At 32.2% G+C, this 288,358-nt stretch overlaps 29 protein-coding genes, 1 non-coding gene and 2 pseudogenes across 43 annotated transcripts; 16 read left to right on the top strand and 16 right to left on the bottom strand.

Annotated features, from left to right (window-relative positions):
• The first annotated feature begins 5,012 nt into the window (after positions 1-5,012).
• Positions 5,013-8,665, top strand: LOC109811535 (receptor-like protein kinase HSL1). The gene is made up of 2 exons (XM_020375299.3): positions 5,013-7,902; positions 8,149-8,665. Exons 1-2 carry the CDS (start codon positions 5,298-5,300, stop codon positions 8,538-8,540), a joined length of 2,997 nt encoding a protein of 998 aa, XP_020230888.1. The 5' UTR covers positions 5,013-5,297; the 3' UTR covers positions 8,541-8,665.
• A 3,128-nt stretch (positions 8,666-11,793) lies between these two features.
• On the bottom strand, positions 11,794-15,741 carry LOC109811519 (uncharacterized). The gene is made up of 3 exons (XM_029274025.2): positions 13,603-15,741; positions 12,621-12,865; positions 11,794-12,465 (listed from the first exon to the last, which is right to left on the bottom strand). The coding sequence occupies exons 1-3, from the start codon at positions 13,959-13,961 to the stop codon at positions 12,224-12,226; spliced, it is 846 nt and encodes a 281-aa protein (XP_029129858.1). The 5' UTR covers positions 13,962-15,741; the 3' UTR covers positions 11,794-12,223.
• A 3,979-nt stretch (positions 15,742-19,720) lies between these two features.
• LOC145955974 (uncharacterized) lies at positions 19,721-21,016 on the top strand. The gene is made up of 2 exons (XM_083071527.1): positions 19,721-20,304; positions 20,674-21,016. Exons 1-2 carry the CDS (start codon positions 19,721-19,723, stop codon positions 21,014-21,016), a joined length of 927 nt encoding a protein of 308 aa, XP_082927653.1.
• Positions 21,017-24,325: 3,309 nt separating this feature from the next.
• Positions 24,326-25,772, top strand: LOC109811569 (serine/threonine-protein kinase PBS1-like). Its single transcript, XM_020375351.3, has one exon. The coding sequence runs from the start codon at positions 24,462-24,464 to the stop codon at positions 25,551-25,553; it is 1,092 nt and encodes a 363-aa protein (XP_020230940.1). The 5' UTR covers positions 24,326-24,461; the 3' UTR covers positions 25,554-25,772.
• An 8,766-nt stretch (positions 25,773-34,538) lies between these two features.
• Positions 34,539-38,372, top strand: LOC109811515 (NAC domain-containing protein 73). The gene is made up of 4 exons (XM_020375276.3): positions 34,539-34,698; positions 34,911-35,093; positions 35,223-35,412; positions 37,539-38,372. Exons 2-4 carry the CDS (start codon positions 34,932-34,934, stop codon positions 38,150-38,152), a joined length of 966 nt encoding a protein of 321 aa, XP_020230865.1. The 5' UTR covers positions 34,539-34,698; positions 34,911-34,931; the 3' UTR covers positions 38,153-38,372.
• A 14,072-nt stretch (positions 38,373-52,444) lies between these two features.
• Positions 52,445-65,960, bottom strand: LOC109811574 (uncharacterized). The gene is made up of 14 exons (XM_020375355.3): positions 65,429-65,960; positions 62,193-62,354; positions 61,912-61,977; positions 61,624-61,767; positions 61,369-61,482; positions 60,166-60,267; positions 59,899-60,084; positions 58,824-58,913; positions 58,599-58,733; positions 57,147-57,269; positions 55,256-55,341; positions 54,569-55,181; positions 54,306-54,383; positions 52,445-53,869 (listed from the first exon to the last, which is right to left on the bottom strand). Exons 1-14 carry the CDS (start codon positions 65,666-65,668, stop codon positions 52,832-52,834), a joined length of 3,177 nt encoding a protein of 1,058 aa, XP_020230944.2. The 5' UTR covers positions 65,669-65,960; the 3' UTR covers positions 52,445-52,831.
• A 2,438-nt stretch (positions 65,961-68,398) lies between these two features.
• Positions 68,399-68,788, bottom strand: LOC109811575 (glutaredoxin-C9). The gene has a single exon (XM_020375356.3). The coding sequence runs from the start codon at positions 68,786-68,788 to the stop codon at positions 68,399-68,401; it is 390 nt and encodes a 129-aa protein (XP_020230945.1).
• Positions 68,789-80,055: 11,267 nt separating this feature from the next.
• On the bottom strand, positions 80,056-84,309 carry LOC109811520 (MLO-like protein 6). Its single transcript, XM_029274012.2, has 14 exons — positions 84,170-84,309; positions 84,031-84,088; positions 83,769-83,923; positions 83,403-83,519; positions 82,940-83,000; positions 82,219-82,307; positions 82,040-82,114; positions 81,827-81,915; positions 81,665-81,714; positions 81,505-81,545; positions 81,240-81,413; positions 81,110-81,145; positions 80,645-80,773; positions 80,056-80,463 (listed from the first exon to the last, which is right to left on the bottom strand). Exons 1-14 carry the CDS (start codon positions 84,287-84,289, stop codon positions 80,146-80,148), a joined length of 1,512 nt encoding a protein of 503 aa, XP_029129845.2. The 5' UTR covers positions 84,290-84,309; the 3' UTR covers positions 80,056-80,145.
• A 3,963-nt stretch (positions 84,310-88,272) lies between these two features.
• On the bottom strand, positions 88,273-94,812 carry LOC109811534 (auxin response factor 3). Its single transcript, XM_020375297.3, has 11 exons — positions 93,962-94,812; positions 93,632-93,688; positions 93,073-93,255; positions 92,804-92,888; positions 92,618-92,708; positions 92,373-92,537; positions 91,376-91,495; positions 91,219-91,294; positions 90,032-90,191; positions 88,792-89,673; positions 88,273-88,575 (listed from the first exon to the last, which is right to left on the bottom strand). Exons 1-10 carry the CDS (start codon positions 94,265-94,267, stop codon positions 88,802-88,804), a joined length of 2,115 nt encoding a protein of 704 aa, XP_020230886.1. The 5' UTR covers positions 94,268-94,812; the 3' UTR covers positions 88,273-88,575; positions 88,792-88,801.
• Positions 94,813-113,618: 18,806 nt separating this feature from the next.
• Positions 113,619-114,938, bottom strand: LOC109811582 (spastin, putative (Protein of unknown function, DUF599)). The gene is made up of 2 exons (XM_020375364.3): positions 114,441-114,938; positions 113,619-114,270 (listed from the first exon to the last, which is right to left on the bottom strand). The coding sequence occupies exons 1-2, from the start codon at positions 114,612-114,614 to the stop codon at positions 113,743-113,745; spliced, it is 702 nt and encodes a 233-aa protein (XP_020230953.1). The 5' UTR covers positions 114,615-114,938; the 3' UTR covers positions 113,619-113,742.
• Positions 114,939-119,182: 4,244 nt separating this feature from the next.
• LOC109811568 (trans-resveratrol di-O-methyltransferase) lies at positions 119,183-120,807 on the bottom strand. The gene is made up of 2 exons (XM_020375350.3): positions 119,840-120,807; positions 119,183-119,748 (listed from the first exon to the last, which is right to left on the bottom strand). The coding sequence occupies exons 1-2, from the start codon at positions 120,599-120,601 to the stop codon at positions 119,446-119,448; spliced, it is 1,065 nt and encodes a 354-aa protein (XP_020230939.1). The 5' UTR covers positions 120,602-120,807; the 3' UTR covers positions 119,183-119,445.
• Positions 120,808-122,330: 1,523 nt separating this feature from the next.
• On the top strand, positions 122,331-126,485 carry LOC109811542 (Optic atrophy 3 protein (OPA3)). The gene is made up of 4 exons (XM_020375313.3): positions 122,331-122,657; positions 122,742-122,876; positions 124,594-124,680; positions 125,990-126,485. Exons 1-4 carry the CDS (start codon positions 122,529-122,531, stop codon positions 126,146-126,148), a joined length of 510 nt encoding a protein of 169 aa, XP_020230902.1. The 5' UTR covers positions 122,331-122,528; the 3' UTR covers positions 126,149-126,485.
• Positions 126,486-128,242: 1,757 nt separating this feature from the next.
• VOZ1 (vascular plant one zinc finger protein) lies at positions 128,243-132,005 on the top strand. Of its 4 annotated transcripts, none has more exons than XM_020375349.3 (6): positions 128,243-128,496; positions 129,066-129,323; positions 129,609-129,758; positions 130,200-130,677; positions 130,975-131,301; positions 131,546-132,005. In XM_020375349.3, the coding sequence occupies exons 2-6, from the start codon at positions 129,096-129,098 to the stop codon at positions 131,596-131,598; spliced, it is 1,236 nt and encodes a 411-aa protein (XP_020230938.1). In that variant the 5' UTR covers positions 128,243-128,496; positions 129,066-129,095; the 3' UTR covers positions 131,599-132,005. The 4 variants fall into 4 exon arrangements, with proteins under 4 accessions (XP_020230938.1, XP_020230937.1, XP_020230935.1 ...); XM_020375348.3 differs by having other exon boundaries at positions 130,975-131,352; XM_020375346.3 differs by having other exon boundaries at positions 130,975-132,005.
• A 4,159-nt stretch (positions 132,006-136,164) lies between these two features.
• LOC109811548 (transcription elongation factor 1 homolog) lies at positions 136,165-138,215 on the bottom strand. The gene is made up of 5 exons (XM_020375322.3): positions 138,070-138,215; positions 137,298-137,424; positions 137,053-137,123; positions 136,659-136,680; positions 136,165-136,570 (listed from the first exon to the last, which is right to left on the bottom strand). Exons 2-5 carry the CDS (start codon positions 137,408-137,410, stop codon positions 136,510-136,512), a joined length of 267 nt encoding a protein of 88 aa, XP_020230911.1. The 5' UTR covers positions 137,411-137,424; positions 138,070-138,215; the 3' UTR covers positions 136,165-136,509.
• Positions 138,216-140,438: 2,223 nt separating this feature from the next.
• On the top strand, positions 140,439-146,042 carry LOC109811516 (deneddylase). Of its 2 annotated transcripts, none has more exons than XM_083066324.1 (8): positions 140,439-140,875; positions 141,317-141,520; positions 141,670-142,161; positions 143,267-143,377; positions 143,824-144,009; positions 145,067-145,273; positions 145,534-145,654; positions 145,739-146,042. In XM_083066324.1, exons 1-8 carry the CDS (start codon positions 140,459-140,461, stop codon positions 145,852-145,854), a joined length of 1,854 nt encoding a protein of 617 aa, XP_082922450.1. In that variant the 5' UTR covers positions 140,439-140,458; the 3' UTR covers positions 145,855-146,042. The 2 variants fall into 2 exon arrangements, with proteins under 2 accessions (XP_082922450.1, XP_082922457.1); XM_083066331.1 differs by having other exon boundaries at positions 140,444-140,875; positions 145,742-146,042.
• A 346-nt stretch (positions 146,043-146,388) lies between these two features.
• LOC145953010 (UDP-glycosyltransferase 79B30 pseudogene) lies at positions 146,389-149,547 on the top strand (annotated as a pseudogene).
• A 142-nt stretch (positions 149,548-149,689) lies between these two features.
• Positions 149,690-150,746, bottom strand: LOC109811528 (Ribosomal protein L31). Its single transcript, XM_020375289.3, has 2 exons — positions 150,589-150,746; positions 149,690-150,306 (listed from the first exon to the last, which is right to left on the bottom strand). Exon 2 carries the CDS (start codon positions 150,286-150,288, stop codon positions 150,082-150,084), a length of 207 nt encoding a protein of 68 aa, XP_020230878.1. The 5' UTR covers positions 150,289-150,306; positions 150,589-150,746; the 3' UTR covers positions 149,690-150,081.
• Positions 150,747-150,888: 142 nt separating this feature from the next.
• On the top strand, positions 150,889-154,193 carry LOC109811543 (uncharacterized). Its single transcript, XM_020375314.3, has 8 exons — positions 150,889-151,138; positions 152,593-152,630; positions 152,827-152,904; positions 153,035-153,118; positions 153,203-153,237; positions 153,482-153,567; positions 153,802-153,867; positions 153,946-154,193. Exons 1-8 carry the CDS (start codon positions 151,072-151,074, stop codon positions 153,978-153,980), a joined length of 489 nt encoding a protein of 162 aa, XP_020230903.1. The 5' UTR covers positions 150,889-151,071; the 3' UTR covers positions 153,981-154,193.
• A 1,396-nt stretch (positions 154,194-155,589) lies between these two features.
• Positions 155,590-161,609, top strand: LOC109811560 (uncharacterized). 2 transcript variants are annotated; one of them, XR_014430534.1, is made up of 9 exons: positions 155,590-155,821; positions 155,899-155,968; positions 156,045-156,135; positions 156,230-156,291; positions 156,957-157,210; positions 157,336-157,372; positions 157,468-157,602; positions 158,611-160,463; positions 160,576-161,609. XR_014430534.1 is itself a non-coding variant. In XM_020375336.3 (8 exons), the coding sequence occupies exons 1-8, from the start codon at positions 155,774-155,776 to the stop codon at positions 158,799-158,801; spliced, it is 888 nt and encodes a 295-aa protein (XP_020230925.1). In that variant the 5' UTR covers positions 155,590-155,773; the 3' UTR covers positions 158,802-161,609. The 2 variants fall into 2 exon arrangements, 1 of the variants encoding a protein (XP_020230925.1); XM_020375336.3 differs by having other exon boundaries at positions 158,611-161,609.
• A 3,318-nt stretch (positions 161,610-164,927) lies between these two features.
• LOC109811557 (putative galactinol--sucrose galactosyltransferase 6 pseudogene) lies at positions 164,928-166,997 on the bottom strand (annotated as a pseudogene).
• Positions 166,998-170,068: 3,071 nt separating this feature from the next.
• LOC109811563 (leucine-rich repeat receptor protein kinase HPCA1) lies at positions 170,069-179,816 on the top strand. 2 transcript variants are annotated; one of them, XM_083066293.1, is made up of 19 exons: positions 170,069-170,759; positions 170,911-171,032; positions 171,933-172,053; positions 172,161-172,232; positions 173,395-173,469; positions 173,578-173,649; positions 173,886-174,050; positions 174,162-174,236; positions 174,525-174,596; positions 174,702-174,773; positions 174,889-174,957; positions 175,157-175,231; positions 175,729-175,863; positions 175,955-176,439; positions 176,542-176,694; positions 176,790-176,926; positions 177,805-178,024; positions 178,438-178,673; positions 179,064-179,816. In XM_083066293.1, the coding sequence occupies exons 2-19, from the start codon at positions 170,948-170,950 to the stop codon at positions 179,535-179,537; spliced, it is 2,793 nt and encodes a 930-aa protein (XP_082922419.1). In that variant the 5' UTR covers positions 170,069-170,759; positions 170,911-170,947; the 3' UTR covers positions 179,538-179,816. The 2 variants fall into 2 exon arrangements, with proteins under 2 accessions (XP_082922419.1, XP_020230931.1); XM_020375342.3 differs by having other exon boundaries at positions 170,070-171,032.
• Positions 179,817-181,086: 1,270 nt separating this feature from the next.
• On the top strand, positions 181,087-183,568 carry LOC109811580 (uncharacterized). The gene is made up of 2 exons (XM_020375362.3): positions 181,087-181,499; positions 183,247-183,568. The coding sequence occupies exon 1, from the start codon at positions 181,115-181,117 to the stop codon at positions 181,484-181,486; it is 372 nt and encodes a 123-aa protein (XP_020230951.1). The 5' UTR covers positions 181,087-181,114; the 3' UTR covers positions 181,487-181,499; positions 183,247-183,568.
• Positions 183,569-184,299: 731 nt separating this feature from the next.
• On the bottom strand, positions 184,300-187,113 carry LOC109811541 (ras-related protein RABA1f). The gene is made up of 2 exons (XM_020375312.3): positions 186,621-187,113; positions 184,300-184,975 (listed from the first exon to the last, which is right to left on the bottom strand). The coding sequence occupies exons 1-2, from the start codon at positions 186,839-186,841 to the stop codon at positions 184,543-184,545; spliced, it is 654 nt and encodes a 217-aa protein (XP_020230901.1). The 5' UTR covers positions 186,842-187,113; the 3' UTR covers positions 184,300-184,542.
• Positions 187,114-193,342: 6,229 nt separating this feature from the next.
• Positions 193,343-196,617, bottom strand: LOC109811553 (WUSCHEL-related homeobox 9). The gene is made up of 5 exons (XM_020375328.3): positions 196,252-196,617; positions 195,717-196,080; positions 194,587-195,441; positions 193,731-193,930; positions 193,343-193,631 (listed from the first exon to the last, which is right to left on the bottom strand). Exons 2-5 carry the CDS (start codon positions 195,844-195,846, stop codon positions 193,626-193,628), a joined length of 1,191 nt encoding a protein of 396 aa, XP_020230917.1. The 5' UTR covers positions 195,847-196,080; positions 196,252-196,617; the 3' UTR covers positions 193,343-193,625.
• Positions 196,618-212,171: 15,554 nt separating this feature from the next.
• ATKRS-1 (lysyl-tRNA synthetase 1) lies at positions 212,172-219,065 on the bottom strand. The gene is made up of 17 exons (XM_020375330.3): positions 218,905-219,065; positions 218,743-218,818; positions 218,506-218,574; positions 218,255-218,420; positions 218,080-218,173; positions 217,346-217,431; positions 216,772-216,890; positions 216,628-216,687; positions 214,810-214,935; positions 214,445-214,727; positions 214,247-214,346; positions 214,002-214,158; positions 213,267-213,410; positions 213,123-213,191; positions 212,871-213,014; positions 212,702-212,793; positions 212,172-212,331 (listed from the first exon to the last, which is right to left on the bottom strand). Exons 1-16 carry the CDS (start codon positions 218,958-218,960, stop codon positions 212,755-212,757), a joined length of 1,788 nt encoding a protein of 595 aa, XP_020230919.2. The 5' UTR covers positions 218,961-219,065; the 3' UTR covers positions 212,172-212,331; positions 212,702-212,754.
• A 10,744-nt stretch (positions 219,066-229,809) lies between these two features.
• Positions 229,810-238,303, top strand: LOC109811561 (pathogenesis-related genes transcriptional activator PTI5). 2 transcript variants are annotated; one of them, XM_020375338.3, is made up of 2 exons: positions 229,810-230,404; positions 237,815-238,303. In XM_020375338.3, exons 1-2 carry the CDS (start codon positions 229,958-229,960, stop codon positions 237,845-237,847), a joined length of 480 nt encoding a protein of 159 aa, XP_020230927.2. In that variant the 5' UTR covers positions 229,810-229,957; the 3' UTR covers positions 237,848-238,303. The 2 variants fall into 2 exon arrangements, with proteins under 2 accessions (XP_020230927.2, XP_020230928.1); XM_020375339.3 differs by lacking the exon at positions 237,815-238,303 and adding an exon at positions 230,628-230,816 and having other exon boundaries at positions 229,812-230,404.
• Positions 235,143-236,434, bottom strand: LOC114916695 (ethylene-responsive transcription factor ERF091). Its single transcript, XM_029274008.2, has one exon. It carries the CDS (start codon positions 236,206-236,208, stop codon positions 235,390-235,392), a length of 819 nt encoding a protein of 272 aa, XP_029129841.1. The 5' UTR covers positions 236,209-236,434; the 3' UTR covers positions 235,143-235,389.
• Positions 238,304-240,846: 2,543 nt separating the features above from the next.
• Positions 240,847-245,005, top strand: LOC109811576 (GDSL esterase/lipase At5g45960). 3 transcript variants are annotated; one of them, XM_020375359.3, is made up of 5 exons: positions 240,847-241,217; positions 241,310-241,446; positions 241,826-242,035; positions 244,348-244,624; positions 244,719-245,005. In XM_020375359.3, exons 1-5 carry the CDS (start codon positions 240,965-240,967, stop codon positions 244,910-244,912), a joined length of 1,071 nt encoding a protein of 356 aa, XP_020230948.1. In that variant the 5' UTR covers positions 240,847-240,964; the 3' UTR covers positions 244,913-245,005. The 3 variants fall into 3 exon arrangements, with proteins under 3 accessions (XP_020230948.1, XP_020230947.1, XP_020230946.1); XM_020375358.3 differs by having other exon boundaries at positions 241,823-242,035; XM_020375357.3 differs by having other exon boundaries at positions 240,852-241,217; positions 241,802-242,035.
• Positions 245,006-245,724: 719 nt separating this feature from the next.
• On the bottom strand, positions 245,725-253,967 carry LOC109811565 (GDSL-like Lipase/Acylhydrolase superfamily protein). Its single transcript, XM_020375344.3, has 5 exons — positions 253,594-253,967; positions 252,595-252,725; positions 252,260-252,493; positions 246,240-246,489; positions 245,725-246,077 (listed from the first exon to the last, which is right to left on the bottom strand). The coding sequence occupies exons 1-5, from the start codon at positions 253,862-253,864 to the stop codon at positions 245,890-245,892; spliced, it is 1,074 nt and encodes a 357-aa protein (XP_020230933.1). The 5' UTR covers positions 253,865-253,967; the 3' UTR covers positions 245,725-245,889.
• Positions 253,968-259,165: 5,198 nt separating this feature from the next.
• Positions 259,166-259,238, top strand: TRNAE-CUC (transfer RNA glutamic acid (anticodon CUC)). Its single transcript has one exon. It is a non-coding gene; the product is annotated as a tRNA-Glu (tRNA).
• A 7,519-nt stretch (positions 259,239-266,757) lies between these two features.
• Positions 266,758-269,310, bottom strand: LOC109811552 (D-Tyr-tRNA(Tyr) deacylase family protein). Of its 5 annotated transcripts, none has more exons than XM_020375327.3 (6): positions 269,056-269,306; positions 268,882-268,979; positions 268,645-268,785; positions 267,463-267,488; positions 267,318-267,373; positions 266,758-267,222 (listed from the first exon to the last, which is right to left on the bottom strand). In XM_020375327.3, the coding sequence occupies exons 1-6, from the start codon at positions 269,274-269,276 to the stop codon at positions 267,219-267,221; spliced, it is 546 nt and encodes a 181-aa protein (XP_020230916.1). In that variant the 5' UTR covers positions 269,277-269,306; the 3' UTR covers positions 266,758-267,218. The 5 variants fall into 5 exon arrangements, with proteins under 5 accessions (XP_020230916.1, XP_082922396.1, XP_082922393.1 ...); XM_020375326.3 differs by having other exon boundaries at positions 266,790-267,230; positions 269,056-269,305; XM_083066270.1 differs by lacking the exon at positions 267,463-267,488 and having other exon boundaries at positions 267,318-267,432; positions 269,056-269,310.
• Positions 269,311-280,700: 11,390 nt separating this feature from the next.
• On the top strand, positions 280,701-281,087 carry LOC145955963 (uncharacterized). Its single transcript, XM_083071517.1, has one exon. The coding sequence runs from the start codon at positions 280,701-280,703 to the stop codon at positions 281,085-281,087; it is 387 nt and encodes a 128-aa protein (XP_082927643.1).
• The last annotated feature ends 7,271 nt before the right edge of the window (positions 281,088-288,358 follow it).

The raw sequence follows: 288,358 nt of genomic DNA, 5'->3' as shown, positions 1-288,358 counted from the left end.
ATTACAATTAATGACAACATTAAAATCTAAATTTAAATTTCTATCCATATTATTCAAACTTCCAATCACAAGACCGATCTGATTTGGTGAGTTTTACAAACTTTCCTAATGAATTAGAGTATCTAATTGGATCTTATAAAAAAGTCAAAACAATAACCATTAAATCAGTACATTATTGGAGAATTAAAAGTGAGTTTTTTTTATTAGAAAATGAAAAAGAAGGGTTAACATCATACTCTCCCACATATTTCTACTTCATATTTTGTTAGTTAAAATTTATAAAGAAAGTTTCATTATATAAGACGTGACGTCTACAATTTTATTCCAAGACCAACATCAAAACAATTACTCTTTATTTCTACTTTTCATTTTCTTTAAATTTAACGATTCTAAAGAATAATTCATTTGTAACTGTTAGGAAAAAGTAATGATGAACAATTCTTTTTAATCTTTCATACACAACAGTTTTAACGAATAATTTATATGCAACTGTTAAATTAAAAGAAAAAAAACAAAGATAAAGAGTAATTATATATATATTTTTTTATCGTAATCAAACATAGTACGACTCCTTTCTTACCCAAAGAGTCACCTTCCCTTCATAACCGTGACATTGCTTGCTTATGATATGCTTGGCTAGTTGGCTCCTTCTATTTGTCTCTCTTCATTCTCCAATGGCCTTTTCACTTGTCTCACACTTACAACTTTGTCATACTCCCAATTTTCTCCTTTTTTGTTTATTAACGCTCCTTCGTTATTTGTGAAATTAATATCACTTTCCCAATAATATTTTGGGCAATCATTGTACTAATTAGAAACTTCCCAGACGAGATAAGAACAACTTATATTAATCATGTGTAACTAGTTGAAGAAACGCTCTTTAATTTATAAGTTTGGCCCCTCATCTATGAATATTATGTAAAAACAAACCCCAACCCATCAAATCATACGTACTTGATTTTGATGTGCTAATAGCCTAATACAAACAATTTTAAACAATATGTTTTGTTTCAAATTATTTGTGTCTAAAACGGCATTTTGCACGACTTTGATAAAAATGAGTTCAATAACTACTTCGAACCAAGACTTGCTAGGGAATAAACTGATTAAAATAAAATTCATAATTTGTTTTCAATTTTGGTCATGGCAGTGTCGACCGAAGAAGTAACAAACGATCGATCAACTTCCATGTATTAACAAAAAAAAAAAAAAAACCGGGACAACAACATAGATATCATAGCAAAGTTTTCCATTTTTTAGATAAATACCACAGCACGAACTACAGTCACAAACACAATCATATATTCCCACAGATGTAGCTTTTTGAAACCATTAAATTGACGACTTTAATTTAATTTTTGATGTCATTAAAACATGACTCAATTTTATTCTGAATAAACTCATTTCATAATTAATATATGTAATTGCGTACAACGATACTCATTTTGTTTTTTTTTTTTTTTGCATGCATTCTTTTTCAAGGATAATTTTGAGATATGATGAAACATTAAATATAAACACTTTGCTTTGGAACCGAATCTTGATTCGTCATGAAAAATTAGTCCCTTAAGATAAATTAAAGTTTAGTTGGTGTACAAGTAGAAATATTCATTGCTGTTTGTTTTTGTCACGCAATTCTTAGTCTACTAACCATGATGATATGTTTGTTGTAACTGGCACGGGCAATGCATCTTTTTCCCACCAGTTGAGACTCCAAATTCATGTTGATTGTCACAAACATTCCAGTTTTCCACTAACATTTGCTTTTTCCTTTATTGAGTCACAGCACTGTTACTATTTCACACCACTTTATGAAAGTAAACGGTTGTTGTTACTACTATGTTTTCTTTTCTTTATCTTGTAGGCTAGTCACGCGTCATTATTTTGTGATTGTTTGATGTGAGTTACATAATGAGAAATACCATTATTTTTCTTGTTGCAAAATACTTGTTGCGTTAGTATTTCTTTTTCCCTCTGACTAGACTGATAATCAATACAGATTACTTAAGAGATCATTTTTGTTACTAATGGATTTGCACATGCTGCATCTATCGCTAATTGCCAACTCATACAAAAATTTCAATTAATTAGTAGTTAAGTTGACACCACTACGATGTACCAACCTTCTGTAGATCTGAAAACTCGTATCGGGAGTTGCAACCTTGACCTCGAGGGTAGTACGAGTATATCTTGTGAGTATATTTGAGGAATGATTCATATATCTTTAATTAAATGATTACTAATTCTCTTAAAGATCAAATCTAGTAATCCACGTGACATAGACTTAACAAAACAAATCTTCACAATTTTTTTTGTGAATTCTCGATCAAACTTAATTAAAAGTTTTGAATTTGAATTTCTTGAAATGTAATAACATTTAAATTTAAATTAAAAGAAAATAACTTTATTGTTTATCATGTCATGGTATATATATATATATATATATATATATATATATATATATATATATATATATATATATATATATATATATCAAATATTTAATGTAATATCAAGTGTTATTGGTCTTAGGATGTTTTTCTCATGCTTTTTTTCCCCTTTAAAATTATACTTAAATAAATAAAAATATGAAAAGTTAACATTGGATTTTCAAAAAAATTTAAAATATTAATAAAACATTCATTATATTTAATGTTTTATTAATATTTTTATTTATAAATATTATATTTCCTTATACGCTATTTTAATTTGAGACAATTTTCACTCCTTTCATCCGATGTCATCAATTTTGGCTTGATGTAAGTAAGACCAAAACTCTCCTGATTGAAGTTACATTCGACACCATGAAAGTGAACCCGACATGATATTAACTCTGCACTTATGTAGAAATTAAATATGCCTAATCCACTTGAAAATTAGCAATCCAACTGCACGCAAAAAGGAATATTCCTCATATATAACATGTAGAACTCCTTTCTAACTTCAAAAACAACATGTAACCACTATATTTCAACAATCATCATCTTCAATTAATGAGCAATTTCAAACAACCAAAAATCAAAGTACTTCATCAAATTAAAGAATTCAAAACTTGCACGAACTCCAACAACAAAATCAACATGAAATTCAACAAACAATAAAAAAATTTCCTTACCTTTTGTCAATTTGAATCGAGAAGAGAATGAAAGAAGAACGAACTTCCACATGACCTAAGGCTTAAGACTGTTGACCAAACTCATGATGAAGATTTAGTTTATATTTTGATAATTTTAAAAAGTGCCTCTCATAGTTAAGAGAGTACAAAATATATTGATTTGTTTTTATGCTTTGGTATGCATGTCTACTTTGTGTATTGTGAGTAATTTAGTCATATATCTCTTGTTAGATGATGGTTGATGATGAAAAGGTTTTAAAAATGATTTTAAACTTAAAAATCAAGAATTTGAGTTTGTCACTCAAAATGATCGATTATCTACTTAGAATAATCGATTATTTACTCTGTTTTCTCATTATGAGAAGCACATTGTAATAACCAATTATCAATATGCAACAATCAATTATTTTAGAATTGGTGCTCTTTGATAATCAATTAAAGTGTTATTGACTGATTTCTAGATTTATCAAGAATAAAATAATCGATTATCCATGTAAATAATTTCAATTACAAAGTCCTATAAATATCAAATTTTAAACCTAGATCTTTTTCAATTAAAACATTTGCATCTTTGTGATTATCCTTATGAAAAAGACTCTTTGAAAAGCTCGATTTTATTTGTGAAAGAATCTTTTGACCCTTTGTGGATAATTTCAAGAAAGGATTCAATAATCATTATCATCCAATTTAAAAAAAATACTAAAATATTAGGAGTTTTGTGTAGTAAGTGACTAAAAAGACATTTTTTTTCATGTTTTGTAAGAAAAAAGTGAAAAAACATTAAAAATAAAAAAATAAAGTGAATGAAAATAAATAAAAATACACTAAATAATCTGAATATTTGATTTAAGTGAAATAAAATATATTTTATTAGATTTTTTATTTAATAATTATATTATTGATACAAATTATCCATCATCCTTTTTTTATAATTAATCTTTTATCGAAAAAATTTAAGCGATTACTTTGGAAAAAATTTCTGATATAATCATATTTTTCTCATGAACGAGACTTGAATCGAAGAACTTGTTTCAGTAAAGTGAATCCAATATTTCTCATTCTTGAATTGTGGATATTAATTTACAATTTTAATCCATTAAGTAATTTTTACTATAAAAGAAAACATTTGATTAAATAGGTCCGTGACGCGAATTTTTTACTGGAATAATTTTTTTTTAAAAAAAATTACAAGAATGATCACCGTGCAGGATTATTTATCAAGATAGAACCATTTACTGTTCAAGCTCAGAATTCGGTTCCCGGGGAACCGAATTCTGAGCATCAAAATGTAATTTTTTTTATTTTTTCAACTCAGAATTCGGTTTCCGGGGAACCGAATTCTGAGTTGGTTTTAAATTTTTTTTTTTTCGTGTATGGGGCAAATTTGGGCTGATGTGGGAAGCGGAACGACCCGTTCCAAAAGCAGAACGGGCCGTTCTGCTTAAAGAAACAGAGTGCAAATTCTTTAAGCAGAACGGGCCGTTTCACATTCAGAATTTGCACTCTGTTTCTTTAAGCAGAACGACCCGTTCTGCTTTTGGAACGGGCCGTTCCGCTTCCCAAATCAGCCCACATTTGCCCCAGACACGAAAAAAAAAAAAAATTAAAACCAACTTAGAATTCGGTTCCCTGGGAACCGAATTCTGAGTTGAAAAAACAAAAAAATTACATTTTGATGCTCAGAATTCGGTTCTTCGGTTCCCGGAGAACCGAATTCTGAGCTTGAACAGTAAATGGTTCTATCTTGGTAAATAATCCTGCATAGTGATCATTCTTGTAATTTTTTTTTAAAAAAATATTATTCCAGTAAAAAATTCCCGTGACGCTTGGCGCTCTTATTTTTAATCGTATGTATTATTTAAACCTTTTAAAATTGAAAATTATATGCATTTGCATGCACAAAGCGACACCTACTTGGCTACTTCCCATTCCTCATCTGTTTCCACGGTACGATCTTGGTTTGTTAACCATTTTTGGTATACCAAATAGAGGGTATATGGTGGTTAATAAAATCAGGTGCTGCCCTGCGATTTATCTAATTTGAGTTAAGTTTTGAGGAAAGTGGTGAGAAGTGAGAAGGTAGGAAGATTGTGGTGAACCATGAAATCTGAGACTGAGAGATCTTTATAGAAAGTAGAAACCATAGCATGCCCATTGCCCAAGCAATACAGAAACACAAATAATGGCGCTGCTTCTTCCTCTCTTCCTCTTCCTCTTCCTCTTGGGCCAGTCCACCACTTGGGCCCTAACCCAGGACGGCCTCTACCTCTACCGCTGGAAGCTCTCCCTGGACGACCCCGACTCCTCCCTCTCCTCCTGGAACAACGGCCACCCCACCCCATGCAACTGGGCCGGCGTCACGTGCGGCCCAACCAACAGCACGGTGAGCTCCCTGGACCTCTCGAGCTTCAACCTGGCAGGCCCATTCCTCCCCTCCCTCCTCTGCCGGCTCCCCAACCTGAGCTCCATAATCATGTACAACAACTCCATCAACGAAAGCCTCCCCCTCCAAATCTCCCTCTGCACCTCCCTCACCCACCTCGACCTCTCCCAGAACCTCCTCACAGGCCTCCTCCCCCACACCCTCCCTCTCCTCCCCAACCTCCTCCACCTCGACCTCACCGGCAACAACTTCTCCGGCCCAATCCCCCCCTCCTTCGGAACCTTCCCCAAACTCCAAGTCCTCTCCCTCGTCCTCAACCTCCTCGACCACACCCTCCCCCCCTCGCTCTTCAACGTCACCACTCTCAGAACCCTAAACCTCTCCTACAACCCCTTCCTCCCCTCCCCCCTCCCTCCCTCCCTCGGCAACCTCACCAACCTCCGCACGCTCTGGCTCACCGCTTGCAACCTTGTCGGCCCCATCCCGGACTCCCTCGGGAACCTCCCCGACCTTCGCTTGCTCGACCTCGCCCTCAACAACCTCCACGGGCCCATTCCCTCTTCCCTCACTCGCTTGACCAACCTCAAACAGCTTGAGCTCTACAACAACTCCCTCTCCGCCCACTTGCCTCAGGGAATGTCCAACCTCACTTCCTTGAGGCTCTTTGATGTTTCAATGAACCATTTGACTGGCCCCATTCCCGATCACTTGTGTCGTTTGCCTCTCCAGAGTCTTAACCTCTACGAGAACTCCTTCACCGGCCAGTTGCCGCCGAGTATAGCTCTCTCGCCCAACCTCTACGAACTCAGGCTGTTCGGGAACAAACTCGCCGGGGACCTGCCGGAGGATCTCGGCAAGAATGCTCCCTTGGTGTGGCTTGACGTTTCCTCCAACCGTTTCTCCGGCCAGATTCCGGCAACTGTATGCGAGAAAGGCCAGTTGGAGGAGCTTCTCATGTTGGAGAACGACTTCTCCGGGGGGATTCCGCCGAGTTTGGGCGCGTGTCGGAGCTTGACGCGTGTCAGACTGGGGAATAATCGCTTGTCCGGTGAGGTTCCGGCGGCTATGTGGGGTCTTCCGCATGTGTATTTGCTTGAGCTGGTGGGTAACTCGTTTAACGGTTCCATCGCGAGGACCATTGGCGGGGCGAGGAATTTGTCGCTGTTGATTTTGACCAACAATAGCTTCTCCGGTGTGATCCCCGACGAGGTTGGGTGGTTGGAGAATCTTCAGGAGTTTTCTGGTGGTGATAATAAGTTCAGTGGGCGGTTGCCTGGGAGTATTGTGAAACTTGCTCAGCTTGGGACTCTTGATCTTCACAGCAATCAGCTCTCCGGGGAGCTTCCCAAGGGGATTCAATCTTGGAAGAAACTTAACGACTTGAATTTGGCCAATAATGAGATGGGTGGGGAGATTCCTGATGAAATTGGGAGTTTGTCGGTGTTAAACTTTCTTGATCTTTCAAACAACCAATTTTCTGGGAATGTCCCTCTCGGGTTGCAGAATTTGAAGCTCAATCAGCTCAATTTGTCTTATAACAGGCTTTCAGGGAGACTTCCCCCTCTGCTGGCTAAGGATATGTACAGGGCTAGTTTTATGGGTAATCCTGGCTTGTGTGGAGATTTCAAAGGTTTGTGTGATGGGAAAGGGGAGGGTAAGGGTAAGGGATTTGTGTGGATTCTGAGAACTATTTTTATAGTTGCCTCTTTGGTGTTTGTCGTTGGTGTGGTCTGGTTCTACTTCAGGTACAGGAATTTCAAGAATGCTGGAAGATCTGCTGATAAATCGAAGTGGACGTTGATGTCGTTTCATAAACTGGGTTTTAGTGAAGATGAGATCTTGAATTGCCTCGACGAAGATAATGTGATAGGAAGTGGGTCGTCTGGGAAGGTGTACAAGGTTGTGCTTAGCAGCGGAGAAGCCGTTGCTGTCAAGAAGATATGGGGTGGGGCCAGGAAGCAAATAGATAGTGGGGATGTGGAGAGGGGTCAGTTTCATCAGGACAGTGCTTTTGATGCAGAGGTTGAAACTTTGGGCAAAATAAGGCACAAGAACATTGTCAAGCTGTGGTGTTGCTGCACCACTAGGGATAGCAAGCTGTTGGTTTATGAGTATATGCCAAATGGAAGTCTGGGTGATTTGCTGCATAGCAATAAAGGAGGGTTGTTGGATTGGCCAACTAGGTATAAGATAGCTGTTGATGCTGCAGAGGGCCTCTCATATTTGCATCATGACTGTGTTCCTTCAATTGTTCATAGAGATGTGAAATCTAATAACATCTTGTTGGATGGGGACTTTGGTGCAAGGGTGGCAGATTTTGGCGTAGCTAAGGTAGTTGATGCCACCGGGAAAGGAACTAAATCCATGTCTGTCATAGCTGGGTCTTGTGGGTACATTGCACCAGGTTAGCAGAAATTTCATGTCATTTACTTCGTGTTCAGTCTTATTTTGATAATATGAGATACATTTAATTGTGCTTAACTATTCATCGCAGCTTTACTATAGATTAGTTTTAGAAAGCTTAATGTGTAAAGCTAGGCGTCTAAGTATATGTCAAATGGTTTCTTTGTTTTTCATTATTTCTTTTGCAATAATGATCAGCTGCCATGTCTCTATGGAGCCAAACTGACACGATTCTTTCATTCTGCAGAATATGCATACACTCTTAGAGTGAATGAGAAGAGTGACATATATAGCTTTGGTGTTGTCATACTTGAGTTGGTTACGGGAAGGCGGCCCATAGACCCTGAATTTGGGGAAAAAGACTTGGTTATGTGGGCGTGCACCACCTTGGATCAGAAAGGCGTGGACCATGTGCTTGACTCCAGGCTTGACTCTTGTTTCAAAGAAGAAATTTGCAAGGTCTTCAACATTGGCCTCATGTGCACTAGTCCTCTTCCAATCAACAGGCCTGCAATGAGAAGAGTGGTGAAGATGTTACAAGAGGTGGGCACAGAAAACCTAACAAAACCTGCCAAGAAAGATGGGAAGTTGTCCCCTTATTACTATGACGATGGGTCAGATCATGGAAGTGTTGCTTAATTCAAGTTCTTGCAAGGGTTGGATTATTTGATTCATCAGAGAGGAGGGGAAAAGTTCTAAGCTTTTTTTTAACTTAACACAGCCAAATCCCCTCTTTTTTTTTTTTTTTTTTTTTTTTTTTTTTTTTTTTCAATCATGATTTGCTTTACAAAAGTTGGCTAAAGAAAAGGGAAGAGAAATTTTTTTGGGGTTGAAATTTGAAAATAGAGTGAAGTTCAAGTTTTTGCCCTCCGAGTTGGTCGACTTCAAGGCGCGTCCCTACTAAATTTAAATTGGTGTTTGCATTAATACCTCTTGTATTGAGAAATGATATTCTCACTGTAAAAAAGCTGAGTCATGTGACCCATCTCTGGCATGGGTCAGATGAATGTAAGAATTGTAAAATCAGTAGTGACTTCTAAATTCTAATAGAAAATCATCCCTATAGTAATTTCAGTTAATATCAATCACGTGATAGAAAAATGATCAGCAGGACCAGGGAGTGGATGTTCCAGCTTAATTGCTTTGACTATTCGTATAAAAATTTACGTCTCACTGTGCCCTCAGATGTGCTGCGTACAGCTATGGGAATTGAGTTAATGAGGTGGTTGGGCAGGCCCTGTCCTTCGTGGGCCCTCTTGTGTAATTGCAGGGTGTGTTGCTGTTGCCTACAACTAGTGGTCTAGCGTTACTTCTGTCTGTGATAAATGATGATGGGAGATGGTCATCCTTTTGTATAATAATTAGTCCATTACAGCAGTGATCTTTTAGCTGAATTCAGCACTGGAATCTTGCCAAATCTTGGCTAATTCTTATTCTGGCCTCTGGTTATTTTTGACAACCGTTCCATTGTGTAAAGAAAAGGTAACTGAAATTATTGCAAGATTGATGAAAGATTGTCCTTCTGAAATACACTTAAAGTTGTCTGTAAAAAGTAGCTGAGTTAACCAACAGTGGAGTGAGATACGACGCTGTTTATTGCTGGTTTTGTTCGTTTTCTGATATGCATTTCCACTGTATGCAGGCGTCTCGCTTTCTGCTCTGTAGTTGCTTCTAAATGCATCACGATTCACCCGAGTTTTAATGGCTCATTTAGTTGAATGACTCCTCAAACGTGACACTGCCACATTTAGTTCAATGGCTCATTTCGCAGCACTGTACGCAATGAATGAGTGCTCAATGCCAAGACGATTCCATGGGTCATAAATGGTTCGGTTCACCTTTCAGTTACAACTCACAAGGGAGTGATGCACAAAACCCTTCTCGCATGTGAAAATTGAATTTATAAACTTATAAACACAATTGAATAAGGTTTTCTGAAATTTAATTTTAACAATACAACTATTAAATTATTTGAACCGGCTTCACAGCGGAGATTGAAATAGTAGTAAGAGGATTCATGATCGATTCTCATTGTTGTAATCTTATATATTGATAAAAAAAACTATTAAGTTATTGGCATTATTGCAAAGGATTTTTACTCGTAGGAATTGGGGTATAAAAAATGCAAAATAATAACCTGTTTTAATAAATTACATGAATATACACGCTCAAAAACTGTTTAATTGGTTTTCAAAATACATGTTTGCTATTCTCTTAAGAATATCCGTGCAAATGTTCTCCCGCAAAATCCTAAGAAGAATCAACATCTACACAAACATGGTTTAAATTTTCAAGCGTATCTTTATTTTATAAGAATCCATTTTAATCGCAAAGATGATGCACATTAAATTTAATTTAAATTCATTATTTATAGGCATATAAATTTATGTGAAATGATATTTATACGAATTTTTTTTACAAAAGAAAATAAATGACAAAGAAAACAAATAAGATAGTGAGAGAGAAATGAAATTTGACTGATATATTATTTCTACAAAGGACTAGCCTATTTACTATTTATATGTATGCATAATAGCTGACCAATTACAAAAGAAAGAAATAATAGACAATAATTTTATGCGTCTATCATTTTTAATTAAATTTTTATTATAATCAATGCCAAAGAGATTAAAAAAAAGTGATGTACGAATCGTTGGAATTGCACGTGTATCATTCATTACTATTAAATTTAATGTAAATATTTATATTTGAAACATATACATTAAAATAAATAAGTAAAAAACAAATTCTTATTAATTTTTAGATTTGATAGCATTGTCTATGACCGGTAAAATCAACATTTACCGTCAGACAGAAATTCAATAACAAAATTATTTGTATGTTTGTGAATTTTAAGAATTTCATATATATTGATGTTGAAAATTACCAATGTGATTATTGAATTAAAATTTTATCATGAAACATACTAGCTGATTGGCAAATTTCACTCTTCGTAAATATTTGACACTTCATATTATATATATATATATATATATCAGATACTATAGGTATTCTTTAAGGAGACAGTTTTGCTCTAATCGCTAAGACTAGTATGAGTTAAAAAATTCTTTCTTCGAGTATGTATTAATATTTTAAAAATAAATGTAAAAATTATATTACTGGCTTGCCTACTCTATAAACACAAAGCGCTACTTTTTTCTTTTTCCTTGACATAGATTTGGAATCCTCGTTGGTAAACCAGGGATTAACATTCAGGCTGAAGATGATATTTATACTGATTTGGTCAAACCATGTATTTGTATGTAAAGTTTGTCCAAGACTAAGCCTACAGTTTACTGTTGTTATGATAAACTGTTGAGTGTAAATATCACTAAAGTCAATATAGTGGAGGAGATTTGAATAATATACACGGTGTTACATTGTAACTGTTGTCTTAAAAAAAAATATGTGGAGAGAAAATATGTATTTTGGTAGATTTAAAAATTCAGCACGTCGGATAATGAAATCATGATTCGCAATATATATATATATTAATATTATATTTTTATATTATCATATTATTAATTATAATAAAACTAAAAAAATTGAATAAGAAAAAGAGAAATTCTATTATTTTTTAGTTAATAAAAATTTTAATTTATAATTTTATATATATGAAAAAAATAATTTGGCATCCCCAAATTTTTTGTTTAAGTTCCGCCACTAATCATTCGGTCCCTCTAGGACTACAGGCATCTGAACAAGAAACCATGACCAAGTGATCAATTTATGTATTATCTGTGGAGTCAAAGCACATTGACTTTGTTTTTTTTTTTTCAAACTACACAGACTTCACTTGATTTGGCAACTACGCTTTTTCAAAGTTTTTGGCAGTTGTTTACTCTTAAAAAGAAATAAAAGGAGTCCTTTTCAACCAAAAGATTTACTAAATAGATATATAATGCCCTCGCTATTCCATATTCAACACATTCAAAACTTTAATAGAAATTGTTATCCTAAAAGTGAATGTCAGAGTATTCAGTATTTTACTTTCAGGATATCTCATAGAACTATAGAAGACAATGTCCAAACATGAAATTCTCAATGAATCAACAATGACACAGATCTCTTGCCTGTTTGTTGAAGCAATGCAAATATGTTAAATAAACTCAGTCCCTCTGAATGTTTGTAATAATATGAAGAAGCACAAAATATGTAATATTGATTGCTAATATGCAAAGAAGAGAGAGGCTTTGCTGCATGAGTCCGTGGTATGAAGCAAAAATTTACTGCCATACAGTATTATAACGAACCAAAATAATCTCTTGCATGAGGCTCAAATTGAAAGGAGATACGCAGATGTCAAAGCATGATAGCACTCTTCATGAGACGCATTTACGTCTTGCAAATGTCAAATAACCTGTGTGACCTCGAGCTTCAGAACAAGGTCTAGCCATGACAAAAGAAATAGATGGATTGCTGCTGAGTACATAGTTTCCATCAGAGCATTGTCTCCTCTTGCTAGGAAGAGAACCATTAGAACCATTGCCATCTCCGCGTAGGCTTTCCATTTTCCCTTCACGAATTTCAAACGTGCGTAAAAGTACCTCAAATGTCCTTATATCTATTTACATAGGTAAAAAAGTACATGAGAATTCTGTCAGTCTAGTACAAATTACAGCAAGTTACATATATAACATGAAAGAGAAAGAAAGCACACAAAAGATAATGAAATAAGAAAATAGAGAGGGGGCAGAAAGAAGAAAAACACAAAACTACCTGTGAAGTAGGTTCGGAGTGTTTCGCATGATCGTTGTACTTGTTCAATACAAGGAGAGAAAGAGCACACTGTGCCATCATGTCTTAACATCTTGGCTGCTGAAGAAATGGCAAGCCAAGGTTGAGGTAGATCCAAAAATATAGAGTCGGCCATGCCTATAAATTCATCAGGAAATCCTTCACCCTGGATGTCCCTAACTCCCACAGTGACTAAGCTGCTTAGACCTGTCCTCTCAAAATCATCCCTACAAAGAAGAAAAATTAAGTGAATATATGACGTAGGAATAATTCAACATTCTGCATAAACCTTGTGAAAAGGGAAAAAAAAAAGAGTAATGTACAGGGCAAAATTGTAAACTGGATTCTAGATCCATTTTTCTCCACCACATCCCAAAATGCTAAATCCTGTTGAGAGAAATCCTTAGTTCCTTACATAATCTAAGAACATAGCCTAGTACTAGTACATCAAGTAGTACAGAACAAAAGCTAGCATTTTAAATTATGAAGTATCTGATCACTGAATATCTTGCCCAAAATTTCATAAGAATAATAAAACAAAAGTTTAAATTTCATCCACGGCCAAAGTAAATTTATGCTGTCATCTAATTATACGTTAGCACATCATTTAAAGAGTGAACTTCTTGAGAAAGATTGAGTCAAATTTCTTTCGATGATTTGACACACATGATTGGATGATAGTGGAATCCATAGAAAGTATACCAGAAGACGTGGATGAAAGCTACATACAAATATACTAAACATCATATTATGTCAAATAGAATTTTCAAGGTTTTAAAAAATAGTTTGCAACCGCAATTTTGACCGCAACATGGAGGTTTTTGGACTCTACTGCAATTGCGGCCACTTTTGCCATCGATTAACCACAATATTAATGATCACAAGAAAACTACAACTGTAACTCAGTTTAAAACCTTATCAATTTCTATAAGGAAGATCAAAATATTTATGCCTTATTTGTTACCTAGCTGATGCAGCCCTTTGTTCATGGAAATCAAACGTATAGACGTGTCCTGAAGGAGCAGCTGCCCTTGCAAGTGAAGTAGTCAACGATCCACTTCCAGTTCCAGATTCAAGAACCAAGCTACCAGGAACAATCTCCAAGTACATGATAACAAAGCTAATATCCGCAATGTAGAGAATCTGAGTCCTGTGGTTTAATACCAGAGTCCACAATTCTGGTGTGGGAGCTAACAAGTACACAAAACTACCCTTACTGCTGAATACTTTAGACCCAAACGGCTTTCCTATCCATTCTGAATGTTTAAAAACACCAAAACGATTCTGCAGGACTGAACCCTCAGACACTGTCACAGCCTTCATGTTGTCATGCCTTTCATAAACAATAACCAAATCTCCGTTACTAATTGATTGGTTAAATGATAACTTTTTGCAGGGTGACAGGCCAACATCTTCACTCAAAAGGAACTATTATCTGATAATCAAAAAGGAGAGAAATCAATAACAAATGAGAGGTGTAATTGGAGTTTAGCATTCAAATCAAAACTGAAGACAACATTTGTAGGGCCCGCTAGTCCACCCGTTCCTCCACCATAGTATGATATTGTCCGCTTTGGGCCCAAGCCCGCACGGTTTTGTTTTTGGGCTCCTTCCCAAAAGGCCTCATACTATGTGGAATGGTGGACACTTATAAACTAGCCAATGTTCCTTCGTTTTACCGATGTGGGAACCGTTGGCTCTGATAACATTTGTAGGGCCCGCTAGTCCACCCGTTCCTCCACCATAGTATGATATTGTCCGCTTTGGGCCCAAGCCCGCACGGTTTTGTTTTTGGGCTCCTTCCCAAAAGGCCTCATACTATGTGGAATGGTGGACACTTATAAACTAGCCAATGTTCCTTCATTTTACCGATGTGGGAACCGTTGGCTCTGATAACATTTGTAGGGCCCGCTAGTCCACCCGTTCCTCCACCATAGTATGATATTGTCCGCTTTGGGCCCAAGCCCGCACGGTTTTGTTTTTGGGCTCCTTCCCAAAAGGCCTTCATTTTACCGATGTGGGAACCGTTGGCTCTGATACCACTTGTAGGGCCCGCTAGTCCACCCGTTCCTCCACCATAGTATGATATTGTCCGCTTTGGGCCCAAGCCCGCACGGTTTTGTTTTTGGGCTCCTTCCCAAAAGGCCTCATACTATGTGGAATGGTGGACACTTATAAACTAGCCAATGTTCCTTCATTTTACCGATGTGGGACTTGGGATGAATCCCAACAACATTAACTACAAACTCCTGCAATCTGTTTAGTGCCAAACCTCAGAGACAAAACTTGACCATAAAACTGCTGAAAATTTGACCTATCCTGATTCTCTTAATAAACTAGGTTAGCATCAATGAATTTATAATTTTTTTTCTTTTGTTTTAAAATACGGCTAAACTATAACACCGTTCCCGTTATAATGGTAGTGTGAAGTGTGTTCCTAGCACAAAAACTCTTTTTTATTTTCGAAAGAACTTTGAAATCCTGCAATTTAGAGTGGAACAAGAAAATGGAAATATGAGTGACAAAAAATGGACACGTTGTTTGGCATGAAGGAATGGAGAAACGAAGCAGAAGGTGGAAATTTTAATCTTTGTTGGTAAAGTTGAAAACTTAAGCCTACTAATTAGTGGGTTTACAGGCTGAGGGAATTGGGTTGAGAAGCTTACTGTGTTCCACGGATCAATAACGGCACTCACCTAAACGAGGGGCTCTTAACCTAAAACGAATTATCAAAATTACGGCTATGAGACCAAAGTTTTTCTTTATTCTACAGACCATAAAATTAATTAATGCCCTTTCGCATCTTATTTTAACGGTTCAAACAACTTTTTTAGCTCGACTTTTAATTTAAATTCACTCCAATATCACTTATATTTGAAATATATGGAATAAGATGAGCTTCATACAAATTGAGTTAAGATATATTTTATAAAAGATTGAATGATCAATGTAGTTTACGTAATTGTAACTTGCTCTTAATTTATTCTTTAAATTTAAAAAAATTAAAGGAAAATTTGAAATTAATTTCTGTTATATTTATTAATTTCTATCAAGAATGAAAATTTAAAATAATGAATTTTCTTAGATAATAATTTTTTTTCCTTCATCTTCTTCTTTTATATACCAATTTTTTTATTTGCTTCTCGACAAATTTAATTTGTTATAAAATATTTTTTATATGTAACGTTTCTTCTCTTTTTTATCATCTTCGTCCAAATTTCATTAATGATTTTCTCAAGTACATAATTTAGTTATAAAGTGTTAACGATATTTAAAAACTAGCGACCACATCCATAATTTCAATGACTATATTTAATCTTATGCTTACGTTGAAACAACTCTTGGGACTAGTAGTTAGTCACACCACAAGTCTCCTAATGACAATTTCTATTGTCAGAAATTGTATAGTTAAAAATAATTTAAAAACATAATTTTAAAATTTGTATAATTGAGAATAACTTGAAAAATTAATTAGTACAACCTACATTTTTAAGATGCATTTATTTGTCAATAATTTATCACTCAAGAATTTTACAATTAATTGTGTTTAACTCAGAGGAATTTTGGGATAAGTGACCTTGTAGAGAATTTTTTCAAATAGTATGAGTAAAAACAAAACACAAAGATTTTGTATTGGTTTGTGAAAACAATTATTAAGACATACAAACATCTAAAAAATAATTACTTACATAAAATTCTAATTAATAATTATGAACAATTAAAAAGTTGAATGAAGCATCATTATGTGAAATATCATACAATCTATAAAACATCAAATAGGTATTACAGAATTTTTTACATGAATAATTTTTTTTAAAAAATAATTACAAAAGTAACATTTGTACAACATTATTTACTCAACTAGAATCAATCACTGTTCATGCTCGGAATTCGGTTCCCCGGGAACCAAATTCTGAGCTTCAATATTTTTTTTCCTTTTTTTTTTGTGTTCAGAATTCGGTTCCCCGCGAATCGAATTCTGAGTTGTTTTAATTTTTTTTTTTTTTTTTTTTGCGTTTGAGGCCCAGTTTGGTCGAATCTGGGAAGTGGAACGGGCCGTTCCAGAAGCAGAAAGGCCCGTTCTGCTTAAACACATAGAGTGTTATTTTTGAAATTGGAATGGTGCAGAACGGACCGTTCCAATTTCAAAAATAACACTCTATTTGTTTAAGCAGAACGGGCCGTTCTGCTTTCGGAACGGCCCGTTCTACTTCCCAGAAACGCAAAAAAAATTAAAAACAACTCAGAATTCGGTTTCCCGGGAACCGAATTCTGAGCACAAAAAAAAAGAAAATTTGAAGCTCAGAATTCGGTTCCCGGGGAACCGAATTCTGAGCATGAACAGTGATTGGTTCTAGTTGAGTAAATAATGTTGTACAGATGTTACTTTTGTAATTTTTTTTAAAAAAAATATTATTTATGTAAAAATTTCAGGTATTACACCTATCCTTCTTCTTTAAACCTTTTGGAAATGAAGTTGGAGGCATAGGCCCACCCTTGTTGCTGGGCTAAGGAAAATAAGGAGAAGTTCTTGTAACTTTGCTTCAAGTTTGGTTTTTTAATGCAAGTTTCTAGATTTATAATTGGAATCTCAATGTTTTGTTGATTGGCGAAAATAGTTAAGATTTTTACAATGTTGGGCTTTAATTTGAAATTAACTTTGGGTTTTTTTTGGGAGTTGGTAAGTGGAGTGTTTTTCATTTAACATGCTTACATGAGTTTGACTATCTAGTTCACTAGCTTAAGCAAGAAAATGCACGATTAAGAATGAAGAGGTGTTTAATGCTGTTTTATATTTATATGTATTGACATGTTTTGTGTAGTTAAATTAAGAATCAATGATGTTTATTAGTATGAGTTAGAGAAGATTAAGAATAGAAAAAAGTTGCAGACAAAAGAAATGGGAGGAAAGGGAAAGACAAAGAAAAAAGAATTATTGATGATTTTTTTTCTCTTAAATTTTTATTTTGGTCTTGCTGGTTGGAAGTCACATATTAAATAGTTGATACCTATGCCACATTTAACATGTCAAGTAAGTACTATTAACAATATTAAGTAACATACTTGACAGTAAAACTAATATGAATTACGCATATCAATTTTAAGAACTTGTTTTTAATTTTATTAAATTTTTGGACCAAGCTAAGCTTGAGTTATAAGTTCATGGACTAAATTGATCATTTATTCTTTATAATATATTTTTGAATCAATATTATCATTATAAATATAATATCATATTATACAAAATATTATTTTATTAAACTATTTTTTATTATTAATACACAATCATTAAAAAAAAATATACTTTCAAAAAAAAATATGGAACTCTCAACTGGATTAAGATCATGACCCAAAATAAAATATGAATTTGTCTTCAAAATGTATAAATAAGTCCAAGTGTATACTTTAATTTATCACCAAACTTAATTTGACAATTTTAGTATTAGCTTCAGTTGTTGAGTTGGTTTATATGTTCCTTCTTATGCAAAGTGTCTTTAACGTTAGTAGCTCAACGTCATTACTTTATAAATGCTTCAAGAATTTTGAATATTGATTAAGTGTATTGAATAAATTAATTGAAAGTAATTCTAACTGAACATTTGTTATCTAATTAATGCTGGTAGCTTGAGTATTCATTTGGGGTGCACTATTCTTCTAAGAAAGGTTAGAACACATTCTATCTCCTTAGCAGCTTAGTCCTTATCATATTCACAAGTATTACGACATTTAAGGATTGTTAAAATATGGTGAAGTAATGCAAGCCCTTTTACTTTATATATCTTGTACCCCGATTGAGATTTATGTTAATTATATGACAGTAATAAGATATGAGGTTGAATTAGCTTGAGCTTTGATTATACATCTGACAATATCATGTACTTATTATTGAATCTGTTGGAATTTTCGCTTTCTATAATGAGATGACAGACAGTAGAGTTTCTCTTCTTTGAGTTATCACAATCCTTCTACCAAATCCAGCAATCAGATTCTTGGCTGTCACTTGTCACGATTGCAAAAAATAATAAAGTGAAGAAGCATCATAGCATAAAAGATTCATTATATCCTATGGCATTAATTGGTGGGTCTAATCCGAGCAAAGAGCCAAGCCCAAGATGATCATGAAGAGGGCAAGGGCCCCAATGTAGTAGTAGGCTAATATGCATTTTTGTGGTTTCCATTAGTATCCTGTAGCCGTATAGCTATGTTTATGGCGCCAAATTAAAATTACTTTATCTCCACCATTCCAGATTCCACCGCAGTTCCCATTCTTCTCTCCTATATTCCATCAATTCAATTGATAACGAAAGATAAATGCTTCGTCCTCTTATTCTTCTTATTCTATTATCACTTTCAATTATTGTTCAGATATTCTTCATTCTTTATATAGTACTCAATCAAATACCAGAAATAAAAATTATTTCATTCTAAACATTTTCACGAACAACAAGTATATATACTATTCCGTAAGCTGTCTCTACCACATGTCCTGTACTCCTGTTTTTCAGATGGAATAAAAAAGACCGTGCACAAAATGTCATAAATAATACGTACTCCCAGACAAAATAAAATGTAAAAGAAAGGAGAAGAAGAAATTAGTTCACAATGAACAAATTTTGGTGGAACTACAGAACCCATGCATGGTGTGTCCCACTAACATTACTGATTACGTACACACAAAAATTGGTGAGCTAAAAATAATATTAGGTTGTCGTAACTAAATGCTTTTAGGTTATAGTAGTATAATTTAAAATGTGGTTATATATTTTATGAAACTTAAATTAGGAGTTTTGTTTTGCTTGGTATTCTTAGAATAATATTAATGTGGTTAATTATGAGTGGCATTTAAAGATGCAAACGTTGTTATTCTTTCTGCTATAAATAAGTGTAATATTTCATTTGCAATATGAATGAGAATACAAAGAGTTTATTTGCTCCCAATTTATGCCTTTTGTTCTTAACAAATTGGCATCAGAGCTTGAGTGCGTGAGGTGAGTGTGAGCCGACCTGGTGTACCCAGCCCGAGAGAAGAGTGTCAAAAAGTCTTGTGAGGTGTGTGAGTGGAGCGTATACACTCAAGAGAGATGGCAGGTTTAACTAATGGAATTCCACTACCCAAGTTGACTAAAGATGTCAACTACGATAACTGGAAGCTGCAGATGAAGGCCCTTCTCGGCTCCCAAGATAACTGGGATGTGGTTGAGAATGGGCACGAGGAACCGGTGACTACCGAGGGGTATATAAATGCCCAACTGAATGCATTGAAGGTTGTTCGAGCAAAGGACAAGGCAGCACTGTATTTGCTGTACCGAGCTGTTGACGAGTCAGGTTTTGAGAAGATAGCTAATGCTAAATCTTCAAAAGAGGCATGGGATATACTCGAGAAAGCAAAAAAGGGAGATGAACGCGTGAAGCAAGTTCGGCTTCAAACCCTTAGGGGCGAATTGGAAAACATGAGAATGAAGGAGTCCGAAGGAGTATCCGAGTTCATTACTCGGGTGGAAACTGTGGCGAACAAACTAAACAGGAATGGAGAGAATCTTCCCTCAAGCCGAGTTGTGGAGAAGATCTTAAGGTCATTGACAGATGACTTTGAGAATATAGTGTGTGCAATCGAAGAGTCCAAGGATTTGTCAACGCTCACTGTCGAAGAGCTTACTGGGTCCCTGTAGGCGTATGAGCAGAGAAAGAAGAATAAGAAGGAGAAGGGGGAGTCTCTTGAACAGGCTCTCCAGGCGTAGGAAACAATAAAGGAGGAGAAGGTGCTCTATGCTCAGAGTACTAGAGGCCGAGGAAGAGGCAGAGGCCTAGGCGATTGAGGAAGAGGAGGACGAGGTGATGAGTATGTCGGCCAACAGGCTCGGCGTGGCCGAGGTCAGGCTCGGGGAGGCCGAGGTCAAACCTGGGGTGGCCGATCAAACACAAATAACAATATTGAATGTTATAACTGTGGAAAGTATGGACATGTTGCCAAGGAGTGTTACTCGATCAAATGCTACAATTGTGGAAATCTGGGTCATATTTCCAAAGATTGTAGGTCCGAGAAGAAAAAGGAGGAACCAACAAACTTTCTTGCCGAGGAAGAAGATGAAGGAGTGTTGCTGGTGACAACCGTTCTAGAAACCGAGATCAAACCGAGCTGTTCTTCCGAGATCAAACCGAGTTGTTCTGATAACTCAGTTTGGTACTTGGACACCGGCGCAAGTAACCACATGTGTGGTGACGAGCATTTATTCAAAATACTTTCAAAGGAGGAGCTCGGATCCGTTTCTTTCGGCGATGCTTCGAAAGTAGCCGTCAAAGGCCGAGGAACGATCTGGTATCAACAGAGAAATGGGAAATCGGAGAGATTAGAGATGTATACTACGTACCTGATCTAAAAAGCAACATACTGAGCATGGGACAGTTAATGGAGAAAGGGTAGTCGGTTCTGATGAAGGACCGAGAACTACAACTGAAGGATAAACTCGGAAGACTCATTGCCCAGGTAGAAATGAAGAAAAATCGCATGTACAAACTTGAGCTGAAAATAGTTCAAGATGAATGCATGAAACTTGATTTGGAGGATGAGGCCATGAAGTGGCATCTGCGGTTCGGTCATCTTCACTTTGGGGGGTTGACCGAGCTGGTGAAAAAGGAGATGGTGTTTGGACTTCCTAAAATGGAGTTTGAAAAGAAGTTCTGTGAAGAATGTGTGATCGGGAAGCACGCGAGGACTTCTTTCCCAAGGAGTTCTGAGTACCGAGCAAAGGAGCAACTCGAACTGATCCATACCGATTTGTGTGGGCCAATAACTCCAGAATCATTCAGTGGTAAGAAATATTTCGTCTCTTTCATTGATGATTTCTCAAGAAAGACATGAGTTTATTTTTTGAAGGAGAAGTTAGAAGTGTTTGAAACCTTCAAGAAATTCAAAGTAATGGTGGAGAAAGAAACAACTAAATTCATCAAAGCAGTCCGATCTGACAGAGGAGGCGAGTTCACTTCTGTTGAGTTCAACAAATACTGCGAGGAACATGGAATCAAGCGTTTCTTGACTGCCCCATATTCTCCGCAGCAAAACGGTGTAGCGGAACGAAAGAATCGAACTATTCTTGATATGGTTCGATCTATGTTGAAAGGGAAGAACATGCCAAAGAAGTTTTGGGCAGAGGCGGTGCAGTGTGCAGTCTATGTGCAAAATAGATGTCCACAGGCATGTAGACACCCAATTTCGTCCGGGAGCATACAAACAAAGATATGGACGTCTATCATCAAAGAGTTGGAGCTCCCAAGCATGTAGACAACAAGACAAGACATCAGAATGCCTAAAGTCCAAATACATTGATTTTAGTGGTCCGGAACGGGCTGTTCCAAAATCGGAACGGCCCGTTCTAAGTCACAAAAAAGGCCTAAAAACCTAGTCTGGAACGGGCCGTTCCAAACCAGGCAAAAGGCCTAAAAATAATAGGCTAGAACGGGCCGTTCCAAAATCGGAACGGGCCGTTCCAAACCTAAAAAGGCTTACAAAAATCTTAACCCGAATGGGCCGTTTTGAGATATCAAAAGGGGGCTAAAATTTGTAACCCAGAACGGGCCGTTCTCATTTAGGAACGGGCCGTTCTGGTTCCCGGAACGGGTCGTTCCAATTTCAGAACGGGCCGTTCCAGACCAATCAAAGGAGTTTTAATTTGTAATATTTCATTTGCAATATGAATGAGAATACAAAGAATTTATTTGCTCCCAATTTATGCCTTTTGTTCTTAACAATATATGCTCCCACCCACCTCAACACAAACGAGGAATCCATAATTAGTGGATGCATCAAACAAAAATAAGAATAGATTAATGACTCCATACATATCTTTAGTAAACCAACCTTTCTCTGGGTTACTTTATATTATAGACATTAACAGCAGTGTAACAGAAGTTCCTAATTTTATAGACATATAAAACGTGTTTGGATAACTTTTACGTAAACATTTCTAAGAGAAAAAGAAATTATAAATTAAAATCAACTTATGCCATAAGTTAAAAATATTTTTTTATTAAATTTAATTTGATAGAGATTTTATAAATTTACCTGTATATATAAATTAATTTTAAATTATAGAAAAACTTTTTTCCCCTATATTTTCTCACAGCAGAGTTTATAGATAAATTTATCACAATAGACTCATAAACTCATAATATCGTTTTAGCACGTGAATTATATAAAATAAATGTTTATAATTAAGTTTTAATAATAAACATTTTTAATTTATAATTACATTATTATAATTAGAATTATAATAAATACATTTTAAATTTATATAAAAAAAATAAATTTAATATAAGATTATTTTTAAATTAAAGTAAATAAACAGTTAAGAAAAATATGCAAATAAAGTTAAAATGAAGGTAGTTTGAGACTTGATATGTATGCAATGTATCTCCCAAGAAGAAATGAGGGAGAGTACTGTTAAGAATTTAATTGAGAGAATAAGAATTTCATTCTCTAAATTAACGATCCAAATTTATAGTATTTTTTTTTATCACTATTCCAATTTATAGTAAAGATAATATTATTGGAAAAGTTTCATAAAATTAATAAAAGAAAGTCACATTCAGTGCACATTCAAATGATCTTGTAAAAGAATCAAAGATGGTTGTCTGTATGATAGAAAGATGTAATACAAAAGTCTAGAAAGATTAATCATATCTTGATATATAATTATAAACCACTCATTAAGCAAAAAGGGAAAAAAAAAAAAAGAAGGTCCGAGATGATAATTAAGTATCGGGAGGGGAAACTTAATTTGGTAGAAAACATATATACCTCATACGAGATAGGTATTCTTTTAAAGTGAATTTTGTATTATAATTGATCTCATCCATCCAAGACCATAAAACTGATAAGTGAAAGTTTTTGTAATCCTCTTACAGAAATTAAAATATATTTTTGTATAATTAAAAAAGCTTTTTTAAAAAATTATATATATATATATATATTCTTCACTGAAATTAATCATATTCAAATATAATTATTATGAATAGCATAATTTTTAAAAATATTTAACATAATTTTATATCTAAAATTGAATTTAAAATTATTAATTAAGTCAGAACAATTTCATGTTATTGATAACCTACAAAGAAGAAATTTATAGGCTTACTTTTCAGTAATTTGAATATTTTTACGAACTAGAAATATCATGTGGTTTTTTTAGGGGAAAAAAATGAAATATCGCATGGTTTTACCTCATCCACAAACATTAAATGTTTTTTTACGTTAACGTTCTTTTATTCTTACAAACATTTTCCATTTTTACCAAAAAGGTGAGTTGGAATCTGTTACGTAAAGACTTTATTAGGAAGTCATTTATAAATTAGATCCAAACATGTTTCAAGTGCAAGATGGGTTTCCATAATCTTTTACTCCATCTTATTGATATTTTAACACTTCAATATTCGTATGTACACTATATATTAAACTATATGAATTATTTATATAATATATTTTTGTAAAACATGTAACAATATAATTTTTTTAATCTTCCTCTGTTTCGTTAACTATTTTATCTCTCTTTTTTATTTTCCTCCTTTGGTACATCTGACTAAATACAAATTTAAAAGTATTTTTAAAGATTTTTTATAAGAAAATATTTTTTAATTCTGATAGAAAAACTCTTATATGTATAGAACTTTATAATAGAAATAGAAATTTATTGTGAATGATATGAGAGGTAGAGGTGGCAGCTATGAACTACCACAACTAATCTGACCGATCTATCCATCCACCCGTAGTTGTCAACTTTTTTCTTTTTCAACTCTTGGCTTTGAAATCTAAGGAAGGAACGCAGTGACATGTATATATATTATATATATAACCTTGTTTCACAAACCAAACCATTGAATCCTCCATCTTCAGCAGCAAAAAAAATGAACCACGTTGAGCACATCGCTTACGATGTGGTGATGATCACTCTATCCATATCTCTCATCGTTCTTGGAATCATCCTCTTCCTGGCTTGCAAGAAGAAGCCCGTTGAATCAGAAGAAACACTCCCCGTGAAGCTTTGTGCTGGTGCATACCCCTTGACGGAAATCGACGCCGCCACCGACGGCTTCAACCAAAGAAGAATCATTGGGCAGGGTCGCTTAGGAACAGTGTACGCAGGAAGACTAGAGAAAGAAGAACAAGTGGTAGCCGTGAAAAGGATTCACCCTTTTCTTGTGTTGAGCAATATTAATGCAGGGTTTAGTTTCTCATCCGTGTTGAAGTGGCTCTCCCTGGCTCAACACCCCAACGTGGTTCCGATCATAGGGTTCTCGGAAGCACCGGGTGAGAGGGTTATTGTGATGGAGTTGGTGCACATGGCGAGCTTGGAGTTCTACCTGCATCAGAACCCTGATGGGGCTTCGCTTTTGGATTGGAACAAGAGGTTGAGGATCGCGGCTGGAGCAGCTAGAGGGCTTCAATATTTGCATGAGGTTGTGGCGCCAAACATTGTGCATGGGTGTGTCAAGTCCTCTAATATTCTGATTGATGTAAACTTTTGTGCCAGGATTTGTGACTATGGTCTTAACTTTTTGGCACCTGCGGAGAAGAGAGGGGTGGTGGGGTATGTGGATGATGAGTATTGGAGTGAGAGAAGAAGGGGTGGTGGAGCTTCCAAGGAGAGTGATGTTTATGGGTTAGGAGTGGTGCTGTTGGAGCTTTTGAGTGGGAAAGGGTGTGAGGGAGGGGCCTTGGTCAACTGGGCATTGCCTTTGATCAGGGAAACCTCTTTTACTCAACTTTTGGATCCTAGGTTGCTCATTCCTTCTCATATTAATCCTCTTGTTAGATTAGCCAAAGTTGCTTCTGCCTGTGTTGCCAATCCCAGGAAATGTAGGCCTTCTGTGCCACAAGTTGCAGCCATTTTGAACAACTTAGAAAAACAAGTCTGCCTCTGATTCATTTCAATCATCATCATGTACAGTCACACAATCGTTTTTCGTGGCTCGCTGAATTTCCTATTAATATATGGGGATGAAATCATGAAAGTTACCTTTTCTATTATCTCCTTTTTTCTAAACTCTTGGTTTCCACTTTCCATCAGTTTTTTATGTGTGTATCACTATATGTACCCATTTTTTCCAGATTGTGATTACGTAGTCATACAAAGTTGTACATGTTCAAATCTTAACGTCAATGTTTTTTTTTTCTTTCCCAATTTAGTTTATAGAAAGCTTTATGACGGCCCTAACAAAAATGTGGCAAAAACATTAGGAAATAAATAAAATTCATTGTAAAGTGGTCTAATTCAACTATCCCGGGCCACCATTTTTAATAATTGGGCCTTCCTCGTCAAAGATTAGAGCGAGACCCAAAGTTTTCCGCCTTCGGTATATGTTTGGGCCATGGGATGGTGTGGTACAATGCAAACGATTCACGGACTCAAATCTAACTATTTTGTTGCGCAGGGCATATAAATTTTTTCATAAATATTTTTAGAAGAAAATAAAATATAAATAAATAAGTTTTTCTAAATACTAAAATTATCTTATCTATAAGTTAATTTTAAAATTAAATATGTGCGGGTCTCAAAATTACCTTATATAAAAAGTTAATTTGCTGAAGTTTTTTATATTAATTTTTTTAAAACTAATTTTAATTTACAAAGAAACTTATTTTAGCTCATAAAATAAAATATTTTACTTTTTTTTCCCTTTAAAAGTACTTAAAAAGAAATCTATAGAAATAAAAAAATTTCTCTTTTATTTAAGAATAGAAGTTGCATGATAATAGAATTGCCGGAAGCGCGGACTTTATGATATTGTGGCGTGTGAACTACAGCTATTGTTTGGGTATGAAATACAACTATTGATTAAAATCCTAAACTAAAATCCTAAACATTTTCATTCCATTTTTTAATAGACTGAAAATATCTTTTACCGAAACTAACTATATTCAAGTTTAGTAAGATATATTATGATAATAAAATTCTCTTTCTAAATATTTGATATAATTATATTTTAAATTTTTAATACCATTACATGTTTAAAATTTAAAATCAAAATTATTGATTAAATTAAAATAACTTTATATTAGTTTAGGGTTTTCATTCTATATTGGTAGTATTATTTTCATTCTATATGAACAGTAGATCAATTGCCACATAACAGCCAGTCAGCCACACTCTAGAAAATCTGAGATGTTAAAGTCATAGGAATATAAGGTAGGCTTTTTCTTCTAGAGTATTTTTTTAGCATATATATAAATAAAAGTATGTTTGTGTTTTTCGTTGTTTTTTATTAGTTAAAAAGCATTGCTTAATCACGTTAGCATTTAGTGTTAAATTATTATTTTTAATTATCAATAGTTTATTTTAAAAATGTTAAAAAATTAATTTCTAATAAATATGGTAAACAAAATATTAAATTAAATAAAAAGTTAAGAGAACTCATAAAAATTATCCTCATGAAAAATAATCTCTAAAAACATTTCCAGATAAGATAATCGTTTGTATTTAATTAATATAAAAAATTGATTTAATTTATTCTTTAGTTTCTAAATATTAAAATTTGTTATTTAATTTTAAAGAAATGTTTAATATTACATTTTTATACACTAATCAAATTAATAAAATTGAATAAAAAGATTGCATTAGATTTTTTTTAAAAAAATTAAAATATAAAATTTGAAAAATCAGAATTTTTCATTTTTTATTTTTGTAATAACCTGTCATAATCTCTACACTTAATTGTTCAATTATTACCAATAAAAAACATACGAGTTTTTACCTAAGGTTAACATACATACAATTTTTGAATATATAATTGGTAATATATGCATATATGTACAAGTATTTCATTAATAATTGAAAAACTATACAAGTATTTCATTAATAAATGAAATACTATACAAGTATATATGTATATACATAATCCAAAAGAAACAACTATAGGAACCCAGGTTGTTAGTCATGTAATACTGTAACACCTTCACAAAAGTTACAACAAACTACATTGCCATCTAGCATGACTCTCACTCTCCAAGTGCCTCCAGCCTAACTTGCCTTACTCCCATGTAAACATGATTATCACAGTTCAACCACAAGGAAACATGTAAGAGTAAACTACTATACACAAGAGTAACCATACAACAAGTATAGAAGTAATACTACTATACTACCGACAATAACATGTAAACCACACCACATACACCTCATGGTCTACAACTTAGCATTTTAACAAAACATCTCACATGGCATTCAACAACTTACAAAGGAAGCAACTTAACACCATATGATTATTTCATATATTGCCATATCAATGCCATTCCAAAATATAGTCAGTTGAGCAAATAAACAATACCACAATCAATACTATGCCTTTCTAGTACTCCATTAGGGACTAAGTTTTTGATCTTGTATCTTACTCGATTAGTCACTTTATACACATATGGCTAGACTTTGTCCACATACTATTCAACATTGGTCACTTGTAGTCGTTATGCCTTGATGTGGCCCACATACTGCATTAACTAAGATCTTAGATGAGACTTAACAATCCACTTCAAGATACAACTATCCAAGAAGGGTTTTCGACAAATTAGGCTTTCAAAGCACCACATCAATATTCTCATAATGAGATATCAAACTTTCAAAAATTATCATCTCCTTTAATCTTAAGTCAATCAATATAGCCTGCTTAAATGCCTAAAACATTCTTAGCATCATCACCTCAACATTTAACAGTTCAAGAACATAACATGCATAAATGTTTAAAGCATTTTCAACATCAACACCTCAACAAATCAACAATTATTCATCTATATGCATTATCCCATATCAATGCATATAGAACTAATAACATTAATCAACATACAACATGTCATAGATTCACTAACCTATTCATGTTTGCCATTTTATCAAACAAACAACAAGTTTTCATAAGGCAATCCACACCTTGTGCCTAACGCCATTGAGACAAGAGTTCTACGTCTCGTCCATGCTCAACACCATTCAATTCAACCTGTGTCTGATGTGGATGAGATCAAAGATCCCCTAGGACAATCACACTTGGTGTGGCTAAACTTAAACCTAGCCTCATTTCAAGCAGAGATGATTCTTTCTCTTCATGCACGACATCACTCTATTGACACCCAACACCACTTAAGTAAAGAGCTATATCTTAATCACGCTGGACACCACACAACTTGGGACTCAACATTACAAAGTTAGAGGTAATTATCTCCCCTCATGTTCAACGCCATTCAACCCATGCTCGGCTTGATCATGTCAAAGGTTTTTCTCTTTCTCCACACCTAGTACTACCAATCCTGTGCCTGGTACTACTAATCTTGGGCCCGATGTGAGTAAGATAGAGAATCCCTGATTTGAGTCGTGCTTGACGCCATTAAGGTACGCTCGTGCGTGATAGTGAATTATGCACTTGGCAACTTTACAAATTGGCTTAAAACCACCTAAAAGTCAAACAAATCAAGCACGTAATACAAGATATCATACATATACATCACTCATAACCCATTTTGCACAAGAAATTCAACATGCGACAACAAATGAAATCAGTCACCAAAATTCACCTTCACAAACTCAAAATATCAAATTTCCATAACTCAATCATTCACTTCAAATTCAACCAACATAGTAATGTTTAAATGAATATAAATCAACTTACAAATCAACAATCTAGCAAAATCCAAATTCTAGCTTCATTTATTTCATATTCGAAGAGAACGAGAAAGAAGGAAGAAGAAGTGACTTCCATCTAGACTCACAACAAAACAACAAGAAGTAGGGTTTCGAAACTTTAGAGCTATTCTCACTACAATCTTTTTAAGATTCCCTAAAAAATGAGTTTATAGAGTTCAAATTTCAAAAGAACCTTACTTACATTTTCCTCATAATCAAACTAAACATCTGCTAAAAGAAACCCTCTGGATCTCCAAAACTCACAAAAAGAATTTAATTCTCAAAGTTTCTAAATAACAAATAGCAATACACCACAACCCATGATTATTAAAAAAAAATAACAATAATTAACAAAAATACTGTATTACAATTTTTGTTCGTTGTTTTATCATTTAGTTTCGTATACCAATATTCAAATAAATTAAAAGCTTATTCCGTAAAGAAGTTTCTTAAATAGAAAAGTAGGTTAATAAATCTAAATTTATATTTATATCAAACATACTAAAACATTTAAATAGATTTTTTCGATGTGTAAATGTTTGAATATTATACGTAGATAATATCAAACTATTAAATTAAAAAGTTAACATAATAATAATAATAATAATAATAATAATAATAATAATAATAATAATAATAATAATAGTAATAAAAATTTAAATACGTCAGGTTGTGAGATTTAAATAGGGTTTTAGTTGCAGTTTGTGAGATTTAAAAAGGGTTTTAGTTGACTTGAAATATATTCTTTTAACTAAATAGACTTTTTAAAATAATCACCTGACCTATATTTAGTAAATCAACCTAATCTATCTAAGCTTGATTAACCAATGAGTAGTTCAACCTTCTTTTCTTCTTCTTCTTCTTCTTCTTGTGTATATTCTTCGCTTTCCGCCCGTACATTCCCTTGGTCTCTAAGAAACCCAGATAGTGACAAAAATTACGATTATTCGAAGTGTTAGATAATATGAACACTAACAAAATAATCACTATATACAATATCATTATTGTCTCTGTACAGAAAAATTCCTGGGTGACTTGGGAGTTAGTTAAAGGATAATTTACAAATAATATATTCCTTTAACTCACTCGTACTTTTTAAAAGATAAAATATGATGGCTTAGTGAGCATTGAAATAGAATACTTTAAATATAATGCCAGTAAATTTGTATTGACTAAGAGACTTGTTCTTATACATAAAAAGTAATTTCTATTGATTAAGAGATCGATTTGTTCTTAAACATAAAAAAGTCTCATATTTATGTTTATAGATGTGTTCAATTGATTTAAATTTAGGTAAAATTTCAATCCAAATCAATTAAATTTAATTGATTTGGATTGATTTAAGTCTTACAATTTTTTTTAATCTGAATTAAACTAATTTAATGTTGATTGGAATTAATCTAATTTTAAATTATTGAATATTTAATTATTTTTAAAAAATAAAATTAAAAAAAATATACTTTTTCTTAAAGTAAATAATTTTTTTAATATTAACTAAATTAATACATTGTCAAAAATTAATTAAATTAATAGATTCGTAATATAACTTCTTTTAATTTATTTTCTTAATTTATTTAAGGATTTTAAATACATTATAATGTATGAAAATGATATTTAATATATTGTAATATAATTTTTCTTAATTTTTTTAAATATTCAAAAAAATAAATGAAAAAAATTTAATATTATAACACGAAAATATATTTAAAATAATCAAAAATTCATACATATTAATTATTAATTAAATAAAAATAAAAATATATAAATTAATTATTTTTAATTCAAATTTTAAATGACTTAATCTAATATCTGAACTAATCAATATTAAATTTAATTAATTTAATTTAAGTTGAATTCAAATAAAAAATAAATTTAAATCAATTTAATTAATTTAATTCAAATTATTAAGTTCATCGCATTGATGAGATCCCATAAACACTACACATTTATAAGAATCAAGACCAATAATAATATATAAATATTAATTTTTTTAAAACATATTTTTAGGATAAAAGTGTAATAGTTTGCCGAATATGATAAAAGTAAAGATACCAACGGACTTAATATAAAGAACATTACAACATCATTACATATTATTACCGTTTTATATATCATAATTATTATCATACATATCATTTAAAAATCTTAAGATGAATCATACATGGTTATAAAGATTCACATATACCAAATAAAATGTAATATACGATTAGACATCAAACAATAATTAATTTTTGCAGAGTGGTCAATTTCTTAGAAAAATTAGTTATCGTAACAAATAAATATGAAAAACAGTGATACAAGGATCTGTATGTTATGTTATTTTTTTGCATGTAGGTATTTATCTTCTTTTTAGTTGGGAATGTTAGGTAGCGTTGGGAAAATTATTTAGCAATTTTTTTTAGGATTAATATTTTTAAAAAAATAAAAATTGTGAATATGATACTTTTTGTGTTTAATACAAATTTAAAAAATAATATTTTGACCTTAATATTTTTATGAAAGTGACATTTTTATGTTTTGCTCAACTTTATTTTTTATAATTAATTAATTAAAGGTGAATATAATTGCTTCCCAATGATATGGGGATGAGAGTTATCTTATAATCCAATTTTTATGAGTTTTTTTTTTAATATTTTTTTATGTGGTGTAGACAAATAATATGTAGAATTATATCTCGACTATTATCAAATGTGTGTTATACATACTACTCTCTAATTTAATCAATTGTTCTAATATACGTACTTTACTTTTTCTCTCTCTCTCTTTCTTTTCATTTTTTTAAAACCTTAATTAAAATATAAATATATAATATGTTAAATTACACTCACTTAGTGTAACTTACATGTATTTTAAAACAAATCAAAATTTAACTTGTTAAAATATCATATATTCTAAAAGAAACAAATTAGTGTATGCTAAATTTTTTTTTGCAAAATTTGCTACGTTAGATGTACTTTTTTTTTTTTTAATTTTAAAAAAAGTGTTTTAACAAGTTACACCTTGAAGGCATTTTAAGGATTGTCCCACAATGGTAACATTAATTGATTAAATTTATTTGTTCTAACCAACTAAGATTTCAGATTAAATATTAAGAATTTTAAAAATTGATAATTAACTATTATGTAAATCTAAACTTTTATTTTTTTTTTATAAATATTTTAAGGGAACAAGAAACATAACTTGTTAAAATACTTGTTCTATATGTAATTTTTAAAATATTTTCTTTTGAACATTAAAAATATATGTGAACTCAATAACTTAAGTATAATCAGAAGAATTATATTATTTTTAGTAAATTTATGTAATCCAATTTAATTAAATTTAATTAATTTAAATTTTATATTTGTCACACTTAATCTAACCCCACCAAGAAACAATTATTTTGACAAAAATTAAATTAAATTATCGATAAGAATAATTTTTAAGTAAGTTTTATTTATTTATTTATTTGATTCTTGAGAAGAATAAATTTTTAATAAAATTTTATTTATTTATTGTTAAATTAAATTAATCTAAAACAAAATCTTAATAAACCCAATGAGTAATAAAAATCTGAAATGATTGGTAGTGACTGGTTCCCGATCTAATTCGGCGGAAAACATGAGAAACAAAAAATAAAAGAAAGAAGCTTAATGCCTAAGCTTCCTTCTTGTTGCGTCGCTTCTTAGAGAAGCTCACAATAAAGACGTGTCGGCGAATGCCACGTGGAAAATCTTAATTATGTTACTCTGTGTTCGCGTCTATTCTTCATACTTTGAACTCAACATCTAACATTCCAAATCAATTTATACTTCACAAAAGCATCCCTCCAACGTGACCTGTCACTTCTTCATCCCATCGAATAGAGAGAGAAACACTCTTATCCAAATTATCTAAAATATTATAAATAAATTTATGCATAAATTAGTTTTTTTATTTATAAAGAAATATATTTCATTTTCTCTTCTTACTTTTTTCCTAAAAGTATTTTTAGAAAATTTCATCCCATCGAATTCTTTATCTCTTATATATAATTTGATAAGTAATCGTATTTCTTAAGACTATAAAAAGTGTAGTTTAGTTGGTAATAATGGTTGTATCTTTTAAATATATAATGATGAGTTCAATTCTTAATTTATGTATATAGAAAAATATTTGTTATTAGAGATTAATCATTTAAATGCATTTAAAAAATGTTATATTTAACGAAAATTATAATAAAATCATGCTAACATTCGTGACTACAGCAATAACACGTTGAAAAGTATGTAATAATCTAGCATTCAAGGCAACGGATTCTAATTCAATAAGGCTTTGTGGTTGCATATCTGCACACGAGACACTAAGTGGAAACACATGAAATAAAATCACTTCGATTTCAGTCCTCTATTTAGCAAAATGGCTGCAATTACTCTATAAAAATACATTAATAATATTAAACGTTTTGTTAAAGAATTCTTTATTCTTTTAATTATCACCCTTAAGACAATACGTTTAACAAAATCGTTTGAATATCGTAACATGTTGTTGTGAAATTTTGAAAACATTTTCGTTGTTCTCGGCAGAAAATATACGTGGAATCTTTGTTTGCTGATTGGTATGAATGTGAAGGGAATTAAAAGGGGAAAGAGAGAGACTGACTAGATATGAAATCTACGTGAATCTTTTGTTAGTCGGCGAATATGTTTGTTCTTGTTTGAAAGACTTTTGAATATATACTTATAAAAGAAAAAAAATAAAATAAATTGTTGATAGAGTAGGATTAACTTACACGAGAAGTTGAATTGATTTTATAGGAAAGTTAAATGGTAAACGTATCCCTGATCATGTTACATTCTTGATCGGTTGGTTCGTATGTAGATGTCTTGATGTGTATGAACTATTTACATATCTTTCACAGCACTCAAATTTGACACTGCAGCTAATGAACTCCCTCTAGAGTGGTGAAACGTCCTTAGAACTTAGAAGAAGAATCAGGTTGCCCCGTTTCCACTCTTGCCACCACCTCTCTCCCATCTTTTTAACTCCAACGAACATTAATTTTAATTATGCTAAGAAAAGTTTTGATATTTTATGTATAATAGCGATACCCTTTTTAATTGCTTAATTAGGTAAAGTTCAATTAATTATTTTAACCTTACCCACGGAGAAAAAAAGTCTCCCTAACTAGGCCGCACTTATTCCGTGGTACAAGCGTATATACGAAAGCATAGCAAAACGTATGCTCCAAGCTACCCTTCTTATATATCTAGACCCAAACTTTATTTCTAACCTTTCTTTTATAATATATATATATCCTCTCTCTCTCTCTCTCTTTGTGAACAAGAGCCAACTAATTTGCGATTTCAATCATTGAATCATAGCATAGAGAACACACACAGAAGAAGAAGAAGAAGAAGGAAAAGTGCAAATTAATAAACCTGGTATGCATGATTAAATTCTCTAGATCTTTCAGCAACTAGAAGGTGATATGATTCAGAATATATAAACGAGTCCCAAAAAACACAAGCCACTTGCTTTACCTTTCTTCACCCTTTTCATCTCTATTTTCCGATTTTATTTATTTATTTTTTTAGTAAGAGGGTTTGGAAGAAAAAAGGGTTTTGTTTTGAGATATATGTGCATGTGCATATAGGAGATTAACTAACACAAAAAGATGACATGGTGCAATGACTCTGATGAGGAGAGGGGCTTTGAATCAATCACGCCAACTATGACTGTTACTCCTAACACTGATGATGCTCCCATAAAACTCACCGAAGAAATTCGAACCATAACATGCCCCTCGTGCGCCCATAACATTGATTTCAAAGATCAGGTACTATATAAATTAAGGTTTCTAATACCCTCAAATATTTTGTGCTTTTATCTATTAATTAGTTGCTTATGTACGTTTATGCACCAACCTTTAATTAGTTTGTGTTGTGTGTGATGAACTGTTTATAAGGGTGGAATTCATGACTTGCCGGGGTTACCAGCTGGAGTGAAGTTTGATCCGAATGACCAAGAAATACTAGAACATTTGGAGGCAAAAGTGAAGTCTGATGCATGCAAGCTTCATCCCCTTATTGATGAATTCATACCAACGCTTGAAGGGGAGAATGGGATTTGTTACACACACCCAGAAAAGCTACCAGGTGCTTTCTTTTTACTTTAATTATTTTTTGTCTAATTAGCATAGCTTAATTAGTTTTTTAATTAGATTAATATATATTGCATGCGATATACTTATCATTGAAATTCTCATTAACTGGGAGACACGTCTTGATGTGCACGATACCGCATGCATGAAATTAATTGTTTTAGCAATGGAAATGATTTATTTTTTTTCTTTGAAAAGGATCTCTAATCATAAGGCGGTTGAAAATGACACCGGAACATATTTTATGCACTCTATTTAAAATGAGATCTCAAAAATTAATGTTTTTGGTTTTAAATGGCCTTTATATGTAAACATTCTTCTTATGTTTAGAGAGACAAAAGATTTCAAAATGGATTAGAAATTATGGTATGTGAAAGATGGGGATAAAAACAAACGGAAACCTTGAAATAAAAAAGTTGACCAGTCTAAACAATGATGCCTTTCTTGATTCGTTGTTCTTGCAATTGAAACGTAGCAAAGAAAACTTTCCTTTCTAGAGTCCTTGAATGTGTCAATCTTATTAGAAGATAAGTTGAAAGAAAGAAGCAAAGAGGAGCACGCATGCACCTCTTGTAAAATACACAACCAATTTGTTCAAGTATTTTGCAAGAAAGTGCTAGAGTTGGCAATGACTACCAAACTCAAAAGTGGCATCCTATCTTACATTAGCCATGTAGCAAGAGAAATGTAAATGTCAGCCCTTAATTAATTTTTCGAAATGCATTTTTTTATGTCATATTTCAACATGACACCAAATAGAGAGTTGTTGACTGTTGTCAGCGAATTGTATCAACACAAAATATGAGGTTGCTGCCTTGTTAGTACTCTTACTGGCAGCTTTCTCATTTTTTTTACTGGATTCTGGATACAACTCTTATAAACACACCACCCTTTTTTTTCTTCCACCGTATTTTCCCCTAATTTTCTTTTCTGTTACATATATTATTATTTTTTCTCTATTTTTTTAATCTTCTTTCTTTCACCCAATACACTCCCAAAATAAAATATGTATAATATATATATATATATATATATATATATATATATATATATATATATGTGTGTGTGTATGAGTCGGGATTTGTTAACTTTAGGATTAAATTTAAAAATTTATATCAAATCTTACATATTTAATAACCTTTTGTATAATGTAAAATTAGTCGATCTAATCATCGAATTGTGTAATACAATATTCAAGATTATGTATATTAAATTTTATATAATTTTAAAATTATTTAATAGTTCATCACATTATTTTATTTTAATGTATAATATGATATTTAAAATATATGTAAATATATATTTTTTGGATAATATATTTAGGAAAATTAAAATTGTGAGAAATTTGATATGCATAATTTAGAATATAATATCACATAATTCAACTACCGGATCACTTAAATTAATATTATATAAAAAGATATTAAATATGTAAGATTTTGTATAAATTTTTAGATTTACACCGATGTTAACAAATCCTGACTTTCTCTCCCTTTCCCTCTATATATGTGTATGTATATGATAACATTTTACATGTGAAAGAAATTAGTACAGATTTGGCTAAAATAATTCTTTTTTTCCCTATTTTAACTTATCTTTATCACGTACTTCATTAACCTTATATTTGAATCCGAAATAGAAGAATAATGCATCAACACCTTATTAATTAGTTTAAACATATCTTATTGACACTCATTAATTTTCTTCATCTCTAAATTTATATTACATCATATCATCTATGATATCTATATATACTTCTCTCTTTATCACTCTAGGTGTCAAGTCGACTATGGATGTCTATCCATTATTTTTCTCAGTAACATTCATCAATATAATGCTTTCTTAATTTTTATATAATTCATCTCCTTTTATTATGCATGTAGCTCCTCGGAACTCTTTAGATAATACAGTACGTAACTTCAGTGTTGGAAAAACTAATGATTCATTTTAATTATGAATCAGTATTTTAATATAGCAAAGGAAAAACTAATGATTCATTTTAATATAGCAAATCATGAATGTACTAGAACACTAACAGTTGATGTTTATCTCATCAACAACTACGAATACTTATTTTACCATTGCTCAGTATGTGAGAAATTGTTCTATGAAACAATGCAGGAGTTAGCAAAGATGGACAGATCCGCCACTTCTTTCACAGGCCTTCAAAAGCATACACAACAGGAACAAGGAAGAGAAGAAAGGTTCACACTGATGACGAAGGAAGCGAAACAAGATGGCACAAAACGGGCAAAACTAGAGCAGTCTTAGCTGGTGGTGCAGTAGTAAAAGGTTTTAAAAAAATACTAGTCCTCTACACCAACTATGGCAGGCAAAAGAAGCCTGAGAAGACCAATTGGGTGATGCATCAATACCATCTTGGCAGTAGTGAAGAAGAGAAAGATGGAGAATTAGTTGTTTCAAAGGTCTTCTACCAGACACAACCAAGACAAAGTGGTGGTTCCATTATCATAAAGGATCCGTACGAAAAAATTTTGAATGATGGAAGTAGCCACGGCCACAATACAATACCTAAAACTGCATCTCTTGTGGACTGCTACAATGCTCCTTACATAAATTATGATCATGTTCATGTGAGTCATAATAATAGGGAAAACTCCCCACAACTAATTATTCCAAGCTCGGTTGTTCAAGTTGATGGGACTTATTCAATTCGCCTAGCAATGGATGCAAACAAAGCAAGATTGGAAAGTAACACTGGGAAGAGTTTCTAGGTAGATCTAGCAGCATGCATTGACAATGATTTAGTTAGATGTCTTTCATATTGTTTCCATTACTAATTGCATGACAGTATTTAATTATATGTGGGATTAGAATGAAGTAATTCCAATGGTTGGAAAAATAAGTTGGCTTAAGATATATACGATGTGGTGGACTTTTCCATAATTGACCCTGGTTGAAGTTGAGACACAAAAGCAAGGTATATTTGCTGTATGTGGTTTGATTTTCACTAGTAGAAAATAAGTATATTACGTCACCCCTTTTACGTCGGAAATACGAAAATCCGACGTAAAAAAAATGCGGTGGCATTTTTGTAATTTTTGCGAACTTTTTTACGTCGCACCTGGTAAGGTCCGACGTAAAAAGTCCAATCTACGTCGCACCTTCCCAGGTGCGACGTAAAAAGTCCAATTTACGTCGCACCCTACCAGGTCCGACGTAAAAAAGACGCAAATTTGAATAAGAGAGCGCGAGGCACACCGCGCGCATTCACTTTTCATTTTTTTCTCTGTAAACCCTCTTCCTCTTCGTTGTGTAAATCCCTCCGCCTCCTACTCCTCTTCCTCTTCCTCTTCCTCTTCCTCTTCGTTGTGTAAGGTGTGATTTTTTTCTATCATTCAGTCTCCGTTCATACGACAAAAACAAGCAGTTTGCGTTCATACGACTAAATGTGTATTTTGAACTTATTATGTGTGTTTCTTTATATATTTTGAGTAGGAACAACCAGTGGCTGAAGCCAAGCCTGAGGAGAACAGAGAAGAGAAGCGATTCTGGGAAGAAAAGCGATTTCTGGGAGGAAAACGCAGAAGAAAAGCGATTTCTGGGAAGCAGAACGGACCGTTCTGCAAGGAGAACGGCCCGTTCTCCAAGCAGTATGGGCCGTTCTCCAAACAGAATGCCCCGTTCTGCAAGGAGAACGGGCCGTTCTCCAAGCAGAACGGGCCGTTCTGCTGCATTCATTTTTCTTTTTTTTTTTAAAAATTTTTACGATTTTTTACGTCGGACCTGGGTATGTCCGACGTAAATTTACGTCGGTTTTTGACCCCCGACGTAAATTTTACGTCTCCCGCTTCTACGTCGGACGTTTCCCTGACGTAAAAACCCCTAAATAACCGACGTAAAAAGGGTCTTTTGTACTAGTGTTTGATTTTAGTGTATATGTGTATTCGTAAAATGAATTTATATATATAAATGTTACAATAGTAGTAGGGTTATTGTTGATGTTTATTGACCACTAATCATACTATGTCAATATATATTTGTCTAGAATTGAACTTTTCGTTTCATCGCCCCCTCTCAATCCTGAATAAATTGCTGAGATGTTTCGTTATTATATTAATTATACATACATACATCTCAGCAACTTTATTGGGAAGTTTGTCCCCTTTAGTATATTTTCCTTTGGTCGTTTATACAATATATAGAACCTTCTTTTACTTTTAAAGGTTGATTGGAAAATAACATGCAGGTTGTAGATTCGTTCTTACTTATATTCCATGTTTATTATAGAAGGCTTTTTATTCTCTCTTACTTTTTTGAGTATCGAGTCTCTTTACCTGTGCGTATGTACTCTTTTCTCTTTTCTTCACAAATCACTGTTGTACTGTTTTTATATTATTAAATTTATATATTATAAAGATAAAATATTACATACATATCATTTATTTAGATAAATCAACTATATTAAACTAATTACGAGTCATATATATATATATATATATATATATATATATATATATATATTCTTAAACAATAGGTTTCCAATAATGACAAATTGAAACAAGAATATATTTTCATCAAACCATCCCCTCCTCCTAAATTTAAAATTTATCAAAAATAAATCTATCAAGCCTAACTTAATAATGATAATATTTTTTTATGAGTACATAATAATGATAATATTATGAATCTAGAAATAGTAGATTTTCATTATTTCTTTCACGATTAAATATCATTCTTGAAATAATTAAGGCTTTTTAAAAAAAAAAAATTCAAGAGCGGCTACTATATAAACTATCCAAAAAAAAATGTTTTCTTACCTCCATTGTCTAATTTAATTAAATACCTCAACAACAAAAAAAATTGATTACACTTTGTATTTCAAATTCTTCCACATTTCAAATTTAAAGAGCTATATATAAGGAGTTCGACTATTTATCTAATTGATTAATTATGTGTGCGCATTGCATTATATTTTGCACTTGTTCACACACACACACACACATATATATATATATATATATATATATATATATATATATATATATATATATATATATACAAAAATAATTTTATTTTTACAAATAAAACATTTATTTTCCTTGACTAGGTATGATATCATACTTTTAATCATCTTTTATGTAACAATAGGTCAAATAATTTTAAATAAAAGTGTAAAATTTCTTATTATTTGTATTTTTTATTATTATATTTTTCAACTTACTCAGATGAGGTTACAGATTTAATTTTCATTTATAATCAATATTAAAAAATTATACTATTGACTGATCAAAAATTATTTTATGTATAAAATTTAAAATAATTATTATAAAATCTATATGATATATAATAAGTAATTAGATAAAAATTAATATAAAAAATATCTTTATATTTTGAGTACATATGTCCTAATTAAATTCTAATGTTATTACCAGGACTACACGCATTGAATGGTCTACATAAGAGCATTTTTCTTTCTTTCTCCCCAAGCAACTAGTTGAGATATGATCCTGTTAATATCATATAACATAATCATTATCCACTAACTTATTGACTAAGGTCAAGTACCGTTGTACCAATAGCTTGCGCGAAAAGAAAAAGAAAATGTGAAACTTTGAATAAAAAAATTTGGAAAGCGCGTACTTCATAGATCATATCCCCTACGTACGTCTAGAACTAATATATAAATTAAGTACAAACAACATAAAGGGTAAAATATATAATTTCAATCCACAAGTTCAAAACTTTTTCTTAATGAATTATATCACGTAATCAATGAACTTACGCAATACTTTTTAGTTTAATGTTGGTATAATTTTAAGTTAATTATTATAAAAATTAACATATAGGACAGCTTGTTATTAAATGATATATAAAAAAAGAGTAATGCTATATATTCTGAATTGTTCGAAATTTTCTCCGAACACAAGATTTAAGTTGGTCAAGTTACACATTTGATTTTTTAAAAATTTTAAACATTCGAGGATTTTTCGGATTTCAAATTCAGAAGATTTAACATTTTTATAAAAAAAAATTACTAAGTATACATATAAACTATATTTACTCATAAATTTATCTATTTATTATGCAAATGTAATTTCTCTTTCGTAATTTGAATGTTTATCCAACAAACTTATCAAAAGCACGTCCTAGCTATTGCTCCAGTCTAAAGAGAATAATTAGATCCTGAAAATTTCTCATTATGGACTGTCATTAGTTGTCTATTTTTATTTATGAAAAGTAAGTTGACTATAAGTTGTAAACATGTATGAAACCTAACAATGTTGGTGGTAATTGTAATATTAATAGTAGATACACTATGCATGCTTTCAACTGAGTTAAGACTTCCTCATCTAGCATTCGCCTATGATGGAAAAGAATCAAACTTGTTACGTACGGTTCTTTTTCTTAATATTATTATTTGGCTAGATTCTCTCCAATTGTTCTCTTTGTGATATTGTCCAATGAGTTGCTTGCTGTGAAGAAACCATGAAACAACATATAAAAATAGTGTGGAAAATATTAAAAGGTGAATTATGAATCTACCTAAGACAAATTCTACGACAGGAGAGTTAAACATATTTGTTATCGTAAATCATTTGATATATTAATATCCTAATTAATAGACTGTTGTAAAATGCATTAATTGATATATGCGTGACAAAAATAATATTTATATACAGTTAATATAAAATTAAATATTTAATAATATACTAATTTATATGGTTCAATAATCACTGCTTCATTTAATGATTTACTGACTCATTGTTTTGATCGAATTGATTATTGATACGATTTTGATAACACTTTAGAATAAACGAGATAGATATTTTTTGAATACATCTCCTCAAGGCAAATATTATTAAACTCCATGAGTATATAAATGAGGAGTTCAGATATAGGATAGCATTATCTTTAATATTTGAGGGTTTTTGCAGGCCCTTTATCAGGTCTAAGGCAACCTCTGAGATCTGCACAATTGCAGGCAACTCACTGGTATTATTTCAAAGAATTTTTGGTTTCCAAGAAGATGAATCTTGGAAGTCGTTTTGGGATCAAGAAAAGACTTGAACAACCTAAATTCAGGCCCAGCATTTTATAATAAATAAAGATTGGGCAAAGAGTGTGGGGGTAATGGAAGATGGTGGTGCGCTTGTGTCTCTTGGCAGCAATAGTGCAAGCAGGAAACTTGATTTTAAAACTTCTCTCAACTTTTCCCAGTCTTTCAATATAAACATTAAACAGGTATTCATCAAAATCCTTCCTCCATTGTAGCATGATCCAAACAATTGCCATGCAAACACATAAAGGAAAGAGTTTTTATATTGAAAGAGTGGAAAAGGTTGATCGAAACAAACTTACGTAAGTTTCAACTATGGATATATAGGTGGAAAGATTATAAGGGGGACAACCTCACCTTAGAAGTCCTTTCTTTACACTTAATTTCTAGTCGATTTGTGATTTAGATATTTCCACTTTCATGATATGGTATATGTTGGTCACGTAGACATGCGATTAAAAGTCAAGGATGTTGACATTTTTGGCATGAGTTCAATTTGTACAGATTAAAAACAAGAGCTTACTTAACTAGGGATAAGGATCATCTGCCGTTGAGTTAAAACAGTACCGGCTGCTGTTCCGTAACGACCCGACTGGTCACTACGCTCGACATAGCACACTAGAAACACCAGACAGATAGAACAAGTATATGAATATAGGATCTAGAATATATAGATATACAAGGTTCCAATCTGACTAGAGTTAAAGTGTACTAAAGAAAAATACAACCAAATGCTACTATCCCACGTAGCCACAAGCAGAACAACACATCGCCAAGCAAAACAGCTGCAAGGTCCACCAACCTCACCACCAGACGCACCTCTATTCCTGCCCTGCTCCCATACATAGTATGATTATCGCAGTCCAAAAACATGGAAAACAGCAGAAGGGTAAGCTAGTGAAATTAAAATTCATCATACAATTATATAATTGGCAATATAAATAACAACAGATACAGTTATCAGCACACTTGTACAGCTTATACCACTCAACAATATCAGCACCGCAATGCGGCAATATCAGCACTGCTTAGCAGCAACAACAGCACCACTCTAGTGGCTATAACGGCACCGCAAGCGGCAACAACAGCACCACTCTAGTGGCTATAACGGCACCGACTTAGCGGCAACAACAGCACCGCCTTAGCGGTTAGAATCAGCACCACATGTGTGGCTAACAACAGCACCGACTTAGCGGCTATAATATCACCCAACCCAGCATATCTCAGCACAGTACAGCACAGCACAGCACAGCAATTCAACAAAATTATTACTTTCTACAATTCAGCCCAACGGTCTATAATGCCGCTATACCATATAATTTCTCTTATTAACCCATTGATTCCAGCTCAACAATACACCTCTAATACAACTAACATATTTATCTCCGCTTAATCCCCTAATCATCACAACATATTCATAAAATTCGCTTGGTTCAGCATATCACATCATTGATTAACAATTTCGGCACAACTCAACAGTCAATGTCCTATAGATCATCATTTTCCTTGCGCGCCTGGCGCACTCGAGGTTGCGCCCAGCGCGACTCAACCCGAGAGCACCAAGGCTCTCCCGCGCCTGGCGCAATTCCAAATTGCGCCTAGCGCCTGTCTGGCAGAGACTCAAGGTGTCTCGTGCGCCCAGCGGAGCCTAACCCGCGCCCGGCGTGGGGAAGGCAGAAACCTATCACGGTCTCGCGCCCAGCGCAATTCACAATTGCGCCCGGCGTGCCCTTGGCAGAGACTCCCAAGGAGCCTCCGCGCCCAGCGAGTCCAAAAGTGCGCCTAGCGCAATCCAAGTATCCCAAAAACATGTTACTCTTGATATCGCGCCCAGCGCAGCTCGAGTCAGGCCCGGCGTGGGCCAACCAGTGACCCCCATTTGCAAGCTCGCCCAGCGCACACAGCCTTGCGCCCGGCGGGCTTGCCTAAACAGAGTCTCCTGGTGGTCACGCGCCCGGCGCGACGAACAGCGCTCAGCGCGAACTCATCAGTAACTCTCCCAAGTTCGAAAAAATTTCCAAAACCTGCAAAATTTCACAGAAAACTCACATGCAAACGGTTCAAAGTGCCACATTTTCATCAAGGAGCTCGAAAGTACCAGCTTTATGCGCATGCAACAACAGATCAAAGAAAATCTCAAATTTTGACTCAAAACCATAAAACCCCCAAACCCCAATTTTTCCAGCAACCCAGCCAACCACAAAATCAATCACCAGCAGCCAAATGAGTTCCTAAACTCATTTTCCAGCCAAAAACGCAGCCAAAATACTAACTTCCCTTACCTCGGTTCAACGGCCCAGAGCTTCGGGAAGAAGAAGCGGAAGAAAATGGAGAAGAAAAAAGCAAGCTTGATAACTCTCCGCACGGCTCCGAGAAAGACCAGCACCTACTCAACACACCCAGCTAGCAAACCAAATCCCCTACTCAGCACCACCACCTAATGGTTCCAGAGAAACGAAATCAAGGCAAAGAGAGGGAAGAAGAAGGTGTGAGAGAATGATAGAGAATTTGGAGAATGAAAAGTGAGAAAAAGGAGGAAGAGTTGCGGGTCTCACAATCTCCCCAAAAACAAGAGTTTTCGTCCCCGAAAACAGACGTACTTGGGAAAAGAAACGGATATCGCTCCCTGCACTGCTGCTCAACCTCCCAAGTAGCCTCACCAGTAGCTGCATCCCACAATACTTTCACCAGAGCAATGGACTTGCCCCTCAGCTCCTTCAGCTTATGATCCACCACAGCTACTGGCAACTTCTCAAAATTCAGGTTCGGCTTCACTTGTACATCATCCAGCTCCACCACATGACTCGGATCATGCACATACTTCCTCAGTTGGGACACATGAAATACATCGTGTAGGTTTGAAAGAGACGGTGGCAAAGCCAACCGATAAGCAACCGGACCCACACGCTGTATTATCTGATAGGGACCCACGAATCTTGGTGTTAACTTCCGAGCCTTCAGCGCTCTACCCACACCAGAAGTCGGAGTCACCTTCAGAAACACATGTTCCCCCTCAGCAAACTCCAAAGGCTTACGCCTTTTGTCAGCATATGATTTCTGCCTACTCTGGGCAGTCCTCATTTTCTCCTGAATCATCTTCACCTTCTCAGTAGTCTGTAGGATCAACTCCGGTCCCACAACCACTGACTCACCATCCTGATACCAGCACAGAGGAGTCCTGCATCTCCTGCCATATAAAGCTTCAAACGGCGCCATCCCAATACTAGCATGGAAACTGTTGTTGTAAGTAAACTCCACAAGCGGTAATACTTCCTCCCAACTACCCAAGTGATCTAACATACAAGCCCTCAGCAGATCCTCCAAGGACTGGATTGTCCTCTCCGACTGACCATCCGTCTGCGGATGATAAGCAGAACTCAGCTTCAGCTTTGTGCCTAAAGCTTGGTGTAGACTCTGCCAGAATCTGGAAGTGAACCTCGGATCTCGGTCGGAAATAATACTGGAAGGCACCCCGTGCAACCGTACTATCTCCCTCACATACAACTGTGTCAGCTTCTCCAAGGACCACTTCATGTTGACAGGCAAGAAATGCGCACACTTGGTCAACCGATCAACAATTACCCAGATAGCATCACTATTCCTAGCGGACCTAGGCAACCCCACAATGAAATCCATAGTAATGCTATCCCACTTCCATTCTGGAATTTCCATCAGTTGTATTAACCCACTCGGCTTCTGATGCTCAACCTTTGCCTTCTGACAGGTCAAACAGGCCGCCACATACTCAGCTATCTCCCTCTTCATACCAGACCACCAGAAAGTCTTCTTGAGGTCGTGGTACATCTTAGTCATACCTGGGTGTATGCTAAGTCTACTTTTGTGGCCCTCCTCCAGCACAGCTCTCTTCAGCTCAGCATCCTGAGGTAGGCAAATCCTGCCCCTAAACCTCAAGATCCCATCTTCTCCCAGCTCAAAACCAGCAGCTTTCTCGGTGCCCAATAAACCAAGAAGTCTCACCAATTCCTCATCCTGCAACTGCTTGAGTCCAACCTGCCTCAAGAACTCATTAGTTATGGTAACTGCCCCACAACTAATGTGATCCTGAGCTAACTTCACACAGAGATTCAAATCTCTGAACTTCTCAACCAGCTCCAGCTCCCTCACCATCATGCTCGACATGTGGAGGGATTTCCTACTTAGTGCATCTGCCACCACATTGGCCTTGCCCGGATGATACATCAATTGAAAATCATAATCCTTCAGAAACTCCATCCACCGCCTCTGCCTCATGTTCAGCTCTTTCTGATCAAATAAGTACTTCAGACTCTTGTGATCACTAAAAACGTTGAACCGAGCACCATATAAATAATGCCTCCAAATTTTCAAGGCAAACACCACAGCTGCTAACTCTAAGTCATGAGTGGGGTAGTTCCTCTCATGAATCTTCAGTTGCCTTGAAGCATATGCCACCACTCTCCCGTTTTGCATCAGCACACACCCCAGACCCTGATGAGAAGCATCACAGTACACGTCAAAAGGCTCACCAGAATCCGGTAACACCAACACAGGAGAAGTAGTCAACCTTCTCTTCAACTCCTCAAAGCTCCGCTCACAAGCATCTGTCCAAATAAACGGCTGCTCCTTCCTCGTCAACTGGGTCAGAGGCGCTACTATCCTAGAGAACCCTTCAATGAACCTCCGATAGTAACCTGCTAAGCCCACAAAGCTCCGTATATCCGTGACAGTCCTCGGGCGCTCCCACTGCAATACCGACTCCACCTTAGCCGGATCAACAGCAATCCCCTCAGCTGAAATCACGTGGCCCAAGAACTTCACCTCATCCAACCAGAACTCACATTTTGAAAGCTTAGCATACAATTGCTTCGCTTTCAAAATCTCCAACACTGTCCTCAAGTGCTCTCCATGTTCCTCCGGGGTCCTTGAATAGATTAAGATATCATCAATAAACACTACCACGAATTTATCCAAGAACGGCCGGAAGATCCTGTTCATGTAGTCCATGAACACTGCGGGGGCGTTGGTCACACCGAACGGCATCACAACATATTCATAGTGACCATACCTAGTCCTGAAAGCAGTCTTCGGTATGTCACCCTCTTTCACCCTAATCTGGTGATATCCTGACCTCAAGTCAATCTTAGAAAACACCGACGCGCCCCTCAGTTGATCCATTAAGTCATCTATCCGGGGAAGTGGATATTTGTTCTTAATGGTCAATTTGTTTAACTGCCGGTAATCAACACACAGTCGACTACCCCCATCCTTCTTCTTTACCAACAACACAGGGGCACCCCACGGCGAAACACTCGGTCGCACCAACTGCTTTTCCAATAAGTCCTCCAACTGACCTTTCAGCTCAGCCAGCTCAGCAGGAGCCATCCTATAGGGAGCTACTGACACTGGTCCCGCACTTGGAACCAGGTCAATGCTGAACTCCATCTCCCTAACAGGAGGCAACCCAGGCACCTCGTCAGGGAACACCTCGGCATACTCCCTCACCACATCGATACCAGCTAAGATCCTCTCGGTCTCCACACTCGTGGTAGCAAACAGAAGACAGCACTCTGCCCCATCCCTCAGCAAGGACTCAGCTTGAACAGCTGAGATCAACAGCTCATCCTCCTCTTGAGGGAAGATTAACCGCCTATTGGCACAGTCTATAAGGATGCGATTGGCAGACAACCAATCCATCCCTAAGATTATGTCAATATCCACCAAAGGTAAACAAATCAAGTTCACCTTGTACTTCTTCTCATTCACCACAACTGGACAACCCACGCACAATTCAGAAGCAATCACAGAAGTAGAGGCGGGCGTCGACACAAGTAGTCTCAACCCCAACTCACACACAGGCACACCCAACAAAGCAGCACATGCATATGATATAAATGAATGCGTAGCACCAGAGTCAAATAGAATCATCACATCCTTACCAGCGGCCTTGCCCTTCCCCTTCACAAGATCAGAAGAAGTCGAAGCCTCAGCACCCGTCAAAGCAAATACCCTACCAGCAGTAGTAGGTCTGTCACCCCTCTGTGTATCAGCTCTCTGAGCACTACTCCTCTGAGTATCAGCCCTCTGTACATTACTCCTCTGAGTGCTCCTCTCTGGTCTATCCCTCGTAGGACAATTTGCCGATTCGTGGCCCATCTGATGACATCTGAAGCAACGGCTCTCCGTGTGCGGACAGTCCCTGATAAAGTGGGGCCCAGCACACCTAAAACATCTCAGAGTAGCACCTCCACTCTGTCTACCTCCACTAGCAGCACTGGAAGATCGCCTAGAAACAGAACCCCCTTGCTGTGGTTGGGGCCTGTCATATGGTTTCCTCTGACTCTCACCCTTCTTGGACCCAGATGGTCCCCCAATAGTCCTCACCGCACGGTTGCCACCTTCCAACTGCTCAACTACCTTCGCCTTCTCCACTAAGGCTGGGAACTCCGTGATGGCCATAGGCACCACCATCCTCTTCAGCTCATATTTCAATCCATCTGCAAATTTCCTGCATTTCCAAGCCTCAGGCATACCCTGCGAATAAAAACGGGCTAGGTGCTCGAATTTTATCGCATACTCTGATACTGTCATCCCACCCTGATGCAATCGCATAAACTCTACCTCCTTGGCATGCCTCACGCTTTCCGGGAAGAACTTCTCCATAAACACTGTCCGGAAGCACTCCCAATCAACTGTAACTCCCCTAGCAGCAAGCATCTGATAGGTGCCTCTCCACCAATGCTCAGCCTCCCCAACAAGCATGTATACAGCGTATGCTAACCTCCTCTCTGGAGGACATCCCAGTACTGTAAAGATCTTCTCTAATTCACGGATCCAGCGGTCAGCCACTTCTGGATCCGCATCTCCTGCAAACTGTGGAGGATTACACTTCCGGAACTCAGCAAGATCCCGGCTCTCCTGTGACCCTGCAGGTCTTGCTGCACCAGCTGCAGCTCTCTCAGCCTCCATCCTAGCAAAATAGGCATTTTGCTGTTGCATAGCCATGGCCAACATCTCTAGGGCACGGGCTATCTGCTCATTTGTCCTAGTCATCTTCTACAAAGGTAACAACATCTTTAGTAAACAATAACTAATCCACACAAAATCAACAGCACAACAAATCACCACAACAATTTCAGCACAGAATTTTTCAGCACAGCAGACATCACAGCAAAACAACACAGCACAGAGCTAACACAGCAAAAAGCCTAAAGGGACCACCCCCAAAGAGTGTCCACTAGACTCGAACTGCTCTGATACCACTAAAGTGTAACGACCCGATTGGTCACTACGCCCGACATAGCACACTAGAAACACCAGACAGATAGAACAAGTATATGAATATAGGATCTAGAATATATAGATATACAAGGTTCCAATCTGACTAGAGTTAAAGTGTACTAAAGAAAAATACAACCAAATGCTACTATCCCACGTAGCCACAAGCAGAACAACACATCGCCAAGCAAAACAGCTGCAAGGTCCACCAACCTCACCACCAGACGCACCTCTATTCCTGCCCTGCTCCCATACATAGTATGATCATCGCAGTCCAAAAACATGGAAAACAGCAGAAGGGTAAGCTAGTGAAATTAAAATTCATCATACAATTATATAATTGGCAATATAAATAACAACAGATACAGTTATCAGCACACTTGTACAGCTTATACCACTCAACAATATCAGCACCGCAATGCGGCAATATCAGCACTGCTTAGCAACAACAACAGCACCACTCTAGTGGCTATAACGGCACCGCAAGCGGCAACAACAACACCACTCTAGTGGCTATAACGGCACCGACTTAGCGGCAACAACAGCACCGCCTTAGCGGTTAGAATCAGCACCACATGTGTGGCTAACAACAGCACCGACTTAGCGGCTATAATATCACCCAACCCAGCATATCTCAGCACAGTACAGCACAGCACAGCACAGCAATTCAACAAAATTATTACTTTCTACAATTCAGCCCAACGGTCTATAATGCCACTATACCATATAATTTCTCTTATTAACCCATTGATTCCAGCTCAACAATACACCTCTAATACAACTAACATATTTATCTCCGCTTAATCCCCTAATCATCACAACATATTCATAAAATTCGCTTGGTTCAGCATATCACATCATTGATTAACAATTTCGGCACAACTCAACAGTCAATGTCCTATAGATCATCATTTTCCTTGCGCGCCCGGCGCACTCGAGGTTGCGCCCAGCGCGACTCAACCAGAGAGCACCAAGGCTCTCCCGCGCCTGGCGCAATTCCAAATTGCGCCTAGCGCCTGTCTGGCAGAGACTCAAGGTGTCTCGTGCGCCCAGCGGAGCCTAACCCGCGCCCGGCGTGAGGAAGGCAGAGACCTATCAGGGTCTCGCGCCCAGCGCAATTCACAATTGCGCCCGGCGTGCCCTTGGCAGAGACTCTCAAGGAGCCTCCGCGCCCAGCGAGTCCAAAAGTGCGCCTAGCGCAATCCAAGTATCCCAAAAACATGTTACTCTTGATATCGCGCCCAGCGCAGCTCGAGTCAGGCCCGGCGCGGGCCAACCAGAGACCCCCATTTGCAAGCTCGCCCAGCGCACACAGCCTTGCGCCCGGCGGGCTTGCCTAAACAGAGTCTCCTGGTGGTCACGCGCCCGGCGCGACGAACAGCGCTCAGCGCGAACTCATCAGTAACTCTCCCAAGTTCGAAAAAATTTCCAAAACCTGCAAAATTTCACAGAAAACTCACATGCAAACGGTTCAAAGTGCCACATTTTCATCAAGGAGCTCGAAAGTACCAGCTTTATGCGCATGCAACAACAGATCAAAGAAAATCTCAAATTTTGACTCAAAACCATAAAACCCCAAAACCCCAATTTTTCCAGCAACCCAGCCAACCACAAAATCAATCACCAGCAGCCAAATGAGTTCCTAAACTCATTTTCCAGCCAAAAACGCAGCCAAAATACTAACTTCCCTTACCTCGGTTCAACGGCCCAGAGCTTCGGGAAGAAGAAGCGGAAGAAAATGGAGAAGAAAAAAGCAAGCTTGATAACTCTCCGCACGGCTCCGAGAAAGACCAGCACCTACTCAACACACCCAGCTAGCAAACCAAATCCCCTACTCAGCACCACCACCTAATGGTTCCAGAGAAACGAAATCAAGGCAAAGAGAGGGAAGAAGAAGGTGTGAGAGAATGATAGAGAATTTGGAGAATGAAAAGTGAGAAAAAGGAGGAAGAGTTGCGGGTCTCACATCTTTTACCATAAATTTTTATTTTATTTTTATTTTTATTCAAATAAAGTATACATGCTCATTGGTCAAGATTCAAAATTGAAATGCAGGAGACCCCGATCCACTTAACTAGCCATTTTTCCTTTTACATATAACACGTTTTGCCTCTTTAACATACACTCAGTATGATGATATGTTTGATTTGCTTTTAAAATGCATTTGTACACTTAAATTTAGCTTGAAATTTAATTTAGTTTGAAAGTAATATCAAGATTGCTTTTGTAAACTCAATTTGCAAAATCAAGTAAATTCAAATTTATCTTTGCAAACTTTAATTCAAATATCCACTATATCCATTTACTATATCTCTTTAGCCCTAGAATCGAAAAATGTATTTCTACACTTTATCGTAACAGTTGTAGAATTTAAGGAAAATCGTTTTACCTACCTCAAAGAACGGTTGAATTCAAAGGTTAGATAAGGAAGAATCACGAGTTCAAAGGTTTTTAATGACAGTTTTATTTTACTTGCAAATATATTCCACTGTTACAGATTCAGTTAACAATTTTCCTTCTTTAAACATTATTTATAAAAGTATCAGTCATATTATAAAATTATACAACAAAATAAAATTAAACTTAATACTTCCTTTGTGTCCTGTTTTAAAATTGATGACATAGTGAAAATTCGAAGGAAAATACAATTAAGCCTAAATAATTCTCCGGATGAGATTTGCACATGATTTTAGAGTATTTTATAAAACATTTACCAAATTCCTTTTAATCCGTTCTTCAATAACAAAAGGGGTGCACAATCAATAAGGCTGGTCTTGATATATGGTTTAGAACTAATCTAATATCCTTTGTTGGAAGAGTTAACTTACAAATAAACGCTTAATACAGCTATACAAAGCCTACTGAATACAACCAACTCAAGCTTTTAATTTAACAAATAAAAGACCAGACCTTCATATCTTTGGCCAACCTGATGTCATTGCTAGCCAGCCACGTAAACGCCCAGTATAATAATGCACTAAAACTGAAAAATCGAATTAACAAAGCACTTTCGGTCTAGATGCTAGCCAGCCACCATAGCATAAATGAAATTTGTTGGCCAACACCCATGTTAGACGCCTCAATTGGTGGACGTGATTACATGCTTAGTTTCTCCGGTAATAAGTCCTCAATAGAACAGCTATGACTTCTGAAGAACACATTTCTCGTACAGAGCAAGGATAGCTTTCTTGTTTGGAGTCTTCAACTCAAGCAACTGATCACCGTAGTTATGTTTTGTCAGCTCTTGCTTGAGCTTCTGGACTGTAAACTTCTTATAATCTTCCTCGAGTGTTTGCTGACTACGATTATCTTCATCACCATCAATGGAACCAACATCTTCCAGACGCGTGAACTTAAGTTGATTAGATGTACTCTTAGATCTCTTGGTTCCCCTTAAAATTCTAAGGCTTGAATCCATATCCTGAACAGAATCTACACCTATATCATCATCTACCCTCAAACGCTTTCCACGAGAGGCAGTTTTTAGCTCACTGTCCAATATAGTTTCATTCAGTCGAAACTTAGTCAGCTCTTGATGGAGAAAATCAATTTTGGCTTGAGCAGACTGCAACTGGAGAGAGAGAGAATCAGCCCTGCTATTTGCCTGAGCACATGCTTCACGTTCTGTTTCCAAAAGTTGATCTATAATCTGTGTGCTATTTCTCCTCTGTGTTCCATCTTTCTCCAAAAGGGAATCTATATCCTTCTCTCTCTGTTCCACCTTTTCCTCTAGTGTTGAAACCCTAAGAAGTGCATCTTTCTCTGAATCCCTCACTCCTTGCAATGCATCTTCCAAATTATCTTTCTCCCTCTCCAAATTTTCAATTTTCCTCTCAGCCCTCTCAACATGCGCCAGTCTCTCCATTGCAAGCCTCTGCATCTCACTCTTCTCCTTCTGAGCCAATTCTGCTTCAGCCCTAGCTATGTCAGCTACTTCAGTAGCCCTTGCAGCTTCTTCTTCAGCATTTTCATATCTTTCTTGGACTTCCTCAAATTTTTTGCACTCAGATTTGAACTTCTCCTTTAGATGGATAATATCCTGTTGAATTACCATTACATCCTTCTCATATGACTGAGCCCTGGCATTTTCAGTTTTCAATCTCTCGGTCAACCTTTTAATTTCAAGCCTCAGTGGTGATATTTCTGATTCATACTTTCTTATTTTTGACTCAGCAGCCTGCACACATTTCTAGAGTCAAACATGGTATTGAAACCCAAAAGGTCGGCGAACATGTGTTCAATATTATAATACAAAAATATCAATCGAAAAAGTATCCAAATTGGCTTCAGGTATGAAAAAATGTTTCTCTGTTGTACGTTGTTTAAACCAAGTGTTATTCAGTTAAAATACCAAACATGGCACTTCATACACTTAAGAATTCCTAATACTCTAATTCCAACTATCAGTTTATTTTATTTTTTTGGGTCTATCAAATAAAAAACATAATTCATTATAAACATTAACATGCATAATACAAATCTTGTCTTACTGAGAGCCTTTGAATTACTCGGTGGGACAAATATTCTAATCATATGAAGGTGGAAGTGGAAGTGGAAGCAAAAGAGTTTATAAAACAGTTTTCTTGAATTATCTTAGAAAGCATGAATCTTACCTTTAACTCCAACTTCAAAGTTGTTAAACACTGCTCAGCATGCTCAATTTTGGCAGTTCTCTCCTTTATTTTATCTTCCTGTATAAATCAACGAGGAAATAAATAAGAACTCCATTCTCTATCCCATTCATATTATAAAACATTAATAGGCTTAAACTAGATATGCCAGTCATCTTTGTGTCGCATTGAACCTCATGAAATAGCAATGCTAGGTAACCAGAGATTTGCTAAAGTGCAGTGCAGGAACATCAGAGAGAGCTTACCTTTTCAGCCAAAGTGACAGAAAATTCTTCTCTTAAAGCATCTTCTCTAAATTGTGTTTGCTTGTTTGTGCACTCCTGTACAATTGCTGCCTTCTCTAGGGCAGCTTTTGCTTCTCTAACAGCAATGTCATACTTTCGCTTCCACTCTTCAGCCTCCTCTTGAGCAGACTGAGATTGCTCCCTTGCTGCAGTCAACCTTGCTTCAGCAGCACTGCTACGAGACTTGAGAGTTGCTATTTCAGAACTAGCTTGATCTTCTTCAGATTTCTGCCGTGATAAAACTTGTCCATATTTTCTTTTCCAATCCATGGATTCTTGCTTGGTAGAATCCAATGCTTTTGATAAGCTAGAATATCTCTCATCCAGAGAACAACGGCTAGCCCGCAGATCAGTTATGCGATTCATATATTCATCAGTTAGCTGCATCTTATCATTGATGGCATCCTCATAGCGTTTAATATACTCATACTTTCCACTTTCACTGGCTTCCAGCTGCTTATTAAGTAGCGCCATCTTATCTTCAATCACTCGACAGTTTAAATTGAGAGAACTTGTATCAGATTCAACTTTATCTATGAGTCTCTTGGTCAGGTCTAATACTGGCCCTTCAAAACTAGTGTCACCAACAAGTAAACAATTAGAATTCAATTTTAAAGAAACAATTGAAAACAATATTTGCTGACAAACCTTTGTTGCAAGAAGACAGCAAGTTTTTGCCACTTCCCTGGACCTTGAATGGATTTTTCATATTCACATAAAAGAGCATCAAGAACCTGCATCAGGGATATATAATCAAGTCAGTTTGTCATTTCAATAAAGCCACCCTACATTATGCAAAAAGGAAGAATATAAATAACGTAAATCAGTTCTTTGTCATTTTTTTCCTTTTATGATCTCCATGCAAAAGATGGCTTATCATGAATTGCAATTGCAAACTGTCAGGTGAGAGATGATTACATTTACTTTACATTTTACAACAGATTAAAGAAAAACTTGATAACTTTAAATGAATCAAGACATCATTTAGATAGCCCAAAAGAATGAAGACATCACCTAACTAAATTGTTTCTGTTGTGTTCTTCAGGACAGCAGAAGCAATAAAGTTTTATATAAAATAAAGTATCGTCTTCATGAAGAAATCTAAACAATGTGCATGATACTGTAGTATGGGGGTTGACAACAGTTGCTAAGCAAACAGAATTAGACAATAAAGTGATGAGTGCACTTTAGAGAGAACAGTGCAGAATTATTATAGCCACCAATCATAAAAGAAGTGAATTTTAACAACTTAATGATTTTTGTCATATATCTACATGAATGTTATCACAATCTCAGGCCACAGATTTTGCAATTAATGATTATAACTTCACATGTTGCATTGCAAAGTGCATCAAAAACTTTAAGGGGCCAAAGCAAAGCATATAAAAATGCAACCTGAGTCAATATTCTGTGATAAGGTGTTATAAAATCATCAGATGTTTCCTTCTTTTATTTGAGGTTTCTATCTGGGGGACACATAAGTGATGCAAAGGAGGTGCTAATGCTATAACCGGATCAGCGAATAATAATTAATGAGGTCAAACTTCAAAACAGTGGCAGCACTAACAAAAAAAGTATAGACAAATCCTCAACAAATATTGCATAGACAAAGGGAGTGTTGAGTGTTGGAAATTGCCTAATAATAATAATAATTGTTCCACTAACTAAAGAAGCATAGGTACATTGTAACTTAGGAAGTAGGGGTAGAATTAATTATCCTTCTCTAGAAAATTGCATTATGTATTAGTTATTAGTTTGTAATCATTATATTATAAATCTCCCGACACTCAGTGCATTTTCACTCGAGCTTTTCATTCACAAACAGTCTTTGAATATTATCTTCTTCAATCTAAAGTCAGAGGAAGTTCAGTGGTTAAAAAATTGTTTAAAACAAGTGTCCCAAGTACAGCCAAATTAAGAAGAAAATAACACTGTAAAGTTGCTTTTATCAGCTATCCTGTAGAATAAACAAAACTTATGTTTCTTCTATGTTTGCACATTTACATTTGACATGTTGCTTGTTTAGTTCACCTTGTTTTAGAGAAATAATCACTTTTATTCTGGCTTCATAAGTGAACCTTTTTTTTGGTCTAAACAGGCACATACCTTATGTATAGTTGAAAGAAAACCCATTTTACATATACAGCTGCTTCTCTATTCACAAGACTTCTAACTTGACATAAGTTTGTTTCTTGTTTCAGCTCCTTAATGTTTAAAACAAAGGAATAAACTCATCTAGAAACCAGAAACAAATATCCCAATTCATATTCATATACATATATAGCACATTTTAGTGTTTCAGAATGCAGCAGAAAGGTGAGGGGGAAGGAAATAGGCAGAAATAAATTTCAGATAATTATTATCCCACCTTCCCACTAAGCCTTCATGCAGCCTAGTTATCTCCAACAATGTTCACAAGATATCTCCAATTACAATTAAAATAAAAATAAATAAAAAAGATTTTCAGTAAACAAGAACCAACAAACAGAGCAATACAAGTAGAGTAATAAGTTTTTGCATTTACCAAAACAACAATTACCTTGGCAACATTATCTATCTTTGCTTCGGAAGAATTACAAGCCGCCCTCAGCCTCTTTTCCATAGACTGTATGGCACTAGAGCATTGTAGATCAGCCTCCATATATGCATTCTTCTTATAATCCTGTCCAAAGCCAATAAATTAGTAGCATAACATACAATATTAGCCAATCCCCCAAACAGGAAATAAGACACCCATTAAAATAGCTAGTGTAAGAATTATACACAAGTTAGTCAAAGGTAAAAAAAAAAAAAATCATTTTAATAATTCTTTAATGCTTCCCAATAAGGAAAGAAGGAAAAGGATCTAAACAACCCTGAACAGACATACAAGCAAGAACAAGTCTAATCTGATTGAGTGATCCATTGATAGAAAAGGAGAGAATTCCCCTCCCAAGGCTCTCCTTCAAAACCAAGCCACTGCTAGGCTACCAAATTCTACAGATTAAAATAGAAACAAAAAGACTAATAATAAACAGGACTATATAGAGCCTTATCCACCTTATGTGAAATATCTATTTGGAACAGAAACCACACAAGTAATCCCAGTAGGACCTAAATCCTTTCAAATTAGTCCAATGATGAGCAGTTGCAGCACACTATAATTTTGCCAGGGGATGTGCGCAAGTAGTTTATGAGTTTAAAGAGATTAAAACTTCTCTAAATTAGAGAAGCCAGTTTATTCTATCAACAAAACTAGAGAGTAAAGACCAAATATCCTGATTACCTATAATAAGCTGCCTACAGAAGGCAACTGAATTTTTTAACATTATAAGCAAATAGTAACAAGAGTGTACACTCCACAATAAAAGGGAGAAAAATTGTTACCACACACGCACACAAAGGGGTGTAGAGGAGGATTCACTCAGAATTGTTAACATTGAGGAACCATGTAGTAGCTCAATTGTAAAAAGGGAAAGCCTTCGTTGTAGGGAAACCCTTGGAGAATTCTCTCCCTTTTTTCTGTTTGACAATCAATCTACACCATAGAACTGATCTTTCTTTTTCTCTATTTTCTGTTCCAGTCTTCCTTTCCTAGAAATATTCACTTAGGCATTCTGTCAAAATTGATTCTGTGGTTAGCATTGTATGAATATTGGCTTTAGCTTAAATAATAGCAGAGAGTAGAAGAGGTTTCATTCTGAATTGTTAGCATTTGAGAAACTGAGCAGCTTAGTTGAAAAAGGGAAACTATTTGAAAGGTAAACCCTTGTGGAAGGTGAATTCTCTCTTTTTTTACTGTTTGCCATTCAGTGTACATTACAGAAATGTTCTTGCCTCTTTCGGTATTTTGTTCTCTCATGTCTCTATCCAAAATTGGAGACTAAATTGTTGGGTTTATGAGATACCCAAGTCAAACAAATGTTTTATATCTACTCTTATGTGCATATAACTTCTATCAAATAAAATTTTATCAGTTAATTGCATTCAAATGATTTTGAATATTCAATACCTCAAATGCCCTTTTGAGGAATTTCTGCAGCGTGCCTTCATATTTTGTTCGTACTGAACCAACCCCTACAGCACTAGCAGTAAAGGCTGCCATTGAAATTCGAACAGCTTTTTCATGTGCTTCCCTCAAAGCAACCTACAAGCATTGTATTTGAAAATAGATAAATATATATATATATATATATATATATATATATATAATGAACATTCAATTTGAATAACTCACTTCCTCGGGTGGCTTAGTGCGGTCAAAAGAGGACATATAAAGTTCGGCAGCAGAATCATATGCCCTACGACATTCAGCTTCTTCAACACTCTGCAAATCAACAACAATAATGGCAAACGAAAACTAAGGAATTTATGTTTGAAACATTTTGGTCTTAACTTATATTTTACTTCCATTTCATGTACGTGGTAACTGGTAAGAAGCACATACAGAATCCTCACAGGTATAAGTTCACAAGCAAGAAAAAAGAAATTCGCAGTAAAAGGAAGGGCATAGAAGAATGCAGTACACAATAGATTGATGTGAAGAAATTTCCTGGTTTTCAATTTCAACTGCAGAAGAACTTTCCACTTCCAGATAAAATTTTGGCTGGTTGTTGTGAAAATAACAAATATGTCCCATGTACAAGCTATATAAATAATCATGTTAGGATGGCCCCTGTTAGTTAGCCTTGTTAGTTGAGAGTTTTGTTAGAATAGGAAATTAGTTAGACTGATATAAATAGAGGCAGCAAATGATAGGGGAAGCTACTTAATTGGTGAGAATTAGTTCTGGGTGGGAGAGACCACGATCTCGAATTCCTGGGTCAAAGCTTTTCTTTTTATATTTTGGTCCTGTCACGGGTTCCCCCAGCACACTAAGCTAGATAGAGACTAATCATGCTCCCAATACTGTAACTGTCATTGGCCCAAGGAATTTTTACACACTGCAGAGATCGAACACAGGTTCTCCACCACATAGATTATCCTCACAACAACATGTAAGCGCAATGTGCCTAACTACTACATCAACCCACGAGGATGCCCTGGGCCAAAACTTTAAAAAGTATAATGACAATCTCAAACAAAATAAAAGATGGTAAAAATACAACAGGATATCAGCTGTCTAAAAATCATATTATAGTATGAACCATTAATGTTTCTGAAAATATATTCATTATACACCACATATGGCCAAAATTGGAAACATCAGTAACCAACATTAAAGAATTATTTTATGATATGACATGATGTGTTATTCACGTTCCTTTCTGACATACAGTCTGGAATCTTGATTTAATGATCAACATACAGACCTGCCAGGCAGAAGAAATTGTTGGCACGGCACCATGATTGAGAGCATCCAGATAAGATTCAGTGATACCAATCAACACAGGACCTGTCATCATAGTTGCCCCAACTTGTTTTGGCCTTGCTCTCTCAAAAACAAACTTCGTCAAATCATCTAGGCCAGATCGAAATTCAGGCCGTAATTTTTGCAACTGCATATTGAAGATGAAGATTTCGACTCAAAGAGACAACAAAATGAATGACAAGGGTATGGTAGCTAGTATGTCACCCACCGATATCTGATCAAGTCGCTGTAGATCATGTTCACTGTTCAAAGGCCGCACAAGAGTGAAGCATTCCCTATCTGGGAATAAAGCCCGAATGGAATCTCGAATCTACTGATTGATATTGTCAGAAAATTAGCAACTCCAGAGAACAAACCAGGTTCATCATTTCCCATATGCTATAAAAGCTTACAAAATGCATTTGGTTTTGAAATAATAATGAAAAACTTATAATGAGAGCAAGCACTACAACAAAATAAAATAAGCCACAGGATACAAGAGTACACAAATCTCAAAGCAATAGAAAGCAGACAGGGCAATCCTCCCTGATAAATTCACGGACAAGACATATGTGCTTTTGGAGTTATTTCCAATGAAAACAAAGTGTAACAGTTCATCAATGAAAACATAAAATGTGTAATAATTGTTGCACATGTTTTTATTAAATAGCACCGAGAAAACCTAAAAAAACAACCCCTAAGTTTTGTCCTAATATCTCTATCTGATTATTTTATTTCCCATATTATTTCATGTATTTTGAGATGTAGAAAACACCAACCACCACTTCAAAAAAATAAAACTGAGCATTGTCTGTATTTGTTAGGACTCGGTTTTCAAGTTGCTAGGACAGAAGAGAAGGGAAAGGAAAAGTAATTAGGGGCAATTAGAATTTAGAACTGTTAGTTCGGGACAGTTGAAACAATTAGGGAAAGTTAAAGCAGGTAATTAGAGCGGAACAGTAAAATAAATATTAAGGATGGAAGGTGTTGGAAATGGATCTTTTATCTATTGGGAATTGCTGCATTAAAATCTAGGATTCATGCATAGTGCTTATTATGTACTTTGGGAATTCCATTTATATTTACTCTTAAATGCAATTAATTCTGAAATGTATATAAATATATGTCCAGCCGAGAGCATTATCACTCCAGAAATTCAACTGAAGCATTCATTTCATTCATAGAATTAGAAAGGCTGGAAGAAAGGGGGAACCCTTTGTGAAGGGGAAAATCTTAGAGGAAAACTCTTTCTCCTATTCTCAGGCATTCAATAAAATTGTTCATTTACTTTGCTTGTCTCTATCAATTTCATTTCATATCAAGTAAAGAAATTCCAATTAAGGATCATGATCAGATACATAAGCTTTGTGAATCAATAATAATTGAGTTTCTATGAATAAATAAATAACTAAAATAGGAAGTAGAAAGGTACCTCATTTTTAGCAGCTATATCTCTTCCACTCCCTTGGACAGGCCTCAAAGCAATTTCCAGGTAGTCACGGGGTGTTATTCTTCTGTTATCTTCTACTAGGTCCAAATAGAAGTCCTGCCAGCAAAAGGAAAGACAAATAAGGCAAAGACTGAAACTAGACAACGGAAGTAAGCTAAGATAGACAAATAAGAATTTCAAGTTTCCCAAAATATGTGATGGAATGGAACAGTGAAAAAAGATTTCTAAACATCATACTCTTAGAAGCCAAACAAAAATAGGGGAAAACTGTCCCAGTTCAGCTGCAGAAGTCCTTCCTCCAGATGCTCTAACACGAATGTGCTTTGTCATCTGAGTGACAAGAGAAAGTCGATCCAGGGCAGCCTCATCTATACCACCCATCTAGGCAAGAGAGAAGAGGAAATAAATTTGTATGCTCAGTGATGGACCCCACAAACTGATCACTAAACAGTCAAAACCAAAAGATATATAGAAGTAAAAGCACACTCAATTATGCATACATATACTTCCATAAGCTGCCCCAACCTGATTATAAATGAACATGCTAGACAAAAGGACAGCCAATGAGAAGATCTGGGTGCTGTATGTTCCCTGTACATTGAGGAAAAAAAGAGAGAGGACATCAATACAACAGTTGCCAGTTGGAAATACGCTACCTACATATACGCAAGAAACTAAATACAAAAAGTACTATGGTATTACTCCGATAGTTAGCATCAATATTCAAATTCTGAAGTTATTAGAAGACCAAACAGACATAAAATAGAAGAAAGCATATGTCCATTACTTAGAGAACCCAAACTAACCGTTTGATCATAAGCATCTATTCCTTCACTGTCTAATAGCAGGAGATTGTACTCTGTTCCATCAAGGGCAGTCCTCTTCAGTGGTGCACTCCACAACCATAGCCCTTTCGTACATGGTCGATGTGTTGACGCTACTTGAAATCCACCAGTCCTCCCTAAAAGCTGCAATGTGAGGGTCAGGGTAATGAGAACAAAGTCTATTCGTTTTATCACAAGACAGTTGGTGTAATCAGTGCACAAAGTAGTCACTCAAATGAGACTGAATCTCGTGACAGCTTGCAATTAGAGTTTATTTAGATAAACTTTTCTAAAAACACTTCTAGGAGAAAAAAATCAAATTATATTCTCCAAAAGCTAAAATTATCTTATGGATAAGCTAACTTGTAGAAATTTTCTCATATTTCTGCAGAATATTTTTTTTAACTTATGTATAAGCTAATTTAGTTTTTGGAGAAACTAAATTCATTTTTCTTATTTTCTTCTAAAAGTGCTTGTGGAAAATTTCATCCAAACCAACCCTTAGTATATGACTATATGGTCAGTTAGTTAGAAGCCAGTTGGTGTGCCAAGTGTAACTGACCTGTCAAATTGTGTGATAGAACAAGTTAATCTCTCAAATTTATAAATAAGAACATTGTATAGACATCATTTCATATAAATAAGATCGAACACTTATTATCATTATCAAATTCTCTCCTATATTTTATCCTACTTTCTCACACTTTCTCTCTGTTACCAGCTACTTTTTTCATCATGTTTCACTCTAATAAAGACGTATCCAACGGCAGAGGAGGAAGCAATGCCAGAAGAAAAGTCATATTTCTTATTGATGTAAAACAAGCAATAACATTTTCTGAAGAGGCAAAGTATTTACATCTTATATAAAAAAAATTGACTAACCAGAAAATGCTTGATGGACATAAAGAACATAAAAATTACAAAAACAAAAAAAAAAAATAAAGACCGCCAATATTGACAAGGCAATGTTACAAATAGTCAAATACTATATCTGAGAGAGATTTAGTGTTTAGAACGCTAAAAGGTAATTCACGCATCAAGTAACACCTGATTCATCCTACTACAAACTATGACATAACAATTTTACAAGGCAGTATTCTTTTGACCACAAAAGTTAAAGATGAAATTACTAAAATTATTTAATTTGTTCTGACTTCTAATGACATTTCAGCCACTCAGAATCTTAGAGAAATATATGTATTGCACCAGAACAAATATCCACAGAAAAGGCTACTCCACCTTAAAATGATAAAAATAAAAATGTGTTATCTTCTGTGCAAATAAATGAAATATAACACAAACAAGATAGACAGGCATTGATTCATTCAGAAAATGTATTCATCTAATACAAGCATAAGATTGACTGTGCAGATGGGATATTAGCAAACAATTAAATCACCATAACAACCTACACACTGTATAAAGATTTATAAATGCATCTATAGAAATCTAAAATAGGCCCTAGAAGCTATGAAGTTAAAAATAAAAGTTAGATCTTTCTTTGATCAGAAAGTGCTTCAGTCAATGATTTTCTCATTTCATCCAACCAATCTAAGAAAGAATAACATTATATTCTAACAAACCATATAGTTACTCCGTTAGATTAGTTGCACCCTTTTCCAGACTAAGCCAAGCCTATTCCAGCAAGACTTCAACCAACAGATAGATCAATGCAACATGATTAATCGCATGCAATAATGACATTATCATGTTGTCGGGGTGCAGCCCCCTGCAACCTTCAACACATTGCGCCTGGCCATTGAGGCTGGAACAGCACCTTTCACAGCCAAATTTGTAGCTAATGTTAATTACATCTGTTGCAGGCACTATGTAAGTAACGGGTCAAAGTTTATTTTAGCCCCTAAAACCAGTGTCATTTCATAGCGTTTTAGGGTCAAATTCATAAGCTTGTTCACCTTAATAGTTTGACCCCTTTTGTTCATCTCTCTCCTTTTCTCGTCACTTTGCCCTAGCCTATGTTCTGCAAACAAACCTTGCTCTGCCAACTTAAGTTTTAATCACTAATTATGAACATGTTTTTAATTTTATGTATTTTTTCTGTATTTTTCAGCAAATATACAAATTAGAATGAATCTATTATAGCAGTCATCCCACTACCTGCTACAGAAGTTTTGAGGGCAGCCACTCCACGCCATTATATGGGATTGACTACTATGGGTTAGGCAATTAAACTAATATCATATTAATATTATTTTTATTTTTAATCTGTCTGTAATGATTAGGATATTGCTAAGTTTACTCAAGCTTCTTCCTGCACTTTTGCATAATATTGACTACAGAGAAAAGCAACCAACTCTAAAGTAATCTCTCCTCTTCAAGGGCAGGATAACATTAATCTTACCCTCCGCCCAGAAACAAACAGCCCTTGAGCTTTTAATATGTTATAGCTACAATATTGCAGTCCAATGAAATGCAGTCCTGTGGTCATCCTTTAAGATAATTATTATAATGAAGTAAATTCTTAATCAAGATAGGAAGCTTTTGCTAAATCAAATACAACACTAGATAATCCAACATTCTCAGGGACATATAGTTTCTTAGCACAAAACATGTCCTCAAACATCGCACAGGAAGTTATTTATGAAGAATCATTTTTGGATCAAACAAGCCGTCCATGACCATTTTACCAGCACCTAAAAGATGCTCCCAGGTAACCTTAAAAAAGGTCAGCCCGTCATGAAATTCCTTGTCAGAATGGGTTGGCCTCAAACCAACCTTATCTTCTCTTGGACATCCAAAAACGCAACATTAAAATGGTTTAACGAGATGTTCCTTGCCTTGGTCCTACCGTCCACGATAGTAACAGGATAGCAGCATAGTCTCCAAACCCAATGTACAAAAGCCATCACTCTTCTCCACTTTAACTTCAATGTCAAAGAATTTAAGTGACATGAAGAAACTCTTCACAACTTTTTCTCTTCCACGCCACAATAGGCTGTAGCGTTAGGCAATAACAATCTACAAAACGCTCCTCAATCAAATCATCGACTACGAGTAACAAAAATAAACGATTAACCTATAATTTTGGCGGCGAATCACTATCCATGAGTTAAACCCTATCGAATAAACTTATTACGTGCCTCTAACAGCACGGAACACTCTTCCACAATCCTAATGAACAATGGCTATAAAGTACAAGCTATTAAACCCTAAACACGAAATGAAGAAGCATGCATTGACTTGAATTGAAAAAAGACCTGATTGAGAATGAAGCTCTTCCCCTGGCGAGCGCGGCCGCACACAGAGACGATGCCGACGGGTTCCTTGACGAGCTGGAGCGTGGCGACGGCTTCGGGGTCCATGCGAAACCTTCCCTTGTCGTCGCAATAGACAAGACGAATTGGCCTCGCGGGGCCGGTGAGCGGCGACGAAGAAGGCGTGACCGGCGGCGAGGCATCGGCGGCAGTGTCCCTTCCTCGATTGAAAAACTTGATCATCTTCAACTTCTTATGGTCTCTGTGTTGTGTTGGAAAATGAAAAATGAAAACCGGGGAATGGGGAAACGAGATAGACGTTTAAACTGGGGGAGGGAAACTTTGAAATAACCGTCTTCACCCTCTAATTCTTCTCACGCTGCCGTTTAAGGCGTTACCCCCGTCAGGACCTCTCCGTCATTTCCTCTTAACATAGTTCAGACTTCAGACTAACCTTATACTATTTATTTAATAGTCACTTCAAATTCGGGTGTTTATGGAAAGAATTTAAATTGGTTTTGATTTTTTTATAATATAATTTAAATTAAATCAATTAAATTCGATGTTAATTAATTTGGATATTAATTTTATATATTTAAATTTTAAATTTAATTAATTAATTAATAATTTTTTATTTTTATTTAATTAATAATTAATATGTATGTATTATTTTAATTATTTTGTAGACATTTTTATGTTACAATATATAGATTTATTTCATTTTTTTCAAAAATTTTAAAAAAAAATAAGAGAAACTATATTACAATATATTAAATATTATTTTCACTTACTATAATACATTTGAAATCTTTAAGTAGATTAAGAAAAGAAATTAAGAGGAACTATATTACAAATATATCAATTTCGTTAATTTTTTATAATATATAAATTTAGTTAATGTTAAAAAATCTATTATTTCAAAAAAAATTATTTTTTAATTTAATATTTTTAAGAAAATTCATTGAATATCCTTAGTATCAAATTAATTTAGTTTGAGTTAGACAAAAAAAATTATAAAATTTATTAATTTGAATTGGATTTTCACTCAAATACAAATCATCTTAACCTATAAACATCCCTACTTCAAATACTTCCAAAAGTTTTACTTATTTTTTTTTATTAGTATGTTTCATTTATTTTCAGTAGTGTAAAAAATACACTATGTCTCTATGTTTTTTAAAAAAATATTAAAAATATTAAAATTATAAGGTCGTTATTTAAGAAGTAAGAAAGATTTGGAGAGACAAATATAATAGAGTGAATTAGAGGTAAATTTGCTAACTTTTTTTTATAGATAATTGTATTATTGATTAGAAGTGGCCAGCATTTTATTAATATAGGTAGAAATAGATTAATAGACCACTCAATAGGAGCATGTGTCCTAACCTACATCAAACTTAGTTAAGAGTAGGTCAGTTTTTTTTTAAATAATTAAGGTGAAAACTTTTATTAAAACCTATTTAATTAATTAAAAAGATTATTGTTTTAATGCTTATATCATGCTTTAAGGCATTTAAAAAAAATCTGTCAGAGTTATTAAGTTGACTTATTTAAATAAAAACAAAAAAAAATATTAATATTTTTAAGAAATAGTTATTTTTTTTAAGCTGAAACTATCCATTATTAATTGACATGTGTGCTCGTCGGTTTATCAAAGTCTTCATGGGTCAGCTTTTTTTAAGAATTTAAAAATAGAAGTCATTTTGGTATAAAATAATATTGTAATTAATTTTTACCCTTAAAAAAATACAGAAGCAAATTTAAAGATTATCATAAAAATTATTACTTTTAAGAAATAATTGTTTATATATATACATATATACATATATATATATATATATAGCTATTCAATTTTGATTAGATATTTATATGTTAGAAATGTTTTTTTAATGATTATTTTACCGAAGAAGTTGTAAGATTTGATTTTTGAGCAAATAAGTTGTAAGACTGAAATGGGCCTTGTTACAAAAACTAATATTGAAATGGGCTTATTTCTGATTTCTGTTTTCTCGTTATTTATATCTTTTACCACATTAAAAAGTGGCAGTTCCACGAAAAACAAAATGTAAGGTAATATACAAGTATTTAAATACAAAATCTGAATTAAAAAAAATGCAGCAAGCTCTATATATACGTCATGGATTCAAAGAATCAAAAGCGAGGAGTACTTGGCAGTGCACACGTGTCATCATACCCTAAAACTTACCTTGTACAGTCAAGTAATTGACATTTCCTTTTCTACTTTATATATCAATTTTCTTAGTTGTTTCTTTAAGAAAAAAATTGTTCGTACTTTGGTAATTAACTATTGTTAATCGAACAGCGGTTAAAAAAATAAAAATAAAAAGGAGGGATCTTATGTAATTGTGGGCATGCTTGACTTGGTCTCTCATGTCAGTTTCTAACAACTATAACGTGAAACTCACCAATCCATTAATTGAGAAAAGACGTTTCCCAAACATTATTAGAACATCGTTCTCCAAATGATTCCTCAGATCCAATATCAACTTCTTCTTCTCATCAACTAATTCTAAACATAATGCAATATATATCCCACTCAACAAGTAAAATTAGAACTAATTTCACAGGAATTATTAATTAAATAAAAATACCAAAATCAAAATATTAAAGTCACAATACAAAAGTCATTTTTCTATATATGTTGATAATATATTATGTGGTGGATTTGGTCTGGCTTTTGATCACATCACAATTATTCATTAATGAATGGAGAAAGAGAAGACTTAGGTCAAACGAATCATAATGAGAAATGGTTTTTGCGAAAGATTGTTGAGATCCAATGTGAAGTTACTAATTAAGTGAAAGAGAAATATTATATTAATATAATGTACAAAATATGTGTTCCAGAGAAGGAAGTTTGTCTGAGGCAGAGGCAGCTAAGAGACGCAGAAATTAGGTTAAAAAAGGACATAAAAAAAAAAAAAAAAAAAAAAGAGGTAAACTAAGAGTGGATCAGAGCCACAAGGCACCAGCGTCCTTCAAGATGGGAACCAATTCACCTGAGATATGAGTAGCCATAACTCTCTCCAACCCTCCGAAAAACTTTCCGGCGAGGAACACGGCCGGAAACTGCAGAGTTTCGGCGTCGGAAACGGACAGGTGGCGAGCGACGGCGGTTTCGTGGTCCTCGTGGACCTCGTAGACGGGAGGGTTAACTCCCAGGCCCTGTAACAACCTCTTGACGACGTGGCACATGCAGCAGCCGCGCCTCCCGATGATCATGACCGCGTTCTCGGAAACCATTGCGGCGACGGTGGCGGGATCGACGCCATTGGAATCCGTGAGGGCGGCGGCGTGTGGGAGGTGGCGCGTGCAGGTGCGGTAGGGAATGGCTTGGTGCATGGTGGAGAGAGAAAGAAGAGAGAGATACAGAGAGGGAGGGAGGATGAGCGGAGGGTAGAGAGGGGAATATAAGAAAATGGAGTGAGGACTGTAACGTCAACGGCAGTTACGCAAGGCTACGTCACCTCTGTTGTGGCTGACGTGGTGTTGCGTCACTCACGCGGTCAACACATTCCTGGAAGTTACACCCATTATCAAATTCTTCCGGAAATAGATCCCGAGGGGGAAAGTTAGAGTAACTTTACACATTTAAATCATTGGATTTGTAATAGTAGATCAGATTGTGACACGTGTGCATTTAAATTAAAATATATTTTGTACACGTATCACAATTTGATCTATTATTACAAATCCAACGATTGAGATGTGTTAAATTACCATAATTTTGATATCTTAAAGGGACCAATTCTTCCTTAGATGCTCTATCTCCATGTCTTCTCTTGTCCCGTGCCAATTCACTGACCTTATTTCGTTTCTTTTTTTTTTTTTTAAGACGCCACCTAGCTAACTTTCCTACAAAAGCAACATAGATGTCATTGATTTTAGAAGTGTATAAGGTTGAAATTTTATATATAAAAAAAAAAATTAACACATAAAAGTTTTATAAATTTTAAAAAAATTTATAGAAACTTAATGACTTCTTTTTTTTTTTAAAGGATTTTGTAAGAATGTGATAATTTATGAATTTTTTTTAAGAGACTCTTTTAATCAAAAAGTTATAATGTGAATTTTAATATAGATTTATATTTTAAGAATTTATAAGATTTCAAAGAATTTTATTAGATTTAATCTTGAGATAGATAAATTTAATATTTTATATCTCAAAATCTCATCTCTTCTCAGCTCAAAATCAATTGTCTTTTTTGTACCTAACAACCTAAAAATCTTCATTAACTTAGGATCTTGTAATTATTTCAACCCAACTTGTTTTAATAACTTATTAGTTATGGTGGTCATCCCACAACTATTGTGATTTTGAGCCAATTGCACACACAAATTCATGTCTTTAAACTTTTCCACCAACTCTAATTCCTTCATCATCATGGCAGACATATGGATGAATTTCTTACTTAGAGCATTTGTCACTACATTGGCTTCCCATGGGTGATACATCAACTGAAAATCATAATTCTTCATAAATTTCATCCATCATTTCTGTCTTATGTTCAACTCCTTCTGATTAACACAAGTACTTTAAACTCTTATGATCACTGACGATATTGAATCTAACACCATACAAAAAGTGTATTCACTCTTCAAGGCAAAAACAATAGTTGTCAACTTCAAGTCACGAGTGGGGTAATTTCTCTCGAGTTAACCGCCTTGAAGCATAGGTAACTACTCTTATATTTTGCATCAACACACACCTTAATTCTTGACGAGAAGCATCACAATATACATCAAATGACTCATTGGGATCAGGCAGCAACGACATGGAATAAGTAGTCAACCTCTTATTTAACTTCTCAAAACTCTGTTCACATGCATCCATCCAAATGAAAGATCGATCCTTTATAATCAATTGGACTAGGAGCATTACTATCTTGGAAAATCCCTAATTAATGAACCTCCTATAGTAACATGCTAAACCCACAAAACTCCTAATGTTTGTGACAATCCTTAGACATTCCTATTGTAATATCGACTCCACCATAGTCAGATCCATTACAATCTCATTTGCTAAAATAACATATCCCAAAAACTTCACCTTTTCTAACCAAAATTCACACTTTGGAAACTTTGCATATAATTATTTTTCTCTTTCAACACCTCCAACACCAACCTCAAGTGTTCTCCATGCTCTTTCCGGAGAATTTGAACAAATAAGGATGTCATTAATGAACACCACCATAAGTTTATCTAAGAATGGTCGAAAAATCCTATTTATGTAATTCATAAATACTGCAGGGGCATTGGTCATCCCAAATGACATCACAACATACACATAATGATCATACATAGTATTGAAAATAGTTTTTGGTATGGGTGGAATTTATGTCATTAATCTTACACATTAAAGACAACGAATTTGCGAGAAACTAAGGAACAAACGCTTAGTCAATTATAAAGTTACCTTCATTTTGGTAGTGTTCACATGTGCATAATCGATTACATAGTTCACCATAAATTAATTTTATAAGATTAAAATAAAATAAATTAAAATATCAAATTACAAAAAAAATATAGTTATATCAATAAAAAAATAAATTAAAAACTTTCATTCACCATTACCATTGTAAACTCTTAGTTTTCTCTTCCCATTATTCAATCACTATATTTTATTATTATTATTATCATTATTATTTCATTGCAAAGTAAAGTTACAAAAAATTGATTGTTTGTTGAAAATTTACTGTGTTTGAAGGAGGAGATATCATAACCTATTTTTACTTTTCATTATTTACCTTTATCATTGGACAATCATTTTATTTTAATAGTATAACATGTCCTTATCATGTCACATTAGAGTCACTACAACAAAATATACTTTTAGTGGCATTTAATATAATTTTTTGTGGCAATAAAAATTGTTACAAGATCTTTTACCGGCATTTTCACATTAGCCATTGTATGCAGTGTCGCTAAAGCATTTAGCGGCAATTATTCAAAATGCTGGTAAAAACCCTTATAATGGTCGAAAAAAGTGTATATCTTTTTGTGACATTTTTTACTTTCTAGTCGATGTGGGACTTGTAAGATGAGTACAAATAAATAATTACTTTATCTCCAGTTGATGTGGGACTTGTAAGATGAGAGTTGTCTTTCTACTTATATATTCTTTTTAATTATCTTATTTCTAGTTGATGTGGAACTTTAAGATGAAGGTTATCTTCTAATTATATATATATATATAATTATTTTCTTATCAATAGTCGACCCTCTTAAGTTTAATGATTATTGAGTTTGATAATAGTGAGTAATCTCATACTAATTTAGAATAATAAGGTCTAACTCAATCCTACATAACAAACTTGTAAGGTGAGAGTTATTATTCATTTATATACTCTTTAATTATTTTATTTCTAGTCGATGTGGGACTAAAGTTTTTCTTAATAAATAATTGTCGCTAATAATAAATTTTGGTGTGATCTAAATATATTTTTAGTGACCATTATATATTAATCACTAATACTTTTATTAAATAATAAAATAAAGATAATTAATTTATTTTCGATAAATAATTATCGATAAAAATAAATTTTGTTGTAGTGAGTACGTAATGTATCACTAATATTTTTACTGTTAAATGATAAATGTAAAGATTGATTTGTCATTTTTTTTTCTCTGACCTTTATTGTCGGTGTAAATTGCATTTCACATCATTGAAAGAACTCATGGTTCCAAATTACAATTTGCCTCGAGCAAATTTAGGTCTTGGATTAACTTACTTGATAGTGATTTTTGTATAATGGTGAAAGGAGAAAAAACCTCATATCCCAGTAAAAATGTCTCAAGTGTTGATAAAATTAACTTTTTAGTTTTAATTATTTAACATTTTTAATTAAAAATAAAATAAACTAAAAACATTGTCCATTTCCCAATTATTAATTGATTTTTTGCTGGGTTTGTTAATATTGTGTGCATGATATTTACTTCTATAATTTTTTTTTATATTAAAGATTATTTTAGATTAAAATTTATTCTAAATTAAATTTTTAAAAAAAATCAGGGTTGATGAATCGAACTATAATGGGTCAGACCGACTAAAAAATTTAAACAAACTCAATAAATACACTAAAAAAAGAGGGACTAAAATGGATGAGACCAAAATAGATTGAGTGGATCCGTTTTTACGGTGGCAATGTCATGTTTAACTCAATTTGACCATAAGACTTGGTTTTTCTGGCAACAATTACTAAAATATTTTTTGAGAAAAAAAGTGGGTGAATATGCATAAAAAACGCTCCACTTGGCACCAGCTCAGAGGCACAGGTCTCCACGAGTGACAAGTCTTGTTCTACTCTCACACAGTGAGCAAAGGACGGTGCAGCAAAACGACAACGTTGTGATGACGTCGTTATCCAGCTGCACGAATTCCATTCGCTGGCCTGGCCACGTGGTTGTCGGAACGACAGTTTATCATCGCCGTCCACATGTTCTGGAGCTGTCGTTTTTCGAAAACTGGCGTGGCTGGTTCACCTTCGCTACACGTTTTCCTTAAGTTTCTTTATTCTATTAATTCAAATAAAAAATGGAGTCACACGCTTGACGGTAACATTAATTTGGCATTCACCAAACATTAATGGAACCTATATGAATTTTAACACCCCACCTATGATGGGGTCACCATTAACTAAGCAGCCATATGTCACTGTCCTTTGGACTTCAATAATGCTACCATAGTTTTCCTAGCTACCTCTTTTCCCATGAGCTTAAAATACAATGTACTTGACCAAATTAACCAACACTCTACTTTAAATTCCACCATCTGCATTATGAGTGTTAGTTGCTGCTGTAGCTGTACCTCATATATATCTACTGCACATGCTAACATAACATTTATACAGCCTTACAAACATGATATGATATGTTTTGTTAAAAAAGATTATATACTGTGGGTATAATTTTTTTTTATATTGATAACTGTACTGTAGTGATTTCTTATTGGCCGACCCAAGGCACATCGGCAAAATGCCAAACTCATAATAGGGACTCAAATATGGGAAGATTCACTTGCTTACTCAGACAATCAATAAGATTTCATGATCTGTGGGAATGGTAATAAATATCGGGAGTTACGAGTCCATAATGGGGCGTGATTTATGGGATCATAAAGAGGAGTGTGCGATTCATGTTTATAACGCTACACCATTATATATAACAATGATTAGGTCTAAGAAGGAGATGACTCTCATCGAATGTTCTAGGTCAAAACTGTTGTCAAGTTCTTTTAGCTTGGTATGGCGGTAGTCTCCAATACCAAAACAATAACTGATCATATCTTTTAATAATATCATGTCAGTTGTTTATTTAATAAAATAAAAATAAAATAAAATAATTTAAAGATTTAATTGATTATCAGTGTAAATAATATAAAAAATTTTACATTCGTAGTGTATAGATAATTAACTAAAAAAAATATTTTACGAAGTTTTCATTTGAATACCTCTACAAACTAAAACCAAATACAGAATAAACATGTGATTATATTAATTAAGTCATATAATAATTGAAATTATATAAATATTTTGTTGGGTAGTAACATGTTCTTCCATTAATGTTTTTTAATATAAAGTACTTTATGCATATGTGAAAATATTTTATTGGGTAGTAACACGTTGTTCCATTAACATTTTTTAATATAAAATACTTTATGCATATGTGAAAATATTTTATTTAGGGATTTTGTGGTCACGTTTTCTTGCAACTTGGGATTTTGTTTGGTGGTTCAAGAGTTATGGAACCTTTATCGTTACTTGAAAATTGTGTGGAGAAAAATCTTATTAAAAATATTTTAATGGAAACCAATTCAAGTTTCTCAATGGGAGATATTTAAGATATCATCTATTTTATAAAAAAAATTTAAGTTTAAAAACTATTTAATATTACATTTGATTAATTTAAATTAATATATAAAATATTTTTATAATTATTTATTAATTTAAATTAATGAAATAAAGTATCAAATAATTTTTAATTTTTAAAAATTTATTAAATTGATCTATATATTAATAATTTATAATTTAAATAATTAAATTATTAAAATTTAATGTAAAATATAAATTATTAAACAAACAAAATTTAGGCATCTTCCTTCTTCTCTCTATATTTTCGCGTTGTCCCAACCAATGTGCATTAATGTTTTCGTTTATGGACTGATAATATAGGTTTAGAATCAAATTATAGTAAGATTGACTTTGCTTTATTATCAAAGTTGTCATTTCCTCGGTGGTTTTTACTTTTTAGTATCGGCGTGACAATTTTTTGTTGGAGGCAACAAGGACCATTAGAGCAGCAACAAAAGAAATCACGGCACAAATTACAATACGGCAGAATCTAAGTAAATATATCACACAAAAGATTACAACGATAAATAAGATAAAAGAATAAAGATAGAATAAAAAAATTAGACATAAGGTAATCTTTATAAATGACTTTAATTGCTAACATTTAGGAAGACTTGTGTAAAAAAAAATAAAAAAAAGTTAATAATATATCTCACTTTTTTATTAATATTTTTTTTATTTATTTCTTAAAACTGTACGGTGAAGTTTTTCAAATTTATGAATAGATTTTTGTTGCAAAACAAAAACATTATATATCAATTTATTAATTGCTCACAATTAATTATTTTTATAATAATTTTTACATATAATTAAATTATGTAAATTTTATTTTTAATACATATAATAAATATTATTTTTCATGCCTCTCTAAAAAAGGAGTTTTGGACGATTGTCCATCTGACTCGTGCATAAAGTTGCCTTTCCTTACACCAATATGATATAGTACAGTGAGTTGACAAATAACTATGTTTTCAAGTATAAGTAAAGATTTAATATTTGTGTATGAAAAAAATATTTGGTGAGAGATTAATTTATTCATATTTTAAGAGATTATTTTTTAATTTTTGACTGAAAGATGTTCTTAAACAAATGCTTATTTATCTTTTTAATTTCTGTAACTTCATAAAAAAAAATTTAGTCCCTATATTTAAAAATTCAATTTTTTGTCTTATGAATATTATTTTCTTTTCTTTTAGTCTTTATTATTTATTACTATATAGACTAAGATATAAATTTTGTGAAAATTATAAGAATTAAAAATAGATATATATATATATATATATTAAAATATTATTGAATATAAAAACTTTAATAAACAAAATTTATAAAACTATATAAAAAATAATGAAAGCAGAGAATAAGAAGAACCCGCGCCCACCGAAAGAGAAATAACAATAGAATGACGTCAAATATGTATTTAGTCTAAAGTAGATGGCTGTTCTACTATTACATTGTGCATGTTACACACCCTACTATGACAACACCATCGTTGACTCCTTATATATATATATATATTAAAAGTAAATTTGTATAGATTTATTATATTTAATAATTTATGTTTTACGTTTTTTTAATAATTTAATTATTAAATTAAAAAAATTTAATATATAGATAAAGTTTATAATTTTTTAAAAAAATTAAAAATTATTTGATATTCTATTTCATTAATTCAAATCAATATAAAAATAGTTTTATGATTATTCATCAAGTTAATAAAATGAAGTATCAAATATTTTTTTTTAAATTACTTTAAGAATAATTTTTAGTATAGTTATTCTACTTAATATACATAGTGTATGTTAAAATTGAATGATCTAGCCGTTAAATTAAATTTTTTTAATATATAAATTAAATTTATGAATTTTTAAAGAATTTAAAAATTATGTGATACTTCATTATATAGATTCAAATTAATGTATAAAATATTTTTATGATTATTTATCAATTTGAATTAGTAAAACGAATTATCAAATAGTTTTCAAAATTTTTAAAAATTTGTAAACTTGATATTTGCATTAAAATCTTATAATTTAACGGTTGAATTATTAAAATTCAACATATAGTTATTGAGTGAAGTAACTTAACCACTTAAACTAATTTGATATCTCTCTTTCTCTCTCTATATATATAGAGAGAGAGAGATTATTAAGGGAAGAGACACTTTGTATCCCTATTAAAAAAGTATTATATAAAACTATTAAAATTTAACATACATTATGAGTTATTAAATGATATAACTTAACCACTTAAATTAAATTGATCTCTCTCTTTATATATATATATATAAATTATTAGGAGAAGAAACACTTTGTATTTCTATTAAAATATATATATATATATATATATATATATATATAAACTATTAAAATTTAATATACATAATGAGTTATTGAGTGAAATAATTTAATAACTTAAATTAATTTGATTTCTCTATATATAGATTATTAGGAGAAGAGACACTTTGTATCTCTACTAAAAAAACATTATATAAAACAAAATATATAGGTAGTTACATTTTTTTTATATATGAGTGATTATATGTTATTCTTTATAATTATTTAAATGTAAATTTGCTTAAAAATAGTGAAAATCAAAAAAGTAGTGATGGACTCTATATATATTAGTAAAATCGAGACACTTTGTGTCTTTATTAAAGATAAAGTAAAAATTGAGATAAAGTAATAAATATATGTTAGTTTAATTGATATATTACAGTTGGTTCTCAAATATCAAGATTTTAGGTTTAATAAAAATATTAATTTTTATTATTTTAATAATAAAAAGATATAATTATCTATCAAATGTGGAGACCATGGTTACTAAAAGAAGTATTTCCATTATATATTAGTATAAATTAGTGAAATTAAGACACTTTATACCTCTATATTTTATTTATTAAAAATTATGAATATTTGTTAAATCAAGAATACTGTGCTTGATTTTCAAATTTTAAAGTTTTAGATTTAAGTCTTATGTTTATTTTTTATTTTTATTTTTTATTTTTTAAGAATTTAAAGATAAAACTGTCTAAAAAAAATATTTACATCAAATCATATTATCATCTTTATATATATATATATATATTATAAATTTAGTTATTTCTTTAGCTTAAGTAAATAAAATATAATTAAGATTATCTTATAAATACACTGCATAACTCGTTAATTTATTAGTTAAATCGGAATTTTAATCTTTTTTAATCTATGATTTTAATCTCTTTATTTTAAAATATAGATATTTATAATTGTTTTTTAAAAGTTATTCTAAATGATGGCCCTCTCTTGCATCTTACACCTGAACGCGTTTGTCTTCTCTGTCCAGGATATGTTTTCGAACTCCCCTCCTGTATCCGCGTGTTACTGCAATAACGATGCGATGAAAACTAGATTTTGAAAATTAGTTTTAGTTAAAATTGATTTTGATATGATGTGATTTATATTTAATATTTTTAATATAAATTTATGGTGGCAGTAAAATTTTAATATAAATTTTATTTAATACAAAAATTATTTCAACTTATAATTAATTTAGCATATATTTATTTATTTATTTATAAAAAACCATGTATGTGAACATTAGCCTAAAATCAGAATTTCAATTAATGCACTCGCAAAAGAGATTTCATTTGAGTTTTGAATGATTTTGCTGACAGATTAGGTTGCAATATCACGAATCTATGATCATTATTAAGACTTAAAGAGTTAACATGGGTGATAGGGAGTGTGATTTTAAGTTTTAACCAAATCACTTCATTCTAAGGATGGAACCTCCAAGTGTACGGTATATGTATACATCAAAGTATCAATAATAACACTTTTCACCGAGAAAACCCTTTTGTCTATTGACTATTGGAGTCAGAAATGCAAGCTAGGTGGCACAATAGATAATCCTATACATCATCACTATTGTTGATAAGTCCTTGCTGAATACATAGTTCATTCAATTTCTTTCTAGACAACCTTTATCTGCTTTTCCAAGTCTTTGGCCAGCAAAAGCATGGAAACAAATAAAATAAGTTATGCATATTATTTCATCATCTGTCCCTTATCTTCTCCATTCAATCCCTTTCGCCCCATGTTAAGCAATGTAACTTAAAACCATGTACTCAACCTGGGGTATACCATAGTTTATAAAGAATCTAGAAAAGGGGCCACACAATCCAATATCCACATTATTCCAAATTTCCTTTGTACGCAAAATTTGACTTTCCAATGGGTATTGGGTAATCACTAAAATATTTATAGACCAATCAATCACGCACACAAATCATCCCGCACATTTTACGCACGTCATTTTATTGGAGGTTGATGACGTATCCAGTGACGAAAGTATCCCAATATCTACTACCCTGAAAGCGAATATGATAGCACGATCTAAACATTTTCCCCCAATAATGCCACTCCTGTGACTCTATAATATTTTCACGTCTTTTTCATTTATATAGCAATTCAACAAGTAAGGAGAAAGTATAAGATTTTGAAGTCCAACCATGTTTCGGGTGCTAAGTGCTAACAATATATGGCAATTGAATTTCAAAAACATATATATGCTAGTTATGGGCTTGGTCAGCTAATAATGATAAAAAAAAGTTTCATAAATACTAGTAATAAATAAGTTTTTTTACAAGTAAACCTATAGCAATGATATTAAATAACTTCTTATGCTCGAGTCAATCCAAATGGTTTTAGCACTAATTGGTCTCCGTCAATTCATCCAACACAACTTGTGATTTTTCAACTCTAACTATACGATTCGACCCTCTTGCCTGAAGGTTCTTCACTTCTTCTCAAAAGGTTGTTCAAAACTAATTTAATTAGGATAGTAACACAATAAGGACCGATCGTCGAATCTAGAAAGATTTTTCGTAATTCGCAGTCTCAAAGAAGTAAGAAAATAACATCCAAAGGGATTTGATGTTGGTGGTGTTGTGATATATGTGGTCATGGAGGCAAGACAAAATGGCAAACGGCCAACAACCTTAGAAACGAAGGGTCGACATTGCATCAAAAACGGCCCAAGGACAAGGAATGAAAGCTCACAGAGTGAAAGAAAGGTATAAAAAAGAAAGAAAAAAAAAACTCCCTATTACTCAAACTAACAACTTATTAATAAAATAAATTTCATGCCAACAAGAGTCTTTGCACAATCTATCCATTTGTACATATGCGATAATACTGTAAGAAATTGTCATAATCATTGGACTGGATAATTGAGGTGACAATAGTTAAATTCTTAAGTACTTAATTCATCACAATTCCCCTAAAAAAAAAAAAATTCATCACAATTAAGGTGTAAAACAATTTAATCACAATTAATCAGAACTCATGTTATAAACTAACTCTTGGAGACCTAATCAATTAGCAATATATAACTAATATAATCTATACAAGTGAAAATCAATTTTTATTTTACCACTATGTTTGGTTGAAGGGGAGGGGATGAGAATTTTTTTCTTTTTTAAATTTGTCTTCTTTAATTCAAATTCTAAGAAAGGATGAGAGCAAAATTTCTCATAACCTAATTTTAGCTCTCTTTTAATATTGAAAAATTTGGAAGACAGGAATTAATTTTAAAACATTTGTAGTATGATATTTACAATTTTCTTACTTATATTTTTTTAATTTAAAATTATAAGGATATAAAGATAAATTTGTTTTTAAGATCTTTCTTTTCCCTTTTATTTTCTCCTCTCAACTAAACAAAAATTTTAACTTTTTACTCCTTTCCCTTCCCTTGAACCAAATAGAGCCTATAAGAAAATTTTATAAGAATGAGTTTAACTCTTAACTCATCATTGATACATATCTCCAAGAATGGTGAGTAGCTAGCTACAAAGCTTATAAATGTTTTTCAAAATTGCCTTGGTTTTCCTGTGTTTTGCAGATGAAATCCTTGAAATGAACCTAGTTGTTCACTCGATATATTTTCTTCCGTAACAGCCACGTGCTTATTATCATCTAATGAACGATCCATTAAAATGGAGGTGGATACATCAAACCTGAAAGAAGGTGACTCTAGTGAAATTTCAAGCGAAAGGGAAGTGTCTAAAGATGAGTCTTGTGAATGTGGATTCCTAAGAGCCACATTCTTTTTCGCCTTCTCACGCCAAATGTGGATGCCTCTAATCACATTCTCCGCAAACACATCCTTGCTCATTGAGGTACCCATCTGTTACATATTGCATGTTATGTAACAAAAGATTAGTAGAAAATAAGATGTTAACAAATTAAGTATCATGTTTTTTCATCAAATGGCAAAAATCGTAGTTAAGTAACAGATAAAATATATGATGCCCACGAAAATAACTGCACGAGTTATATTAGTTAAGGCTTGAGTTACCAAAATGTACCTGAGTTACCAAAGCATAGAGAGGTAGTGTTACATAGCCACAGAGGATTTGTACCGAAACACACATTGCTACCCTTATGATGATATTCTCAATTCCTCGATGAAAACATGATCTGATCCCGAATCGGATCTGTACTCAGCAGAAAACAATATTATAACACAATTAAATAAAACTCTTCACACCCTTGTTTGTTTTTGTTATGTTTTTTTTTTTTCTATTTTATTTTAAGCAGTGTCACACAGCTAAAAGGTGATTAAATAAAATTAAAGTAGTGAGTACCAAGTATTCATCCAATGATCAATAGTATACACAATACCGTTCTAGCTCAGGCTATACAGTATTTTCATTTTAATTTAATAAATCATCTCTCCATTATTTTTTTTGAAGTTTTCCTTTATGAATTCAAGTTTGCCTATGTTCTTTTATTATTATTATTTTTCCAAGTGAAGAAAATAGGGAACATACCGAAGTCCATGTGAAAAATGCTACTTGGAAGGAATTCTGCATGATGCAAAACAGTCTTATGAGTTTATATGAACACATGTTTTGGAAGAATAAGAATAAAAAATTGTATGATAGTAAGGTAAAGAAAAACCTGAAACAATACGAAGCTAATGAGATGAAGCAGCAGATTGGGCCATCCAAACCAGAAAAAGTGGTCACTGGGCCTCACAAGCAAACTTCCTTTGATTATTTGGGATTTGTCATCACTATCCAAACACATATGTGTTACAATGCCTTGTAGCTTTGTTCCCACCAACAAAAGCACCTGAAGAACATAACACAAAATATCACATATTAATATGTATCTCAAAAGTACCATGACTAAGGAAAAGGTTACACTACTAAGATATTCTTACCATTAGCGGACTAAACGGTAACCAGAAATGGCTGTAGAATACTGCAAGAAGGAAAAGAGGAGAAAATAAAATACAAGTTATATATTGGTTGTCATAGAGCAGGTTATTTGTATCATGGGGTATTCTTTTAGCATATATAATTATATAGTTCAATACTTACCATTTGCATTGAAGAATATGTACAGTACAGAGAAGATCCAAATCCACCAGCTGCAAAATATAATTATATTTCTGATAAATTTTGGAACTAGAAAAAGACAATCGACAACAAAAGATTAAATCGCTTTTATTGAGGTCATGATAGATAGTTACTAGTTAGTACCTTATTCCCATTACCACTCCAAAATCTTTCTCCAAAGCCCGTTTAATAAAATTTTGGAAGTCAAAGTTACTTCCTTCTGCAAAATGAGCCTAGAAAAATAGTATAGCCCCAACGAAAAATAATAGTACTTAGATATCTCATGCTACAATAACAATCGTATCAAAATGTATGATATGAACCCAATCTTGTTTAATAGTAACAAATTTGCATTACCGTGATGAATCCACGTCGAAGAGTGAAGTAATCAACCTTGGGGACAGATCTATAAAATTGTCTAACAAGACAGACCTGGACAAATTGAAAGGGTAAAGATAAAAAAAAAATACCACTCAATAATGACAGAGGAAGATAGATTAAAATAAAATTTCAGAACTTGAAACAATTGAACTTACAGGCCAAAACAGTATAGGTTTGTTACTCCAATAGTTAAGATGCCGCTTCCCAAATGATGTCTCACGTGTGAGCTGAAACCTCCGTGGATCTACCATTCCAAAATTAAGGCAAAGAATGAAATGATAAATATTGAAATTAAGTTTTATCTATAATCTATTTTATAACATATATAAAAATATAGTCTGATTTGATGTACACAATTTTTTAATTTTTTTTTTATAGTTTTACTTTTATTATATCTTTCAAACTACTCTTTCTCACTATCTCTCTTTCACTATTTTTTTTAATTTAATTTTTTCTACTTTATGTAAATCTCTCATTAATGATCAATAATCACGTTTTTTTTATAAAAAATAATAGAGACATATAGTGTCTCTCTCCTCACTAATATAGATAATGTTTATTGAAATGATGAAAATCATATGTTGATTATTAAAATTTTAAAGACAAAAGAAACTATGTATTATTATTTTTCAAAATAAGATCCTATTTTAGTCGTTGAAGGATATTGAGGGTCCTTAATTTTAGTTTAATTACGATTTTATAAAATGTTCAAATCTTTGAATTGTAGAACATATTACGATTTTATAAAGTGTTCAAATCTTTGAATTGTAGAACATATTCAAACTGTTATGTTATGACATGACTTAATATTTTTGTTTGACTAATAAGCAAAGGACAAGGAGAAGTCTTGTAAGAAATGAGATATCAAAGACTTACCATATTGAAACTGATATTCCAATGTTCTAGTTTCTGCTTCCCAAGACTCCCATCGTCTCATCTGCGTTCCTCGAAGGACACAACAAAAAAAGGTGAATTTGTCAAACACAAGTCCAACTTCCCCTTGTGCTAGGAAATTAACCCACAGAAACTTGGCACTTTTGTGTTAATAGTGTAGGAGCATCTGCAGTGGGGATTGCTTATAAGCAATTTCTTATGCTATATCACTGCCATATCAGCTCTGGCCTACTTTATAGGTTGTTTAAATTTTAGCAAAGTTACTTGTAGAAACAACTTTGTTAAAATTTAATTAACCCATAAAGTGAGTCAGAGCTGATATAGCAATGATGTGGCACAAGAATTATTTATAAGCAACCCCCGTTGGAGATGCTCTTATTCCTAACTAGCTTTAATTAAACCCTCAACTTGGTGTAGAAGTCAAAGAGAAGGAAAGATTAGTCACCTTCGCCATTCCAAGACTAAAGGTGAGAATGCAAGAAATAACATGACACAAAGCCAGATAAAAGATGAAGTACTGCAACTCTCGGACACCTTTCCTCGACACCAATGATACTTTGCCCTGTGGAAAATGCGCCACTCAAAAGATTACAAAAATTAACACATTTTATCAGAGATATGTACTTGGTTAGAAATTAGTTATTTTCGTATTATTTGTACAATGTGATGATATATTCCGTATTTCCAATGACCATGCCTTATGTGATGCATATAAGCATGTTCTAACTTGAGTCCAACCTCCAAGTCCAAATTACATCGATGAATACACAAGCATGCACACACGTATATATATGGTTATATTTTTGCATACCTGCTCGGCACATTTTGTTTCTTCCTTGGTCACGTCAAAAGTCATGGTTGCGCAGGGAAGAAGAGTTTCACCAACACTCTTTGTTATGCAAATATTTGCAATCCGTTTTTCACTCACCGTTAGCAGCAGAGACATGAAACCCAGAAGCATCAATTCTACACGCAAATTAATTAAGTAGCTACCACATGTCACTTAATTTCTTTATCTTAAACTAAAGAAAACGCACCAAGTCATTTTTCTCTATGCTTCATGCGATGTATACCTGATTCGATCTTTTCAAGGGCCTTAGTGAGTGACTTCCTCCTCTTCCTTTTGAAATACTGAAGTACATGAAATAATTAGATGATACATATGACATAGGTGAAGAAATTAAGAAGCAATAGTAACAATATTATGTATACCCTGGCCAAAAGATGGAGCAACTGCTCAATGGAAATAGAGATTACTAGCAATACGAAGCAAACTGTTGTCACAGCCCATGTTGGTGTGTTTTCTAAAGTTCCCTCTGAAACATTCGCCATCTTAATTAGTTACCCCCTTAATTATTATGCAAAGTGTAATGAGTAATGTGTGTAATATATATATATAATATAATATAATATAGTCGCGTAAGTAATATGGAAACTATAGTAAAAATTTCTTGGTTATCAAGACATGACAAGCCAATTCCTCATCTGTGACGTCACTGAGCCATGCATAAAATAGACTAACCAAAAAAAGTTGAAATTAGAAGAGTAAGCAGACCAGTAATCAAACTAATTAAAATTATTGAAGAGTAAAAGGTGACATAATCAGTGGTAGGAATTAGTGTCTTTGTTACTTGTGCCAACCACCCCATCTTTTTGGATCCTCTCGTTATCGTAATTTTTTGTTGTTGATAAAAATAACATAAAACTCAAAAAAAAAATTATTCATTATTGTCTATGATCAAATATGGAATTAAGGTTAAATTCAATATAACAACTATATGCTTATTAAGATAATTTTTGTACTGTACGTTATCAATTTATTTTTTAGGGGACAACTAATTTTCTATGTATTATTTAAATAAAATTAAATTAGAATGAAAGCTATGTTCAAAATTTCTAATTTTTTATATCATAACTCGCACCATTTGAATTAAAAAAAAATTGCTCAGACACCACTAACTTGCTTTTTTTGAGGAGACCACTCTTAATTGTTTTATTTTAAATATGTCATATTTACTCTCATTCCGATTGGATAAGAAAGCACATAAAAATAAAAAAAAGGAAAGAAATAGAGTAAAAATAAATAAATTAAAATTTAAAAATATTTTTAATCCTTCAAATTTATGATAAATTTATTTTGAATTTCTCAAATTTAAAAATTGATATTTTTAATCCCTGTAATTTAAAAAAAAAAATCTTGTTTTAGTCTTTATATTCAATTTGTTTTAGAGAATTTGTCAATATTATCATACAAAATCTACTTATTGGTGTTTTTGTTAATGAAAACATAACATTAAAGTTAACAAATATTATATAACTGTTTCAATCTGTCATTTTCATATATTTTATTGGTGAGGGATTAAAACAAAATGTTTGAAAATAACATAAACTAAAAAAAATAATTTTAAATTTTAGAAGTCAAAAATAAATTTATCCTAAATTTGAGAGATTCAAAATATATTTAAGCCAATAAATAAATGTTACAATCATGTTTTCTCTAAAAAAAATGTCACAATTCATACTTTCTCTAACAAAAATGTCACAATCATATCCTCTTTAAAGAAATTTCACCACACATACACATGCAAACACACACCCGTACACACAAATACAAACGCGCATATACAAAAATGCATAGCTACACATGTACACACATACATATACACAAAAATAATTCTATGCTTACTCATTTTTCACAATTTTTTTAAACACGCAAAATAAATAATACTATTCTTATTCATTTTTTTTATTTTATAATTTCTTTATCTTTGACTTTAATTAATCACCTTATCACACCTCTCTTCTCTTTCTATCTCTCTTAAGTCTTAATAATGCATGGAGTGTTGTAAAAAAGTAGAGAGTAAAAAATATGACTATTACTGGTATTTTATATGTATGTTATACAAAGTTCCACCAAATATCTTTTTAAGTTACTTGAACTCTTAAAAAGATTTAATAATATGAATCAAATTTCAATAATATCTTGTTTTCACAAAAAATTACAGTATATACTACTCTGAATGTCTTCTTAACTCATGAAAGTTTTGTTAACAAGTGTTCTTATTGAATAAAAACATTTAATACATCCTATTAAATTGCTTTAATTACTTTTAAAAAGGCATTAAATACTTTCTATATTTTGAAGACAATAAATACTTAATTATTATTATTTTTTTATTCATTAATTAATGTAGCCACTTAGCAATATTTATCCTAACTTTTTTACTAGTAATAAAACATGTAAACACATATGAGGAAAAAAAGGATATGACTGCAACATTAATGACACATGGTGGCAACTTCCAACCGAAAGTTATGCATGTCATTTTAATCGTACACTATTCAGTTTATGGTTACATTACTTACATGTACGATAAGAGGGCAATTAGAGATGTTGGGCTGCTTCATTGTTTTCGATCATAATTGTTATCTTCACTTTCTTTTCTTTTTGAGTCCATAAAATTCAAGGTAACTTAAAAGAACACTCTCACAAGAAGTAAAGCGAGTTGACGTCAACAACTGTATCTTATTGGAGTCAACCTTATCTTCAAGCAAACAAAACTATAACTATGTGTTTGGTTGGTTCGTCTCATTGGTTGCACTTTAGAAGTGCTAGGTATCAATTGAGTTTAACCAATTTATTAAACATGATAATTAAATTTGATCTATTTATTTGACAAAAAAATTTGTTCTTAAAGGTTGGACTTGATTGAGAAAGTTGAAGACTTACATTGCAATATGAAACTTTTAACTAAAGTAATAAGCCTACCCTATATCCAAAACAAAAAACTAATGAACCTGCCTCTATATAAATTCTCAGACTTTTAAATAACTCAATGAGTCTAAATAGATGACAACACTAGGTCTTAAAATAGGATAAATAATATATAATGATAAAATATTGTAGTAAAAATCCAAAACGGCTATAATAATAATTATATTTATTTGAATATGTCAACTTTATATTTTGAAGAAATAAATGATTTAAATAAACTAACACTACATCACATCAAATGGCTAATAGGTTAACATGATTTTCTAAGAATAACACGTCATTTTTTAATCAATAATTTAAGATAATTTTGTTAGGTTGTAACAAACACACTTGAAAATTTCTAAATGTAATTTCTTGTTCTACTTATATTATTTCAAAATTTTCTCCTATCAATATCTGATAATGTCTGTTATATATATATATATATATATATATATATATATATATATATATATATATATATATATATATATATATATATATGTATGTATATATATAAAGAGAGAAAAAAAAAAAAAAGAGAGGTCTATTTACTCCAATAATAAATCTATCTAAACTTACTTCATTTAATAACTCGTGTTTCACATTAAATTTTAATGATCTAACGGTTAAATTTAAAGTTTTTAATACTTAGATTAAATGTATAATTATTTTTAAAATTTACATTTGATTTATGTACTAAAAATTTTAAATTTAACAGTTTTATCGTTAAAATTTAATATATAACACAATTTATTAAATAAAATAAATTTAGATAAACTTATTTCTAAAATAAATAAATTCTTCCTTTTATATATATATATATATATATATGTAGAGAGCGCTTCCACAATTTTATTAATTTTTTTTCTTAATATACTAGCAATTATGAAAGTTACGTTTTAGTTGTTTATCCAAGTTATAACATTATTTTTTCTTTTAATAAATATATTCATTTTTTTCATTTATATCAAAATATTAATTTTATGTATGAAAACAAATGTAATCAAAAGAAAAACTCTTATTAATATTTCCAGAGAAAGATTAGTCCTAAACAAAATCATTAGATATTTTACATCAATAATATAATTATTAAAAAAATATATCTACCTCAAAAAAAAAAAAAAAAAAAAAAATATATATATATATATATATATATATATATATATATATATATTTTCATGCAATAGATCATAGAGAAGAAAGAATAAAAGATTTTTCAAACATAAAAAAATATATAATGATCAATTATGTTTTTTTATTAGTAGAAATTACAACTATGAGAAGATTCAAACTCAATCCTATCAATACTACCCGAACAAGTACCACTAGGTAGACCATGGTGATTTTATCAATTATATACCGTAAAAAACCCTGCATGTGATTCCAATTAACTTATCGTACCCTTCAGATAAAAATTGTGCATGATTTATCCTTAAAATTAAATAGACGCCGCATCAAGCTATACATGTAGCAATCTCATCATTGTAGTTTATGTACTTTGTGTGATTCGTAATTTATAGCCGAATCTGCAGCAGATCTACCATGATTCTACCAAGAGTTGGATAAAGATGCATTGGATTACCGCAATAGTTTTTATGCATCTCGTACAGGCCAGTGCATATTCGCAAACCATTAATACACAAGCATTTCAACTTGGTCATAGCCAACTTAAGATAAAATTAACCAAATATGGCTAATAATAACAACTTTCCTCATTACTGAAATCCAAAGACATATTAGCAAAGCAAAGCACATACATCTAACCAGAGCAAACAATGGACCCATTCTTCAGCTTATCTCATTCAAGTGTGTCATGTAGCTAGCAAACATCATGATTCTAAGCTTAATATTGCAACACACCCTGCAAACAATAGTAACATTATCCACAATCAGTGTGAAACATGAGATGAACAAGTAAATCATTCTGAAGCCTATTTTGACACAAGTTTAAAAGAATTTGTAAGAGTTTCTCTATTGAAAATAAAGAGTTTTTTCCTATAAAAAAAACTCGTAAAAGCCTTTTTAACTTGTATCTAAATAGACTTCATGTTAAACACAAGATACAAAGATTGCTTACTTAGGTGCAGTTACTTCCAACCGCCAGAATGGAACTCATCTTCAACAAGTCTAGTAAAGGAAGGTCCAGGATTCAATGGACAAGTGATGGTAGAGGACTCAGCCGCTTTATTTGTACCATGTGTGTCCTCAGTCAGTGAAAAACCAAACAGCCTACAGCTACTCTTACATGAGGAAACCAACTCTTGACTGTTTCTCAGTGCCGAAACTGATTCGTGTGACCGTGAACTTCCCAACTGATTATGAACATCAAACATACCAAAAGGAATTGCACTTTCCTGAGCTGATGCAAATGTTCTACCTTTCACTTCAGATGTGTATAAACCACCTTTGTAATGGACTCTACCTTCCATTTCCTTATTGCGTTTGTTACTATAATCACAGTTTGAAACCGGATTAACTGCTTGCTGGAACATTAACACCGATGATGGAGATGACACTTGAGAAGGTGTAACAGATGCATGCAGATGTGGAGCATTGTCATGCATCTGTGCAGCAGACCATCCATTTCTGGAGTTGAGCATTTGATAACCATCATAAAGTCCAAAACGACCATTAGCTCGAGCCTCCTCGATCGACAAGGCTCTTCCATATGGTTGACTTGGAAGAATTTCTTGACCTTGCAAGACCTTCTGGAACCGGAAAGATTCACTAAAGCCTATGCCATTGCCGGAAAAATCAGATGCCGGAGGTGGCATTCTGATGTTTCCCATTGCAGGAATCCCAGAACAGTTTGAACCAGGATAGCACCTCCCTAACTCATATATCCGAGGACTCTGAGCATTAATACCATCGAAGGGAGTGTTAACACCCATAATTTCTTGACCTTGCAAGACCTTCCGGAACCTTAATGATTCCCCAAAGTCTGATGTTCCAATCCCATCTGTCATTAGCAACATTATCAATGTTATTGGATGGGGAAAGCATGGCTCAAATATATTTCTCTTTTTTAACTAAAAGAAAAAGTTTAGAGCCTATTTAGTGGAATTTCTCCAAAAACACTTCTAAGAGAAAAAAAAATATAAAAGAAAAATGAAATAATTTTTTGTATAAATTAAAAGTAGTTATTGCATAAGTTAATTTGTAAAAACTCTCCTATTAGCTTCTCTAAGATCTTATTTTTAACTCAAATAAAAGTTAATTTTAGCTTATAGGAAAACTTAGTTCAATTTTTCTTTTTAGTTTTCTCTCCTATAAGTGTTTTTAGATAAGCTGGACCAAACAAGCTCTTAGTAACTTACTGGGAGCGGGAAATTCCAGCTTTGCTGAAGTCATTCCAATCCTGGTCCTCTTCAAACCAGCAGCCATCAAGTTACTGGAACTTGAAGCAGAACTAGATGGCTCAATTTCCCATGGGGAAAGCCTATTGTGCCTAGCTGCTTCTATGTCATCCCACCTTACCTGTATAGAAGATTAAGAACACATGGCTGAAATCAATTGTATAGTACAATAGAAGTGACATCTCATAACAAATCATAATCGATAAAAGGGTAATCACATACAAGAAACGCTGTGTCCATTATGAATGAATACAAGTTTAACAAGTTGACATGCAAAACAAAGGTATGCACGAAACTAATGCAAAAATAACAATCTAAAGAACTAAAATAATCATTTGTGCACTAAGCTTCCATCAGGTAAGGTGGGATGACACCTTAATCTATAAGTTCATATTTTAGTTGAATAACGCACTAATGAAATTTTACAAACCATAAATAATGGATTATGGCTGAAAAGAATGAGATGAACTATGATAATTGTTTCAAAATGATAATTGTCAAGCAGGTAGCCTAAATTATTGGCTACACAACAAACGGGTGGGGAATACTACTGATAAGCCCATGAGTTATTTAAAAAAATCTAAATGCATATTTCTTTCATAGGGGTTTTCCTTTGATTCAAGACTAGTATGCTCAAAGGAAGATCCATGGAAGTTCATAGTTCATACATTCTTCAGAGTTGATAAACCCGATTATGGAATTATTTCTAGTGAATTATTGGAGTTAGGTGAATTTGAAGCAGATGGAAACCAAAGAAAGGTGTACATATTCATCAATAAAAAATATATTGTCAAATAAAGATATATGGAATAATAAAGGACTTGGTTTATTCAAAAAATGTGCCAAAAAAAGATAAGAAATTTGTTGGTTATAATGAGAAAAAAGCAGTTATATGTAGTATTCCTTCTACCCAGTTACTTTTACATCCAAAACCAATGTGAAAAGCACAATAATGTAGAAGTGTAGAACTAACATAATCTAGAAAATCATGAGCTGCAAATCCCAAGACGAGTATAGATTGTATCTTTCATAATGAGCTGAGGATTGATCATAAACATTACAGCATCAAGCCTTACAGCTTGCAACACACAATCTCACGCACATGAACAATAATATTACAAAAGTTAAAAGGGCCAAAGTTGACATACCAGTAGGCATTTCCATTTTGATCCGGGCCATCTAACAGGATCAACGTCACTAATTCCAGCAATTAATCCAGTGAATCTGCCCAAATAGAAGTTAGACCAAGATCAGTAATTGATAAGCATTCAATGTGTGCATGAACAAGCATGATATTTGACAAACCTTCGCTCTGCCGCATCTTCAGATTCAAAACGCATCCTGAACCTCATTCCAACTGAATAAGAACAATCGAGGCTCTTCAAGAATTTTTGAACGGGTATGATGAACTCCGAAGAGCTGACCCTACAAAGGAACAGTGAAATATATAACACTACATACTATGGGTAGCACGAAAGAAAACAAAAAGAGTGACCAAAGCAATAACAATAAAGATTAGCAATAAATGACATTCATAAAGAATAGCTTCCAACAAAAACACTTTCAGTGCATGGAATTAGTGAACTGTTAGTTTGACTTTTCCTTTTTATCTATCTTTAATATTTTATATTTTTTGTGAACAATGATAGCAATGGGAATCAAACCTAAATTCTCATACATCTACATCAAAGCCCTCATCATTAGTCCGATCCTAGTTCACTATAATCTTATTAAAACATACAAAGCATGCAAATCAAATGGAAATTTAGAAGGCATTAAAATATTCAATAACTAATAGGAAGAATCTAGGAGCTTTAATGAAATTTGCTTTCTTCTATTTAGCCAAATCTCGTGTCTAGCACCTTAAAATAGAAGAGCTTAGGTGAAATGGCAAATTCTCCAATTTAGATATTCGGTCAATTTGAATAAACTTCTCCAATAATACTTCTATGAGAGAATAAGAAGAAAAATCAAAATAAGCTTCTCTATTTGCTAAAATTAGCTTATACATAAGTTAAAAAAAAATTATTTTGGAAAAACTAATACGAGAAAGCTCCTGTAAATTAGCTTATGCACTAGCTAATTTTAACTCATGAAGCTTTTTTCATTTTACCTTTCTATTTATCCCTCCAAAAAGTGCTTCAAGAGAAGTTTTCCCAACAAACCCATTATAGTGAAAGATCTTTTAGAATCTCAATCCCAACATTCAACACTCCACAATGGTGTACAAAGAAACTGAGATATTTACAAATTGCCTTCACTAACTCTTGAGGAAAGTGAAAATGAATTGAGAGAAAGATACCTTGGATTGTAGCAAACACTAAATGCACATCTTGTAGATAAAGCACTAACAACATCCATGAGAGTTGCAGGATTCAATTGCTGACCAGAGGGAACTGCAAAGGAACAAGCACTTTTCAACTGAGCTGCCCTACGAATTCCTAACCTCAGTACTCCATCGTCACCCCTGATTTAAGTTATAAAATGTTAGTCATAAGTACAAATACTAGTTCATAATATATTAGATAGCAATTGAGGTAATGATACCTAAGAAACAACACAGCATCTCCAGAAACAAGCTTCTTTTTGTTCACAAACGCACTCCACCCAGTTGTGAGCAAATGCCTCCGTGGCTGGCCTGCTCACTCACGTAAAGAGAAAAATTTAAAACCCCTAGTCAACTGAATATGTACTAACTAGTACATAAATACATAAATGTAACCCATGACATACCCCTGTATATATGTCGAAACCTCCATTCCAGGCCATGAAGATCCTTTGCCACCAGCTCCTGTGAAGGTCTCTGTTGACTATAATCCTAAAAGTAATATAGACTAATTTCAAGAACTTGATATCACGGCCATAGACATATTTCAAAACATGTATAAAAGACGGACATGCATTTAACATCTCAAAGCAGGATAAATCAAATAAGAAAAGTTAGTGAAACACTTGAAGGAGATCCCTCGGACAAAAATCAATGCTTCATAATTCATATTTACCAGGGGTGGAAAGCAATCTTCAGCTGCTCGACGAGGCACTGAGAATCCACCGTGAGTGCTGGTGTCTGAAGCCGTGAGAGTCTTGCAGAACATATGGGGAGTTGTTGACTTCACCATAGCTTCAGTATCCCCGTCTTCCCCGTCAGCATCAATTTCCCCTTCCCTCAAGCTTTGCTCCACTTGCTATAATAAAGTACAAGTTCAAGCAAAATTAAAATCAGCAAATAAAGACACTCCATTCACTTAGTACCCCATCTTTTCTCTCCTTTTCATTACTATAATAAAATAACAATGAGAAACTGTTCTTTGCATCTATTTATCTCAGATAACAGCATAATGAAAGGGCTAGTAACACGGGTATAAAAAGAAAACAAAACTCCCTTGATTATTGAAGCCATGACATTCTGCTCAATCAAACAAATTCATTATTTTTATTAGACCCCTAAAACTAAGACACTAACAGGTTGAGACTTGAGATATTTTTCTTTCTACCAGCTTCCCCCAAACCTAAACTGAACCAAAGATCAATATTAATATCAATATCATAGACAAACCTCACCTCACTTTCAGGAACCAACAAAACTTGGCAATACACTTCGTCGCTCCCTTCCTCTGCCTGCCCAGGAAAAAAAAAAGCACAATTTTTTTTTAATTAGAATTTCATGTAAAATCCAAAACAGACCACCCCATTCATAAATTGTTAAAGTTGAAAAGAAATGATGAATTACCTCAGCAAGCAGACAAACAAAAAAACCCAGATACAAAACCCCATAAAGAAACCAAATTTTTAGAAGTGAAAAAAAGAGAGAGAAAATCCCGAACCGACCGACACATTGGTTTTGTTTTGTCCGATGAAAGGAAAAAAGGTGAAGAAGCGAAGCACACTCACATGGAGCTTGACATCAAGAACACGACAGAACACATGGGGTGGGATATTGTAAGCAGTGACCGGAAAATCCTGAGCATGGTCGAAGTGTCCCTGTGGCAAGTAGACAACAACGGTTCCTTTCTTGGGGAGAGAGATCAAAGGGCCCGCACAGGCGTGCAACAGCTCCAAGCAGACGGAAGGAGGAGGAACGACGGTGGAAGCAGAAGTGCTTATGCCCGAGTGATGAGAAGAAGAAGAAGAGGATGAAGCAGAAGAAGACAATGGAGTTTCATCATCCTCAGTGGTGTTCAGATCGATGAGCCCCATAGCAAGAGAGTGGCGTTTGCAATGCTAACGAGCGAAGGAGAGCAAGTGTGGAGGATTTGAAGGAGTGGCTTCATGCATTTTTAGAGAGCGTGAGGTGTTGTTGAGTAACTTTGGCATTGCTAAAAGAGGCTGTGACCCAATACTCCAAAAAGAAAGACACCCTCTTTCTCTCTCTACCCTCTATGAGTATGAGATATCACTCTCTCTGCTGTTTTTTCTTTTTGGGGGTTCTTTTCTTTTACTTTATGTTTTGGCTGGGAGGGGAGGGGAAGGGGTGTGTCATGTGTGTGTATTTTGGGGTAGCATCAAATCAAGCTTTCACTCAGATTTAAGTTGGGGTCTTATAAAAATGGGATTTTTTTTTGCTTATTGAAATTTAAAAATGTGTGCTTGTGTTTGGTGGTCTGGTAGGAGGGCAGGAGCAGTGGTGCAGTTGCTGCAATGCTGAGAGTGTTGTTGGGTGTGATGTGTGGCAGAGAGAGAAAGCTAGAAGAAGAAAGACTGTAGTAGTGCTAGTGACTCACTTTGTGAGGTTAAAGACCAATAAAATATCACAGACTGAATATAAGGTATTTAAGACTGTACGGTATCCCTGTATTTCCGGGCGGATGTCTATTCTGTCCCCTTCTACTTCACCAAATCTCACACCTATCCCTCTCTCTCTCTCTCCTTAATCACCTTTTCATCATCACACAAATTTAATTTCCTGTTACCCCCTTTCCTCCACATTTTCTTTCTTCACTTTCACCATCATATTTCTTGTCTACGGAGATTCTCCAAACATTTTAGTACTTTCACACAGTTACTGGTACGGATTTAAGAGGCCAAAATACCAGTATTTGTATCTCAATATCTTCAAGACCAACTGCTCATACAGTTATTATAATTATAACTGACCATCATCATCATCATTTTTTTTTTATACAATTTCGTTATGAATATTAATCAACATCCACCACATTTTGAGTGACAGAGACGAAAAATATGGTGAATGAGATCCAAGAGAAAATAAATGTATGATGTAATTTTTATTTCTGTTGTTGAAACTATAATGTGACTGTTCATAAAAATTGTGAGATAAATGTATAATTTATTTTAAGTTTTCAAAGACCGAATTGATACAATTGTGTGTTAAATATTTAAGAAGAAAATTTTATCATTCATAATGATTAATATATGTGTTTTTTCTATATTAAAAAGGAGATAGAGATAGATGGTTAAAAAACTATTATTAGATGATAATATAAAAATATTAATGATGTATCTTGATTAAATTTTCTTTTTAGTCAAGTTATTTTTTAATCTTTTGAGTTATGTATATGATGGAGATTAAATACGAATTTTCTATTAAATAGAACATATTCATATAACATTCGAATACAGGACATCTAGTCGCTACATCAAATTTTCATGCTATTTTAATTAAATTTACGTGCTTATGAGTAATAAAAATGAAAAAAGGACTGTTTCTTTTCATTTTAAAATGCATTTAAAACGCATAAAAAGATAATTAAAAAAAGCATGGTACGAATCTAGGGTGAAATTTTGTTATGTTGAAAGAATGAAACTGAGATGGCGTTGGTGTAGAGTATTTGGCATGGTGTTGAGGCTGAAGCATTATAGGTGCACCTTATTATTGCTCCTATTTGGCAGGCTTTGGTGGTTAATGTTGACAATTAACCAAAACACAGGGACAAGTGCAAGACAAATGGGTTTTGATATAGAAAGTTGCATAATGGTTTGAAGCATTCATCTTTTGGCTTTAGAACGGCCAATTACTTTGCCTACCCAAGTTTTGACTTTACCTTTCGGGTCCTATCATCATTATTAGCTGTTTTCTTAGACAAAAAGTAATGACAAATCCAGATCACTCTGGCTAACCAATTATGCAATCGGTAAATTAATGAACAGCTTTATGCTTTGTAGCCTAGATCATAAAGTCTTCATTTGCAAACTTGGACTTATTCGTTGCTTTTAATATCACACGTTAGTTTAATCATTGATCTCCCCATACCTGAGAAAAATTCTCTCTCTCTTTTTTATTTTATTTTATTTTACTAACCTAGCTACCTCTGTGTGTGATAATTTATGTCTGATAGTAGACTGTAGTATTTATCAACATGGTATTTCTTTTCTTATCTTAAAAAGCTATAATAAGACAATATAACTTACATATTATAAATCAGGCCCCGAGGGATATGCCTCAAATTTCAAAGGTCGTGCATACGTATATTAAAGGATAGCCTATGTGATATTAATTAGTTAAAGAATTACCTACGTGATATTTGTTCAAACTTCAAAGAATGTTTTACGCACAAATTACTCACGAATAGGCTAGTAGCCCTTAGACTCAAAGGAGACACTTTAAATGGGATGACAGAAACTCGTAATCCAGATTTCTTCAACTACACTCTACACACATAACATTATTTTTGTCAACCTTGTGTAACTAGCAAGGAATGTTTCCGTTATATGGTGAAAAAGGAATAAAAGGGAGATTTAGAAGAAAATAATCTATGAAGTGGGAAGATATGATATACATATCTTATATCTACGTGACACCATCAAGTCGTTATTGGAATACTACGAAAGCAAACATTATTTATAAATTTATACCTTTTTATGGTGACACACTTTATAACACGTGAGTTTTCAACGAATGATCATCGCGGTAACAATCTTACATGTAACAAAAATGGTGAAGAGGAAATAATCTTCCGCGAGAATTATTGATGGCGAACAATATATATAATTTTTTTGCTCAACAAATATATATATATAATTGAATTATCGACAAAAACATCATTTTCTAGAGTGCTAGATTTGAAGTGTGTTTAAAGTAACTTATAAAAATTGTATTATTTTAATGTCAATTACATGCATAATCGTTTGTCGTTATGATTAATCAAAATTAGAATAATATTTTATGTAAATAGATTTATTAAAAGCATTCATAAAGTATATAGTTTTATTTAAATATAATAAAATGATTCTATTATCATATAGTAAATTAATTTTAAGAGAAAAGATTGTAAAAATCATAATTATAAACTTCAAATACATGATAATAACTTATCTTAATTTTTTTATTTTACAAAACTTAGTTGTTACCTCCTATGTACTATTATTTTGTAAAAAAATTATTAAAAAAATGGTGAACTTTGAGAAAATGTATTTTTTCCCAAAATTTTTGTGACATGAATAAATACCAGGTGTATATTAAATTTTTTTTTTTAAATTAAAGTCTTGAATTTTGATTTTATGTATAAAAAAATTGATTAAAAAAAAGGGATTTTACTGATGGAGATTAACTATTAACATAATGAATAGATAATTTATATAAATAGAAAATGGGATGAATAAGGGAGAGAAATTCCTATGGAATATCCACAACAAGCTCATCTCATCCTTGGCACCACCGAATCTTCAACCTTGACTCCTCACTCATGCATGTGGCATGGAAGGGCAGAAGGGTAAATTGGCAGAAAGTGTGCAGTAATGGAAAGGGTGAGGTCTGCAAGAATTGCAAAATGCGAAGAAAGAACCCAAAACAAAACAAAAGAGAGGCATGCAGCTGTAGGGCTGTAGGACCCAATCTCTTACCTACTTTCTCCTGCCTATGCCTAATCCGTTGCCCCTTCCAAAATCATCATCAACTATTACATTCAATTATTCTCTAAATATTAAATAACCCTTTTCATACTTCACCTTTCTTCCTTCCTTTCCATTAACCTAAATTAATTATATTATCTTTCCAATCACCATTCTCAATTTAGTTTTTAAATATATTATTAATATGCTTTTATCACAAGATCGTGAATTTGAATTACAAATATGCGACATAAAAATACATTTCATTATTGATAAATAATATTATTGTTTGTTAATTCACCAATTATACTATTATTAATTATGTATGTCATCATTTTATTTAGTAATAGTAAATATATCTCTAATTTAGGTTTTAATTAATTTTTTTATTTATATATGAAAAAATTATTCAGGGTTAAGGGTTCAAATTTCAAGACATTTATTTTCACATAGCACATCATGTCATATATATATATATATATATATATATATATATATATATATATATATGGGGTTATAATTACACTGGTGTAACTTTTATCAAGTGTTACACCACTCAATAACTTTATATTAAATATGAATTTTGTAAATCCAACCGTTGGATTGAAAGTTTATATCACTTTATATGTGTATATCAAATTTCGTTAAAATTGAACAATTTGAAGGTGATCAAATTATTCATATTTTAATATATTTTGAAATGAATATATTACGTCAAATTTTTTTTATAAGAATGAAGTATTAAATCATCTTGGATTGATATAAAATCTTGTATATATGATCTAAGAGATATGAACTTTCAATCTAACGGTTAAATTTACAAAATTCACATTTAATATAAAGTTATTGAGCGGTGTAATACTCAATAAAAGTTACACCGGTGTTATTATAATCCTTCTCATATATATATATATATATATTAATAGTACAGGAAGATAAAGTTTATGTTAAATAACATAAAATTGCTATATATTTATCTACTAAGCCTTTAATAAAGTTTAATATTGATGGATAACTACTCTAACGACAAAAAAATTATTATTATTTTATTATTTAAAGTTATACATTTTTTTTAATTAAGTTTAATATTGTATATATGATGCTTAGTTTGACAACTTTTATCTTAGATTATAGTTTATTTTAAATTATTTTTTAAAAATAGGTGGATTGATGGGTCAACCCGTCTAGTCCGCTAACCCATGATGGGTCATACTAAATTAGAAAATTTTGAACATTTAAATTGGTAAGTCATGCCAACCCACTTAAAAAATGTATTAAGGTGGACCAGGTCAGACGGGCTGGACCAACCTGTTTTGATGATCCTAATAAGAATGATTCTTACATTATATTATTCACGTTAAACTATTCTATCGATAAAATTTACAAGAACCAGATATTAATGTCACATGAACTTTGAGAGTTTTCTTTAATTTTTTTTCTTTATTAAGATAATACTTGAATTCTTAATTCAAATTACATGATTCACCCATATCCAAGTATGGTTTGTAACCAAGTTCTTTAAAGACCCATTGCTATTAAAATTTACCATTACAATATTCTAACATAAATGAAAGTCATATCAAGTATGGTTGATAATAAACTTTTAGACAATATTAATAAAAAAATAAAAGTCATATCAAGACAAAAATCACGTTATTTTAATTTATATTTGCTCATAATCAAATATACAAATTAATATAAATTCACATTATTCAAAATTAATTATATCATTAGGTATCCAAACACATACTTGGTGTGTATTGGATTTGATATTAATTTTTTTTAATCACGTTAAAATACTAATTAACGTGATTTATAGTACGTAAATCTTCAAATATTTAGTTTCACGTTGAAGAATTGATTGAGTCCAAAATTTATTATAGATTGAAATAACTTTTAGTAGTTTTTGTATTGAATAAAAATAATTATAATAAATTTTATTATTAACTTGTTTTATAATAAAAATTTTCAAACAAATCACATCACTTCAAAATAAATTTTAGCTTAAATTAATTTAAATTATTTTTGTCAACTCACTACCAAACACATTCTTAAAAATTAATTGTAGCTTTGAAATCTTTTATGGCATTCTGAACAGGTTTCTAAACTCACATGAAATAATCTCAATTGATTTAATTCTTAAAATAAAACAAAATTGATTCTTAAAATATATATATATATATTGAAATTTTTGGACCGATTCGGGTTAAAAAGATGAAATGAATCATTAACATCCCTATCAATTATACATGTCTGTGAAAGTATGCATGACAATTTTTTTATTTATTTAAAAAGTACGCATGATTATTCCTTAGGACGGGGTACTTTTCTCTATGTTGATTATGTCATACTCTAAATGGTATGAACTTCAATAAATTGGCAATTTTGTATTTTATTTTTACTTTTTGTTTGACATTGCTAATGTTTAAAAGAAAGGGAACAGAAGAATTGATTTTGGGTATAAAATTAGATTCATTTGAAACATCAACATCAGCCATCTATTCCATTATTGATCAAATTATTCAAGAAAACAGTTGCCTACCAACCATTAATTAGTTGGGTTATTTGTTAATATTTGTTAAGGGTTGAATTTGAATTTTAGGTAACAAATATTGTTAGGGTTACGATTTTCATAACCAATATTTTTTAAATAAATTATTGGGGGAAAGTATTAAATATTTATAAATATTGTATTAAATAATTTATTTATTATTTTAACATTTCATTATTTTATTTTTAAATAAGTATTCTAAAAAATCCCTGAATTATACATGTGTTTGATAAATTTAATATAAAGTTATAAATTAAAAAATACTTGAGAAATTATTTTAATCAATAAACTACTGTTTTATTGATAAAAATATATAAATTTTTACAAAAAATTGAAGCTTTTGTTGTGGTTCGTCCTTGGAGTATCCAAGGCCGATAGCAGTGACTATTTTCTCGCTACATTGTAACGCGGCTGCATACACATGGTAGGATTTGAACTCCTGACCTTGCTTAAGCGTGAATCAACCCTTACCGTTGAACTACACGCTTGAGATTTGTAAAATCTTTATTTAATCGACATAGCTTGTTTTATTTATGATTTGTAAATTTGAGCATTAGTTAAAAAGTTAAGAATGTGGATAATTATTTTTGTATTCACCAAGTATATTTATATAAAAAAAATGCTAAACAATATCTTAACAAAATAAACTAATAAAATTAAAACTGCATTTTTTGGGTACAACCAAAAAGGAAATCACAAGAAATTCAAACCGTAATATATATATATATATATATATATATATTTTTTTTTTTTTTGAGGAATGATTAAATGACTTCAATAATTGCTCTTATTTAATTTATTTCATTCAATAACTCATTGTATATGTTGATTTTTAAAAATTTAACTATTAAATTAAAAAAAATTAAATATATAGATCAAGTCTACAAATTTTAAAAAATTTTGAAAAATATTTGATACTTAGTTTTGTTAATTCAAATTGATAAATAATTATAAACGTATTTTATACGTGAATTTGAATATATATATATATATATATATATATATATATATATATATATATATATATCAATGTATCATATGATTTTTTTTTTAATTTGTAGACTTGATTTATAAATTAAGAACTTTTAATTCAACGATTAAATCGTTAAAATCTGATATAAAATATAAGTTATTAAGTAAAATAAATATACCAAAATTTATTCTTTAAATAAGTAAATTATTACTTTTTTCTCTCTCTCTCTCTTACTCGATACACACACAATCAAATGTATAGATAATTATTAATTACCAAAAGATTTAATTTAACTGATTTGATACTTGTACTCTTTAATTGAATATAAGATTTGATTATGTCATAGGCATGAAGTCATCATTGAAAATATCATTTTTCTCTTATAGGACTTAACCAATGAGTGACACCTCCTATCCCACACATTAACATAGGTGTATAAAATAACAAAGACAGAAAGGTGCTTGAAAATAAATTTTACAGATTAAACAAAGTTTTGCAAATCTCCTTGAATAAAGGTATCACATGGTATCACATCAATTAAAAAACTAAAACAAATGTTAAGTATAACAATTAAAAAATGAAATCTAACATAAAGTCCTAAACACAAAGAAACCACTCAATGAAAATTCTAACTAAACCCAATATCACATCCTGTTAAAGCATAAATATTAACACAAGATTTAGGCCTCATCATTAGAATCATCAACATTGTGATAAGTCTCACATGTAACAACATACACACAAAAATGGACACAAGAAACAAAAAGTGAGAAACATCTCACTTTAACTCACGACATGAAACATAGTCGAATCGCCACACACATAACAACAGGATATAATAAGAATAATATATATCAATGACAAGATGGCGAAATAGATTCAATGAAGCGTCAATATAAGGTTCATTACACAGTTACACATTAACATATCTTGGAGAACATGTCAAGTAACCTCGTCATGCTCTAAAATAGGAGGAGGTATACCAGGATCTCATCGGGATAATTGTGTCATGTGAGTTCCACCCTATGCACACAAGTAGACAAAATTGGGGTTTCCTAAACCCAATTGTCCTCGAGATCATGAATCTTCAAGCTTTTACATAGGGGGACCATCCTTGACAGCATATTCCATATCGTATCATAAAAAGCATTTATGCATACGATGTATGTTACAAAAGATTCAATACAATATCATGTTATTACAATGCACATTCACAAATTTCCATGTTATTATTATGTGACCCTCACATAATTCATAGACATCAATTTGCCAATTTGCTAATATTATTTCACATCATTTACATCAATCATACCTCACAATATCATAAATACATATTTAGCACATATATCATTCCTTGGATAAGGTAACCATTGCATTGCATTGGTGTAGCTAGAGAAGGAGGTGTAGCACATGTCTAGGTACAACATGCTGTTGCATCCTGTGCAAATGAAGTTGTTGGGGGTGAGGGTCTTGTCTTTGACAACAAAGAATGCTACTACGTACGAGGAGGAAGAGAGAGAGGAGGAAGCGCATGAGTATTGGTATCGACGGTGTAATTAAAGAGGTGGAGAGAAAATTGAAGGAAGCTAAAAAGAGGGAGAGGTAAGTGGAGCAATTAGAGAAGACGAATACATTTTAGATAGAGAAAAAATCATTAAAAATCATATCATATAACACACATATTTGAAATCATGACAGGTTGATATAACATTTATTCAATTTTTAAAGAATGTTACTATAATTCTAAATTATAAATAGAGATGTGATTGTAATTTTCTGTAATTAATATGAAATCAATCAGAATAATCAAATTAAAATAAATATAAGATAACTTAAATGTGATTACCATTATTGCAATTATGAAAAAAATATTAGCAAGGAGTTGTTTTAACACAATTGGTTTATATATAGTTGAGTTTCTGTTTTAAATAATCTGATAATTTTTTTTACCTTGTATAATAATTGTAGAAAGAAAAATATATTGTATAAAGAATAGATGGTGTGGTGCAAATATAAATATATATATATAGAGAGAGAGAGTGTTCTGAGTTAGATAGCATGTGGCGATGACAGGGAGGGCATATGTGGATGGCAAATTGCCCCTGATCATAATGACACTTTCAGCCTCCCTTTACGAAAGTCACCTACATGATCCAAATGCGAACACCCTCCCCACTTGGCCCGTCATGAATGCATCATATGATAATACAATACACATCACCCAACCCAACCCAACCCAACCCCACACTATGATTCTCCTTTTGTGCTTCCCAACCACTCCTGACTATAATATACATCGTCCCAAACCTCCTTCATTTTCTTATCTTACCCAAACAGGCCCAGGCCCAGGCCCACCAGGCGCAGTGCTCCTCACGCGCCCTGCCCGAGAAAAAGGAGGGGCAGAGAGTTTAGAAAGAGTTGCAGGGGTGGGGGGTACAGAAACCCTCGACTTTTACGCCGGTGCTGTCCTTCTTTTCTCTCTCACCCTTTCATCGTACTTTAGTCATGTCATCCCTCTCATCTGCACGCGCCCCAACGCACACGCGCTCAGGCTATTTTCGTCATCTCACCATGTGGGCCCCGCCGGACCCTTACCAAAAGGAACTAGACCGGTCTTTGTCTCCATCAGACCCTGTCGGCTACCGTCAAGTGCCTTTCCATCCAACGCTCACAATTTGCTCAACTGCTCCTACACGCTACACGCTACACGCTACACGCTACACGCTACACGCTACACGCCTACACCCACCCACCTTTCTTTTCTTTTTACTATCTTCTTCTATATTCTTTCTTTTTTTCACTCAATCAAAAAATTTAAATATAAAAAAAAAAGTATTGTTGCTGCTTCATTAGTTTTGAAAATTTTTAGCACAGGGGAGAGGTTCGTTATACACGATTTAATTATTTATTGACAGTTAAATTGTTGTTTTGGGTTAGGAGGATTGAATGCTTGTTCAAATACGGAAAATGAGGGAAGTACACTGCAACGCAAAGGGCCAGCTAGGGGTCTAGCAATGTAGGTGGGACTCTTGTTGTCAGAGGAATCACAAGTAATTAACATTTCAATTTTTCTGTCTTGTATTTATTCACACCATAATTTCACCTTCTAACTAGAGAAAATTATAATTACAACATGCTCTTCTATAATCATTTTTCTGATTCAAAAATCATCAAACTAGTCAATCTATACCTTATTTGGTGTGTTTCAATAGAATACAAATAAAATAAATATGAATCCTGAGTCATATAAATAATATACTATACATGGTAAAACACTCTTATATCATCTAAAAAAAACCAGGACCTATCTCAATCATATATAACCATTTTATAAAATATAAGTGTTCACTATTTTATATATATATATATATATATATATATATATATTAATTTAACACAATTAAAAATTATGTTTATTGCTATTTGTATCATAATTTTTTTTAGTATGTCATAAATGCTAGCATTTTTCAAATAATTATAGTAAATTTATTAATTTTTTACAATAAAATATTACACATATCTTAAAATAATGACTGAGGAATTAAAAATAGAATTATAAAATATTTTCAATGCATTCTTTTGTAATTTTCAACGCAATACTATCAGTAAAATTTTTAACTGCACCGTAATTTCAAATAAGGACTTTGATCTATTAGTTATATAATTTTTATCAAATTTATTTCATATTTTCTTCTTTTATCTCTCTCTTTATCTATCTATCTATCTATATATATATATATATATATTTTCCTGTATTTGATGAATTTTTTTACCTAAATAATATTTTTTAAAAGAAAAATTACAGAACTAACAACTGTGCAGGTTTATTTACCACACTAGAATCATTTACTGTGCATGCTCAGAATTCGGTTCCCCGAGAACCGAATTCTGAGCTTCAAAATGTTATTTTTTTTTGTTTTTTCTTCTCTGAATTTGGTTCCCCGGGAACCGAATTCTGAGTTGTTTTAATATTTTTTTTTTCCGAGTTTGTGGGGGATTTTGGGCAGATGTTGGAAGTGGAACGGCCCGTTCCGAAAGCAGTACGGGCCGTTCTGCTTAAAGCCACAGAGTCATTTTTTTGAAATTAAAACGGCCAAGAACGGGCCGTTCCAGAATTAAGATTTAAAGGAAAAATTGACCCATGAAACGGCCCGTTCTTGTTTTAGAATAGCCCGTTCCAAAATATAAATTTACACATTTTTTTGAATGTGGAACGGCCTTGAAACGGCTCGTTCCATGAGCTGTTTTAACGAAATAGAACGTGGTTTGGAACGGGCCGTTCTGGTTTTGGAACGGCCCGTTCTGGGCAAACAGTGAAAATGATTGTTTTCCTATAAATAGGCATTCTCCCCTTCATTTTTTCCATACGATTTCAGCTAAGTTTCTCTCCTTTATTCCTTCCCTGTACTGCTTCTGATTCACCTTCATAGTAAGAAATTCTTTTTTTGGTTCAATTTTCATTAACCAAATATCAAAAATGTTGTTGTGGAAGCAAAATGAGCATAGGTCTGTTGTAATAGTAAGGGATGTGAACTTTCTGGAAGCAAAATGAGCATAGGTCTGTTGTAATAGCAAAATGAGCAAAATGAGCAAGTACATATGAGCAAGGAATATGAACTTTCTGGAACTTGTCACAATCACACCACAATTCATCAAGCCTTACTGCAAATCTCCCAGCTGGTCGAACTTCTCTGGAATGTTGCGTTTCTTCCACTAGAAATCTACTGCTTGATCTGTCAAAGCTGATAACTCTATGAGTATTTGCCTTAGACTGTGCATCTTGAATAGTTTTATTTGCAATTTCTGAGTATACATGTCCAACATTAATCATTGCATCCACTTCCCTACCTCTTTGAACGAAAAACTTGTTGCAACGAGTGTATGTGGCCATTACCATGGAACAAATTGGCAAACTTTGTGTTTTCTTCAATACGGAATTAATTGACTCAGCTAGGTTTGTTGTCATGTGTCCCCAACGTCGTCCATTGTCCCATGCTAGTGTCCATTTTTCCCTAGGAATGTTGTCTAACCATTGAGCTGCTATCTCTTACTATGTTGTAATAGTAAAAGAATCTAGGTTCAGTCATCCCGTAGGCTACAAAAAAAATTATTAAATAATGAAAAGTAATAATCAAATGATTTTAAAAAAGTAATGATAAACTTACCCATATTGACAACATCCTTCTTCAGTGCTGCATTTTTGAATCGTCGCATGAAATTTTGTGCAATATGTTGAATACAATAGACATGGACAGAATTGTTTTCCGTCTAGCCACTTCCATTTCTTGAGTATGCACTTCGAATAGCTTCATGACGATCAAAAATAAGGCACAACCCATCTTGCGGTGTTACATACCGCCTTAAGTTCTTAAGAAAAAAAAATCATGCATCGCTAGTTTCACCTTCAACAACAACAAATGCAATAGGAATTATGTTGTTGCGACCATCTTGCGCAACTGCGACCAATAGTGTACCTTTGTATCTCCCGTATAAAAAGGTACCATCCACTTGTACAATTGGTTTGCAGAAGGCAAAACCATCAATGCATGGTTTAAAGGTCCAAAATAACCTTTTGAATATAACACTCCAATAAGCCACCTTGGTAAGCCGGTTGCGTATTTAATTTCCAAATAAAACTTGGAACATACATTTGCATTGCTTGCAACATACCTGGTAACTTGTTGTACGACTCCTCCCAGTTTCCAAAGATATTCTCAATGGCATGTTGCTTGACCAACCATCCCTTTCTGTAACTAATTGTATAACCCATGGTGGACTTGATGTGGGCTATGATGGTTGAAATGGATGCCGATGGATCAACCTCAATAATTTCACCAATGCTTTGAGCAATCATTTGTGATCCCAATTTATTATGATCTTGGGAGATAAGTGGGGAAACACATGTGTGGGGGCCCTCAAGGATCATGATTTCCCAATGTTGTTCCCTGGTGCGCAATATACCACGACATCTCCAGGCACAGTCGTGGTGAATGCATTCCATAACAAGCCTACTACTGCTTGAGTGTTTAACCTTGTAAGTGCAATGGTTGACAATGTGAAATCTATTTATGGCGTCCTACATTTGTTCTTTTGTTTGGAAGCGTTGGCCAACAAATAGTGTTCCAGGTGGATACACAACCATATCACGCTCCAACAAATGGTTATACTCAGTGTCTTGTTGGATTTCATTGGGAAACTCTAAAAAGTGTGGAGGTGGGTTGTATATGGCTACTGGTTGTAGTGGTGGATTATTTGGAATTGGGAGGGTTTCTTCATCATCATCTTCATGTGCAGAGAGAATTTCGTCTTCGTCCTCGCTAAAAGGATCAAAGACATTTTCTGTTGGGAGACCAACAACAACATGATCTTCAATGTTGGTTTCAACATTGGGTTGAGAAGCAGAAGGTGTAGCTTGCTCAAATGGCTGAGAAGGTATTTAATTAAGGTCCATGATTGGACCAGTTAAAAGCTGTGTGTATGACTCAATGTCATAGTTGGAGGGGATATCATAAGAAGGGCTAGATGGGTTAGTGTTCTGGTAACTTTGATAAATTTCGTAAGGTGAACGTGAAGGTGAAACTTGTGGTGCATGTGATTCAACTGTAGTAAATGTAGCATATAATTCAATACCTGATTGAAGTTGATTAGAATCGTGAACATTGAAAAGTGCCTCAACGTCTTCATCATCCGTCAACTCAACACAGGTATAGTTACTAACCCCTGGGCCAAGTCTAATAGGGTACCGAAAATGTATGCTAGCCACCCTCTCAGAATCTTGTCGATGTAGCTTTGTGTGGATGACTCTTTGAAGCCTTTCTAGAGTTATTCCTCTCTAGAGTTATTCCTTTCTGAGCATGCACACTAAATGGTTCTAGTATGGTAAATAAACCTGCACAGTTGTTAATTCTGTAATTTTTCTTTTAAAAAATATTATTTAGGTAAAAAATTCGTATTTGATTCTCTTATAATATAATTTTACGGTATTTCCATTGACATGAATACAAATCCACCTTATTTTGTACTTTTTTGTTTTAAAAATTATACATATATACCTCATTTAAATTTTAATTACATCACAGTTATCTATCTTTTAAAAGAAGTGATAACAAATCAAATCAACCTTCTTTAATCAGAATAAATTACTTCTTGCAATCATCACTCAAAATAAAAATTATTGTTAGATCATTTTGCAAGAACAAATCTAAAATATTTTTGTATTAATTATTTTTCTTACAATAATTATCGTCAACTGAAGTCATCTCTCTTAATTTAATATTAGAGACAATTGTGTTCACAATTTAATATTAGAGACAATTGAAGTCGATAGAATGAGTCTCGTAAATATTAGAGACAATTTTAGGAAAAAAAATTTATAAACTTAAGAATAGTTTTAACATTATCAACTACATTGAGTAAAAATTTCAACTTCATAATGAAATAATAGTAGGTAGTAAGGTCTTATCACTAAAAAAAATGTTACATATAGTAATATATAATTTTAGTGTTGATTTTGAATGAGATTTAACAACATATTTTGTGTGTCACTATAATCTATATCTACAATTTTTTAATAATATATCAACATATATTATATTTATTGTGTGGATAAAAATAGTTTTTAGTGACACATATTGTATGTAATACGTGTCACTATAAGGTATGTGTCACTATATTATAATTGTGTTGTAGTGTATAAAAATGACCCAAATAAGTAACTTTTAAAATAGGACAAGAAAAAATGGATGAATGGATAAAGAATAAATTCATATGTATATATAAAAAAAAAAAAACACCGGCGATTGTTTAGTGGTAAGTTCCATCCAATGATATAGATATAAAGTAATTTTTTTTTTGGATAAAAAAGACAAACAACTTCATATTTTACATACATGATATTGTTGGTGGATAATTTGTATTGTAAGTACTTCTGTAATCGTATTTTTTTAGTTTTGAAACTTGTCTTGACTCTAATTTTATTCATATAAAAACTTTAAATAAGGAAATTCATATATATATATAGAGATGAGAGATCAAATTATTGCAAGAACAATTTTTTTGTAAAGTTAATTCACTTGATAATTCATGATATATGTTAAATTTGAATAATCCAAGCATTAGTGATGTTTTTAGATGAGGTGATTTAGTAGAAAATGGAGAAGAAAACGAGAGGTTATCATAGAATTAAAAAAAAAATGTGTATTTGAAGGAGATGATTAAGTAGATTTTTAAGAAAATTATGGTGAAACCCATGTGAATTTAATTCCACTATCTTAAGAATGGATTTGTGTGAAATTTTCAAACAAAAAATACATGGATAAGACAATTCCTACATTATATTGTCTAAATAGTTAGTTAACAAATGTTAAAAATGTAGTTGTTTAAATAACATATTTTTATATAAATTTTTAAGTATGTAAAATATATTTTTAAAAGATCATTTTTCTTCTTCTATTTTTCACTTAATTTCACTCTATCAAATAACTACAAATTACATTATTTTTTTTTACCTATTTCTTATCAAATAAATTCTTATTTATTCTCTTTTATTCTCCTCAATTTTTTTCCCTTTTCCAAATATAGATAAATTACAATTTTTTAGAAATTTGAAAATCATATGATACTTCATTATATATATTTAAATCAATGTATAAAATACTTTTATAGTTATCTATCAATTTGAATTGATGAAACTAACTATCAAATAATTTTCAAAATTTAAAAAAATATAAACTTGATTTATACATTATATTTTTTTTAATTTTAAAATCATTTGATACTTTGTTTTATTAATTCAAATTGACGGATAATCATAAAATTATTTTATACATTGATTTGAATTAATGAAACAAAGTATCAAATAATTTTAAAATTTTATAAAAATTTACAGATTTGATTTATGCATTAAAAATTTTAAATTTAACACATTAAAATTTGACGTAGAACATGAATTATTGGACGTAGACTTAATCCTGAAATAAATGAATCACTCACTCTCTCTCTTTCTCTCTCTCTATATATATATATAATTCCGTCAAAATTTAAGATTTGTGAGCGTAGTTTTTGATGGAGAGAAAAAATCAGTTCGTTCAATAGCAAAGACATCTGGATCAGTTCGTTCAGTAGCAAATACATTTTGAAATGATTTATCTTTCCCTTTTCTTCGATTGGAAATAATTAGTCTATCTCTTTTCTTCATTTGGCAAAACAAAGTTTAAAAGAGGCAAATGTTTCTTAACAATTTTTGGAATCTTTGATTGATGCACTATGTGTGTCACTCATATAGTCAACAAAATGTACTTTCCTTTAATTTTTCCTATAGTGGTTGTTAGTTTTCCGTAAGGGTTCAATTTCAATTAATAAACTATTTTCATTTATTTATTTATATTGTAATTTGAATTTTCCATCCTCAAAATGAAAAATATTTTATTCTATTTTTTTTATGACATGTTTTTTTATATTATTTCAAAAAAAATATTATTTACTTTCCAATTTTATTTTAAATTTTAACTGTACCACGTACTTCTATACTATTTTCTTATTATTCGTCCACCTAAAATCTTAATTACTTATTTTTTTAAACTACTTTTCAATTTATTAAAACCTCAAAAATTTATTTTAAAATATAAATTATCTATTATCTTACGTATCTAAAAAATATAAAATAGTTAAACTTATATATAAGATAAATGGGTTTTATTAAAAAAAGAAGAAAGAATATAATCCAAACAGCTAATGTGGGGTGCCATTCGATGAAAGTATTGAGGATAAAATTGATTGGGATTGATAAAATAAACAAGGTTACATTTTGTCAAGTACTACGTCAAATCAGAGAATGAATTATTATTTTTGGTATAAACATGCATTTTTTTTGCACAAACTTCACATGAGGTGTTGTCTATTACTTATTTTGGCCAATGAATTTGAGAAAAATAAATAAAGAGCTGATAATTAAGTTTTTACGAAGTTATTACAAACAGAAATATTTATTTTATCATTAGAAAAAAATTGTAACTACAATAATAAAAATAGAACTTAATCTCTTTTATATCTATCTGAATCTCTAAGTATTTGTTTTGCTATCCATTTCAAAGCTTTAGAATGTGTGTTTTTATTAATACATGTAGTTTAAGAGCAACTAAACTTTTGCTCTGAGTTTAACCTAAATTACATTGAACTGAAGTTTTATTCAAACATTCACCAAATCATTAGAAACAGAAATATTACTGTGAATAACATGACTAATACCTCCTTTAAACAATGGGGAGGTTATAAAATGATTCATAGATTAACCGTATGACTAAAAAAAAAAGAATGGGAAAAAGATTAATGTATTTAGTTGATTATGATGAATAATTTATGATATGATGTTGTTGATTAGTTTTGGCCCACCCTGGAATCTGAGTTTTAGTGTGGATTGGGTTGAGGTGGTGGTCCCTCTCTCTAGCTGTGGCACTTGTATTCTTATGTTGTTAAATTTTTCTGAGAAACAGAATATGTCGTTTTCAATGGTCTTGTTGAGCTTTTGCAGTCATAAGAATTTTAATTATTATTTTGCGTTTGTGGAACTTGAGTAGTCTACGTCACACGCATGTCTGAATTCGGGCTATCATAATAGACTGCCTCACTTCTTTCAAAGCTATGGAGTATGGACCATGCAATTTATTATTAGCTTATAAATTAATCATCTACGTCATTTTTTTCTAAATATAAATACTATCTTCAACATATCTTTCACATTCTCTTCATCCTATATATATATCTCAATTCTCTGTAAAATAAATCTTATATTAGGTATGTGTCTAGCCACGGATTATTAATCTCAAGACAAAACGAATATTCGAATATAACTCTATCCTTTATTTAATAATTAACAATTTATCCCTCTACTTGTCATTAATTTTCGAAAGACATTCAAGTACAAAAAGAAAATAGTTGTGCTTCACTTTGTATGATTATCTTGCTAAACAAGAAAAATCTTGAACTTCAAAATATCTCGAAGTTTAAACATGACTCTTTTTTTTGGCCTGGATTTGCCATACCGAATCTATTCTTGAACTGCTCCTCGTGGTTTAGGTATGTAAAGTAATATTTTGAGTGACTTTTCGTTTGTTGACAGTTTCATTTCTCTTTTACCATTTTTTTCGCACACAAAAGAAATTCCATCAACTCCTTTTATCAAAATTATTTTAAAGTTGTAACGATTTCTTTCATTAATTAAGACGATAACGTAGGTTTGTTGAAATACTCTTACCAACAAAAATGAATATACTGGGATTCAAATCGCACTCCAATCTTTTTAAAAAAATTTAAGCTGAAACCGCTATAGTATTTTAATTCAGTAACTTGGAAAAGTAGGTCATTTCCATGGTCCATTTAGCCCAATCTGTCAAGTCCAGTGAGCTACAGAGTTTAAAAACGAGGATCAAACGGCCCAGTCAAATATGACAAGGCCCACAATAACTAGGAGCAAGGACTCAATATTTTTTTTTAAACGCGTTTATAAACTTTCCTTTTAAGTAAAAAACAAGTTTAGGAGTCTAACATAGCCTAATAACTTTTTTAAAAAATACTTAATAGTGAAATATCTTAAATAGGTTAAAAAATACATTTAAATAAGCTAAAAAGCCTAAAATTATGTGTAGGCTAAGAAAATTAAGTATTTAAATGGAATAGCAAATATTTAGTTTGAAGACATTATACTATAAACTTAACTTGATAATAATTATATTACTATAGTCATATACCATCACCATTATATTTACTTAAATAAGTAAATTTAATAAACTTTTAAGACAAGTCAAAATCTAAAGTTTTAATCAAATAAAGTCATAAGCAAATCTTAGTTGAACTTATTTAATAAATATATCTAACTTAACCTCTATATAAATTAGAGCCTATCTGCCTAAGACGCGCAACACGCAACAGACATGCTAATCTAATTCCACTCTTTTGAATAATTAGGTTATAGCAAATGTGGAATGAGAGAAAAGTCGCACGATTTGCATATTTGTTTATGATTCTAGTTTTGTTATCCAATTCCGTGCAAGCAACTCACTCACTTTTGCTGCAAGCAATTAGCCATTACAAGTCAATAACACAGCTTTGCTTCTAAGAATAATATTTCTTCTTATTCAACTGTCTAATCATATTTATTTATTTATTTAAAAAACACAACAATTTTTATTTTTATTATTCTAAGTATTTATGTCCAATGATTGCACAACTCTAACGTAATCTCAACCTCTTGTTTTCCCTTTGACAAAAGCAAGTATATTATGTTTAATTCATCGTGAAGATAAAATTGGTTTGATACATATCTGAATTTGTGCTGCATTATAAACCATTGCTTTAGTTATTCCTTCACAAGTTAAAGCCTCTCTTTGGCATATGAAACTGGCTTCCCATAGTATGCAATGGCCTTGAATTAGAGTCAAGATAACTGAGGACCATGACCATAGCCAGTGAGCAAATAAACATGGGAATTGGCCCAAAAAACCAAAGCAGCAAATCAAGGGCAAAATAGAGGGCTCGAAGACCAAGTGACCAGAAATCACCTCCTCTTATGACTGCCAGTTCCACACTACTCACAGGGACAAAACTATCTGGGGTGCTTATCAAATAGTTTGCATGAACAAAGTGCCTTGCTGATTGGACAAAGCACGAGAATGCAAGCAGGAAGCATGTTAGAAGGCAAATGTACTTGATGGAAATGGCTATTGGTCTTGTGTCACCATAGATCAGTTGGCTCTGGAAGAATATGTTGGAACTGTTGGCAATCCATGCTCCAATTAGGGAACAAAGAGTCAAACAAACTGAGGCCAAGAATGTAGCAGCTGTAGTGTTGGATTGAAGAACAGTTAGTGCTGTGCCAACATCTCTTTTGTCAACCTGGCCATAACCAAGTTCAAAACAAGCAAAACAATTAAAAGGATATTTTCTATCACAATCTATCACCATAAACTTCTTCAAGATTTTGAAAAAATCAGTAAGAATTTTTTTTATAAATTAGTTTATGCATAAACTAACCAAATTAATCAAGGGTCATACGAATTACTTGCCTGCATAATTCTTTCAACCCAAATTCTCTTGTCATTGTTCTCAAATCCCATGACTGTGGAGTGAGGCTGATTGACATATTTATAAAGCAGGAAGAGGTGGTAAACGAACATGATGAGCAACCCAGAAGGGACCAAAACCAAATCCAGATACTCCTTATGGAACTTCATATTCATGTTGTTCCTTTCTAGTGGTGGAGGATTGTGTTTTAATTATGAAAGCCTTCAGTTATAAACAAATGAAACTAGGGGGAATTCCTTGGTCGTCTTTCCGATTAACACTTAACATGTTTAGATTGACCTAACGTAATTTGACAACCAATGGCAACTTGCTAATTTTCTCACTCTATTTTATTCGGAATTATTGATTAGTACAGCTAGAAGCCTAGAACACTAGTGAAAGGAAGAAAGAAAATGGCTAAGGGGTAACAAGAGGCGTTAACACCGAGAAACAACTTTTGTATTCTAAAATGTTCGAATCTGAATGGGATAAACCATTGATCTGCGTGAGGGTTACCTAAATAGAAGGCAACAATATGTTATATATAATTAAATTAAATATATTATTACAAATAAATTATAATATAATATATATTTGGATATTTACATCACCAATTCTTAGACTTAGACAATAATTATCATCATCTTTATAATTTTTTTTATATATATTTTTTTTAAAAATTAGGTGATAATTACATTTTTTTAATATCAACATAAAAAAGGCCTTTTTACTTAAATTAAAGATGAAATGAAGTGATAAAAAAATATACATAAATTTATTTGGATAATATTTAATATATTTGCATATATAAATTAAAATAGCTATCTTGATGGTGTTAGTTGATTTTCTTACACAAGAATCATTTTAGTTTTTTTTTTCAATCTCTTGCTTTTAATTTATCTTTTAACAATTTAAAGAGAGGGAGGTAGGAGAAAAAAAAATTCAAATTCTTTATTTTTTTGAGAATTTAAAATTCTACAATTTTATAAAATGTTACAAATGTTTGAATTTTAAATTATTTATATATTTTTTATCCAAAAAATATTCTATTTTAAAGTATTTAAAAATTTTCAAAATAATTACTCCATTTAAATATATTTTTCATTCGTATCAATTTAGCTAGCTAGTATTAGTTCGGTGGATGATTCGACTATTTATTTCAAAATATATAGTATAGCTCGAGTACAATTTTTTAGCACAAAGATAAAAGAAACAACGTACACGATCTTATTTATTAGAATAACTCAAAGATAAACTTCAATAAGCGACCTCAAACCAAACTGTCAAACATGGGTGTTATCTTGTAGTGACCGAGTCTAACTTCCAAAAAGAGTTTCATCCATTTTTTTTCTTCTCTCTCTTTTTCATTGACCTGGTCATCATTAAAATATCAATAAACAACTTTGTTTCTGTCCATTCATGATTCTCATTCTTTTCACTGATCACTATGTCTATGATAATTACTTTCCCCTTCCTTGTCCTTGTTTGAAATAGCTTCTCTGCATTTCTTCAGTATCTTAATGCACTCTTCATCACTAAAAGCATGCAATACTATAATTGCCACATGCACAATTAATAAAATAAACTAGCTTTAAATCCAACATAACAAACAGTTGTGCAAAGATGAAAAATGACATACCTTAAGAAGAATGGCATTAGTCGAAGGAATAAACTGAAATATGTCACCCTCAACAAATTTCAAATTTGGTGTTGTCAGACAAGTTTTCAACCACATGTGAAGATCAAGCACGATCCAATGCAAATTTGGCAGTGACTCAAACTATCCTACCAACATCAACCAATGAATTCAGTCCCTCAAAAATAGATTTGCAGTTTTTGTTCACAAAATTCATCGTCTCAGAATCTCCAACCTATGCTTCATTGAAGAGGTCGTTAAACTCATTGTTTTCGTTGACATAGTCCCGAAAATCCATGTTGAATGCAATTTGAAAGGGCATGAGCTCATTTCTGTTAAACCACTCACCCAAGAATTCTGATGAGCGAGCTAGATATGGATGAAACATTGCCCGAACATAAGGAGACAACATTGGACCATTGTAGCCTTAGATGTTAACTTTTCATGACACGGGAATCACTTAGAAAAGAGATCTAAAACTCAAGTTATGATCAAATTAGTGAGTGAATGTCAACCTGTCATAATTAGGCTAAAACACTGTAGTTTTACAATTTTAAAAAATAGTAGGAAGTAAAATCAACTCTTCAAGTAAGCATAAAAATTGTTGATAATTATCTTATATTTCTAATAAAATTAAGATCAACTTGATAGTATAAGTACATCTCTAGATAACTAGTATAAATCACACGACATCATAGAAGGTTAAGATAAAAAGAAAGAGTTTGTGAGTTATTTATTTCTTAAGCATTTAATCTCGAGACTTTGTGCTTACACGTGATATGAAATGTGGATGTTGAATTGAGAATAATGTGTACAATGTTTGAGACATTGATAAATCATGTTATTATGTGTAACACTATGTTGTGTGATGTTATTATGATGATGACTTATAGTGACATATAATGCATGAAATGAATGAGGATGTGATATGAGAAATATGTGACATGTGAAGTGAAATCATGTAGATGTAATGCATTGAGTTATGTTTGACATACATCATATGCATAAAAGTGTTTTTAAGGAGATGATATGAAATACATTGTTAGGGTAGATCCCTTGTGTAAAAGCTTGGGAATTAGTCCTTAGAGATAACTTGGTTTATAAGTTCCAATATTGTCAATTGTATGCATGAGATGTATCTTGCACGGTCCAGTTATCCCAACTAGACTTTGGTAATATGTCCTTTTAGTGAGAGTACACGAAGTGTGTGACCCGATATCTACTCCTTGACTATTCTATGTGTATTGTTAACTACAATGCACAAATGTTATGTTTTTATTGCGTCACATGTATGTTAACATGTAGTTCGTGTCTATTGCATATTGCATTTTAATCTTGTCTATTATTGCTTAATATGCTATGAATGAACAATTGTGATGATATTGTTTATCCATGTATGCTACACCTTATTGTAAGTGTTGTTTGTGGTTGATTAGTCGGTTTACATCCCTATATCGTGAGTCAAAGTGAAATATTTCTCACTCATTTTCTTTTGTGTCATTTTTTTTGTGATTTTTGCACGTGATCATCAACATGGTACCGAAGATGTTGTTGGCGAGGTCTAATCCTTAGAGTTGAGTTTTACTCTAATAGGGCATGTGATATCAAAACTTAGTTATGACTAGTTAGGATTTAATTCATGTTGTTTAATTTAAGTAATTTGATTTTTATTCCTTTGTAACTTTGTTATTTCTATCAAATTTGGTTATATTAATAATATGATTTTCTTTACCTGCATGACTTTGAACTTATTATTTTACACGAGATATTTTAATTTTATATTATTTTTGTGTTATGACACATGAGATAGAGGGTGACACAATATATATACTTTTATATATGTGATAAATTAATATATATATATATATATATATATAAGTATTAAATTTTGTAATAATAATGTTTTATTTAATGATAATTTTTAATATAAAAAAGTATTTATTTAAAAAATTATATAATTAATATGCATATTTTAACATCATATTAATTAAATATAATAAATAACTTTATGATAAACTAGTGATTTTATTATAGATATTAAAAATTATTTTATTAAAAACATCAATTAAATAATACCTTAATATTTATATATTATCTTAATATATATAATTAATACTATATAATAAAATACTACTTTATTCAAATGTTTATAAAAATATTATATTAATTACATATATTAAATATTATTTTAATACTTGTATTCAATTTTATTATACTTATATATATATATATAAATATATTATTTTGCTATATAAATTTAAAATATTTTGTAAAGTTAATAATGAACAATATATTTTTAAATATATAATTCATTTGGAAAATGTACAATTTTAAAAAAAATAATAATTAAATATATAAATTGAGAAATAAATTGTTAAACTGTAACATATTTAAATTTGTTAAGGAAAAAATAATTATTTTAGCATAAAGATAATTATTATTTATTTATGTGAGAGAATGTTAGATTAAATAGTATTTTGATAATAATTTTTTTTTGTAATGGAAGTTAACATATTTTTTTAAAATGAATAAAATATTGTATAGTGAAATCTGTTAAAGGAGGAGGTTGTAATTTTTAACTTCAAATGAGTGTAATATTTGTATATCTTATGGAGGGAAGTTTAATTTACTCTAATAAATTTATATCATTTAGTACATGAATAAAACTTATAATATACATAATTGAAATATGTTAAAAGTTATATAATTGTGGTACTTGAGGAGCTAAAATAACTTAATTAAAATTTAAAGGATCAAAAATCACATAATTAAGATATTTAGGAACTAAAATGTAATTAAGTCTTTTTATTGTTCAAATTATAATAACGTTATCATAATTCAAATTTAAAACTTAGGATATAAGTAAGTAATGATTCACCCACAATTATTTAACCCAATTACCCGACAAGATACAACCTAATTATAGTCGGATTTAGTTGTTTGAAGAAAAGTTTACAAATTTTTAAGTTTGTCATTTTCATGTGTGATGCAGCTCTATAGCAACTTCTGACTATTCTCCAGGTTAGTCCATGCGTTTAGGACACGTGTCTGATGATGTTTTGTTTACTATTTTTAACACATAAAAAGCTAAATAAAAGGAGTTGAGACTAAGTCAAAAAAATACAGCCCTGCCCTGAAATTAAGCTTAATCTGATACCCATAGAGGAAACAGGGAAAACACTAAGATCCAAATAATACACAATTGACAATTACACACCTTACTAAAACATAGTTGTGATACCAAATACAGGCAGTAGAATTGTTACATTCGTGAAGATCAACAGAAACTAGGACACAATCTTTATTATAGAAAGAAACACAAAAGCAACGCATAAATCACTACTCCTGAGAATAGAAATTATTTGGGTAATTCAAGGATAAACTTCAATAAGCGACCTCATACCAAAGATGGATGTTATCTTGTAATGACTGAATCCAGCTTCCAAGAAGAGTTTCTCCCATTCTTTTTCTTCTCTTTCTTTTCCATTAACCAGAACCATCATTAACATATCAAAAAACAGCTTTGCTTCTGTCAATACATGATTTTCATTCTTTTCCCCGATCACTATGTCTATAATAATTACTTTCCCTTCCTTCCCCTTGTTTGATATAGCCTCTCTGCATTTTTTCAGCACCTTAATGCACTCTTCATCACTAAAAGCATGCAATACCAACTGCCACATGCATAATTAACCAAATTAAGATATCTTCTAACCAAACTTAACATTTATGTAATAGTTTTATAAAGATGAACATTTCACATACCTTAAGAAGAATGGCATCTGCTGAAGGAATAAACTGAAACATGTCACCTCCAACAAATTTCAAATTGGGGCTGTCAAGCAAATTTTCAACCACATGTGGAAGATCAAGCACAGTCCAATGCAAATTAGGTAGTGACTCACAAACTATCCTTCCAACAGCTCCTTTACCACCTCCAACATCAACCAACGAATTCAGCCCCTCAAAAACAGATTTGCAGTTTTTGATGACCAAATTCATCATCCCGGAATCACTGATCATTGCTTCATTGAAGAGGCCATTAAACTCTTGGTTTTGGCTTAAATACTCCCAGTAACTCATGCCAAATGCAGTGTTAAAGGGTGTTACCTCATTTTTGTGAAACCACTCAGCCAAAAACTCTGATGAGTGAACCAGAGCCGGATGAAACATTGCTCGAACAAAAGGAGACAATGTTGGAACATTTTCTTTAAGGAGTAGCCTAGAGGAAGGTGTGAGATCATACCCCACTTCTTCTTTATCTTCTTTTATAACCTTGCTTGTCACAAAGAAGCCAGCATGCACCAACAAGCGCATGAGCCTATACACATAACCTGATTTATTAGGGTTGATCTCAAGTGCCAAGACCAACTCAGGAATAGTAATTGGTTGGCCATGCTTTGAGATTACGTCTGGTATTCCCAAATGAACTGCACTTTTGAGAGACATGGAACCAATGAAGCTATAAGTGTAGTTATATAAAAGGGCCTGAGCCTGAAACAACTCTTCAACATCCATCTTTTGCATAATTCTCTTCTTTAGATCACTTCTGCTTTTTATAACAAACAAAACCGCAACTGATCTGAATTAGTAGGTTGTTGTTGTTTTGTTATTCCTTGACTTTTGACTTCTAGAAAAGTATGAGTTTCACTTTCTTCTGCCAAAGAAAGCCGTGACTGAAATACAAGACCAGAATCGTTGAAGTTGAACCAACGCTCGTTAATTATTATTTTTCATTAATTGTACAACTAGTAGAGGTGACTTTTGACTTTTTATATAAACAAAATGAGGGTCAGTTTCTTCTATCGCAAAAGTAACTTAGTTGAAGAAGAACTAGATTTACTAATCCAAATTATATTAGTTAAATTTTGGTCATAGCATGGAATAATTTGCAGGGTAATTAATAACTTGAATTGTGCTGATGTTAAAACTTATTATTTGACTTTCAATAATAAAAATAATTTTTCATTAAGATGGAGAAGCCATTTTTCAATCTATATATATAATTCAGCCTCTACCTCTCCAATCATTCAAGAAAGGGAGTGTTGATTGATAATGAGTGGAGTAATTAATTTATAACAAAAATTACACTTACAACTCTGATAAGTAGTATCAACCGAAATGCAATCAAATCACCAAAGTAAAAATCTCAAATATGGGACTAGTCATCAGAGTTAACATAGATAAAGCATTTAACCACCAGAAAGAAGTTACACATAATAGTTGACCACTAAGCATTAGTAAACTAAACAAGACTTATGATGAGTGTCAATCCTATAAAATTGATTTCTACTCCTTTTAGAAAATGATTCGAGTAAAGTTGAATCCAGAGGGAGAATTCGAGTAGAAAATTAAAATTAGAAAAAAAAATAAACAAAACAGTAAGCAAAACAAGGAGATTATAAGGTTCAACAAAAGTTATCAAGGTATAATCTTACATCCAATTCTTAGGATCAACTATTGGTTCAAAGATATGTCTTTTCCCTTAAAACAAAATGATCCTAGTCATTAACAAACTCTAATAATAATAAATGTCCTGTTGGGATACAAACAAGTCCCGCATCGATAAAATATGACAAATAATAATAACTTATATAATACAAACATACTTCAATGATTGAGAGACCTTTTGGGTGATGACTAAAAGCAAAACCGTGAGGGCTAAGTCCCAAAGCGGACAATGACTAGGGTTTTGCAACACGTTTAAATCATTTGGACGGAAATCTCAAATTGCAATGATTTAAATTATTGAGGATTAAATTGAAACTTAAAATTAAAGTGAAACTAAATTGAAACAAAAAAATATTATCAGAGATCAAAAAAGATATTTAACCTAAAATAAATGTGTTAGAGCGTTGGTGGAACTACTCTCACATTCTCACCGAATAATGCTATTTGGTACGAATTATTCATTACGAAAGCATTTATGAAGGTTGTTGTTTATTTTTTCATTGGTTGAAAATTAAATAAAAAATGATAATAATATGAGGAGTTTGAGCTTGACATAAAATATGCAAGATTCATGAATTTCTAATTTTCGTATGTTTTCGTCTGGTACTATTTAACATTTCTCTCCCTGATTTGCAAATTAATATTTTTTAAAATGAATTTTAATTTGTCAAAAAAATACAAATACATTTGATATTTAAAGTTTAAAATTTTATGCAAACTAGCATAATGAAAAACAGATATTTTAAAATTTGTATATGAGTTAATTACCTATAATGTAAAATATAAATTTAGGCGTGTAATTTAGTGGTGGTGATCCGATGAATGTGTTTGTGACTTTGTGCAGGCGTCGGAAGAGATGAGAAGTGAAGGGTGAATTGGTGTGTGAGTTTCGCGGAAGCTGCAAGCGTTGATGATTGAGTTGAAGCTAGGTCCATGTCTATGCGCGTGTTCACCAAGAATAACAACATTTAGCATTTGGTAGTTGCTGCATCTGAATCGAAGCATGGCTCTTCCACTCGTGAAGCTCGGAACTCTCGCCCTCAAAACCCTCAGCAAACCCGTCGCCAGTAGGCTCAAGCAGCAGGCCGCTCTTCACCCCAGGTTCCGCCACATCATCGTTAGCATGGCGCAGGTAGCTGCCTTCATTCCCTTCTTTCTTCAATTTCAACTCTCGCTCGCACGCTTTTTTCATTCATACTCATGATTTTGCAATCAGGCCAACCATCAAATCACCACCAAGATGCAGAGGCGCATCTACGGCCACGCCACGGATGTTGAGATTCGCCCATTGAACGAGGAAAAGGCTGTTCAGGCTGCTGTTGACCTTATTGGGGAACTCTTTGTCTTCTCGGTGCGTTTTACTTGTGCAAACAAAGACTCAACACACTATTATAACTTTATAACCATTCTGTAAGAGCAACTTAACTTTGTTTGTTGGTCCAATCTGCTCTGTGCTGCATTCTGGTGTAGAATTTTGCTCACAACCATATGAGACTTATTCTACGAGATAGGACTAGGTTGCCCAATTCCTAATATCAGGCATGAAATTGGAAGCTCTTTCAATCTTGCTTTACTTAAAATTACATTCAATGTATAACATTACCATAGGTACTGTTTTACGATCAGAATTGGGGTTTTATCCTGGTAATATGCATTGACACTTAATGGAGTCCTTTATTACATATATTACTAAGGTGAAACTTTGATTTTGATTGGAAAATAACGCTAGCAACACTTATGATTCTACAAGTTTTATCCTTCTTGTTTTCCGTGTGTGTGCTTTTGAGGTATAATCCTTGTTTGTAATTATTGAAAATCGAGACTTAAGTATGAGCTTTTACTTACAATTGGCTGAGTAGGTAAAATGGTTGTTAAATTCCTGAGTTTACGAGGCTAGGACAGAAAAATGATTTAACTCATACACAAACACTCCTTTTATCAAACTCATTCAAGTCTAAGCAAACTTTGACAAATTTGGTTACTCTCGACCCTACTGTCATGTTTATGACCTGAATTTACCCATGGTTTTGCTCTCAAAGCACAATTTTGTTAGTTACTTGAGTTGAGTTACCAATTTTATGAAATTTGTATTGGGCTTATGACGCTAATCTTATGTATTTGTTATTGTTTTGTTTTGTAAAAAATACAGAATAATATAAGTATAGTATAGTATAGTTGTTTGACCATTGTTGAGTTATATTTAACTTTTATTTCTTTCAATTGATTTGTTATAGATTTGGAACATCAAATATTAGTTATGAATATGCAGTTTAATTTTTTTTGGTCACAAGATATGTTCTTTACCTAGTATTTTAAAGCATGTTGACTCGTTATCATTCAAGTTTACAAGTTGAGATTAATAGGCTCCTGGAGTTTAGCTTAACTTTAGAGTATGATAGTAGGTACTATGTACTAGGTTTAGGGTGATTTCAAGTGGAGAAAACCAAATCATCCTATGTAGAAAAGTTATCAGAACAATTGACACTTTAAGTTAAGTGGTAGTTTATTGTCAGTTGCTGGTCAGAAGTTGTGTGTGTTTAATAATATGATAAATGGTTAAAATAAATATGTCTATAAGTAGACAAACAAATGGTACAAAATGGCTGAAATTGCAGTTATCTTGCCTTATATCATATATGCAGAACGTTCAATTAAATATTTTAACAAAATTGAAATAACAAAAGGCTTATGATCTAATGGACAGATAAAATGCTTGTGAGTTGTGATCTTTAAAGTTAAAGATTTTTTTTTCTTTTATCTCAGTTTAAATAATACTATTTTACAAGAGCAGTATTTCCATCGAAGGAGAGATGGAAATTTAAAGGTATGAAACCTTGGGGTCTTGGTACACGTTAGTTAAGTGTCTTATTATAATAAGAAAGATCAGCATGACCCCCATCACAATGAAACTGAAAAAGAGATCCTGTTGGGAATTTATTAACTCTCAGACCCAGCACGTGAGAATGTAAATCATTTTTACATGTTTGACCAAAATAATTTGTATACATACTCACAGGCCTTGTCCTTAATTGTTTGTTTCTGTGCCTTTGTGCTTGCTATACTCATAGGTTGCAGGAGTTCTCTTGATCTTTGAGGTACAAAGAAGTGCTAGATCTGAGGCAAGAAAGGAGGAAGTACGAAAGCAAGAGCTGGGGGTAATTTCAAAATAATAATCTTGTTTAAATAGCTTTTGACATTATGTGTTTCTTTTGGTTTCAAATATGTCAAGTGTTCTTTCTCTTTCAATTTTTTGTTTTTTTACTTCTTTCATCCTTGTTTTCAAATTTACTTTATTCTTTTTGTTTATATGTTATTTCCTCCTAACTTTAATTATCTTATTCTTATCAATTGTCATGCCTCCTATGTTCCTATGTTAAACATATTACATATATTACCTGTTCTCATTTTGTTATACGAAGGATGTTATACCAACACTGTATCATTCTGTGATATCGTTGTTGTTTGCTTAATCATGATCCCTCAATATATTCAAGATTTTTTTTTACAGAAACTTGACCAAATTCAATACACAAATAATTTTGTTTGTAGTATTATTACTATGATGGGAGATTATTCCCACCTTATGCTGAAGATTTAAGAAACATCTGGCGGCTCTTGTATTCTCATGATTTATTGTTCAACTTGTAAGCCATAATCATCAATCTTTCAGATAAACAACAAAATGCTGCTAGTTTAGACCTAACTGTTTACTTCACAGCTTTGCTTATATTGCCTAAGTAGAAACAGCTGAACTGTTTGCCCGTATCACATTGTGAATTAAAAATCAATTTCTAGAGCAGCTGAGTGGAGGCTGTGATGGATTATGATTCATAGAGAGGGCTTCATATTTGAAGATATCAATATACACGATTACAAACTTTTCAGCTTTTGATTGATTCAATACCTATATTTCTCAGATGGTACCATCAATTATTTACATTACTGTTTCAGTGTTTCCCAAAGGTTGTGTTAATGTTTTTTGGTGTATATATTTTATTTTAAAAACTCTATATGGGATGGTTAAGTTGACAGTAATACAGAGTCATAATAATTACTAAATTTGAGAATGAAAACATAAATCTTTAAATGTGGTTTGTATTTGACCTTTTGTGAAGAAGCTGCTATAGGACAATGTGAAGGCTTTTGTCAATGTGCTTAGTGTTGGACTGGATATTGTTACAAGTCTGCATTGGTTAAATTGAGGGAAGGTTTTAGGCCAGGCAGTTTATTTTAGCTATCTGAACTGTTTGTTTTTTTAGATTCTACTGTTAAAGGAAAAGTGGCTTATTTTAATAATCCATGGCAATTTGTCCTCCTTCTATTGGTATATAAAATAATAAAACGACACTAAAAAACTCTGTATTCACTGTCATTGGTTCCCAATTCAGGCTAACTGAGAAAAAATATCTAATAGTAAACTTTTCATAATTTAACATTCCCCAACCATTGTTTATTTTTCTTTAGGCTGTGAAGCAAAAAACTGAGAACTTGGCTGAAGAAGTAGAACTTCTTAAGCATAGAATTCAAGAACTGGAACAGATGGCCAGGGGACGAGGACTGACTGGCATTCTAAACTTCAAACATGGTAATACAGAAACTGGAAAGGCAGAGAAAACTGGTTGAGCTGATGAAGAATATAATAATTTATCACATTTTTTCATTCGTCTTTTGGGATGAATGTAATTCAGGCTTAACTTTTGATTCATCTGAGTGTTTCTTCAACATATTTTTTGACTGCAGTCTTCGGCCATCCATTTATTTCAAAATCTCTTTTGTATTAAAGAGAACTCAGATTGAAATCCTTAGTGTATTGCCCAGAATAAGTTGCAGAGACAGTATAATTCATAGCGGTTAGGAGGTGACGCTATCAATTGAATTGTAAATGCATCATTTCAAATGTTCCATTCGCCTTCTCAAGTCCACTTGTTAATTTTTTAAAAGAACATTTATTTTTCACGTATTCACTTTCTTTCTCTTTCAAGCATAAATGAATATGCAATTGGGTAGTGCTTGGATTTATCTGCATTGCATAATGGTAAGGACCTAACGTCCTTATTCATTTAATCATGGCAATAGAATCTGTTGCAGGCAATGTTGTGTTTCAGATGATGGTAACCATTTTAGCTGGCTAAAATAGTGAAGCAATTTATGTGATTATGAAGTTTGATGACAAGGTATCCACCGCATGTGATCCCGATTGCGCGAGCACAATCAACCACCCCACTATGCCCCCTTCTAGGTTTTGCTTAGGGAAAATAGAGGGTTATGGACATGACATGTGGATGGTCCGAATGATAAGCCATGGGATGCAGGTGGATATGATATCCATTAAGCAGCCTCCTGTAAAGCTCTTCCATTAAGAGAAGCATCAAAACAGGAATATGTTGGACGGTAGTGGAGGAGTACTTTATTCCTTCCTTACCCTGATATCTTTCACCTATTCACCCAATAGAACATTTTCATCTTAATTTTTTTGTAATATTTGGCAAGAAAAGGGGAATCACCTTTTTTATTTTTTTAGATTTCTTGTATGATTTATTTTATTTCTTTGATTTCTCTTCTCCCTTTTTGTGCCGTGATCTCATTGAGTCACAAACAGATAGTTGTCAAGATACATTTTTAAAAACCAATGGGAAAATTATGCAAAGAAAAGAAAAACACACCAATCACCTTGTTCTTTCGTTTTTATTTATTTTCTTGGATTGGTTCTATTCTTCCTTCCATTTCTCTTCTCCGTTTTTGAGCATTTAAATTGGGCCACCAACAAATAGTTGCCAATTTTATTTTATTTTTTTCGTAAAATCTAATGGATACATTCAGCAAAGAAGAAAAAAGAAGAAGAAGGAAAACACGTGTTTTATTTCATTAATTACACCAAAATCAACTTTGGATTATGAATCTAATTATTTTTCGTATATAAAAAAATTATAATGTTATTTTTGTATATATAAAATGAAGTTTGATTTTATTTTGTTACATATGTTTTTCTCGAGTCGTGACCTAGAAAATAAAGCATTTTTGAAATATGGCACACTCGTTGAAGGACCACTCTTTCTGTGATGTATGCCATCAACATTTGAGAAGTGATAATATTGGGGTAATTAGGAGACAACGACATCCTATATCTCAAGGAAAAAAAATGATTTTGAGAAGTATTTCTTAAATTTTACAGTTCAAAAATTATTTTTATATAAATTTTATACCTCTTTCGTGTTGTTTTATTTTGTTTTTTCTTTTGTTGACAATTGATACCGTGTTTTACTTATTTTTGAAATATATGTAGTATAATTCCTATCGATGATAATTATGAGCATACGACACATAATTTTTAACCAGCCTAAATTAATTGCTCCAATCGAAGGATATAAAATATACACCACAAAAACATTATGTAAATAAAATTACTATAAGTCTAACAAAATAGATGTTATTATGATTCTCTTCATGATAATATTGTACTCCTTGAGATCTTTTTAAAAAAAAAAAACAAGTTATAGTGTAAAATATTACAATTTATTTCTTATAAAAGGAGAAAAGATAGTAAAAAGGAAATCTTTTATATTTTTTAAGCCATTAAATAGGAATTTCATAAAGAATTTCCTCTGTAAATATTAAAATACAAAGAAGATAATGAAGGGGGTTACAACCGTTATTTCTGGTAAGACATTGGGTATATTAATATTTATTTATCCAGCAACATATATTCTTCAATCTCCACTTAACTGTAACTGTATTGTCCCTATGCTTTTTTCTTCTTCTGTTTTTTGGTTGTCCCCTTTCACACACACTGATCTCGTCAGTGGAGAAAGGGAAGGAGAGGAAAAGAGAACAGATTAAAAAGAGGAAAAAAAGAAAAAAGGAAGCATATTCTCTCTCTTCTCCCTTTCCATCTCCTTATAAATCTTTCTCTGAACGGAGAGAGAGAGAGAGTATTGAACCTTCTATCTTTAATAGAGAATTTGGAGCCTCAGGTGAGCATGTAAAACTTTTCGTTTTCTAAGTCAGGTTTCTTGGTTGAAAACCTTGATCATGACTTGGGTTAGTTTTGCTTTCCAGTGTCCTAGTTGTGTTCCTTCGAGTTAATATTGTCTTTTGCTTCAGAGTTGGAGATTGTTTTAATGATGTTTTGTCCAATGTTTTTGATTGGTTTGTTAATTTTTTTTTTCTTGTTTCATTTTCTTAAATTTGTTTCTAAATAATCTAATTGTTTTGATCTTCATTTATGTTTTCTGTTTTCATCAGAAATTGAGCTCGTGCTCCTTCTCTTTTTTTTTTTTTTTTTTTTTTTTTAGTTCATTAATTGAAAATGGGATGAATCTTTTACTATGATTTGACTTAATTTTGTGATGGGGATGTTGGAATCTTGGTTTTAGAATCTCTGGACTTTTGAGGTGGGGTGGCTGAGCTGGAATATGCTCCTGATCAATGACAATGATCATGATAAACTTATCTCAAAGTTGTTTGCATCATTTACGTTTTCTCTCTTTCACCAAGGTTTTATTTGCAATAGACTGAAACTCATTTTTATTGGTGAATATAGGGTCTTGTAGGCAGGACTTGAAGTTTGGTGATGAAGAAAATTTCCAAGAGCAGCTGCAAGTCAGCATCACACAGGCTTTTTAAGGACAAGGCAAGGAACCATGTTGATGATCTTCAGGTGATGTTCTTGGATCTGCAGTTTGCCAGGAAGGAGAGCCGTACGGTTGATGCTGCACTTCTTGAGGAGCAAGTCCATCAAATGCTTCGTGAGTGGAAGGCTGAGCTCAATGAACCATCTCCTGCTTCTTCTTTGCAACAAGTAAGCTCATAGAGCCTATTTAGATATAAGCTTATAAGAGCTTTTGATAATTTCTCTACCGAAAATAAAGAACTTTTTTCAATAGAAAATTTTTCAAAAGTACTTATAACTTACATAAAAAAAGGCTTGTAGTAGTCTCCTCAATTGTAACTTGCAGACTTAATTGTCATGGTGATCGTAATTTGTACTTTTCCAATTGTGAATTTGTGGTGGCCACATGTGAACTTTGAATGACTATTTTTGGTAAGGAATGATTTGAGTTGTTGTATTTATGGCTGACTATAGGGTGGCAGTCTTGGATCCTTCTCGACCGATGTTTATAGGCTATTGCAGCTCTGTGAGGAGGAAGATGATGCCACTAGTCCATTAGTTGCACCTAAGCCTGAACCTAATGATCTGACTATGCAGGTTGGGGCTAAGGTCATAGTCCAAGAGGTGTGTGCCCTTTTTACTTTTGGAGAATTATTCATCCATTTTGATCAGAGTTCAATTCTTTATTCCTTTCTGTGGCTCTAAAATTATTGATTTTGAGGCTTCTCTCTTTCTGTTGGTGCCCTATTTCAATTCAGAATGGTTGATAGTATCTTCTAATGCAAACTGAAAAATTATAACCTGATATATTATCTTTCACTTGTGATAAGCTTTTTCTTTAATGTATTTTTTGAATCTTCCATTTTCTTATGACAGAATAGTGTGGCTTTGATGGTTTAGTCATATTTTAGAAAACTTATAATTAATACTAAAATTCTCCCCTAGAACTCAAAGCCAAATTTTCGTTCTTATGCAGTATAGTTTGATCATTATTTTAATGCTGGTCAGTATTTATACATATATCACCGTAATTGTAATGATTTTCTTGGTCTAACTATAAATCAGGGCCAACATCAACAGGATTTCCTGTTGCTTAGCGAATGCAAACCCTCCACTGTAGGAATTCCCAACTTGGATGGGCCTGCTCTAGAGTATCATCAATTTGACTTCAATAAGAACTTGGACCACAGCTTTTATGCTGGTACAAGATTTTGTGAGGAAGATGGTGTTCCTCACATATCTAGCTATCTGCCAAGTGCCTGCCCTCCTCCTTCTGCTTTCTTAGGTCCGAAATGTGCACTTTGGGACTGTCCGAGGCCTGTACAAGGCTTGAACTGGTGTCAAGACTATTGCAGTAGCTTTCATGCTTCTCTAGCTTTAAACGAAGGACCACCAGGCATGACTCCAGTTCTAAGACCTGGGGGGATTGGACTTAAGGATAATCTACTTTTTGCTGCTCTTAGTGCAAAGGCACAAGGAAAAGTTGTTGGCATCCCAGAATGTGAGGGAGCAGCAACTACAAAATCTCCATGGAATGCACCTGGTAATTTAAATTTGATGCCGCATTATCATATAGAATTTAATTAGTAAGATTGTTGACTTTTGTAATAGTTACAGTAAGAGTACCTAATTTATATGTAAAAAATTTTATACTATCATCTGATCATAAATTGTCATGTAAGACAAGTTTATTAACTCTACCATAAGTATCTTAAAAGTTAAATCAACAGTGATTTCTGACAGTGCATAAAAATTAAACTCTTAATTATTAAAAGTTATAGTGAGAGTGATTTTTAATTAGTTAACATTATAAAAGTTGAGAATTCTTTTTTGATTGCAGAGCTCTTTGATATTTGTGTTCTTGAGGGTGAGACTATTAGGGAGTGGCTTTTCTTTGACAAGCCTAGAAGAGCATTTGAGAGTGGAAACAGGAAGCAGAGATCATTGCCAGATTATAGTGGGCGTGGATGGCATGAATCTAGAAAGCAAGTGATGAATGAGTTTGGAGGGCTGAAGAGATCCTATTACATGGACCCTCAACCACTGAACCATTTTGAGTGGCACCTTTATGAGTATGAAATAAGCAAGTGTGATGTTTGTGCCTTGTACAGGTTGGAACTAAAGCTTGTTGATGGGAAGAAGAGCTCAAAGGCAAAGCTAGTAACAGGTGAGTCAGTTGCTGATCTGCAGAAGCACATGGGAAGCCTCTCTGCCAAAGGTAGTAGAACAAAGCTTGGCATAGGAGGTGGTGTTTATTCAGCTTCTAACAGAGTTACTCTACTAAATGCACCATATCAATACGGCTTAACTGCACCATGTGACTATGTTGTTGACAACACAAGTGACTATTATGTCACGTGATTGATCTTGCATAACTTGGTCTTTTTTTTTCTTCTACTTTTTCTTCTTAGGAACAACAAGACAAGGTGATTTTTTTTCCTTGTCAAGACACTGTGAAGTGTGAATAGCTCATTCTCACAGGAGTGCTGCATGAGAGGCTGATGGATACCGAATTCTAACTTTGGAAGATTACCAACTCTAAATCATTTGCATTTCGGAAATTGACCCTTTACCGAGGCACAAAGTTGCATTAATTCAAAATGATGCCACTTATTTGGAGGGGTTAGATATGCACTCTGCACTCTGCAGGGCAGACTTTCAAGGGCACATAAATATTGGCTATGTAATAAATGTTTCTGTCTCTTCATGAGAATTTAATTTATCAATAACTCAGAAAAAGAAAAGGAATCTTGGAAAGTCAGCACTGATAATGATCTGTCTTGTGTTATTCTTTTTTGGTACAAGGTCACTTCACTTCTATCTCAACATTACAGTAAGCTTAAGCATCCAATTCGATTAATTTTCGAGCGATATAGATATGTTTGTGGTATTTGCAAATAACTTTTATTTGTTTTAGTTTTTGTAAAGAATTTAGTTCTTGATCTTTATGATGTTTGGTCTCACTTGTTTTAATTTTCCGTAGTGAATTTGCCGTTTGCAATAAGGCTTTTATATTTTTAGTCTATACTATAGTGATAAATAGGTGACGATAAATATTATAAAGATCAAAAAGAAAATAAAAAATGCAGAAAAACTAAAACTAAAAAATATCATATTTATACAGACTTAAAGTCTTGAATTTAGCATCCGACAGGGTGGTAAGTCGCACGTGTGAAAGTCTTGAACCGCTTTGGATCTTCCCTTCGCAAACAATCATAACTAGTATTTTATTTTTCCCATCAATAGAGTATTATATAGCCTTTCAAAAAGCTACCAGATCACTAGGAAAGCTACTACTTTCTTTAGAATATATGCCATAAGCTTGCTTTTATTTTTATATTTAGATAAACTACATTGTGGCTTTTAAAAAATTTAAAATAATTACTCCATTAAATGAGAACAAAATATAAATGATTCTAGTGAAGATTATTTCACTGGCAACATTGGTATAACATTATTATTTAACCCCATCATGTAATCATTTTAAATGTATCAATTGGAGGTTAATGAACAATTCATCCATCTACTCCATGGTTGGTTGTAAAAAAGTTACCTAAAGATTGAGGGTACACTTCAATCCTTATTTAAGATAATATTTGAAATTAATTGATAGTTGATCATAACAAAAGTGATTATAATAATCAAGGGTACACTCAAATAATTTGTAAAGAATGCAAATGCATGTTTAGAAAAAAGATGCGTTAATAAGAAGTATCGAGAGTTTGCTAGTTAAGAAATGAAGCCACTTAAAAGAGTAATTTTATAAACAAGTCAACAATCTGCATAGAAGAACAGATAAATAGTTAAGTAATGGTCCTTGCATATAGTGTTGCCTAGTAAAATGACAATCAATTTTAATGTGCCTAGTGTGTTTGTAAAAGATTGAATTATGAGTGATTTGGATAACACTATTATTATCATAGTGCATAGGAATTGGTGTAGAAAGAGAAACATCTATAGAGTTAAGTAATCATCTCAACCAAACAATCTCTGCCGTAGTGAAAGCCATGACACAATACTCAACTTCTATAGAGGAATGAGAAACAACAACTTGTTTCTTACTCTTCCAATAAATAAGAGAATCCCCTAAAAAGATGCAAAAACCTATGGTAGACTTATAATTAGTGGAATCACTTCCTCGTCAACATTTGAATAGGCACAAAGTCCAATGAAGAGGAGGAAGAAAAAAAGAAGACACTAAAATCAAGTGCCCCAAAGATAATGAAGAATGCAAAGAACAGTTGTTCAATGAACTATAATAAGAGAAGCAGTAAATTGACTAACAATATGCACAACATAGACAATGTCGAGTCTAGTAATTATGAGATATACTAAGTTAACAACAAGAGTACAATATAAAGTGGGGTTTAACAAAGGGAAACCATCAAAAGAAGCATATAGTGCATTATGTTCGATAGAAGTATCTTGTATGTGAGTGTTAGAAAGACATGTCTGATAAAAAATGTTAGCAATGTATTTAGATTGAGAAAGAAGATAACCTTTGAGAGAGTAAACAACTTCAATCCCTAAAAAGTAACAAAGGGTGGCCAAATTTTTTTTATCTCAAATTGTCGAGCTAATTGCAATTTCAATTTCATTATCCCATCAACATCATCCAGGGTTATGATCACATCATCAACATATAAGGAAAGCAATATACAACCATGAGAAGTACATCGTATAAACAATGTTGAATCATGAGGGCTAGAGTGGAAGCCAAGAGATGCAATTACAATAGAGAACTTCTTAAACTAAGCTCTTGGAGCTTGTTTGAGACTATATATAAGGTTTTCTTCAACTTACAAACTTCACCTAGATCATGAGAACCACTAAGGGAGGAACCATTTAAACTTGTTCTTAAGGGCCACCATTCAAGAAAGCATTTTTAATATTCATTTGAGAAATATGTCATTGACAAACAAAAGTAACCACAATGAGAGCACGAAAGTGGTCATTTTAGCAATAAAAGCAAAAGTTTCTTCATAGTCCATGTCATATTGTTGAAAAAATCCTTTAGTAACCAAACGAATTTTGTATCTCTCAACAAAATCATCATACTTGGTTTTGATCTTGAATACCCAACGGGAGCCAATTGTGGACTTTCCCTAAGGAAGAGAGACAATGCCTCAAGTATTTATTTTATGCAAGGCAAAAGGTTCCTTTGCTATAGCCTACTACCAAAAGGGGTCAAGCATAGCCTCATGATATTGTACTCAATATGAACAATGTTGGATAATAGACCCAATGGACTCTTATGCTGTCTTATTTTTTAAAAGCTAATTTAGTCTTCTTTTATTTGTTGTCTTTGTTAGAAGGTACTCTAAAAACATAATCATTATCTTTGAGTCGAATCTCTTTAGTTAAAAGGTCATTAACAATAGAATCAACTACTGGAAGAGGATTGCAATGCAAAATTGTTTCATGAAGTTCTTCAAAGTCATCTCGAAGAGCCATAAAAAATTTGACCAAACGTTTTTTTCTCCAATCTTTGTAAGGTTTGAAAGCTTGTAATCCTGCAGATTTAGTAAGAGCCAACTAATCTCAAATATTTGACAAAGTAAAATAGAATTTTGGAATGTTCATGTTATTTTGTTGGAGAGCCCAAATGTTAATTTCCAATTAATATTGCTATGCAAACTTGGACTGAACATACAACTTATTCAAATGGTCCCAAACCTCTTTGGCTGTTTCATATTTTGCCAATTAAATCCTGATAGATTGGTAAATAGAATTGTTAAACCATGTAATTATCTTCAAATTGTTAACTTCCCAAGATTCCAACTTAACTTCATATTTCTCACTTTGTTTATCCCTTGACATAACATGTGCTCTAGACACGGAGTCTCACATCTTTTTGCCTTTCAAGAAGTTTTTTAAGACATAACTCCAATAAGAATATTTTTGCCCATTCAATTGCACACTAATAAATTAAAGTGAAACATCTTTTTCACTAGTTATTACTACAATCACAATTAGAAAAGGATAAATAGAGAACTTGTAAGAAAACCCTAATTCTTGTAAACAGGTTAGTGCAAATCCTAAGTACACCAAAAACTTCAAACAAGAAAGTATCCAACAAGATCACAAAATATGCTTATAATCATCCAACAAAAGTAAGTACAAAAGCTTACAAATGAGAAGCTAAGAAATTAAGAAACCAAAATAGAGTAAGTACTCTATGAACCAAATAACTTTCGCACCAAAACTTCTTTTTCCAATCCAACCAATGAAAATGAAGAAATGCAAATATAGAATGAAAAATAACCTAAATTGAAACTTGCTATAATACCATACAAAGAATGCAAATGCAAATATAGAATGAAAAATAGAGAAAAACAACATCAATACACTTATTTTATTAAATGCAAAATCTGATTACAATCAAATGACTAAGAGAATATAAAGATAACGAATAAATAAGAATTAAATTACTAAAACAAGACAACATATGAGCTCATTGAATCTATTATCTAACATTGTTCACGTTGTTTTCTAACTAAAATCTTGGCTCTAATTAAAATCAACATTTTATTTCGATAATTGTTTTAATACCAATTACCAGCGAAAAGCAATAGCTACTAAAATCATTTTATTCAAATAATTATCGCCACTTTTAATTACAAATATAAAAGGCAATAGTTATTAAGATAAAATGCCAACTTAGATTAAAAAATGGAACCAACAATATCTAAAGTATTATACGTAACTATTTTTCTAACAATAATAATAGATACCAGAATACCTATCCGAGGAAAATTTACTAAATCATGTCACTCCTAGGTATCTTCAATGCTAATTTGTTATCTTTTACCCAAAACATGATAATTTGTTAACAATATCCCCACCATAATCTCACGAGGCAATGAATCTTAATTTAACTCTTGAAAAATGCTTACTAGTTTCAAGTTAGCATTGCTACTCTTCTGTAAAATGTCTGATAATTTGAAACAAAAACTGTATAGCCCCAATTGGAGCAAAATATGACATCAAACAGAAAAGGGTTAGTAGGGAAAATATTATCGAGTGTATGTGAATCAAAAGCCAAGTCCATCAAGCTATATATTAACTCCTTTCTCCCAAGTCGGTCACCACAAAGGAGAAGAAATACACGCTTTACATATGCAACCAGCACATATACTGCAAAGTATAATATTAATTTAATATTACAGACCAGCTTCCCATCAAGGTGGCTTCATCTAAATAAGGACAATTATTCTTATGTTCATGCACATGATATTACATAACTCAGCTATTACATGCATCTTATAGTTGCACCGGTGCTCACATCAGGAACTGACATAATTACAGGTTGAAGATATAACAATGGCCTGTTAATCCGTCCATAACCACAAGAACAGGAATCTGCGCATCGGTGCTAAGCACCATCATCATCCGGGTGGTTCACCAGTTCACATTCATCAATCCACTCACTGTATCTGCATAGTTGGAAACAAGCTCCTTAAGTCACGAATGACACACACATACAGGGATGAAAAATGTTCCCCACATATTATTTAAACTTACATGTCTATTGGCTCTGATAAAGCTGCAAACACAAGAAAAGAAAAATTATTAGCAACATTTGTAGTGTGTGTACTCTAGGCAGATATATAAAAGGGAAAAACATCTTCCATTTTCTTTCAAATTTTAAATAGCTAAAAAGGAGAAAGTGAGATAAATTTAATCCTGGTGTTCTGCAAAACACTACAAAAATGATAATTCATCACCGGTAAGAACAAATTTCTTCCATTTTTGCATTTTCAAAACATAATGAGGGGAACACCATCAATATATCACCAAAATATATTAGCTATTTCCCATTTCTATATTCAGTGCCTGTTATTAAAGTCCAACTGGAATTAACTACTTCACTATGAATCAATGTCATAAATGCCAAACATAGTCCATTGAAACAAACCTGTAACGGTAGTGCTAAAGCTCTCTTGGCATATCCTGCAAGAAGCTTCCCCTATCAAGTTCTTCATGTCACTGTCAAAAGAACCCCAAAAATGAGCTTCAAACCAAGTATATTCCATCTCTAACATACAAAACAGAAGATATCCAAATGATTATAGAGCATATATGCCTCAATGCCTTTGGATGCATGTTAAGAACACACACACATATTTCCACACCCCTTACAAATAATTAAGAAGTGCTTACATGCGGCATTCAACGCTGCTGCCGTGATTGCAGAAAGGGCAGCTGAAGACAGTATCAAGCTTATCCATTCGTTTCTTTGGAGGAGGCTTTGCTTTTGCCTTTCTTTTTCCCATAGCTTAAACCCCGCCTTCCATAAAAAAATCAAAACATGGAAAAAAAATACATACTATAGGTTAGTTTGTGTGATTAATATTAAAGAACGAAATGGGTTCATCTCTTTAGACTACGAAAACTTTGTTAAGATGAAATAGGTAGATCCCTTTATACAGCGAAATGAAAACTCTCTGCATTCCACAAATTGAAAAATACAGAGATGATTCGTATAAAAATAGCCATAGTCCCATAAAACAATCAAACTTCTCCTGCAATCCACTCAAGTAACAAATCCTTTTACATCTATCAATGCTCAGCAACACCGCACAATATGAAATATAAATCTAAAGGATAAAGTCATACTTTTTTTTGTTTGTTTGAAAGAATTTTCGGTTAACAAACAATTTGAAGGGAAAGTATTATTTTTTTAATCTCTCAGCAAGTCTCTGCTGCATCCGCGCCGTGAAAATTTAAGGGGTAAACAGCGGTATATATCGAAATTTCAATAATTTTCGTTACCCAGTTGAAAGAAAACACAGAATCTTGCTAAACAAAGTTATGCCTTTTACCCATTATGTTCCACGAATTTTCTAGGGCGGAATGGAAAAGAGGGAAATCAAATTAAACACTAGGCGAACCCAGAAAAAATTGAAGGAAAAAGAATGAAAGAAAAACATACCTGGATCGAACCCTAGAGAGAGAGAGAGAGAGAGAGAGAGAAAGAGCGTGTGATGTGTGTAATGATCAAGACAAGAGAGCAATAGCTGAGAGGATTAGAAATAAACGCCAAATTCAATTTTACCTTTTTCCACCACCTTTGCTCGCCTATTTTAAAAAAAAATTAAAATAAATTTTATAAAGACTTTAATAGTTTTAGTTTTTTTTTTTAAATTCCCCTATAATGCATAATTATTTTCTAAAGACTTTATTTTGGTTGTTTTAGAATTTTTGTTTCCCTAATCTCATTGTTTAATTTTTTTTTAAAATTGTAAGCTTTTGATTTTTTCTAAATTTTTTTTTATGAAAAGTCTAGACTTTTAATGAAGATTTGTATTATATTTAATGTTTTATTTTAATTTCTATCATTTTAATCATATCAAGATTCTTTTGTAATTATTATCAACCATGCTAATATATACTAATTTGGTTTGTCGTGATTGGTGAGAGATTCTTGTTATTTAATTAAATAATGATAATTTAGATCTTAGTTTTTTGCATATGTAAAAAATTGAAGTTAAAAAAAAATATTTACTTATTTAATATTTTTCAAATTCTAAAATGATATTAGTTAATATGTTCGATAAAAATACTCTTTCGTAATGGATAAATAAACACGTCATTAAACAATAAAAGATTGTCAAGTTAAGAATTAAAATGAAGTAAAAAAATATTAACAGATTAGAAAAACAAATAATATAATGATTAAAGAAAAAAAAAACCTAACCAACTAATAATAATTGAATTCTTTAAACATATTTTCACAAAATATGAATATTCATTTTTTGAATAAATTACAATCACAATATTAATTGTGAGATTAATCTCTAGTCTAATAAACTAAAAATAATTTTGTCCAAATAAAAAAAAAACTATCAATTATGAAATATTCTTAGTGTGAATTAAATTTTTTTTTATAAAAAAAACTATATAATAAAAATAAAATATTGAACTCTTAATAACTTCTTTTTGTTACATTTTTTAAAATATTTTTATCCTTGAACTATTATTATCATGTTATATAAAAAAATCACATAACTCACTTATTTTCTATGTTAATTTTTTTTTTTATAAAAAACAACACGAACGCTATCACTTTTAAATTATGTACTTATTCATATACTCTTTATGTTATAAATGCATAAAATACCTCTCTTATACTAATTTTTATTAAAAGGATTAAAGAAAGATCTAAATTAAATTAACACATTAAATTTAAGATGAATTTTAATCTAAACACCTATATGGTCACACATTGTGCACCCTTTTTGTACACCACTTTTACATACTAATGGATTTGTCTCATCACACTATTTTGTTGTGCAATTTCTGCACTGATTTTTTTCTTCCATATTTATCCTCCTCTCTCTTCCTATTTCTAACTCTTCTTTCTTTTCTTTTTCTTTCATGTTCCTATTTTTTTTTCTTTCTTTTTTCTTCCCTTTTCTCGTTCTCTCAACAATCTCCACATAAACAACCTCCATCGTAAAAAAAACACAACGAGAAAAATCATCACTTTCTCTAACTAAGCTAAGTTTTCTCCTAAATAAAATCTGAGACTTATAATCAACCAAAGACAAGCAAGGAAAAAAATGAAAAATCAATGAAAAAAAAGAAGTAAAAAAGCGATTTAACAACATCATAGTAGATCCTTCAATGCACCATGCAACACACCCTTCATTTTGGCCATATCATCATATCCCACAACCGCTAACTACCGTCACACCATATTAACAAATCTTAGCATGGTAACAACCACAAATCAAACAAATTGCTTTACCTTCTTTTTATTTTAAAAAGTTTTATTATTGAAATTAAGGATTCATTAACTTTAATAATTAATATTCATCCAAAAATCTAACTACTATTTTTAGTAGAGTTTCTCTTTATAATCATATTTTTTTTCATCTTTAAAATTCAAATTTAATATATTACTTAAAGAAATTGAATTCAAATTTACTCAAATCAACAACTTGTTGTTGTTGGTGTCCACCTTATTTGATAAAACATTTGTATCTTCACTCAAATTACTTTTTCTTTTCTTTTCAATTTCACCACTGTGAAACAATCACATACCCTTTTACTTTAATTATTATCATTTTTGCTTTGGATAAACAATACAAGTGAAAGAAGATATGTTATTATAAATGTGACAATTAAGGTTTTTCAGCATGAATGAACGGTGCCATTCACAAATTAATAGATATATATTTTTTATACAATGGTAAAGAAATTTAAAATTAACTTGATTTAAGGGTGCCATTCACAAATTTGAAGTATTTTTATTTGGGCCAAGTGTGACCCATTTTGGAAGAAAAAAGTGGGCCATAGTCCATAGCGCTATATGTTGAATGAAGAGCGGAGAGAGGCGAAGAAGCGTTGTGACGACGGCGATGGCAATGGGCGCTTCCTCACTGTTTTCCCCTGTTCTCCCCTACACCAAATTCTCACCAACTCTGCACTCCAGAAATTCCATTTTTGTCCTCTCGTGCTCTTCTCCGAAGAGCATTCCGGTGACGGAGCAGCAAGTGCTCCAAGCCATAGCTGACTCCGACGGCAAGAGCCTCCCATGCGTCAGAACCTACGACAACGACCTCTCTCAGCTCACTCTCGTCGGACCCGTCGATTTCCAGCAATCTTTGACGGCGGCCGCCTCTGACGGCGGTCAAGTTGCCTCCGACCACATCGACGCCGGCATGGACGCCATGGTCGTTGAAACCGTCTTCCCTGCTCCGTCCAGCGACCACGCCACCGTCTCCACTCGACTGGTTCGTTCTCTGCTTTGTTTCGAAAGCCGTATTGAACGGTGATTTCATTTCTGTCAAAGCACACTGTATATCTGCTTTACACGTTCTATTTCGTGCACGTACCATATAACATGGCTAAATTGAAAAATGAAATATTGTTGGTAGCTGCATAATGTGATAAATGTGGTTGTTATTAGATTCTGTTACTTAGTTTTGTACGTAGAGCTGCGAGGGAAAGTGAGTGCATTAGGGATGAAACATGTTGTATGTTGTAACGAGGAAACTGTGATGTGAGCATGCTTGAGGTGCGCTTCTATCAATGTGTTAGGCTGCAATTTTGGGATGTGTTTTGTAAGTTCGTGTATTGAAATGTTTTTGGTGTAAGTTTTGTTTGTTGTCTTTAGTGGGAAACTGTGGCAATGCAATTTGAGGATTAAATTTCGAAGTTTGTTGTTGTGACAGTTCTTACCTGCTAGGAAAGTTAAAGAAAAAGCTGCTAAGCTCAGGAAGTCTTTCCCTAGAGATGTATTTTCCAGCTCTGAATCTAAGAATGTACTTGCTATGACCTTTAGGCAAGTAGTTTTGCAGCAGATGTGGAGCTTTGACCTGACCGTCTTTCAACCGGGAGAAGAACGGAAGATGGAGGATCTTGAAACACCAAGAGAGGTTCATTTCCTTTTCTTTCTTTTGCAGATTTTCCAAATTTTGATATTTCTATTACTTTTGTAAATTGTAATGTCATATTATAATGTCTGTCCTGCAGGTGGGCCTGATACTGATGCGTTCAGTTCTTTTTATGCATTTCATATGAGCAGGTTCCTGCATCTTTTGCTCTCAGCTCGTCCGATGAATATCTTATCTCTGTGCTAGCTGAAGCCATTTGCATCTCTGCACTCCAAAGCACCCAAATACAATTTCTTGACAAAATCCCAGGTGGTAATAGAAGTGGTTTCTTTCACTGGTTTCGCAAGCCTGAAAGGGTACAATCAAAAGACTCTGCAGTTATATTATCCAAATTATTTGAAGATGAGATAGTTGAAAATGCTAGGAGTCTTTTGGATAACTATAATTTAATGAAGGATGGGTTCAAGCCCCTGAAAATTAAGTCAGGGCATCATTGGTGGAAGCCATCATGTTATGGAAAGTTAGAGAAAATTGGTGGTTCTGATTTCAGTGCTTGGGCAACTGAGTATGTACCTGCATATCGGTTAGAAATTGACACCAAGATAATGGGAGATGCAAAAATTGAGGGCTGGAAGAAGTCTCCAGAGAATAGGTGGGAAGTTCTTTTGACCCACTCTCAAATGGTACTTTATCTTTTCCTTTTGCATTGACCTTTGTATTTTTATGTTACTTTTTATTCTCAATTATTGCTGTATTGGGAATTGTGGCACAACTATTTAAGTAAACTTAGCAGTGGACTTTATCTTTCTCCTCTGTTTTTATCAAAAGTGAAGGAAAAGAAGATTGTAGGACCTTTTGCTCAATATTCTTTTTTTATGATTTGTGGGTAGCCTCCTGTCTTTCTCACTTCAAGTTGTTAGATAGCCAAATGATAGTCTGCCTTAACCACCCAAGAGTGTGCTGTTGGCTAATATTGTTGGTGATTAATTGGACTATACAGGGTCAAAGCAAATCCTTAAAGCATATCTCTTCAAAACCATTAAAACATAGGTATAATATCATCTGAATTTTCTCTTTAAATTATTTTTGTTGAAGCCAGTTGTAACAATTTGTTGGGAAGAGAAAACAAATAGGCAAACAAAAAACAAAAATTTACTAAGGATTAAAATTAAATATTGAAGAAAAAAAATGACAGAGAAACCCTAAACCCTAAACTAATAGCATGTCAGTTTTGTGACAACATTTGATTCTTTATGATTTACATGCTGAAATAGGAAGAAAAAAAAAAAGAGAAACATGGACAATCAGTTGAACTAAGGCATTTAGATGCAATAATAAAAAAATATTTACTCTTGATTTTATAAAGCAAAAAGGCCGCATATATTGGTGTAAAAGGACCCAACATATAGCTTTCTCATTTAAAGTAAAAAGTTTATTTCAGTGTTTGCTTTAGGCCTCATTCACTATTGGGCCAATCCTATGTTGAACCTTGTTCAGACTTCAAAATTGTCTAAAAGATTTCTGATAAGAGATTTGGACAGTTGCAGAAAATTTTATAAACTGATTGGACCCTTTGCTAAGTGCCAATGACTATGTTTTGTAAGTCTCTATACGGTGTCTTTAGTTCAATACTTAGTTATTGCCCTGTTTATTTAGATTTACTTATTGCATGTACACCTATGCTATAGAAGGGATGTACTTGGGTCACCTGAAGTCATGTGATAACTGTCATCAATATCATGTATACAAAACAAATGCCTTTCAGTTATATGCTTAAAACAACTGCAGGTTCAGTTGGCAGAAATACTAGATATGTACTATGCAGATCCTTATTCACTACCTGATAAGCAATTATCCTGTGGTGTAGCTGCCAGGTTTGCCACTGTATCCAATGAAAAGGTAATCCAATGTCTCTCGTTTGGCTTTTACAAGATTTTGATCTTACATAGTAATATAGTTTTCCAATGATTTCCTTGTTCAATGTCATGGTGTTGAAACTTGTAGAATTTTCCAAATGTGAATGGGAGAATCAAAGCCATTTTTCACTGTGTTTTAATTTCTGATAATTTTTTCTAAAAACTTTTTTTTTCATGGATTTCATTGCTGTTGGACAAAAAAATGGGAAGACCAAATTTTCTTTTTAATGGAAGGACAGTGTAGAAACTTAGTTGTTGATGTTAAGATAAATGCCAAAAATATAGTTTCTTTGTACTAATACAAACAAGGAAACAAGGGAAATTCTCATTGACTTTTTTCATTAGTTATATCTTTTGCCCATTAATTTATTTTTAATATGCCCGTTGAACAGAGTACATTATTTAAAGGATTTCTATATTTTTTTGTAGGGGAATTCATTATCAAAATTATTGTCAGTCATCCTTGCAAGTGGTATATTTCTTGTAGCAATCAGTGCTATGGGTCAATTTTGTTTGCCTTGGTTAAGCAAGGAAAGGAAACACTCTGTAAAACATAGATCCCTACCATCATCTGAAGTCACTGTTGGAATGCATGACTCTTTGGATGCAACTATGGTATGCACTCTATCCCTTTTTCTTTTATTATTTTATGTAATTATTATGATTATTATGTTGAGAGTATTCACAAGTAATTTATGCAAAATTCGTGTCCCATTTTTATGAATGGATGAATACAGGGCTTATTATTAAACTAGCTCCTTGCCTTGTATGCTGCTCTATTGTGCTTCCTTTCTTTCATTCGTACTTCCAATAGTCTATGACTATGCAGTAAATTATTTGGAGTCTGTGTTTGTCACAATTATTAAGATTTGAACTAGTTGGTAATTTGTTGTAGACCTCATTGAGTCTTTTGTTTAGCATCTTAGATGTCTTATCACCATCATAGTTATCAATCTTGGATAGTGGTGTTAAGTAGCTAGTCCTAAGGTCCATAGGGTTCCCACCTAGTGGGCCCTCTTTTCCTATATATGTAATGTGTGTGTACACGAGTGGAAAATATTGGTTCAAAATAGCCAGCCTTTGCTTTTGCATGTCAGACAAACAAATGTCCCTCCAAAATTGATGAGCATAAGGGAAGCTAAGAAAACAGGCACCAATAAAGACGTGAAGGAGTTTGTTGCTAAATGCACAACACTAAAATGCGTTATTGCATTTCCTTCATAGAAAGGCTTAGTATAATCTTAAAAATTTTAGAACCTTAATTCTTTCATGCCAACACTTTACCATATGGTTATAATATAACATTTCAGGGATAGGCTTGAATGTTTGCACACATACAAAATTGGCTGAACAAGAAATCTGTCTTTAGACAATGATGACATTATGCAAAAGGCTTCTCATATGAAATGGTTTGATCTCTACAAGTTATAATGTTGAAAAACTGTCTAAATTTTGCCACTGGCCTGTACCCTATGGTTGTTGTATTTGAAACTGCTTCTTGTCCTATGTTGCAAGTTGTAACGCTGATTATTTTGTGCAAAATCTATAGGTCATTTTTAGTAGTTGCTTTGTTAATGAATTCCTCTTGCTGTATTTCTATTGTTTGTTTAATGGTTTATGGTGCCTTATGTTTCTTTCTAAGAAGTCCTTGTTTGAATTTTCACATGGATAGTTGGAAGAGTTTTGCATGTTAGCTATTGCTAAGGTGAAGGACACCTTCGGTTGGTCGGATGAAATTAAGGTGGAAGATGGTATTGGTGTCTGGGTTGGAGAATTGCTGGCTTACTTGAGAGGTGAAGGTGTTGATATTCTTTCTATTAGTTCAGAAAATATAGATGCAGATGCAAAAGTATCCATACAAGACATTGCTAGTTACCAGGTACTCCAGAATTTCAGAATATTATAATTATCAAGCTTCACCTTTGGCTTGCATGCTGTTTTTCAAAGTTGAGACATGACTAATCATTCAGATTTAATTTCATTAACTACTGGAGTCTCCTGAACATGGAGGAAAAATTGTGTGGTGTCATGTTTGATTTTTATTAAACCTAGCCTAGCCTAGATATTTACAATATTGTCAGGCAACTCTTATTACTGCATTTGGTAATGTTATTGCCTTTGCATTTGTTTGAAATTCAGGTTGTTTTCTCTAGCGAGGGGAAGATTGTTGGTTTTCAACCTTTGAGTCGGGTGGCTGTCAATCATTGGGCTGCTAATCCTTTAGCAAGGGAGCTCTATGGAGGGAAAAAGCTTTCCCCAAGTAGGTTCTAATTGCTTTTGATACTTCATCTTTCAGCTTAACCTGCTATTAAAGATGTTAACTTTTCTCTCGGATTTTCTCAAGCAGGTATTATTGAACCAGGTCTCAAGGTGCCCCTTCCAGAAAAGGTTATCGTTGTAGAGTTATTAATGTCAATTAATCCAGATTCATATTTTGCTCTAGCCAGGCCATTCCGGTGATCCTTTTCTCGGGGTAATCTGAACGGCTATAAGCTTCTGAGGCCCTACTATACTGGTTTGACTAACTAATCGTAATATTGTAGATTTAAGGTTATATTACCCCCCAAGTGAAACTTTTCAGGCAGCGGAAGAGCTATGCCCTGAATTTTGATCAGTTTTTAAATAGGCATCCTGAATATTTTTTCTTATTATTTTGTGAAAAATTGAAATCTGCTCCACCACTTTGTTTCAAAATGGTGCATAACCCTTTCTCAATATGAATCTACTTGGAAAATCATTTATGCATCAATTGGCTGACAAAAAAAATCAAGAGATAAAGGCATTATGAGATAATATTGGATAAATGAAAAACATTAAAGGAAAGAAATGGAAAAACAAATTTCTGACCATTTGAATAAATGGAAGTGTGTAGAAAAAAAGATAATATATATATATATATATATATATATAAAGGTATCTATTTATTTTAAGAGTAAATGTAATTAGATTTACTTTATTTAATAATTTGTTTTATATAAAAATTTAAGATAATTTACATATTAAATTAAAACTTTTTAATGAATAGATTAAATATGCAAATTTGTAAAAAAATTAGAAAACTATTTAGTACTTTGGTTTTTTTTTTTTAATTCAAATTAACGTATAAAATGTTTTTATAATTATCAATAATTCATGTTTAGCATCAAATTTTAATAATTTAATCATTTAATTAAAAAAATTTAATGTATAGATTAAAATTTATCAAATTTTAAAAAATTAAAAAATTATTTGATGCTCCTTTACATTAATTACAATTAATAGATAATCATAAAAACATGTTATATGTTGATTTGAATTAATGAAATAAAGTATCAAACAGTTTTTAAATATTTTAAAAATTTGAAGACTTAATACAAATTTGTAAAAAAAATTAGAAAACTATTTAGTACTTTAGATTTTTAATTTAAATTAATGTATAAAATATTCTTATGATTATCAATAATTCATGTTTAATATCAAATTTTAATAATTCAATTGTTTAATTAAATTTTTTAATGTATAGATTAAATTTGTAAAATTTAAAAATTATTTGATATTCTTTTTCATTAATTATAATTGATAGATAATCATAAAAATATTTTATATATTAATTTAAATTATTGAAATAAAGTATTAAAAAGTTTTTTAAATATTTTAAAATTTTGAAAACTTGATTCAATACAATAAAATTTTTTAATTCAACAATTTGAGAATTAAAATTTGATGTAAAATATGAATTATTAAGTGAATACCTTTTTTTTCTCTCTCTCTCACACATATATATGTATATAAACTTTTTTTATTTTTTATTTTTATCTTAGTATAAGGAAAAGAAGATTGGTTATTTATTATTATCCACTTTCCATTCTCTATCTTTTTATATTTTATTAATATATTCTGTAAAAAAAAAAATTTAACACTATTATTAGTTAAAATTTATCGTGAGAGATTGGTCAAATAAGAAGGAACTTACATCAATTTTCAATTTTCTATAAATTTTACCGAATAAGATAGTGTGTGATTGTGGTTAAAAGTGTCGGTGTTCTTAAATTTCTCAAACATAGCATTATTGCCGATATAGCACTGTTGGTGAAAATTGCGATTATGTTGAATCATTAAATTATAGATATATGGAAGTTACTTCTTAAATTGTTAACCATTAGATGCCCTTGGTTCTGTTATTGAAGTTTCAGTAGTATCTTTGATTAGTACTTTTCTTCAGTAATGTGTTGCCGATTTTTGGATTTTTATCCAGCAATATAAATTATTTAAATTAAACTAATACAAATTTGTCGGATAGAGACCATACCACAACATTAATTTTTGCAATCTAATACCTATTTTTGGTTTGTTCTCTGTTCCTTTTTCTTATTAGTTTGATATCTTAATAAATTGCTATAACTGGGCTTGAAAAGCGAATTTTCTAACAATGGGAAAAATAATTATAACGAAACCATTCCTAGCAAAATGGACAGAGAAGCCAGGTCGCCCGGAAGATTGAAGAACTCATGTATTTCTTGACTTTCCAAACCGTTGGCTTTGTTTAGAATGACAACGGGCATGAAGCCAGATTATCATCTCATTGTTTCTCTAATTCAATTTTCAAAGAATCACTAATGTGATGTAACCCACACACCTTTTGAGTTCTTTCCCACATAAGAATAACTTAACAGAAGTATCACATTCTTGTGACTTCAGATCAGATTATTTGCAAAGCCTTGATTCCATTTCATCAACCATGGGTGCCCACACCACACCTTTCATGTTGCAATGTATTCCTGGTTTGCCTTAGGCCATCTCACCTCATTCCTTCACATGTCCAACAAACTTGCTGAACGCGATCACAAAATTTCATTTCTCATGCCTGGAAACTGTATACTCAATCAAATTGAGGCATTTCAATCTCCACCCAGATCTCATCTCCTTCATTCCAATCACCATACTGCATGTCGACGGTCTCCCTCTTGGCTCTGAAACAACTGCAGACCTTCCTTTCTCACTGCACTTCCTTCTCATGACTGCAATGGACCTCACTGAGCCACTTATTGAAGGTTCTCTAAAAGAACTCAGACCCCATATGGTCTTCTTTGATTTCACACATTGGTTACCTGCAATGGCATGTCAGTTAGGCATTACGGCTTTGCATTACTGCACAATAGGTCCTGTCAGAGTGGGATATCTGATAAGCCCCGAAAGAAATCTCCATGAAAATCCATTAAAAGAAACTGATGTGATAAACTCTCCACCAACCTTTCCACCATCAGCCCTCAGGCTACAGCCTCATGAAGCAAGAGAATTGGCCATCGCTGCAGTAAAGGATTATGGCAAAGGCATTTCATTTTTAGAGCGCCAGTTGATCTCTTTTGCTAGCAGCATCAGTTTCAAAACTTGAAGAGAAATAGAAGGTCCTAATTGTGATTATCTTGAACGCCAAATGAGACATCAAGTGTTTCTGGCAGGGCCAGTTTTGCCAGACCCACCAACCTCTACTTTAGAAAAAAAAAATGAATGACTTGGCTGGGAAGTTTCAAGCTGAAAACAATGATTTTCTGTGCCTTTGGAAGCAAAATCATTTTGAAGAGTACTCAGTTTAGGGAACTTTTATTGGTTTTGAACGCACAGGAATGCTTTTCCTAGCTGCCTTAAAAGCCCCTATTGAAGCTGAAATAATAGAATCAGCTTTGCCTGAAGGATTCAATGAGAGAACAAAGAGAAGAGGGGTGGTACATGGGGATTGGATTCAGCAGCAATTGATCTTGAACCACCCATCTGTGGGTTGCTTTGTGACTCATTGTGGGTCCAGATCATTAACAGAGGCCATGGTGAATGAGTGTCAACTGGTGAATGAGTGTCAAATAGTGAGAACCAATCATGCCAAATGGAGGGAGTTTTTGTTCAGTAAGGGGCTGGAAAACTTCCATGTGGATCCTTAGGATCAGAAGTTGCATGGTCTGCTCAAATCTTGATTCAGAAAAAAACATAACTCTTGGAAGGGACTAGGTAAACAAAAAGCATCAAGTATTAAGGGAGAATAAATATATTGATGATATATGCATTTTTTACTTTGGTGTATAAGCTGAATTTGACTTGTTAGTAGACCGAAATCAGAACCTGTTGCCGGGAAACAAACTTATCCTGTACTATACGAATGACAAACAAAAATTAAATATTTTCCTCCTAGCTCAATTATGGGATATTTTAAACAAGCAGGTGTAATGCGTCGTCGTAGCATAATTATGTTCTTGAACTTCTCTAAAACATATGAACAAACAAAGATAATGTTGATAATAGAGAGCCAATCCCAAACAAAAACGTATGAACAAATTAAAAAGGGCATACTTTGATGGTTGCACTGGTGTCCGACAAGATCTATGCTAATGGACCAAATAATCATTCAGCATGATTATTCGGTTCAAACTAGTAATTTGATCCTTCAACATAAAAACAACTGTGTTCTAGTCCCCAACTTCATTTTTTCTCTTCCTGCAATGTCCAAAAGTGCCAACAAAGAATCCCAGCTTAAACTAGCATTGCAAAAAATCTCAACTGCTAAAAACAACACTCGAACTGAAGAACGAAACATTTCTGCAGTTTAACTAGATACATTGAATGCTACGAAAACCTGCTTGAGAGTATCACCAATTTCCCTGTTATTTCCATCCACTTGAACGAAATAAAAGCCAAAGTTCCCTCTGCTCATTGAACAAGTTATTTTTCATTGCCACCTGGATTTTCTAGCCCAAAGCGGCGTCTGAACTTAGCAATCTGTCCTAAACTCTCCGCCATTTGACGCTTAGCCCGGAAGTGGTAGACTTTCCCAACAGGGTGTATCTTTGTCATCATCACATGCATCAACCTTCCCGTTTGTGTAACGTAAGTTATCCATTGCTTCTGTGGATGTACTCCTTTCTTCATCTTCTCCCGATTTGCAACCTCATAACCAACACACACATTTCATCAAACACTTGGTAGGCAAGGCTAGGCTACGTTAAGAAAATTGAAACTCATTTTTAAATTTAAACCCACAGAAAACGAAATTTGACAAAAAAAAAAGTCTAAGAGTAAAAGAAAATTTAAAAGTTATCAAATTTATTGGCAACCAGTTAAAATTAAGAAACATGAATTTCCCCCTTTTCATGTAAAATTGCAATTAAACCAAAGAAAAAAAAAACTGAACTTTCATGCCCATTTAAAGGAAAAGATCTGTGCACTTACTGGAAGCAAAAAAATTCAATTCCTGAGCTTCAATCTCGTTGAAATCAATTCACTGATACCAGTCGCAGAGTGGAAGAAAAGACGAGGGTTTTAGAATTAGGTTGAAGATCGTGGTGCTGGGCCAATTTCGGTCTTTTCGGCCCATTTTAGCCCAAATAAACATATATAGGTCCACTCCTATATTTTCTCAAAAAAAATATTACGGACCCTATAATAAGACAACAGACAAAAAGTAAAAATAAATAAATAAATAAATAAAAGAAGTCAATCATCTAAATTCGTATTGTCCAAAAAATATATATAATTATCTTCCGAATCTGTGTGGAGTTTAACTAGGGTTTTTGGAATTTGGAATAAAGGGAAAGAGAGTGCATCTTCTTCTTTTTGTTGTAGTTGTCGAACTTCAAAATCTCATAAATTAGCAGAAGGAAGAAGAATTTGATTCGACAATCGTAGCGTAGCGTTGGTGCGATTCGCGATACGATGGGAAGAGGAAAGTTCAAGAGCAAGCCCACCGGTCGCCGCCAGTTCTCCACCCCGGAAGAACTCCGTGAGACTCTTTTCTCATTTATCGCTAAAGTTTACGTTGCTGGTCTTTTAACTTCAATTGCTATTTTATTACCTTTGTGGGCATTTTTTGTTTTCTTTCCCCTCAACTCATTACCTTAATCCAATTTGTTATTGTGAAATATGGTTTTGAGCTATAAGGGATTATTTTGTTGTTGTTTTTGTGTATTGTTGAAGCTGTAGAATGTGATGAAGGGTGAAGCATAGATGTTTTGATGTATGAATGGAATTGTTGGGATTGTTAGATCTGGAGAGACTGCCTGGTTGGGGACTCTCTTAGTATCTGTTCTTGTTTGAATTGAATTTGAATTAATGACAATTTATTTTTATTAACTGTTGAGTTATGTGCCTTCTGGTTTGGTTATTTTCTGTGAAGCTTTAGAGTGAGCTACAGTTGTAAATAGACATGAGTTTTGGACCTCAGTTGAACTAGGAATTTTTATGGCTTTTGGAAAGTAATTCATGAACGCCTAATATCTAAATGACATCTACAAAAATAAAGAGAGAAGAGAGAGGAGTGTAGGTATGATAGGTGATAATATGATATGATAGGGAGAGATAGAGAGATAAAATAGGTGTTGATGGAGTGTTTGTTATATGCGAGTGTTTGCATATCATCACCCTTGATTGTATGATGAATACCAATGGAGAAAAAAAAGTACTGATTGCCCCTTTAATTTGCTGAGATTGTCGTTTAGCTGTCTGTGGTTTCAGTGAGTTTCTACTTCGGCTACTCCAAATGAGGACAGTGTCTCCATCCTTAATTATAGACTGTAACTTGTAAATATCTCTGTTGTGTTTGTGGATTTATTGAAAATAGTGAAAGAGAAGAGAATTTGAACAGCCTGTTGTGAGGGTATGGCTTATTTGTCGTTCACTAACTGTTGACGTTACATTTTGAAAATGGACATCGGTGAGAAAAGGCTTGGATTGTGGAAGCAGGACCGATAAGTCAGGCAGATACTCAAAGACAGTTTTTTTAGAAGTTCTAGAAAGTTTTAGTGGATGCGACAATTTTAACAGTTAGTAAGTTTGAAAAAGGAAATGTATTGAGGAAGAAATTGATATCTATATTTATTCAACCCTTTGATTGCATTTAAAAAATATCTTAGTTCAATACCATATACTTTTCCTTTCTAGTATCTTTTGATTTGAGGTAGTAACGTACATATTGGGAAATTAAATGCCTGTTATTTTGTTGTGATTTCCATTCACCATAGGTCTGGTCCAGTAAGTTAATGTTTTCTAGAGGGATTACTAGTTAAGTTAGAAGGCAGTTCCTTTATTTTGAAACTTAGCTGAAGTAAAGTTATTGTTGATGCCAACACCCTTTGGCCCCCCTTCCCCTCTTGACAAAAGAAACAGAAAAATGGTATTTTGTAATGGTGGAATGATGAGCACTTCTGAATACTTAAATGTTGCTTTTGACTACTGCAGTTGCTGGATCCTCTAATCGTCCTCGAACATTTAAACAGGTTTTCTTCTGCATACTTATGTCCTCTTCAGTTTGCACCTCTCTCAAAGTGCACACACATACATGTGATCACTTACACGCAGAATGGTTTCGTTTATATAGAGTATAAGTGGCAACAATTCATTTTTATATGCACATGATATTAATTAATTTGCTCTCCATTTTTTTTTCTTTTCATTATCTATACAACTCATTAGAAAGAAGCCGAGCATGAAGAAGAACCCGAAGAAGTATCTGGGGGTGAATCTGGAGAAGAATCTGAAGAAGAAACTTCAGTTAGTATTTTGCAGTAATTACTAATTTAGATGGATTACATATTTGCTTTTAAAAAAGGATTTGTTTTTTCGTATTGTCTTCCCCATCTATATGAAAATTTACTCTTTGGTTGTTATATAATATATGCAGAAGAAAAAAGGAACTCAAGGGGTTATTGAGATTGAAAATCCTAACTTGGTAAAGCCAAAGAGTGTGAAAGCTAGAGATGTTGATGTGAGTTCAAGTTTCCTTTTTTGGTCTTTATATAGACATTTTTATAGAGGTTGGAAGAATAATTGCATTTTCCTGTGGATGCAGGTTGAAAAAACAACAGAACTTTCAAGGCGTGAAAGGTTTGCTACTTTTCATTTGCTTCATATGACCCTACGTCTACCAGTATATACCTTGCTATTTAATCAACAATGGGAGGGGGGAGGGTTGTGCATAGCACTTAAGAGAGTGTATTGCTTATTGTTAAAAGGGGAGCAGAACATTCTTTCACGTTTAATTGTTCCATTTCTACATTTGGAGAATATTGAAAGTGAAACTTTTGAAACACGTTTTTTAATATCTTTAATTTTTCCCACCTGTTTGTAGAGAGGAGATAGAGAAACAAAGAGCCCATGAGCGCTATATGAGGCTGCAAGAGCAAGGAAAAACAGAGCAAGCAAGGAAAGACTTAGGTACCTCTAGCTCTTGAAATAATTTCTCTAATTATTTGCTCATCTTTTTTCTTTTACTTTTTCTGCTTTGCCTGTGATATTATTATTACATGTGTAAACTACTGATTCATTGATATGGCAAGTTCTAAGCCGTATGAGATCTTCAAACTAAAATATGCTTTGCAGGGAGAATTATTCTGTAATGAGGTTTTTTGTTTTCCAATTTGATGTTGAGTTAGTTTCTTTGTCTTGCAGAACGTTTAGCACTTATACGTCAGCAAAGGGCAGAAGCTGCTAAAAAGAGAGAAGAAGAGAAAGCTGGTTGGCTCTAAAACCTTCTGTTCTGCTTACTCTATTTTCATATGAAAAGCTAGAAACTAATAAGTAAATTCTTTTCAGCAAAGGAGCAAAAGAAGGCTGAGGCGCGCAAGTGAATTTCCTGGAAAATGTCATGTCGCCAAATTTACTCCAATTAGTAGGAGGAATATGTGCTCTTACTACACTTCCAACATTGTGTCCATCTAGCTTTATAATGGTATTACCATACCAAGCTGGTAACATGTAATACAATTATTTTCATATTCTCTGGTTTAAAAATCGTTATTATACATATATAGACGTTTATCTCCACATGGGGACCAAGTTAACACTTTGCGTTTTTCCCCCTTCGCTACAAACGTTTAGCTAAATAGTATACAGTGTAGTTTGCCTGCAACCGTTGGTTAATATTTCTAAACAGTCGGATCCAAATACTGAAATTGAGCATATCAACGGCGGATCTAAGACTCTAGGTTGTGGGGGGTAATTTTTTAAAAAATTAAAAATAATAAACATCATCCCATATACAAAGAATAAAATATGAATGCCAAAAGTTATTGGTGGATTCAACACATAAATTAAAGGGTACAGAATATAATATTTTAAACATATTAATAATTTAATTAAAGTAAATGTGTCTATTAATCCACTTTCACTCTAGTATAGTTTCGCAGGGTATATTGGTGCTTGTATTGGGGTTATGTTAGTTTTACTCTTAAGAATAAAAAAAATTGGTACGAACGGTTAAAAATTGAAAAAAAAAATCTTTTTTTTAATTAAACCAGTATGTACGAGAAGCTCTGATTGTAATTTCCCTTAATCACGATTTCACGACGAATGGTTTAAGTCACGTGAAAAAAAGAAAAAGTAACAAAATTAGTTCATTATTTTAGTCTAAAGGCCGGGTGTTACTTAAATAGCAGGAGTTGACGATTTGTACATTATTTTAGTTCACTCGAAAATTATTTTAGTACTTTGTTTGGTGTCGACCGATTAATTGTTGGATCTCTCTCCCTTGGTATTCATTATACAATGACCATTGTCAAACATGGTCCTAAACATGAAAAAGGCAATTACCACATCATTTAGTAGATTTTCTGGATAAAACTCATGATCCAAGACCCAACGCACCATCTACATTCTCTAAAAATACCTAGCGAAGTAAGTACACATTTCTCATATACTAATATCCTTACTATGTCAATTTTTAACTTGGGTGTCAAAATTTTTGCATGTACATCCCTTGCTTTGATGTACGAAACAGAAACCTTATAATGTAGACGAAGGAAGTTCCGGTAAAATCTCTTATATCATACCCATGAAACAGTTGGTTTATAACAAAAATAGTTAGTTTTTTAATTTCTATTCTCTCAATTATAGGGACTGTTTGGATAAGTTTCTAATTATTTTTAGAAAAAAAAGGGGATAAAATATTAAAATAAACTTTTTCATTAGTTAAAATTAGTTTATATACTAATTATAAATAAAATTTTAGAAAAGTTAATATGAGAAAAATTGTAAAAAAATAATTTATAAACAAACTAATTTTAGTATATAAAAATATTATTTTATTTTATTTTTCTATAATCCAAATAAACTTTATATACCTTTACTAATATTCAGGCGCGGAGGTAGGGTAGGGGCATGCCCCCACTCCCCCAAATATTTAATATTTTTATATGTAAACTATTATGCATATAGTATAAGGCAAAGATATGAAACAAAAATATTATGAAGGAGAATGAAAGAATTTTATGAAAATTTCAATTGAATTCGAAAATTTCTGACACAATTAAACCAACGTGTGGGCGGTTAAAATGAATATATATAGCGAAGTGAATTAAAACCCCGTTGTCGTTGAAAAGTTGAACCTAATTTGAATGAGTGCAGAGAAACGCGCGTTTCCGCAATGGAGATTCTCTACAAGAAGCTCTACGACAAGTACACCAAACTCAAGGTTTGTTCTACAATTCATGTTTCCCTCACCACCATACACACCTTCTTACTCATTCTCCCTTTTCTCTCCCCTTTTAGACTAAGAAACTCTCTGATCTGGATCACATAAATAAAGAACAAGAGCTTAAATTCATCAATTGCATCTCCGGTACGTTTCGTCTCTTTCCTTTCCGCCTGAATTCTCTGAACAACACCGAATGCCTTCTGAATTTTGTCTCTTGCAGCTGCGGAAGAGTTAATAGAGCACTTGAAGAGCGAAAAGGAAGAGCTTCTTGAACAAGTCAATGATTTGAGAACTGAGCTGGCTTCAATTAGGCACGTTTCCAACAATGGAGCCTTTTTTTTTTTTGTGGATTTTTTTAGTCTTAGATTTCTTTTGTTTATGCATATGTGTTACTTCGAACGCCAGGACTGCCACAGACAAACAGGTTGCTGATTATCAGAGGCTCTTGATGGAGGAAAGCCAGAAAAGTGAGACACTCTATAGTTCGTGATTTACTTATCCATACCAAAAAAACAACGACTTTTGTAGAGTTATTAATCTTTCAGATGTGTTCAGACTTGCATGTCAATTTAATTAACTAACTTCAGTTTTTAGCTCATTGCTGTGAGTCTAAACTTGTTTTAGGTCCTATTTAGATAAACTTCTTTAGAAACATTTTTAGAAAAGAAAAAAAAAAAAAATAAGTTTCTTCATAAGTTAAAATCAGAGTATGCATAAATTAATTTGTAGAGGTTTTTTCTTATTAACTTCTTCAAAATCTTATTTTAACTTGTGCATAAACTAGTTTTAGCTTATGAAAAAGCTTATTTCAATTTTTTTCTTATTTTTTTTCTCCAAGAAATATTTCTGGAAAAGTTTATCCAAACAAACCTTTAATTACTTTTTTGTATTTTTCTGATTAATTTCTTATTGAAATAGAAAGCAAGGTTTACGGTTTACCCTTGAGATAGCTACCTAGTTAATGTTTTCCTTAGGAACTTTGGTTCAAAACTCATGTTCAATGTTGGATTTTGTTTCAATGGACATTTCATGAATGTAACTTCACAGTATTTCCATGCCGCTGTCCTTATATGTGTCTCAATTTCATTTATTGTTCTTCTCTATTGATGATTTGGGTGTGAACTTTTGGCAGATGAAGTGCTTTCTGAAGAAATTGAGAAATTGCTGAGGCTTCGTCAGGAAGGAACATCTCAAGATTTAAATAATAACAGTAAGATCATGACCGTTGATGATAATTCTAACTCTGACAGTTTAAGAATGACAAGAAAACGTAAAAGGCAGAATGCTTTGGAGAAAGAAGCAAGGCTTATATCTTTTGAGAATGAAGGTAATTCTGTAGAGAGAGAGTCAATGCAAAGTGCTTCCAAGGAGACTGCTTCTGGTGAGGTGAGCATTTAAAACCCTAAAAATGGAATATATCAGTATGTGTGTCAGTGTGTGTGTATTCTGTTTACTTCATTTGGGGGGAAACTGTTATCATCTTGATATGCTGACATTTTCTTGTGAAAAAGCTGCTGGAGTGCTGCACCAAGGCTAATGGTCAATCAGGTTGGTGTTAGCAATTGTTATTCTTGCTTTATGTGTGAATTGTTACTTGGTTGGAATTTTGGTATATTTTATATATCCTTCATTGTGTTTTACAGGCATTGATTTACAGGAAAGTGATCGTGGTAACTGGCTTACTCAAGTTCTTTTTGAGCATGCACTGGGCATGAAATTATCCACTGACTATCAAACTGGACAGATATGCCTTTTGTCTGCACTGCATCAATCAAGTGGTAATTCATAACTTTGGATTGTAACCAATTTCTTTGTCTTATTATTTCTTAATCTTATTGTACCTTGTTTCTGAGTTAATAGTTTGTCGGGATATTAATAATAGATATGCTTGGCTATATTTCAATCTAGATATATTTCTAGAATTCTGATGGCTTGTTTGGTGGTCAAGGTAGGATAAAGATGGATAGGATAAGAGAGCAAGATAAAATTCGAAAAGAAAATGAGCATCATCTCTTATCCTATCGTTTGTAAGTGCACCAAATAACCTAGCATATAGTAATATAAAATATAAATTGCATAACAATTGCAAAAATACCATTATAAAAAGGTAAAAATAGGGAGGGTTACTTTTTCTTTTTATTTAAAAAAAGAGAGAGTATCAAAACATGACACATAGATCACAGATGCTCAATGAGCATAAAAACACAGCGTGAAAAATTAGAGAAGGGTTGAAGATACTTTGCACATTATCTGTACCTCAGACAGATAGATGGAAATAGAATGGGGCGGACCTGAGTGAGAAGACACACAAACGGGATGCAGTTGCCAGTTAAATTTTCCTATTCCCAATTTTCCTGTCATCTCACAATTTATTTTCAAATATATAGAATTTCTTTTGGAAGGGCTAAACAAACAAGTGTCAGTTTTTGGAAAATAGTTTATTTTTAACACAGAATTCAAAGTTAGTATTTTATTCTCAGTTCAGTAAGGTGGTATAGGTGGTGTGGAGGGAGAGACATAGGGCTGGAGTGGTATGGAGGGAGTGGGTTCGAATCCTTCTAGCTAACATAACTCACTAATTTACTAACATTTGCTGTTAAAAAAAAATTCTCAGTTCAGTAGTGGGTCATTCTTTGACAAACATGATCTTGGTCTCAGTTTTTAGAGTATTTTTTCTGCTACATCTTATTTTTAGGTTTTAAATATAATTCTTGCCATGAACATTTGGCAGAATGTAGATATGTAACTGCTTGGTTAACTTGTTTCTTTTATTGCTACGATGATAGGTTACTCCTTCAGTTTATCTTGGATTAGCAAATCACCAGGAGAAGATTCAGAGCTCCTGTACCATGTTTTATCTCTAGGCACATTTGAAAGAGTGGCACCAGAATGGATGAGGGAGGACATTAGGTTCAGCCCTAGCATGTGCCCCATCTTCTTTGAAAGGGTATCTCATGTTATAAAGTTGAACCACTAGCATTGATTCAATCCCCCCTCCTTTGAATGTGGATTTACTGTATATATTTTCTGCTTAATTTTTATTTTGGAGAATATTAAGTTGTGTTTTGTGTGTAAACTTGCTTGTTTCTCTCCAATTCCTTTTCATATGCCTTTTGCAAATTCAAAGGATTTGTAAGGGTATTTGGAAGAGCTTTTCTACAGAGCTTTTTATGGACTGTTGGAAAATACTAACCAGCTACGTTTATTTGTTAGAATTTTAATAACTTATTTTAATAACTTGAGATTGTTTTTTTAATGATAAAATTGTTTTAGGTTACTCCTATAACGATGTTGTCAATGCATGAGTGACTTTTTCTAAAATACTAAACAGCTCCATTTATTTGTTAGAATTTTAATAATTTGACGTTGTTATTTACTTTTGGATGCATGGGTGTCCCTAGCATTTTGACTTATATAACATTGCCTTTAAATCTTGTCAAATTTAATACTGTTAAATGATGTCAAGTTTTTATTTGGCTGTGTGGTATTTTTCTTTTGAAAATATCAACTTCCTCAAGTGATGATGGATTCAAGTAGTTATGATATTCGCCCAGACCATGTGTCAAGAGATGGCAAGTTTTGTGCCAATGTTCCAGTGATAATCTGGTCAAGTGAGGACATGAGCGTAGTCTAGGGTCCAGTATTACTATGTCATTTCTTTCAACCATTACATCATTTAGTTCAAGTTAATTTTTAGAAGTTAATATCTTTAGTTTGGTTGCACCATATTTATAATTTCATTTACTTTTATAGAAGTTAATATCTTTTTCGGTTAATTGATGTAATCTCTAAATCATAAAATACTTTTTGAACACCTACTGGGGTACTTTGAATTGCTGGTGCATATATGTAGTTCAAGTTAATTTTTAAAGGAATGGCATAAGTCACCTAATTTGATGTTCCGAGTCATCATGCAATCCACATGGAGCCTAGAGCTTTATGGGATGACTTGATAGGAGCTGTAGGAATTTTATCTGTGAGATACTATGGGCAGCAAAAAGGTCCACACCGTAGCTTGGGAGGAGGTTTGCCAACCCAAATCTTTAGGAGGATTGGGAATTAAACTTTCATGGGAAATGAATCCTTCCTTTCTTATGAAAGTGGGATGGGATATTTGTGTGAAACAAGAGGTACCTGGGTGAATTTTATTAGAAGCAAATATTGTTGTGAGAGATTCACCTTCGCATTTGGATTGAGAGAAGAATGCTTCAAATTTTTTGGAGGGGTATTTTCATGAGTTGGTCTCATATTGAGAGTAACACTACTTGGAGGTTGGGTAATGGTAAAAACATTTCTTTTTGGACAGACTAGTGGCTGCCAAATTGAGTAGCATAATAAGTTTCTTAAGCCATGAGACTTTCCCACTTAATGGACTAATCTTTTGGATTGGATTCTCCTCTTTGTGTAAGTCCTAACACAGACATAACAGTTCTGTTATGATTAATTTGAGTGAAGATATTATAGATTTTGTTGATGACAGGGGTTTTGGAACCTGAATTCCATTTCTCGTATCCTCCCTCAGCAGATTATTCATAAAATTTTGGCGTGACATAAGGGAGAATATCAATGATTATCCGATTATCTTACTTGGAACCCGACTAATGATGGTATTTTCTTTGTTGCTTCAGCTTATGAAAGCGTAAGTGCTAACCGCTTAAAGCCTAGATGCAGTATTTTCAATCTTATCTGACAGTGGGATTAAAGTTACTGTGGAAATTGATAAGAAATGGGTCGCTAACCAATGATCTCAGGGCAAGAAGACAAATGGTCTTGAATGCCAATTTCCCAAGAGGTTGCAACACTGCCGAAAGCCTGAAACTTTCCTGCACGTGTTCAGATATTGCACCTTTGCTAGGTCCTTCAGGAGAAAATTCATGGATCATCAATTTGCTCATCACTTTCTATAGTCTGGATTTATCTAATTGGGTAGCACACAATCTTATGGCATGCACGCCTTATTCTAGTAAATTGAATTTGCCTTTTGGTGTAACAGTAGATGTTTTATGGAGAATGAGAAATGGTCTTATTTTTGTGAATAAAGAATCATCTGTTGACGTGGCTTTGTCATTGGCATATTAGGAAAGATATGTTGGATATCTCTCTGGCCAAGCAAATGACGCGTGGAAGACTGAAAGCTAATCACAGCCACGAGCTAAGACCATATTGGCTGGACTTCTCCATTTGGTTGGGTTGAGATTAAATTTGTTGCTTCCATTAGTAGCTCTTCTTCCCAGGCGGGTTGTGGTGGTGCCAGAAATGATGGCAATTTTTTATGCGGTGCTTCCATTAGGAGACTGTTCTATCACCATTGTAGAATTACGAGCTATATTTCATGGTCTTCACTTGACATGGAATAGAGGGTTTGGGATGACTATTGTTGAATCTGACTCACTCAGAGGTTCACATGGTGAATCAAGGCTCTCATCTAGCCTTCCCTCTGGTCAAGAAAAAAATAGGTAGCTTATGGCCCTCGGAGATGATCATGTTCATTGCAACCATATTAGATGGGATCATGGGAAACACCAGGTGGCTGATTCCTTGGCTATGCTTAGTCTCTTCCTTATTGTCAATTCAGGTTTTTGAGGTGGCACAGAGTGAATTAGCCTATAGTTATTGGTTGATAAACCAGCCATTGTTTCCTTGAGGCTTCTCTAGTCTTCTCTTTTCTTTGATAAATCAGTCATAGCTTTTCCCCTTTGTCTCATCAATATATACATATGAATGATGTAAATATCAAATTTTTAGAGGAGGTAAATCATAAGCCCACGATTAATTCCTTGTTCAAGGCTTATAGGTCTTCGTAGACATTATCCTTTGTCATTCAATTAAATATTTATATTCGTACAGTGGAGGAACTACCAATTTTTTGACGTATATATGCCACTTTAAAAATTGCGGTATTAATGTATTGTTATGAGTGGGCATTCATTAGGAAAATGATGATAAAAGACAATTATGAAACAGTTACCTTGGTCGGCAACAAGAAGGAAGGCCGGCATGTGTAGGAAGTTTGAAAGTAAACCTTACTCTACAATTTATAAGGCTCACACGGTTGTTTTCAAATCCGTGCATAGCTAGCTGCAATTGATGATGACGAAGGACTATCAATTAATAACAATATTATTATTTAATATATTATTCACACATTATTTAAAAATTATTATTAAATAGTGAAGAAGGAGTTACTAGAAGCAAATCAATTAGCAGATTTAATGGCAAAACATGCATATACAATTTCATATTATATTCATATTTATGATGTTTCAAATTTTATTGTTAATACTTTGAGAGAGCACTATGCGTGTATTGCTTTTCCGAGAGGCTTCTAATCCTCTGGTTTTTTTCACCAAAAAAAAGGAATAGATATATAAATTAAAGAGGAAGTTGATAAAAAAAGACAGAAGAAAGATGGAGAGGAAAAAAAATGTATTATTTCATTCATGAAATGATATTTATACAAGTAAATGAAACATAATATGAGAAACTAAAAAATATATGATTTAATATTTTTTTTATATAATTTTGATATACAGTTATCAATTAATTAGAAATTACTCTACGTATGACTTTTAGAATAATTAATATAAAGTAAATAATTTTTAAGTAAAAATAGTCAAATTAAATAAGATTGTTTACACTATAGTCTAATATAAATTATCATGTAAAATAAGATTGTTTATTTTTTTTTAATAATTACTTTAAAAAGACTCATTTTGAGTTATTTTTAATGCCAAAAGTATATAAATGGCGCATTGATTAATAGCAGTGTAAAAATCCTTTATATCATCATTATAATTCAGTTAAATGCATAGCGTATTTATCTGTAATATAATATCCTCTCAAAATCATATTAATCAAATTTAACAAATGACGAATATCAACAAAAATTCATATATTTTTCGGTACATAACAATAATTCATATATTTTTTGGTACATAATAATAATTCATATATCAACACATCTATCAAATTCTATTATAATTACATTCACACATGTGGTCAATTTCATGTGATTGGAAAATTGAATCAGCGGCAACATAATTCAAATATTATTACATGTATACACACGTGGTCAATCTTGATTCAGTTATTAGAATCAGCAACGTCCTTTTTATGCTAAATTGCTTAATCCTTGTGTTTGACTAAAACAGATTTATCTGAAACGAAAATCTCTCTCTAAAAAATTTCATGGGATATACAAGCCATAAAACATTAGAAAACACCGTGTACGAATAAATCAAACTCTTAAGTAAAAATCATTCCAAAATAAAAGTTAAAAATGACGAGAACAATCCGTCAAACTTAACAGATATTCTTCCAGAGGGGTCGTTATAATTAGATAATTTATTAATGAGAATTTAGAAAGGAAGTGAAGAAAAAAAAAAGACAAAAAAAATCAAAACATTTATGGATAGACTCTCACTCTTATACTTTATTTGGATTAATAAAAATAAAGAAGGAAGTAAGGTGAAAGAGATATAATTAAATTATTAATTTTTATTATTTATTTATGAGGAGATATGGAACTGAAGAGATAATATTTTTGAGACCCGCACGAAAAATTCCGCCTCATCGAGGAAAAGAGGAAGAAGATCTTTTTTTTATTTTTTATTTTTACTTTTCATAAAAATTAAATAGATTTTTTTTCACGAAAATAATAAAAATCATAAGTTTGTGTAAAGAAAATATAATATATTAGAAAGTTTAAGTTTTGAGTTAAATTTATTTTTTTAACTAGTACAAAAAGCTTTTGCATAATTTATTTATTTATGTCCACCAACTCTTCCACTTATTCAAACAAGTGGAGAGACTTTTTCCCCCCTCTTATTTATATCTATCTAAAAAAATACATTTCTTCTATTTTTCCATCATATTTTTTCCCATTTTTTTTTCCTTTTCTTCATTAAGTTGTAAAAAAGTAAATAACTATTTTTTAAAATAAGCTAAATTAAACACCAAAATTGTTAATATACACTTTATTTCACAAAAAAGTTATAAAGATAATGATTTCTTTGAATGAACTTCTAATTCTTCTAGTTTCTCTTTGTTTTTTTAGTTTTGATTCATACACTCTTGAAGCCTAGCTTTCTGTTCTTATAATTTTACAATTTTAGATTCTGGCAAAGAAAGAATGAAGATGTGGTGAGGGGAAAAGGTAGCCCATTGAGGACAAATAATCTTACGATGGGAAGAATAGTTAAAGCTCAGAAATTAAAATATATTATATACTACTTTATTTTTATTTTTATTTATGTTTCTATTGTTTAAAAATCAAAAGAAAAAAGAGTTATAGACGTGGACAGCATTGAAAGAGTAGATTACTAGGTTTGACCGCCTCCTTTTCCCAACAAATTTGAACAAGAATCGGTAATTACCGTCAAAAATAAATTAGAAAGAAAGCCACTTGTATTGTATTAGGGTTTATATAACCTTAATATTAATAAATATTAAATACCTTTCTTTTTCCAATTACAACTTGTCTCTTTCCATAGCTACCCAATAAGCAAACCTGAACAAAGTCAACTTTCCCTCTGTCTTCCGTCAGGTACCAACTCTCTTGTTAATGCCAAACTCTAAGGAAATTTAATTTTACTATATAGAAAATTAAATTTGTGTGTTTAGTTGTCACATTTATCCTTCCCGCTGAACGGGAGAAAATAATATATTTTCATTATAGTTGACAAAACTAATTATGAAATGTAACGTTTGAAAATTTTGAGTATGAATTAAACACAAATATTTTTATTCTGATTTGATCATAGCCTGATCCAAGTTTAGCATGTGAAATACATAAAATAAAAAAAAATTTGAATAATAAGTAAGTTTTTTAAGGATATAAATTTTATTTTTTGAGACCTAAATTGAATTTTGTACCGTGGTGGTCTCCCATTGGCCGACCCGAGGCACATCGACAAAATGCACCATGGAGGTCCCCCAAAAACCGATCAAACCGAACCTATGCAATACCGACCCAACATGCTCTTCGCACTTTAGTGCTTGAGTATGGAGGGCTATGTACCGTGGTGGTCTCCCATTGGCCGACCCGAGGCACATCGACAAAATGCCGAGCCCATAATAGGGACCCAAATATGGGAAGATTCACTGGCTCACTCAGACAATCAATAAGATCCCACAATCCGTGGGAACGGTAATAAATACCAGGAGTTACGAGTCCACAATGGGACGTGATTTATGAGATCATAAAGAGGAGTGTGCGATTCATGTCTGTAACGCTACACCATTATATATAGCGATGATTAGGTCTAAGAAAGTAGGTTACTCTCATCAAATGTTCTAGGTCAAGACTACTGTCAAGTTCTTTTAGCTTGATATCGCTAAGGGTTCTTCGGCGGCGGTCTCCAATACCGGAACATTTTGGCGCCCACCGTGGGGCAGGTAAAACTGCATCCCACACCTTTGTTGTTTGACGTGAGCAGAAGGTCGCAATGACGAGGATTTTGAGAAGCAATGCGACAGGAGCTAGTAACGACGACGTCAATGGTGCCATAACTGGGGGCGCCGGCGGAATTGAAAAATCCCATTCCCGCCGCCGGCGGCCACACTCTAGAAGAAATCTTGGCCGCAATAGAAACCTTGCAACGAGAGAACGAAGAAGCGTGAAGCAGAGAAGGAAAATGCCGTCGGTGATGAACATGTTCGGGTTCGGGGTGGTGAGGGCTCCGTCGCAAGCATTGGGGATTGGGAAGAGAAGCGGCGGAGGATTGACGATAGTGTGTTCGTCTCGGCCTCAGAAGAAAGCGACGGCGCATCATAGGAAAACGCTATTGTACGCCACGGACGCAATGTGGATCGTGTGCGACACCGGATCGCGCGGGTAGAAGTCATCGGAGGCCCTCACCACTGCGGTTTGCTTAGAGCAGTAGAGCGCGTTCGTGTTGTGGCTCATGCACGCGATGCAACAATTATCAGGGAAGTTTCTAGAAATGGAAGCGTCGAGGGCGCGGTGATACTGTGCGATCAGTTCCACCCTGCCTCCAAGCCCCGTGCCCAGAGTCTCCAAAATGCACTGCACGTCCACCTTAACGCCGTCTACACCCGCGGACGCCAGATAGCTGTGCAACTCGTTGTAAAACGTGAACACCTTCTTAGGGTTGACAAGCCCCAAACCATGAACAGCAAGCGCGTCCGTTTTCTACGTTGGCTCGTTCTCCCTCACTCCGTTCGACACGTTCGGGTACTTCATCACAGATTCGTACTCCTTCATTTCCTTCACTCCTGGACGAACCCCGCCCCAATAACCGCCTCTGCAGCGACGACTCCGAGTTCGAATCGGTGTTTTGTTTCTCGTCGGTGCCGACGGACTACCAGCCGTCATCGATGATGACGAATTTCGGTGCGTTCCACCGGCGGCGAGGGACTGGATTCTGGCCTCGACTCCTTCCTGAGTGACTTCTTGGTAGAAGGCGTCCCACGTGCACCAGCCGAAGCAGTCGACTATGCCAGGGAGCTTCTTCTCGTGGCGGAGGCAGAACGTGTTGAGGTGGCTCCTGACAGCGCGGAAGGCGTTGTGAATGGTGGCGAAAGGGTTGGTGCCGGCGCTGATGAAGAGCGCGTGGGTGAACGACGACGCTTTGGTGTCGGCGTCGCCGCTCTCGAGGCAGAGCTGGTGGTGGTCGTCGGAATTCCCCTGGAGGCACGCCCTGAACGAGCCTTGAATAAGAGGTAGAAAAACTGTATACACGATCTGGTTGTTGTTGTTGTCGTCGTTTTGTGACTCGAGGTGGGACCCGTCTTTGGTTTCCACGAGCAGAAATTGCATCTCCAAGGGAATATCCCTCCCTTGATCTCCCATTTTTTGGGCCATCCACCACAGCTTGAACCGGAAGCACGCCATGAACCGAACAAACATCCTTCAAAGTTCCCAGCGAAACCACGTGTCTGCTATCTTCCTTCTCGAAATCAGCTCCCACGAACATTCCTTCCACCGTTGATGTCTCCACCACACTCTCCGGCATCCCCGTCAGAATCGTCTTCCCCTTCACCACCAGCTTCCCCTCCGAAACTCTAACACCAGGCTCGTCTTCTAGCTTTGATTTTCCTATTTTTTTATACACAAGTTCAATCATCTCAGAGATGACTTTGACTGGTTGAGATTGCCAAATCTAAAGAGTAAATTAAAATTATACTCCAAACCTTAGTGTGAAGAGCACTTTAAGGTCGGCATTTGACGATCCAAACCTTGGTGTGAAGAGCACTTTAAGGTCAGAATTTAGACGATCTACACCTTGGTGTGAAGAGCACTTTAAGGTCGGCATTTTGACGATCAAGACCTTGGTGCAAAAGAGCACTTTAAGGTCGGAATTTAGACGGTCAAGACCTTGGTGTGAAGAGCGCCTTAAGGTTAGAATTTTGACGATCAAAACCTTGGTGCGAAGAGCACTTTAAGGTCGGCATTTTGATGATCAAGACCTTGGTGCAAAGAGCACCTTAAGGTTAGAATTTAGAGGACCCGAACCTTAGTGTGAATAGCACTTTAAGGTCGGAATTTTGACGATCCACACCTTGGTGTGATTAGCACTTTAAGGTCGGAATTTTGACGATCTACACCTTGGTGTGAAGAGCGCCTTAAGGTTAGAATTTTGACAATCAAGACCTTGGTGCAAAAGAGCACTTTAAGGTCGGAATTTAGACGGTCAAGACCTTGGTGTGAAGAGCGCCTTAAGGTTAGAATTTAGAAGACCCAAACCTTAGTGTGAAGAGCACTTTAAGGTCGGAATTTAGACGATCAAGACCTTGGTGTGAAGAGCACTTTAATATCGGCATTTAGACGATCCAAACCTTGGTGTGAATAGCACCTTAAGGTTAGAATTTAGAAGACCCAAACCTTAGTGTGAAGAGCACTTTAAGGTCGGAATTTAGACGATCAAGACCTTAGTGTGAAGAGCACTTTAAGATCGAAATTTAGACGATCAAGACCTTGGTGCAAAGAGCACTTTAAGATCGGCATTTTGACTATCCAAACCTTGGTGTGAAGAGCACTTTAAGGTCGAAATTTAGACGATCAAGACCTTGGTGCAAAGAGCACTTTAAGATCGGCATTTTGACTACCCAAACCTTGGTGTGAAGAGCACCTTAAGGTCGGGATTTATACGATCAAGACCTTGGTGCAACGAGCACTTTAAGGTCGGCATTTTGACGATCTACACCTTAGTGTGAAGAGCACTTTAAGGTCGGAATTTAGACGATCAACATAAATCAAGTCAAACGGTGCGCCCCAAGTTGCGACCCAAAGTAGGTCAACAAAATGCCTACGTGACATGCTCTTCACACCTTAGTGCTCGAGCATGGAGAGCTATGTACCATGATGGTCTCCCACAGATCGACCAAAGTAAGTCGGCAAAATGTTGATCCAACATGCTCTTTGCACCTTAGTGCTCGAGCATGGAGGGCTATGTACCATGAAGGTCTTCTACAGACCGACCAAAGCAGGTCGGCAAAATGTTGACCCAACATGCTCTTCGCACTTTAGTGCTTGAGCATGGAGGGCTATGTACCGTGGTGGTCTCCCATTGGCCGACCCGAGGCACATCGACAAAATGCACCATGGAGGTCCCCTAAAAACCGATCAAACCGAACCTACGCAATACCGACCCAACATGCTCTTCGCACTTTAGTGCTTGAGCATGGAGGGCTATGTACCGCTCCCATTGGCCGACCCGAGGCACATCGACAAAATGCACCATGGAGGTCCCCCAAAAATCGATCAAACCGAACCTATGCAATACCGACCCAACATGCTCTTCGCACTTTAGTGCTTGAGCATGGAGGGCTATGTACCGTGGTGGTCTCCCATTGGCCGACCCGAGGCACATCGACAAAACGCCGAGCCCATAATAGGGACCCAAATATGGGAAGATTCACTGGCTCACTCAGACAATCAATAAGATCCCACAATCCGTGGGAACGGTAATAAATACCGGGAGTTACGAGTCCACAATGGGACGTGATTTATGAGATCATAAAGAGGAGTGTGCGATTCATGTCTGTAACGCTACACCATTATATATAGCGATGATTAGGTCTAAGAAAGTAGGTTACTCTCATCAAATGTTCTAGGTCAAGACTGCTGTCAAGTTCTTTTAGCTTGATATCGCTAAGGGTTCTTCGGCGGCGGTCTCCAATACCGGAACAAATTTAAATTTTTTTGCTATGATCCATTATAGACCATAACTTATATGGGGTTTATGCATGAGACCAAATTATCTGATTTGTCACATTTATTTTGTTGCTATAAGATAAATATATATATATATATATATATATATATATATATAACTGGCATTTTTTTTATGATATTTATAGTGAAATTTATACCACTATATATGTTACTCTGCCTGAAATACACAATTTTTCCGATTAAATAAATCAGGAACAGGAGCAGAAATAATTCATCTCCTAAACATTTGGTCAAATAAATTTTATATCACATCAATAATAAACTTAAAGTAGGCTTGAGAAATAGTTTGAGGTTTTCTAGGAACATTCAAAGATCGAAGCTCTTCATTTTTTACTATTCTATTCTGCATATAAAAATCATCTCAACAAAATCAATTAACTGAGTTACCAGCTCCTACGGTAGAATTCCTTTAGTTTTGTAACATTCTACTCGCATTTATTTGATTACATAATAATGTCAACTCTACATAAGAAACAGCACCCTTTTGTGTTTTCTGTTAATCTATGACACTATACGTTAAGTGAATTGCACTATCAGTCATAATACTTAAAAAAAAAAAAAAAAAAAACATTAATTTTGTTTTTTCGTAGAAAACTAGAAACAGAAGAGCTGTGTTTCACTATTAAAATTTGTTTCGTTATTCTTGTCTATTACAGAACCATGTCTCCCTCGCATCCACTTCGGTTAGCCCTCCAACTTGCACAAGTACAAATATATCTGAAGATGGTTAAAGCCTGTCCAAACAACTATGCCATTAACTAAACTTTGAATCTCTTAAAAGAAACAAAACCTTTTTGTTTATTCTCTGCATTCCGCGTGCATAGTTGTTGTGCACAAAGCAATTTGTTTAGAATATTTGGACAAGTAATTTTACAAAAAAAAAAAAAAAAGTTTTAACTTAAGTTAAAAATAATGGATATATAAGTTAATTTATAGAAATTCTCTAATACTAATTTCTCAAAAACTTATTTTTAACTTATATATTGTATATGTTATTTTTAGTTTACATAAAAATTCATTCAAACAAACTATTGACAATAAATAATAATAATTAGTTTATACACTGATAATGTTGATTTTCAAATAATTACTTTAAAAGTCATACGATGATGATATTTAATTAGTTTACAGAATAATTTTTTTGCACTAACATTACAAAAAATTAAATATGATAATAATAATAAAATGTGACCATTATCATTGTCACGGACGGCAAGCGTATAGTGGCCAAATGTCTTATAGTAGAAGACCATTTAATTTTGATCTTGTCATTGGAACAAAAGCAGAAGGGGAGTTTGTAGATGAAGTAACACCCTCTTCAGATGGCAATCTACTATACTTAAGAATATCATATTTGCTTATCTTACCACCCCATAAATGACACCAAGTGTCCCTTGTTTACATCATCAATAGTTTTAACTAGTTTAAACAACCTCGAGTTTCGAGTTTTATTTAATACAGAAAAGGTGCTGATGAAAGCAGCAAATTAAGCCATTATCTAGGTGGTTGTTTATTCCAATACTTCATGTTTTCTTGAAGCTTTCTTCCTTACATATTTGATTGAAAGACTCTAACTCTATCCAAAGTTCCTAGACATCCTTGCTGAAATATATTAAGAATGTGATGAATGATGATGGTTGGTGGCCACCTGTGACAATATTTTATTTTCGATGTTTTGGGACTTAATCCATTCTAACCGTTGAAAATTGCATGCAAAAGTCATTGACCAAGTAAGAGGTATTAGTTAGCCTTATCCATCTTGGGGACGCGTTAAGTCTACCATCGTTTGTTCATTCATTGTTCTCATACTATCAAGCCTTTGTTTTCTCATTAAAACATGATTAATGCTCCGCTTTGATTATTTGGGATCATTGCTTCCATCCAAAAGTTTCAAATTCGATAGCATCAGAAGAAAATATTGAGCTATGGACAAACAACATAAAGTGATTCTTCTGCTGTTGCTTCTTTTCCAAGTTCTGCTTGTAGCATCACAGACAGACAATCGAGATTGTAAGTTCAATTACACTTCTTTTGATATACTCTTTAACATATCATGAAAAAAGCAAGGAATATTTTTCAATTTTTTTTGGGGTGCTCTTGCATATGGTGAACAGGCCTAAACTCTTTTTGCTTTGTATATTTTGGACTACTTCACTTTTATGCAAGAGCAAATCATAAATTACACCAAACATAGAAAATTGGCTGTACAACTTTTTTTACAACCATGAGACAAACGGGAAAAAAGATGGATGATGTGATGGAGAGAGGAAAAAAAATGAATTCTAAGAAAGTGTCGAAAGAATTTATTGTAGGAATAATATAATTGAAGGAAATACAGATATGCCGTTGAAATTGAGTTATGTTCTGTCTTCAATCTTCATCTGAACATAATGAAACTGAGAATCTGTGTTTATGCATGTAAATTAGGAAAGTGTTTAAGGGTGGAAGATATACTCTATCATCAAGATCCTGAAACAAAATTTTTGTTGCTAATTAAAAAATTTTGAAGTTGACCTTGTTTATATCATTGACTAATGTGCAAACTGAAAACTGTAGTTCTTACTTCATAGACTGGAAGCTCCTTTGCTTGCTGCTATAACACTGTTCGTTAGGAAGTGCTCAGGAGTTTGATCATGGATTAATTGTTTGCCTTATCTATTAAAATTAAAAACAGTTTATACGAAAAAAAGAAAAGGAAAGATGAGCGTTATTTCTTAACTCTTGTACGACTTTTCCTTTTGTTATCATTCATTTAATTTCTGAAACAACAGAGTTTCTATAGTTTTCATTTTCATAGTAATTTGTGGTCTAGAGCCATATGCAATCACTCTAAGGAACACTAAGAAGTTATGTAGTTTTGTTAATTCAATTTGTTTATGACATTTTTTAATGTAAATTTTATGGCTGCAGATTCTGGCCTAAATTCTTTTACGCAATCCTGGAGTAACAAGCCACAAAATTGGGTGGGTTCAGATCCTTGTGGTAGTGGATGGGATGGAATCCGTTGCAGCGGTTCAAGAATTACCCAATTGTTAGTTCTTTGTTTTTTTGGCCACTTCAAATTGATATGAAAGATTTTTCATATTTTCCATTTTTTAAAAAATAAAATAAATCTGAAAACATTGCTATTTTTTTCAGGAAACTACCAGGCTTGAATTTGGGGGGCCAGCTGTCTTCGGCAATTCAGTCTTTAACTGAACTAGATACTGTGTGCGTACTCTTCATATAAGTTGAACATTCATTAAATTGGAATCATCATTCTAATCCTCATATGCTTAAATATCTCTGAATTTAAGGGTGTCAACAAGTTGGTTGGGTTGAGTTTATATAAATCCATTATCCAATTTAATCAAAATTTAACGAGTTGGGTTGTGTTAGATTTGTGCAACTTTTTTAAAAAAATCCAATCCAACCGAACCTAATCATGAACGGGTTAGGTTAGGTTAATCGGGTCAACATAATTATATTTATTTATTTATTATAAAAATTTAAATATTTTAAAATAGATGTAAATCATTTGATACATTGTTCATTATTGTAAATTATATGTTATCAACCTATAAAACAAATAATGATACAAATTAAATTCTGAACTAAATTTATTAATGTTACATTATTATCAACTCAAAAAATCAACATTAATTAATATAAAATAAAATTTAAAATAAATATATTATATTGTTACAATGTTATCGACATAAAACATAAAACTTATTATTAAGTAAGAATAATACCAAGTATTGATTTGGGTCAGTTCAGGTTCGCAGATTACCCATACCCGCTTATACCCCTATCTGAATCGGTGATTTGTTGCTATAATTCTTCTAAACTGAAATTATCTCTAAAGTGATAAAAGGGTATATAATACACCCTTAATTTAATCAAAATATAGATTATGATATTAATTAATCTGTTAAAGAAAAATGTTAGCCAACACTTATCCTAACACACTTTTACTAATGTTCCCTTTACTATTGACTCGAGTTTATGGAAAATAAAAAATTGTGATGAGTCTTACCACTAAATCAAAAGTTAATTAAGATGTAAGACTCACAAAAATTGTGATTTTCAATAAATTTGAGTGACAATAATAAGAATGTTACAAAAAAGAGTATTAGAGAGTCTAACTAGCATTCCTCTCCAATAAATGATTTAAGGTGGATGGATACTTGCTTACGTTACATTATTTGGTACTGCTTTAGTCATATTATGAATTTTGGTATATGAAAGTTGCCAAATCATTCCCCTTAACTAAATTCATCTATAGAATAACCACCCAAATGGACATTTTATTTTGACTATGTTATTTGCGGATGGCATGCAATACTCGGTTGAAGCTCACTTAATAACATGATTTTTTTTTCTTATGTAGGGATCTTTCATACAACACGGGCTTGACAGGAACAATTCCGAAAGAAATTGGGAATTTGAAAAAACTAAAATCCCTGTAAGTAAGCTAAGCAGTTTGTTATCTATTAAATGATTTGAATACATACTGAATTTTTCCCTTTCCAAATTTAACACTTTTTGATCTGTCCTTTTTAACTGATTCCAGAGCATTGGTTGGTTGTGGTTTCTCTGGTCCTATTCCAGATTCAATAGGGTCTCTAACGCAGCTGACCTTTCTGTAAGGATCCATCTTAACGATGCTGCTAATTCATTTATGAGAAGGTTTATTTACTTAAAAATTGTTTAATCCAACTTAACAAAGGATGATGCTTCATATAAAAATATGGAACATCTTTTGTTGGGTGTGCACCCTTGAATAATGTTCAATTGCTAAAATTATCCAACTTAATCTTGAGGCTTAATGTTTCTTTAATGGACTAACACATGGTAAATTATGTGTTTCTTTTCATGCAGAGCACTGAATTCTAATAAGTTTAGTGGAAGTATACCACGCTCTCTGGGAAATCTATCAAATATTGATTGGCTTGATCTTGCTGAAAACCAGCTTGAAGGGACTATTCCTGTCTCTGATGACCAAGGACGACCTGGCCTTGACCTGCTTCTTAAGGCTCAACACTTGTATGTCAACTGTCATTGTCAATTTTCACTTGATATTAATGTTATCAAACTAACATCACTGGATATTTTCCAGTTCCCTTAATGACCTAACATTATGTTCACTGCTTGCAGTCATATGGGGAGCAATAAGCTCTCTGGTACAATACCATCAAAACTTTTTTCCTCCAGTATGAGACTACAACACTTGTAAGCTTCATTACATCTTGTACTATTTATTTCTCTGGAATTTTTAAATCTATATGAAGGCATGGAGAGTTTAGTGTCCTCATGTCACAATAAAGTGAATGAAAGTATAATTTTTCAAATACATAAAATTTTATTCATAAGGTGTCATGGTGTCCATTTATTTTAAATTTTTTGTAGAATTGATTTTGAATCTTAAATGTGATCGATATATGTATTTAAATTAATTTTGACTGACTATTGTTATAAACCAAATGGACACTCAATCACCCCTTGTACTCCTTTTGCCAGGCTTTTCGACCACAATCAACTAGAGGGTAGTATTCCTAGAAGCATTAGTTCTGTGAGTTCATTGGAGGTTGTGTAAGTATACTGTGGCCAGTGTCAAGTGACTATATTCACAAAATTATGCTGCCTGAAATTTCTCTTTGGCTTTTCTTTATATTGAATATTTTCTCTTGACCACAGGCGCTTTGATGCCAATCAGTTAATTGGGGGACTGCCTTCAAACTTCAACAATCTCGGAAAACTTAGTGAGCTGTAAGAAAATTAAAGAAGCATACCCCATTAAACTTCATATTTATATGTTCAAATTGTCTTTGTTTGCCTAAAGAAACAATTTTGCTGAGCCAAGGCATGTACTTTATTTTTGCAGCTATTTATCTCACAATAAGATGAATGGCTCTCTGCCCGATCTTACTGGAATGAATAGTCTCACCTATGTGTAAGTATACAATAGTGATACTCTATTATATTTTATTGATTGCAACAATAGTTTAGATGAAGTGTGTAAAATTTTGATCATGTTGCCTAGAAGAAATCCTAACAACAATATTTTCTCCCATCAACATTTAAAACAGGCATGTTTCATTCATGATACAATGATTTTTTAACTTCCGTCTTATATGGAAAACTATCTGCAGGGACATGAGCGACAATAGTTTCAATGCTACTAATATTCCTTCATGGGTTTCAAATCTGCCAGGACTGACAACAGTGTATGTTGTTCCTTCATCCCCACATTACCTGTCTCTTCTTTTTTACCGAAATCTTATAAAAGAACTCATTGTTGTGAAAAGGAAAAAAAAATGATAAACATCAAAATGATACTTCAAAAATCACATCTACAAACATCAAAGGGCAGAGAAAGTTCATTCTTGGTGGGTGTAGCATTTTTTTTTTTCTTTAGAAGAGAAACACAAACACTTGTCCTTTTATGAGAGGCAGTTGTGAAACAAAACATTATAGCATAAAAAGATGTTTATATCCCTAAATATAAAAAAACAACGGAACTATCATAGTATTTTGAATTCTATTCAAAAATAAAAAAGAAAATTGGTTACTGTATTGTTTATTATTATTATTTAAGGATCTGGATCCAAAAAAATCCAGTAGATTTTTTACTCTTTTTTTTTTTTTCTTCTATATATGTAGCTAAATTATTCCTTGGATATATGAACAAATGATGGTTATGAATATTGAAATGTGGTAACAGGATACTTAAGGACAACCAGCTCAGTGGCTCATTAAATCTCAGCGAGTACAGCAATAGTCTGCAACTCATGAATTTGGAGGATAATGGAATAACAGGACTTGACCCGGAAAACAATTTACCAAGTTTTGATCTAAGGTAAGCTGCATTATTTATGATATTATAAAATTGTTCAGCTATTTGCATAGATTCAAAACTAAGGCATTATAACTATCTAATGTTTTTGCAGACTAGCTAACAATCCAATTTGTCGTGAAAGTGGAGCTCTTGAAAGGAGTTATTGCAAAGTGCCTCAAACCGTTCCCTCTTATTCAACGCCACCAAATAATTGTGTACCTCAATCTTGCGGTTCCAATCAGATTTCCAGCCCCAATTGTAAATGTGCATTTCCCTATACCGGACTTCTTATATCAAGAGCTGTTAGTTTCTCAAACTTCAGTAACACAAGTTACTATAGGGAGCTTGAGCAGACTCTGCTGGATACTTTTCAAAAGCAACGTGTTCCAGTGGATTCAGTTTCTCTTAGTAACCCCTTCAGGAATTCAACTTCTGATAACTTTCAATTGACTATGGATATCTTCCCTTCTCAAACCGATCGTTTCAACACAACTGGAGTTTTAACTATTGCTTTTCTGTTTAGCAACCAAATTTACAAACCCCCAGAATTCTTCTCCCCTTACGTCTTCGAGGGTGCTAGTTATGACTACTACGGAGGTGATTTTGTGTCTCATTATGAACTAACAATACTTAACTATTTGTCTTTTCTATCTTATAGTGCTCTCTCTCCTCCCTAACTCTCACTCTTGTATCACTTAGGAGAACCAAAAAACTCAAAGTCATCACATACAGGGGTTATAGTTGGTGCAGTAGTTGCAGTTTTGGTCTTTGTTGTACTAGCATTCCTTGCAGGGATGTATGCCATTCGCCAGAAAAGAAGAGCAAAAAGATCTTCAGAGTTGAACCCTTTTGGTAAGAAGTGATTGATGCAACCGTGGCTGAATTTTGTTCCTTGCAAGGAATTTTTCTAGTAGTCTTTTATTGATTCAATGTCATTATAAATGCAGGAAATTGGGAACAGAATAAGAATAGTGGCACTGCTCCTCAGTTGAAAGGAGCTAGATGGTTTTATTTTGATGATCTAAGGAAATACACCAACAACTTCTCAGAAGCCAATACTATTGGATCCGGAGGCTATGGAAAGGTTTTTACTAATGCCATCTTATGACTATCTTTTCCTTTTTTCTTTTGTTATTTAAGAACACCTATGATGCACGGATACGATACGCGTATCGGATACCACACGTATCCGATACGGCGATACGCTTATTTTAAAATATATAAGATACGATACTTGTAAGATACGTGTTGTCATATATATCAATGTTCATACAACATAATAATTGTGTATTACTAAAAATAATTATAAACCATAATAATTGTTTCATAAACATTAAATATATAATTGCTATTTTGCAAATCCAAATTAAAAATATACTTATTGTACATTACTAAAAATAATTATAAACCATTTCATCATAAATTACTTTTTATTATTTACAAATAGAAATAATATTACCAATTTCATTCCTTTCTTAAAATTATCTATGTAGAAGTAGAAGACAATTTTCATTTACAGTTTATCAAGGACCAATATTTCTATGTTTCTATATTAAAAATGCTTATATATCTTATTTAGTTGTAATGAATATTTCATAATTTTTCAAAAATTTGAATACTTTATCGATACGTATCACCATCTGAGAGTATCGAGATTGAATAAAATTTTCATAATATTTTCAAAAGTTAGGATACTTCATTGACACGTATCGGTGAAGTATCCAAGAGTATCGTGTCGGATACTATCGGATACGGATACGTGAAGCAAATTGAAGTATCGGTGCTTCATAGAAGAACACCCTATTGGCCTATTCCTTTGAGGTTCCTAAAAGAAATTCTTATATATTTTCATATTTAAAGAGCCCATTTCTGACACTAGCATAAGAAATATCCAAGTATTTTCCCAAATTACTCTCTTCTTGTTAACTGCTCTTCAAGATCTAATTAGTCCTCTTTGTCAAGGTTTACCAAGGAAACCTTCCCTCTGGGGAGTTGGTTGCCATCAAACGGGCTGCAAAAGAGTCTATGCAGGGTGCTGTTGAGTTTAAAACTGAGATCGAACTTCTCTCGAGGGTCCATCATAAGAATCTGGTTGGTCTTGTGGGTTTCTGTTTTGAGAAGGGTGAACAAATGCTGGTGTATGAGTACATTCCAAATGGCACTTTAATGGATAGTCTCTCGGGTACTTTCAATTCCTTCACTACTCATTTCTCTTGACTGTTTACTAGTCGACCTCTCATATGCCCATTTCATTAAAAATCACCACAATTATTCTTAGTACTAAGATGATTTAACATTCAGTTGTCAATTATAAGCCCATCTGACCAGTATCTAATTACCGGATCAGTAAAAAATCATTCATACTAAAATGGACTTGTTAGGATCCTGATTTTAAATATATTTGTCCATAACACAATAGTAATTAAATTCTTCTGCTGGAATGCAACTATTTACATCTTCAAGATTCGGACTGTGGTTAACTAGTTACCACTGATATACTTTCATAACAACCAACTCAAAATTTTAATGAAACTAAAGTTTATCAAGTTGTCTGGCACAATACTTAATTTTCTTCATTTGACTTTGCCAATGCAGGAAAATCTGGGATCTGGATGGATTGGATAAGGAGGCTTAAAGTAGCATTAGGTGCAGCCAGGGGTCTGGCCTATCTTCATGAACTTGCTAACCCACCTATCATACACAGGGACATAAAATCAAGCAACATCCTACTTGATCATCACCTCAACGCGAAAGTTGCAGATTTTGGTCTCTCCAAACTTCTTGTTGACAGTGATAGGGGCCATGTCACTACTCAAGTCAAAGGGACAATGGTTAGTACAGAAACCTCCTACTCCTACTTGATGAAACAGCACGCATATTTGTTTAAAAGAGATATTAACTTAACAAGGAATGCTAATAACACATTCTCCCTAACATAATTCTTCTGATATGTTTTTTATTATTGATTAAAATTTATTGAAAACTACAAAACCATGAATGAGACTCGTTAAATAAGAAGTGGAACCCTGCCTTGTGTTCAAAGGTGGATCCCTATTCATAGTATGATTGACATTGTGCTTAGAATATAAATAAACTTAACACTGTTTGAGAATGTATCTGTTCAATAAAGCAGAAATCAATAATTTGTTAAGAGTTAGCTTTAAACTTGATATTTACAAGAGGGATAGTTGATGCAAACTTATTTCCTTTTATTCTCACAGGGATACTTGGATCCTGAATATTACATGACCCAGCAGTTGACTGAAAAGAGTGATGTATATAGCTATGGAGTGCTAATGCTGGAACTAGCAACAGCAAGAAGGCCAATAGAGCAAGGAAAGTACATTGTAAGAGAGGTAATGAGGGTAATGGACACATCCAAAGATTTATACAACCTTCACTCTATTCTAGACCCAACCATAATGAAAGGAACAAGACCAAAAGGTTTAGAAAAGTTTGTGGCGTTGGCAATGAGGTGTGTCAAAGAATATGCAGCTGAGAGGCCTACAATGGCTGAGGTTGTGAAAGAGATTGAGAGCATAATCGAGCTTGTTGGATTGAACCCCAATTCTGAATCAGCTACAACATCAGAAACTTATGAGGAAGCAGGTGGAGTAAATGCTCAACATCCGTACCGGGAAGAAGATTTTAGCTACAGTGGAATTTTTCCATCAACAAGGGTAGAACCCCAATAGGCTTTGCTTTGCTATATTTTTCTTTTGTAATTCTTTTCCCTCTTCGGATGCAATCTCTGAGACCTGGTGTGTCAATTTTGGATTCAAATCCTTATATAGGCGAGAGCTTCAGAAAAACTTGCTCTTTGAAAATGACGAAGGTTCAAGTTGAATGTTTAAATTGGTTATTGGAAGGTTGTACGTATATCTTTGTTCTTGTCATGTAAAATAGTTTGTTAATTTTGAATTGCTGTAATATTTGAATGAATGTAAGTATGTTATACAACGTTGTTCAAAACACATCATGCCTGTTTTTCTCTCCCATATTCAGCAATTTAACTCTTGTCACTTAACTAAGGATCATATTAACCGAAGAAATTTTACCAGCAGACAAGTACTAGAAAATTCAATAATGCCTTTCCTTAATCACCAAAGAGAACACATCACACGTTGCATCTTTTTCACGTGCATGTAGTTTCTTAAAATTTTGACACATGGAAACCAGGAGTGGCAATCTATCATTCTAACTTGAAAATCCAATTCCATTTGATAATTGACTTCTTTTTTTTCTTCCAAAAATTAGACTTAAACTAAAAATTAAATTCAGATAAATAACTGAATCAGAACTTAAATTATGTATAATTCAACTTGTATGATATATAAATTTATTCTACATATAAATATATGATTTATATAATTAATTTTTTATTTAATTTCAACCGATTAAAATTTAAAAATAACATTCAAAACTTAATTATAAGATAATAATAATAATAATAATAATAATAATAATATAGGAAATAGGTATTTTTAAGTTTCATGATTATGAATTAATTTTTTATTATTTATGTGAGGAGACTTTTTATTTATACATATTTTTGTTGTAATTTTATTTTTTTAGTTAAACTTTGTATTCTTTCAAAACTAATAAAATAAATTTAGTTTTATTTTAAAAAAACATTTTTATCTAAAATCTATTAATAAATTAGAATTTTGAAATATATAAAATTTAAAAATTTTAACTTTCAATTCATGTAATTTAAACTAATAAACTCAATCGAACTAATTTTGAACTTAAATCCAAAATAAATTCAAACTAAAAAAATGAATTAAATCAAACTCGTTTAAATTCTAACCCAATTTATTCTCTAACATAAAAGACATATTATTAGGCTTAATATAACCATGTCAATTTAACAAATACTCAAATTTTATTATATCTAAGAAACCTGTGAATATCCGATAGAAAATATAAATGTAAATTAATATCTACATTGAATAAAAACTAAGTCTATAATGTTGTCAAGAAAAAAATTAAACTTAAGTAGCGATTCAATTTCAAATCATGTGTTCTTAACTAACCAAATCACTGTATATATAGTTTTGTCTAAGAATAAAAAGAGAAATAAAAATTTATAAAATATACACATGTTTTATTAATCAAAGACATTTTAAATGATGAAAAAAACAAGACTCTAAATTCCAAAATCAACATCTTTCTATTATAAAGTTGTGTTATATATCCTCAAATAAAAAAATAGCATAACATTAATCCAAACAATTTCCTATGTCCTATCTCCTATGTCTTGAATCTTTAGATGCTCCTCTTTTTATATATAAACGAAAAAGGGAAAGCAAAACAATCGACACACGACCACATGACAGAGAATAACCCCAAAAAAATTTCTTCTTCCTCAGGTAAGATTCCTGGTGACGATGGCCCCAAAAAAATTTCAGGGCCGAAGAGTCATATAAACCCACCAGAAAGAGAGATTCCGGATGCAGCAACTCTGAGAGATCAATGGAGGTATGCCATCAGACAGTACAGTAAATGGTACTCTCACGCTTGGGGCACTGCCATTCTTGCTGGGACTGCCTTCTTTGCCCTCGGCTGGATCATCAAGGGAGAGAACCCCATTCCCTCTTTCAACTCCAACAAACCCTCTGATAAAGACAACACTCACCCCTGATGCTTCTTTTAAGGTCTCTTTCATCAATTTGCTCTTTCAAGCTTCCATTTTTTTTTCACTCTTTCTTAATGTTTTTTGTTTTGGGTCCCCTTTTTTGAATTGGCATTTTGGATGTTAGGAATATTGGATAGAATCTGAATTGGGTTGTTCGGATTTGGGAGTCAGAAAATTATTAAAGTTGGTCTTTTGATTTCCCATCATTCAATTCTAAGGCTTTTTGGTTGAATCAGTCCTATTAGTGTCATGTATAAGTCACCAGAAACAAACAGCTTCTTTTGTGTTAGGGGTAGTGAATTTGTGTAGAAAAGAATAGGAAGAAGTTGAAGATGAAACTTGTCTGATGGATGTCATGTCAAGTGTTACTTTCAATCTATTATCAGTAAATGGTGTATTTGGGACTCATGCCAATGTTTCTGATTTGAAGTCTCAAGACTCGTGTGGTTTTTGTTGTGGTCTATGATGATAAAGGTGATACTGGTGTTACAATTCAGTTTTGCCGGGGAGCTTTTGTTTATGACATTATTATGTATTTATAAAGTTTTGTAACTTTAGTTTCCATGTGTGATACTGTTGCAAGTATGTCCCATGAAGAGTGTGACCTACAGTTTCTGGATTGATGCATCAGTCACCATGACGGTGTCATTTGATAAAACTGGCTTTGAAAATTGCATATTTAGCCTATGCTTGGTTGTAATTAAATTTGGCTGCTGAAAAATGATTGTGTATTGAGGCATAATAAAGCCTAAAATACTTTTCTTCTTCCTATTGGTACATTAATGAAGTGTTCGTGTTGTATGTTTTGTCCTTTTGAAACTTATTCTACTTTTTGTGTTGGGTGTATTGCATGCATTGAGTCTTGGTGCTTTGCTCCGCTGATGGTAGTGGTACAATAGTTATTCCAAGTCCAAAAATTTTAATCACTTCGAGTGTACAGTATCACAGATAATTTGCTGGCTATATAGTTAATTTTGTTTCCTATTGTTTTGGTTTTTGATATTTTGCGAGCTGATTGAACGTGGCTGCATATTGTTTGTTGCATTCATATGTTTGACTGGAATCGGACTATTTCTAAGTATAGTTATTGTTTTCATCTGCCTTTTTCCTGTCTTCTGTAACACTAGCTAATAGGTATCTGTTTTATGATTAATGTATCTCGAGTATTTTCATTCTGAGGTTTAAATGCATGTTTGTCTTTTATGTCTAATCCTCCTGCGATCAAATCTGTATGAACAATTATCTATCTATTTGGGCAGTTTTCTTTTATTATTATTTAAAAAAAATAGAATAGATAAAAAAATAATAATAATCATACATGCTAAATCTCATGATTTTGATTAAAGGATTACATGCTTCAGCAGTGCTAAAAAAAGTTGCTACCTTTATTCAATAGATACCCTATAGATTCAATGGAATTATGAACAAGTCAAATTGATAGACACTTGTTCTACCTGTCTCAAAATACTGTCATAGTCTTGTTTCTACTAGGCATTTCCTGTTTTAACCAAACATTCCAGTTCATAAATTTTACTCGATTAATTTTTTAAGTGAAAATGATTGTCTAATTAAGGTTAGAATCCTGAAATACAGTGAACAAATCCAGATTAATGAATTGATAATGCGGGGAAGAATTGGTTTTTCTCCTCACGTTATTAGTTTCATGTTTGTTATATTAACTTCTCTCTGCATTTCCATAAAACAAAATTGTGGATCTCTTGACCATGGTACACTCTTTATTCGTTAATGAAAACATGGGACTGCAGGCCCATTGACTGGAATCAAGCCACACAAGAACTGCTTTTGGTTGACAAAAGCCCTGGCACCTTGGTTGCAATTGTCTAATAAGGAAGTATGATGTTTATAATCGAGTCTCGTGATACAATGGTTATTTTGCTTCTCTTAAACTGGGTTTTGTCACTGTATCGATGTGGATGTAAGGCAAAACATTGTGTATATTCAAATGCTTTTGGTATGGAATGAACGTTAGGAAAAAGATTGTACTATTCAAGTGCTTCCTCCTTACTTGTAATTTATGATTGATTAGGATCCATTAAGGTTCAAGTTTGGTCCCGTTTGATGTTCAAACTTGACAATCGCAAATGTAATTACATTCCATCAAACAATCGCAATCATAGTAAAAAAAAGCAAATGATGTGAAATAGCACATGGTTGTTAGTAAGTATGACCTCCATCTTTGTGGGAGCTTCTAATTGTAATGTGAAATATTACGGAAATCCCTTTGAAATAATCACTTTATCGAGTAACTTCATTTTAATTAAATCAATGTTTAATCTACTAATCATCCCAACAAGCAAAAAAAAAAAAATTGATTGTGAGCACTGATTGTTTATCTTTGATGAATGACAAGTAAAATTGTTTAAAATTGTCAAATAAGCATTAGAGCAATTAGATCAACAAAACTATTAAAACCCAAAATACTAAATAACAATATTGGAAAATATTGCAAACTAGGTTGTTAGATAGTATTTTTTTCCGACTACAATTAAGGTTTTTTTTTCCTCAATAAAAGTAATGAAATAAAAGAGAGGATGCTATTTTTTTTTTTTTTATAGTTATTCTCAAGTATCTTTCGGTTTTAAGCTACAGATGTAACAAAAAAAAAATCTGTTTATTATCTAATATTTTGTAACTTCTGAAATCCGGCCCAACACTCAGTTTTGAAGAAACAATGCGCAAATAACTTTACTTGCGAATTCAGAATTTAACTTTCAGAGGGTGCAAAATAAATTTGGATAGCATGAATCTGCATGAATGAAAAAGAACAAAAAATATAAAGAAGCCTGTGAAAACTGCGATAAATCTGAAATAATTCAATAGCTTCATGAAACAACAGTATAGGGCATCAAGCAAAATGAAAGTGCATGTTTCCTAAACAAATGACTTCCATTGAACCGATTTCTCTGTATTCCAAAGCAGAAAGTTTAGATTGTAATGCTCACTAGACATTCATTTTCATGCTGTAAGGCTGAACTCTACATAGATATAAACAGAACATAGGTTTAAACTTTAAAGTGAAAATACAGAGGTTTACTGCATGCTCAATTAGAACAACAACCAGATTTCTTCACAGCTGATACATCATCACGAGAACTAACATTTATAGTCTGCCCTTTTGGTAATGCTGCTGGATCATCACCAATTTCAAGGGCCTTCTTGCTTACAACATGATAGATCTGTGTCAGCACTTCTGTGAAGGCATTTTCAACATTCATGGACTCAAGGGCAGATGTTTCCATGAAGTATGTTTTCTCCCGTTCCGCAAAAGTTGTAGCATCTTCGGTGGAAACTGCCCGCAAATGGCGCAAGTCTGCTTTGTTCCCAACAAGCATCACCACAATGTTGGCATCTGTGTGATCTCTGAGCTCCTTCAACCATCTCTCTATGTTTTCAAATGTAACATGGCGGGTAACATCATAGACTAATAAAGCACCAACAGCTCCTCGATAATATGCACTGGTGATTGCTCGGTACCTTTAGTAAAGGAAAATCAAATTAAGTTACCTTGCATGAAAAGTTGATTATGAATCTTGTTGGGGTAATGAATCAACATGATTACTGAGTTTCATTACAGGGTATCTATATTATTCAAGCATTTAATCTTTAGCCATTATTAAACAATACAATGCTATGAATGATCAATGTAATTCACCGCAAAAACTAATGTTTTTATTTTCATTCTTCCATCTGCTTTGTGCATTTTGCTAATAAATTTATCCTCCTCAAGCAATCTGATTGTCTACAATCATCAAAATCATAATGATTTTCAAGTTTCGACTTGGATATACTAAAGCAGAATGGACAGGAACTGTTGAAGGTGCCGTTTTTGGAATAAAGCAACATAGGCAAAAGTATTGGATCTCTGAAAACAAAAACTAACAGAAAGAAAGCTATAATCGAAATCATATTAACACCTGCAGACCTATAAAACTACATACAAAGCAACGCAGCTAAACTGAGAATAGATAATAAATTCTAGTAGCACAGAATATAATCAAACCAAGAAAATACAATATATTAATAAGTTCCACTAAAATATCGTTTCATTATAAGGAAATAAGCTCGAAGAGCTGACTGACATCCACTTTTGCACACCAACGATCAGCAATGTCTAAATATTCATTATGCTGCTATGACCATAATAATAATAACAGTATTTAACACCAATCTTAAGGAGGGGGAGGGGGGATCTTCACATTTTAACAACACCAGAATTCAATTTTTACAACACGGAAATCATCAATGCAAGGACTTTATAAGTCATTTTGATAAAACATAACAAGCCAATTTAAAGCCCAGGTCAAATAAGAGAAAATCAGGCCAACAAAATGGTTTGAAGATAATTAGATCATCTTACTATTCAAACATAGAGACATTCGTAAGCTATGCAAATGCAAGGATAACTTCAAATCTTTTATTGCTTAGTATATGCTTGTTGCATATTTACCAGCGACTCTAACATTTCTGTCAAAGATGAAACGAGTAAAATGCTCATAACAACATTGACCTGTTTGCATTTAGAAATTAAGTGTGTGAAAAAAGAGCTATTAATTATCTGCATTTTGTAAATGCCATAATTCAGATTATTGCAACAAGAACTTAATGCACAATGCTAAGGTTTGAAAGTCGTGAGTGATTCATGTTTGAGATTTCAAAAACATTGGCTGCTACAACCCTAACACAATCCCCTCTTTTACTCAGGGCTTAGGACCAGCTATGAGTCCATAAACAGAGTTAACGGTTTGAAAGTCAATCCGAAGTAAAAGTTCATAGAGGTCCAATAATCATACAGTAACACAAGCGTTACTGCAAATAAAATTCAACTTTATACGTGTAAATTTATAGGCAATGACTTTTCCGATTCCCAAACACAAGGATGTAAAACAGAATTTCAGAAAAGCTTCCAATTCATCAGCTTATCTAATTATCAGCATAAAGGATGCAAGAAAAGAAAGACCAACTCACAAGCCACATACCCATCATGACAATAAAATCATGGACATTTACACACTTCCAAAAAACACACACACACACACATCATGGGCAATGACTAACATACCAACCAAAATGCAACATAAAGGAGACAAGAGATAGAGAGCATAAGGAAGGGAATGTGGACCTTTCCTGGCCAGCAGTGTCCCAAATCTGAGCCTTGACAACCTTATCATCTACCCTAATGCTTCTGGTGGCAAACTCAACCCCAATGGTGGACTTTGATTCAAGGCTGAATTCGTTCTTGGTGAACCTCGACAAAAGATTGGATTTTCCCACACCAGAGTCCCCAATCAGCACCACCTTGAAAAGATAATCGTAATCCTCATCAGCTCTGTACGCCCCCATTAGCCACACACACACTTTTCTATCTGGTGTTTGGCTAAAGAGAAAATCAAGGGGAAAAAATGATTTTGATATGCTCCTTCTCTCACAGATTCAAATGGGTTGCGGCGAATCTATATTTATGATGAAAGAAACGTACTTTGTTTTGAAATCGAGATTTGGAACAACTTTTGGTAACAATAAGAAGTTGAAAGAGCAAAGCTGGAAATGTGGGGTTTCTTAGTTGGCAAATTGTTGAGAGTGGTGACTGTAAGGTCTCAATTCTCAAACAAACAATTACCTTTATTTTCCATTTCTTTTTTATCATGCCACTGCTTACACTTTCATTCTCCTATTTATTTTTTTTTTTTTTTATCTTTGTTTCAAAAGTCAATAAAAATTAATGAAAAATTAAATAGGCTCTTATTATCATTTTGTAAATATTAGAATGATATATGAGTTTAGTAAATAAATAAGATAGTATAAGTAAATTTATATCATAATTTTAATCATTCTATATTTTAAAGAAACGATGTTTGATGAAAGTAAAAAATCAGATAGTGTATTCAAGGTTTTTTAACATAAAATGTTAAAGGAGAAATTAAATAAAATAATGATGATAAAAAAATTAAAAAATTGTAAATTAAGTTTTTTTTTACCGAGTAAATTAAGTATTTTAGAAAATGAAGCATGTCATTAAAATAAGTTCTTTATTAAATAAATTTATTTAGTCAAATAATTTTTAAATTAAATTAAATAAGTTACAAATTAACTGATTTGTGTCAAACACACTCAAAATAACTAAATATTGTTACAACTAAAAGTAAAACGCCTATATTTTCATAAACTTATACGAGAGTTGAATTTACATATTCTACTTTAATTATATTTTATTCTTATAAATTACTGTTTAAAAAAATACGGTTTGAGGGTTTTAGAAAAAATTAAACAAACAAATCAAAATATGTGTAATTAGCCTATTCAAACTTTTCTATTGAATAATGTCTCTACAAAAAAAAAATGTGTTCCTACTAATTTTTGTCACCATTTGACATTTCAAATAATTTATTTTAAAGAAAAAATATATGCACCAACAATATTCTGCTATATAATCATTAACTAATTTATATAATAATTTTATTGACTATAATAATTATTTTAAAAATTATAATAAAAAAAATTGTCATTTGTTGACGGTATAAAATATATAATATTGATAATATATATACATTTTTAAACTTTATTTTAAATTGTTTTCACTTTATGCTAAATTCATAATTAAATTCAGTGATATCAGCAAATTGAGTATTAAATATGATAATAACATTTTGAAGGGAAAAATGTTTAAAAAATATATAGAAAATAAATTAATTTTAATTTTTATAAATCTACTTTATATATTAAATACAATGGCTATTGTGTACACACAAAACACAAATTCAACATAAAACATGTTATATTATGCACGACCATAATATGACCGTGTTAACTTTTAGCAGTCATACTCTCAAAAGTAAGGTTATCTTCAAATTTCACTCAAAACAACATAATCATAGTCCTTCAACATATGTGTATTCACTATCGAGTACAATCATAGTTCACTTAATACAATAATGGTTAATTTAGTATAGGCGTGTTTCCCATTCTAAAAGGCAAGTTTCACCTCAATTTCTCACTATTTGTAACTCAAATTCCACTCTATTTATCTTTGTCAATCTAATAACACATAACAAGTAACTTGATTCAAAGAATTCAAGCATAATAGAAAATTACACAAAAATCTTATTCAAGCGCATAAGAACCCTAAACTCATACAATGACAAAAAGTTAAATCATATACATCAAATCACCCAAATCAAATAAGTAATTCCTTTAATAAAATATTGATTAATATCACACAACACATGTTATCAAAACTCCTGTTGAGGTGTTTAGGGTTTAGTCATAAAACATAAATCCTAAAGAATTTTAGGAATTGTCTCACTATCCATAGTATTTATATATGCATATATATAAGATAATTTTACTCTCTATCTTATATCAAATGATGGTTACAAAAATTTTGGTTATGATGTCAAGAAACCAAACGTTACTCCTCATGCTCTTTAGGCAAAACTTCCTCTAGAGTCCCTTTCAAGCATTGGAAGCCAAAATACAAGACTTAGATGTAAAGTAACTAATCATTCATACATTCACTTAGGAAAACTAATGGGTTGGGCTCTTGGAGTCCAAACCCAGTACTCACCCATCAACATGATGCACTTACTCCAATTCATTTTATTTTTTAAAACACCCTTATTTTATTTTACAAGCCCAATTAAACAATATTATTCAAGCAAATAAAACAAATCACATATTATACTTTATATTATTTTATTTACTAAAATGAGATGTTACCATTTTTTATTAGAGTTCTTGATGCAAAAGGTATGAAGTTGGGAGTACTCTCGTTAGATAGACAAGATGACATATAAACATACTTCTTACATGTGATCTTAATAATAGGTACCTAGATACATCCTTCATTTGCATGTGCAATAAGTGATCCTTAAAAAAAGTATCCTACTATTGCTCATTGAAGCAATTCCTTTCTCCTCCCTTGACGAACAATGACTTATGTTCATGTTAATTAACACTCAAACCTTTTATAAATTCAAGTTATTAGTACTTTTAACTCTGGCAATGCCTCTCATTATAAGAAAGAAAGAACCAAAGCTCAAAAATGGTCATTGTGGTCCCAAATTTAAGTCAATCACAAAGTTGTCAATGTTGAATAATAAAATCCAATATAAGGTAATTTCAACAAATAAAAAAAAATCACATTGAAAATGACATTTTAAAGTAATTTTTACCACGTCATCACAATACAAATGACATTAATAAAAATAAATGACAAAACTAAAAAAAAAAGGCATGTATAAAGATTAATTGAGGATATTTCAAATTATATAGGCTAAAATAGAAATTTCAAATTATATAAACTAAAATGATAAAGTTATAAGAACTAAAAGATAAAATAAATAAAATTATAAGACAAAAAAGACATTTAAACAAGTAAAAAAGAAATTCACATTAAAGTGTTTTTCTCACGTCATCACAATACATGTGACGTTAATAAATGATACATAACAAAAATTAAAAAATATATATATTAGCACCAAAAATGAATATATTAAATTAGAAAGAAAAAAATTAACATCTTTAAAAAGGATATTAAAGTTTAATTTAATCTTACAAAATTAATTTATAAAATATAAATTATTTCTCAATTATGTATTATATTTTAACCATATTATTAATTAAAGTGAGAACTTAAAAAAGAACATATATGTTAAAATAACTCAATTTGATGAAGGAGGCTGATGGTAAACAGTGATACCAATTTCCAACCTAAACCAAACTGATGAATTCCTGGAGAGAATGCAGTCGAAGAAATCCAATAATTAAGAAGAATCAAAGTCAAGCTGACTGTTTGTTTACCTAACACCCTCGTCCTGGTTGGGAATAATTATAATAATCATTTATTTATTTATTCATTTTATATATAGGTGCAATGCAAGTACAAAATAAAGTTACTCTTTTCATATTAGCAGCACCTATATGCTCACTTGCAGTACAATCCAAACCAAACATCACTTCCAAGTGACCAGAAACACACACACAATAGTTTTCTGATTTCCTCAACCATGCTTCCTCTCCACCCATCACCTAATCAAATTAAAGGAAAATAAGAAATACCATTCACATCATACGATCGAGTTTGCAAATAAAAGAAATGGTGGTGGTAATGATTATAAGTTTGTGATCATATGTATACGTGATACTTGATGCTGAAGGATTAGGATTTAGGATGGGGTGACATAGCATAAAAGATTAATTGGAGGAAAAGAAAAGGGATGTTGGGGTGTGACATAGCATGAGGATTGGAGAGAGTGTGCAGAGACAAATCCAAATCGGTGTGTCAAATCGAGGCATCATGAGAGGAAACACTGTTGTTATGAAAGAACACGTAAACCATTTAATCTGTGACTTGTGACCTCTCGTCAACAACCACTCTCCTGTTTGGTGATAGGAAAAAAGGAACAGTGCAGAAGAGTCTCCTTCTTGCTCTTCACCTAGCTCAAGACAAACTTCAATTTGCCACTTTGTGTCAAAAACGTTGGTACCATTCCGTTTCGGGTCAGACCCAAACAAGATGCGTTTTTAAATGGCATACACTCACGTTTACCACCAATCTCTCATATATACATCTTAATTAATCAGAGACTTCCATGTTATTTATGCCTTCAAAAATATTTGTCTATCACCTTCGCTTGATGACATTAGTAAAATATATATGCAACTATCACGTTTTCGGTTTAGTTTTTGTAATGATTTAATCAAATGATAAAAATACCTTACACCCTACCTTGATCATTGTAAATAGGCCCCAAAATGTTGAACCTATTCGCAATTTTGGTATTGGATACTCAAATTCATTAATTAGTTTTGTAGAAATCGCTACTTATTAACATTACGCAATTCTTAATTGAAAATTGAACGTTTCACTAATGGTATTTAATATTGATTTTAATAGTAATAAAAATTGTTGCAAAATGTTTATCAACATTTTTAATAGTAATAAAAATGGTTGCATAATCTTTATGAGCATTTATATTAGTTCTTGTATATTGTGTGAGTAAAATATTTATTGGCAATTATTCTTATATATTGTTAAAGATCTTTATAATAGTTATTGTATGTTATGTGAACAAAGTATTCTTTGACAATTATTTAAAGACTCAAAATATTTTTTGATAATTATTCTACATGTTGTTATAAATTAATCATCAATATCTTTATTAGATAATAAAATAGATATAATTATTTTATTATCATTAAATAATTGTTAATAATAAATTTTCTGATAATTTTAATTTTTCAAGCCTCAAATTAATATATAATTACTTTCAAAAATAAATAAATAGGATTATCAATTAAGAAGATTTGGCTTTATTCAAATAATTAATTTTTCACTAAATTCTTCAAAAATAAGTCTCAAACATATTATAGAATAGAATTAGATAGAAAGAAAAAAAAACTAGTGTACTTTCAAATAAACATTATCTCCACGCTTAAGCAAGGTCAAGGGTTCGAATCCTGTCTTGTGTATGCAGCCGCGTTAAATCTTGGGGCCAGCTATCCCATCCCTTTGAGGTGCCTCCAACGTAGCAAGGAGATTAGTCACTGTTGTCGGCGGTGGATACTCCAGGAACGAACCTAAAAAAAAATAAACATTATCTCCACATCCAACAAATACTACACCAAAATTAATTTTTTGTGACAATTAATTTATTCTTTAGCAGCCATATAAATGATCATTATTTTTTTTATCAACATTTAAATAATGAATGGTGTATCTAGGGTCGCTAATACTATTACTGACATTTATATAAAATGTTGGTAAATACTTACTAAATTGTCGAAAAAACTTATTTTTTTTAGTGGCAATTCTAGTAGTCATTTTAAAGGTTATTAAAAGTTTTTTTTTTCAATTGTCTCCTTTCTATCCATTTAGTGACTTTTATCTTTTGCTAGTAAAACTTTAAATAATTTATTCCTATAATTTTTTTTCTTCTAAATTCATAACTTATATACTTTATTTATCTTTAGTCGATGTGGAATTTGTAAGATGAGGGTTGTCTTCTATTTGTATATTTTTTAATTTATTTTTTTAATTGTCTTGTCTCTCAAGAAATGTGATATTTATAAGATGAAAATTGTTCTCTAATTGTTTTATAGTACTATTGAACTTGGTAATAGTAAGTGATTTGATACCAATTTAGAATAAGTGATTTGATACCAATTTAGAATTAACACTATAAAATTAACTTATAAAGTGATAGTTATTACTCACTTATATACTATTTAATTATCTTATCTCTAATCGATGTGAGACTTAAGTTTATTCTAATAATTAATTATCGTTAACACTAAACTTTAGTGTAATATAAATAGTTAAATACATTTTTAGTGACTATTATATATTAGTCGTTAATATTTTTATTATATAATTAAATAGTAGTAATTAAATTATTGTCATTAAATAATTGTTATTAATAACAAATTTTATTGTAGTGAAAAATAAATAAATAAGCATTATCTTCAGTTTCAATTTTAGTGATTATTCATTGACCTTATTATTATTGCACGGGGAAAATATATATGGTAGGCCTCCCGTGGACACAAATATTTCTTACCTTCCGTTAAAAAAACCCAATTATATATTTTCACTGAAATGAAGCTTTAAAAAAGCAACGTCATGAAGTAATAATTGTAACTTCAAATTAATCATACGCAACCCAAAAGCAAGCATCATAGCAGAACACAAGGATTCATCTGAACAGTACTTCGAATTCTAAATCACTGTATCGTCGGTGCAAATTAAAATATACGATTTTAATATAACTACATTTTCGGACTACGTACCAATAAACTTTTCCGATCGATAACAATAGTATAATGAACAAACATCCATAACCCACATATGTTAACGATCATTTGCTTTTAAACTAATTTAGGAGAAAAGTTACATATGATCCTGTCAACAACGTCATAATATATAACCATACTTGATCAAGATAGACCATAATTAGCAGTGTCTACAAACCCCTATTCAATAACCCTGATAGTAATACACACGTAGACATAGATAAGAAGAGAAAAAAAACAGACAGAGAAAGACCGAAATAGATAGAAAAATAATAATAAAAAAGAACACCATATCTAAAACGTAAAATCTCCCATTCATCATTCAGCTTTCTCCTTCCTATATCTGCAAAAAGATAAAAAAAATTATGTGAACATAATACTAAAAATAAGAAAAGCTATGATCACAAAAAAAGAAAGAAAGAGTTATTGCTAACGTGCGCACCAAATAATAACATGCACCATGCTGGAGTGATTGAAGAGTGACACCCCATTGATTTGTTAGAACAGGTTGACCAGTGGCATGGATGAGCACAGCATCGTCTCCAAAGGCTTCACGCACGTTGAAAGGTCCCACTGCTACCTCGAATGCCACATCGTTAATGAACACCGTTGATCTCGCCGCAGCAGCTGGATCTCCCATACCTGAGATACACCGAAACATCTCTCATGTGCAAGTCGAAAACATAAGCTAGCTACAACAAGTCAACTATAAGATAAGGCCAATTAAAGCCATTAGCCATGCACACGTGACCCAAACTTCATGGTACCCACCTCCAATCTAATAACTAATAGTTATAAAACTTAGTATTATACTTTTTTATTTTATTTACAGTACAGATTTTATCTAATAAGTTTTTCCTTCTTTGTTTATTTCTCTTTATTACACAAGTGTTATAAAAAGAAAAGAAAAAACAAATTACCTCACTCTTGTTGTTAATATGCTAAACTCACCATTTTTTGCTTGGAAGGTGATAAGCAACTAAGCACTATTAAGAATATTAAGAATGAAACACTGTATATTTGTCACCAGAAATAGTTTTAAGGGCGTGGAGAAAAAAAAATGCACTGTAGAGCACATTTCTGCAGATCACCATGCAAAACCAAATTCAACAGTAAACTAACTTGTAATGCTATATACTCTTTTATTTTTATTTTTATTAGTTCTCTTGATATGTTATATTAAATGTTTTAAAATAGATTTAACATCATAAAAAGTTATAAAAAAAATTATTTCAGTAAGTACAAAGATTACAGGAAAGATATATATCATAAGGGAATTAAAACTATAAATTAATTACCTTGAGATTGAGCAACGATGGAGGACAGAACAGCAGTAGTGGAGGTAGTGATGGGAGGTACAACAGTGGAAGTTGTAGGAGCTATTGTTGTGGGAGTGACACAGAAATTAAGCAGTGAGGGCTGGTGCATTATTTTCAGAGACTTGTCATGTTCCAGATCCTTCTTTGATGCAGCAGCACCATGACTCACTATCTCACTGAGCAAAAGGCTAGTGCAAGGACCAACATTATGTTGAGCATGTGATTGTGCTTGAACAACGTTGGACAGTTCAGAGAAGCAAAAGCCTTGTGATGTCACCGTACTATGTGCAATTCCCTGCCCATGATGTTGCACTGGGAAGAAAAAAGCCTCAGTTGGTGCAGCAGCAGGTGGTGGTGGCGGTGGTGGTGGTGGAAGCATAGTGGACTCATTGTGGGTGTGAAAATAGGTCTGGTTCACAGAAGTAGTTGGGGAATTAGGCACCATATCGGTGACGTTAGAGAAACCAATGGTGAATACCTTGGTAGGTATTATTTCTTTGGGGGAAGATTTCTCTGAGGAGGAAGATGAGGATGAGGTTGCAGTGATTTGTGGGACCGATGTGGGGTTTTGTTGGGGTTCAAGGTTCTGGTTCTTTGAGTTTTGGAGATGGCGAAGCTTGTGTTTGCTCCTTGATTTGCGGTTCTGGAACCAATAGAAGACATTGGCATCACCCACTTGGCCATACTCTTGCAACTGTGCCCTTATCTTCCTTATCTCATCCCTCGGAGGATTCACCATTCCAGAGTTGAATATAGCCTCCAGAATGCGAATTTGTTCAGGTTTTGGATTCCACCTTGGCTTTGGTTCAGGACTTCTCTCCTCACAACCGGTTCCTATAATTTTTAATAAAATAAAAAAACTATAGTAAAAAACTTCATACATACAAATAACAATTTAAAAAAATGGTATCTACTTATATTTTATGTACATAAGAAGGTCAATTTTCAAAGAGAAACTGAAGTGAAGGATGGTACATACATTTATGGGTTATAAATTATGATAGATTAACTAATTGATAGACCTTTGGACTCAAAATTGGAAAGGATTTTCAAGTTCAGTTATAAAAAAAAATGGAGAGTGATGAGAGAGGTTTTTGAGTGTGACAAACCTGAAGTGTAAGGGCTTCTGTGGCAAGCAGATGAGATGAGAGAAGAGTTGATGTCATGCTGCCATTGGTGGTGAGGGTTGCAGGGCTTAGACTTGAACATGCTTGGCCAGTGTCTATTAGAAGAAGCCATGATGGTGATGATGATGGAGGCAAGTGCAAATGAGGTGGTGGGAAATTACTGAACTGAAAGTTAGATAACAAAAACGGCCAACCAGAAGAGAAAAACAATCTAGAAGCAGCACTTTTTTGTTGCTCTTGCTTTTAGGTCTCAACACATAACTTGCCTTCTTATATAGGCTCTTCACCTACCCTACTCCCTGTGCATCTCACTGATCTTATCATAATGTAAATAACATCTTGGCATCTAGTACAAAAAAAAAGGCATAAAATTATTCACACTTAGCATAATAAAATGAAAGATAAAAGGGTTATAGAATTAATTAAATATATAAAAATGGAGGAAAGGGCAACAGGAATCGCCTGTGAGAAAGATGAAGTAGAAAGGAAACTGAAATAAATAAAAAAGAGAGAGTACCATGTCTCCCATCCCCTGGTGCTATAGTAGGTAGAACTTTAGCATTAATAGTGGGATGAAAAAAGGTGTGTGTGGAGGTTCTTTAAAGCAGAAGGAAATTCCCCCCGGACGAGAAGCAAATGGAACGTGGAAAGGAAAACATGCTGGGGACTTAATTAGGAATCTTGTTGTGTGGCAGAGAAGAGGGTCTTAATGCTAGGGCTTTCATGAGAGGGGTGGGTTCTGATCACTTTGTCTCTTCCTTTTGCCACATTTCTTTGGGAGAAAGGGAGGGAGTGCTAGCAGTGTATTAATGAGAGTGGAGGTAGAAATAAGTGTGGGATTATTCTAATGGAAGAGGTTGGTTGTCGAAATAAATAGGGGTTGGGGGATGGGGTGTTTCAAAGTCAAGAAAGTAGTATGTGGTGTTTGTTTGATTGGAAAACGGTGATGGCCATGGGTTAGTAATTGCAATTGCAACTATTTTAGCTTATTTTGGCCAAAGAAAGGTTTGGATTGACTCGAGGGAGCATATTTATTGTCTACATTATGCACTTGTATATTTCCCCTCATTTCAGTCTTCTATACAAACCATTCTACAACTACATTTAAGTAAGGTTTTACTGATTAATATGAAGTCCAGTTAATAGAAAAAACATGCTAAGCTTTTTCATAAAAATTAATCATTATTAAAGTTTGTAAATATTTTATACCAATGATATAATTAAAAAAATATTATATAATTCTTATTTAAGTGATCAATTAGATTGGTCCACAATCCGAGAAGATGGAATGGAAGTATATCATCTAACAAGGGAAATGATTTTGTAAACATGAATTTAGTTCATGAATTCACTTGTGTGTACTTTGTTTACCGTATTTTATTTTTTACGTAAAATGGTAGGGAGGAGATGGTATCTAAGAAATGAACAAGTCAAATTGGGTGAAATTTTAAATATATAAATTGGCTTCAGTTTAAAATATAAATTTGGTTTATTATTTATCAATTTTTATTTTAAAAAACATGATTTAACCTATTCATCTATTTAAAAAAATTATTCTATATTAATAATGTTAAATAAGTCAATACTTTTAATTTTAAAAATAAGTCAATAATTATTTTTAATCATATTATTGATATAAAGTATCTACTAACTTAATCGGTAACTATATTAGGGAACCCTTTAATTAGCCACCTTTGGTAGGGTCTTTACTCCCAATTATATTTTTTTATACACAAGTCTTAATTAATATGGGACCTTACTTAAAGAAATTGAGTTTAGTACTACTCAAATTAACAATTTGTTAGTCAATAAATTTATTTTTAAATATGCATGCAAGTCTTTTTTTTAATATGCGTGATAAAAAATTTATTCTATTACTATTAAAATTTAAAACTTAAAATAAAAATAAAAATCTAAAGTATGAGGTACAACTAATATATACTAGTGTATACTTATAGAGAGGTTGTGATAAAAAAAGATAATCTTATTCAAAAAAGAAAATCTTTCTTAATATTTCTTATATCACATTTGTTATATTTTGAATAATCATCCATGAAAATTAAGGAAAAGAGAAGAAGAAGATTCAATTACTAAAGTTTCAATTTTTGATTTCTTAATCTTGTACTAACAGAAAATATAAAATATTTAAATATAGTAAATCAAAAATATTAATAATTTAATTTTTGTAATACAAACTTGTTTATTTTATTATGTTATTAATATTTTAATATATATATATATATATATTATGTCATATAAATAAATAAATTAACATATCAGATCTAACAATTTTTTTTACAAACCTGAATCTAATTTTTTTAAATAAGTATTTTTTTTTTAAAAGCTCAAACATGATTTTTTATTAAATAAGTTAGATTAAAGCTCAAACATAAATTTTTTATTAAATAAGTTAGATTAGGGTTTAAACAATGTTTTATTAAACAAGTTAGATTAAGCTTTAAACAAGGTCATAAACCTATGGTTAATGTTTGACCGATTCTTATCAGCATGTTAAAAATTTTAATTTAAATATTATTATTTATGAAGTGGTTAACCGAAATTCAGTTTTTTCTAATTCGATACAACTTTTGGAGAATTACGACTTTCGAAGAACAAGAGCCACGTCAGTTCGATAGAAATAAATATGAAAGTATGATTCTAAATTCAAAATGTTAAGGATTTATATTTTTTTATGTTGGTATACTCTTTTTTTTTTATCATCATTGCTATTGCTCTTTGTTTTTCTAAAACTGTTCATTCATATTTATTCACCTATCTTGTTTAATTAGTAAACAAGATAGGTTGGTCCAACAAGAATTGAATTCATATCTCACAAAAGCTTTTTAAAACTTTGAATCTTGAGATTTATTGTGTCCCGTTTTGTGACTGCCTAGAATTAACTTACCTAAATTTTTTTGTCAATGAAAGAAATATATATAATACCAATGTTAAAAAGTCCCCAAAAGTTAAAGTTTACTAACTCTCTTAATTTTAAATAAAGATTCATATACAATTTCTAATGATATTAAAACTTATTCGATATTTTATTAAATTAAAGTAATCGTACGTCCTTCTTTGAGTTAGCTTTTATAGATTAATTAGATCTAATCATTTTTAATACGACATTAGAGTCCGTATTCAAGAAATGGTAGAAACCTAATAAAAAAAAGCAACTCATAAAAAAAATGAAAGATCCAACCAAAAAACTTCAAAGACTGAAAAAAAGAATCTCATTGAATAAATTAATAGACCTTAAGACTTCTAAAACTTAATGACTTCTTTGATAAATTTTAATCGGTAACTGTTAAATGTATTAGTATGAGTTTATTTTATTTTATTTTAGAAAAAGCTAAACAATTCAAAGAAGAAGGAAGATAAGTGAAGAATGACGAAGAATAAGAAAAAAATGATAAAAAGTGAAAGAAAAAAAAAGCGTAAGATACGTTTGATCGAGTGAAAATAATGAGAAATAAAGAAATAGCATTTAAATAAAATTATTTTAGAAGAGGAAAAAAATTGCATTTAGCAATATGGAAATATGGTTAACAATTGCCTTAAAAATAAATAACAGAGTAATTTCTTTTTTTGTAAACTTCATTTTTTTAAAACACCACGTTGACGGTATTAATTTTTTTCTTTTTCTTTTATCACTTATCATATTTATATTTATTTTTTATTTTTCTCTCTCTTTCTAGATGTCAAATAGATATTTAAGTGTCAAAATATTATTTTGTAATAAATAAAAGCAATAAAATTTATATTTTAGTACGTGAATAAATAGTGAGTGGTTTTTTTTAATAATTTAGGATAGTTTTGATATCATCTTATAATAATGAATTTGAATCCAACTCAATTCTACAAAATCAAATTGTAAAATAAGGATTATTCTTCACTTATATATTATTTAATTATCTTATTTCTAGTTAATGTAAGATTTAGATTTTTCTTAATACTATCTGTAAATTATTTTATAAGATATCTCTATATAAGCAGAAGATTTATGACTTTCAAGGTCTAAATTTAAAATATATAAATTAAAAATCAAAGACAAATCACAATTAAACAAAACCAACTAAAGTTGCATGACAAGTCCATAAATTAAAGAATAAAAAATCAACAAATTGACGATGAATTTAAAATATGAAAACATTGTTTAAACAAATAAATTACTTCAGTGTTCACTCCCCCACTCGCAGATATATATAAGACCATTCACAAATTCTATATATAACGGCTTTCAATACGCAAAGTTATAGCCGTGTTTCAGTGCATTCTCATACTAATATTATGCATTCCCTTTTATCCAATTATCACTGTCGTTGTTTGATATTCGTCCTCATTTTAAACACTCTACTCAAATCTACTTGTAATTGTTTACTAACGTATACAACTGTCCAGAATTTGATTTTTGGACTATAATATGCATAAACTATCTTATTTTCATTGCTTTTTTTTTTAAGTCACTAAATTAGAAATACGCATTTTTTAAAACAATATTATCACTGCAAAATAATTATAACTAATCACTCATTTCTGCTGAAAATTTTGAGTGATTAACTTTAGTAAAATTTCCCCTTCAAATCACGTTTTTTATTCTACTCACAAAATTTGAATTCAAAATTTTACTAAAAGAAAACTATACAGTTTTGCACGGACTAAAACTCGGTGAGAGCATGCATTTTAATATGCACTTTCCATTATCATTATTTTTATGTTAAAAAAGTGTAATAGTAATACAGGAAAATTGCTGTATAAATAAAAAGAACCTGCCAAGATATCCACTGGTGTGAACATAATATGACGAACAAACAAAACAAAAAGGAGAGAGGTCGTAACAGATGTGATATAACGTTTACCAGAAAAGATGTCGAGATTTCATATTGATTTGTCCTAATTCAAAGTAGCAAGAATATTCGATTTTTTTTTTAAATTTTTTATTGATTTCTACCTTCAGAAGAACTTCCGTATCATGGAAATGAATCTGAAAGTACATAGAGTACGTAATTATTATTACAAATTTGAATATTAAAAAGCATCAATGTATTGTATGGTGTAAAATTAAACCTTTAAAGAGATCGAATGCATATATTTGGTTTGACTGTGGAAACAAGTTAATGAGTTTGACAGAAATATATATGAAAAAATGATACAAGGTTGTGATTCAGCTGTCATTCAATGGAATGACCAGACACTGGACTTGGAGTGCAAGATGCATGGCATGCATAGGTAGGTTGAGACCCTATTGCCCTGTATCCAAAATCGTGGCATAAAATGGAATAGACGTCAATGAAAATAAGCATGAAATCATATATATATATATATATATATTATATTGCCTTGCTTCTCTTTCTTACTAACAAAAACAAAATTAATAAATATTATAAACACTATACAGTTTCACAAAATATTTTACAAATGATTAAATAACATTTTTTATTTTATTATAGTTTGAAGATTTATAAAAATAAAAAAATAAAAAAGAAATTAACTAGAGCTACTTGATTCGACTTCTTCTCTGGAAATGCAACAGTAATAGAACAATTGAAAATGCAGCGACACACACAGTTCATGGTTTTAACCATCACTGATACTAGCATCAGTAGCATGCTACAAAATATGAAGAGAAAAACCGCTTCTCCATGATCCTTGAACTTGCAAGAACAATATTCATGCCGTCACCCTCTTAGAGGGATACTAGTATTTCCAGGGATTAATTGTAAGCTTTTGCTACGATTACCTTGGTTTTAAAATTTATAAATATATATATATATATATATATATATATATATATATAATAAAATAAAAACACTACCTCCAATCTGTTGCAATAGCGACCCCCTTTTTTTACTTCTAGTATTCCTTTTTTTTTTTCTGTTTGTTTTATCACGGTAATACATATTCAACTTTTATTTTTAGCCTACTACATATTCAACTTACATCTAGGCTTGTTAGTCATGTGTCACGCACGACAAGTTGTTGTAGTTAAAAATTACATATCTAGTAAAGTTGGCTTAGTGATAAAAAATTTGAATGGTATCAAAGTGAAAACATCGTTGCCTTCATCATACATTCCTTAATTAAATCAATTGCTTAATTTTCAGTTACACTTGATCAATTTATAGTTGGGTTATATAATTTGCTAACTCAATCCCTCTCCCTGCTCTCCTTCAATCATTGTTTGATTTCCACTGATAAGTTCATAATTTAGCGTAGGACTCAAACCAGTCCAACCACATTGGATCTATTTTTACGAATTATATATGATCAAGTGGCAACCTAAGGCATCAACGTGTATATGGTATTGTAAAAGTGACACATAAAATTGTTGCGCTTAAATGACACGAAGGTTTTGCTCCGGACCTTGCGTAATCATATATGATGTCTATTTCTTCATGACGTAGTACGTGTTCTTCATCTTCAACCAATTTATTTTAATCAACTAAACTAATTGAGATCTTGAAATCACTCATACATGCAACTTTAAGTAAGAGGGAAAGTGGATCCAAGTTTTGCATTCCAAGGTTAACACAAGGAAATTATGAAGTTATGACATATTCATGCATGGTGAGACACAATACATGACTTGTTATGGATGAAGAAGCGAAGGCATAGTGAAAAGGTAGGAAGCATTACGTATGAAAGCATTTAATATAAAGTAAGATTAAATATTTAGTTTTGATAGGGTCTGACATATGAAAAGGGGACCATGAGCATGCATGGAGAACTCTGTTTAGGGCAGACAGAGAGGAAAGTAGGGAGAAAATTGGGAGTACAATCGCATCAAACAACTTAAGCAACTGAAGTAGACCTTCCTGAGAGGTAGCATTACTATACTTGTGCTTCATTAGTGTAGTGCCTACAACTTTTGGAACCTCATTTGGCGTTTTGGTCATAACTCCTACTCCTACTCAACTTATTTATTAATATAAGGCTAGCAAAGTGAAAAACGTGCGCAAGCAAGTACCTATATGGCATATATATCCGTACAAGGCAATGCAGAATGCAGATACCCCATTCCTTTGCCTCTATGATGGCATTAATTATTATATCTCATTCATTTGCATTGCACTTGTAGTTGATTCTCTAGCTGCACCACATGTTTATTTAATGCTTTCCTTTCTAATCATGTTTCCCTTTTTCTGTTCCCACCGTTCTGTCTGCACCAAAAATGAGAGGAAGTAATCTCATGCTGGACCACCTAAGGCTTCTTCCCTTCACTTCTTTTTCTCTGTCAAGTCACTCTGATCTCATGATGTTAAAGCTTTCTGTTCTGTAGGTTTCTTACTGCTGGGATAACCATGATTATTGATTATCATTATATTATATCACACAAATACAAGATCTAAATGATTGGAGACAAAATTTGAAGTTTCCAACTCACTGATTTTTTTCTATAGCTGCTTCGGATATATAGGGGTTGCTTTACCTTTACCCACAGGTGAAAACTGTAATGCTGATACACTAACCCAACAGGTTCTAACACTAATAAGAAGGAAAAAAAAATATTATGTTAATTAAAGAGCTAAACAATCTCGTTTTGCAAAAACATGACTACTGAGCACTAATCACTTCTTCATGAGAAGAAAAAAAATCACCATTATAATGTGTCTTCAGAAAATAAATAAATTAGGATTAAATATATTAATTTCAGTCTCCATAATTTTTTAAAATATTATTTTAGTCTCTAAGATCACCAATAACATATTTGAAATAGAAAAATTGAGATAATTATACACTATCAACTAAATTTAATGTGATATTTTCATAAACATGAATACTAATAAATAGATTTTATCCAATAATATTTGACAAAAATTTTAACAAAATTTGAATATAAAAATTAAAATAAGATTTTTGAAATTACATGACTAAAAAATCAATTTTAAATTTGAAAGATTGAAAATAAATTTACCTTAAATTTGAAGGACTAAAAATATATTTAAATTATGGATTAGTTTTTAAATTTGTTTGCCCTTAAGCACATTTGAAAATGTGTTTTTTTATATATTATTTTTAATCTTTGACAGATTAATTTGGTTATTAAAATTTTTAGAAAAATATATACAATTTATTAAAAAAAACTATTTAAAGGATTACATTTTATAAAATAATTTATTTTAGTCTTTTTTTTGTATTTGACTTTAATTTTTAAGAAAGGATTGAGTCTATTAACATTTTGTAAATTTAAAGTGCAAATATATATGGAAGAAAATGCGAATGATGAATAATTCTAGAACTAATTAAAGAGTTACTTTTTTTTTGCTGTTATAATGTTTGTATTTTCTTTCTACAAAAAAAAATAATGTTTGTATTTTCTGTTTATTTTTCCTTTTATAGCAATACAATTTCGGTCATAAATAATTAATTAGTATAACTATTAAAATTGTTATAATAGTAAAGAGTTTATGTAACTGGCATAATGTTTATTGGTTTTAATTTTAGTGTCGTCATTAATATTGTATACAAGATAATAGAGTCTCAACATGCAGGGACGGAGCCAGGATTTCAATACTGGGGGGCCGAGAATAAATAATATATAATTTATAATAAATGAAAATTAAAGTATCAAAAGCATATAAAAAAAATATAAAAAAAAATTAAAATTGTTGGGGGGGCCGTGGCACCCGTAGGTCCCCCCTTGGCTCCGTCCTTGTCAACATGGTTATAAAATCACTTCATATTTCTATTGTATCAAATATACTCACATTTTTATTTCTACCTATTTCTTTTTGTTTGACACTTGGGTTTCATACACACATGTTTTTACATTGATATAATATTTTTCACTTTAAACTTCAACTTTCATGATTTTGCTTTTGATCATATCTCAAAAGGCTTTTATACCAATAGAGATTATGTGTGCTTTATAAATTTTTATTTCTTTTCATGAACCAATAATGTGAAACTTTATTTGTACCTCACCTCCCCTCAAACAAAGAATTATGGTTTAACCTCCCCTTCAAGGAAAATCCTTTTTTCAAGTATTCAATAATAACCCTTAAAGTTTTAGTCACACCTGTTAATTCTAGATACTTGTACCGTTCTTAACTCATGTCAACAAGACACATCGCCTAACCTCTACACTACTAGGAAAACTTTTGATACAAAGGATCTCACATTTAGATTGACTGCCTCCCATTGCCAAACACTTGTTTGAGACTTTGAGTCAATCACATAGGCAAAACCATCGACTTTCATACTATTGTTGAAAAAAAAAAAACTCTTTCCTTTTTATTTGCAACAATAATGAGAAATACATTAAAATATTATCATAAAGAGATAGAAAATTACACAAAATTTTATATAACATTGTTCAACCTCTCATATTTACGTCATAAGGATGTTCATATTATCTCAAAATGTATTATATGTGTAAAACAAATGTCTATTAATCTCAAAATACTTCAAGTTTTATGGGTGAAACTTAAAATCTCCTTCCTCACAAATATTGTAGATGAAATTTGGCAAAACTTGACAAACTCTTCTTTATAAGTTTTCTGACAAAATTTGGCAAACCTTCATTCATATGACCCCTTCTCTTACTTAGTATGGTGACCCCTTTAACAAGTCGAGTAGTTTTTCTCATCTCAAAAGTCTCTATTTATTGACCTAACATCATAATCTTAAAAGAGAAAATAAATTTTTTAAAATAAATACAATATACTTCAATTCTAAATAATATCTTAAAATAATTAATATATTTTAAAATTTAAACAATATCTTAAAAATTTGAATTTAGAAATTTAAATTATTTTCCAACAATTCCTCCCCTAATTAAAATTCGCATTATGTCAATTTTTAATACTCAAGTGACAGGTTACCGGTGTAACACCTCAATTTCTTTAAAAGGATATTTTTATTAGTAATGGCATTTCTGTAATTATTGAGGACATTTTCGTAATTTTATAAAGGTATTAGGGGCATTTGAGTAACTCGGAACGGGCTGTTCCGAAAGTGGAACGGGCCGTTCTGAGCATTTAAAATAAGCTAAAATTTTAGGTTGGGAACGGGCCCAGAACGGGCCGTTCCAACAAGGAGAACGGGCCGTTCCGGAGGGAGAACGGACCGTTCTGCTGAGTTTGAGAACGGGCCGTTCTAGTTTTGGAACGGGTCGTTCTGCTTTTTGGGAACGAGCCGTTCCGAAATCAATACGGGCCGTTCCGGGTACACCAATTTGCCTATAAATAGGGCCAAGGGGGGTGAAAATTTTATATTGAGCAAGAAGTGGTAATCTTAGAGAGAGAAAGAGGAGAGAGAGAGAGAGAGAGAGAGAAAGAAAGAAAGAAAGAGAGGGAAGAAAGAGAGAATCCAGAGGAGGAGGCCCTGCCCAAGTTCCAGCTCCTGCTTATCCAGGTAAGGGGGGAGTGAGAACCTCGCTCAGGGGTGTGGGGATAATTGTTGGATAGTTGTTTGTCGGATTGGCCCCCAATCCCTTGTCGTTGTTCTGTCTGATTTTCTATTTACTCTATTTTGTTCTTTGTTGAAGGTGTCGTTGTTCTGTTTGATTTTCTATTTACTCTACTTTGTTTTTGTTAAAGGTGCCGTTGTTCTGTCCGATTTTCTATTTATTCTACTTTGTTCTTTGTTGAAAGTAATAAATGAATATGAAATTAATGTTAATAATAAATGAGGTTTAATATGAACAAGAATGCTCTCTGGATCTCTGTGAATTCTTGTGCGGACCTTATGAGGAGTATTTATGACATGATCATGTGAAATATGGACAAATGACATGAGACCTAAGAATGGACTATTGAGACAAACTATGATTATGATACTATGACAAATAATGACATGATGTACTAACTGAAGTTATGTAATAAGTTAAATGTTGAGTTAATGAGATTATAAATGTATGACATGCATCATATGCATATATTACTCCAGGTGTACCTTATGGTCACCCACGACTAACAAGGTGTACCTTAGGGTCACCAGTGATGTAACCAGGTGTACCTTAGGGTCACCAACGATGAATTGTGAATCTTCCGTATGGCGCCACATGCATGCATTTATGAGTTGAGTCCATGACATCATAAGCATGATAAATGAGTATATATATGTGATATTGACTATTTATGTGTATTGTTTACATGTGGCTTATATATGTTGTGTGTGTGTGTGTGTTATCTAGCAGTTATTTCTGCACCTGAAACTGAGTGAGATGTTTCTCACTCCCTTGTTGTTTTTGTATATGTTTTAAATTGTGTTGCAGATGATCAGCATCATGAGGATGTTGGTGATGAGGCTTAAAGGCTTCAATTGGGCATGCTCTGATAGGATGTGACATCGGGGCATAGTTATTTTAGTTTAATATGTTATTGTTTTTATAACTTTAGTTTCTCTTCTTTTGTAATTTCTAACGAAGAGATAACGTAGATAACATGTATAATTCAAGTAAAATATATGTTAAGAATTGTAATTTGAATGTTCTTGATAAAAGACTAAGATGTACATTTTTGTTATATTTTTATTATATGATTTGGGAGTATAAATTAATTCCTAACCAGGAGGCACTGCCACCTTTACTGGAGTTAATTTATATTTCCTTTATTATTATTTGTATATATATGATTTCTTGTTTTACACTAAATTGTATTGAAAATCTTAACTTCTTTTCTTTTATAATTTTTACACTGGAGTTATGATTTATGAGTTACGAATGTGAATCTTCTACCTTGTTATATTTGAAATATTTGTCAACTATGAAAGATTTTATTTTCTCAAAAAGAAGAAAAGAAATATTTTATTGTTACATTTGTTGTATATTAATAATGGGGTAGAGGGTGTCACAACCAGGCTATATAAACCAGACTCTAATACCACTGTACATTGGACACCTGGAATTTACATATACACATGTCTCCACATTTATATGATACTGTCTACTTCAAACATAAATTCTCACGATTTATTTTTTAGTCATCTCCCAAAAGGTCACATACCAATAAAGATTATGTATACTTTTTAAATATTTATTTCTCTTCATGACCCAACGTTGATATGTCACTTTGTTTGTACACAAACATCTTTTCTCTTTACCTTATTTCAATTTCGCCAAATATGAGGTGGACTCTTTTTCCTCTTTTTGATTTCTTTTTTACTTTCAAGCTCCTGAAAGCAAGGTATGAATTTTCTTTTTACGTTATTATTCATGTCATGTGACCCTTTTGAACATTTTTATATTTTGATATTCTTTTATCATTTGTTATATTTTGATTTGTTTTAAGGTTTTAAAATCTAAAGGATTTATCAGAAGAAGAAAAAAATTAAACGTGTTTATATCCACTGTTAACTAAACATTACTTTCCAAATTATTTTATTTTATGGCTTTGATTTGGTCAATGTCGTGATAAAATATGTTAGAATTTTATGGTATCAAAGTTGTTCATTGTTTATTTTTAATCTTTGGCATTGGTTTGTCATGTTTGACTTGTGTGTGATTTTGTAGAGAATAATTAATTTAATCTTAAAATTATACCTCATTGTCATTGGTCTTTAAAACTGAAGAAAATTAAAATAAATATATGATTTTATTAAAATCGTTAATTATAGTTCCATTTCTTTTTAACCATCGGTTTGTGTTAATAGAGATTTATTTTTATTTATTTATTATTTTTGAAAGTTCAAGACTATTAATTACTCTTTATTTATTAATTATACTCTTTCCTGGTAATTATCTTTTAATTAATTTATAAATTGACAACTAATATACATTTATCATAGACTAAAATTGAAAAGAAATATATAATAAAAAAACATCAAAATTGTTTTATGAAAAAGAAGAAAAATTTATTGCATTTCTTAATTTGTATATAAAAATCATAAAACAACTAATGAAAGTGATACATTTTTTATTTTGATTTATATTCTAATGACTTAAATGATAATAATAACATATGTAGGAAAGACAGTGTGGTAAAGACAATAAATGTCCCATATCATTCATCCCATTTAGTATAGGTATTCATTTAGTTAATATTCATAAATTTTATATATAAATCTAGGTATCTATGAATATTCATGAATTTTTGATAAAATGTAAAGTTTTAAACAAAAATAATTTAAAATTATTATATTAAAAAAATTGTAACATATATTTATAATAAAAATAAATAGGTGATATATATATATATATATATATATATATATATATATATATATAAATTAGACCAAACTATTTTACATACAACTTTTTTAATAATTTTAAAATATGGATGTAGGTACAAATACTTTATATATATATTTATTATTAATAGAATAGACATTTAATTATCTGTTATAAATCAGCATTTATCTTAAATACATTCTTTTTTCTACTTGTTTAAAGATTAAAAAAAATTAAGGAATTAAGTGAAACCTTCAAACAAAATTTAGAGAGAAATTTTATTTAGTTTCAAAGGATAAAAGATGATGTAAAAGCCAATTAGAATTTCATACACCAAATTGTTCATTTACTCAATCTTTGTGCCATTGACCATTATTGATTTGTGTGATGTGTGAAGGCAAACTATATAGGTTTGAGAAGAGTAGATGGTAGATGAAGCCCTAGAACTACAATGGCAGCAACAAGCACTCTGACACAACCTTCTCCCTAATGCTACAAGTGCAGAGAGTCGCATCTAGCACGAGTGAGTGTGCACGTTGAAACAAGTGTTTTGTTTTTGTTGCAGCAAAAAGCAACGACACTTTCTTTGCTCGTAACTACAACCAACCTAACTCCAAGTCAGTGGTCAACACCGTCTCAGTTCAAGATTTGACACAGGAACTACTAATATCTTGATTGTGCTATTTCATTCAACCCTCACATGTTCTTTTATAGCTGTTAATGGTGTCACTTGGACATAGGTAAACCATAATAATTATTAAAAAAATATATTTGGATAAAATCTATCAGTTTATAAGAATATATTTATTTATCCAATATTTTCTAGAATAGACCTGAAATAAAAAATCATAAAAGAAATATTAAAAAAAACTATTTTGTTCAAAATTCAAATAAATATTCTAATTAAAATAAAACCTAAAAAGATTTGCATAAAATACGGTACACTCTGATTGTGTTACTTTAGAAAGAAGAGGTCTCTATGAATTAAAAATTAAAAAACAAGAACTTTTTTATCTGAAGAATCTGATTTGCATAAAACACGAATGTCAAAGTATATTATCGGATGTGTTGTAAAAATTAAAATTCAAGTCTAATTCATTATTATCTATGATAATTTTTTTTTAGATATGACTTTTTAAAAATTGACTCAATTTATTAGTTTATTTTTACATTAATAATGTTAAATAAATTAATAAATCTAATTCAAAATAAATTAATAATTTTTTTAAAAATACAAAATATTTTCTTTTTGCATCATAAAAAATAATTTACTTTATTAACATTAAAATTTAGAGTTTAAAATTTTTTAAAAAAAAAAAAAAAAAAAAAAGTAAACGAAATAACTCATACAGATCTATGTAAGTTAACCTACACTCTCACACAAGTTTTTAATGAAAAAGATAATCTTATCTTAAAAAAAAAATTTAAATACTTATCATTCTAATTTAAAATATTCTAAATAATTAACCATAAAGATAAAAGAAAATGACACAACAAATACTAGAGTTTTTATTTTCAATTTCTTGATTTCATACAAACAAAAAGAATGTAAAAAATTTAAGTATAGTGAAAAAGTCAAAATATTGATAATTTAATTTTTTTTACAAATTTACTTATTAATTATTTTATCAATAATATATATTCTTTATTATTATTATATAAATATACTTAAATGGTATGACCTATCAAGCATAACCGTGTAAGTCTAACTTTTTTAAAATAAATAGAATTTTTAAAAGTGTAAATCTGTTTTTTATTAAATAAGCACCAGACTAGACTTGGATCAAAATAGACCCATGTTTAATTTCCAACTTATTTTCGTTCCTATTCAGAATTGATATATCCAATACTTGTAGCAATCAAGAACGAGGATCGAACTTTTACTTTCTTAAGAACTAATGTGGTCATCGACAAAATTCTCATACAAATTTAAGAATAATATAAAAAAAAATATGCTAAAATTAGCTAAATAAATTTATCTAAAAATACATTTAAACATTACAAGATAAATTTAATTTGTACATAAACTTATTAATAAAAATAATTCTTGTACACTGCTACAAAACTTATTTTTAACATGTGCATAATTAAATTTTAATTGATAAAACTTGTTTTTCTATTATCTTTCTCCTAAAAGTAATTTTAGAAAACAAATCTACACTAAAAAAAATACGATGTCTAATTATTTACAATACCACTGTTCACATATTTTGCTGAAACATTGATCGGCTTTATATAATTTTGACCAGCAAATAAGAACGCAAATGCCCATAAATTTACTAATCATCCCACTAAACCATATGAAAATATATATCTAATTACATCAAAATTATACCGTAATTTTAAGAAAACCATTTTAATTTGGCATATACTATTTTATTTTTTTAGCTTCATAGAAGATTTGCGAATAAAAAATGAATTGGGAATTTGCCTAGCTGCCCTTTTAAAAATATAAGTTGGCATAGAATGTGGACACCCACGAGCAGTGTTTTAAAACCCGGACCGACCCGGCCGGTCGAACCGGTTGGACCGGGAACCGGTGGTCCAGCCGGTCCGAATCTGAAGTTGGATCGGTTATGCAGTCGACCCGTTTCAAACCGGATTGAACCAGTCAATTTTCCAGTTCAACCGGTGAACCGGTGGGTCAAACCGGTTCAACCACTTTTTTTTTTTTTATAAATTTTTTAAGGGACCATAAATCACAAAAATAATAATGAAAATTGAATCTCTTAATGAAAAAGCAAGGAGTCTTATTAAATATAACAATGACTACTTGTTCTAATATATTTGTTTGCAATATATACAACTTAAATAACTTTTATAGTATATTATTAATTTTAAATTATATATTTAATAATTCAATATCTATGTAAATATTACATATATTATTTTGTGATATTAATTGCAAGCATATTATATATGTACATATTATTTATATTTTTAATTTGTATTAATATACCGTTTAACATGTAATTTTTTTTATGTATTTTTTTACAAAATAAAAATAAAAATAATTTTAAATAAGATAGAAAAATTTAAATTTAAAATAAGATATGAATTTATTAAAATTTATAAGTATAAATATATTTAATATGAATATTTTTTAATATAAATAAATAAAAATCGAGTCATGCGGTTCAATCAGTGACCCACCGATTCAACCTTTGACCCACTGACCCAATACCTTAACCGGTTCGATGACCGGTCCGGATTTTAAAACTATGCCCGCGAGTTAACTCATTTTTATGTGTGGACCTTTCCGTGGCTGTGCAAGGTAAGCTTACCCATACACCCTCCTCTACTTTCAGCTATAGCAATAAGGGCTCAAGTTGATAAGCAATCTACTCAAACTATGTCTCAAATCTCGAATAAGTAATAAGTAAGCTGGTATATGACATCATATTCAATCCAATCAATGAAAGATAAAGAAATCAAAGACATAAATCAAAAATGAGGTCCCTTAATAACCATCTTGCAGTTCTCATATTCCTGAAACCAATAAAAGAAAAAAAGAGGAATCACTTAATCCGCAAGAAGAAAATATTATAACTTGTGACCAACATTAGTAACATACTGAAAATGCATATATCAAAAATCAGACACGAAACAATACAAACAGGAAGCATTGCCATTGACACAAGTTTTTATGAATTAACTCATGAAAACTCTTCCTCTGAATATTTGAATCAAATAACATAATTTTTCTACACTGTCCAGAGCTGAATTGTCATTTACCAATTGCAGCAAACAACAGTACTATTGTGATTGAGCAGCTTAGAGAACTGCCAAAACAAAAACCTAGTTGCATGTTGATAGTCTTTCGTGGGGTATTCACTCAAGGTCTTGAGACAGGACATACCTAAGTGTGTATAATCATTTTATCGCTGAGATTTAAAAAGATTGGTTGAAGGCTCAGTCTTGAGGTTTCATGGCAGGAAAGAGAAGAACCTCCTGTCACCAAAAAGGACAGAACATAGTAAGAAATTGTGAAAAGAAAGTAAGCATGCAGATAAAGAAAGAGCAAAAACCTTGATATTCTGTGAATCTGTCAGTAACATTGTCAACCGATCAATACCCAAACCCCAACCACCAGTAGGTGGCAAACCATACTCCAGAGCTGTACAAAATGTTTCATCCAGGGCCATGGCTTCATCATCGCCTGACTGCCGATCCTGAAATGTAAAACAAATAACAGTTACTACTGATTTTCTATTTTTTTTTATAAAAAAAACTAACAATTAGAGCACAGTACATATTACAGTTGTATCAAATTTCATTACCTTTAATTGTTCAGCAAATCTCTGTCGTTGTACTACAGGGTCGTTCAATTCAGTATATGCATTGCAAACCTGAAAAGTAGCAGTGGTCAGAAGCATGATTCCGTTTTATTTCAAATAATAATCACCTAAATGCAATGGTCTTACTTCACGTTTACTGACAAACAATTCAAAACGTTCAGTCAGGCCTGGTTTTGATCTGTGCCACTTTGCTAAAGGACTCATTATCTCAGGATGGTTTATGATGAATGTAGGATTTACACACGTTTCTTCCAAAAAGTGACCCACAAGCTGTAATATGAAAAGAATATAATTACATTTCCTGCAGATACCTCGTAAGAGGCTCAAAATAAGGAATAAAATACATTAACAAAGTGCATTAATTAGAATTGTGCAAATTAAGAACCGAAATTATGTCCATAATTAAGCAACAAGTAGAGTTAAAATATAAAAACGTGAAAAAATAATAGACCAGAATTGTACCCAAGCTTCACTAAACCTGCAGCCACATTATAGAAATTAATGTAACAATTCACTAAATAGAAACATCGGAACTCTTAACTGGAAATTACAATATTACTAGAATGACTAGCTGCTCTTTTACAATGACTAGAATGCCTATACACTATATTTCTATCCCCCACCCAACCATTCATTCATATATATTTCATTTTCCCATGCATAACACAGAAAATTGATGCTTTTATAGCCAACATCTGAACTCTTGACCTGGTCTTAATATCACTGAGAAACAGGGCCATTTAAACATTTGACCCATTTTCTGACAAGGAAAACGAAAGTAAATAATCTTTTACATTAAAGCAAAATTCAAAAACAAAGTAGATAATTATTTATATAAAAAGGAAGAAGAAAGGAGATTACTTTATCCAACAAACGAGCAGTTGTCTCAGGTGGGGGACATTTGATCTCATACTTCAAGCACGCATCCTTCAAATATTGATTAGCTTCCTCACTCAACAAGTCTTTGGGAATATTTAGGCCTGCCATCTTCTCTAATTCGTCAATCATGTCAATCCTTCTGTAACCATTAAAAATCCAAATCTATCATTCAACATCAGAATAGAATTATAATGACCATCAGCATCCAGATAATGTACACCACGCACCTAAAAGGTGGCGTAAAGTCAATTTCAATAGGTTCCTTATCAACCCCATCTGCATGATACTTAATCTTATAGCTGCCTTTGGTAAGTTCCTTAACCATACCTGTTTAATGATTTTCACATCATCACAGGTGACTTGAGAAGATATATAATAGAGAATTAATATCAACATGACAATAAAAACACTAGTTGAATTCTTACCACTCAACATTTGCTCTGTTATATCCATTAAGTCGTTATAGTCCTTATAAGCCATATAGAACTCACAGGTAGTAAACTCAGGATTATGGGTCAAATCTATGCTCTCATTCCTAAATTGTTTGCCAATTTCATAAACACGATCCAGTCCACCAACAACTAACTCCTTAAGATACAGTTCTGGAGCAATTCGCATGAATAACCTCATGTTAAGATCATTGTGGTGTGTTACAAATGGACGGGCTGCAGCTCCACCAGCAATCATGTTCATCATTGGTGTTTCAACCTGAAAGTGATGCATAAAGTAAGGGAATGGAAGGAAAGAAACCACAAGATTCAGCAACAGAATACTTGGACACTGAACAAACCTCCAAGAAATCAAGGTCATCAAGAAACCTCCTAATGTAAGAAATGATCTTAGACCTGGTCTTGAATATTTCTCGAACCTCTGTATTAAGCATCAAATCCAAATGGCGTAACCGATACCTAGTTTCCTAAAAAAAATTAATTGAGTTGTCAGCACATGAATATTAAGTGAAAGATGAAGCAAACAGGAGAAAAGACATTTCCTCTTTAGCTTCTACAGATAAGAGTAATCAAAGCATGTTTATTATACCAAGCAGAAAATATAGCTGATAGAACATTAAAAGAAAACAATTCAAGTTTCAAAATTACAAATTACTGTGTCCCTGTACAATTACAGACCAAGATCCTCTAAAGTTAGAGGCAATCTTAATCATTAAATTGGGAAAAAAAATTCAAAAACTGAAGGGGAAAAAATTATTGTCCCTCTCAAGCATGAGGAACCTCACTGTAGACCCCCTTAGGTAGGAATCATTTCCTTGATGCAATGTGAGATGCTGTTAAGTTTATGATCATGAACAAAGAATCCCTTCATTCATCGCCCCCAGCCACATTCACACAGTTGTCTAGACCAAAGGATATCCTATGAAGATCTGGTCACCAATTCAGTCAAAAATATCAGAAGACAAATTTGTGAGTCAATTTTTCAGGAAACTGGGTCATTACATCATCAAATTTGTTCAGGTTCTAAAATTTTTAATAAAAAATTTTAATATGAAATAATCTTAAGGTCTGAACCATTCATATATGTAGAGGAGCTGGATCCTACAATCATATCGGCCTTTGCTATCAGTTAGTGATCCAATAAAAAAAATATGATTTACCATACACACAATCAGGATTAGGCCATCTCCAATCAGAATTTTTAACTGTTTTCTTAAATATAAGAACTGAATCTTGTAATTTTACCATTGGAACAGTCTGACGTGTCATCCATGGTGTAAGATCTATTCTTATATAAGAACCCTTAAGAACCGGGTTCTTAAACAAAAAAGGAAGAAAGTGGGTCTATTGTGGAACCCACATATATTTAATTAAGAACTCAAATTATGTTCTTTCATTGGAGAACAATATAGAAAAGCTCTTAAACCCTAAGTGGTATTGAGGGACCCATTAAAAGTATACTAAGAACCCAACATGGGTTCTACCATTGGAGCTGCTCTTAAATTAAATTAAAGCACTACCTCAACTCCCCAGGAAATTAAATTTTTCATTCTGCAAGGCAGTTAAAAACTGCCTGCCAATCAATACTGCCATACAATTCAAGAAAATCAATCCATTTTGTGTCATTGACAGCAATTGCAAGTTGCAACCAACATGAAGAGAATCACAAAACGGAGAAATAGAATGAAAAAAACAAAAACCCATTAAATCAGAAGAATTAAATTAAATAAGAACAAAATGAACCACTAGGGTCAGCCTAGCGGTGAAGGGTTGAAGCAATATGTGCAGGGTCCTAAATTTTGAACCTTGTTGTCATCATTGTAATTTCTATGGATAAAACAAAATAAATACAGAATATACTTATACTTAACAACAACTATACATTTCAAAGAGAAAAGACAAACACACGCAGCACAAAGGAAAAGTGTGAATAATAATGTCAACCATCCATCTATCTCAATTTCATTTCCTATCCTTAACCATAACCACCAAGGAGTAAGATAAATCATATTCCAATATTTTCTCAATTACATATGCACATCCATGACATTACCATTGTCCCAATATTGGTCCCAACAACATGGGCGTATATACAAATTTTTTAAAACACTAAAAACAACAAAAGTATCTATAACAGTACACATTCCAGCTAATAATACCTGATCCTTCAAAATATATGTTTCAGGATTCCTGGTACTTCCCGGTACCCATGGATTTCTCTGCAGATCATTAAAGATGTAACAACATCATTACATATGATCATCAAACAGTATCAAAAAATAAAATAAAATAATTATCCTAACCTTCATATTTGCATTATCAGCAGCAGCAGCAGACTTTTGCCTCGGCATCATATGCAAACAATGAGACAACACCACAAAGGTCTTAGGGAAAATACTGAGTTCACCCTTCTTGCTTTTACCTGGATAATTAAACAAGAGAAAGCTGAAAAAACTGACATTAAAGAGTGCACAAACTTGTGATTCAGAATATAATACTTTATAGTTTAGAACACATACTAACTATGGAGACTTAGAATAGAAAAATGTATGCCTGATTAGCAGGATTTAGCCCTTTTGTAATAAATAAATAAAAAGCACAAGTGTACAACAAATACGGTTCTAAATTTTGGCAATTAGCAATGTGACATTGCAAGTCTTAAGATAGATCATTTAACAATATTAAATAATCAGAACAGAATTTAGACCGTTACTTATTCCTGTTTACCTAAACTTAATTCATTTTAAAAATAATCCTTATTCTCATAATTGTGTGTACATCAAGGTCATAGAATTATACACAGACCTTATGTGTATGAAAGGAAGTAAAAATACAAAAAAGATAGATAGATAAATGAAAGTTTGTAGCATCACAAACCTGGAAACCCAGTGATACCAACTATGTCGCCACGCTTCACATTAGAATGGAACTTGGAAAATTCAGGCTCATCCAAGTCCGATTTACTGCATTGGTGAGATATCAGTTATTTCATCCATCCAACTAAAATCAAACAGGATAAAAGAAAAGAAAATATAGGTTCAATACGTCTAAGTCAAACATCAAGGTAACAAGGAAAGCCACATAACTTGACATTATAACAAGGAGTATCACAGAATAATGGAATATAAATTAACCACTTAAAGTTACATTTTACATATTTGAATTATTACCACAAAATATTCAACCTTTTATAATGCTAGCACTGTAGAACCTAACCAAAGTAGTATAAAGAACAATATGTAAAATCAATGGTACAATATCAAAAGACTGCCCCTTCTTCATTACATATTAGCCTATGGTATGCGTAGCAAAATTATAATAAAAGACTCATTATCGATAATGCAGATCAAGCTAAAGAGTGTAAAAAAATAGCACGACTGGATTTCCATAAGATATTATTTCAGGATAATATGGCGTGTGTAATGTTTCAGATTATTCCTCTAAAATAATCATTTAAGAAAAATGTTCAATCATGACTAATACTAATATGCTTTTTCATCTGCTTCAACAACAACATGTGTAAGAAGTCTAATAATATATATTATTTCGATACATATCGTTGCACCATCATCATCCCTAAATGCACAAAGTAGAACTACAATATTGGGTACCTTGCATCGGCCATAACCTGAACCTTGAAACCGCCACCATGCAGGTCATAAAAGACAAGCTTTGAACCAGAGGCACGCTTGTGCATGATTCGGCCTGAAATGCAGAAAGATTATTAGAATCAACATACAGCAACAGCCAAACAACAAAACTATCAACACAGAAACTGCTGATTACCAGCCAAAGACACAGAGACATCCTCGAGGTGCTGCCCGTCGCTTAAACTTCCATATTCCTTAATGTATTGATCAACAGACATAGTGACAAAGAATTTGTGAGGATACGGGTTCTTCCCCTCTGCCTTTTGAACTGAAAGATGCTTCAGTCTATTCTCAAGGTATTGCTGCAATGAAATCACCCTAAAAATTACAACAACAAAAAAAGTAATTCATCAAATATTTACTGCAGTGACAAAAGTGGAACTATACAGTTGGGTCCATATCATCGTCATCAGCAGGTGCAGATTTGCTGTCCTTAGCCTTCTGCATTTCAGCTGCCTAGAAATAATAATATAAAATAAAATACATTAAAAACAAAACTCCATTTTTATAAGAAATCGAAATCTAATGCAAAGAATAACAAAATCTTACTCAAATTGGTAAAAATAAAAAATAAATAAATAAATAAATAAAAGATTTTTTGGTGAAGATGGAAATGAGATGTACCTTTTTGGCTTTCTCCTCCTCCTTCCGCTTCCTTTCTTCTTCTCTCTGTTTGTTCTTCAGTTCCCGCTTCAGGGCACTGCGCAGACAAAAAAATCAGTTGAGCTGAGGTAGGGTCATTGTGAATTGAAATTCGCATTGAGATAAAGGCTTTCGAGCACTGACTTCTTGCTTATGGTTTCGCCGGTGCCGGTAGACGGCGCCTCCGATGGAACTTCCATAGTTGGAGGAAGGTTGAAAGAGTTTGGATGTGAAAATGAAAACAACTAGGGTTTTGCTGAGTCACTCTTCGTGAACAAATAGTTCTGTCTTCATTTTGTTAATTTTTTTTTTTTTGGTATGATTAAAGAAATTGGGCTTGCACTTGTAGGGCTGAATAGGGCTTACCGTATCGTGTTAAAATGTTTTTTTTTATATTTTTTATTCATTTCCTTATGTTGTAACCAAAAATATTCATTTACTTAAATTTTTATTAAAAAAAATAGGAAAAATGTGATTTTTTTCGTATTTAAACTTGCCTAATTAACTTCAAATAGTTGTATTATGAGGTTGTATTGGCAGTTGGGGAATATTAAGTTCTCGTTATACTTTTGTAAGAACTTAAGATTGGATCTATTTAATAAAAAAATTAATTAAAGGTTTACATTTACATGGTTTAAAATCTTACTAATAAAGCATAATTAGGAAAGATTAATTTTCTCACTTTCAACTTGTTTTTTTATAATAAAAAAAATATTTATATTTAAATTATCATGTGTTTGAGAAAACAGCTTCTTTTCTATAGTTTTAATAAATTATCATGTGTTTGAGAAAATAGTTTTAAAGTTAATTAATTTTATAAATTTTAAAATATTTCTTAATATACAACATTATATGTGAAATTAATGTCTTTCTCTTTTTTGTCTTTTAACAATATCTTCAATCATTTATTTAATGTAACTCTTGGCATTGCAACATAAAATTGGTCATGGGAGCAAACAAAATAAGGAAGATATATACCAACATCTTTAATGATTGATTTTGACTTTTATTAATAGTCATTACAAAATATATTGACAACAAAAATTGTTTACATTGAAATTTGAATATGATCGTATTATCTAAAGGTGTTGATGACAATCTAGGAATATACACTTTCAAGCATTTTTTAATATAATTTATACTTCAATAACAAATTTATCCATTTTGTAATGAACAATTGATTACATTGCAAAAGTTAGTTGATTGATTTATTTCTAAGTAAGATAAGAGGTACTCCAACTTTGAGTCTTAAGATATGATTTGGCAAATAAAAAATATTAATGGTGTTAAAAAAATTTAGAGTGGTTATATCATTTAACCCATCAAAATCTCCACTAACAAATAATAGATTATCAACACTTAAATACTCATTATCATCCCTTGATATTACGGTCAACATATAATTATTTATTTGTTCAATTCTGACATTTCTTTCAATGCTAATACTACTCCTATTTTGAAAGAATTTTGAATTATTGAAACCTATCATAAAAGATGGATATGTTGAGTTCAGAAAGTTGCAATGGAGTTACCTTGGCCTTTTCAAAGCAAATTATCATGAATTTGCATATTGATATCCACATCGTTTGTTTCATCATATGTCTCATCATCTTCCAAAACAAAATCATAAAAATTCTCTGTCTCGTTGATATTTGTAGCGAAAGTATCCATTAATAATCTCATATTGGTAATTAATTTCATCACTTCACAAAAATCTCATAGTATGATGAATTAACTGTAGCATTGACTACTTTTTTGCCCGTAAATTCCATTTTTTCATAAATATAATATAATTATTTAATTAATAATTTTAGTATTTTTATTTTAATTATTAGGAGTTGATTGATATTTATTTTAATTATTTGTTATGCTTTGGATTATAATATATGATATTTTAATTAAAAAATCTATTTTAATGTTTTATTTAATTAATTAAGGGGAAGAAAATTAACAAGTGTTGTTAAATATTTTAACTATGCGGTTAAAGGGGGATTAAGTTTTAAAAATAGCATTTTTCCCCGATCAATTTCTAAGCTTATTTTATTTTCACATGCACATTTGTGTTTCGAAGCTTGAATAACCTAAGGAAGAAGGAAACCGCCCTATAGTCTTGTATCTATCATTTAGTACTCATCCAGGTAACGGAGTGAGAAACCTCTCCTTGAATGTGGGATGTATATTTGGTAGTGGGATTGACTCCAAATCTTATCTTTGTTGTTTGTCCATGTATGAGAGATTTTCCCCACTTTCTCTCTCACTCTCACTCCCCCTCTCTTCCTCTCTCACTCTCTCTCTCTCTCTCTCTCTCTCTCTCTCCCTTTCCCCCTCCCTTATCTCTCTCCCTCTTATATCTCTATTTTATCTCTTATTTACTATTTATCTTTCTCTTATATTTCATTATTTTTTGACCTTGTTAATTTTAATAATATTATTAAAGTCTATTTTGTTTCTATATTTTAATGATATTCTTAGACAATTTTTTTAATCTTTTTATTTGAATGGAATAAAATAATATACTTATATTCTTCTTAATTATAATGTAGCATTTTTTTGTTGAATTTTGTATTTAAATATTTTAAAAAATATTTGAGTAAATAAACATATACAATGAATTTATTTTAATAAAGGATATTTTGTAAAAAATATTTATAAACCGAAGAATATACTATTGTGACCAAATATGAAAATCTTTAATTATCGAAAATCATATATGAATATTTCTAAGAACTTTTATAGGTAACCGAACATATTTTAACTATTCTAAAAAATCATGATTCCCAAGATTTATAATTTTCAAGAACCACGATTCTTAGGTATGAAAATTTTCTCTTTTACCAAATGCCCCTAAGAGAATGTATTGATGATTGTATGAAAAAATCATCTGGGTATGTAATTATATGTGCAAATTGTGTTGTTCTAAATGTTTAGCATGTGATTTAGAACACTTTTACCAAATGTATTGTAAAAAAATTGGAGTTGGTACTTGGTTCGCAAAATTTTGTATTCTACGAAATGTATGTTTTCTAATATGATTGATGTTAGGCACCACATTGGACATGTTGGGCCTCATCGAGACTAAGAGCAAAGTTTTCTCTTGGGGTCTCTCACAACTAGGGATGGCAAACATACCCATACCCGCGGGTAATACCCGAACCCGTCCCGACTTTGACGAGGAATACCCGGTTTGACCGGGTACGGGTATGGGTAAAACCCGATACATTAAATCGGGTACGGGTACGGGTACGGGTATGTACTTATCCGCTCCGTACCCGTACCCATACCCGTCCCCGTTCTCATTTTTAATTTAATACTCACTTTCAATTTAATTATATTAAAAAAATTTAATATCTTTTTATGTGTGATTATTTATTATAATATAAGATAAAGAAATAACTTAATTATAATTATAATCTAATAAAAAAATAATTTTAAAATATCATTTTTTTTTACAAAAAATAAAAAATAAAAAAATTGACGGGTACGGGTATACCCGATACCCGACGGGGACGGGGACGGGGATGGGTTTAACTCGCGGGGACGGGGACGGGTATCATGAAACCCGTACCCGCCTCGCCCTGTTGCCATCCCTACTCACAACAAGCTTGGAATGACTCTTGTCGGATGTAAAAGCTCCAGGGAGTTTCGTGTGACGCTTTTGTTGGATGTGGATGTTATAAGGACTCTCTATTTTGTGTTTTCACTCGCCTTGAGCTCGACCATGTCGGGTGCAATTTAGACAAAGATCAATGTGGTCCTCTAAAGGCATCGCGCCAAGTGTAGGACGTGTGCCACCAAGCATTGTTCCATTTGTGAGTTTTGTTTGATGTTCCCTAATTTGCATGATATTGTTCTTATGTTATGAAGTTGAGATACACATGAACCTATATATGTGTGATTACAAGTGCTTGATGAAGAATATGATATAATGAGATTTGTTATATGTGAATTAATGAGATAAAGTGAAGTGTTATGCATAGAGTTTGTTTGACATGCATCATATGCATAAAAGTATTTTTAAGGATACGAATGAAATACACCATCAAGGAAGACCTCTTGGTGAAAAATCTTGGGGATATGTCCTTGGAGATAGCTTGGTTTGGGAAGTCACAATCCTACCCTTGTGTGCATGGGATGCATCTTACACTGTTTAGTAATCTTGATCAGACCCTGGTAGTATGTCCTCCTAGTGAGAGTGCGTAGAGGATATGACCTTGTATGTACTTTTAGGCTACTCTATGTGTATTGTTAGTGATAATGCACAAGTGTGATATTTTTATCGGGGTCACATACATGATAATATGTAGTTTCTGTTCATTGTACAGGGAATTATAAGGTAGTTGTTACTGTTTATCATGCTATGACTGAACAACTGTGATGATAATGTTTATCTGTGTATATTATATCTTGTTGCATGTGTTGTTTGTATTTGGTTAGCTGGTTTGCATTCTTGTACCATGAGTTAAAGTGAGATGTTTCTCTCTCTCTCTCCCTGTCTCTTTCTTATGTGTTGTTTTTCTTGTGGTTTCTATAGGTAATCAACAACTTGGTGTTGAGGATAATATGAGGCCTAGTCTTAAAGGATGGGTTATGCTCTGATAAGTCATGTAACATTGAGGCATAATTAGGAATAGTTTGGGAGTTGGTTTTATGTTATTAATTTTGAGAGTTTGACTTTAATCCCTTTGTAATCTCATTATTTTCATCAAGTATAGTTTACGCTAATAATGTGATTCTCTCTATTTGTATGGATTTTGAGTTTATCTATATCTTGCTAGATATTTTAATTTTATATTATTTATGTGTTATGGTGTGCAGGATAGAGGATGTCACATTACCAAGATGAATTTGATATTATTTGTCTAGAATCTCCACCTAAAACAACAATTTTTCCTCCAAATGAAATATTTAAAGTTGAAGAATTAGAGAATCAAAGAATATCTCTCAAGGTTATCAACATCTTCAAAACAGTGTTTGAGTCATTGAAACTTTATTTTATACAATTAATCTTGTTTTAGTAATTAACTTTGCAAACCGGCTACCTTGCTTTATATAGCAAGTTGAATCTTTGTTAACGTTAATAGGGATAACAAATATTGAATGCAAAATTCTTCCGCTCAGTATGAGCAAAGTAATAATTTTGCTAGAAGCAACGGTCAAAACAATGGTTCCTTTTGACCGTAATGTTGCATATAACGTTCTCTAAATAAATATTTTTTCAATTCCCCCACTACCAAGCGTGTGATTCAGCGGTAGGGGTTGATCTACGCTTAAGCAAGGTCAGGAGTTCGAATCCTGCCTTGTGTATGCAGCCTCATTAAATCTTGAGGTCAGCTATCCCACCCTTTGAGGTACCTCCAACGTTAGTCACTGCTGTCGGCCCTGGATACTCCAGGGACGAACCAAAAAAAATTATATAAAAAAAAAAACTAGGTTTATTATCAACAACCCTTTCGTCATAAATTGTCCTTTGTTCCAAAGTCATAGAAGATGTCAATTTTTGTGTGATTTACTACTAAAGATAATTTGTCATAATCTAACTCATAAAAAAATAGCTTATTGCCTCTAATAAAAACCGAAGAATGATATAGTTGAAGTGTTGTAGAAAAATCAATGAATGACCTGTATGTTGGTTACTAAGGAGTAAGCTCTCCAAATCAGTCAAGACGTAATTTTTTACCCCGTCTGTTGTCATATTGAAATATGCAATATTAATGAGGTTGATAAATCAAAAAATTATTTATAGTGATGTATATCTAAAATTTTAAAAATTAAATATAAAAAATATGTTTGTGTTACATGCATATAATTCAGGTCATATAAAAAAAGTAATTAAATTTATAAAACTTATCGATAAAATTTTCAAATTTGTCAGATTGAAAGATAAATCAGAAACAAATACAATCTATTTTTTTTACATGAATAAAAAAAAATTTCATTTATGGTCTAATACGACCATAATAACTTATTAACTTAATTGGAGTCTAACTGTTAGTACAATTATAAATTTTATTGATTGCAATGATAAATTTAAGTCAAAAAATTAATTAATAATACGATTATTTTTTTTATAATTTATTATTATTAATATATAATTTATTATGTTAATCTCAATAAAATTAAAAATAGTGAGGAGGGATTGTGATAATTAAAAAAGTTAATCATCTATACACTGCCAGTGTAAGGTTTTTTTTACACTGACAACCAATTATATTTTTTAATTGTGTCATGTCACTATAAACACATTTACTTTTAACAGTGACATGACACAATTAAAAGATATAATTGACTGTTAGTGTAAATTTTTTTTACACGGACAGTGTATATATGATTAACTCTAATTAAAAATATGTAAACTTAATCATTTTTATAATCTTTTTTATCTTAAAAAAAAATATAACTCAATAAGACTAAATATTAAAATCTCAATGTATCATAATAAAAATAGAATATAATTTCTAATTATAGTCAGATTTATAATATGAGAAAAATGACATAAGACATATGAATTTATAATATTTATAACTAAATAATTTAAATTTATTTATTTTTTATAATTATTTAAAGTATATCTTAATTTTTGTGAATGACTTTAATATATCAATTGATTTTTCTGTAAATGAACACTCAATTTGGTATATTCATGAACGTTTTAAAATGTATATATAATAAATATGGGAAAACGAGCTTTTAGAATGTGGGGCAATAAAATTGGATTATGAGAGATTTTACTTCTCTCTCTTCCTTAAAAAAAAATTGAATAAATAAAATACTTTTCCCCTTCAATCAAATACTACTAAATTTTGAAAGAGTATCCGGTTAACTTTAACAACCTATTTATCATCCAGATTTGCTTTCTGATCTGGCTAACTGGTCCAAAATACTACGATTTCTCTTTTTTTTTTTTAAAGCGTTTGCACTCATTCATCTAGAAGCAACTGATATGGAATTCAGTGAGCAAACTATATATCTTTCTTCAGTCTTCCCATGGCCACTGCCCCACTACCCTAAATATAAAAGCAAAAGGACTGGAACAATTATTTTTCATGTTCTTCGTCAAACTTTGAAGAACTACAATTAGAACCCAACTTTGAATTGTCAGCATTTAGAAAGAGAAAAGGCTTTCAAAGATTTTTATTATCAAAGAACATTCAATACCAAACTTGGTTTTGTCTTCCTCTCCACACTGTTCCATAAACACCCAACATGTAAAAAATAACACAAATTTACAAACATGTTCACTTTTCTTGGTCAAGATTCAACCACGTGAAACTATTATGGCAACCTTTCTCTATTCTTCAAACATCGTATGTGTATATAGTTGTGTACTCCACTTATACTTTTATTTAAAAACTCCAATCTTAACACCTCTTTCCAGCACGAGAAGGATTAAAAATTGTAGAGAATAATGTATTGGTTGGGTGGCCAATCCGCAAATGCAACATGTCATTTTATGAAATATTAAAAATGTCATAAATTGATTTTAAATAGAATATCATGAAAGTAAAAGTCTTATAAAGGTCAAAGACTTAACGGGCACCAAACAATTGATATAAAAAATAAAATAAAATAGGCAAATAATTTAAAAAAAAAAAAAAGAAGAAACAAATGAAAGTGGGGTGAAAAGTCAGAATCAAAGACTGGTATAGGACTTCTAGTAACTGTGGGACCCACCTTTTTTAATCCACACCCGCTCTCATCGGATGGTGACGTCATACACGTAGGAATTCTTCCAAATATTCCATAAAGATTACGTCATATTAAGAGAAAATGACGGCCTTGATGACGTCATTGCCAAATGTGAATGGGCCTGGCATATGCTGACCTGTCATGCCCCCTTGCTTTTGCCATTGATTTCCCCACTAATTACAAACTTACCCCTCCCAATTTTATGATATTTTTCAGCAACACTTTGTAGAAATAAATTCATATAGCTTCAAGTTCTTTTAATTAAAAAAGGTTATATGAACTTCACTCTCTAAAAATAAGTTCTTCCTTAAAGAAAATGTTATCAAACTTAATTTTAATTCAATATAACTTTCAAATATTGAAAAATTCAAATTAAGAATAATTAAAGTCAAGTTTTACCTTATAAATTAAATTGATGTTGTCAAATGAAGTCCCGAGTATATTAGTGATATGCTTGTTTTTGTTATTGTTAAGATAGTGTTTTAGTAATTTTATGCTAATAATAAATATATTTAAATGACTCAATTATGTTTTTGCTTAGAATTATTGCACTATTACCATATGTCAAGTGGAAATGTTGTGGACATGATATGTGTTGTAGATAAAATTCTTTCTGTCATTTTATTCAAATTGCTTATTAGTTAAAAACCTCTTTCACACTAGTTAGTCTCTGATATATTTGATTCTTTTCCCATTTAGTTACTACAAAAAGGAAATGATTTGCATCTTTCCATATTCTGTCCCTCGCTTTTCCCGTAAATGAAAAGATATTTTTCCTAATTAGAAAAAAGATCATTACAGTTTAAAATGAACCACAAAGTGAAGTTCCGTATTAATTACTACTTCTATTTTTTTAATAGTCCTTTAAATTGTTATACACAATCCAAAAAAACATAACAATCTTTTTTTATTTTTTATACACTAATTTAATGTTTTTTTATTATGCTTTTTCATTTTTCACAATAAATACATGTTAGTTGTAAGTGTAAATTAATTAAAAGTTAAGTGAGAGGAAATAGTATAACTGAAAAAACAATAATTAATGTAGTATTAAATTTTAAAAATGAAAAGTAAATAAAAAATTATTAAAAAATCAACATATTAAAAAGGAACACAGTAGTAATTTATGATCTTATAATTAAATTCATAATAAAATTATTGTCATTCTATATTTGGCGTAATGGTGTGCAGCTGTTTCACAACACCAGACAGGTCATGAAATGTATCCCAAATCAATCTCAAACACTTCTTCTTGTTTTTTTTTTTTGTTATATAAAACTTTTTCTTGTTTTTTTTTTTTTTTGTTATATAAAACTTTTTCTTGTTTTTTTTTTCTACATTACAATTTATAAAGTTGAAATAATAATCCTAGTTGCAAAACACGGTTGAACAAAGCTTAAATATAGCCATCGATTCTCAGTACAACGACAGCATAGAGATCCAAAATTCTTTTTCTTTTTCTTCACAAATTACTTAATTTCCATAATACCTACCTACTTTAAATAGATTAAAGGCACACGTATGTTTGCCACTTGAATGTAATTGTCATGACAAATCAATTGTAATTTCACTCTTTGCCCATGGAAAACCACCCATGTTGTCAATTATTCGGATTGTAAATATTGTTTTTGTCAATTTTTTGTCACCGTTGTCAATTTCTGTCGTGTTCGTTGATCTCGTTTTCTTTCCAACTCAGGTGCCACGCCTAAATCTTAACAACTGAAAAGGTAACATCACACTATATATTGTATATTCATTCATTTTAGAAAATCCGAGATTAATCTTCTGTACAAGATTTTGTGTTACTTTATAGATGGGTTCCAAAAGATTTTGAACCAATTTTGACACAATCAAATCTCATAGTAAAACTTTATACATAACGTGTCGTTTTAACGTTAAACTCCACAATCAAATGGGCATCAACATGTCCGCAGTCATTTTCATCCTCCTTGATTAGTAGCATAATAACAAAAAAAAAAAAAACTAATTGAGTGTTCAATTTTATTACACATTTTTCTTTGTTAAAGCAAATCAAAATGACAAGGATCGATCATTAATGTGGAGAACACGCGAGATTATGAAAGAAATAAGTATTTGTCCTTTTTAATAAGGGTTACTTGACTCCTACATTAATTGAATTATTGAAGTAAGCCATACACATTATAAATGTTTGCAATATTTCTTCGTCTTTGTTATTGTCTAGCGTCGTGATTCATGTTGCGAAAAACTAGAGGAGAAAAAAAGAAAGACAGATTTTCTTTTGGTGCTGTGATGGGACTAGCTAGGTCCCAAATAAAACAAGAGGACTAAAAACTTCGTGTTATGATCATCATCATAAGTTATATTGTGAAGATTAAATTAAAATGTGATAATGACAAATTAATGTTTTAATTTGTATTTAATTTAGTGCGTTTGGTGCAGTACGTGTTGGGAAAGTTCCTATTTCTACAAAAATAAAACATGTCAATTTGAGAAGGAAAAAAATTGCAGTAACTTTTACTTTGACGACGTGGACCCAGTTTCACAATCTAAACACGATAAATCAAGTGGTCCTATATACTGTTCTTAGTTTTTTTTTTAATTTAAATTTTATAACATGATATGGAATTAAAATATTATTAATTTTTAAAATTAAAAATTTTAAAATATGTCATGTACAAATTAGCTGGATCCATAAACATTGAATTACCTAATAATTTCTCATCCAAACGTGTTATTAATGTATTTTAATATAGGACTCATTTTCTTTACTCACTTTAATACTATCTTATCTTTTATATAAAAGATCGTTTTCACTTTATTGCTTATCCATTTTTATAAGATGTTTTTTTAATTGTCTATTGTTTACATTAAACTATTAATTAACTATTATTTTGTCTATAATTCCACTAATTAATCAATTAATACTTTTTTTTGACAAAAAATAATAAATATAAAAAATTAATAAGATAAACTTTGTTTTACTCTAATTATGATTAGAGAAGATGAGCAAACATAGTTTTCAAATCATTAATATTATCTTTTCAACTATTAATTAATTAGGTGCGAAACAATTAAATAAATATAAAAATAGAGAGAAGGAATCCACTTATTCCAAAAATAAGTCTTGATAGATAAGTTTAGGGTTTAAGATTTTAAATTTTGAGTTTAGGTAAACAAGTCTTGATAGACAATTTGTTTTGGTAAACGAGTCTTGATAAACTTATTCTATTTAATAACTCATATTTTATATCAAATTTGAATGATTCAACTATTAAATTAGAAATAGTTAATGTATAAATCTATAATATTAATATGATAGGAAGTGTATGATTGGAAGGAAGATGTATTATTAGGTTTTAGAAACGATGGTTAGTGAAGTGCAATATTGTAATTATGAAGAAAAAGTGATGGCAATGAGAGAGAAAGGGTGGGAAAGGAACTAAGGAAGTGGAGTGTTGTTCCTGTTCCCATTTATTCGATAGATATATGGGAAGTTGAAAACCAAATGGGTTGACAGAAAAACAGAAACATGGGAAGCAAGAAGAAGTACGAGGAAGAATCAGGCGTGGTGGTGTTATCCCATTCCCAACCCCAATTCCAATCAGAGGCACTACCCTTCAACGAGAACGACCCACAGGACATGGTAATATACCAAGTCCTCAACGAGGCCAATGCCCTCGCTCTCACCAACATCATCCACCAACCCCAACTGGGCCTCCAGCCCACCAGGCCCATAGCCAAAAAACACTACCGAGGAGTCAGGCGCCGCCCCTGGGGCAAATACGCCGCCGAGATTCGCGACTCCGCCCGCCACGGCGCCCGAATATGGCTCGGCACCTTCCAAACCGCCGAAGAAGCCGCCATGGCTTACGACCGCGCCGCTTTCAAGATGAGAGGCTCCAAGGCTCTCCTCAATTTCCCCGCTGAAATTCTCGCTCCTTCTCAATCCACTGCTGCAACCTCTTCCTCCTCTAAGGTAAATAACGATTCCTCTCACTCACAAACCACCACCACCTAGACTAAATGTTGTACTATTCTATTTCTACAAACCATCTCTTTTTTTCATTATTATTTCCATCTCTCTCTGTCATAAAGGACAACAAAAATTAATTAATTGAAACCCTTCGTGTCTTTTTACTTTTTACGCTTTGTTTTATTTTATTTATTAGTGTCTGTTATGGCTAATAATGGGTCCCCAGAATCTGTACATTTAGATAGTGGCCTATACATTAACAGCGATGCAACAATGTCAAGTGGATCTCCTTTTCTGAACGCCTGTTTCATTCTCAATGGAGGCTCTAGTTAAACTGCTCTACTCAATATTTGTTAGGGATGAATGTCACATCATCTATGCATTCATTAATATTGAATTTTGAGTTTGTATTTTATTATATTGCAAAAATCAATATCATTGTCTCACCTAACGACACTAACAGAACAAAAATCGTTTTCCATTTCTTCTTGTCAAGCTCGTGCTTTCAATGCTATCCCCTCCTCCTTTTTCTCTAATTCTTTATCCTTTGAAATTTAACTAATTTCTCTCTCAAATTTTGATTTGAGAATGAAAAATTAAAGACTAAAACTCGTTTTTATTTTTCTTCAACTGTATTATAAATGTAAAGTATTTATCATTTTGTTGATCACTGGTTTTGTTTGTTTGAGAACTTAGTTAACAATCATTAAGAGATATTTAGATCAAACTTAAGGATTCAAGCTCAATTTTATTTTTTCCAACAAAATATTAATAAATTTTATGTTAAACTGTATTTTTGGTTTTCTTATTTTTGTTAATTATTAATTTTAGTTTTTTATTTTAGAATAAAAATATTTAATTTTCTAATTCTATTTAACATTAATGATTGATTCATAACTTTTTCACTATTTAGTAATTTGACATTTAGAGATAAATAAATATTAAAAAAAATCATATAAATGTAGTTCAATAAAAAAAATAAGTATCTATTACTCATCAAAATATGTTTTTTTTTTTAATTTTTTTTTTATTTTCATTTTTATTTTTTAATGTTATGTCATTAAATATCACATTATTAAAATAATAATATGTCATTGTTAATATTAAAGATAAACTATGGTATGATCAAAATTACTTATTTTTAAAGTTAGAAAACTTAAATCTTTATTTTGGAATAGAAGACTGAAATTATTAATTAAAAAAAATTGATCTTCCCTTTTAAAACTATAAATTTGTTTTAATTTAAGAATATAGCTCTCCATTCAGCCCAAGAAAGTGACCGTTGGCCACAATTAACCGGTGAAAGTTCTAAAAAGATGAAAAGTTCAGTGCAGACATGAAAGATTTTAAGCATTCCCTTATTGCGTGTGAGAAAAAGTGATGGGTTACGGAGAATAAATTCTGAAGAACAATAATTATTAATATTGAAAAATGTTAAGTTTTAACACAAGTGCATGACAATTGTATATAATTTAGATTTATTTGTTTAGCAATTCGATCGGGTGCAGCCCAAAACTATTTGTATAAAGCCTTTATTTATTATTATTATTACTATTTTTTATTTTATTTTTCAAACTTAATTTACCCAACACTCAAACATATATGACCGAAATACATATTTGCAGATTGGTTCGATGGATTTTGTTTTTTGTTTTTTTCATCTACCCATTATGAAAATATGTATTTCAATCGAATATGTATGCGGAGAAGTTAACTTGATCATGTCAGTTCTATTTTAGACGTTACATTTAAAATATTCTCTCTCTCTTAAAATTTTGATATTAGAATAGAACCAAAATTAAATATGATGTTTTATTTCCTTCATTTTCTTCTCATTTTCTAAAAAAAATCCATCCCCTCCATTTCTTTCTATCCAAATACAAAGTAAGTAGTTATTTGAAATAGTTTTTAATTCTTCAAATTCTTTTAAATTTAAAATTATTATTTTTAATCCTTATAATTTTTAAAAATTTTGTTTTAATCCTTAGATTACCAATAACATATCTAAAAATGACAAATTAAGACGATTATGCAATGTCAATTAGATTTAATGTGATATTTTCGCTAATAGAGATACCGATAGGTAGATTTTCTATAATAATATTTGATAAGTTTTTAAACAAAATTTGAATATAAGAACTAAAATAATATTTTTTTTAAATTACATGAATTAAAAACAATAATTTTAAATTTAAGAGATCAAAAACAAATTTATCCTAAATTTAAGAGACTAAAAACATATTTAGATCTTTAAAATATTTTCAATTAAAATAAAAAAAAATGAGTGAATGAAATATATAAGATGCAATATATGATTCAACGAATTGAGATACATAAAAAATATATTATATTTTTGAATTATCATTTTACTGATGTGAATGTAAACCGAATTTATCGATAATTAAATTTATTTATCAGTAGAAAACTTGGCTAACAATAAATTTTTTTAAATAATTTTTTTATTGTTAACCGAAATTTATTAAAAAATAAATTTTTTTGTGCAACTCTACTTCTTATTTAATGAGTTGACCAGTAATTTTATATTTTCAATAAATTTTAGTTATTATATAAATCATAAAAAAAAAGTATGTTGTTCACACTCCTTTTATTATAATCAAAATAATTATAATTAAGTTTAATTATTTTTTCCATATAGTTTATGAACATTACTTTTTAATCTCAATAATTAAAAGCATTCAATCTATATAAATATAGTTTATGAAATTATAGGAATTAAAAGAGTAATTGAATTTACAATTATTATTTTTTAAATAGATTACCAATTATGAGCATAATTGATTCTTGTATTGGGACCAATTCTTTCTGTATAATATACCTCACAAAACACACTCAATCTTTTTTATTGTACTTCAAAGACAATAAAAAAATATATTGAAATCTCCTTTTTTCATTCTTTTGAGGAACCCTTTTCTCATTTTGGAATGTTATATTTTCTCATTCTTTACAAGACTAATCATAAATCTCACCTTAAAAATGAAAGAAAGAAAAGGAAAAATTATGCGGAATTAATAGTGGTGGTATATGTGCCGTGAACATTGACATAACAAATTAATTAAAGCAAACAGGATTGGCCTAACTCGGAGCAACTTGTATATATGGTCCCCAAAGTGATCATCACTGATATCGCGACAATTTTATTCACCCAACTGTTAGGAAATAACGAGAGTTTTCTAAAGTCTTTCTTCCCATTTCAGGCTCATAATAATCAAGGTCCCCCCCAAAAATGAGAAAAATCAAATTGCAATAAAGCAATAAAGATGATTCATCAAGAATATCACTAGAAAGAAAGTTCCAAAGAGCTAGCTAGCTCTAAACTCAAACCAGAAATTATTTAATCATATAGAAAGAACAATCTTTTTAAATTAAGTTTTTGTGCCTTTGCACTAAGATCCAGAAAAACTAAACGGGTTATATATAATTGGGTCATGTACATGTTTGGTGTGGTGGTCCTTCATTTAAATGAAAATTACTGCAACGGTCTTAATCGACACCAATCTATTGCATGCACAGTCCAATTCTAAAGATACTTCCAATTGGTTTTTTTTGTCTTCTAAATGATTTAATATTTCACAGTGGCAGAATGAATTTCCTAAAAAAAAGTATTTTCATGTTTCTATGGTTTAAAGATAAATGTGCGACCGAAGAGGGATGGATTAGAAGGAATTATTACACACAACACAATGAACCAAAGTTTAATTTCTATCAAAAGAGTTGTTTATATTTAGTATTTGACGGGACTTAAACAAGATTATATATATAAGGGGTTGAATTTTTTAATAAATATTAACTAAACAATAAAGTATAATAGTTAAAAATATTATAAATTTCTTTTACCAAAGAATATGTATGATAGAAAAGATAGATAGAAGTAAAGTACAGACTAATCAATAAGCCTATTTTGTTAATAATATAATCACATTATTATGAACAATTTAATACTAATTGAACCATAACAATGGCTCCTAATAACACATATGATAAATGATTTAATAAAAATATGGGAAAAAATTGAATGTTTTTTTTTAATAAATAACACTGTGAGTTTTGACCTCCAACACACACATATATATCATTAGTCTTGAGTAGGGATGTCAAAAAAATTTGCATTCATAGACATTTCTGAATAAAATTCGCAATAGGTAAAAAATGAATATTGTATCCGTATTTGCGGATACTCGTACTGTTAGTATTCAATTTATCTAAACTTGTATAAATTTAATTTTATTTGAACTTGTATGAATAATTTAATTTTGTTTGGACTAAATAATTAAGTATCATACTTTATTATTTTTTATTTTGATTTATATATAATCATAATATTTTATTTTAACAATTTGAACTTTAAAATTATATGATTAAATGTTTAAAATTCAGTTTTTTAAATCCATTTATTTTTATTACTATAATTGTGAAGAATATTTAAATTTAAAATTTTATAATCTTCAAATTTTTTTATACAAATTTTATTTAAATTTTAGTTATATTCTTCAAACCTTTCTTTTATACAAATTTTTATAACTTTAAAAAGAAAAAAACATACAAATAACTAAAATGTATAATTAAAATATTTTGTTAAATATTTTAAAGATTTTTTAGTAAGTATCCATGTATATTGGTGAATATTTATAGATATTAAAAAAAAATATAATACTCACTCAACTGATATCTACATAAATATAGAGATAAAGACGAGACAAATATTTATCCGATAAAAAAATAGTGAAAAGTTACTGCCCATATCCCTTACATGACCTCATTTACATTCAATTATATAAATGTCAAAAATCTACATTCCAAAATGTTACTATACACATTAATCATGATCTTTTTAGGCATTTTATTATTCTGCCAAATCGTTAACATGGCAGTTTGAGGACAAATACAGCAAAAGATATGCAAAATATGAGACAAATCACTATAATATTTCTATATGTGACTAATCAACTATTGTAATGGTGAGGATTTTGTCAAAAAGAAGACAACAAACTGTCCAAGTAATCACTTCCCAAGTCCTGAAACACAAAAACACCTAGTTCTTTTTCTACCATGCATTCCAAGCCTGCCACCTTTTTTGTTGCAGATTGTTCATTCATGATATCATTAAATGCTTCCCTTTCCCTTGATCCTCTCTTCTTGATAGTTTTTTCTTTGTTCCCTATGCATGTGCATGTAAGACCATTTCCTTTGTGGTGGTCACATGATCCTAAAGCACTCGCAACCATCTCAAGTGGGAAATTAAGGTATGCCTTGGGACCCCTAATCCTCAAAGCAGCTTTGTCATAAGCTAAAGCTGCTTCTTCAGCAGTGTCAAATGTTCCAAGCCAAACCCTAGCACCTTTGTTGGATGAGTCTCTAATCTCAGCAGCATATTTACCCCATGGCCTTCTCCTAACTCCCCTGTAGTGTTTTGCAATTCTCTTATCTCTTCTCATGACACCATCTTCTTCCACCTTATTAGATTGATTAGTAGCACTTCTTCCAATTTCCAAATCGTTATTGCTAGAATCTTCTCTATTGCTTGCCTTAGGTGGAATAATACCATCCAAAACTTCTTCCCAGAAATCAGCTCCCATTGATATCCACCTCCCTAAACTTGGAAGCCTTTGTAGAATTTCCATGGACCCTTCTCTTTCTCTTCCATCAAGACTAGGCAATTCTTCCCAAGAGTTTGAAGATTCTGCTGCATCACCTTTTCTACCATCTTTTCTATCACTGCTCATGATTTTGGCCCACACATTCTCAAGAATCCCTTCAGAAGTTGCACCATGGTTACTATGAATATCCATGTTGGTGATTAATGAAGCTAAGGGAGGGAATAAGTGATATTATACGAGTGAATATATATATAAAGCTAGACATGCAAATGATGCAATGTGAAAGGCTGTTTTGACAGCTCATAAGATTTGCTTTGATATGATAAATGAATGGAAACCGAATTGGAAACTTGTGCATTAATACACGCACCAACGAAATTAATGGAGGATTTCAATATTTTCAACATTAAGACGCATTTAATAAAAGTGGAGCACATTTTTTTATTGCTTCCTTCTTGACTTGTGTACTGGTTCAATCATTTGGGACTTTATCCCATGCTGATTTTGCATACCGTGTGCGTTGTATTAGAATACGTTCCTTAATTTCATGGATATAACATTACGAAACAGAGAAGCAGAAGCATCTGAAAGCTGGCAAGGGTGGACTTTGTTGCCTTATTTCGAAGTTTGCAACCATTATAAGTTTGGTAGGACTAATTTAATGTTTTGTAGGTCAAAGTCAAACATTATTTACCGGGGATGTAAGTTAGACGAATTTTATTACTAGGCTTAGCGTAGCGAATAATAATAGTCCTTGCATGGGATCATGACATCATTAGGTGAAAATTCCTTGTTTGTTTCCAGGCAAAAGGTAAAAGAATGAAGGGCACTAGCATTTAATTTATTTGTGAAAAAGTTGATGACATAATCATCATAGATTATTAAATTCTTTTTTATTGATCACGTAAATCAACCCGAGCTTTGTTGCTTGGAGTTACTCCATCTTATTTAAATTGATAATAATTAATTAGTCAAATTACTGACATATGTAATAAAACTTATATTAAATCCTTCCTCAGGGCTACTTTTCTATATCTAAAAAAAAACAACTATATATAATTTATTATTATTTATTTATTTTTATATAAAAACGTTTGTTTTTGATAAAATAAGTATTGTTTATATATATATATATATATATATGAGGAGGGTTCAAACGATATCGGTGTAACTTTTACAAAGTGTTACACCGCTCAATAATTTTATATTAAATGTAAATTTTGAAAATTCAACCGTTAGATTGAAAGTTCATATCTCTTTGATCATATATATCAAATTTCATATTAATCTAAGATGATTTGATACTTCATTCTCATAAAACAAAATTGACGTAATATATACATTTCAAAATATACTAAAATATGAACACTTTGATTACCTTCAAGTTGTTGTTCAATTTTAACAAAATTTGATATATATGATCTAAAAGATATGAACTTTCAATCTAATGGTTGAATTTTCAAAATTTACATTTAATATAAAGTTATTGAGCGGTGTAACATGAACCCTCCTCTATAATGTGTTTGTTTAAACTTTTTGTTTATTATTTTAAAAAAAGTAAGTTTCTACTTTTCTTTTAAGGAAACAACTCTTATATACTTTTTAAAGAATTTTTTTTATAAAAGTACTTGTTTAAAAACACTTATTTTTAAGTTTAAACAAAAAAATCCTTAATCTTACTAGTGGGATAATTTATGGACTTATTTTTCGTCTCGGTTGTTCACGAGGTTATCACTTATTATATCCATTATTGGTAGAAGTATTTTTTGTCTAAGTTTAATTTATTTGACTTCGAAAGGTAAAAGAAAGCGGATATAGAACACTGCTGTGAAGCCATTCCGAATCAAAAGAAGATGGCGTGAAGGAATCTACAATGAGAATTTCTTGGGGCGAAAGAATGGTGGGTTTTGATTATAGAAGTGATGGATTAAAAAAACACGAAACTATGGTATGCACACGGTTGGGCCTTAAAAAATTGTCATCTAGAACGCCACAATCGGAGGGCTAAGAGCTTCTTAGAACTAAAGCAAATCGCTGGTGAATGCAATTGCGGCGCTACGCTCTTGGTTCGATGAACCATGTGTTCAACTTTGTGTGTTTGGTGAAAGAATTTAAAATGGGTTTAGTCAGTGCATTTGAATCAGCCTCAGTATTTAGGTAACATTGACTTGAGCATAAGCACATTTCAGATTGTGTGGTTTGACATCGAAATTACTATCCCTATGGCTATATGGGCTACACTTCTAATGGTCTTGGGCTCGGTTTGTTTTGTGTATTGCCTCTTTGTATGATCCAATGGAAAAAACCATATGAGGTTCCCCAATGGATATTATATTCTCTTAACAATTTTTTTATATAAAGAAAGTAGTAAACGAAAAAGTATATTATTTAAAACAATATAATATAATTTGAAATAAAACACGTAAATTCAAGAGTTAATCATCTATATATTATCTAATCTAAAAAAAATTTACACTGTCAATCATTCATATCTTTTAATAGTATCATATCATTTTCTTATTTAATCAAATAAAAATAAAATAAAATAATTTAAAAGATATAATTGGTTATCAGTATAAAAAACTTTACACTAGCAGTGTATAGATGATTAACTCTATATTCAATATTTACCATAAGAATAAAGTTGGATGAGTAGAAAGAGAATATTAAAGAATTTATAATTATTTTAAAAATAATATTTATGTCTCTCTCTTTGTTTCATTTTAAACACCGGTATATATGATTTCTCTCTTTTGATGCCAAGTGTCAAATATATATACAATTTTTTTCCTGCTCAATTTTATAAGAATAAGAAAGTTTTTTTTTTCTTTATAAGCTTTCCTGAATGAAGTGTTGGTTGGGTTGGTATCTCTATTGAAGTTTGGAAGTGTATAGGATAATAAAAATAACAAATTCCATTTTCTTTGATATAATTTATTTAAACAAATGAAAATTGAGGATAACCTAAAAGAGAGAGGAAAAAAATAAACATTCTCAGAAAAAAAATTACAAATCAAAGGGCAACTTAGGATGAGTAGCTACTCCCCTCATCTCATCTTGTACATGATGCCAACAGAGGCTTGCTTTTTTTTGGAAAATGTTAATGGACACCCGATTTTAGTCTATACCCATGCATAGTAAAGATTTAAAGAAATAGAAGAGAGAGAGGTGATAGATATATGCAGGTCTATAATGCATAAAAAGACAAAGTCAGAAAAAAAAAATGAAGAGTGTATCAATGAGGTATTGGTATAGTTGGGTGTCTAAAAAATATTATTTGATTTTGATACAAATAGTATCGGTCAGTGAAATGGGAAACAGTTTTTGAACATAAAATTGAAACAACAAAAAGTTATAATATTTCTTTCGATTTTAGGGTGTTTATAATATATATATATATATATACATATATATATATATATATATATATATATATATATATATATTTTCACTACTACATTTTAATTCTTTAATAATTTTTTTCTATTTATATTTATTAAAATATTATTATATATTAAGTAAATAGGTTATTTTATAATATATATTTTTAAAAAAAATATTACTATAAATAGATAAATAGATTAACATTTTTTACTTTAATATTATTATTTTTAATTATTTTTAAAATCAAAGTCTCATATTAAGTAAAAAAAAATGTTACATAAATTATTTTGTAAATTTTTTTGAAAAATGTTATTACAGTTAAGTAACATTTTTTTTTATCTCATATTACTCATTCTAATCATTTTTTAAAATTGAAGTTGCACATCGAGTAAAAAAATATTTTTTTCATCCCTAATTGTTTCTTATAATTAAAGTTTTACATCTAAGTAAATGAATAACCATAAAGAGCATATATAATCATACATTTATGCTTAAGATAAATGAATTTTGACATTTAATATTTAATTAATGGTGATTAACTAAGAATGACTTTAACATTTTTTTAAAGAATTCTTAAGAGTTTAGAAAGTATAAAATATAACAATTGATAGCAATATCTATATTAAAATTAATTATTATTTTTTAAAATTAACAAAAACTTAGCAACATTATTAAAATATTACAAAATACTACTTTGATAACATATAAAAAATGTTGTCTAATTATATAAAAATGTTATTGAAAATTTTTAACAACATAAATTATATACAACATTTGATAATACATTATAAAAACACATCAACAACATTTATATATAATTAGTTAACAATTTTTTCAGTATTTTAAAAGGTGATCTTTATATCGTAATGTGTATATAATTAATATCAAACAGTACAAGCCAACAGTGAAGGCCACACATATGCATGGTTCGAGAGATACCCTAAAAGAAAGTGTATTTAGGTAAGCTATATATGTGATCGTGTTGTTTAAGATAAGTGCAAATGTTATATTAATTAGCTATACTTTTATATATGCATTATTGGAATTATTATTTGCTCTGTAAGCTTTGATGGTTAAACATGATGGATATAATGGACATTGTCAAACGTAATTAAGCTGGTGCTTCTGGGCGGTTAATATGTCCTTTCCGAGATAAACCACTTTAATTAGTTTGTTACATTATTTAATTTTTATAGAACATGATTAATTGTATATCCAATTACGATATTGCCCAAATTATCCTTTTGACAGACTATTATATTTTATTAAAGTTATGCGTACGTGATATGTCTCCACCTTATTACATTATAGGTAGTTAAGATTTAAGAAGTGTGGCATTAAAAGAAGGAAATGTTTGATTTAATGTACCAACTAAAGCAAACACTAAATTCATATTAAAAAAGTGATAGATAGAATATGATGTTTCAAAAGGTTATTTTGGTCATGAACATTAATATACAGTTGTACTTGACCTACAGAGAGCTGTTAATTATTATAAGAGTCATACATCTCAGTGTTGGAAGTTCAAAGTCGAAACTCATCTTTAGCCACTCATTCAGTTGTCATGGGGGCTTCTGATGCTCACTTGTTTCTTTCTCTAGTGCACATTTTCATACTATGTTTCATGGCCAAAGTTGAAGCTTTAAACAAAACGGTCTCAGGCTTTTATGTGTTTGGAGACTCCACGGTAGACCCGGGAAACAACAACTACATAGAGACAGCTTTCAGGAGCAATTTTCCACCTTATGGAAGGGATTTTTCCAACCAAGTTCCTACAGGGAGATTTACCAATGGGAAGCTTGCCACTGATTACATTGGTAATTATTATATATAAAGTAACCTTGTTTGTTTAATTTCATGTATAGCCTTAACTTACATTGAGTAACCTTGTGTGTAAATGTCATTGCAGCTTCATACGTAGGTCTCAAGAAAGAGATTCTTCCACCTTATTTGGACCCAAACCTCAACAATATTGAAGAGCTTATGACAGGAGTTAGTTTTGCCTCCGCTGGTTCTGGCTTTGACCCACTAACACCAACCATCACTGTATTTCTCTACCTCTTTCTATGTGTTGTGTTATATGTTTATTTAGATGAACGAGGGGAAAAAAAATGAAATATGCTTCTTCAAAATATATTTTTTAATTTTGTTTATAATTATTATTTTGGATATCATGAAAAGGATACTTTAAAGATAATGAGAAAGTTTATGATATTGTAAAAGAAAAAAGTTCAAGAATGTTATGGTAAATTGTTTTTAAGAGAAAGTGTTTGTTTTCCTCTTTTAATTGGTACTTGTGGTTGTAGGAAATTGTTATATTTTTGTAGGGGAAGAAGTGTGGATGATGCATGCATGCATGTATATATAGAAAATTTAATGTGAAATTGTGTATTAATTTCAGAATGTAATTCCGATAGAAAAGCAGGTGGAATATTTGAGAGAATGCAAAAAGAGAATGGAGGATGCGGTGGGTAAGCAGAGAAGTGAAAATCATGTGAAGAATGCGGTGTTCTTCGTGAGTGCTGGTACGAATGACTTCGTTCTTAATTACTTTGCTCTACCAGTACGAAGAAAGACCTACACTCTCCTAGCCTACCACCACTTCTTAATCCAACATGTGAAAAACTTTTTACAGGTTTCCTACTTCATCAAATTACTTCTATTACTATTAATTAAGCTGCTTCCATTAATGTCTCAATCTTTTTAATTAATTACGCCTGTGGCTATGGTCATAGTGACGTCGTAGGTCGTAGCCAAAGAAAAAGGATATTCAGCGACCTACTTTCATGGATGAATCTTTTATTAACAAAAACACAATGGACCATATACGTCGAAAGAGGGGGAATAAAAAAAGAAGTTAGACAGATCACAAATATATGGTGACAAATAATGAAGAGAGGGACAAGAGGAATGGCTGGTGTGGTTGAGGGTAGCTATGAAAACTAATGAAGAGTGAACCCCACAAACTTGTCCATAACAAACAAAAACGCGGTGCAACAAATTGCTTGCTCTGCAATAACACTACATACCCTACATTATAATAAAATGTTTCCTCAACCACATTTTTATTTTAGTTAACTTTCACTTTCTTTTTGGTAAGAAGACGTAACATTCTTCTTGGTTGAAATAAACCAACACAGTGGCAATCATTTACCAACATTATCCACTTACCTAGGAAGTACATTATCTTCTTGGTTGAAATATATATATATATAGTGTAGAATTAATGGTAGTAGTAAAGTTAATAATAGTTAATGAAGTAATTAAGTGGACCACAGGCAAAGGCAATAATAACGTGGCCTGTCAGGTATCCTGTATTATACCTTTTCTATTTTTATGAACTCTATGGCTGCTGATGGGAGCCTAAGAACAAAATATAGCTCCATCTTGCATGAAATTAAATTGAACTACTGTAAAGCCAAATCTAGGGATAGAATATCCAACTCATTAAATTTGAGGTTCAGAAATCGATACCGTTAAAATAGTAAAAGTAATTAAGATATATTTATTAAAAATATTTTATATTTTAAAATTATTTAATAAAATTATTAGTTTTTTAATTTAGTTAATTACCTATACACTGCTAGTGTAAAGTTTTTTTATACTGGTAACCAATTATTTTTTTTAATTATGTCATGTTACTATAAACAAATTTATTTTTAATAATTAAAAAATATAATTGGTTGTCAGTATAATTTTTTTTTACACTTGCAGTATATAAGTGATTAATTCTTTTTAATTAATATCCTTATAACATTAGTTAGTGGGATTTAATAGATAAAACTATGTTAAACTTTGAAATGATAAAGATAATCAACATTATTGGTTCACATGGTGAAAAGTTGAAGTAGCATGTGCAAAGATTTTGATTTGAATTCAATTGTTGTTATTATAATTTTATGAATAAAAATATTTAAAAATATGAAAGTTATTATATATAAAAAAGAGTTTATTTATATGTCAATGTAGTGCGAATCTTAGCAAGTGTTATAATGCAGTTACTATGAGGCTGGATTCAGGGTTTTGGCATATTACCTTATTCCAAGGCAAGCAAGTGCTATGTTGAAAATCATGCTCCTGCTTTTGGGGCCAAATTTATTTTAGCTAAATGGGGTGTGGCATGTTCGGCAACCATTATCTACTTTTCCTACTTTTGTCGGCAACCCTAACCAAAATTAATACACTTGTAATATATATTTATGATTTTTTATTTTAAATTATTTTAATTTTTTTTTAAATCCTTTGAAACATTAGAATATATATAAAAAATAACATTTTAGTTAAAATATTTCTAGAAATCTAATTCATGAAAATGCAATGTCAAATCTAGAAATAAATACCACTGGAAAAGAAGTGTCTGGATTTGAATTATAGGCCTGACCACATTCATTTGAGCTCGTCTATGGGGCCACTTTCAACTGGAGATGTTATGTAAAACTTTCTTTTTTCTCTAATAAATTACACTACGGGTACTAATTTATGTTGTAAATCTGAGTATCATACACTACCGAAACTAATTTTTATTTTATATGATATGATAATAATAAAATAATTTCCGTCAAAAATATTTTTATAAAAAAAAACAGATTATAAAATAATTGTGTAACGGTGCAAATAGCAAAAGGGTGACGTGAATAGCAGCACCGGCCGTCTCGTCATCATCAGGATTTTGGAAATGTTGCAAAATAGGGCCTTCACTAAATTTAATATTAGATCGATGGATATGAATTATTCCATGTTTGATTTTAGTGACATGTTCATGTTAAAATTGTGTCCATTTCAGTCTTCATAGAGATTAATAAATGAGGCTTATTTGATATTCATTAATAAAAATATAAACACAAAATTTCAACATAACTTATCATATAGAGATAGGTTGTCTATGAGTCTGTTGCACTTTGCTACTGTGACTAAGGATTTTAACTGGGAAAAGAAAATGTTGGTCAGGATTTGTTGGCAGAAGGTGCTCAAAAAATTGCAGTAAGTGGAATACCTCCAATGGGATGCTTACCTCTCATGATCACCATGAATTCCCCAGATGCCCTTTTCCAGCGTCATTGTATTGACAAATATTCCTCCATTGCAAGAGATTTCAATCTACTCCTTCAGAACGAATTACACCAAATGCAATTGCAGCTCAACATGTCTAATTCAGATGCTAAGATCTACTACGTTGACATATATCAACCCATAGCCGATATGATTCAAGCACATGAAAAATTTGGTTCGTAAACAAATTAATCCATGGCTTGCTTTAGACAACTATACAAAATATATAGTCTATTCCCTCACATTTTTGTTTTGTTTTTCTGTACTAGGATTTGATGAGGTTGATAGTGGATGTTGTGGAAGTGGGTACATTGAAGCATCAGTTTTGTGCAATAAGGTTTCAGATGTGTGCCCTGATCCATCCAAGTATCTATTTTGGGATTCAATTCACCCAACTGAAAATGCATACCACAACATCTTCTTGGCTAGCTTGCACACCATTGATTTCATCGTCGATAACTAGAATATATATAAGTTCCTATAGTATAGACTCATTCCTTCTTTTTCTTCTTAACATTGTGGCACCCAAAGTTAATGTGATTTTTTTTTCTTTCTATTCTCGATATGTTTTGTGTATTTCAATAGATAAGAAGCTTTGTGAGAGATCATCTACCTCACATGTCATAATATAATATAAAACTAAATAACCTTTAATATAATAAATAAACTCAAAGAAGTAAAAAAAATCACATTTTAACATAAACTAAATTTAATAAAAATATTAAATTATGAAAGAATTAAAAGTAAACTACTCAAAGTAAATAATATAAATGAAATCCTAATTAACCATAACTAATTATCCGTTGTCATATATCCTATTAGAAAAAAATATCAATTTTTTTTTAAATTTTGAGGCTCATACGTGAAAATAGAGACATAAGAAAGTTTGATCATAAAACTATTCTTTTAAAAATTTTAATCTTCCCTTAACCTTTCTTTAATTAAAACACTTAACTACAATTAATTACAAATTCTCTTCCCATTTAATAAATATTATAATAACTTTTAATAAAATTATTATATATTATATTCTAAAATATATTAAATAATTAAAATAAATATTTAACGATCTCTACTAATAAAATAAAAATATTAAAATTATTAATAAAATACTTATATAGTGATACAAAATGATGGCAATGGTTCTTTGCCTTGTGTTATATAAATGTTATGATTGTATTTATGGTTCTAAATTTTAGGCCAATGTCTTGTCTTTTGATTTATCTTATTAAAGAATAAATATATCATTTTTATTTTAATTTAACAAACTTTGACTGTAGAAACAAAAGAAACACAAATTTTGATTGTGTAATCAATTATTGTACAACCTGCAGTTTCAAATCCTGTTGTTTATTTGATGTAGGGGGGCCTTTTTCCATACTGATAGTGATACAAAGAAATTTTGATATACATGCATCATGCATTCAAGTGGCTGCGCTGTCAAAAGAATTCTTTAACAACAGATTCAGTGGCCTCATCAGCAATGATCTTGTACATCTTCTGGGTTGGATGAACAGCATCCCAGAATACATAGTTGTCTGGATTTGAACAAGTTCTTGCCCCTTTGCATGAATCTCCATATTCTATTGTCCCTGTCCCAACACATCCTTTTGAACTTTCGATAAATCCTGCCATGAACCCAGATACAATTGAACATTATTCACATGTTGCTAAAGTTATGATGAAGTGTGCAAAAGTCTTTTCTTCATATATGAATGTGAATAATTCTCATATAAAAAAGTAACTTCAACACAATAACAAAAACATGGTAATTAAGTTGTCGTACTAACCGTATTTTTTAGGATTGGTCACCGCATTTTGGATAATACCAAAAACATCAATTAGTGTAGCCTTTAAGCCCAAATTTGTCTTTAAGTTGTCTAATTGTTGTGATAATTTTGCATTGAATTGGTAAGCTACTTTGTTCAAACGTTCAACACATCCTTCTTCTTGGTTCAAAATTGTCTTCATAAGTGGAACGCATCCCAGAGGTGGGACCCCTACAACCACCAACCTTTTCGCACCCAGTCTATGGATTGCCTGTACCCACCAAATTAAAATTCAATTATACTTCATATGCTTCATTTTCGAAGAGTCTTTAGAAGTACTGACTCATAGATTAAGAAATACAATTAATTTATTTATATTTTAATTTTCTAATATTTCACTTCACTTATAAATTATTTCATGCGTTCAATTTTTTTGCGCCATTTAAGACTTTGTTAAAAAAATAAATTTATATGTTTTATTTCCTAAAAATTATATAACTTTCTAATATACCCTTAAATATTTTTTATTTTCACTAATAAAATAAAATAAGTATTGAAAAATAAAAACAACACATTTATTGAAAAATCTATTAATAATGGTTAAGGGTATAATAAGAAAAAAAATATCTCATATTATATTGATATTATAAAATAATAATCAAATTGAAACAAATTAGAATAAGGGTGGATTTGTGGATGGATTCGATCTATTTAAAATCCAACTAGCAAAACCTACAATTTTAATGAATTGGATAAGATTGATTCGTGAAATAAATGAACAAAAAAAAATGGTTTATATCCAACTCATGTAACTTGGATAAATAAACTAGTTAATATATCCTATCAAATTCAAGAGAATTGTTTTTTTCTTTCTTGTTTTAAGCTATTGAAACACAAGAAATAAAATAATACTAAAAAAGTGGTATAAATATATTTGTAAACAAATATTAAATATTTTATATAAAAATAGTTTTAGAATATCAATGTTTACACATTCTAACAAAAATATCAAAATCTTAATAACTTAAAAATTTAAAAATCTAAATGCATTAAGTAAACATTAATCGTAAATCTTAACGCCTTGAGATTTTAAAAGTCAAAATACATCAATCAAATATTAAGCCTTAATATCTTAAAAATATACATTATTAAGTTTTAGTGTTAAACGAGCTAGTCCTTAGGCTTTGCATATTAAGTTTGCGAAGTTTGCGGGTTTCACAAACCAAACCAAAAGTCCATTATGATCATATGGATTTTAAAAAAAGAAGCATGTATCTGCATAAATCATAAGCTATACAGATGGGTTTGTAGACCCTAGGTGTTAGGAGGAACGAGGAAGTAATATCTAAAATCGCTAACCACACACTGATGTGCCACATATATATCTCTTGTGATTGGTACTTTCTCTAGATCTATATATAAACAAACAAATATTTAAATTATTTGAACTTAAATATAAATAAATTTCAACTAAATCAACCTTATTTAATATTTTTAATAAAAAACATCCTTCAAACAATAAATAAAAATACTATTTACAATAAATATAATTAAAGATATTTATTCTTCGTCTTGTTTTTAGTAGCAATCTATCACCTTGAAACGTGGGCTTCCCGACATACAGGCCCATTCCCGTGCAAGAAAGAATAATTTCATGTACCAACAAAATTGAATGCAAAGCTGTGAAGTAGGTGAGGGTTTTAAAGTGAATGGATAAACACACTTTTTTTTTATTACTTATATTAAAAAAATTAGTTATGCCTGTTAAATTTTATTAATTTTATAATATTATTCTTAAATTATATTATAAATATCAAAATAAATAATACAATTAAATTATCATGTATTAAAGGATGAATAATTTAGAAATAATATAATTAAATAGAATAGAAGTAATTAAGATTTGTTTATATTTGAAGAAAAATGTGTGTGCGTGTTTTTTTTTTCTTATAATAAAAAACTAAAAAAGTATTTAATAATTTTTTGTGTAATAAGTGTTAGGTCATAGAGTTTTCAACATTGGAGAACATTCACACAATGAGTAGTGAGTAAATTACACAAATATATTTAACATCACATCATAATTTAAAATTTTATGGTGTGTTTAGATGAAAAATTTTAGAAATTCAAGAAATTTAAAACTTTTAGAATTTGAATTACTTTCAATTTTAAAATATAGTTTGAATATGATAATTTGATTTACATCATGATTAAAATTGATTATATATATTATTGATATTTTAATATTAAATTTATAAAAATAAATATTAATCAATTTTTAAATATTTAATAGTTTTAAAAATCAATATTAAATAATACTTAATTTTTTTTAAAATATTCAATGATTAAAAAATTATTGATATTTTTGAATATTCAATAATTAAAAAAAGAAATGGAGAGAGAGAAAAAAAAAAGGAGAAAGTAGGGAAGAGAAAGAGAAAATAGAATATGAAAGATAAAAGAGAGATAGGTGAAATGAAACACAAGAAATAGGAGTGAGATAAAGGATATATATATATATATATATATATATATATATATATATATATATATATATATATATATATATATGAGACATGAAGAATTTTAATTTCTTACTTTTTTGAGAGAATTTCAAATTCTTTGAAAATTCTCCATTTAAACAAGACATTTTCTCCCAAGGCATTTACATTTTTTCAAAAAATAAATCACTTTATTTAAATTTTTCATCCAAACACATTCTTAAGACATTAGGTATGTATATTTTTCTCATTTATATACTACTCAATATGTCAAACTCTAACCGATATGATACTCACTTCATACCTGAACTTCAACAATAAGAACTTATATTATAAGTGCTTAAAATTTAATAAGTTGTTGCATTTGGATATACATATTAACAAATACTTATACCATTTTAAAAGTGTTTAAATATATTATTATTGAAACATTTATAAGATGTCTCGTTTTTAAAAGTAACTTAATTTTTTTTCACACAATAATATTAAATAGAGTATGTTTTACTGACATTGTTTTCTCTAGTAACTTGCAAAATTTTGGTTACTTACTTTAAGTAGTGTTATTTTTCTTTTTTGGGTACAATGTCAATTGTTTGGTTCAAAGGGGAAAGGGGAAGCAAGAGATTTTAATGGAGAAGAGGAGAAGGAAAAGGAAGGAAGAGGATGAGAGGAGTTAAATTTTTTTTTTTTTTTAATGAAGGAAAAAAAATAAGAAGTAACTTTTTTCTTGTTTGATTTAAGGGGAGGGGAGAAATTTTAAAAATCCATTCATATTTGTATCATTATGACTTTAATTAAATTTAAAATCATAAATAAGGATATTTTGAATATTTTATTAAAAATATTTTAAAATCTTCTCCTTGACTCCAAATCTCCTAATATTGGAGGAGGACTAAAATTAGATGAGGAGTGATTTTGTTCTTTTCTTTCCCTAAAAATTGAATCAAACAAAAGAAATTATAAAATTCTCTCTTCTCCTTTCTATCCCCTCCAACCAAACACTATATAATGTTTTAATTTTTTCTATTTTATCTTTTTTATGATTAAAATTTACCTAAGACTGACTATCTTATGTGAGATTATTATTAGAAGCTTCTCTTTCACAAAAATATTTTTAAATAATTTTCTTTAATAAGAGGACTTTTAAGTATTTTTATAACTATTTTATCTTGTTTAATTTTTATTTACCATGTTTATTTAAAATTAAATTTTAATATTTTAAAAAATTAATAATTTTAATAAAAATTGTGATAAAATATAAATTATTTATCATAAATCTAAAATATAATTTATATATTTAAAAATATTTATTTATATAAATTTAAATATTTAAATATAGTATTTATTTTTAGATATGTTTTATCATAAATTTGAGTTATATATAATAAATATTTAACTTGTTTAATGAATAGACTAAAATACTAGTATTTATTAAATTTGTTTTTTTTAAGAAAAGTATGATTTTTTATTCATTTTTCTATTATTTTTAGATTTTTTAATACTATACTTATCTTAATCATTGTACTACCTATATTATTTATTTTATTATTTGAGCATTATACTTCCAAATCTGGATAATCAACTATAATGACAATACTAATTCATAATGGTAATTATCATTTATTTCCTCAGTTTTTTATAGTCGTTTTGGCAGTATTTTTTTATTGTTGTCACGTTTATAAAATCAATGACTTATTATTTTTTTTCTTCTCATTTTTACTCTTGATAATTAATGTATGTTTACTGAACAATATGTATATTTATTTCTAATGTACTATTAAGATTTTTGTACGAGAATTAAGAAAATGATTGATATTTTAGTTTTTAAAAATATTTATTACTTACCTTCCTAATATACTTTTTTTTTTATTTTTATTTTTTTGCATTCAAGTCTTGAGACTGTTGATTTGTATACACTTATTATTGTTATGCACATTTTGAAAAGACCATGAATTAATGTATTGATTATTAGAATACACATGTGAATTATAACCTATTCCATTTAATCACATTTGTCAATGAATTAATGCATTAATTATCAAAGTACACATGCGAACAGTAACCTACTCCATTTAATCACACCTTTAAGTAAATTGTGTCTTTTGGGCATCCTAATTTCTGAATGAGTACCGTGGAAAGTAAAAAACATTCATGGATGAATAATATTGCCTCTATCAAGATTGATCTAAAATTTGCTTACCCCCAAAAGATTTGTAATAACTTCACTATATATATCTCATTTGAAGCTCAAGAAAATTACATCTCCACTAACATGGATTCAAATAAAATTTCAGATTTGAATATTGAGTTCACACAATTAGAAATGGATAGTGAAGATGGTCAACAAAATTGTGCAAGAGAAATTCTCCCTTTTTTTTTTTTTTAAATTTCGTTAGAAACATATTGCCCTCATAAATGCAACATTAACTTTATATAGGTGGTTGGAGAAAAAATAGGTAGATATTAAAAATAAATAAATACATTATTCAGTAACCATACATTAATTATCAAGGGTAAAAATGAAAAAAAAAATTAATGTCATTGATTTTAGTAAAATGATAATGAAAAAAAAAATATTGACAAAACGACTATGAAAAAAACGGAGGGAGTCCTTATTTTTTCTCCAACCACCTATGTGAAGTTAATGTTGCATTTATGAGGGTAACATATTTTCAACAATATTATTCATCCATGAATTTTTTTTTCTTTCCACAATATTCATTCAGGAATTATGATACCAAAAAGACACAATTTACTTAAAAGTGTGATTAAATGAAGTATGTTACAATTCACATATGTATTCTAATAATCAATGCATTAATTTATGGACTTCTCAAAAAGCGCATAACAACAATAAGTGTACACAAATCAACAGTCTCAAGACTTGAATGCAAAAAAAATAAAAATAAAATAAAGGGTATAACAAGAAAGTAAGTAATAAATATTTTTGAAAACTAAAATATCAATCATTTCCTTAAGTCTCGTATAAAAACCTTAAACGATTATGAAAAAAACGGAGAGTATTAATCAACATAACAAAAATATCCCTTCAAAAAAAAAACATAACAAAAATATGACGTTTACTTAAGTCTATGTTTTTTTTTTTTTAAATGTTACATATATTTTGATTTAATTTGATTGAGAATATTTTAAGATTTTTTTTTGGTAATGCGACGTATTTTGAGATTTTTTTAATAATGAGAATATTTTAAGATATATTATAAAATTAACACAAGAATTCACAATGTGAAAAAAAAATATTAACCGAAACTAAAAGATATAATCAAAAGTTGATTTTAAATAAAAATATTAGAATCCAAAATTAATTAAAAAAAATAAATATAATTACCCAAAATCATATTTTGTCCATAAAATAAAATATGAAATTATATAAAATATCATGTAAAACATGCCTATTTCTATCATTTTCAGCTTTCAACAGTTTATTTTTTAACTTTTACTAGCTAACTCTATAAATTTTATCAAACATATGCTAAATGTAATATTAATAATTGAGTTTTAGGTGGTGAAAGAGGGAACCTGAACGTCCTTAGAGAAGCGTGAGATCAAGAAATTCTCAAATTCTTGCAAGCTGAATTGCTTAGGGCGAGCTGGTTCCAAGAAATAATTCTGCAGAAAGTCATTTGTACCCATACTCATTATATACAATGCATTTCTTGTTATGAAATCTGCTCTTGCTTTTCCCACCAATTTTCTCAAGTGGATCTTATAATGCTCAAAATACTCCAGCTGTTTTGAAGCAGACAAAACATTCTGCACTTGCATCAAATTAATAGACCCCAATTAGTGACCAAAACATTAATTCAAATATTTGTCCTATCTTGCTAATCAATTAGGTCATAGAATTAATGTACCGAAACTTCAGCAGTGTAATCATCAAAACCTGTGGCTGCTGATGCAAAACTAGCACCATATGGCAGATCTTCTGGCTTCAAATTTGGGTCAAGAAAAGGTGGAATCACTTTTCTGTACCCCACTGCTTCAGCTGCATATAAATGTGTGTACAAATATTGATTCTCAATAGAATAGAATGATAGATAGATTTCTTCTAAAGTCAGCAACATGTTAGCTCTTTGTGAAATGGATAGTTTAATTACTGTATTAGTTTTACGAAAAGTAGTCTAAACTGATCATGTCCTTTTTTTACATGTTATGTAGAAGAATAATGATGTAGGACACCATGTTATTTGACACTGAGAGAATAAATATATATAAACATAATAGGTGCCAAAAGGAAAAAGGATGGATAAAAAAAATAAATTAAAAAGTATTAAATACATAGTTATATTAAAACAGTATTCATTCATGGTTACCATAAAAAAACATAAAATGATCAGCTCTTGTGATATTATATATCAGCATCCAGCAACACCGCATTAATAATACATGAGATATATATGTCTTCACCTAATAGTAGTTAGTCTATGTTTTTGACTATTGTTATGGAAGTCTTTATGACTAGTAATCTAAATATCTACCATTGTCGTCTCCCTTCTTTTAATTAAAATTTGAATTTCATGGCAAGGTAGGTAAGTTGGTACATAAAGTCAATTTAGATGATTTTTTTATAAACACATTTATAAAGGAATGAAATAAAGTTGAAAGGACCTTACAGCTAACTTTAACAAAGTATAGAGAAGTTAACTTTAATGTAAACAATCATACAGTATAAGAGATAAGATATATGCATGTTTCGAGAGAGTATGCAAGTAAGTTTTATAAATGTTAGTTCACAAAGTTTATCAAAATTAATTAACTCGTTATTATATATGTTTACCTCTTAATTAAGTAATAATGACATAAGAAAGTGAAAATTAAGAAATGAAAAGAGGGTTGGATGGATGTGATTTTACCAATGAAGTCAGTGGTAAGTCTTCCATTACTAAACCTTCCTGTTGGTTGGCTGTTAAAGAAGTCTTTGCCATAAGGAAGAAAATTGCTTTTCATAGTGGTGTGAAGGGCATTGTTGTTTCCAGAATCAACACTTGAATCACCAAAAACAAGGATGCAACTCACGTTATACTTAGCTGCTAGTTGCCTCACTAGATGAATGTCCACAGCAAGTGAACATAATGGCATCATCATCATGGTCAGTGCTAGTATCATCATTTTCACCATTTCCATGAGCACCTGGTAATAAGAGATAATAATAATAATAATACAAGTTCAGGGAGTTCAGAAGTGAAGTCTCTTATTCCCAAGTGTATTGAACATTGAATCCCATGCATATATGATTCTTTAAATACAGTGCGTAAAGATGTGACGTGGTTGTTGGAGCATTTAAAAAACGGTTCCCTAAATTAAATACAGCATTTAAAGCTTAAAACTACTGCTACCAGGCCTCCATTTTAATTGGAAAAGAAGAACCTAGCCAACACCCACGAACTCTACTTGTTTAACTCCAAATGTAATTGTGATCCAGACTTTCCCCTAATATCACATGTTCACTCGTCGACTTGTTTTTGCTGTTAATGTACCAAAATGAAATCTTTATCATTTTTATCAACTTCCACTGGACTATTTTGTTTGCTATATACATACTGTACAAGTTTTGGTCAGATGATAAGAATAGAATTCTACCCATATTTATATAGGGAAATGATATTTCTATAACGTTATTTATTTATTTATTTTTGTCTATTTTTCTCCATCATATTATTTATTATATTTTAAAAAGAGATAAATACAAAAAAATATTATACAAATTATTATATGAATTTTTGTGCTATATCATTACTTGTGTGTCATATTGTTTTGTTTAAATGATTTAAGAATAATTTTAATTTGATTGTGTATTCTCATAGGTCTATGGTGGACCAACTATGTGTGCTTTAGTAGGTTTTTAGCCAACCTTTTTCATCTCTTAAAATCCGATCTAACCAATTTTTGATTTTAGCGAAGAGATTGCGTAATATGTCCTATAAGTCTATACTTGACTGACCATTTTTTTTATTACAAGATGCTTACCAAACTTATAATAAAAAAATCCTATCTATTTACTTGGTCCATGGTGTAGTTTAATTAAAACACGAGATAAATATATGAATTGACAACTATTTTATAAGATAATAATGAATGAATATGTTTCATATATGTGGAACAAAAGATAATGGGGATAAAAAAAAAATTCTTAGACCATGATAGAGGGCCGAAAAATCAACAAAGGAAGACAAACAATTAGGTTAAAACAAAGGGATGTCCCAAAAAAGGTAGAGCAAGAGATAAAAGTAAAAAAAATAGAAGTATTTTTTGAGTGCTCTAGTACGAGATCAACTTTGTTGTCATACAGATTGTAACAGTTTTTGATCTTTTTTTATTTATTAATTTGGCACTTAATAAATTGTAAGTAACAACTATATGTATTTGATATAAGTACATGTGTGTATAATATTTTGATGGATTTAACAAGTACAACTATTTCATATAGGTATATATATGTGTACAATATTTTGATGGATTTGATTTGATTACTTTAAAACGAATGGTGCACTTTAGAAGATAAAGAATAATAATAATTATTGATTAAAAGTTTAATGATAAAAAATTGTAATAAAATCAAATATATGTATATTAAAATTATAAAATAATTATAATATTTATTATTAGTTTTTTTTAATTACAATAATTATTATACTTTATTTTTTAAAGTAAAAAAGCTAAATTCTTTTTTGATACATGGTTTTGGTGTAGGTTTATAAGTAGTTAGTGGATAAAAAATGAAAATTAAAGTTGTTACAGTCGTGCAAATACCGGGATATATATCTAGCTAATATCTATTGTCATTCTATATAATAGTATAATGTTAATAATAACTATAGTAATTTTTATCAACGCATTTAATTGATATTTGATTTTTATTAATTCTATGTTTGATAAAGAGAAAATAAAAAAAATATATTAAAAAGGAGATAAGAAAAGTGTAAGGAAGTGTAGAAAAATCGAGTAAAAGTAAAAGTTGTTTCATAAAAGGAAAATAAAGCAAAAATTGATTATAGATAATATAATAATAATAAATATAATAAAAATATTTATTATGTTTAAATAAAATTATTTATAAAAATATATATATTTATTCTAAACAAAATTATTTATAAAAATAATCAACTTTTATTCTATTTTCTCCTATTTATATTTTATTAAATAACTTTTATTTCTACTTTATTTTCCTACATTCCCTTACAATTCTCTTCTCTCTTTTTCTCTTCTTTTCTCTTCCATTCTTTCTTCTTTACTAAACAATTCTAAAGTTCACAACTCATTAACTCTCGTTCACAAGATATGGGAAATGAAGATTTGAACTTGTCTCTTCTCTTTATGGTAGCCTTTAGACCATTTGCAATGTGTACTAAATTTATACCTGAACGGTGTTGACAATGGTCTTCTCTGCTATGTAGAAAGAATATATGTAACAATTAATTATTAACTGATTATTACAAGATTAACAAAAGTTAATAATTAAATATAACAAAAAAATTAACATATATAAAAGAATTAAAATTTAAGGACTCAAATATTATAAAAAAAATTTCTAACTACTTCTAACATCTTTCAGATGTCAAATTGGATATTTATTTTAAACTAAATAATTTAAAAATTATTGTAATATATTCAATGAACTGTTGTATTATTATTATTATTATTATTGCAACCGTTTTAATATTTATTTTCCTTGCATCGGGTAACACCCTTTGCTGTTAAATGTTAATATACAGTAAAGGTAACGGATCAAATTAATTTTCATTTTTGTAATGAACAAATCAATATTTATTCAATGAAGTTATTAAGTAAACGAATCAAAGTTAATACTTTTACTTTTATTCAACTTAAACACTTGAAAATCCCTCTAAAAAAAATTGAAAATCAAATTATATAAATTAAAAATTGAACACAAAAAATTAATGTACGGAAATTAATATTATATTATTGAAATAATATCCAAATTTAATCTTTTGATAAAAACAATCTTTAATCAGAATTTAATTCTTGATTAATTTAATAAAAAACTTTATGAATGTGATGTGAAAGAAGAAAAAAAAAAAAGTTATATACTAATGAATGATGTATGCTCCTCAAAAAGGGAATGTCTGTCCACTGTCCTTTTGGAGATTAAGTGAGATTATTTACGACATAGTGGTGGCCTTATGGATTTTGAAAAAACATGCTTCTTCATCTGGATTTTTCTGTCGTCGTTACTTATTTGGATTCCTGGCCTGTAAAATAAAAAAAAATTACTTAAACACTTATAAAAATGTTTCTATTATTAAATAAATTCTTTCAAAAAAGCCTGAAAGTCTATGGTTTAACTCGTATATAGGGATGACAATGACTCAAATTGACTTGAAAATAGTTTAAAATTTGATTTGATAATTAACTAGTTAAATTGAATTAATGAATTAAATAAACTAAATTTAAACTAAATAGAGTTTGATAAAAAAAAATGAACCAAAATTAAATTACGTATAGTTTAACTTGTTTGATTATAAATTAATGATAATAATAATAAAAGAAGTAAACACTTTAATTTCATGGTTATGAATTCGGTTTTCTATTATTATATGTAAGATTTTGATTTAAACAAATTTTAGTTGTAATTATATTTTTTTAGAGTCAATCTTGTAATCTTGCAAAATTAACAAAATAAGTTATATTCTGTCTTTTAAAAATAATTAAACAATTATTTTATCTAAATCTATTATTTAATTAAAATTTAAAATGTATTAGATTAAAAAAGTTGAACCTTGGTTCATGTGATTTGGCCTAGTGAACTAAACCGAATTACTAACAAGCTTGAATCGAGTTGAGTTTGAGCTAGAAAAAAGGTTCATATTGAACTTGAGTTAAACTATGAATTGAGCCAAATATTATTGAATCAAGTCGAGTTGAACCAAGCTCGATTCAGCTCAACTCATTTTCAATCTTACAATCATGCACCTAATGTTAGATATGTTAACTAGTAACAAATAAAAAGTTAAAAATGTTCTTTGATATTGTTTTAATCAAACAGAAAGACCAACCTATTCTACATTTAAATACCAAATTTCAAGCAAATATCTACAAGTAAATATCCAATTTGATCTCTAAAAGATGGTAGAATTAACTGATAGGTCTCTAAATTTTAACTTTGTTATGCAAGTTAATCCTTGCATTATATTTAATTACTAACTCTATTAATCTTGACCAGTTAACCGTTAATTGTCATGTTGATAATTATTCTCTCTCCCAATTGATTGTTCTATCACTTAATCATCTAATATGGGTCATAATGTAAGGTTTTGATACTTTCTACTCAACAATGAATACTTCTTCATGTATTAATATTCTGGTTGTAGGTGTTTTGGTTAAAATTGGAGGTTGTTGTTAGATTTTGTAGGGTTTCTTGTAATTGAATTTTTCTATCTTATTCATCCTTAATTTTTTCATCTGTTCTAGCTATAGGTTTAAGATTGTAAATACTAAATTATTGAATTTGTGGTTTAGCGAAATGAGTGATCGTTCTGAAAGATCTCAAGTAAGGATATATTAATCGAATATGGGTGCTTCTATTATATTTAAAGAATCACAAGACTCATATAGTAGAAATGGGAAAAAGCGTAGTCACAAAATCTTGTATTATGGTTCATATTAGGTGATTAGGAGAGAAAACAACTAACTCAAAGAGATAATAGGTGTCAATATGACAATTAATTGTTGACTAGTCATGACTTATGAGACAAACAAAGTAATAACTAAGTATAATAGAAGGGCTAACTTGCTTAATGAATTAAAAAAAATTTGACCTACAGACCACGAAAATTTGAACCCATCGACCACCTTTACCATCTCTTAAAAATCAAATTGAGTGTTTACTCAAACCTTTACTATTGGCTTTGTAATGTAGGTTGTGGTAAATTGGATAATTGTGTATATTCAAATATCAAAATAGTTAATTGTTTATACTAAATAAAAAATGGTTTAAATATGTTTTTGATCCATCAAATTGAAGGAAATTTATTTTTAGTTTCTCAAATTTAAAATTGGTCTTTTTAGTCTTGTAATTTCAGAAAATTTTATTTTAATTCTTACACTCAAATTTCGTTAGAGAATTTGTCAAACATTATCACTTAAAATCTATCAATCAATATCTCTGGTAGTAAAAACTCAACTGATTTTGCATGTGTCATTTTTAGATATATATTGATAACTCGAAGGACTAATACAAAATTTTTAAAAATTACAGAAACTAAAAATAATAATTTCAAATTTAAAAGATAAAAATAATTTTACCCTAAATTTTAAAATTTTAAAACATATTTAAACCATAAAAAATTATACCTCCAGAAGTTGAGAAAGTAAAATCAAGTTGCTAGTTTTTTATTTGACACGGAGCCTAATCATAAATAACATACTAAAGAATTATAGTGTTAGTATCTTCCCCTCTTTCAACCATCCGTTGTAGTCTAGTTGGTTAGGATACTCGGCTCTCACCCGAGAGACCCGGGTTCAAGTCCCGGCAACGGAATTTTAGTTTTTGCAATACAAATCTAACCTTTATGTTTGACAATGACAGAGACATTTTCCCCAACCAGAAAATGAAGGCTTTAATGGTAGTATTAGAACTGTGTTTGTTATTTGCCATGGTCCTTTTATCCAACTTTTCATTATAGATATGGTTGATTTTTATGTTAGTGATCTCCTTCTAAATATTATGTTATTTTAGTAAATCTTGAAATTTTTCCCAAGATTATTTACTGGTAGCTTTTATAATATGATATTCATTTTATTTTGTAAAATAAAGAGAAATGAACATCATGTATTAATTTAAGCTGCATCAGGATTTAAATTTTTTAGTGTACATCACGAGGATGAACAATCCTCTTTAGAAAAATGTGTGGTGACTACACATTCAAAAAAAAAAGTGAAATTTTTTCCTCTAGTTAGGATTGTATATAGCCTTATTTATGAACATGTTTTGCCACCCAAGACACATGCAAGAGATTGACCTTTGTGCACATTGTTCAAGTAGGCAAGAAACAATCCTTCATGTACTTTAAGATTATCCACATTCTCGTGAGATCTAGTTTTGGTTGAAATATATTCCTCCTCGTCTATTCACCAGCTCAGAGAGCAATGTAAGGTTCAAAGATATCATTATGCATTCTAAGGTTGTCAGGTTGGCCATGGTTAGTTGGTGGATATTATAGAAACAATATAGTTTTTCAAGATTCGTGATAGTTGATGCATTTGGTGCTAAAGAAGTTGCATGTTTCCCTTACTAAACTAAATTGATGGCTTAATTCTCGAAAAATATGGTTGAAAAACACATGCTAGTCCCCACTAAATTATCCAGGGATTAAAGTAAATATTGATGATAGCTGGTTGGAGTGTCAAAATAGGATGGAGTTTGGAGGGATTATTTGGGATAGTGTGGGGATATGGCTGTGTGGTTTTGCTAGTTCAGAGACATAGAGTGACCCTTTACGAGTTGAACTTTTGGCAATAGAAGAAAGGTTATCATTTTGTTAGAATTTTGGTTACAAACAGGTGGTGTGTGAGTTAGATTGTATTGGTGCGGTGTCTATAATTGAACATGCTAATTAGAAGAGGAATCTTGTTCATAAACATAGAGATATAATTAATAATATTAAATATTTGGTGGAGAGAGATTGGTGGGTTACGTTTAGTGAGATCACAAGAGAGATTTATCAATCAACTCACATCCTTACAAGTTGGAGAGTTCGGTTAGGGGCTCAACATGTACCATGAAAGAGTCCTCTAAATTTTGTATTTCAAGTATATGAGAAAGATTTTTGTTCCCTATACTAATTTCCTTTCTTTCTAGTTGTTTTTGCCTATTTTTTTCCTATAACAATTTTTTTTAAGGACTTAGCATCTATTTGTTTTGGCATTTAATCTCCTAGTTCTCACATTCCGAGAATGCGTGTGTGACCGAAGAAAAATGTTGAATTTCATTTTCAATAGAGAACGAATGGTTTTACAAATAATGAGACATTGTTTATTAATTTATAGGACCACATTTAGCAATAGATGCTCTCTCACCAAAAAAAGGTGGCCTTAATTATAGTTGCTTTTCAGAATATATGGATTCAACAAATTACTTTCGTGCTTCCAGAAACTTTATTGTAATTCTATCCATACTCGTAGGACAAATTGCTCTACTAACATTTTAGATGGTTATGAATCATCAATTGAAAATTTGAAATGAACTTGAGAATAAAAAGTAAAAAGATAGTTCATTTTGACAAAGACTTTCATAGTTGTACAGAATGCCTATCATACGTTTATTTGGATAGTATATTTTTTCTAGTAACAAAGTGGAGAGTGCAATGCCTTAGGTCTCGTTAAGAGTGCATGTTTCAACATGCTTAATAATAAGTATATCATTTGAAAGTTTAAGTTGTGTTCCATTTTCTAATAATTAGTTACAAAAGGAAATACTTAATTGAGAGTGCAATTGCACAGTCTAGGTCTAGGGTCGTGAATTGCAATGGAATACTTGCTTAACAATTACCTACTGAGCATAGTTAACCATATCCATAAATATGGTTAATTTTGTACCATATTATCGATACAAATTTCAATAAATTCATTACATTATTAACTACAAGTTAGAAAAAGTTAACTACTACTATCAGATATTTTACTAACAACATATGAGATTATTAATCACATCCATAATTCATAGTTATATACAGTGTGCCGATCCAATATATTTTTAAGTCTAAAACAAATTTTGATATTTTATAAAATTAATCAAAGTAATAAAAAGAATAAATTTTTATAAAAATAAATAGTTTCTTTTTTAGGAATGTTCAAACTCTATTTATCAAGAAAAAAATACACCCTAATTATCATTATACTAAATCAACTAATAATATAAATGCTAATGTTATATATATATATAGAGAGAGACTTAAAATAAGGGCTTGCTTACCTCTAGAATTGGATCAGCCTTAATTATATATATAATCATATTCATTTATTTTTAATCATTTACAAAATAAAGTTAATTAGATTTATAATATAGTTAACTATATTTGTTGACAGCAATAACTTCATAACATTATTAATATTTGTGAAACAAAATTAACCATATTTTTATATGCAGTTAATTATTAGTGAAACAAAATTAGCCATATTTTTACTTGCAATTAATTATTAGTTACAATTAATAATCTCATATTAATAATTTATTGATAAATTAATTATATAATTACATTGATTTACTTTTAACTATTATATATGGTTAATCAAGTAAACACGATGATTTATTTTTCCCTATAGTAAATATGACTTGAAGTGACCAATTAGTAGTGAGTATTTTGCATAAAAACTATTGAAGAATTTACGGTGTATGCTACGGTAGAGAAACACATTTACATTGTTACACAGTATATTAAAGGGGTTAGGTGAGGATTCTACCAAGAAAAAGTAAAGGAGTTTAATAATCATACATTAATATTAATATTAATAGTAATTTTATATTATTAACTAATTAACTATAATTGTTAATATATTTTTTTTATTTATTATAAAAATTAACGACTTACGATAAATGGTACCTTGTGATTAAACGAGAAAGAAAAAAAATTCATTATATCACCTATTTTATCAAAGAAAAATTATAGATAAAGGTAATACTGTGGAAGTTTAAAATTTAAATTTATTAAAATTATTTATTATTAATCTTTATAAAATTAAAAATTACGTATATGGAAAAAAAATTAACACGTAAATTTATCGTTTAAAGCAAAAAAAAAAAGTTTTACTCGGTATTGTGCATATCTGAATGACAGAGTTTGATAAAAAAAAATCTACATATAGTTTTTTTAATTATATTATTCATATAAAGTATTTATTGACTTAATTTTTCAATAATAAATATTTAATAAAAAAATTCTATCGATAATGAATATGAGTTTAATTTTCCTCAAAACATTAAATTATTGGTCTGACAGAACAGTACTTATGGCAGGTTAGGTTCACTCATATATAATGTCCATTACCCAATTATGATATGATATGATGTCCATTTTTCATTATTCATATTTAAGTGGCATCATTGAATTGCTCTACGTACACTTCAATTCTTTTAAACAAGTACATTAAAACTTTTTAAAAACATCTTTTCATAAAAAATGAAGCAAATGGAATATATACATATACCATCATAAAATCTGCTTGAAATGTTAACAGTTTTAAGGCAAATCAAACATTAGTTCACTAGTAAAATTTTCATACTTTTACACAATATTTTTAAATTTAAATAGACATTAAAAACATAAATTTATAAGATAAAAATATATTTATTGTTATATAATAATGTCATGTATGTTAGTACAAAAATGAAAGCATAATAAATATAAATTCACTAATTTTACTAAGAGAAAGAATCTCTATTTTTTTATTTATAAATATAAAATATAAAATAAAAGTGAGAGAGAAGTTATATAAAATAAAAATAGGAGTGTGCAATTGAAGAGTAAAACATCAATTAGACAGTTAGACAAAGAGAGTGCAATAAGTTATCATTACATGCAATCGAAGAGTAAAGAACTAGAGATGTTTATAGTAATAATAAAGGCCCAAAAAAAAGTCTATCCTCCTTATTATATACTTGTAGGAGAAGTCGCACTTTGTGAATCTTAATTTAAAAAGTAAAAATAAAAAATAAATAAAGTGGATAATAGCTAGTTATTAAGAGGGTGAAAGGAGATTTTTGATTTATTATAATTTTTTAAAGATAAAAATAAGAGAATAAATAATGAATTGGGTATATAATTATTGAAAAAGTATGAAGATGTTACCAACTCTGTGAGAAAATAAATTAAAAAACTTTTAATTTTCTAGTTTTTAAGCAATTAAAAGGTGTAATGACCCAATTAAAAATAGAGACAAAAACAGAGAAATATCCCTTTATTTATATATTGATATAGATGATTAAATAAAATAATTAAAAAAATAAAACCTAAAGATTATTCAAATGAAAAAAAATATTTTACTTCTTTTAATTTCATCACAATACTTCTGCTTTGCCAATTGCGAAAATCCAATTGGGGAATGTATGGACTTTATGTTTTTACTGATGTAATTTTTATTCAAAATTTAGTACAAATTAGAATGAATTAAATTTAAGTAATCAATCCTCTATGTATTAAACAAACCTAACATATGCTTGGCATGTAGAGATTTTGAGGATTTCCTGGGAAGCAATTGGGTAGCGCATATTTTGGGTAGTTAGGGCTCTTCCTCGTCTCCTATGAAAAAGTTATAGCTCTCTCCCTTGGTGGAGTGTTTAGCTTTTCTTTAGTTAGATTTAACTTTGTAATTTTATTTGTTATTTTCCTATGTTACTAAAAAAAACATCAATCTTTATTTTGTACAATAATATTTTTAGAAAATTCTCTTCGATGAGAGGATATTTAATTTTTTATTTAATTCATTTTTATTTATTATAATTAGTTATAAAATAATTTTTAATATTTTTAAATAAATTATCAATAAATAAAAATAATATTATACTACAATATAAATTATTTATCATAAATCTAAAATATAATTTATATATTTAAAACTATCAATTTATACAAATTTTAAATATAATTTATATATTTAAATATAATATTTATTTATATATATTATGATAAATTTTAATTACATATAATAAATATTTAACATATACATCCTACATGGTTAAAAAAACACTAGTAATTGTTAAAAGAAGTAATTATCATATCATCCAAATCAAATCAAATAAAAAAAAAAGGTAGGTAATTAATAAAAAAATCTTAAAAATACTATTCTTACACTTCAATTTTGTTCGATAAATAGTTACTACTACTACTCAAGTTTAAAATATAAGCTTTGATGGTACAAAAAAAAAATATAAGCTTGATTTACAATGAGTAGAAATGCTTATTGCATAGTTTTTCTGATAACCATTTCCTAACTAATATACTCACTACTGAGAGCCCATTTCCTAACCTCCAAATTGGTGTCTAGCGGCAAAGATCTCAGCACCATCTTCCATGTTAATTAAGCCAAAGTCAAGTTACATTGATATAAAAAACACTATAAATTAGTTCCATGTTGAGCATTGGTGAAATATTGTCCGCTTTGAGCCCAAACTTTCACGGTTTTGTTTTTGAACATCACCCAAAAGACCTCTCAGCCAATGAAGACAAGTGTGTGTATATATAAACTCGTATTTATCCTCTTGTTTGAACGATGTGTGACTTTGCTTACATCCTAACAGACCATTAGGCGATAATTATTGATGATCATTCTAAATTTATAAAGAAATCATCTTGAATTTAGTATTTATTTTAGTGCATCAAGATTTCAAGAGATTATCCCATTCATAATTACGAAAAAATTATTCACCAATGTAGTGTCATTAGACTAGTTAAAAATATTTATTAACATTTGTTAAATAATTGAGTAAGCTTAATTACGAACATTATATAAGTGATTGATAATTTGAGGCTTGATGATTAATATTTATAATTTTGTCTCCTGAAAAAAAAAAACTTGTACATTTTAAATATATTTTGTATTGATATTTTAACAAATTACTGATTAATTAACATATTGAAGTTTTATTTTTGGCCCCTTAACATCCATGTTCGTTTCTGTCCCTGCCTAGACCAGTTGATCTACAAGAGCTTTTGCAGGACACAAATTGATTTGTCAATATTAATTGTGACATTTCTTGTTGTGGTGTCCCTGTCTAGTATTTATTACAAAGTAATATAGCAACGCACTGAAGATTATGAAGCTTTTACTTGACGGCAGACGCCGTGCATTTGGTTCATCTTTAAATCATAATAATTGATTTGTCTTACAAAATGATGGTTGATTTGTTTTGATCTAGTGATTTTCATTTTATACGAGTTGACTTATCTGATTTATAGGATAAGACTTTTTATAACATTATTTTTTATTTTCATCACGTTAATTAGCGTATAACAAATTTTTAACTTCTTTTTCTATTGCTCTTCGTACAAATTTTGTATAAAAAATTATATAAACATGATTTCTCAAATAGTATTTAACAAAAAAGTGTTGGAATGTTTGTTCAAAATATTATAGAAAAGAAATCAGAAATTATGTAAAAGATATTTTTATATTGTAAATTAAAAAATTAAAATGCGCAACTTGAAGATCAACTCTCGATCTCCTTTTTCAATTAGAGATTTACAATATACTGTCTTCTCTATTTAAACAAAGAGGAGTACTATTTATGCAGTTAGCCACAGAATATCTCTCTATTTTCTCAAACTATTCTTTTTATATTTATTTCATTATTTGTAACATTATATTTTTTTTAATCATCTATCCCTTTCAATTTAAAACACATCTACATTTCTTAATTGAATTTTGATATCTTTTAAATGAATTTGTCTAGTTAAAGATAACCTTGTAATACAATATAAAATGTTCTATTATAAATATAAATATAAATATAAATATATTTTTATATTCCAAAAATTTACTTTAATTGCACTATAATATATATAAACAAAAATATTTATTTGTTAAAAAATTTAATTGTATAAAAAAAATTTATTTTGTATAATATACAAATTTAAATACTAGTGTGCCAACGTAGTTTGACACAAGTGGTTAAGGCCCAAACCAAACTTACACCTTTTCCATAACCCTTCTCAAATGGACTCCTGAACCCTAGGGCCTAGTTGAGTAGCCTCTAGTTCTACCATTTTTATTCATCAAAACAAAAAACAAACTAAAATACTGGCGGAAAAAAAAAAGTAAAAAACCTGAACGGGATAGATAATATTAGCAAATCAAAGCAAAACAAATACAATAAGAATAATTATGTTTCTTACTAACCTAACATTAGGATATTGGGCATTGAAATATAAAGTGAATTTTTTATTTATTTATTTAAAAGTTGCATTAGTACTTTCTTGTTAAGTATTTAATGCATTTTATATTTCCAACACATAAATGTATTTTTTTTTTCTTATTTATATTTTCTGTACAAAGAAATAGGAAGATTTGTGTGAAGAAATAACATTACTCATCCATGGAGAGTAGAAAGAACCCAAAATCTTATTACACATTCGGTCAACAATAAATATTAGGAATGGCGAGGGCGAGGAACCTTCAACAGGTTTCTCGGTCGAATCAGTTAAAGTATAACTTGGCATATGGTAACTAGACTTCAACTGTAGGGTAACAGCTACCCAGTTTAGTATTCATCCGGTATTAGCTTGTTTTTTTGTCCAAGAAGGATCCAAACTCTATCCTCAGATGGCAGAACGAACAAGGACAATCTAAGGCACTCTGAACTAAATAGTGTTACAAAATGGAATCACTACATTAATTGGGGGAGAAAGAACTTCTACTAGAACGAACAACACAAATCATGTTTTACATTTGGTCTTTCTGACAGGAGCTATAATTCAAAACTCAAATTTCATCAAGCCAGATGACCACTGATCAAGATTCTACTGCATCAACTGAATTCCTGAATGATTTCAATTGTCAATGAAATTCTTATAACAAAAGAGACCAACATTTCTCATTCAAAATGAAAGTAATATCATCAACTTACTTGGGTGATTGTGAATCAAGCTGCATTGTAACTGGTCCATCATTAACCAAATTTACCTGCTCGCCATAACGTGAGACATAGGCAGCGTTATGAATTATCAGGCAATAAAAGCACCCTGTACAAGGATTAAGTGACATTACTTTACCTTCATCATTGCTCCAAATACACCGTCTGCATAAGAGATGGAAAGGAGCTTAAGAGTTAAGAGTAAGGTTCCAGCAGAATTTAAATGAATCAACGCAAAGCAACAAATACAACTAAAAGTCTAAAACTCCATAAAGGAAATCAGTATTGACTAATCTCATAGAACAACTAATTATTTCCAAGGCCATGGGGGAAAATTGAACAGTCTTCATGATCATAGGTATTCTGAATATTATGTTTTTATAATGTAACTAGCAATCAGCTAAAGGACTTGATTATTACAATGTTGATAAGACTGAATTCAGGCTTTGGCCATTGCATGCCAATTTTATTTTGTTTTTGAATTAACAACTTCTTGAATTGATAGTGTGCACGAAAATACTGCACTGGCGTTTGTCTTTATTGACCACAATACACAACTTGTTAAAATTAGTCCTTGTTGCATACCATACAACATCCCTCTGCTCTGTCAGTGAAGAGAGAAAAATGAAAGGATTTGATAGAAATTTCATAAAAATAAAACCTAGAATTTCTCAATGGAAACCGGGTCCAACACTCCAATCCAAATCACCATATGTACATACACTACATTTTATAGCATAAAATAGACCCTACTTGGATAAATTTCTCTAATGAATATTTATTATAAAAGATCTCTTATTTAGCATCTCCAAAAGCTGACTTATATATAGTGTGTGTTGTGAAAAGACTTTGGAGGAATTTATAAGCTAATTCTACCAAATTAATTTGTTTTTTGGTACGTAAGAGATAATTTTTGGTACATACCAAAATAAGCTTATTTGGTATGTAAGCTTTTAGCTTATGAAAATAGGCTAGCTTATAAGCTAGTAGTGTTTTTTTTTCTTTTTCATTTTTATCCTTTCTAATTATTTGAAATCTCTTTTTACCTTAAATAACTAAATATGTCATTCTACATTTATCAACTAATGTTACCAAATACTTTCAATCCAACCAATAAACTAATAAGCTTTCAGGTTTTTGACTCCTAACTTAGAACTTGTAAACTTTCAGTTAGCTAATGATTTTCCGCTAGCTTAAGAGCTAGTTTTGCCAACACACCTATAAACTAATCTAAACTTTATATAAGAAACTTAAGCTATTCCAAAGATGAGAAGATAAGATTTTATTAATTACAGAAACAGGAACGAAAGTAGCAACATACCCTTGATTGCATCATTGTTATAGGCGTTCCTAAACCTGTCAACTAAAGAGGCATAGAAGAGCTTGGCTCTCTGTGGCGCCATGGCAACGTGAAAATCTGGCTTGTTACCCTTCAAGAATCCATACAACGTAAATTGACTCACTGTTAGAAACAAAAATTATTAAAAAAACGAACGGTTTTGCTTCCCATAATAAAGATTAAAAATGCGAATACTCACTCAGTGACTCAATGACTCACCCAATAGAACTTGATAATTTTTTTGCATTACACTGTGGTCCCACGCTTTGCCAGTAATTTCGTTTGGAAAAAGCCTCATATTCAAGACCTTACGACATCTGTTAAGAGAATAAAACAAGTTAAGAAACGGTGAGTTGAATCGAAGGGAATTGGATTGAAAAAGGTGGAGATGACATGTAATCGGCATCGGCGTCGGAATCGGAGTCGTGGATTCCGACGAGGACGAGGAGGCCGGGGCCAATCTCGGAGACGATGCGGCCTTCGACCTCGACGGAGGCAGAGGCCACGCGCTGAACCACCGCTCGCATTGCTCTCACACTTGTTCTTCTGCTTACGCCTCCCACACGTGCCGGAACCCTACACCTACACGCCCACACCAATTGCAATTGCATCATTATTTCTCTTTATCTTTTTCGTTTATTCCTTCCTTGGTTTTTCTCGCCCGTTTAAATATTTTTTTTTTCCTTTTTTAATTCCGTCTAAACAAAAACCATGTCCACTGTCCATGTGTATTTACGTTTTTTTTTTTCATTTACATTTTATTTTACTCAGTTAAATTTTTTGTTGAAAAAAAGAAAAATAGCAACCGATGCGTCTTCCTTGTTTTCAAACAGGCTATTTAACGCATGAAATAATTAATAATTATAATTTGAATTCCGTTGAAATTGAAATTAATTCAAAATCACATTTTATTTAGAAGATGACTTTCAACTAGAGAGAAATATGTAGAAGAATTTCTCATAAAATACTCAAAAGTGAGAACTACACGAGGTCTTAAACTATATATAATCCACGAAAAAAGTGCTAAGGAAACTAGGTTGGCCGAGAGTTTAAATTAATCATGGTATGGTTAATTTAAACCCTTGGCACCTAAATTCAAATTTGAATTCTATCTCCTAGATTCTCGGCACCTATTTGCAAATCCTTATGGCACATGTGATTCTTGCATTCTAATGTGATTTGATTTACATTTGAGGTGAATTTGAGTTACACCATGTGCACCAACCACATGGCTGGTCACATGACTCTTTTTTTGGTAGTTCGTCCTTGGAGTATCCACTGTTGATAGCAGTGATTAATCTCCTCGCTACGTTGGAGGCATCTCAAAGGGTGGGATAGCTGGCCCCAAGATTTAACGCGACTGCATACACAAGACAGGATTCGAACCCCTGACCTTGCTTAAGCATGGATCAACCCTTATTCACATGACTCTAAATGCACCCTAAATATGTCTCAAATTTCATTAGAAACAAACTCACATGAATTTAAGAATTAAAATGGCTGAAATACATGGCTTAAAAATCAACCTATTCTACTTGACCAAAATACAAGGCCCTCAAGCAAAATACAAGCCTAAGTGGGCCAACCTTAGTCTACATGGGCCTTAATGAACAATCTAACTAAAAAGTGTCATGAGTTTTTCCTTGATGTTAGCTCAATCCTCTTCTAGTCTTCGAACCATAACCCTAGTAATTAGGCCCTTGGCCCATGAACCTCCATCGTGAAGAACCCTTGTTCTCTTTGTCAAATCATCTGCAGTAATCAGTAACAACATAATCTTTTAATTAAGTTTTGGTGATTTTTATAATGTCATGATTATGGTTTTATTTTTTTTTTCTAATGATGTAATCTTGAAAAACTTAAAATGGGTCTTCTAATTATCTCACAAGTCTTAATAATTGTTGAAATCATTGCTTATATGAGTAATTATTCATATATAACTATTTCATCAAATACACTAATGGTGCATAACAATTAGTGAAGTTTTGAAAACCTCACAAGTCACAAACAACTCTCATCTCATCAGATATACTCTAAGCCCGGTATATTTAACTTTCCAATAATAGTTTTAATATTTTAGATTAATGTTGAAAAGTATGAGATATTATGAACCTTGTGATAAAGAAATGTACAGGGAATAAATGTTATTATATAAATTATTTATGTAAATTCTTATATAAATCATAGATGTATGTGTTATATATCACAGACATTTTTAGCTAAGGCAAATTTTATTTTATTTTATTTTATTTTATTTTTGTAGTTTCATATACAAATAGTTATCGATGTAGTTTTTTTTAACAGCTCTGTTTAAGAACATCAGAGCATCTGCAAAGCAACTCTCTATGTCACATCACTGCCAAATCAACTCTGACCCACTTTATGAGTTGCTTAAATTTTAGCAGAATTGTTTCTACAAGAAACTCTGCTAAAATTTAAACAATCCATAAAGTGAATCAGAACTGATTTAACAATGATGTGGCATAAAAAGTTTCTTATAAAGAACTCCATTACACATGCTCTCAGAAGAGTGGAAGAGCCAATTATGGATGATGTCATTCGTGAAAAGGCCATAAACTTCACAAAAGGTTGATATCGTGCCTTCACGCGACACTTCCATCTGTTTTGCTAACACAGCTGTTTATTCAAAAAGTTTTAAAATAAAAGATAAAAGAAATTGTACAAGGTAATCAAGATCCTAAGTTAAGTCATGTCGTGTCCACATCCTGCGCCTCACTTTGAAAAATGAGATTTGAAAATATTTTTATTTTTGATTACATTAAATTATTTTAATTAGTTGAGATAAATCTTACATGGAATATGACTGATTTTATTCTCCAATGTTCATAATTAAATAAACTTATTAATTTTTGGATGTTTTAGGATTTTACAGTAACTCTATAAATAGAGGTTTCCACGTCACTATTTAATCATCCAAAAAAACACTTTAGCTCTCTCTATTTTCTATTCTAGGTTATTGACTTGATTTTTTCCTTGTCAGTTCTCTTTTTCAAGTTACTTTAGATGACCCTAAATCATGTTATATTCGAGAGACTTATGCGTATAATACGGATAAGTCCTTAAGGTCAATATCATCACATGTTTCAAGAAAAATTTATCTAAAATATTTATTATCTAAAATATTTATTTAGTGTTTTATGTTATCATCTGTGCGCCTATTATTCAAAAACAACAAACACAACTGAATATGCATAAATATGTCAAATTTTATAATCACTTACAAAGCCCAATCCTCCAAAATCTGGTTATGGGAGTGGAACCAATGTATCTGTTGCAGACTTGCAGGTTTCACTAATGAATACTTTTTCATATGGGAGTTCAAGAAAGGTAGTTGCTATGCTCTTGTTTTGAAATACATCTTCATACTTGTATTCACTAGTCGCATTTATGATATTCTTAGGCTTGAATTTCTCCACTTTCTTTGGGAACGACCTAACAAATGAGTCCCCATCACAACCAATTTTCATGCTGTTCCTCTTTTAACCACTGAATGTCTGTGACATTTGGATTCAGTTGTTTAACCGTGAGCAAAAAAGAAAGACTAGCAGTGTAGCATGAGGTGAGAATCAGAACTAGAAAGAGCCATGATATCATCACTATGCGAGTTAAGTTGCTATGCATTTTTCCCCCTGCATGATGAAAAACAGTTACTCTAGTTTAATTCACATTTTCCATCGAGGAAAAATTTTTCTACAGATCATTTGCTTTGCGTAAGTCTATTTAAAATCAAAGTTGTTAGGAACTCTGATAGTGATACTCACTATGAGCAAATAATAGATAAAAGAAGGTAAACCAAAGAGCAGTGCTATCTAGCTCTTACAATTGCCATCAAACTCTGGATTGGATTCTCTTTCAGGGTACCAAGTAGCTAACATTGTGTAAATCAAAATTACACGTGTAACTATCCATAGTTCCCAGGTAAAGGGCCTCGTGAACATTTATGTTGACTCTTCGTACTTAGATGGAACTATCATTGACAATCTTGATTCTACACATGTCACTGTAAAATCCACATACTACAACCTTTCCTCTAGTATGGTCATGTTCCCGACGATGGCCTCATAACTCTTCCATCATTATTTAACCACAAGACAATGAAAAAATTAGTCCAAATCAATAAAATAGAATAAAATTTGAAATAGTTAAGTAGTATTTAGTACAAATTAGAGTTAATATTCCTAATAGCTAGTTATAAGTGAACTTTGTCATATTTGATGGCATCTCTATGAAGACATATTGTCAATGAAAGAATTAGTTGTCCTTATAAAACAAACAGCCGAGTCTTCAATTGAAAGGGAGGATAATCAAAATAGAGAGCAATATATCATACTTAACTAAATGATGGGCGTTGCACTTTAAAGAAAACTAATGATCGAAGATGAAAGAAATAACAGTTGTCTTCTATTGGAGTGGGGAAAAAAGGGAAAGTGATTTAATACTTGTTATAGACAAGTTGAACCAAATCATAATAGGTTCCATCAATGGCATGATACTGATATGGCAAGCTAAGAAGCACCGATATCAAATTTTTATTTTGTTTACTAAATGTTGTAAAAATTTATTTTGTTTTTCATAGTAAAAATTTGTAAAAAATGTTGTAAGAATTTTATTTTGTTTATTATAGATTTTCTTGTAAAAATAAATTTGTAAGTATTGTTTATTAAATGCTTGAAAAATTTCGTAGGTAACTTTTCTTATGAATTTTTTTGTTAATTTTAATATGCAGGAAAAATTTAAAAATGTTTAAATTTATAAGTTTAATAATTAAAAGATTAACTTAAATATGTTTTTACTCCCTCAAATTTAAGAAAAATTTATTTTTAGTCCTTCAAATTTAAATCGGTTGTTTTTAGTCCCTGTAATTTTTAAAAATCTTATTTTAGTCACTCGAATCACTAATAACACATCTGAAGTGATAAAATAAGACGGTTATACAATATCAATTAGATTTAATGTGATGTTTTCACTAATAGAGATATCAATAGGTAGATTTTATATAATAATATTTGATAAATTTCTTAACAAAATTTGAATATAAACACTAAAATAAGATTTTTTTGAAATTATAGAACTAAAAATAACAATTTTACATTTGAGGAATTAAAAACATATTTAAGCATTAAAATATTTTTAATTAAAAAATATTATTTTACTAAATTATTTATAAATATATCATTATAATTTATTTTTATTTTTTTTATTTAAATTAAATTAAATATATAAATTTTATAAATATGATAAATTAATGATAATGAATTTTAATTTAATGATAAATTAAAGGTATTTACTTAATAAAATATTATTTTACTAAATTATTTATAAATATTTCATAAAAATTAATTTTAACTAAAATATTAATAAATTAAATATTTATTTTAATTAAATGTATAAATTAATGATGATGAGTTTTAATTTAATGATAGTTTTTAAAATAAAATTATTTAATAAAAAAATTATTTTTTTAGAATATTGAATATTTTAAGAGTTAAAATAATTTATAATAATATAATTTTGTAGTTCAATATAATAAATTAATTCTCTTTCTAAAGACATGATCTAATTAATATTTAAATATCGATTATAAATAAAATAATTAAAGATTATATAAGTTGGGACAAGACTCATCTTACAAGTTGATTTTGTATAGTTGAGTGTTAGACCTATAATCTACAATCTAAGAACTTAAAAGGTTATGCATCACATGTTGGAGGTATGCAAATAAAGATGAATTCATTGTGAACATTTGAAATTTGAAGAATTATTAATAGAATTTGCACAAATATTACCTTTGAATTTTAAATTCACAATAAAATTTTTGCAATAATTTCTTTGTAAGAAATTTTCATGCAAAATTTCTTGCAAAAAAATTCATAGAAAATTTTCTTACGAATTTTTTTCGCAAGAAAATTTCTTGCAAGTTTTAAAATTCGCAAAAACATATTTTCTATGAAGGTATTACTTGGAGAAAGAACATTGCAAAAAAAATTCGTAGGAACAATATTTCCTACGAATTTTTATGCAAAATTTGCATAAAAAATTGCATATAATGATAAAAATTTTAGTAGTATTTTATATGCTTTATTAGTGAATCAATTTATAGGAAAGGAAAGATAGTCTCGTTTCTAATAATTGAAAATAAGTTGGGAGTTCACTCAATAGTTAAGTAATCATTTAAATCTAACTTAATGTTAGTCATGTTTAATCGAATATGACATGTAGATTAACTACACAATTCATGCATATGATCGAAGTGAAGTACTTAAAGAATTCAAATTAAAGAATTTCACTTGTCATAAATCTTAATCAATACCCAAATATATAAAAGATATAGTTTCTCGTATTTGTTAAAAAAAAACTCATGTAACTGTTCCTTTGTCCACAAGTGTGTTAAGATTACACGTTCACTATAGATATGATTAATATATTCTTTATAATGCTTGAAAAATCCTTACCAGTTACCTTATATGTTAGTTTGGTAAGTTGAGTTGTGTTTTAACCTATACCGTATGGTGGCCGAAACGGCCGAATACCCGAGATCGTTGACCGTATAGTAGCCGAAACGTCCGAATTCCCGAGATCGTTGATTACGCCGAATACCCGAACCCGCCGACCAACCCTACATGGGTAAAGCGGGTCGGCGGAGTCGGCCGAGTCTGTCGACATCATCTAGATGATTACGGAGAGATTAATTAATATAATGCACAGGATTAAACCCCTAATTTTCCGGGGCCCAGTCCCTAATTGCAGCCCAATAAGAACCACTATAAATAGGACCTCAACAAGGTATGCATTTAATTCTGAACTACCACATTTATTACGCCGAGCACTTACTTGAGCGTTGGAGTGTCTTTGCAGGCACCCCCCCTCATTTCGGATTACCCGGATAGGACGAGAAGACCGAGACCCAGGATCACACCCGCTACAACAAGGATAATTGAAGTGTGTATCCTAACACAGGAACATTTGGCGCCCACCGTGGGGCCGAGAAGACGTTTTCAGCCCCTTTCGAACTCTGCGACTGAGACCAAGACATGGTAGTAACCCGCAAAGGACAATCAACAGCAACTCAACCGGTTCCTAATCCCGATAGCAACCCCGTCATGACCAACCAAGAATGCTACCCGTATGGAATGCCTCATACTGAACCTGAACCTGTTATACAAGAGGTCCGACCGAACACCAACCGAGACCAACCCGACCTCCAAGATGACTTACGTGCTTTACGAGAAGAAATGGCCGCTATCCGAAGGCAGAGAGAGGCCGACGCCAGGGAGTTGGCCGAACTGCGACGACAAAATGCCGAGCTCCGAGGTCTTAACCAAACAAATGTGCCGTCAACCCCTACTCTCCAAGAGGAGTCGGCATATCACGCCCCGACTGACAATATGACCCGAACTCCCGTCAGCTCATTGATAGCCAACAAGGCCGATACCGCCACTCACTCCCTAAGGCACCCCTTTTCCCGAAGAATAATGGAGGCAACTCTGTTAGACCATTGGAAAAGCATGCCGATCGAGAAGTACGACGGGTCATCCGACCCCGAGGAACATTTAAACGTTTTCCTGACCCAGGCAACCCTGTCCACTCAGGACGACTCGGCTTTGTGCCGAATATTCCCCACATCACTAAAAGGAAGAGCTTTGAGCTGGTTCACGAGACTGCCGAGTGCCTCCATTGACTCGTTTGGTGAGTTGTCATCCCAGTTCACCTTGCAGTTTGCAACAAGTAAGCCGTATAAGACGACCTCATTAGCCTTAGCCGGGGTTCGTCAGGAAAAGAAAGAAAGCCTAAGAAGCTTCATGGACCGATTCAACAAAATTGCAATGGAGATTGGTGATCTTAATCCTGCCGTGGCGTTGGATCGGTTGAGCACGGCTCTCAGGCCGGGACCATTCGTGAACAGTTTGTGCAAAAAACCACCCGTTGATATGAACGACCTCCGACGAAGAGCTGAGAAGTATATGCAAATGGAGGAACTGGTGGAGACCCGGAACCAGGCCAGGGCCGAAGAGGGTTACGGCCGAAAAGAGCCAGGCCGAGAGCCCCCGAAAAAGGCGAATGCTGAGGTCCCGACCACTCGGCCACCAAGAGGACCACGTTACACCGTCTACACCCCTCTGAATACGAGCAGGGTCAAGGTGATGGAGCAGGCCCTCGCTTCCGAAATCCTTTCGATGCCGAAAAGGGCAAACACTCCCCCGAGAGCCGATAAGGCGAAAGCCTGCCGATTCCACCGAAACAGAGGACACTCGACCGAAGAATGCTCGGCATTAAAAGACAAACTCGAGGACCTCATCAAACAGGGCCACCTATCAAGCTTCATTACCCCCCAGGACCACCAGTCGAGGGGGAGTAACCGCCGCCACTCACGTGAAGCACCCCCACCAAGAGACCGACGCCGCCGATCTCGGTCAAATGAAAGGAGAGACCAGTCAAGACATTCTCGAGAAGACGATGACCGACCGAGAAAGATAATAAATACAATAGTCGGGGGCTTCGCCGGGGGAGGATCTACCTCTTCGGCGAGGAAAAGACACCTCCGGGCAATGCGGTCGGTAAATAGTGTGAACCAGCCAAGAGTGCCCAGGATGCCACCCATAACCTTCTCCGACCGAGATTTCCGGGGGGTTGATCCTGTTCAGGACGACCCCATGGTGATTTCCGTCGAAGTACACAACTGCATAGTAAAGAAAACTTTGGTTGATCAGGGGAGCTCGGCCGACATATTGTACTGGAATACCTTTGTACAGCTCGGAATTCCTGAGGAGAGCCTAGAGCCGTACCAAGAGCCACTGGTAGGCTTCTCAGGCGAAAGGGTGATGACGAGAGGGTGTATCGACCTGTATACCCGATTCGGGTTCGATCAGAAGTCTTCTCAAGAGATCAAGATCCGGTAGATCGTGGTGCACGCAAACACGTCGTATAACATCCTACTAGGTCGGCCCTCCATTAACGCCCTCGGGGCGATTGTCTCGACCCCCCACTTGTGCATGAAGTTTCCGTCGAGAGATGGACAAGTGATAACCGTACATGCTGATCAGAAAACGGCACGAGAATGTTATCTCTCCAGTCTCAAGGTACGGCCAATGTCCGACTCCCCAAGGACGAAAGGTGTGAATGTAATAGGGCATCAGACGGCGGAAGACATCGAACTCGATCCTCGATTAGGCGAAGAACGAATCGAGCCAACCGAGGACCTCAGACCTTTTCAACTAGGCAAAACACCCGAACAAAGCACAAATATGGGATCCCAGTTGAGCGAAGCCGATTCAAGACGAGTCAAGTGCGTTGTGAAAGATAACCGAGACCTATTTGCATGGAGGGCATCAGATATGCCGGGGATAGACCCCAAGTTCCTATGCCATCGGTTAGCCGTTTGCCGAGACGCGCGACCCGTCGCGCAAAAGAAAAGAAAGATGGGGGAGGAAAAGCGAAAAGCTGCGGACGCCGAGGTGAAGAAGTTGTTAGAGGCTAAGTTCATAAGGGAAGTCAAGTACACGACTTGGCTAGCTAACATAGTTTTGGTAAAAAAGTCGAATGGAAAATGGAGAATGTGTACCGATTACACCGACCTCAACAAAGCATGCCCAAAAGACGCCTATCCACTCCCTTGCATCGACCGGCTTGTCGACGGAGCGTCCGGGCACTCTATCTTCAGCTTCCTCGACGCCTATTCCGGCTACAATCAGATAAGGATGCACCCTTCCGACGAGGAGAAGACGGCATTCATCACTGAAAACGCCAACTTCTGTTACCGAGTCATGCCTTTTGGATTGAAGAACGCCGGGGCAACCTATCAGAGGTTAATGGATAAAGTATTCGAGGGACAAATCGGTAGAAACATCGAGATCTACGTGGACGATATGGTGGTCAAGTCCAATTCTCTCACCGAGCACATCACGGACCTAGCCGAAATCTTCGGCGAACTCCGCAAGCACAACATGAGGCTAAACCCCGAGAAGTGTACTTTTGGGGTCAAGGGGGGCAAATTCTTAGGCTTTATGCTATCAGCAAGAGGTATAGAAGCGAACCGAGACAAATGCCAGGCCGTGCTGAACATGAGAAGCCCAAGAAATCTGAAGGAATTGCAACGCCTCTCTGGGAGACTAGTCGCCTTATCCCGATTTCTCCCACGGTTAAGCGACAAAATTAGCCCGATGACGAAGCTCATGCGGAAGGCGTCGGCCTTCTCGTGGGACGAACACTGCGAAGCAGCTTTCGCAACCTTGAAGACGACTTTGGCGACACCCCCGACCCTTACGAAGCCTGACCCTCTCAGCCCAATACTTGTATATTTGGCCGTGTCAGAGGAGGCGATCAGCTCGGTTCTGGTGCAGGAAAGAGAAGGCAACCAAGCTCCCGTGTATTTTGTCAGCCGACTGCTACAAGATTCAGAAACCCGATACCAATTGATCGAAAAAGTGGCGCTCGGCCTAGTACACACTTCCAGACGCCTACGCCATTATTTCCAAAGCCACCGAGTTGTTGTGCACACCGACTGCCCCGTCGCTAAGGTGTTAAGGAAGCCCGAACTCGCCGGAAGAATGATGGCCTGGTCGATAGAACTCTCGCAGTTTGACATCACCTTCAAACCGAGGGGACCGATCAAATCTCAGTGTTTGGCCGACTTTATAAATGAACTTCACCCACAGGGCCAATTCGAGGAACCATGGTGGACCCTCCATGTGGATGGATCCTCAAACAGCCAGGGGAGCGGGGCAGGAGTGATCCTAGAAGGGCCGAGAGGGATAGCATTGGAACAATCCCTGCGCTTCCGGTTCAGAGCCTCAAACAACCAAGCCGAATACGAAGCTTTATTGGCAGGGTTAAGACTGGCCGAGGACATGGGTGCATCAAAAGTCAGATGTCGAACCGACTCCAAAGTGGTAGCCGAGCAAGTTGGTGGAAGCTTCCAAGTAAAGGATCACATCATGATGAAGTACTATCACGCTTATCAAAAAATAAAAGCGGGCTTTCAGGAGGTGTCGGTGGAGCACATTCCACGCGAAGACAATGCCCGTGCCGACCAGTTGGCTCGGCTCGCCGCAACCAAAAAGCCGGGGCACTTGAGAACGATAATCCAACAAGAGATCGACCGCCCCAGTGTCGACGCAGAAGTGGTGTCAAATGTCAATGCCGGGAACGCCGACCAGGACGATTCTCAAGACTGGAGAGCCGAAATAAAAGAGTTCCTTGTAAATGGAAACACGCCGACGGATCCGTCCGAAGCCAAACGGCTAAGAACCCAAGCCGGCAGATACGTTGTCATCGCCGACCAGTTGTACAAACGCGGTTTCTCTACCCCGTTACTCAAGTGCCTAAACTCCGCCTAGGCTGATTATGTGACGAGAGAAGTGCACGAGGGTGTATGTGGACTGCATTCGGAAGCGAGGACAACCGTTTCCAAACTCCTACGAGCCGGGTACTATTGGCCAACCATGAACACTGACTGTGCTAGGTTCGTAAAGAAGTGCCTGCCGTGTCAAAAGCACGGCAATTTGGTCCATCAGCCGGCCGAACAATTACATTGCATTCCCCCAGCATGGCCGTTCGCCACTTGGGGTGCCGATATACTTGGACCTTTCCCGGTCGCCAAAGGCCAATGCAAATTCCTCATCGTCGTCGTCGATCTGTTCACCAAATGGATCGAAGCCGAACCCTTGGCGTGTATCTCGGCCCACCAAGTCCAAAAGTTTCTATGGAGGAATATTATCACCCGTTTCGGTGTCCCACGCACTCTGCTTACCGACAACGGCCTGCAATTTACCGATCGAAAACTAAACGAGTTCCTAGCCGGTTTAGGAGTGTAGCACAAGGTCACATCGGTCGAACACCCGCAAACGAATGGTCAGGCCGAGTCAGCCAACAAGGTCATCCTCTCAGAACTGAAGAAATGTTTAGGGGAAGCAAAGGGAGCATGGGCCGAGCAGCTACCCGAGGTGTTATGGGCATACCGATGTACCCCCCAATCAACCACGCAAGAAACGCCTTTCCGGCTGGTCTATGGATCTGACGCGATGATCCCAGTGGAAATTGGAGAACCGTCCTTCCGCCGAGCCCACTTTGACGAACCAAGCAACGAAGCCGAACTCCGAACAAACTTGGACACGGTAGAAGAGGTTCGTGACCGAGCGCTAGTCGTGGCCGAGGCCACCAAGCAACGCTACAAGCGAAGATTCGACAGCAGGGTGAAACCAAGAGAATTTCGAGAAGGAGATCTCGTTTGGAGAGCCACAGGTGAAGCAAGAAAAGATCCGAGACAGGGGAAGCTCGCCCCAAATTGGGATGGACCATTCCGCATCCGACACAACCTAAACAATGGAGCTTTCAAGCTAGAATACCTATCAGGAGAACCTATTCCTAGGACTTGGAGTTCGACACACTTAAAGATGTATTACAGCTGATGTAATGGTGCACTCTTTTCCTTGACCGACTATTTTTTCCCTAAGGAGGGTTTTTGGGTCGGCAAGGTTTTTAACGAGGCACTTCATTAATAAAAATTCAGAATTCGTTTTTTATTCTATGTCTAGGCCGAGCACTACACCCAAATACGAGGCCGAGCAACACTCGGCCGACGACAACAAAGTGAACTCGTGCCTAACAGGTTTCCCTCCCGAGTACCCTCCTCGGCTAAGGACGTACCTAGGCCGAGCACTATCCCCAACCGCGACGAGGCCGAGCAAAACTCGACCGACGACAACAAAGTGAACTCGTGCCTAACAGGTTTCCCTCCCGAGTACCCTCCTCGGCTAAGGACGTACCTAGGCCGAGCACTATCCCCAACCGCGACGAGGCCTAGCAACACTCGGCCGACGACAACAAAGTGAACTCGTGCCTCAGGTTTCCCTCCCGAGTACCCTTCTCGGCTAAGGACGTACCTAGGCCAAGCACTATCCTCAACCGCGACGACGCCAACCAATATACGGTCGATTACGGAAAGTACACTCGTTACCGAGCCCGACCAATCCGTTAATCATACGAAAAACACTCGTACCCTATGCCAAGCACTCCGAACACACCGCATCCAAAGTAAATCTCGAGTAATAGTTCAAAACACGTAATGGCAACCGAACACTCACCGAAACATAATACACTCGGTTAAACGCACGAAATATGCACCAATCATCACCCATACAGGTCGGATTATGTCTACATTACTAGGCACTATAAACATGCAAAAAATCTATTATAGAAACCAAGAGTATGGTGGCCGAAACGGCTACTTACAAAAAATCTAAGTAGCTGATTACAAAAAATCTATTACTAGGCACCGGTGGCCGAAAACAACAAAAGGCACTCACGGCCCGGTTACAAAAAATAGGTAATCCTAAACTGTCAACGGGCCGATCCCTTAAGTAGCTGCCGAGCTTCCAGGATTACCTCCATCGCCTTCGCCAACCACGTCAATGATCGGATCTTCATCCTCAGCTGATTGCAAGGGAGCTTGGACGGAAATACCGTGATGAGGGGCCTCGGCATCGGGTTGAGCCCCTTGGGGGAATTCAGAATAGCTCATAAACTTGCCGCCTAAAAAGTCCCGGCCAACATCGAACTGAAAATCAGCCGGAACCTCACAAAAATGATAAGCCTGCCTCACCGCATGCCGGAAACCGGCATCATGTTGCTCAAGTATCTGCTCGGTAGCTTCGGCTTCAAAAATTGGCAGCCGCCTTTTTCAACCGAGCAATCTCGTTCGTCGACGCAACAGCGTCGACCTTCAGCCTTTGCACGGTCAACTTCAGGTCGTCGGCCTCCCTCCGGTGGGCGTCGGCAATCCTTTTCAATTCTTCAGCCGACTCAGTTAATTTGGCGTTCGCAGCCAACGCCTCTTTTACCGTGGCCTCGGCCTCCTTGAGTCGGCCATGGATCCTTTCCTCGGACACAGCATGCCTGTTCATGACATGCTTCGCAACAAGGGAGGTCCGAGTATCGAGTTCGCAAAACAGCTTATATGCGGCCTCGGCAGACATGGCCTCCAGGTATTGCAGTCCGCCCCCAGTAGCAAGATCCAAACCGACCAAGTTTTCGGTCTGCACGTTCGGGGCAAGGAAGTTGGAGCCGGCGACAACAGCCGGGATAGCGAAGTTGCCGCAACCAGATTGCTCCAGAGACAGCTGCTTGGCCCGCTTGGTAGAAGAGCTCGGTCTCTCCAGCTCTATATTGTGCTCAGCCGCCCTCACTCGGGAAGTGCTTCCTTTCTTCTTGGGGTCGGCGGTAGGAATCAACACATGTGAAGGCTTATCCCGAGCCATCCTCAGCCCCGACCGCGCCGGCGGGACCTGCCCACTAGCCTTTGCATCCTTCGCCCTTTTCGCGAGCATGGCGGTCACGTCTAGTTTACCTCCGGCCATTAAACCTGCAACGAAGTAAATTTTAACATCAATTTAAACTGATTAAGTAACCGAATCCTAGAATGCATACCTAGCAAGGCCGTCTCAAAATGAGACGTTTCAAAAATGTCCAAAAGGCCTCGGACAGGCAAGCCTTTCGGTAGCTGATCTAAGAAATCCACGATCTCCTTGTCCTCGGCAGGGAGTTTAGACGCCGACATCGCTTCATAACGCGTCGGGCGCTTCGTCCAATAAAAGGGAAATAGCGGTTCGCCTTCTCGGTCATAAAAGCAATTATTCATCTCCGACCCCCAGCGAACCTTGAAGAACCCATCTTTAAACCCTTTGTAGGAAGAAGTGAAGGCTCGGAGGAATCCTCGCTTCGGCACCCGAGACAATGACACCCACTTTACCGGTTTACTCGGGCGACTAGTATAATAGTAAAGGAAAGCCAGGGGTCGGGGAGTCAGACCCAAACACAAGCATAAATTCCGAAACGCCTGCATCGCGGCCCAGGCATTCGGGTGCAATTGACTCGGTGCCACATTGAGCACTCGGAGAACCCCCATTTGAAAATCGTCAAATGGTAGTTGAACACCGAGGTCTTCGAACCAGCACATGTACGCGTAGAAGTAATCGTCTTCGTCGTCCCCCGACTCCAAAAACACGAAATTAGTCTCCGGCCCGTCGTCCATGCACGCCTCGGCAAGTAGGGGAAAATGATCCTCCCCACTCCCGAAGCAGTTCTCCAAAGAGACAAATGTGTCTAATAGCCCCTGGTCGGACAACTTCGAAAGATAAATGCCGACCTCGCCGTCAACCCACTCGTAACCAGGAATCTCCACAGTTCCGTAGTCGATCCGCGCTCTTACCCGAGTACTCGGCCCACCAGCTCTCTTGCCTCGCGCATCGCCGACCACTTCCAGTTCGTCCCCGCTCACATCAACTTGCAACGCTTGCTGGTGCGGTTGACCGACTAGACCTAGACCTCGGTCATCCACCTCAGTTGCCCGTGCCAAGGCCGCAGCCAATGTTGTCGGAGGCGATACTTCGACCACCTCATCCCCACTATCCTCTTGTTCGGGTCGATCGGAAGGGAAGACAACTTCGCATTGCAGCGGGGGTAACCTCGATATTTCACTTGAAGTCGACCCCTCCTTGTTTGATGAAGCGCCCGACGCTTCCGAAGACGTCCAACTCCTAGCCGAAACGTAACCTTTATCCATTTATTGCTAAAATTAAAGAATACAAAATTTTACCTTGCTCGGGTTGTTCGGAAGAATATGATCTTGGGAGAGCTCGGAAAATTTACAGCGCATAAACTTTCACATCAACACCCCTATTTATAGGCAAGGTAAATCAGGGGAGGTGAAAAGACGCCCCCGGGCCACAACCGTTCGATCTACCTCATCCAACGGCTCAGATTTAATAACCGTTGGGCCCGTAACCGCTAGGGCCAACGTGGCAAGACACACCTGCCGAGGCCTCGGTCTAAGTCATCAAGATTCAGAACCCGTGCAGGAGGCCTCGGCCTGACCTCACACGGCCAAGGCCTCGGCCTAGACCACAAACAAAAGGCCTCGGCCTGACCTCACGACCAACGTCTCTGCCAGTACCGCCTGATGTCTCGGCCAAGACATCGCCCGCAAAAGACCTCGGCTGGAGCCCATGGTCAAGGTCGACCCAAGCATAATCAAGACAGCATCGACATACTCCTATACCGACCCTTATTCCTGGACAACGAATACCACGTCACAATTTCCTCCATACCGTCTTCGTCTTTTCTCATCCTTGACGCTGCGGGGGTTGTATACCGTATGGTGGCCGAAACGGCCGAATACCCGAGATCGTTGACCGTATAGTAGCCGAAACGTCCGAATTCCCAAGATCGTTGATTACGCCGAATACCCGAACCCGCCGACCAACCCTACATGGGTAAAGCGGGTCGGCGGAGTCGGCCGAGTCTGTCGACATCATCTAGATGGTTACGGAGAGATTAATTAATATAATGCACAGGATTAAACCCCTAATTTTCCGGGGCCCAGTCCCTAATTGCAGCCCAATAAGAACCACTATAAATAGGACCTCAACAAGGTATGCATTTAATTTTGAACTACCACATTTATTACGCCGAGCACTTACTTGAGCGTTGGAGTGTCTTTGCAGGCACCCCCCCTCATTTCGGATTACCCGGATAGGACGAGAAGACCGAGACCCAGGATCAGACCCGCTACAACAAGGATAATTGAAGTGTGTATCCTAACACAGGAACATAACCCAAATTCTAAATAATATTATCAAAATTTATTTTAGATCTATTATTGGGTGACTAGTATTTGTTCACACTCTTAAAGTTTTATTGTTAGGCACGAGGCATTGTTTTTGGGCTTGTCCAATTGTGAGGAGCTGCTGCGGGTGAGATTCCTAATTGAGTAGACAAATGGCTAACGTACGTTGTCTTTATAAGATTACTTGCAATATAAGTTGGTTTCTAGAATTAAGTTAGGCAGGAAAGTCTATATGCTTTTTAATACGTGAATTCAATCTTATAAAATTAATTAAGTAAAAACAATAGATTGAAAGCAAGTGTTGTCAAATTTTGATGGATGAATGATATATAAGAAGCGCAGGAATTCATGATTTTGAACCATTTAACGCGGCAGGTAAACCAACCAGACTCAGACAAAGCATCCATATCCGCATGCTCATAAGAGAAAACAAGTCTCATTGCAATTTGCAACTTGGAACAAATAATTTGTTATTTTTAGTAGTAACATATAAAATTCACCTAAAAGTACTTGTTGGGAGTTGGGACTAAGTTCGGTGGGACCTAGACAGCTACATAACTAGAGAAGTTGACCCTAATTACTTAAAAGTCAGTCAGTGCGTACACACGGGAAATAAAGCATATTACATAATTGGATTTGGTAATGAAAAATCATGTTGGCAACTATGACTATTATAAAGATGAACAGACTGATATTATTTCCATAAGAAAAATGCTTCATCCTTCAAAAATTTATTCCGAAACTTGATTCGAATTAATAAAAAAACTGATTTAAATAATAAAATATTAAATTAATTAATTATTTTATAATAAATTTATTTAAAAATATTAATATTTTAACTATTCAACGCTAATTCGACATTTCATTCGGAATATATAGCAATGTTCTTCCCATAATATTTTTGCCATGATTTTGAAAACATATAATCATGGAGGAACAGGTCATAATCCTCCAATAAAATTGACGTTGAACTTTTAGAACATTGATTGTGACAATAGTTCTGCCGCGATTATCAGCTTTAAGTTTAGCATCTTGTGTTACGTGGGACTTTGTTATATATAGTGCCTAGAGAATAAAAACTCTGTTTTTCATGATACAAAAATAAAAATACTTCAAGAGTATGTGAGTTTTAATGTATCAAAAAACAAAATAGAATATGCGAGTTTTAAGTTAAACTTATTTTGACCATCCTCTTCTCCGGCCCCCGCTAGAGACAAACTTGCTTTCCCAGATCTAACTCAATGCTAAGTCACCCCTTGACTTTTTGTTCATCAAATAGTTAACTATTTCAAACAATTCATAATTCATCTCGTAATTTTAGTTTATTTCAAATCAAACCACGCGTGAATTCCTCACATTTATACATGGGATCAACTTGCATTGTCTAATTAAACGGGTTGTTGAACCACGTTTGTACAAGTTTCAGTGACCAAGAGAAAATGTTAGATTGACATTGAACAACATTTCCAACGAAAAAACAAACACAGCCTAATAAGCCAACTAAAGAGCATGGAATATCTTATTACTATTAGGCATTAGCTCACTATTTCTCCGTTAAACCTTTTACTATTTGTTATACAAAAGTCCAATGTTTAAAATATTGAGTCAGCTTGATGCGCTCAAATACCAAGTGCTGAAGTGCCTAATCCACCCCATTAATTAATTCCCAGAGTCATATATTATATGGTTTGGGTGTTCACACTTCTCAGTCATACCACGAAACTTCCTATGAAGTAAGTGATTGATTAAGAAACCCTTGTTGACATCTATATATATATATGATAATCAAAACATGCATCCACAGCAATTATGGGTTCCAACTCCAAGTCATTGTTGATTGGGTTCATCTTTGTTTATGGTTTGCTACTTTTAGTTTCCCATTTTAGTTTGATGAGCAATGGAGAAGTATTTGAAGGGTCATTGTTGGATTCCCCTCATCACAGATTGGTGAAGAGAATTAAACGCAGGATGCCGCCGAGTCCACCGTCTCCCAGACACAATAAACCCGTTCAGTGGTTTAAGAGACCACCGCCTGTTCCTCCTACAATTCCACCACCAAACTAAATCCAACAAACCATCTTAACATTTCATGCTTTAACTTTCTTACTCTATCTCTCTATTAGTTAATTTCTTTTTTCTGTATTTATTTTTATTTATGTCAATTCCTTCTGTCACTTGCAAATAGCGGGTTTCTTCCATGCACTACAAAAATGTTTCACATTAGAGTCGGCCAAAAGCCGACTCTATATAATAAAAATCGATATAATATTATTGGTTGTTTGTCAATTTTTAGTTGACGTTAAATAAGTCGACACAATTTCTTTTTTGTCGGCTAAGCCTTCGATAATAAATTTATTTATTTTAATTTTTTGTTATCGGTTAAGTTGACACTACGTTGATAAAAAATTTATTATATTTTTTCTTTATTTTCTTTTTCAACTTATCATTTATTCATTCGTATTTTTAACATTCTCGAGACTCGATCTTGCAATCTTGATGTCTTAAGTGAGCTTAATAACCAAATGTACTACAACATATATGTGTATATAAGATTCATAAAATTATCTTTATCTCTCTCAAAATACGGCACACTGTCCGAAAAATCGACACTATATCTAAAGAAATAGCGTCAGCTTTTCCGACGCTAAACTTAAATTAAAATAAAGTATTTTAAGTTTAATATCGGAAAAGCCGATGCTATTTCTTTAGATATAGTTTAGGATTTAGGGTTTAAAATATTAATTATTATATATGTGAAACTAATGAAATATGTTATGATGTCGATAAACTGAAGAAGAAAAAAAAGAAAAAGAATAAAACTAGGATTGAACAAAAAAATAAGAGGTAAATTTATCTAATAATGATGTTATTAAATTGAAAAAATAAATAAAGATAATACAAAATACTTTAACCCGCATTTGAGCATAAAAATAAGCATGTTTTATGTTATTTTATGATTGTTGTTTATTGAGGGTGACTACACACGTCTTTACACTAATAAGATATGGTTTACTTTGAACTTAAGTCTTTTATGATTTTAGTTTTAGATATTACCCA

Source organism: Cajanus cajan, chromosome 1, assembly GCF_000230855.2.
Source record: "Cajanus cajan strain Asha chromosome 1, NIPB_CcT2T_4, whole genome shotgun sequence".
Classification (NCBI taxonomy): Eukaryota; Viridiplantae; Streptophyta; class Magnoliopsida; order Fabales; family Fabaceae; genus Cajanus; species Cajanus cajan.
Note: the sequence above shows the minus strand (reverse complement) of the source record. Positions and strands in the feature narration are given on the sequence as shown.

Coding starts and splice junctions, on each gene's coding strand:
- LOC109811561 (XM_020375338.3), top strand. CDS start 229,958: ATGGGAAGCAAGAAGAAGTACGAGGAAGAATCAGGCGTGGTGGTGTTA. Junction 230,405..237,814: donor CAACCTCTTCCTCCTCTAAG/GTAAATAACGAT, acceptor TGACTTCGAAAG/GTAAAAGAAAGCGGATATAG.
- LOC109811574 (XM_020375355.3), bottom strand. CDS start 65,668: ATGATCAAGTTTTTCAATCGAGGAAGGGACACTGCCGCCGATGCCTCG. Junction 58,914..59,898: donor CAATTTCTTCTGCCTGGCAG/GTCTGTATGTTG, acceptor GTTGATTTGCAG/AGTGTTGAAGAAGCTGAATG. Junction 55,182..55,255: donor GCTGTCTTCTTGCAACAAAG/GTTTGTCAGCAA, acceptor TGGTGACACTAG/TTTTGAAGGGCCAGTATTAG.
- LOC109811543 (XM_020375314.3), top strand. CDS start 151,072: ATGGGAAGAGGAAAGTTCAAGAGCAAGCCCACCGGTCGCCGCCAGTTC. Junction 152,631..152,826: donor GTCCTCGAACATTTAAACAG/GTTTTCTTCTGC, acceptor ACAACTCATTAG/AAAGAAGCCGAGCATGAAGA. Junction 153,238..153,481: donor GAACTTTCAAGGCGTGAAAG/GTTTGCTACTTT, acceptor ACCTGTTTGTAG/AGAGGAGATAGAGAAACAAA.
- LOC109811580 (XM_020375362.3), top strand. CDS start 181,115: ATGCTCCTCTTTTTATATATAAACGAAAAAGGGAAAGCAAAACAATCG.
- LOC109811515 (XM_020375276.3), top strand. CDS start 34,932: ATGACATGGTGCAATGACTCTGATGAGGAGAGGGGCTTTGAATCAATC. Junction 35,094..35,222: donor ACATTGATTTCAAAGATCAG/GTACTATATAAA, acceptor ACTGTTTATAAG/GGTGGAATTCATGACTTGCC. Junction 35,413..37,538: donor ACACCCAGAAAAGCTACCAG/GTGCTTTCTTTT, acceptor GAAACAATGCAG/GAGTTAGCAAAGATGGACAG.
- LOC109811575 (XM_020375356.3), bottom strand. CDS start 68,788: ATGCACCAAGCCATTCCCTACCGCACCTGCACGCGCCACCTCCCACAC.
- LOC109811553 (XM_020375328.3), bottom strand. CDS start 195,846: ATGGCTTCTTCTAATAGACACTGGCCAAGCATGTTCAAGTCTAAGCCC. Junction 195,442..195,716: donor CAGAAGCCCTTACACTTCAG/GTTTGTCACACT, acceptor TAAAAATTATAG/GAACCGGTTGTGAGGAGAGA. Junction 193,931..194,586: donor CATCGTTGCTCAATCTCAAG/GTAATTAATTTA, acceptor GGTGTATCTCAG/GTATGGGAGATCCAGCTGCT.
- LOC109811516 (XM_083066324.1), top strand. CDS start 140,459: ATGAAGAGCGGAGAGAGGCGAAGAAGCGTTGTGACGACGGCGATGGCA. Junction 141,521..141,669: donor ATCTTGAAACACCAAGAGAG/GTTCATTTCCTT, acceptor TCATATGAGCAG/GTTCCTGCATCTTTTGCTCT. Junction 143,378..143,823: donor CCACTGTATCCAATGAAAAG/GTAATCCAATGT, acceptor ATTTTTTTGTAG/GGGAATTCATTATCAAAATT.
- LOC109811563 (XM_083066293.1), top strand. CDS start 170,948: ATGGACAAACAACATAAAGTGATTCTTCTGCTGTTGCTTCTTTTCCAA. Junction 175,232..175,728: donor CTGCCAGGACTGACAACAGT/GTATGTTGTTCC, acceptor ATGTGGTAACAG/GATACTTAAGGACAACCAGC. Junction 175,864..175,954: donor TTACCAAGTTTTGATCTAAG/GTAAGCTGCATT, acceptor ATGTTTTTGCAG/ACTAGCTAACAATCCAATTT.
- LOC109811569 (XM_020375351.3), top strand. CDS start 24,462: ATGTATATATATTATATATATAACCTTGTTTCACAAACCAAACCATTG.
- LOC109811535 (XM_020375299.3), top strand. CDS start 5,298: ATGGCGCTGCTTCTTCCTCTCTTCCTCTTCCTCTTCCTCTTGGGCCAG. Junction 7,903..8,148: donor TTGTGGGTACATTGCACCAG/GTTAGCAGAAAT, acceptor TTCATTCTGCAG/AATATGCATACACTCTTAGA.
- LOC109811534 (XM_020375297.3), bottom strand. CDS start 94,267: ATGGGGCTCATCGATCTGAACACCACTGAGGATGATGAAACTCCATTG. Junction 93,256..93,631: donor TGTTGGTTCCTGAAAGTGAG/GTGAGGTTTGTC, acceptor ACTTTATTATAG/CAAGTGGAGCAAAGCTTGAG. Junction 92,889..93,072: donor AAGATTGCTTTCCACCCCTG/GTAAATATGAAT, acceptor TATTACTTTTAG/GATTATAGTCAACAGAGACC.
- LOC109811582 (XM_020375364.3), bottom strand. CDS start 114,614: ATGAATATGAAGTTCCATAAGGAGTATCTGGATTTGGTTTTGGTCCCT. Junction 114,271..114,440: donor GGGTTGAAAGAATTATGCAG/GCAAGTAATTCG, acceptor GGTTATGGCCAG/GTTGACAAAAGAGATGTTGG.
- LOC109811520 (XM_029274012.2), bottom strand. CDS start 84,289: ATGGCGAATGTTTCAGAGGGAACTTTAGAAAACACACCAACATGGGCT. Junction 80,774..81,109: donor CATTTTTCACATGGACTTCG/GTATGTTCCCTA, acceptor TGCTGAGTACAG/ATCCGATTCGGGATCAGATC. Junction 80,464..80,644: donor TCTATGCTTTGGTAACTCAG/GTACATTTTGGT, acceptor AATATGTAACAG/ATGGGTACCTCAATGAGCAA.
- LOC109811519 (XM_029274025.2), bottom strand. CDS start 13,961: ATGAAGGCTGTGACAGTGTCTGAGGGTTCAGTCCTGCAGAATCGTTTT. Junction 12,866..13,602: donor CAAAGGGCTGCATCAGCTAG/GTAACAAATAAG, acceptor TCTTCTTTGTAG/GGATGATTTTGAGAGGACAG. Junction 12,466..12,620: donor ACTCCGAACCTACTTCACAG/GTAGTTTTGTGT, acceptor CTATGTAAATAG/ATATAAGGACATTTGAGGTA.
- LOC109811528 (XM_020375289.3), bottom strand. CDS start 150,288: ATGAAGAAAGGAGTACATCCACAGAAGCAATGGATAACTTACGTTACA.
- LOC109811576 (XM_020375357.3), top strand. CDS start 240,965: ATGGGGGCTTCTGATGCTCACTTGTTTCTTTCTCTAGTGCACATTTTC. Junction 241,218..241,309: donor GCTTGCCACTGATTACATTG/GTAATTATTATA, acceptor ATGTCATTGCAG/CTTCATACGTAGGTCTCAAG. Junction 241,447..241,801: donor CACTAACACCAACCATCACT/GTATTTCTCTAC, acceptor TATTAATTTCAG/AATGTAATTCCGATAGAAAA.
- ATKRS-1 (XM_020375330.3), bottom strand. CDS start 218,960: ATGGAAGTTCCATCGGAGGCGCCGTCTACCGGCACCGGCGAAACCATA. Junction 218,819..218,904: donor GGCGAAACCATAAGCAAGAA/GTCAGTGCTCGA, acceptor TTGTCTGCGCAG/TGCCCTGAAGCGGGAACTGA. Junction 212,794..212,870: donor CAGATTCACAGAATATCAAG/GTTTTTGCTCTT, acceptor TTTTGGTGACAG/GAGGTTCTTCTCTTTCCTGC.
- LOC145955963 (XM_083071517.1), top strand. CDS start 280,701: ATGATCCCAGTGGAAATTGGAGAACCGTCCTTCCGCCGAGCCCACTTT.
- LOC109811568 (XM_020375350.3), bottom strand. CDS start 120,601: ATGCAAAAGATGGATGTTGAAGAGTTGTTTCAGGCTCAGGCCCTTTTA. Junction 119,749..119,839: donor CAGATGCCATTCTTCTTAAG/GTATGTGAAATG, acceptor TGCATGTGGCAG/TTGGTATTGCATGCTTTTAG.
- LOC109811552 (XM_083066267.1), bottom strand. CDS start 269,276: ATGATGCAATTGCAATTGGTGTGGGCGTGTAGGTGTAGGGTTCCGGCA. Junction 268,980..269,055: donor GACGCCGATGCCGATTACAT/GTCATCTCCACC, acceptor TTCTCTTAACAG/ATGTCGTAAGGTCTTGAATA. Junction 267,433..268,644: donor TAACAATGATGCAATCAAGG/GTATGTTGCTAC, acceptor ATCCTTGTACAG/GGTGCTTTTATTGCCTGATA.
- LOC109811560 (XM_020375336.3), top strand. CDS start 155,774: ATGGAGATTCTCTACAAGAAGCTCTACGACAAGTACACCAAACTCAAG. Junction 157,373..157,467: donor CAAGGCTAATGGTCAATCAG/GTTGGTGTTAGC, acceptor TGTGTTTTACAG/GCATTGATTTACAGGAAAGT. Junction 157,603..158,610: donor TGCACTGCATCAATCAAGTG/GTAATTCATAAC, acceptor CTACGATGATAG/GTTACTCCTTCAGTTTATCT.
- LOC145955974 (XM_083071527.1), top strand. CDS start 19,721: ATGGCAGGTTTAACTAATGGAATTCCACTACCCAAGTTGACTAAAGAT. Junction 20,305..20,673: donor GAAGAGCTTACTGGGTCCCT/GTAGGCGTATGA, acceptor CAAAGATTGTAG/GTCCGAGAAGAAAAAGGAGG.
- LOC109811542 (XM_020375313.3), top strand. CDS start 122,529: ATGGCTCTTCCACTCGTGAAGCTCGGAACTCTCGCCCTCAAAACCCTC. Junction 122,658..122,741: donor TCATCGTTAGCATGGCGCAG/GTAGCTGCCTTC, acceptor TTTTGCAATCAG/GCCAACCATCAAATCACCAC. Junction 124,681..125,989: donor TACGAAAGCAAGAGCTGGGG/GTAATTTCAAAA, acceptor ATTTTTCTTTAG/GCTGTGAAGCAAAAAACTGA.
- VOZ1 (XM_020375346.3), top strand. CDS start 129,096: ATGAAGAAAATTTCCAAGAGCAGCTGCAAGTCAGCATCACACAGGCTT. Junction 129,324..129,608: donor CTGCTTCTTCTTTGCAACAA/GTAAGCTCATAG, acceptor GGCTGACTATAG/GGTGGCAGTCTTGGATCCTT. Junction 130,678..130,974: donor ATCTCCATGGAATGCACCTG/GTAATTTAAATT, acceptor TTTTGATTGCAG/AGCTCTTTGATATTTGTGTT.
- LOC109811565 (XM_020375344.3), bottom strand. CDS start 253,864: ATGGAAATGGTGAAAATGATGATACTAGCACTGACCATGATGATGATG. Junction 252,726..253,593: donor ACTTACCACTGACTTCATTG/GTAAAATCACAT, acceptor ATTTATATGCAG/CTGAAGCAGTGGGGTACAGA. Junction 246,078..246,239: donor GACCAATCCTAAAAAATACG/GTTAGTACGACA, acceptor GGTTCATGGCAG/GATTTATCGAAAGTTCAAAA.
- LOC109811548 (XM_020375322.3), bottom strand. CDS start 137,410: ATGGGAAAAAGAAAGGCAAAAGCAAAGCCTCCTCCAAAGAAACGAATG. Junction 137,124..137,297: donor AGCAGCGTTGAATGCCGCAT/GTAAGCACTTCT, acceptor TTCTTTTGACAG/TGACATGAAGAACTTGATAG. Junction 136,681..137,052: donor CTTTAGCACTACCGTTACAG/GTTTGTTTCAAT, acceptor TTGTGTTTGCAG/CTTTATCAGAGCCAATAGAC.
- LOC114916695 (XM_029274008.2), bottom strand. CDS start 236,208: ATGGATATTCATAGTAACCATGGTGCAACTTCTGAAGGGATTCTTGAG.
- LOC109811541 (XM_020375312.3), bottom strand. CDS start 186,841: ATGGGGGCGTACAGAGCTGATGAGGATTACGATTATCTTTTCAAGGTG. Junction 184,976..186,620: donor GACACTGCTGGCCAGGAAAG/GTCCACATTCCC, acceptor CCTTTACTAAAG/GTACCGAGCAATCACCAGTG.